This window comes from Somniosus microcephalus, chromosome 2 (genome assembly GCF_052327205.1).
Source record: "Somniosus microcephalus isolate GS21.2 chromosome 2, FLI_Smic_1.0, whole genome shotgun sequence".
Taxonomy (NCBI): Eukaryota; Metazoa; Chordata; class Chondrichthyes; order Squaliformes; family Somniosidae; genus Somniosus; species Somniosus microcephalus.
Genome location: NC_140988.1, coordinates 123,375,701 through 123,664,058, shown reverse-complemented (window position 1 = coordinate 123,664,058; position 288,358 = coordinate 123,375,701). Strand labels below are relative to the sequence as shown.

The window sequence follows — 288,358 nt, the reverse complement described above, 5'->3', positions numbered from 1 at the left end:
TTGTGTATATCTGGGTGTGCTGAGTGGGTATGTCTGGGTGTGCTGAGTGTGTATATCTGGGTGTGCTGAGTGTGTATGTCTGGGTGTGCTGAGTGTGTTTGTCTGCGTCTGCTGATTGTGTATGTCTGGGTGTGCTGAGTGTCTATGTCTGGGTGTGCTGAGTGTGTATGTCTGGGGGTGTTGAGTGTGTATGTCTGGGTGCGCTGATTGTGTACCTCTGGGTGCGCTGACTTTTTATGTCTGCGTGTGCTGAGTGTGTATGTCTGGGTGTGCTGAGTGTGTATGTCTGAGTGTGTTGTGTGTGTATGTCTCAATGTGCTGAATGTGTATGTCTGAGTCTGTTGAGAGTGTAAGTCTGAGTGTGCTGAGTTTGTATGTCTGGGTGTGCTGAGTGTGGATGTCTGGGTGTGCTGAGTGTGTATGTCTGGGTGTGCTGAGTGTGTACATCTGGCTGTGCTGAGTGTGTATATCTGGGTGTGCTGAGTGTGTATGTCTGTGTATGCTGAATGTATATGTCTGGGTGTGCTGAGTGTTTATTTCTGGGTGTGTTGAGTGTGTTTGTCTGGGTGCACTGAGTGTGTATGTCTGGGTGTGCTGAGTGTGTATGTCTGGGTGTGCTGAGTGTGTATGTATGGGTGTGCTGAGTGTGTACGTCTGTGTGTGCTGAGTGTGTATGTCTGGGTGTGCTGAGTGTGTCTGTCTGGGTATGCTGTATGTGTATGTCTGGGTGTGCTGAGTGTGTCTGTCTGGGTGTGCTGAGTCTGTATATCTGGGTGTGCTGAGTGTATATGTCTGTGTGTGGTGAGTGTGTATGTCTGGGTGTGCTGAGTATCTATGTCTGGGTGTGCTGAGTGTGTATGTCTGGGTGTGCTGAGTGTGTATATCTGGGTGTGCTGAGTGTGTAAGTCTGGGTGTGCTGAGTGTTTATGTCTGGGTGTGTTGATTGTGTATGTCTGGGTGTGCTGAGTATCTATGTCTGGGTGTGCTGAGTGTGTATGTCTGGGTGTGCTGAGTGTGTATGTCTGGGGGTGTTGAGTGTCTATGTCTGGGTATGCTGAGTGTGTATGTCTGGGTGTGCTGAGTGTGTATGTCTGGGTGTGCTGGGTGTGTATGTCTGGGGGTGCTGAGTGTGTGTGTCTGGGTGTGCTGAGTGTGTATGTCTGGGTGTGCTGAGTGTGTATGTCTTGGTTAGCTGAGTGTGTATATCTGGGTGTGCTGAGTGTGTATGTCTGGGTGTGCTGAGTGTGTATGTCTGGGTGTGTTGAGATTGTATGTCTGGGTGTGCTGAGTGTGTATATCTGGGTGTGCTGAGTGTGTATGTCTGGGTGTGCTGACTGTGTATGTCTGGGTTTGCTGGGTGTGTCTGTCTGGGGGTGCTGAGTGTTTATGTCTGGGTGTGCTGAGTGTGTATGTCTGGGTGTGCTGAGTTTATATATCTGGGTGGGCTGAGTGTGTATGTTTGGGTGTGCTGAGTGTGCATGTCTGGGTGTGCTGAGTGTGTATATCTGGGTGTGCTGAGTGTGTATGTCAGGGGGTGCTGAGTGTGTATGTCTGGCTGTGCTGAGTTTGTATGTCTGGGTGTGCTGAGTGTGTATGTCTGGGTGTGCTGAGTGTGTATATCTGGGTGTGCTGAGTGTGTATGTCTGGGTGTGCTGAGTGTATATCTCTGGGTGTGTTGATTGTGTATGTCTGGGTGTGCTGAGTGTGTATGTCTGGGTGTGTTGAGTGTTTATGTCTGGGTGTGCTGAGTGCGTATGTCTGGGTGTGCTGAGTGTTTATGTCTGGGGGTGTTGTGTGTGGATGTCTGGGTGTGCTGAGTGTGTATGTCTGAGGGTGTTGTGTGTGTATGTCTGGGTGTGCTGAGTGTGTATATCTGGGTGTGCTGAGTGTGTATGTCTGGGTGTGCTGAGTGTGTATGTCTGGGTGTGTTGAGATTGTATGTCTGGGTGTGCTGAGTGTGTATATCTGGGTGTGCTGAGTGTGTATGTCTGGGTGTGATGAGTGTGTATGTCTGGGTTTGCTGGGTGTGTCTGTCTGGGGGTGCTGAGTGTTTATGTCTGGGTGTGCTGAGTGTGTATGTCTGGGTGTGCTGAGTGTGTATGTCTGGGTGTGCTGAGTGTGTATGTCTGGGTGTGCTGAGTTTATATATCTGGGTGTGTTGATTGTGTATGTCTGGGTCTGCTGTGTATGTATGGCTGGGTGTGCTGAGTGTGTATGTCTGGGTGTGCTGAGTGTGTATGTCTGGGTGTGCTGAGTGTATATGTCTGTGTGTGGTGAGTGTGTATGTCTGGGTGTGCTGATTATCTATGTCTGGGTGTGCTGAGTTTGTATGTCTGGGTGTGCTGAGTGTGTATATCTGGGTGTGCTCAGTTTTTATGTCTGGGTGTGCTGAGTGTGATTGTCTGCGTGTGCTGATTGTGTATGTCTGGGTGTGCTGAGTGTCTATGTCTGGGTGTGCTGAGTGTGTTTGTCTGGGTGTGCTGATTGTGTATATCTGGGTGTGCTGAGTGGGTATGTCTGGGTGTGCTGAGTGTGTATTTCTGGGTGTGTTGTGTGTGTATGTCTCAAAGTGCTGAATGTGTATGTCTGAGTGTGTTGAGAGTGTAAGTCTGAGTGTGCTGAGTTTGTATGTCTGGGTGTGCTGAGTGTGGATGTCTGGGTGCGGAGTGTGTATGTCTGGGTGTGCTGAGTGTGTATATCTGGCTGTGCTGAGTGTGTATATCTGGGTGTGCTGAGTGTGTATGTCTGTGTATGCTGAATGTATATGTCTGGGTGTGCTGAGTGTTTATGTCTGGGTGTGTTGAGTGTGTATGTCTGGGTGCACTGAGTGTGTATGTCTGGGTGTGCTGAGTGTGTATGTCTGGGTGTGCTGAGTGTGTATGTATGGGTGTGCTGAGTGTGTACGTCTGGGTGTGCTGAGTGTGTATGTCTGGGTGTGCTGAGTGTGTCTGTCTGGGTATGCTGTATGTGTATGTCTGGGTGTGCTGATTGTGTCTGTCTGGGTGTGCTGAGTGTGTATATCTGGGTGTGCTGAGTGTGTATGTCTGGGTGTGCTGAGTGTGTATGTCTGGGTGTGCTGAGTGTATATGTCTGGGTGAGCAGTGTTTGTATATCTGGGTGTGCTGAGTGTGTATGTCTGGGTGTGCTGAGTGTGTATGTCTGTGTGTGCTGAGTGTGTATGTCTGGGTGTGCTGAGTGTGTATGTCTGGGTGTGCTGAGTGTGTATGTCTGGGTGTGTTGATTGTGTATGTCTGGGTGTGCTGAGAGTGTATGTCTGGGTATGCTGAGTGTGTATGTCTGGGTGTGCTGGGTGTGTATGTCTGGGCGTGCTGAGTGTGTATGTCTGGGTGTGTTGAGTGTGTATGTCTGGGTATGCTGAGTGTGTATGTCTGGGTGTGCTGAGTGTGTATGTCTGGGTGTGCTGGGTGTGTATGTCTGGGGGTGCTGAGTGTGTATGTCTGGGTGTGCTGAATGTGTATGTCTGGGTGTGCTGAGTGTGTATGTCTTGGTGTGCTGAGTGTGTATGTCTGGGTGTGCTGAGTGTGTATGTCTGGGTGTGATGAGTGTGTATGTCTGGGTTTGTTGAGAGTGTATGTCTGGGTGTGCTGAGTGTGCATATCTGGGTGTGCTGAGTGTGTATGTCTGGGTGTGCTGAGTGTGTATGTCTGGGTTTGCTGGGTGTGTATGTCTGGGGTTGCTGAGTGTGTATGTCTGGGTGTGCTGAGTGTGTATGTCTGGGTGTGCTGAGTGTGTATGTCTGGGTGTGCTGAGTGTGTATGTCTGGGTGTGCTGAGTGTATATATCTGGGTGTGTTGATTGTGTATGTCTGGGTGTGCTGAGTATGTATATCTGGGTGTGCTGAGTGTGTATGTCTGGGTGTGCTGAGTGTATATGTCTGTGTGTGGTGAGTGTGTATGTCTGGGTGTGCTGAGTATCTATGTCTGGGTGTGCTGAGTGTGTATGTCTGGGTGTGCTGAGTGTGTATATCTGGGTGTGCTGAGTGTGTAAGTCTGGGTGTGCTGAGTGTTTATGTCTGGGTGTGTTGATTGTGTATGTCTGGGTGTGCTGAGTATCTATGTCTGGGTGTGCTGAGTGTGTATGTCTGGGTGTGCTGAGTGTGTATGTCTGGGGGTGTTGAGTGTCTATGTCTGGGTATGCTGAGTGTGTATGTCTGGGTGTGCTGGGTGTGTATGTCTGGGTGTGCTGAGTGTGTATGTCTGGGTGTGCTGACTGTGTATGTCTGGGTTTGCTGGGTGTGTCTGTCTGGGGGTGCAGAGTGTTTATGTCTGGGTGTGCTGAGTGTGTATGTCTGGGTGTGCTGAGTGTGTATGTCTGGGTGTGCTGAGTGTGTATGTCTGGGTGTGCTGAGTTTATATATCTGGGTGGGCTGAGTGTGTATGTTTGGGTGTGCTGAGTGTGCATGTCTGGGTGTGCTGAGTGTGTATATCTGGGTGTGCTGAGTGTGTATGTCAGGGGGTGCTGAGTGTGTATGTCTGGCTGTGCTGAGTTTGTATGTCTGGGTGTGCTGAGTGTGTATGTCTGGGTGTGCTGAGTGTGTATATCTGGGTGTGCTGAGTGTGTATGTCTGGGTGTGCTGAGTGTTTTTGTCTGGGTGTGTTGATTGTGTATGTCTGGGTGTGCTGAGCATCTATGTCTGAGTGGGCTGAGTGTGTATGTCTGGGTGTGCTGAGTGTGTATGTTTGGGGGTGCTGAGTGTGTATGTCTGGGTTTGCTGAGTGTGTATGTCTGGATGTGCTGAGTGTGTTTGTCTGCGTGTGCTGATTGTGTATGTCTGGGTGTGCTGAGTGTCTATGTCTGGGTGTGCTGAGTGTGTTTGTCTGGGTGTGCTGATTGTGTCTGTCTGGGTGTGCTGAGTGGGTATGTCTGGGTGTGCTGAGTGTGTATGTCTGGGTGTGCTGAGTGTGTCTGTCTGTGTGTGCTGAGTGTGTATGTCTGGGTGTGCTGAGTGTGTATGTCTGGGTGTGCTGAGTTTGTATGTCTGGGTGTGTTGAGAGTGTATCTCTGGGTGTGCTGATTGTGTATGTCTGGGTGTGCTGAGTGTGTATGTCTGGGTGTGCTGAGTGTGTAAGTCTGGGTGTGCTGAGTGTGTATGTTTGGGTGTGCTTAGTGTGTATGTCTGGGTGCGCTGACTGTGTATGTATGGGTGTGCTGCGTGTGTATGTCTGGGTGTGCTGAGTGTGTATGTCTGAGTGTGTTGTGTGTGTATGTCTGAGTGTGCTGAGTTTGTATGTCTGGGTGTGCTGAGTGTGGATGTCTGGGTATGCTGAGTGCGTATGTCTGGGTGTGCTGAGAGTGTATGTCTGTGTATGCTGAATGTATGTCTCGGTGTGCTGAGTGTTTATGTCTGGGTGTGTTGAGTGTGTATGTCTGGGTGTGCTGAATGTGTATGTCTGGGTGTGCTGACTGTGTCTGTCTGGGTGTGCTGGGTGTGTATGTCTGGGTGTGCTGAGTGTGTATGTCTGGGTGTGCTGATTGTGTATGTCTGGGTGTGCTGAGTGTGTATGTCTGGGTGGGCTGAGTGTGTATGTTTGGTTGAGCTGAGTGTGTATGTCTGGGTGTGCTGAGTGTGTATATCTGGGTGTGCTGAGTGTGTATGTCTGGGGGTGCTGAGTGTGTATGTCTGGCTGTGCTGAGTTTGTATGTCTGGGTGTGCTGAGTGTGTATGTCTGGGTGTGCTGAGTGTGTATATCTGGGTGTGCTGAGTGTGTATGTCTGGGTGTGCTGACTTTTTATGTCTGCGTGTGCTGAGTGTGTATGTCTGGGTGTGCTGAGTGTGTATGTCTGAGTGTGTTGTGTGTGTATGTCCCAATGTGCTGAATGTGTATGTCTGAGTGTGTTGAGAGTGTAAGTCTGAGTGTGCTGAGTTTGTATGTCTGGGTGTGCTGAGTGTGGATGTCTGGGTGTGCTGAGTGTGTATGTCTGGGTGTGCTGAGTGTGTATATCTGGCTGTGCTGAGTGTGTATGTCTGGGTGTGCTGAGTGTGTATGTCTGGGTGAGCTGAGTGTGTATGTATGGGTGTGCTGAGTGTGTACGTCTGGGTGTGCTGAGTGTGTATGTCTGGGTGTGCTGAGTGTGTCTGTCTGGGTATGCTGTATGTGTATGTCTGGGTGTGCTGAGTGTGTCTGTCTGGGTGTGCTGAGTGTGAAAATCTGGGAGCGCTGAGTGTGTATGTCTGGGTGTGCTGAGTGTGTATGTCTGGGTGTGCTGAGTGTATATGTCTGGGTGTGCTGAGTTTGTATATCTGGGTGTGCTGAGTGTGTATGTCTGGGTGTGCTGAGTGTGTATGTCTGTCTGTGCTGAGTGTGTATGTCTGGGTGTGCTGAGTGTATATGTCTGGGTGTGCTGAGTGTGTATGTCTGGGTGTGTTGATTGTGTATGTCTGGGTGTGCTGAGAGTGTATGTCTGGGTATGCTGAGTGTGTATGTCTGGGTTTGCTGGGTGTGTATGTCTGGGCGTGCTGAGTGTGTATGTCTGGGTGTGTTGAGTGTGTATGTCTGGGTATGCTGAGTGTGTATATCTGGGTGTGCTGAGTGTGTCTGTCTGGGTGTGCTGGGTGTGTATGTCTGGGGGTGCTGTGTGTGTATGTCTGGGTGTGCTGAGTGTGTATGTCTGGGTGTGCTGAGTGTGTATGCCTTGGTGTGCTGAGTGTGTATGTCTGGGTGTGCTGAGTGTGTATGTCTGGGTGTGCTGAGTGTGTATGTCTGGGTGTGTTGAGATTGTATGTCTGGGTGTGCTGAGTGTGTATATCTCGGTGTGCTGAGTGTGTATGTCTTGGTGTGCTGAGTGTGTATGTCTGTGTGTGCTGAGTGTGTATGTCTGGGTGTGCTGAGTGTGTATGTCTGGGTTTGCTGGGTGTGTCTGTCTGGGGGTGCTGAGTGTTTATGTCTGGGTGTGCTGAGTGTGTATGTCTGGGTGTGCTGAGTGTGTATGTCTGGGTGTGCTGAGTGTGTATGTCTGGGTGTGCTGAGTTTATATATCTGGGTGTGTTGATTGTGTATGTCTGGGTGTGCTGTGTATGTATGGCTGGGTGTGCTGAGTGTGTATGTCTGGGTGTGCTGAGTGTGTATGTCTGGGTGTGCTGAGTGTATATGTCTGTGTGTGGTGAGTGTGTATGTCTGGGTGTGCTGAGTATCTATGTCTGGGTGTGCTGAGTTTGTATGTCTGGGTGTGCTGAGTGTGTATATCTGGGTGTGCTGAGTTTTTATGTCTGGGTGTGCTGAGTGTGATTGTCTGCGTGTGCTGATTGTGTATGTCTGGGTGTGCTGAGTGTCTATGTCTGGGTGTGCTGAGTGTGTTTGTCTGGGTGTGCTGATTGTGTATATCTGGGTGTGCTGAGTGGGTATGTCTGGGTGTGCTGAGTGTGTATATCTGGGTGTGCTGAGTGTGTATGTCTGGGTGTGCTGAGTGTGTTTGTCTGCGTCTGCTGATTGTGTATGTCTGGGTGTGCTGAGTGTCTATGTCTGGGTGTGCTGAGTGTGTATGTCTGGGTGTGCTGAGTGTGTATGTCTGGGGGTGTTGAGTGTGTATGTCTGGGTGCGCTGATTGTGTATCTCTGGGTGCGCTGACTTTTTATGTCTGCGTGTGCTGAGTGTGTATGTCTGGGTGTGCTGAGTGTGTATGTCTGAGTGTGTTGTGTGTGTATGTCTCAATGTGCTGAATGTGTATGTCTGAGTGTGTTGAGAGTGTAAGTCTGAGTGTGCTGAGTTTGTATGTCTGGGTGTGCTGAGTGTGGATGTCTGGGTGTGCTGAGTGTGTATGTCTGGGTGTGCTGAGTGTGTATATCTGGGTGTGCTGAGTGTGTATGTCTGGGTGTGCTGAGTGTGTATGTCTGTGTGTGCTGAGTGTGTATGTCTGGGTGTGCTGAGTGTGTATGTCTGGGTGTGCTGAGTGTGTATGTCTGGGTGTGTTGATTGTGTATGTCTGGGTGTGCTGAGAGTGTATGTCTGGGTATGCTGAGTGTGTATGTCTGGGTGTGCTGGGTGTGTATGTCTGGGCGTGCTGAGTGTGTATGTCTGGGTGTGTTGAGTGTGTATGTCTGGGTATGCTGAGTGTGTATGTCTGGGTGTGCTGAGTGTGTATGTCTGGGTGTGCTGGGTGTGTATGTCTGGGGGTGCTGAGTGTGTATGTCTGGGTGTGCTGAGTGTGTATGTCTGGGTGTGCTGAGTGTGTATGTCTTGGTGTGCTGAGTGTGTATGTCTGGGTGTGCTGAGTGTGTATGTCTGGGTGTGATGAGTGTGTATGTCTGGGTTTGTTGAGAGTGTATGTCTGGGTGTGCTGAGTGTGCATATCTGGGTGTGCTGAGTGTGTATGTCTGGGTGTGCTGAGTGTGTATGTCTGGGTTTGCTGGGTGTGTATGTCTGGGGGTGCTGAGTGTGTATGTCTGGGTGTGCTGAGTGTGTATGTCTGGGTGTGCTGAGTGTGTATGTCTGGGTGTGCTGAGTGTGTATGTCTGGGTGTGCTGAGTGTGTATGTCTGGGTGTGCTGAGTGTGTATGTCTGGGTGTGCTGAGTGTGTATGTCTGGGTGTGCTGAGTGTGTATGTCTGGGTGTGCTGAGTGTATATCTCTGGGTGTGTTGATTGTGTATGTCTGGGTGTGCTGAGTGTGTATGTCTGGGTGTGTTGAGTGTTTATGTCTGGGTGTGCTGAGTGCGTATGTCTGGGTGTGCTGAGTGTTTATGTCTGGGGGTGTTGTGTGTGGATGTCTGGGTGTGCTGAGTGTGTATGTCTGAGGGTGTTGTGTGTGTATGTCTGGGTGTGCTGAGTGTGTATATCTGGGTGTGCTGAGTGTGTATGTCTGGGTGTGCTGAGTGTGTATGTCTGGGTGTGTTGAGATTGTATGTCTGGGTGTGCTGAGTGTGTATATCTGGGTGTGCTGAGTGTGTATGTCTGGGTGTGATGAGTGTGTATGTCTGGGTTTGCTGGGTGTGTCTGTCTGGGGGTGCTGAGTGTTTATGTCTGGGTGTGCTGAGTGTGTATGTCTGGGTGTGCTGAGTGTGTATGTCTGGGTGTGCTGAGTGTGTATGTCTGGGTGTGCTGAGTTTATATATCTGGGTGTGTTGATTGTGTATGTCTGGGTCTGCTGTGTATGTATGGCTGGGTGTGCTGAGTGTGTATGTCTGGGTGTGCTAAGTGTGTATGTCTGGGTGTGCTGAGTGTATATGTCTGTGTGTGGTGAGTGTGTATGTCTGGGTGTGCTGATTATCTATGTCTGGGTGTGCTGAGTTTGTATGTCTGGGTGTGCTGAGTGTGTATATCTGGGTGTGCTCAGTTTTTATGTCTGGGTGTGCTGAGTGTGATTGTCTGCGTGTGCTGATTGTGTATGTCTGGGTGTGCTGAGTGTCTATGTCTGGGTGTGCTGAGTGTGTTTGTCTGGGTGTGCTGATTGTGTATATCTGGGTGTGCTGAGTGGGTATGTCTGGGTGTGCTGAGTGTGTATTTCTGGGTGTGTTGTGTGTGTATGTCTCAAAGTGCTGAATGTGTATGTCTGAGTGTGTTGAGAGTGTAAGTCTGAGTGTGCTGAGTTTGTATGTCTGGGTGTGCTGAGTGTGGATGTCTGGGTGCGGAGTGTGTATGTCTGGGTGTGCTGAGTGTGTATATCTGGCTGTGCTGAGTGTGTATATCTGGGTGTGCTGAGTGTGTATGTCTGTGTATGCTGAATGTATATGTCTGGGTGTGCTGAGTGTTTATGTCTGGGTGTGTTGAGTGTGTATGTCTGGGTGCACTGAGTGTGTATGTCTGGGTGTGCTGAGTGTGTATGTCTGGGTGTGCTGAGTGTGTATGTATGGGTGTGCTGAGTGTGTACGTCTGGGTGTGCTGAGTGTGTATGTCTGGGTGTGCTGAGTGTGTCTGTCTGGGTATGCTGTATGTGTATGTCTGGGTGTGCTGAGTGTGTCTGTCTGGGTGTGCTGAGTGTGTATATCTGGGTGTCCTGAGTGTGTATGTCTGGGTGTGCTGAGTGTGTATGTCTGGGTGTGCTGAGTGTATATGTCTGGGTGAGCAGTGTTTGTATATCTGGGTGTGCTGAGTGTGTATGTCTGGGTGTGCTGAGTGTGTATGTCTGTGTGTGCTGAGTGTGTATGTCTGGGTGTGCTGAGTGTGTATGTCTGGGTGTGCTGAGTGTGTATGTCTGGGTGTGTTGATTGTGTATGTCTGGGTGTGCTGAGAGTGTATGTCTGGGTATGCTGAGTGTGTATGTCTGGGTGTGCTGGGTGTGTATGTCTGGGCGTGCTGAGTGTGTATGTCTGGGTGTGTTGAGTGTGTATGTCTGGGTATGCTGAGTGTGTATGTCTGGGTGTGCTGAGTGTGTATGTCTGGGTGTGCTGGGTGTGTATGTCTGGGGGTGCTGAGTGTGTATGTCTGGGTGTGCTGAATGTGTATGTCTGGGTGTGCTGAGTGTGTATGTCTTGGTGTGCTGAGTGTGTATGTCTGGGTGTGCTGAGTGTGTATGTCTGGGTGTGATGAGTGTGTATGTCTGGGTTTGTTGAGAGTGTATGTCTGGGTGTGCTGAGTGTGCATATCTGGGTGTGCTGAGTGTGTATGTCTGGGTGTGCTGAGTGTGTATGTCTGGGTTTGCTGGGTGTGTATGTCTGGGGTTGCTGAGTGTGTATGTCTGGGTGTGCTGAGTGTGTATGTCTGGGTGTGCTGAGTGTGTATGTCTGGGTGTGCTGAGTGTGTATGTCTGGGTGTGCTGAGTGTATATATCTGGGTGTGTTGATTGTGTATGTCTGGGTGTGCTGAGTATGTATATCTGGGTGTGCTGAGTGTGTATGTCTGGGTGTGCTGAGTGTATATGTCTGTGTGTGGTGAGTGTGTATGTCTGGGTGTGCTGAGTATCTATGTCTGGGTGTGCTGAGTGTGTATGTCTGGGTGTGCTGAGTGTGTATATCTGGGTGTGCTGAGTGTGTAAGTCTGGGTGTGCTGAGTGTTTATGTCTGGGTGTGTTGATTGTGTATGTCTGGGTGTGCTGAGTATCTATGTCTGGGTGTGCTGAGTGTGTATGTCTGGGTGTGCTGAGTGTGTATGTCTGGGGGTGTTGAGTGTCTATGTCTGGGTATGCTGAGTGTGTATGTCTGGGTGTGCTGGGTGTGTATGTCTGGGTGTGCTGAGTGTGTATGTCTGGGTGTGCTGACTGTGTATGTCTGGGTTTGCTGGGTGTGTCTGTCTGGGGGTGCAGAGTGTTTATGTCTGGGTGTGCTGAGTGTGTATGTCTGGGTGTGCTGAGTGTGTATGTCTGGGTGTGCTGAGTGTGTATGTCTGGGTGTGCTGAGTTTATATATCTGGGTGGGCTGAGTGTGTATGTTTGGGTGTGCTGAGTGTGCATGTCTGGGTGTGCTGAGTGTGTATATCTGGGTGTGCTGAGTGTGTATGTCAGGGGGTGCTGAGTGTGTATGTCTGGCTGTGCTGAGTTTGTATGTCTGGGTGTGCTGAGTGTGTATGTCTGGGTGTGCTGAGTGTGTATATCTGGGTGTGCTGAGTGTGTATGTCTGGGTGTGCTGAGTGTTTTTGTCTGGGTGTGTTGATTGTGTATGTCTGGGTGTGCTGAGCATCTATGTCTGAGTGGGCTGAGTGTGTATGTCTGGGTGTGCTGAGTGTGTATGTTTGGGGGTGCTGAGTGTGTATGTCTGGGTTTGCTGAGTGTGTATGTCTGGATGTGCTGAGTGTGTTTGTCTGCGTGTGCTGATTGTGTATGTCTGGGTGTGCTGAGTGTCTATGTCTGGGTGTGCTGAGTGTGTTTGTCTGGGTGTGCTGATTGTGTCTGTCTGGGTGTGCTGAGTGGGTATGTCTGGGTGTGCTGAGTGTGTATGTCTGGGTGTGCTGAGTGTGTCTGTCTGTGTGTGCTGAGTGTGTATGTCTGGGTGTGCTGAGTGTGTATGTCTGGGTGTGCTGAGTTTGTATGTCTGGGTGTGTTGAGAGTGTATCTCTGGGTGTGCTGACTGTGTATGTCTGGGTGTGCTGAGTGTGTATGTCTGGGTGTGCTGAGTGTGTAAGTCTGGGTGTGCTGAGTGTGTATGTTTGGGTGTGCTTAGTGTGTATGTCTGGGTGCGCTGACTGTGTATGTATGGGTGTGCTGCGTGTGTATGTCTGGGTGTGCTGAGTGTGTATGTCTGAGTGTGTTGTGTGTGTATGTCTGAGTGTGCTGAGTTTGTATGTCTGGGTGTGCTGAGTGTGGATGTCTGGGTATGCTGAGTGCGTATGTCTGGGTGTGCTGAGTGTGTATGTCTGTGTATGCTGAATGTATGTCTCGGTGTGCTGAGTGTTTATGTCTGGGTGTGTTGAGTGTGTATGTCTGGGTGTGCTGAATGTGTATGTCTGGGTGTGCTGACTGTGTCTGTCTGGGTGTGCTGGGTGTGTATGTCTGGGTGTGCTGAGTGTGTATGTCTGGGTGTGCTGATTGTGTATGTCTGGGTGTGCTGAGTGTGTATGTCTGGGTGGGCTGAGTGTGTATGTTTGGGTGAGCTGAGTGTGTATGTCTGGGTGTGCTGAGTGTGTATATCTGGGTGTGCTGAGTGTGTATGTCTGGGGGTGCTGAGTGTGTATGTCTGGCTGTGCTGAGTTTGTATGTCTGGGTGTGCTGAGTGTGTATGTCTGGGTGTGCTGAGTGTGTATATCTGGGTGTGCTGAGTGTGTATGTCTGGGTGTGCTGACTTTTTATGTCTGCGTGTGCTGAGTGTGTATGTCTGGGTGTGCTGAGTGTGTATGTCTGAGTGTGTTGTGTGTGTATGTCCCAATGTGCTGAATGTGTATGTCTGAGTGTGTTGAGAGTGTAAGTCTGAGTGTGCTGAGTTTGTATGTCTGGGTGTGCTGAGTGTGGATGTCTGGGTGTGCTGAGTGTGTATGTCTGGGTGTGCTGAGTGTGTATATCTGGCTGTGCTGAGTGTGTATGTCTGGGTGTGCTGAGTGTGTATGTCTGGGTGAGCTGAGTGTGTATGTATGGGTGTGCTGAGTGTGTACGTCTGGGTGTGCTGAGTGTGTATGTCTGGGTGTGCTGAGTGTGTCTGTCTGGGTATGCTGTATGTGTATGTCTGGGTGTGCTGAGTGTGTCTGTCTGGGTGTGCTGAGTGTGTATATCTGGGAGCGCTGAGTGTGTATGTCTGGGTGTGCTGAGTGCGTATATCTGGGTGTGCTGAGTGTATATGTCTGGGTGTGCTGAGTTTGTATATCTGGGTGTGCTGAGTGTGTATGTCTGGGTGTGCTGAGTGTGTATGTCTGTCTGTGCTGAGTGTGTATGTCTGGGTGTGCTGAGTGTGTATGTCTGGGTGTGCTGAGTGTGTATGTCTGGGTGTGTTGATTGTGTATGTCTGGGTGTGCTGAGAGTGTATGTCTGGGTATGCTGAGTGTGTATGTCTGGGTTTGCTGGGTGTGTATGTCTGGGCGTGCTGAGTGTGTATGTCTGGGTGTGTTGAGTGTGTATGTCTGGGTATGCTGAGTGTGTATATCTGGGTGTGCTGAGTGTGTCTGTCTGGGTGTGCTGGGTGTGTATGTCTGGGGGTGCTGTGTGTGTATGTCTGGGTGTGCTGAGTGTGTATGTCTGGGTGTGCTGAGTGTGTATGCCTTGGTGTGCTGAGTGTGTATGTCTGGGTGTGCTGAGTGTGTATGTCTGGGTGTGCTGAGTGTGTATGTCTGGGTGTGTTGAGATTGTATGTCTGGGTGTGCTGAGTGTGTATATCTCGGTGTGCTGAGTGTGTATGTCTTGGTGTGCTGAGTGTGTATGTCTGTGTGTGCTGAGTGTGTATGTCTGGGTGTGCTGAGTGTGTATGTCTGGGTTTGCTGGGTGTGTCTGTCTGGGGGTGCTGAGTGTTTATGTCTGGGTGTGCTGAGTGTGTATGTCTGGGTGTGCTGAGTGTGTATGTCTGGGTGTGCTGAGTGTGTATGTCTGGGTGTGCTGAGTTTATATATCTGGGTGTGTTGATTGTGTATGTCTGGGTGTGCTGTGTATGTATGGCTGGGTGTGCTGAGTGTGTATGTCTGGGTGTGCTGAGTGTGTATGTCTGGGTGTGCTGAGTGTATATGTCTGTGTGTGGTGAGTGTGTATGTCTGGGTGTGCTGAGTATCTATGTCTGGGTGTGCTGAGTTTGTATGTCTGGGTGTGCTGAGTGTGTATATCTGGGTGTGCTGAGTTTTTATGTCTGGGTGTGCTGAGTGTGATTGTCTGCGTGTGCTGATTGTGTATGTCTGGGTGTGCTGAGTGTCTATGTCTAGGTGTGCTGAGTGTGTTTGTCTGGGTGTGCTGATTGTGTATATCTGGGTGTGCTGAGTGGGTATGTCTGGGTGTGCTGAGTGTGTATATCTGGGTGTGCTGAGTGTGTATGTCTGGGTGTGCTGAGTGTGTTTGTCTGCGTCTGCTGATTGTGTATGTCTGGGTGTGCTGAGTGTCTATGTCTGGGTGTGCTGAGTGTGTATGTCTGGGTGTGCTGAGTGTGTATGTCTGGGGGTGTTGAGTGTGTATGTCTGAGTGTGTTGTGTGTGTATGTCTCAATGTGCTGAATGTGTATGTCTGAGTGTGTTGAGAGTGTAAGTCTGAGTGTGCTGAGTTTGTATGTCTGGGTGTGCTGAGTGTGGATGTCTGGGTGTGCTGAGTGTGTATGTCTGGGTGTGCTGAGTGTGTATATCTGGGTGTGCTGAGTGTGTATGTCTGGGTGTGCTGAGTGTGTATGTCTGTGTGTGCTGAGTGTGTATGTCTGGGTGTGCTGAGTGTGTATGTCTGGGTGTGCTGAGTGTGTATGTCTGGGTGTGTTGATTGTGTATGTCTGGGTGTGCTGAGAGTGTATGTCTGGGTATGCTGAGTGTGTATGTCTGGGTGTGCTGGGTGTGTATGTCTGGGCGTGCTGAGTGTGTATGTCTGGGTGTGTTGAGTGTGTATGTCTGGGTATGCTGAGTGTGTATGTCTGGGTGTGCTGAGTGTGTATGTCTGGGTGTGCTGGGTGTGTATGTCTGGGGGTGCTGAGTGTGTATGTCTGGGTGTGCTGAGTGTGTATGTCTGGGTGTGCTGAGTGTGTATGTCTTGGTGTGCTGAGTGTGTATGTCTGGGTGTGCTGAGTGTGTATGTCTGGGTGTGATGAGTGTGTATGTCTGGGTTTGTTGAGAGTGTATGTCTGGGTGTGCTGAGTGTGCATATCTGGGTGTGCTGAGTGTGTATGTCTGGGTGTGCTGAGTGTGTATGTCTGGGTTTGCTGGGTGTGTATGTCTGGGGGTGCTGAGTGTGTATGTCTGGGTGTGCTGAGTGTGTATGTCTGGGTGTGCTGAGTGTGTATGTCTGGGTGTGCTGAGTGTGTATGTCTGGGTGTGCTGAGTGTTTTTATCTGGGTGTGTTGATTGTGTATGTCTGGGTGTGCTGAGTATGTATATCTGGGTGTGCTGAGTGTGTATGTCTGGGTGTGCTGAGTGTATATGTCTGTGTGTGGTGAGTGTGTATGTCTGGGTGTGCTGAGTATCTATGTCTGGGTGTGCTGAGTGTGTATGTCTGGGTGTGCTGAGTGTGTATATCTGGGTGTGCTGAGTGTGTAAGTCTGGGTGTGCTGAGTGTTTATGTCTGGGTGTGTTGATTGTGTATGTCTGGGTGTGCTGAGTATCTATGTCTGGGTGTGCTGAGTGTGTATGTCTGGGTGTGCTGAGTGTGTATGTCTGGGGGTGTTGAGTGTCTATGTCTGGGTATGCTGAGTGTGTATGTCTGGGTGTGCTGAGTGTGTATGTCTGGGTGTGCTGGGTGTGTATGTCTGGGGGTGCTGAGTGTGTGTGTCTGGGTGTGCTGAGTGTGTATGTCTGGGTGTGCTGAGTGTGTATGTCTTGGTTAGCTGAGTGTGTATATCTGGGTGTGCTGAGTGTGTATGTCTGGGTGTGCTGAGTGTGTATGTCTGGGTGTGTTGAGATTGTATGTCTGGGTGTGCTGAGTGTGTATATCTGGGTGTGCTGAGTGTGTATGTCTGGGTGTGCTGACTGTGTATGTCTGGGTTTGCTGGGTGTGTCTGTCTGGGGGTGCTGAGTGTTTATGTCTGGGTGTGCTGAGTGTGTATGTCTGGGTGTGCTGAGTGTGTATGTCTTGGTGTGCTGAGTGTGTATGTCTGGGTGTGCTGAGTTTATATATCTGGGTGGGCTGAGTGTGTAAGTTTGGGTGTGCTGAGTGTGCATGTCTGGGTGTGCTGAGTGTGTATATCTGGGTGTGCTGAGTGTGTATGTCAGGGGGTGCTGAGTGTGTATGTCTGGCTGTGCTGAGTTTGTATGTCTGGGTGTGCTGAGTGTGTATGTCTGGGTGTGCTGAGTGTGTATATCTGGGTGTGCTGAGTGTGCATGTCTGGGTGTGCTGAGTGTATATGTCTGGGTGTGTTGATTGTGTATGTCTGGGTGTGCTGAGTGTGTATGTCTGGGTGTGTTGAGTGTTTATGTCTGGGTGTGCTGAGTGCGTATGTCTGGGTGTGCTGAGTGTTTATGTCTGGGGGTGTTGTGTGTGGATGTCTGGGTATGCTGAGTGTGTATGTCTGAGGGTGTTGTGTGTGTATGTCTGGGTGTGCTGAGTGTGTATATCTGGGTGTGCTGAGTGTGTATGTCTGGGTGTGCTGAGTGTGTATGTCTGGGTGTGTTGAGATTGTAAGTCTGGGTGTGCTGAGTGTGTGTATCTGGGTGTGCTGAGTGTGTATGTCTGGGTGTGATGAGTGTGTATGTCTGGGTTTGCTGGGTGTGTCTGTCTGGGGGTGCTGAGTGTTTATGTCTGGGTGTGCTGAGTGTGTATGTCTGGGTGTGCTGAGTGTGTATGTCTGGGTGTGCTGAGTGTGTATGTCTGGGTGTGCTGAGTTTATATATCTGGGTGTGTTGATTGTGTATGTCTGGGTCTGCTGTGTATGTATGGCTGGGTGTGATGAGTGTGTATGTCTGGGTTTGCTGGGTGTGTCTGTCTGGGGGTGCTGAGTGTTTATGTCTGGGTGTGCTGAGTGTGTATGTCTGGGTGTGCTGAGTGTATATGTCTGTGTGTGGTGAGTGTGTATGTCTGGGTGTGCTGATTATCTATGTCTGGGTGTGCTGAGTTTGTATGTCTGGGTGTGCTGAGTGTGTATATCTGGGTGTGCTCAGTTTTTATGTCTGGGTGTGCTGAGTGTGTTTGTCTGCGTGTGCTGATTGTGTATGTCTGGGTGTGCTGAGTGTCTATGTCTGGGTGTGCTGAGTGTGTTTGTCTGGGTGTGCTGATTGTGTATATCTGGGTGTGCTGAGTGGGTATGTCTGGGTGTGCTGAGTGTGTATTTCTGGGTGTGTTGTGTGTGTATGTCTCAATGTGCTGAATGTGTATGTCTGAGTGTGTTGAGAGTGTAAGTCTGAGTGTGCTGAGTTTGTATGTCTGGGTGTGCTGAGTGTGGATGTCTGGGTGTGCTGAGTGTGTATGTCTGGGTGTGCTGAGTGTGTATATCTGGCTGTGCTGAGTGTGTATATCTGGGTGTGCTGAGTGTGTATGTCTGTGTATGCTGAATGTATATGTCTGGGTGTGCTGAGTGTTTATGTCTGGGTGTGTTGAGTGTGTATGTCTGGGTGCGCTGAGTGTGTATGTCTGGGTGTGCTGAGTGTGTATGTCTGGGTGTGCTGAGTGTGTATGTATGGGTGTGCTGAGTGTGTACGTCTGGGTGTGCTGAGTGTGTATGTCTGGGTGTGCTGAGTGTGTCTGTCTGGGTATGCTGTATGTGTATGTCTGGGTGTGCTGAGTGTGTCTGTCTGGGTGTGCTGAGTGTGTATATCTGGGTGTGCTGAGTGTGTATGTCTGGGTGTGCTGAGTGTGTATGTCTGGGTGTGCTGAGTGTATATGTCTGGGTGAGCAGAGTTTGTATATCTGGGTGTGCTGAGTGTGTATGTCTGGGTGTGCTGAGTGTGTATGTCTGTGTGTGCTGAGTGTGTATGTCTGGGTGTGCTGAGTGTGTATGTCTGGGTGTGCTGAGTGTGTATGTCTGGGTGTGTTGATTGTGTATGTCTGGGTGTGCTGAGAGTGTATGTCTGGGTATGCTGAGTGTGTATGTCTGGGTGTGCTGGGTGTGTATGTCTGGGCGTGCTGAGTGTGTATGTCTGGGTGTGTTGAGTGTGTATGTCTGGGTATGCTGAGTGTGTATGTCTGGGTGTGCTGAGTGTGTATGTCTGGGTGTGCTGAGTGTGTATGTCTGGGGGTGCTGTGTGTGTATGTCTGGGTGTGCTGAGTGTGTATGTCTGGTTGTGCTGAGTGTGTATGTCTTGGTGTGCTGAGTGTGTATGTCTGGGTGTGCTGAGTGTGTATGTCTGGGTGTGATGAGTGTGTATGTCTGGGTTTGTTGAGAGTGTATGTCTGGGTGTGCTGAGTGTGCATATCTGGGTGTGCTGAGTGTGTATGTCTGGGTGTGCTGAGTGTGTATGTCTGGGTTTGCTGGGTGTGTATGTCTGGGGGTGCTGAGTGTGTATGTCTGGGTGTGCTGAGTGTGTATGTCTGGGTGTGCTGAGTGTGTATGTCTGGGTGTGCTGAGTGTGTATGTCTGGGTGTGCTGAGTGTATATATCTGGGTGTGTTGATTGTGTATGTCTGGGTGTGCTGAGTATGTATATCTGGGTGTGCTGAGTGTGTATGTCTGGGTGTGCTGAGTGTATATGTCTGTGTGTGGTGAGTGTGTATGTCTGGGTGTGCTGAGTATCTATGTCTGGGTGTGCTGAGTGTGTATGTCTGGGTGTGCTGAGTGTGTATATCTGGGTGTGCTGAGTGTGTAAGTCTGGGTGTGCTGAGTGTTTATGTCTGGGTGTGTTGATTGTGTATGTCTGGGTGTGCTGAGTATCTATGTCTGGGTGTGCTGAGTGTGTATGTCTGGGTGTGCTGAGTGTGTATGTCTGGGGGTGTTGAGTGTCTATGTCTGGGTATGCTGAGTGTGTATGTCTGGGTGTGCTGAGTGTGTATGTCTGGGTGTGCTGAGTGTGTATGTCTGGGTGTGCTGAGTGTGTATGTCTGGGTGTGCTGACTGTGTATGTCTGGGTTTGCTGGGTGTGTCTGTCTGGGGGTGCTGAGTGTTTATGTCTGGGTGTGCTGAGTGTGTATGTCTGGGTGTGCTGAGTGTGTATGTCTGGGTGTGCTGAGTGTGTATGTCTGGGTGTGCTGAGTTTATATATCTGGGTGGGCTGAGTGTGTATGTTTGGGTGTGCTGAGTGTGCATGTCTGGGTGTGCTGAGTGTGTATATCTGGGTGTGCTGAGTGTGTATGTCAGGGGGTGCTGAGTGTGTATGTCTGGCTGTGCTGAGTGTTTTTGTCTGGGTGTGTTGATTGTGTATGTCTGGGTGTGCTGAGCATCTATGTCTGAGTGGGCTGAGTGTGTATGTCTGGGTGTGCTGAGTGTGTATGTCTGGGGGTGTTGAGTGTGTATGTCTGGGTGTGCTGAGTGTGTATGTCTGGGTGTGCTGAGTGTGTATGTCTGGGTGTGCTGAGTTTATATATCTGGGTGGGCTGAGTGTGTATGTTTGGGTGTGCTGAGTGTGCATGTCTGGGTGTGCTGAGTGTGTATATCTGGGTGTGCTGAGTGTGTATGTCAGGGGGTGCTGAGTGTGTATGTCTGGCTTTGATGAGTTTATATGTCTGGGTGTGCTGAGTGTGTATGTCTGGGTGTGCTGAGTGTGTATATCTGGGTGAGCTGAGTGTGTATGTCTGGGTGTGCTGAGTGTATATGTCTGGGTGTGTTGATTGTGTATGTCTGGGTGTGCTGAGTGTGTATGTCTGGGTGTGTTGAGTGTTTATGTCTGGGTGTGCTGAGTGCGTATGTCTGGGTGTGCTGAGTGCGTATGTCTGGGTGTGCTGAGTGTTTATGTCTGGGGGTGTTGTGTGTGGATGTCTGGGTGTGCTGAGTGTGTATGTCTGAGGGTGTTGTGTGTGTATGTCTGGGTGTGCTGAGTGTGTATATCTGGGTGTGCTGAGTGTGTATGTCTGGGTGTGCTGAGTGTGTATATCTGGGTGTGCTGAGTGTGTATGTCTGGGTGTGCTGAGTGTGTATGTCTGGGTTTGCTGGGTGTGTCTGTCTGGGGGTGCTGAGTGTTTATGTCTGGGTGTGCTGAGTGTGTATGTCTGGGTGTGCTGAGTGTGTATGTCTGGGTGTGCTGAGTGTGTATGTCTGGGTGTGCTGAGTTTATATATCTGGGTGTGTTGATTGTGTATGTCTGGGTGTGCTGTGTATGTATGGCTGGGTGTGCTGAGTGTGTATGTCTGGGTGTGCTGAGTGTATATGTCTGTGTGTGGTGAGTGTGTATGTCTGGGTGTGCTGAGTATCTATGTCTGGGTGTGCTGAGTTTGTATGTCTGGGTGTGCTGAGTGTGTATATCTGGGTGTGCTGAGTTTTTATGTCTGGGTGTGCTGAGTGTGATTGTCTGCGTGTGCTGATTGTGTATGTCTGGGTGTGCTGAGTGTCTATGTGTGGGTGTGCTGAGTGTGTTTGTCTGGGTGTGCTGATTGTGTATATCTGGGTGTGCTGAGTGGGTATGTCTGGGTGTGCTGAGTGTGTATATCTGGGTGTGTTGTGTGTGTATGTCTCAATGTGCTGAATGTGTATGTCTGAGTGTGTTGAGAGTGTAAGTCTGAGTGTGCTGAGTTTGTATGTCTGGGTGTGCTGAGTGTGGATGTCTGGGTGTGCTGAGTGTGTATGTCTGGGTGTGCTGAGTGTGTATATCTGGCTGTGCTGAGTGTGTACGTCTGGGTGTGCTGAGTGTGTAAGTCTTAGTGTGCTGAGTGTGTCTGTCTGGGTATGCTGTATGTGTATGTCTGGGTGTGCTGAGTGTGTCTGTCTGGGTGTGCTGAGTCTGTATATCTGGGTGTGCTGAGTGTGTATGTCTGGGTGTGCTGAGTGTGTATGTCTGGGTGTGCTGAGTGTATATGTCTGGGTGAGCAGAGTTTGTATATCTGGGTGTGCTGAGTGTGTATGTGTGGGTGTGCTGAGTGTGTATGTGTGTGTGTGCTGAGTGTGTATGTCTGGGTGTGCTGAGTGTGTATGTCTGGGTGTGCTGAGTGTGTATGTCTGGGTGTGTTGATTGTGTATGTCTGGGTGTGCTGAGAGTGTATGTCTGGGTATGCTGAGTGTGTATGTCTGGGTGTGCTGGGTGTGTATGTCTGGGCGTGCTGAGTGTGTATGTCTGGGTGTGTTGAGTTTGTATGTCTGGGTATGCAGAGTGTGTATGTCTGGGTGTGCTGATTGTGTATGTCTGGGTGTGCTGGGTGTGTATGTCTGGGGGTGCTGAGTGTGTATGTCTGGGTGTGCTGAGTGTGTATGTCTGGGTGTGCTGAGTGTGTATGTCTTGGTGTGCTGAGTGTGTATGTATGGGTGTGCTGAGTGTGTATGTCTGGGTGTGATGAGTGTGTATGTCTGGGTTTGTTGAGAGTGTATGTCTGGGTGTACTGAGTGTGCATATCTGGGTGTGCTGAGTGTGTATGTCTGGGTGTGCTGAGTGTGTATGTCTGGGTTTGCTGGGTGTGTATGTCTGGGGGTGCTGAGTGTGTATGTCTGGGTGTGCTGAGTGTGTATATCTGGGTGTGCTGAGTGTGTAAGTCTGGGTGTGCTGAGTGTTTATGTCTGGGTGTGTTGATTGTGTATGTCTGGGTGTGCTGAGTGTGTATGTCTGGGTGTGATGAGTGTGTATGTCTGGGTTTGTTGAGAGTGTATGTCTGGGTGTGCTGAGTGTGCATATCTGGGTGTGCTGAGTGTGTATGTCTGGGTGTGCTGAGTGTGTATGTCTGGGTGTGCTGAGTATCTATGTCTGGGGGTGCTGGGTGTGTATGTCTGGGTGTGCTGAGTGTGTATATCTGGGTGTGCTGAGAGTGTAAGTCTGGGTGTGCTGAGTGTTTATGTCTGGGTGTGTTGATTGTGTATGTCTGGGTGTGCTTAGTATCTATGTCTGGGTGTGCTGAGTGTGTATGTCTGGGTGTGCTGAGTGTGTATGTGTGGGGGTGTTGAGTGTCTATGTCTGGGTATGATGAGTGTGTATGTCTGGGTGTGCTGAGTGTGTATGTCTGGGTGTGCTGGGTGTGTATGTCTGGGGGTGCTGAGTGTGTGTGTCTGGGTGTGCTGAGTGTGTATGTCTGGGTGTGCTGAGTGTGTATGTCTTGGTGTGCTGAGTGTGTATGTCTGGGTGTGCTGAGTGTGTATGTCTGGGTGTGCTGAGTGTGTATGTCTGGGTGTGTTGAGATTGTATGTCTGGGTGTGCTGAGTGTGTATATCTGGGTGTGCTGAGTGTGTATGTCTGGGTGTGCTGACTGTGTATGTCTGGGTTTGCTGGGTGTGTCTGTCTGGGGGTGCTGAGTGTTTATGTCTGGGTGTGCTGAGTGTGTATGTCTGGGTGTGCTGAGTGTGTATGTCTGGGTGTGCTGAGTGTGTATGTCTGGGTGTGCTGAGTTTATATATCTGGGTGGGCTGAGTGTGTATGTTTGGGTGTGCTGAGTGTGCATGTCTGGGTGTGCTGAGTGTGTATATCTGGGTGTGCTGAGTGTGTATGTCAGGGGGTGCTGAGTGTGTATGTCTGGCTGTGCTGAGTTTGTATGTCTGGGTGTGCTGAGTGTGTCTGTCTGGGTGTGCTGAGTGTGTATATCTGGGTGTGCTGAGTGTGTATGTCTGGGTGTGCTGAGTGTATATGTCTGGGTGTGTTGATTGTGTATGTCTGGGTGTGCTGAGCATCTATGTCTGAGTGTGCTGAGTGTGTATGTCTGGGTGTGCTGAGTGTGTATGTCTGGGGGTGTTGAGTGTGTATGTCTGGGTGTGTTGAGTGTGTATGTCTGGGTGCGCTGAGTGTTTATATCTGGGTGTGCTGAATGTGTATGTCTGGGTGCGCTGATTGTCTATCTCTGGGTGCGCTGACTGTGTATGTCTGGGTCTGCTGAGTGTGTATGTCTGGGTGTGCTGAGTGTGTATGTCTGAGTGTGTTGTGTGTGTATGTCTCAATGTGCTGAATGTGTATGTCTGAGTGTGTTGAGAGTGTAAGTCTGAGTTTGCTGAGTTTGTATCTCTGGGTGTGCTGAGTGTGGATGTCTGGGTGTGCTGAGTGTGTATGTCTGGGTGTGCTGAGTGTGTATATCTGGCTGTGCTGAGTGTGTATATCTGGGTGTGCTGAGTGTGTATGTCTGTGTATGCTGAATGTGTATGTCTGGGTGTGCTGAGTGTTTATGTCTGGGTGTGTTGTGTGTGTATGTCTGGGAGCGCTGAGTGTGTATGTCTGAGTGTGCTGAGTGTGTATGTCTGGGTGTGCTGAGTGTGTATGTATGGGTGTGCTGAGTGTGTACGTCTGAGTGTGCTGAGTGTGTATGTCTGGGTGTGCTGAGTGTGTCTGTCTGGGTATGCTGTATGTGTATGTCTGGGTGTGCTGAGTGTGTCTGTCTGGGTGTGCTGAGTGTGTATATCTGGGTATGCTGAGTGTGTCTGTCTGGGTGTGCTGAGTGTGTATGTCTGGGTGTGCTGAGTGTATATGTCTGGGTGTGCTGTGTTTGTATATCTGGGTGAGCTGAGTGTGTATGTCTGGGTGTGCTGAATGTGTATGTCTGTCTGTGCTGAGTGTGTATGTCTGGGTGTGCTGAGTGTGTATGTCTGGGTGTGCTGAGTGTGTATGTCTGGGTGTGTTGATTGTGTATGTCTGGGTGTGCTGAGAGTGTATGTCTGGGTATGCTGAGTGTGTATGTCTGGGTGTGCTGGGTGTGTATGTCTGGGCGTGCTGAGTGTGTATGTCTGGGTGTGTTGAGTGTGTATGTCTGGGTATGCTGAGTGTGTATGTCTGGGTGTGCTGAGTGTGTATGTCTGGGTGTGCTGGGTGTGTATGTCTGGGGGTGCTGAGTGTGTATGTCTGGGTGTGCTGAGTGTGTATGTCTGGGTGTGCTGAGTGTGTATGTCTTGGTGTGCTGAGTGTGTATGTCTGGGTGTGCTGAGTGTGTATGTCTGGGTGTGCTGAGTGTGTATGTCTGGGTGTGTTGAGATTGTATGTCTGGGTGTGCTGAGTGTGTTTCTCTGGGTGTGCTGAGTGTGTATGTCTGGGTGTGCTGAGTGTGTATGTCTGGGTTTGCTGGGTGTGTCTGTCTGGGGGTGCTGAGTGTTTATGTCTGGGTGTGCTGAGTGTGTATGTCTGGGTGTGCTGATTGTGTATGTCTGGGTCTGCTGAGTGTGTATGTCTGGGTGTGCTGAGTTTATATATCTGGGTGTGTTGATTGTGTATGTCTGGGTGTGCTGAGTATGTATGTCTGGGTGTGCTGAGTGTGTATGTCTGGGTGTGCTGAGTGTGTATGTCTGGGTGTGCTGAGTGTATATGTCTGTGTGTGGTGAGTGTGTATGTCTGGGTGTGCTGAGTATCTATGTCTGGGTGTGCTGAGTTTGTATGTCTGGGTGTGCTGAGTGTGTATATCTGGGTGTGCTGAGTGTCTATGTCTGGGTGTGCTGAGTGTGTTTGTCTGGGTGTGCTGATTGTGTATATCTGGGTGTGCTGAGTGGGTATGTCTGGGTGTGCTGAGTGTGTATATCTGGGTGTGCTGAGTGTGTATGTCTGGGTGTGCTGAGTGTGTTTGTCTGCGTCTGCTGATTGTGTATGTCTGGGTGTGCTGAGTGTCTATGTCTGGGTGTGCTGAGTGTGTTTGTCTGCGTGTGCTGATTGTGTATGTCTGGGTGTGCTGAGTGTCTATGTCTGGGTGTGCTGAGTGTGTTTGTCTGGGTGTGCTGATTGTGTCTGTCTGGGTGTGCTGAGTGGGTATGTCTGGGTGTGCCGAGTGTGTATGTCTGGGTGTGCTGAGTGTGTCTGTCTGGGTGTGCTGAGTGTGTATGTCTGGGTGTGCTGAGTGTGTATGTCTGGGTGTGCTGAGTTTGTATGTCTGGGTGTGTTGAGAGTGTATCTCTGGGTGTGCTGAGTGTGTATGTCTGGGTGTGCTGAGTGTGTATGTCTGGGTGTGCTGAGTGTGTATGTCTGGGTGTGCTGAGTGTGTATGTCTTGGTTAGCTGAGTGTGTATATCTGGGTGTGCTGAGTGTGTATGTCTGGGTGTGCTGAGTGTGTATGTCTGGGTGTGTTGAGATTGTATGTCTGGGTGTGCTGAGTGTGTATATCTGGGTGTGCTGAGTGTTTATGTCTGGGTGTGCTGACTGTGTATGTCTGGGTTTGCTGGGTGTGTCTGTCTGGGGGTGCTGAGTGTTTATGTCTGGGTGTGCTGAGTGTGTATGTCTGGGTGTGCTGAGTGTGTATGTCTGGGTGTGCTGAGTTTATATATCTGGGTGGGCTGAGTGTGTATGTTTGGGTGTGCTGAGTGTGCATGTCTGGGTGTGCTGAGTGTGTATATCTGGGTGTGCTGAGTGTGTATGTCAGGGGGTGCTGAGTGTGTATGTCTGGCTGTGCTGAGTTTGTATGTCTGGGTGTGCTGAGTGTGTATGTCTGGGTGTGCTGAGTGTGTATATCTGGGTGTGCTGAGTGTGTATGTCTGGGTGTGCTGAGTGTATATGTCTGGGTGTGTTGATTGTGTATGTCTGGGTGTGCTGAGTGTGTATGTCTGGGTGTGTTGAGTGTTTATGTCTGGGTGTATTGAGTGCGTATGTCTGGGTGTGCTGAGTGTTTATGTCTGGGGGTGTTGTGTGTGGATGTCTGGGTGTGCTGAGTGTGTATGTCTGAGGGTGTTGTGTGTGTATGTCTGGGTGTGCTGAGTGTGTATATCTGGGTGTGCTGAGTGTGTATGTCTGGGTGTGCTGAGTGTGTATGTCTGGGTGTGTTGAGATTGTATGTCTGGGTGTGCTGAGTGTGTATATCTGGGTGTGCTGAGTGTGTAAGTCTGGGTGTGATGAGTGTGTATGTCTGGGTTTGCTGGGTGTGTCTGTCTGGGGGTGCTGAGTGTTTATGTCTGGGTGTGCTGAGTGTGTATGTCTGGGTGTGCTGAGTGTGTATGTCTGGGTGTGCTGAGTGTGTATGTCTGGGTGTGCTGAGTTTATATATCTGGGTGTGTTGATTGTGTATGTCTGGGTCTGCTGTGTATGTATGGCTGGGTGTGATGAGTGTGTATGTCTGGGTTTGCTGGGTGTGTCTGTCTGGGGGTGCTGAGTGTTTATGTCTGGGTGTGCTGAGTGTGTATGTCTGGGTGTGCTGAGTGTATATGTCTGTGTGTGGTGAGTGTGTATGTCTGGGTGTGCTGATTATCTATGTCTGGGTGTGCTGAGTTTGTATGTCTGGGTGTGCTGAGTGTGTATATCTGGGTGTGCTCAGTTTTTATGTCTGGGTGTGCTGAGTGTGATTGTCTGCGTGTGCTGATTGTGTATGTCTGGGTGTGCTGAGTGTCTATGTCTGGGTGTGCTGAGTGTGTTTGTCTGGGTGTGCTGATTGTGTATATCTGGGTGTGCTGAGTGGGTATGTCTGGGTGTGCTGAGTGTGTATTTCTGGGTGTGTTGTGTGTGTATGTCTCAATGTGCTGAATGTGTATGTCTGAGTGTGTTGAGAGTGTAAGTCTGAGTGTGCTGAGTTTGTATGTCTGGGTGTGCTGAGTGTGGATGTCTGGGTGTGCTGAGTGTGTATGTCTGGGTGTGCTGAGTGTGTATATCTGGCTGTGCTGAGTGTGTATATCTGGCTGTGCTGAGTGTGTTTGTCTGTGCATGCTGAATGTATATGTCTGGGTGTGCTGAGTGTTTATGTCTGGGTGTGTTGAGTGTGTATGTCTGGGTGCACTGAGTGTGTATGTCTGGGTGTGCTGAGTGTGTATGTCTGGGTGTGCTGAGTGTGTATGTATGGGTGTGCTGAGTGTGTACGTCTGGGTGTGCTGAGTGTGTATGTCTGGGTGTGCTGAGTGTGTCTTTCTGGGTATGCTGTATGTGTATGTCTGGGTGTGCTGAGTGTGTCTGTCTGGGTGTGCTGAGTGTGTATATCTGGGTGTGCTGAGTGTGTATGTCTGGGTGTGCTGAGTGTGTATGTCTGGGTGTGCTGAGTGTATATGTCTGGGTGAGCAGAGTTTGTATATCTGGGTGTGCTGAGTGTGTATGTCTGGGTGTGCTGAGTGTGTATGTCTGTGTGTGCTGAGTGTGTATGTCTGGGTGTGCTGAGTGTGTATGTCTGGGTGTGCTGAGTGTGTATGTCTGGGTGTGTTGATTGTGTATGTCTGGGTGTGCTGAGAGTGTATGTCTGGGTATGCTGAGTGTGTATGTCTGGGTGTGCTGGGTGTGTATGTCTGGGCGTGCTGAGTGTGTATGTCTGGGTGTGTTGAGTGTGTATGTCTGGGTATGCTGAGTGTGTATGTCTGGGTGTGCTGAGTGTGTATGTCTGGGTGTGCTGGGTGTGTATGTCTGGGGGTGCTGAGTGTGTATGTCTGGGTGTGCTGAGTGTGTATGTCTGGGTGTGCTGAGTGTGTATGTCTTGGTGTGCTGAGTGTGTATGTCTGGGTGTGCTGAGTGTGTATGTCTGGGTGTGATGAGTGTGTATGTCTGGGTTTGTTGAGAGTGTATGTCTGGGTGTGCTGAGTGTGCATATCTGGGTGTGCTGAGTGTGTATGTCTGGGTGTGCTGAGTGTGTATGTCTGGGTTTGCTGGGTGTGTATGTCTGGGGGTGCTGAGTGTGTATGTCTGGGTGTGCTGAGTGTGTATGTCTGGGTGTGCTGAGTGTGTATGTCTGGGTGTGCTGAGTGTGTATGTCTGGGTGTGCTGAGTGTATATATCTGGGTGTGTTGATTGTGTATGTCTGGGTGTGCTGAGTATGTATATCTGGGTGTGCTGAGTGTGTATGTCTGGGTGTGCTGAGTGTATATGTCTGTGTGTGGTGAGTGTGTATGTCTGGGTGTGCTGAGTGTGTATGTCTGGGTGTGCTGAGTGTGTATGTCTGGGTGTGCTGAGTGTGTATATCTGGGTGTGCTGAGTGTGTAAGTCTGGGTGTGCTGAGTGTTTATGTCTGGGTGTGTTGATTGTGTATGTCTGGGTGTGCTGAGTATCTATGTCTGGGTGTGCTGAGTGTGTATGTCTGGGTGTGCTGAGTGTGTATGTCTGGGGGTGTTGAGTGTCTATGTCTGGGTATGCTGCGTGTGTATGTCTGGGTGTGCTGAGTGTGTATGTCTGGGTGTGCTGGGTGTGTATGTCTGGGTGTGCTGAGTGTGTATGTCTGGGTGTGCTGACTGTGTATGTCTGGGTTTGCTGGGTGTGTCTGTCTGGGGGTGCTGAGTGTTTATGTCTGGGTGTGCTGAGTGTGTATGTCTGGGTGTGCTGAGTGTGTATGTCTGGGTGTGCTGAGTGTGTATGTCTGGGTGTGCTGAGTTTATATATCTGGGTGGGCTGAGTGTGTATGTTTGGGTGTGCTGAGTGTGCATGTCTGGGTGTGCTGAGTGTGTATATCTGGGTGTGCTGAGTGTGTATGTCAGGGGGTGCTCAGTGTGTATGTCTGGCTGTGCTGAGTTTGTATGTCTGGGTGTGCTGAGTGTGTATGTCTGGGTGTGCTGAGTGTGTATATCTGGGTGTGCTGAGTGTGTATGTCTGGGTGTGCTGAGTGTTTTTGTCTGGGTGTGTTGATTGTGTATGTCTGGGTGTGCTGAGCATCTATGTCTGAGTGGGCTGAGTGTGTATGTCTGGGTGTGCTGAGTGTGTATGTCTGGGGGTGTTGAGTGTGTATGTCTGGGTGTGCTGAGTGTGTATGTCTGGGTGTGCTGAGTGTGTATGTCTGGGTGTGCTGAGTTTATATATCTGGGTGGGCTGAGTGTGTATGTTTGGGTGTGCTGGGTGTGCATGTCTGGGTGTGCTGAGTGTGTATATCTGGGTGTGCTGAGTGTATATGTCAGGGGGTGCTGAGTGTGTATGTCTGGCTGTGCTGAGTTTGTATGTCTGGGTGTGCTGGGTGTGTATGTCTGGGTGTGCTGAGTGTGTATATCTGGGTGTGCTGAGTGTGTATGTCTGGGTGTGCTGAGTGTATATGTCTGGGTGTGTTGATTGTGTATGTCTGGGTGTGCTGAGTGTGTATGTCTGGGTGTGTTGAGTGTTTATGTCTGGGTGTGCTGAGTGCGTATGTCTGAGGGTGTTGTGTGTGTATGTCTGGGTGTGCTGAGTGTGTATATCTGGGTGTGCTGAGTGTGTATGTCTGGGTGTGCTGAGTGTGTATGTCTGGGTGTGTTGAGATTGTATGTCTGGGTGTGCTGAGTGTGTATATCTGGGTGTGCTGAGTGTGTATGTCTGGGTGTGCTGAGTGTGTATGTCTGGGTTTGCTGGGTGTGTCTGTCTGGGGGTGCTCAGTGTTTATGTCTGGGTGTGCTGAGTGTGTATGTCTGGGTGTGCTGAGTGTGTATGTCTGGGTGTGCTGAGTGTGTATGTCTGGGTGTGCTGAGTTTATATATCTGAGTGTGTTGATTGTGTATGTCTGGGTGTGCTGTGTATGTATGGCTGGGTGTGCTGAGTGTGTATGTCTGGGTGTGCTGAGTGTATATGTCTGTGTGTGGTGAGTGTGTATGTCTGGGTGTGCTGAGTATCTATGTCTGGGTGTGCTGAGTTTGTATGTCTGGGTGTGCTGAGTGTGTATATCTGGGTGTGCTGAGTTTTTATGTCTGTGTGTGCTGAGTGTTTATGTCTGGGTGTGCTGAGTGTGTATGTCTGGGTGTGCTGAGTGTATATGTCTGGGTGTGTTGATTGTGTATGTCTGGGTGTGCTGAGTGTGTATGTCTGGGTGTGTTGAGTGTTTATGTCTGGGTGTATTGAGTGCGTATGTCTGGGTGTGCTGAGTGTTTATGTCTGGGGGTGTTGTGTGTGGATGTCTGGGTGTGCTGAGTGTGTATGTCTGAGGGTGTTGTGTGTGTATGTCTGGGTGTGCTGAGTGTGTATATCTGGGTGTGCTGAGTGTGTATGTCTGGGTGTGCTGAGTGTGTATGTCTGGGTGTGTTGAGATTGTATGTCTGGGTGTGCTGAGTGTGTATATCTGGGTGTGCTGAGTGTGTATGTCTGGGTGTGATGAGTGTGTATGTCTGGGTTTGCTGGGTGTGTCTGTCTGGGGGTGCTGAGTGTTTATGTCTGGGTGTGCTGAGTGTGTATGTCTGGGTGTGCTGAGTGTGTATGTCTGGGTGTGCTGAGTGTGTATGTCTGGGTGTGCTGAGTTTATATATCTGGGTGTGTTGATTGTGTATGTCTGGGTCTGCTGTGTATGTATGGCTGGGTGTGATGAGTGTGTATGTCTGGGTTTGCTGGGTGTGTCTGTCTGGGGGTGCTGAGTGTTTATGTCTGGGTGTGCTGAGTGTGTATGTCTGGGTGTGCTGAGTGTATATGTCTGTGTGTGGTGAGTGTGTATGTCTGGGTGTGCTGATTATCTATGTCTGGGTGTGCTGAGTTTGTATGTCTGGGTGTGCTGAGTGTGTATATCTGGGTGTGCTCAGTTTTTATGTCTGGGTGTGCTGAGTGTGATTGTCTGCGTGTGCTGATTGTGTATGTCTGGGTGTGCTGAGTGTCTATGTCTGGGTGTGCTGAGTGTGTTTGTCTGGGTGTGCTGATTGTGTATATCTGGGTGTGCTGAGTGGGTATGTCTGGGTGTGCTGAGTGTGTATTTCTGGGTGTGTTGTGTGTGTATGTCTCAATGTGCTGAATGTGTATGTCTGAGTGTGTTGAGAGTGTAAGTCTGAGTGTGCTGAGTTTGTATGTCTGGGTGTGCTGAGTGTGGATGTCTGGGTGTGCTGAGTGTGTATGTCTGGGTGTGCTGAGTGTGTATATCTGGCTGTGCTGAGTGTGTATATCTGGGTGTGCTGAGTGTGTTTGTCTGTGCATGCTGAATGTATATGTCTGGGTGTGCTGAGTGTTTATGTCTGGGTGTGTTGAGTGTGTATGTCTGGGTGCACTGAGTGTGTATGTCTGGGTGTGCTGAGTGTGTATGTCTGGGTGTGCTGAGTGTGTATGTATGGGTGTGCTGAGTGTGTACGTCTGGGTGTGCTGAGTGTGTATGTCTGGGTGTGCTGAGTGTGTCTTTCTGGGTATGCTGTATGTGTATGTCTGGGTGTGCTGAGTGTGTCTGTCTGGGTGTGCTGAGTGTGTATATCTGGGTGTGCTGAGTGTGTATGTCTGGGTGTGCTGAGTGTGTATGTCTGGGTGTGCTGAGTGTATATGTCTGGGTGAGCAGAGTTTGTATATCTGGGTGTGCTGAGTGTGTATGTCTGGGTGTGCTGAGTGTGTATGTCTGTGTGTGCTGAGTGTGTATGTCTGGGTGTGCTGAGTGTGTATGTCTGGGTGTGCTGAGTGTGTATGTCTGGGTGTGTTGATTGTGTATGTCTGGGTGTGCTGAGAGTGTATGTCTGGGTATGCTGAGTGTGTATGTCTGGGTGTGCTGGGTTTGTATGTCTGGGCGTGCTGAGTGTGTATGTCTGGGTGTGTTGAGTGTGTATGTCTGGGTATGCTGAGTGTGTATGTCTGGGTGTGCTGAGTGTGTATGTCTGGGTGTGCTGGGTGTGTATGTCTGGGGGTGCTGAGTGTGTATGTCTGGGTGTGCTGAGTGTGTATGTCTGGGTGTGCTGAGTGTGTATGTCTTGGTGTGCTGAGTGTGTATGTCTGGGTGTGCTGAGTGTGTATGTCTGGGTGTGATGAGTGTGTATGTCTGGGTTTGTTGAGAGTGTATGTCTGGGTGTGCTGAGTGTGCATATCTGGGTGTGCTGAGTGTGTATGTCTGGGTGTGCTGAGTGTGTATGTCTGGGTTTGCTGGGTGTGCATGTCTGGGGGTGCTGAGTGTGTATGTCTGGGTGTGCTGAGTGTGTATGTCTGGGTGTGCTGAGTGTGTATGTCTGGGTGTGCTGAGTGTGTATGTCTGGGTGTGCTGAGTGTATATATCTGGGTGTGTTGATTGTGTATGTCTGGGTGTGCTGAGTATGTATATCTGGGTGTGCTGAGTGTGTATGTCTGGGTGTGCTGAGTGTGTATGTCTGGGTGTGATGAGTGTGTATGTCTGGGTGTGCTGGGTGTGTATGTCTGGGCGTGCTGAGTGTGTATGTCTGGGTGTGTTGAGTGTGTATGTCTGGGTATGCTGAGTGTGTATGTCTGGGTGTGCTGAGTGTGTATGTCTGGGTGTGCTGGGTGTGTATGTCTGGGGGTGCTGAGTGTGTATGTCTGGGTGTGCTGAGTGTGTATGTCTGGGTGTGCTGAGTGTGTATGTCTTGGTGTGCTGAGTGTGTATGTCTGGGTGTGCTGAGTGTGTATGTCTGGGTGTGATGAGTGTGTATGTCTGGGTTTGTTGAGAGTGTATGTCTGGGTGTGCTGAGTGTGCATATCTGGGTGTGCTGAGTGTGTATGTCTGGGTGTGCTGAGTGTGTATGTCTGGGTTTGCTGGGTGTGTATGTCTGGGGGTGCTGAGTGTGTATGTCTGGGTGTGCTGAGTGTGTATGTCTGGGTGTGCTGAGTGTGTATGTCTGGGTGTGCTGAGTGTGTATGTCTGGGTGTGCTGAGTGTATATATCTGGGTGTGTTGATTGTGTATGTCTGGGTGTGCTGAGTATGTATATCTGGGTGTGCTGAGTGTGTATGTCTGGGTGTGCTGAGTGTATATGTCTGTGTGTGGTGAGTGTGTATGTCTGGGTGTGCTGAGTGTGTATGTCTGGGTGTGCTGAGTGTGTATGTCTGGGTGTGCTGAGTGTGTATATCTGGGTGTGCTGAGTGTGTAAGTCTGGGTGTGCTGAGTGTTTATGTCTGGGTGTGTTGATTGTGTATGTCTGGGTGTGCTGAGTATCTATGTCTGGGTGTGCTGAGTGTGTATGTCTGGGTGTGCTGAGTGTGTATGTCTGGGGGTGTTGAATGTCTATGTCTGGGTATGCTGCGTGTGTATGTCTGGGTGTGCTGAGTGTGTATGTCTGGGTGTGCTGGGTGTGTATGTCTGGGTGTGCTGAGTGTGTATGTCTGGGTGTGCTGACTGTGTATGTCTGGGTTTGCTGGGTGTGTCTGTCTGGGGGTGCTGAGTGTTTATGTCTGGGTGTGCTGAGTGTGTATGTCTGGGTGTGCTGAGTGTGTATGTCTGGGTGTGCTGAGTGTGTATGTCTGGGTGTGCTGAGTTTATATATCTGGGTGGGCTGAGTGTGTATGTTTGGGTGTGCTGAGTGTGCATGTCTGGGTGTGCTGAGTGTGTATATCTGGGTGTGCTGAGTGTGTATGTCAGGGGGTGCTCAGTGTGTATGTCTGGCTGTGCTGAGTTTGTATGTCTGGGTGTGCTGAGTGTGTATGTCTGGGTGTGCTGAGTGTGTATATCTGGGTGTGCTGAGTGTGTATGTCTGGGTGTGCTGAGTGTTTTTGTCTGGGTGTGTTGATTGTGTATGTCTGGGTGTGCTGAGCATCTATGTCTGAGTGGGCTGAGTGTGTATGTCTGGGTGTGCTGAGTGTGTATGTCTGGGGGTGTTGAGTGTGTATGTCTGGGTGTGCTGAGTGTGTATGTCTGGGTGTGCTGAGTGTGTATGTCTGGGTGTGCTGAGTTTATATATCTGGGTGGGCTGAGTGTGTATGTTTGGGTGTGCTGGGTGTGCATGTCTGGGTGTGCTGAGTGTGTATATCTGGGTGTGCTGAGTGTATATGTCAGGGGGTGCTGAGTGTGTATGTCTGGCTGTGCTGAGTTTGTATGTCTGGGTGTGCTGAGTGTGTATGTCTGGGTGTGCTGAGTGTGTATATCTGGGTGTGCTGAGTGTGTATGTCTGGGTGTGCTGAGTGTATATGTCTGGGTGTGTTGATTGTGTATGTCTGGGTGTGCTGAGTGTGTATGTCTGGGTGTGTTGAGTGTTTATGTCTGGGTGTGCTGAGTGCGTATGTCTGGGTGTGCTGAGTGCGTATGTCTGGGTGTGCTGAGTGTTTATGTCTGGGGGTGTTGTGTGTGGATGTCTGGGTGTGCTGAGTGTGTATGTCTGAGGGTGTTGTGTGTGTATGTCTGGGTGTGCTGAGTGTGTATATCTGGGTGTGCTGAGTGTGTATGTCTGGGTGTGCTGAGTGTGTATGTCTGGGTGTGTTGAGATTGTATGTCTGGGTGTGCTGAGTGTGTATATCTGGGTGTGCTGAGTGTGTATGTCTGGGTGTGCTGAGTGTGTATGTCTGGGTTTGCTGGGTGTGTCTGTCTGGGGGTGCTCAGTGTTTATGTCTGGGTGTGCTGAGTGTGTATGTCTGGGTGTGCTGAGTGTGTATGTCTGGGTGTGCTGAGTGTGTATGTCTGGGTGTGCTGAGTTTATATATCTGAGTGTGTTGATTGTGTATGTCTGGGTGTGCTGTGTATGTATGGCTGGGTGTGCTGAGTGTGTATGTCTGGGTGTGCTGAGTGTATATGTCTGTGTGTGGTGAGTGTGTATGTCTGGGTGTGCTGAGTATCTATGTCTGGGTGTGCTGAGTTTGTATGTCTGGGTGTGCTGAGTGTGTATATCTGGGTGTGCTGAGTTTTTATGTCTGTGTGTGCTGAGTGTTTATGTCTGGGTGTGCTGAGTGTGTATGTCTGGGTGTGCTGAGTGTATATGTCTGGGTGTGTTGATTGTGTATGTCTGGGTGTGCTGAGTGTGTATGTCTGGGTGTGTTGAGTGTTTATGTCTGGGTGTATTGAGTGCGTATGTCTGGGTGTGCTGAGTGTTTATGTCTGGGGGTGTTGTGTGTGGATGTCTGGGTGTGCTGAGTGTGTATGTCTGAGGGTGTTGTGTGTGTATGTCTGGGTGTGCTGAGTGTGTATATCTGGGTGTGCTGAGTGTGTATGTCTGGGTGTGCTGAGTGTGTATGTCTGGGTGTGTTGAGATTGTATGTCTGGGTGTGCTGAGTGTGTATATCTGGGTGTGCTGAGTGTGTATGTCTGGGTGTGATGAGTGTGTATGTCTGGGTTTGCTGGGCGTGTCTGTCTGGGGGTGCTGAGTGTTTATGTCTGGGTGTGCTGAGTGTGTATGTCTGGGTGTGCTGAGTGTGTATGTCTGGGTGTGCTGAGTGTGTATGTCTGGGTGTGCTGAGTTTATATATCTGGGTGTGTTGATTGTGTATGTCTGGGTCTGCTGTGTATGTATGGCTGGGTGTGATGAGTGTGTATGTCTGGGTTTGCTGGGTGTGTCTGTCTGGGGGTGCTGAGTGTTTATGTCTGGGTGTGCTGAGTGTGTATGTCTGGGTGTGCTGAGTGTATATGTCTGTGTGTGGTGAGTGTGTATGTCTGGGTGTGCTGATTATCTATGTCTGGGTGTGCTGAGTTTGTATGTCTGGGTGTGCTGAGTGTGTATATCTGGGTGTGCTCAGTTTTTATGTCTGGGTGTGCTGAGTGTGATTGTCTGCGTGTGCTGATTGTGTATGTCTGGGTGTGCTGAGTGTCTATGTCTGGGTGTGCTGAGTGTGTTTGTCTGGGTGTGCTGATTGTGTATATCTGGGTGTGCTGAGTGGGTATGTCTGGGTGTGCTGAGTGTGTATTTCTGGGTGTGTTGTGTGTGTATGTCTCAATGTGCTGAATGTGTATGTCTGAGTGTGTTGAGAGTGTAAGTCTGAGTGTGCTGAGTTTGTATGTCTGGGTGTGCTGAGTGTGGATGTCTGGGTGTGCTGAGTGTGTATGTCTGGGTGTGCTGAGTGTGTATATCTGGCTGTGCTGAGTGTGTATATCTGGGTGTGCTGAGTGTGTTTGTCTGTGCATGCTGAATGTATATGTCTGGGTGTGCTGAGTGTTTATGTCTGGGTGTGTTGAGTGTGTATGTCTGGGTGCACTGAGTGTGTATGTCTGGGTGTGCTGAGTGTGTATGTCTGGGTGTGCTGAGTGTGTATGTATGGGTGTGCTGAGTGTGTACGTCTGGGTGTGCTGAGTGTGTATGTCTGGGTGTGCTGAGTGTGTCTTTCTGGGTATGCTGTATGTGTATGTCTGGGTGTGCTGAGTGTGTCTGTCTGGGTGTGCTGAGTGTGTATATCTGGGTGTGCTGAGTGTGTATGTCTGGGTGTGCTGAGTGTGTATGTCTGGGTGTGCTGAGTGTATATGTCTGGGTGAGCAGAGTTTGTATATCTGGGTGTGCTGAGTGTGTATGTCTGGGTGTGCTGAGTGTGTATGTCTGTGTGTGCTGAGTGTGTATGTCTGGGTGTGCTGAGTGTGTATGTCTGGGTGTGCTGAGTGTGTATGTCTGGGTGTGTTGATTGTGTATGTCTGGGTGTGCTGAGAGTGTATGTCTGGGTATGCTGAGTGTGTATGTCTGGGTGTGCTGGGTGTGTATGTCTGGGCGTGCTGAGTGTGTATGTCTGGGTGTGTTGAGTGTGTATGTCTGGGTATGCTGAGTGTGTATGTCTGGGTGTGCTGAGTGTGTATGTCTGGGTGTGCTGGGTGTGTATGTCTGGGGGTGCTGAGTGTGTATGTCTGGGTGTGCTGAGTGTGTATGTCTGGGTGTGCTGAGTGTGTATGTCTTGGTGTGCTGAGTGTGTATGTCTGGGTGTGCTGAGTGTGTATGTCTGGGTGTGATGAGTGTGTATGTCTGGGTTTGTTGAGAGTGTATGTCTGGGTGTGCTGAGTGTGCATATCTGGGTGTGCTGAGTGTGTATGTCTGGGTGTGCTGAGTGTGTATGTCTGGGTTTGCTGGGTGTGTATGTCTGGGGGTGCTGAGTGTGTATGTCTGGGTGTGCTGAGTGTGTATGTCTGGGTGTGCTGAGTGTGTATGTCTGGGTGTGCTGAGTGTGTATGTCTGGGTGTGCTGAGTGTGTATGTCTGGGTGTGCTGAGTGTATATATCTGGGTGTGTTGATTGTGTATGTCTGGGTGTGCTGAGTATGTATATCTGGGTGTGCTGAGTGTGTATGTCTGGGTGTGCTGAGTGTATATGTCTGTGTGTGGTGAGTGTGTATGTCTGGGTGTGCTGAGTGTGTATGTCTGGGTGTGCTGAGTGTGTATATCTGGGTGTGCTGAGTGTGTATGTCTGGGTGTGCTGAGTGTATATGTCTGTGTGTGGTGAGTGTGTATGTCTGGGTGTGCTGAGTATCTATGTCTGGGTGTGCTGAGTGTGTATGTCTGGGTGTGCTGAGTGTGTATATCTGGGTGTGCTGAGTGTGTAAGTCTGGGTGTGCTGAGTGTTTATGTCTGGGTGTGTTGATTGTGTATGTCTGGGTGTGCTGAGTATCTATGTCTGGGTGTGCTGAGTGTGTATGTCTGGGTGTGCTGAGTGTGTATGTCTGGGGGTGTTGAGTGTCTATGTCTGGGTATGCTGCGTGTGTATGTCTGGGTGTGCTGAGTGTGTATGTCTGGGTGTGCTGGGTGTGTATGTCTGGGTGTGCTGAGTGTGTATGTCTGGGTGTGCTGACTGTGTATGTCTGGGTTTGCTGGGTGTGTCTGTCTGGGGGTGCTGAGTGTTTATGTCTGGGTGTGCTGAGTGTGTATGTCTGGGTGTGCTGAGTGTGTATGTCTGGGTGTGCTGAGTGTGTATGTCTGGGTGTGCTGAGTTTATATATCTGGGTGGGCTGAGTGTGTATGTTTGGGTGTGCTGAGTGTGCATGTCTGGGTGTGCTGAGTGTGTATATCTGGGTGTGCTGAGTGTGTATGTCAGGGGGTGCTGAGTGTGTATGTCTGGCTGTGCTGAGTTTGTATGTCTGGGTGTGCTGAGTGTGTATGTCTGGGTGTGCTGAGTGTGTATATCTGGGTGTGCTGAGTGTGTATGTCTGGGTGTGCTGAGTGTTTTTGTCTGGGTGTGTTGATTGTGTATGTCTGGGTGTGCTGAGCATCTATGTCTGAGTGGGCTGAGTGTGTATGTCTGGGTGTGCTGAGTGTGTATGTCTGGGGGTGTTGAGTGTGTATGTCTGGGTGTGCTGAGTGTGTATGTCTGGGTGTGCTGAGTGTGTATGTCTGGGTGTGCTGAGTTTATATATCTGGGTGGGCTGAGTGTGTATGTTTGGGTGTGCTGGGTGTGCATGTCTGGGTGTGCTGAGTGTGTATATCTGGGTGTGCTGAGTGTGTATGTAAGGGGGTGCTGAGTGTGTATGTCTGGCTGTGCTGAGTTTGTATGTCTGGGTGTGCTGAGTGTGTATGTCTGGGTGTGCTGAGTGTGTATATCTGGGTGTGCTGAGTGTGTATGTCTGGGTGTGCTGAGTGTATATGTCTGGGTGTGTTGATTGTGTATGTCTGGGTGTGCTGAGTGTGTATGTCTGGGTGTGTTGAGTGTTTATGTCTGGGTGTGCTGAGTGCGTATGTCTGGGTGTGCTGAGTGCGTATGTCTGGGTGTGCTGAGTGTTTATGTCTGGGGGTGTTGTGTGTGGATGTCTGGGTGTGTTGATTGTGTATGTCTGGGTGTGCTGAGTATGTATATCTGGGTGTGCTGAGTGTGTATGTCTGGGTGTGCTGAGTGTATATGTCTGTGTGTGGTGAGTGTGTATGTCTGGGTGTGCTGAGTGTGTATGTCTGGGTGTGCTGAGTGTGTATATCTGGGTGTGCTGAGTGTGTATGTCTGGGTGTGCTGAGTGTATATGTCTGTGTGTGGTGAGTGTGTATGTCTGGGTGTGCTGAGTATCTATGTCTGGGTGTGCTGAGTGTGTATGTCTGGGTGTGCTGAGTGTGTATATCTGGGTGTGCTGAGTGTGTAAGTCTGGGTGTGCTGAGTGTTTATGTCTGGGTGTGTTGATTGTGTATGTCTGGGTGTGCTGAGTGTGTATGTCTGGGTGTGCTGAGTGTGTATGTCTGGGTCTGCTGAGTGTGTATGTCTTGGTGTGCTGAGTGTGTATGTATGGGTGTGCTGAGTGTGTATGTCTGGGTGTGATGAGTGTGTATGTCTGGGTTTGTTGAGAGTGTATGTCTGGGTGTGCTGAGTGTGCATATCTGGGTGTGCTGAGTGTGTATGTCTGGGTGTGCTGAGTGTGTATGTCTGGGTTTGCTGGGTGTGTATGTCTGGGGGTGCTGAGTGTGTATGTCTGGGTGTGCTGAGTGTGTATGTCTGGGTGTGCTGAGTGTGTATGTCTGGGTGTGCTGAGTGTGTATGTCTGGGTGTGCTGAGTGTATATATCTGGGTGTGTTGATTGTGTATGTCTGGGTGTGCTGAGTATGTATATCTGGGTGTGCTGAGTGTGTATGTCTGGGTGTGCTGAGTGTATATGTCTGTGTGTGGTGAGTGTGTATGTCTGGGTGTGCTGAGTGTGTATGTCTGGGTGTGCTGAGTGTGTATATCTGGGTGTGCTGAGTGTGTATGTCTGGGTGTGCTGAGTGTATATGTCTGTGTGTGGTGAGTGTGTATGTCTGGGTGTGCTGAGTATCTATGTCTGGGTGTGCTGAGTGTGTATGTCTGGGTGTGCTGAGTGTGTATATCTGGGTGTGCTGAGTGTGTAAGTCTGGGTGTGCTGAGTGTTTATGTCTGGGTGTGTTGATTGTGTATGTCTGGGTGTGCTGAGTATCTATGTCTGGGTGTGCTGAGTGTGTATGTCTGGGTGTGCTGAGTGTGTATGTCTGGGGGTGTTGAGTGTCTATGTCTGGGTATGCTGCGTGTGTATGTCTGGGTGTGCTGAGTGTGTATGTCTGGGTGTGCTGGGTGTGTATGTCTGGGTGTGCTGAGTGTGTATGTCTGGGTGTGCTGACTGTGTATGTCTGGGTTTGCTGGGTGTGTCTGTCTGGGGGTGCTGAGTGTTTATGTCTGGGTGTGCTGAGTGTGTATGTCTGGGTGTGCTGAGTGTGTATGTCTGGGTGTGCTGAGTGTGTATGTCTGGGTGTGCTGAGTTTATATATCTGGGTGGGCTGAGTGTGTATGTTTGGGTGTGCTGAGTGTGCATGTCTGGGTGTGCTGAGTGTGTATATCTGGGTGTGCTGAGTGTGTATGTCAGGAGGTGCTGAGTGTGTATGTCTGGCTGTGCTGAGTTTGTATGTCTGGGTGTGCTGAGTGTGTATGTCTGGGTGTGCTGAGTGTGTATATCTGGGTGTGCTGAGTGTGTATGTCTGGGTGTGCTGAGTGTTTTTGTCTGGGTGTGTTGATTGTGTATGTCTGGGTGTGCTGAGCATCTATGTCTGAGTGGGCTGAGTGTGTATGTCTGGGTGTGCTGAGTGTGTATGTCTGGGGGTGTTGAGTGTGTATGTCTGGGTGTGCTGAGTGTGTATGTCTGAGGGTGTTGTGTGTGTATGTCTGGGTGTGCTGAGTGTGTATATCTGGGTGTGCTGAGTGTGTATGTCTGGGTGTGCTGAGTGTGTATGTCTGGGTGTGTTGAGATTGTATGTCTGGGTGTGCTGAGTGTGTATATCTGGGTGTGCTGAGTGTGTATGTCTGGGTGTGATGAGTGTGTATGTCTGGGTTTGCTGGGTGTGTCTGTCTGGGGGTGCTGAGTGTTTATGTCTGGGTGTGCTGAGTGTGTATGTCTGGGTGTGCTGAGTGTGTATGTCTGGGTGTGCTGAGTGTGTATGTCTGGGTGTGCTGAGTTTATATATCTGGGTGTGTTGATTGTGTATGTCTGGGTCTGCTGTGTATGTATGGCTGGGTGTGATGAGTGTGTATGTCTGGGTTTGCTGGGTGTGTCTGTCTGGGGGTGCTGAGTGTTTATGTCTGGGTGTGCTGAGTGTGTATGTCTGGGTGTGCTGAGTGTATATGTCTGTGTGTGGTGAGTGTGTATGTCTGGGTGTGCTGATTATCTATGTCTGGGTGTGCTGAGTTTGTATGTCTGGGTGTGCTGAGTGTGTATATCTGGGTGTGCTCAGTTTTTATGTCTGGGTGTGCTGAGTGTGATTGTCTGCGTGTGCTGATTGTGTATGTCTGGGTGTGCTGAGTGTCTATGTCTGGGTGTGCTGAGTGTGTTTGTCTGGGTGTGCTGATTGTGTATATCTGGGTGTGCTGAGTGGGTATGTCTGGGTGTGCTGAGTGTGTATTTCTGGGTGTGTTGTGTGTGTATGTCTCAATGTGCTGAATGTGTATGTCTGAGTGTGTTGAGAGTGTAAGTCTGAGTGTGCTGAGTTTGTATGTCTGGGTGTGCTGAGTGTGGATGTCTGGGTGTGCTGAGTGTGTATGTCTGGGTGTGCTGAGTGTGTATATCTGGCTGTGCTGAGTGTGTATATCTGGGTGTGCTGAGTGTGTTTGTCTGTGCATGCTGAATGTATATGTCTGGGTGTGCTGAGTGTTTATGTCTGGGTGTGTTGAGTGTGTATGTCTGGGTGCACTGAGTGTGTATGTCTGGGTGTGCTGAGTGTGTATGTCTGGGTGTGCTGAGTGTGTATGTATGGGTGTGCTGAGTGTGTACGTCTGGGTGTGCTGAGTGTGTATGTCTGGGTGTGCTGAGTGTGTCTTTCTGGGTATGCTGTATGTGTATGTCTGGGTGTGCTGAGTGTGTCTGTCTGGGTGTGCTGAGTGTGTATATCTGGGTGTGCTGAGTGTGTATGTCTGGGTGTGCTGAGTGTGTATGTCTGGGTGTGCTGAGTGTATATGTCTGGGTGAGCAGAGTTTGTATATCTGGGTGTGCTGAGTGTGTATGTCTGGGTGTGCTGAGTGTGTATGTCTGTGTGTGCTGAGTGTGTATGTCTGGGTGTGCTGAGTGTGTATGTCTGGGTGTGCTGAGTGTGTATGTCTGGGTGTGTTGATTGTGTATGTCTGGGTGTGCTGAGAGTGTATGTCTGGGTATGCTGAGTGTGTATGTCTGGGTGTGCTGGGTGTGTATGTCTGGGCGTGCTGAGTGTGTATGTCTGGGTGTGTTGAGTGTGTATGTCTGGGTATGCTGAGTGTGTATGTCTGGGTGTGCTGAGTGTGTATGTCTGGGTGTGCTGGGTGTGTATGTCTGGGGGTGCTGAGTGTGTATGTCTGGGTGTGCTGAGTGTGTATGTCTGGGTGTGCTGAGTGTGTATGTCTTGGTGTGCTGAGTGTGTATGTCTGGGTGTGCTGAGTGTGTATGTCTGGGTGTGATGAGTGTGTATGTCTGGGTTTGTTGAGAGTGTATGTCTGGGTGTGCTGAGTGTGCATATCTGGGTGTGCTGAGTGTGTATGTCTGGGTGTGCTGAGTGTGTATGTCTGGGTTTGCTGGGTGTGTATGTCTGGGGGTGCTGAGTGTGTATGTCTGGGTGTGCTGAGTGTGTATGTCTGGGTGTGCTGAGTGTGTATGTCTGGGTGTGCTGAGTGTGTATGTCTGGGTGTGCTGAGTGTATATATCTGGGTGTGTTGATTGTGTATGTCTGGGTGTGCTGAGTATGTATATCTGGGTGTGCTGAGTGTGTATGTCTGGGTGTGCTGAGTGTGTATGTCTGGGTGTGATGAGTGTGTATGTCTGGGTGTGCTGGGTGTGTATGTCTGGGCGTGCTGAGTGTGTATGTCTGGGTGTGTTGAGTGTGTATGTCTGGGTATGCTGAGTGTGTATGTCTGGGTGTGCTGAGTGTGTATGTCTGGGTGTGCTGGGTGTGTATGTCTGGGGGTGCTGAGTGTGTATGTCTGGGTGTGCTGAGTGTGTATGTCTGGGTGTGCTGAGTGTGTATGTCTTGGTGTGCTGAGTGTGTATGTCTGGGTGTGCTGAGTGTGTATGTCTGGGTGTGATGAGTGTGTATGTCTGGGTTTGTTGAGAGTGTATGTCTGGGTGTGCTGAGTGTGCATATCTGGGTGTGCTGAGTGTGTATGTCTGGGTGTGCTGAGTGTGTATGTCTGGGTTTGCTGGGTGTGTATGTCTGGGGGTGCTGAGTGTGTATGTCTGGGTGTGCTGAGTGTGTATGTCTGGGTGTGCTGAGTGTGTATGTCTGGGTGTGCTGAGTGTGTATGTCTGGGTGTGCTGAGTGTATATATCTGGGTGTGTTGATTGTGTATGTCTGGGTGTGCTGAGTATGTATATCTGGGTGTGCTGAGTGTGTATGTCTGGGTGTGCTGAGTGTATATGTCTGTGTGTGGTGAGTGTGTATGTCTGGGTGTGCTGAGTGTGTATGTCTGGGTGTGCTGAGTGTGTATGTCTGGGTGTGCTGAGTGTGTATATCTGGGTGTGCTGAGTGTGTAAGTCTGGGTGTGCTGAGTGTTTATGTCTGGGTGTGTTGATTGTGTATGTCTGGGTGTGCTGAGTATCTATGTCTGGGTGTGCTGAGTGTGTATGTCTGGGTGTGCTGAGTGTGTATGTCTGGGGGTGTTGAGTGTCTATGTCTGGGTATGCTGCGTGTGTATGTCTGGGTGTGCTGAGTGTGTATGTCTGGGTGTGCTGGGTGTGTATGTCTGGGTGTGCTGAGTGTGTATGTCTGGGTGTGCTGACTGTGTATGTCTGGGTTTGCTGGGTGTGTCTGTCTGGGGGTGCTGAGTGTTTATGTCTGGGTGTGCTGAGTGTGTATGTCTGGGTGTGCTGAGTGTGTATGTCTGGGTGTGCTGAGTGTGTATGTCTGGGTGTGCTGAGTTTATATATCTGGGTGGGCTGAGTGTGTATGTTTGGGTGTGCTGCGTGTGCATGTCTGGGTGTGCTGAGTGTGTATATCTGGGTGTGCTGAGTGTGTATGTCAGGGGGTGCTCAGTGTGTATGTCTGGCTGTGCTGAGTTTGTATGTCTGGGTGTGCTGAGTGTGTATGTCTGGGTGTGCTGAGTGTGTATATCTGGGTGTGCTGAGTGTGTATGTCTGGGTGTGCTGAGTGTTTTTGTCTGGGTGTGTTGATTGTGTATGTCTGGGTGTGCTGAGCATCTATGTCTGAGTGGGCTGAGTGTGTATGTCTGGGTGTGCTGAGTGTGTATGTCTGGGGGTGTTGAGTGTGTATGTCTGGGTGTGCTGAGTGTGTATGTCTGGGTGTGCTGAGTGTGTATGTCTGGGTGTGCTGAGTTTATATATCTGGGTGGGCTGAGTGTGTATGTTTGGGTGTGCTGGGTGTGCATGTCTGGGTGTGCTGAGTGTGATTATCTGGGTGTGCTGAGTGTATATGTCAGGGGGTGCTGAGTGTGTATGTCTGGCTGTGCTGAGTTTGTATGTCTGGGTGTGCTGAGTGTGTATGTCTGGGTGTGCTGAGTGTGTATATCTGGGTGTGCTGAGTGTGTATGTCTGGGTGTGCTGAGTGTATATGTCTGGGTGTGTTGATTGTGTATGTCTGGGTGTGCTGAGTGTGTATGTCTGGGTGTGTTGAGTGTTTATGTCTGGGTGTGCTGAGTGCGTATGTCTGGGTGTGCTGAGTGCGTATGTCTGGGTGTGCTGAGTGTTTATGTCTGGGGGTGTTGTGTGTGGATGTCTGGGTGTGCTGAGTGTGTATGTCTGAAGGTGTTGTGTGTGTATGTCTGGGTGTGCTGAGTGTGTATATCTGGGTGTGCTGAGTGTGTATGTCTGGGTGTGCTGAGTGTGTATGTCTGGGTGTGTTGAGATTGTATGTCTGGGTGTGCTGAGTGTGTATATCTGGGTGTGCTGAGTGTGTATGTCTGGGTGTGCTGAGTGTGTATGTCTGGGTTTGCTGGGTGTGTCTGTCTGGGGGTGCTCAGTGTTTATGTCTGGGTGTGCTGAGTGTGTATGTCTGGGTGTGCTGAGTGTGTATATCTGGGTGTGCTGAGTTTTTATGTCTGTGTGTGCTGAGTGTTTATGTCTGGGTGTGCTGAGTGTGTATGTCTGGGTGTGCTGAGTGTATATGTCTGGGTGTGTTGATTGTGTATGTCTGGGTGTGCTGAGTGTGTATGTCTGGGTGTGTTGAGTGTTTATGTCTGGGTGTATTGAGTGCGTATGTCTGGGTGTGCTGAGTGTTTATGTCTGGGGGTGTTGTGTGTGGATGTCTGGGTGTGCTGAGTGTGTATGTCTGAGGGTGTTGTGTGTGTATGTCTGGGTGTGCTGAGTGTGTATATCTGGGTGTGCTGAGTGTGTATGTCTGGGTGTGCTGAGTGTGTATGTCTGGGTGTGTTGAGATTGTATGTCTGGGTGTGCTGAGTGTGTATATCTGGGTGTGCTGAGTGTGTATGTCTGGGTGTGATGAGTGTGTATGTCTGGGTTTGCTGGGCGTGTCTGTCTGGGGGTGCTGAGTGTTTATGTCTGGGTGTGCTGAGTGTGTATGTCTGGGTGTGCTGAGTGTGTATGTCTGGGTGTGCTGAGTGTGTATGTCTGGGTGTGCTGAGTTTATATATCTGGGTGTGTTGATTGTGTATGTCTGGGTCTGCTGTGTATGTATGGCTGGGTGTGATGAGTGTGTATGTCTGGGTTTGCTGGGTGTGTCTGTCTGGGGGTGCTGAGTGTTTATGTCTGGGTGTGCTGAGTGTGTATGTCTGGGTGTGCTGAGTGTATATGTCTGTGTGTGGTGAGTGTGTATGTCTGGGTGTGCTGATTATCTATGTCTGGGTGTGCTGAGTTTGTATGTCTGGGTGTGCTGAGTGTGTATATCTGGGTGTGCTCAGTTTTTATGTCTGGGTGTGCTGAGTGTGATTGTCTGCGTGTGCTGATTGTGTATGTCTGGGTGTGCTGAGTGTCTATGTCTGGGTGTGCTGAGTGTGTTTGTCTGGGTGTGCTGATTGTGTATATCTGGGTGTGCTGAGTGGGTATGTCTGGGTGTGCTGAGTGTGTATTTCTGGGTGTGTTGTGTGTGTATGTCTCAATGTGCTGAATGTGTATGTCTGAGTGTGTTGAGAGTGTAAGTCTGAGTGTGCTGAGTTTGTATGTCTGGGTGTGCTGAGTGTGGATGTCTGGGTGTGCTGAGTGTGTATGTCTGGGTGTGCTGAGTGTGTATATCTGGCTGTGCTGAGTGTGTATATCTGGGTGTGCTGAGTGTGTTTGTCTGTGCATGCTGAATGTATATGTCTGGGTGTGCTGAGTGTTTATGTCTGGGTGTGTTGAGTGTGTATGTCTGGGTGCACTGAGTGTGTATGTCTGGGTGTGCTGAGTGTGTATGTCTGGGTGTGCTGAGTGTGTATGTATGGGTGTGCTGAGTGTGTACGTCTGGGTGTGCTGAGTGTGTATGTCTGGGTGTGCTGAGTGTGTCTTTCTGGGTATGCTGTATGTGTATGTCTGGGTGTGCTGAGTGTGTCTGTCTGGGTGTGCTGAGTGTGTATATCTGGGTGTGCTGAGTGTGTATGTCTGGGTGTGCTGAGTGTGTATGTCTGGGTGTGCTGAGTGTATATGTCTGGGTGAGCAGAGTTTGTATATCTGGGTGTGCTGAGTGTGTATGTCTGGGTGTGCTGAGTGTGTATGTCTGTGTGTGCTGAGTGTGTATGTCTGGGTGTGCTGAGTGTGTATGTCTGGGTGTGCTGAGTGTGTATGTCTGGGTGTGTTGATTGTGTATGTCTGGGTGTGCTGAGAGTGTATGTCTGGGTATGCTGAGTGTGTATGTCTGGGTGTGCTGGGTGTGTATGTCTGGGCGTGCTGAGTGTGTATGTCTGGGTGTGTTGAGTGTGTATGTCTGGGTATGCTGAGTGTGTATGTCTGGGTGTGCTGAGTGTGTATGTCTGGGTGTGCTGGGTGTGTATGTCTGGGGGTGCTGAGTGTGTATGTCTGGGTGTGCTGAGTGTGTATGTCTGGGTGTGCTGAGTGTGTATGTCTTGGTGTGCTGAGTGTGTATGTCTGGGTGTGCTGAGTGTGTATGTCTGGGTGTGATGAGTGTGTATGTCTGGGTTTGTTGAGAGTGTATGTCTGGGTGTGCTGAGTGTGCATATCTGGGTGTGCTGAGTGTGTATGTCTGGGTGTGCTGAGTGTGTATGTCTGGGTTTGCTGGGTGTGTATGTCTGGGGGTGCTGAGTGTGTATGTCTGGGTGTGCTGAGTGTGTATGTCTGGGTGTGCTGAGTGTGTATGTCTGGGTGTGCTGAGTGTGTATGTCTGGGTGTGCTGAGTGTATATATCTGGGTGTGTTGATTGTGTATGTCTGGGTGTGCTGAGTATGTATATCTGGGTGTGCTGAGTGTGTATGTCTGGGTGTGCTGAGTGTATATGTCTGTGTGTGGTGAGTGTGTATGTCTGGGTGTGCTGAGTGTGTATGTCTGGGTGTGCTGAGTGTGTATATCTGGGTGTGCTGAGTGTGTATGTCTGGGTGTGCTGAGTGTATATGTCTGTGTGTGGTGAGTGTGTATGTCTGGGTGTGCTGAGTATCTATGTCTGGGTGTGCTGAGTGTGTATGTCTGGGTGTGCTGAGTGTGTATATCTGGGTGTGCTGAGTGTGTAAGTCTGGGTGTGCTGAGTGTTTATGTCTGGGTGTGTTGATTGTGTATGTCTGGGTGTGCTGAGTATCTATGTCTGGGTGTGCTGAGTGTGTATGTCTGGGTGTGCTGAGTGTGTATGTCTGGGGGTGTTGAGTGTCTATGTCTGGGTATGCTGCGTGTGTATGTCTGGGTGTGCTGAGTGTGTATGTCTGGGTGTGCTGGGTGTGTATGTCTGGGTGTGCTGAGTGTGTATGTCTGGGTGTGCTGACTGTGTATGTCTGGGTTTGCTGGGTGTGTCTGTCTGGGGGTGCTGAGTGTTTATGTCTGGGTGTGCTGAGTGTGTATGTCTGGGTGTGCTGAGTGTGTATGTCTGGGTGTGCTGAGTGTGTATGTCTGGGTGTGCTGAGTTTATATATCTGGGTGGGCTGAGTGTGTATGTTTGGGTGTGCTGAGTGTGCATGTCTGGGTGTGCTGAGTGTGTATATCTGGGTGTGCTGAGTGTGTATGTCAGGGGGTGCTGAGTGTGTATGTCTGGCTGTGCTGAGTTTGTATGTCTGGGTGTGCTGAGTGTGTATGTCTGGGTGTGCTGAGTGTGTATATCTGGGTGTGCTGAGTGTGTATGTCTGGGTGTGCTGAGTGTTTTTGTCTGGGTGTGTTGATTGTGTATGTCTGGGTGTGCTGAGCATCTATGTCTGAGTGGGCTGAGTGTGTATGTCTGGGTGTGCTGAGTGTGTATGTCTGGGGGTGTTGAGTGTGTATGTCTGGGTGTGCTGAGTGTGTATGTCTGGGTGTGCTGAGTGTGTATGTCTGGGTGTGCTGAGTTTATATATCTGGGTGGGCTGAGTGTGTATGTTTGGGTGTGCTGGGTGTGCATGTCTGGGTGTGCTGAGTGTGTATATCTGGGTGTGCTGAGTGTGTATGTAAGGGGGTGCTGAGTGTGTATGTCTGGCTGTGCTGAGTTTGTATGTCTGGGTGTGCTGAGTGTGTATGTCTGGGTGTGCTGAGTGTGTATATCTGGGTGTGCTGAGTGTGTATGTCTGGGTGTGCTGAGTGTATATGTCTGGGTGTGTTGATTGTGTATGTCTGGGTGTGCTGAGTGTGTATGTCTGGGTGTGTTGAGTGTTTATGTCTGGGTGTGCTGAGTGCGTATGTCTGGGTGTGCTGAGTGCGTATGTCTGGGTGTGCTGAGTGTTTATGTCTGGGGGTGTTGTGTGTGGATGTCTGGGTGTGTTGATTGTGTATGTCTGGGTGTGCTGAGTATGTATATCTGGGTGTGCTGAGTGTGTATGTCTGGGTGTGCTGAGTGTATATGTCTGTGTGTGGTGAGTGTGTATGTCTGGGTGTGCTGAGTGTGTATGTCTGGGTGTGCTGAGTGTGTATATCTGGGTGTGCTGAGTGTGTATGTCTGGGTGTGCTGAGTGTATATGTCTGTGTGTGGTGAGTGTGTATGTCTGGGTGTGCTGAGTATCTATGTCTGGGTGTGCTGAGTGTGTATGTCTGGGTGTGCTGAGTGTGTATATCTGGGTGTGCTGAGTGTGTAAGTCTGGGTGTGCTGAGTGTTTATGTCTGGGTGTGTTGATTGTGTATGTCTGGGTGTGCTGAGTGTGTATGTCTGGGTGTGCTGAGTGTGTATGTCTGGGTCTGCTGAGTGTGTATGTCTTGGTGTGCTGAGTGTGTATGTCTGGGTGTGCTGAGTGTGTATGTCTGGGTGTGATGAGTGTGTATGTCTGGGTTTGTTGAGAGTGTATGTCTGGGTGTGCTGAGTGTGCATATCTGGGTGTGCTGAGTGTGTATGTCTGGGTGTGCTGAGTGTGTATGTCTGGGTTTGCTGGGTGTGTATGTCTGGGGGTGCTGAGTGTGTATGTCTGGGTGTGCTGAGTGTGTATGTCTGGGTGTGCTGAGTGTGTATGTCTGGGTGTGCTGAGTGTGTATGTCTGGGTGTGCTGAGTGTATATATCTGGGTGTGTTGATTGTGTATGTCTGGGTGTGCTGAGTATGTATATCTGGGTGTGCTGAGTGTGTATGTCTGGGTGTGCTGAGTGTATATGTCTGTGTGTGGTGAGTGTGTATGTCTGGGTGTGCTGAGTGTGTATGTCTGGGTGTGCTGAGTGTGTATATCTGGGTGTGCTGAGTGTGTATGTCTGGGTGTGCTGAGTGTATATGTCTGTGTGTGGTGAGTGTGTATGTCTGGGTGTGCTGAGTATCTATGTCTGGGTGTGCTGAGTGTGTATGTCTGGGTGTGCTGAGTGTGTATATCTGGGTGTGCTGAGTGTGTAAGTCTGGGTGTGCTGAGTGTTTATGTCTGGGTGTGTTGATTGTGTATGTCTGGGTGTGCTGAGTATCTATGTCTGGGTGTGCTGAGTGTGTATGTCTGGGTGTGCTGAGTGTGTATGTCTGGGGGTGTTGAGTGTCTATGTCTGGGTATGCTGCGTGTGTATGTCTGGGTGTGCTGAGTGTGTATGTCTGGGTGTGCTGGGTGTGTATGTCTGGGTGTGCTGAGTGTGTATGTCTGGGTGTGCTGACTGTGTATGTCTGGGTTTGCTGGGTGTGTCTGTCTGGGGGTGCTGAGTGTTTATGTCTGGGTGTGCTGAGTGTGTATGTCTGGGTGTGCTGAGTGTGTATGTCTGGGTGTGCTGAGTGTGTATGTCTGGGTGTGCTGAGTTTATATATCTGGGTGGGCTGAGTGTGTATGTTTGGGTGTGCTGAGAGTGCATGTCTGGGTGTGCTGAGTGTGTATATCTGGGTGTGCTGAGTGTGTATGTCAGGAGGTGCTGAGTGTGTATGTCTGGCTGTGCTGAGTTTGTATGTCTGGGTGTGCTGAGTGTGTATGTCTGGGTGTGCTGAGTGTGTATATCTGGGTGTGCTGAGTGTGTATGTCTGGGTGTGCTGAGTGTTTTTGTCTGGGTGTGTTGATTGTGTATGTCTGGGTGTGCTGAGCATCTATGTCTGAGTGGGCTGAGTGTGTATGTCTGGGTGTGCTGAGTGTGTATGTCTGGGGGTGTTGAGTGTGTATGTCTGGGTGTGCTGAGTGTGTATGTCTGGGTGTGCTGAGTGTGTATGTCTGGGTGTGCTGAGTTTATATATCTGGGTGGGCTGAGTGTGTATGTTTGGGTGTGCTGGGTGTGCATGTCTGGGTGTGCTGAGTGTGTATATCTGGGTGTGCTGAGTGTGTATGTCAGGGGGTGCTGAGTGTGTATGTCTGGCTGTGCTGAGTTTGTATGTCTGGGTGTGCTGAGTGTGTATGTCTGGGTGTGCTGAGTGTGTATATCTGGGTGTGCTGAGTGTGTATGTCTGGGTGTGCTGAGTGTATATGTCTGGGTGTGTTGATTGTGTATGTCTGGGTGTGCTGAGTGTGTATGTCTGGGTGTGTTGAGTGTTTATGTCTGGGTGTGCTGAGTGCGTATGTCTGGGTGTGCTGAGTGCGTATGTCTGGGTGTGCTGAGTGTTTATGTCTGGGGGTGTTGTGTGTGGATGTCTGGGTGTGCTGAGTGTGTATGTCTGAGGGTGTTGTGTGTGTATGTCTGGGTGTGCTGAGTGTGTATATCTGGGTGTGCTGAGTGTGTATGTCTGGGTGTGCTGAGTGTGTATGTCTGGGTGTGTTGAGATTGTATGTCTGGGTGTGCTGAGTGTGTATATCTGGGTGTGCTGAGTGTGTATGTCTGGGTGTGCTGAGTGTGTATGTCTGGGTTTGCTGGGTGTGTCTGTCTGGGGGTGCTGAGTGTTTATGTCTGGGTGTGCTGAGTGTGTATGTCTGGGTGTGCTGAGTGTGTATGTCTGGGTGTGCTGAGTGTGTATGTCTGGGTGTGCTGAGTTTATATATCTGAGTGTGTTGATTGTGTATGTCTGGGTGTGCTGTGTATGTATGGCTGGGTGTGCTGAGTGTGTATGTCTGGGTGTGCTGAGTGTATATGTCTGTGTGTGGTGAGTGTGTATGTCTGGGTGTGCTGAGTATCTATGTCTGGGTGTGCTGAGTTTGTATGTCTGGGTGTGCTGAGTGTGTATATCTGGGTGTGCTGAGTTTTTATGTCTGGGTGTGCTGAGTGTGATTGTCTGCGTGTGCTGATTGTGTATGTCTGGGTGTGCTGAGTGTCTATGTGTGGGTGTGCTGAGTGTGTTTGTCTGGGTGTGCTGATTGTGTATATCTGGGTGTGCTGAGTGGGTATGTCTGGGTGTGCTGAGTGTGTATATCTGGGTGTGTTGTGTGTGTATGTCTCAATGTGCTGAGTTTGTATGTCTGGGTGTGCTGAGTGTGGATGTCTGGGTGTGCTGAGTGTGTATGTCTGGGTGTGCTGAGTGTGTATATCTGGCTGTGCTGAGTGTGTATATCTGGGTGTGCTGAGTGTGTATGTCTGTGTATGCTGAATGTATATGTCTGGGTGTGCTGAGTGTTTATGTCTGGGTGTGTTGAGTGTGTATGTCTGGGTGCACTGAGTGTGTATGTCTGGGTGTGCTGAGTGTGTATGTCTGGGTGTGCTGAGTGTGTATGTATGGGTGTGCTGAGTGTGTACGTCTGGGTGTGCTGAGTGTGTAAGTCTGGGTGTGCTGAGTGTGTCTGTCTGGGTATGCTGTATGTGTATGTCTGGGTGTGCTGAGTGTGTCTGTCTGGGTGTGCTGAGTCTGTATATCTGGGTGTGCTGAGTGTGTATGTCTGGGTGTGCTGAGTGTGTATGTCTGGGTGTGCTGAGTGTATATGTCTGGGTGAGCAGAGTTTGTATATCTGGGTGTGCTGAGTGTGTATGTCTGGGTGTGCTGAGTGTGTATGTCTGTGTGTGCTGAGTGTGTATGTCTGGGTGTGCTGAGTGTGTATGTCTGGGTGTGCTGAGTGTGTATGTCTGGGTGTGTTGATTGTGTATGTCTGGGTGTGCTGAGAGTGTATGTCTGGGTGTGCTGGGTGTGTATGTCTGGGCGTGCTGAGTGTGTATGTCTGGGTGTGCTGGGTGTGTATGTCTGGGCGTGCTGAGTGTGTATGTCTGGGTGTGCTGAGTGTGTATGTCTGGGTGTGCTGGGTGTGTATGTCTGGGCGTGCTGAGTGTGTATGTCTGGGTGTGTTGAGTGTGTATGTCTGGGTATGCAGAGTGTGTATGTCTGGGTGTGCTGAGTGTGTATGTCTGGGTGTGCTGGGTGTGTATGTCTGGGGGTGCTGAGTGTGTATGTCTGGGTGTGCTGAGTGTGTATGTCTGGGTGTGCTGAGTGTGTATGTCTTGGTGTGCTGAGTGTGTATGTCTGGGTGTGCTGAGTGTGTATGTCTGGGTGTGATGAGTGTGTATGTCTGGGTTTGTTGAGAGTGTATGTCTGGGTGTGCTGAGTGTGCATATCTGGGTGTGCTGAGTGTGTATGTCTGGGTGTGCTGAGTGTGTATGTCTGGGTCTGCTGGGTGTGTATGTCTGGGGGTGCTGAGTGTGTATGTCTGGGTGTGCTGAGTGTGTATATCTGGGAATGCTGAGTGTGTAAGTCTGGGTGTGCTGAGTGTTTATGTCTGGGTGTGTTGATTGTGTATGTCTGGGTGTGCTGAGTGTGTATGTCTGGGTGTGATGAGTGTGTATGTCTGGGTTTGTTGAGAGTGTATGTCTGGGTGTGCTGAGTGTGCATATCTGGGTGTGCTGAGTGTGTATGTCTGGGTGTGCTGAGTGTGTATGTCTGGGTGTGCTGAGTATCTATGTCTGGGGGTGCTGAGTGTGTATGTCTGGGTGTGCTGAGTGTGTATATCTGGGTGTGCTGAGAGTGTAACTCTGGGTGTGCTGAGTGTTTATGTCTGGGTGTGTTGATTGTGTATGTCTGGGTGTGCTGAGTATCTATGTCTGGGTGTGCTGAGTGTGTATGTCTGGGTGTGCTGAGTGTGTATGTCTGGGGGTGTTGAGTGTCTATGTCTGGGTATGCTGAGTGTGTATGTCTGGGTGTGCTGAGTGTGTATGTCTGGGTGTGCTGGGTGTGTATGTCTGGGGGTGCTGAGTGTGTGTGTCTGGGTGTGCTGAGTGTGTATGTCTGGGTGTGCTGAGTGTGTATGTCTTGGTGTGCTGAGTGTGTATGTCTGGGTGTGCTGAGTGTGTATGTCTGGGTGTGCTGAGTGTGTATGTCTGGGTGTGTTGAGATTGTATGTCTGGGTGTGCTGAGTGTGTATATCTGGGTGTGCTGAGTGTGTATGTCTGGGTGTGCTGACTGTGTATGTCTGGGTTTGCTGGGTGTGTCTGTCTGGGGGTGCTGAGTGTTTATGTCTGGGTGTGCTGAGTGTGTATGTCTGGGCGTGCTGAGTGTGTATGTCTGGGTGTGCTGAGTGTGTATGTCTGGGTGTGCTGAGTTTATATATCTGGGTGGGCTGAGTGTGTATGTTTGGGTGTGCTGAGTGTGCATGTCTGGGTGTGCTGAGTGTGTATATCTGGGTGTGCTGAGTGTGTATGTCAGGGGGTGCTGAGTGTGTATATCAGGGTGTGCTGAGTATCTATGTCTGGGGGTGCTGAGTGTGTATGTCTGGGTGTGCTGAGTGTGTATATCTGGGTGTGCTGAGAGTGTAAGTCTGGGTGTGCTGAGTGTTTATGTCTGGGTGTGTTGATTGTGTATGTCTGGGTGTGCTGAGTATCTATGTCTGGGTGTGCTGAGTGTGTATGTCTGGGTGTGCTGAGTGTGTATGTCTGGGGGTGTTGAGTGTCTATGTCTGGGTATGCTGAGTGTGTATGTCTGGGTGTGCTGAGTGTGTATGTCTGGGTGTGCTGGGTGTGTATGTCTGGGGGTGCTGAGTGTGTGTGTCTGGGTGTGCTGAGTGTGTATGTCTGGGTGTGCTGAGTGTGTATGTCTTGGTGTGCTGAGTGTGTATGTCTGGGTGTGCTGAGTGTGTATGTCTGGGTGTGCTGAGTGTGTATGTCTGGGTGTGTTGAGATTGTATGTCTGGGTGTGCTGAGTGTGTATATCTGGGTGTGCTGAGTGTGTATGTCTGGGTGTGCTGACTGTGTATGTCTGGGTTTGCTGGGTGTGTCTGTCTGGGGGTGCTGAGTGTTTATGTCTGGGTGTGCTGAGTGTGTATGTCTGGGTGTGCTGAGTGTGTATGTCTGGGTGTGCTGAGTGTGTATGTCTGGGTGTGCTGAGTTTATATATCTGGGTTGGCTGAGTGTGTATGTTTGGGTGTGCTGAGTGTGCATGTCTGGGTGTGCTGAGTGTGTATATCTGGGTGTGCTGAGTGTGTATGTCAGGGGGTGCTGAGTGTGTATGTCTGGCTGTGCTGAGTTTGTATGTCTGGGTGTGCTGAGTGTGTCTGTCTGGGTGTGCTGAGTGTGTATATCTGGGTGTGCTGAGTGTGTATGTCTGGGTGTGCTGAGTGTATATGTCTGGGTGTGTTGATTGTGTATGTCTGGGTGTGCTGAGCATCTATGTCTGAGTGTGCTGAGTGTGTATGTCTGGGTGTGCTGAGTGTGTATGTCTGGGGGTGTTGAGTGTGTATGTCTGGGTGTGTTGAGTGTGTATGTCTGGGTGCGCTGAGTGTTTATATCTGGGTGTGCTGAATGTGTATGTCTGGGTGCGCTGATTGTCTATCTCTGGGTGCGCTGACTGTGTATGTCTGGGTCTGCTGAGTGTGTATGTCTGGGTGTGCTGAGTGTGCATGTCTGAGTGTGTTGTGTGTGTATGTCTCAATGTGCTGAATGTGTATGTCTGAGTGTGTTGAGAGTGTAAGTCTGAGTTTGCTGAGATTGTATCTCTGGGTGTGCTGAGTGTGGATGTCTGGGTGTGCTGAGTGTGTATGTCTGGGTGTGCTGAGTGTGTATATCTGGCTGTGCTGAGTGTGTATATCTGGGTGTGCTGAGTGTCTATGTCTGTGTATGCTGAATGTGTATGTCTGGGTGTGCTGAGTGTTTATGTCTGGGTGTGTTGAGTGTGTATGTCTGGGTGCGCTGAGTGTGTATGTCTGAGTGTGCTGAGTGTGTATGTCTGGGTGTGCTGAGTGTGTATGTATGGGTGTGCTGAGTGTGTACGTCTGAGTGTGCTGAGTGTGTATGTCTGGGTGTGCTGAGTGTGTCTGTCTGGGTATGCTGTATGTGTATGTCTGGGTGTGCTGAGTGTGTCTGTCTGGGTGTGCTGAGTGTGTATATCTGGGTGTGCTGAGTGTGTCTGTCTGGGTGTGCTGAGTGTGTATGTCTGGGTGTGCTGAGTGTATATGTCTGGGTGTGCTGTGTTTGTATATCTGGGTGAGCTGAGTGTGTATGTCTGGGTGTGCTGAGTGTGTATGTCTGTCTGTGCTGAGTGTGTATGTCTGGGTGTGCTGAGTGTGTATGTCTGGGTGTGCTGAGTGTGTATGTCTGGGTGTGTTGATTGTGTATGTCTGGGTGTGCTGAGAGTGTATATCTGGGTATGCTGAGTGTGTATGTCTGGGTGTGCTGGGTGTGTATGTCTGGGCGTGCTGAGTGTGTATGTCTGGGTGTGTTGAGTGTGTATGTCTGGGTATGCTGAGTGTGTATGTCTGGGTGTGCTGAGTGTGTATGTCTGGGTGTGCTGGGTGTGTATGTCTGGGGGTGCTGAGTGTGTATGTCTGGGTGTGCTGAGTGTGTATGTCTGGGTGTGCTGAGTGTGTATGTCTTGGTGTGCTGAGTGCGTATGTCTGGGTGTGCTGAGTGTGTATGTCTGGGTGTGCTGAGTGTGTATGTCTGGGTGTGTTGAGATTGTATGTCTGGGTGTGCTGAGTGTGTTTCTCTGGGTGTGCTGAGTGTGTATGTCTGGGTGTGCTGAGTGTGTATGTCTGGGTTTGCTGGGTGTGTCTGTCTGGGGGTGCTGAGTGTTTATGTCTGGGTGTGCTGAGTGTGTATGTCTGGGTGTGCTGATTGTGTATGTCTGGGTGTGCTGAGTGTGTATGTCTGGGTGTGCTGAGTTTATATATCTGGGTGTGTTGATTGTGTATGTCTGGGTGTGCTGAGTATGTATGTATGGGTGTGCTGAGTGTGTATGTCTGGGTGTGCTGAGTGTGTATGTCTGGGTGTGCTGAGTGTATATGTCTGTGTGTGGTGAGTGTGTATGTCTGGGTGTGCTGAGTATCTATGTCTGGGTGTGCTGAGTTTGTATGTCTGGGTGTGCTGAGTGTGTATATCTGGGTGTGCTGAGTGTCTATGTCTGGGTGTGCTGAGTGTGTTTGTCTGGGTGTGCTGATTGTGTATATCTGGGTGTGCTGAGTGGGTATGTCTGGGTGTGCTGAGTGTGTATATCTGGGTGTGCTGAGTGTGTATGTCTGGGTGTGCTGAGTGTGTTTGTCTGCGTCTGCTGATTGTGTATGTCTGGGTGTGCTGAGTGTCTATGTCTGGGTGTGCTGAGTGTGTTTGTCTGCGTGTGCTGATTGTGTATGTCTGGGTGTGCTGAGTGTCTATGTCTGGGTGTGCTGAGTGTGTTTGTCTGGGTGTGCTGATTGTGTCTGTTTGGGTGTGCTGAGTGGGTATGTCTGGGTGTGCCGAGTGTGTATGTCTGGGTGTGCTGAGTGTGTCTGTCTGGGTGTGCTGAGTGTGTATGTCTGGGTGTGCTGAGTGTGTATGTCTGGGTGTGCTGAGTTTGTATGTCTGGGTGTGTTGAGAGTGTATCTCTGGGTGTGCTGAGTGTGTATGTCTGGGTGCGCTGAGTGTGTATGTCTGGGTGTGCTGAGTGTGTATGTCTGGGTGTGCTGAGTGTGTATGTCTGGGTGTGTTGAGATTGTATCTCTGGGTGTGCTGAGTGTGTATGTCTGGGCGTGCTGAGTGTGTATGTCTGGGTGTGCTGAGTGTGTATGTCTGGGTGGGCTGAGTGTGTATGTTTGGGTGTGCTGAGTGTGTCTGTCTGGGTGTGCTGAGTGTGTATATCTGGGTGTGCTGAGTGTGTATGTCTGGGGGTGCTGAGTGTGTATGTCTGGCTGTGCTGAGTTTGTATGTCTGGGTGTGCTGAGTGTGTATGTCTGGGTGTGCTGAGTGTGTATATCTGGGTGTGCTGAGTGTGTATGTCTGGGTGTGCTGAGTGTATATGTCTGGGTGTGTTGATTGTGTATGTCTGGGTGTGCTGAGTATCTATGTCTGGGTGTGCTGAGTGTGTATGTCTGGGTGTGCTGAGTGTGTATGTCTGGGGGTGTTGAGTGTGTATGTCTGGGTGCGCTGATTGTGTATCTCTGGGTGCGCTGACTGTGTATGTCTGCGTGTGCTGAGTGTGTATGTCTGGGTGTGCTGAGTGTGTATGTCTGAGTGTGTTGTGTGTGTATGTCTCAATGTGCTGAATGTGTATGTCTGAGTGTGTTGAGAGTGTAAGTCTGAGTGTGCTGAGTTTGTATGCCTGGGTGTGCTGAGTGTGGATGTCTGGGTGTGCTGAGTGTGTCTGTCTGGGTGTGCTGAGTGTGTATATCTGGGTGTGCTGAGTGTGTATGTCTGGGTGTGCTGAGTGTGTATGTCTGGGTGTGCTGAGTGTATATGTCTGGGTGTGCTGAGTTTGTATATCTGGGTGTGCTGAGTGTGTATGTCTGGGTGTGCTGAGTGTGTATGTCTGTCTGTGCTGAGTGTGTATGTCTGGGTGTGCTGAGTGTGTATGTCTGGGTGTGCTGAGTGTGTATGTCTGGGTGTGTTGATTGTGTATGTCTGGGTGTGCTGAGAGTGTATGTCTGGGTATGCTGAGTGTGTATGTCTGGGTGTGCTGGGTGTGTATGTCAGGGCGTGCTGAGTGTGTATGTCTGGGTGTGTTGAGTGTGTATGTCTGGGTATGCTGAGTGTGTATGTCTGGGTGTGCTGAGTGTGTATGTCTGGGTGTGCTGGGTGTGTATGTCTGGGGGTGCTGAGTGTGTATGTCTGGGTGTGCTGAGTGTGTATGTCTGGGTGTGCTGAGTGTGTATGTCTTGGTGTGCTGAGTGTGTATCTCTGGGTGTGCTGAGTGTGTATGTCTGGGTGTGCTGAGTGTGTATGTCTGGGTGTGTTGAGATTGTATGTCTGGGTGTGCTGAGTGTGTATATCTGGGTGTGCTGAGTGTGTATGTCTGGGTGTGCTGAGTGTGTATGTCTGGGTTTGCTGGGTGTGTCTGTCTGGGGGTGCTGAGTGTTTATGTCTGGGTGTGCTGAGTGTGTATGTCTGGGTGTGCTGAGTGTGTATGTCTGGGTGTGCTGAGTGTGTATGTCTGGGTGTGCTGAGTTTATATATCTGGGTGTGTTGATTGTGTATGTCTGGGTGTGCTGAGTATGTATGTTTGGGTGTGCTGAGTGTGTATGTCTGGGTGTGCTGAGTGTGTATGTCTGGGTGTGCTGAGTGTTTTTGTCTGCGTCTGCTGATTGTGTATGTCTGGGTGTGCTGAGTGTGTTTGTCTGCGTCTGCTGATTGTGTATGTCTGGGTGTGCTGAGTGTCTATGTCTGGGTGTGCTGAGTGTGTTTTTCTGCGTCTGCTGATTGTGTATGTCTGGGTGTGCTGAGTGTCTATGTCTGGGTGTGCTGAGTGTGTTTGTCTGCGTGTGCTGATTGTGTATGTCTGGGTGTGCTGAGTGTCTATGTCTGGGTGTGCTGAGTGTGTTTGTCTGGGTGTGCTGATGGTGTCTGTCTGGGTGTGCTTAGTGGGTATGTCTGAGTGTGCCGAGTGTGTATGTCTGGGTGTGCTGAGTGTGTCTGTCTGGGTGTGCTGAGTGTGTATGTCTGGGTGTGCTGAGTGTGTATGTCTGGGTGTGCTGAGTTTGTATGTCTGGGTGTGCTGAGTGTGTATGTCTGGGTGTGCTGAGTTTGTATGTCTGGGTGTGTTGAGAGTGTATCTCTGGGTGTGCTGAGTGTGTATGTCTGGGTGTGCTGAGTGTGTATGTCTGGGTGTGCTGAGTGTGTATGTCTGGGTGTGTTGAGAGTGTATCTCTGGGTGTGCTGAGTGTGTATGTCTGGGTGTGCTGAGTGTGTATGTCTGGGTGTGCTGAGTGTTTATGTCTGGGTGTGCTGAGTGTGTATGTCTGGGTGTGTTGAGAGTGTATCTCTGGGTGTGCTGAGTGTGTATGTCTGGGTGTCCTGAGTGTGTATGTCTGGGTGTGCTGAGTGTGTATGTCTGGGTGTGCTGAGTGTGTATGTCTGGGTGTGTTGAGAGTTTATCTCTGGGTGTGCTGAGTGTGTATGTCTGGGCGTGCTGAGTGTGTATGTCTGGGTGTGCTGAGTGTGTATGTCTGGGTGGGCTGAGTGTGTATGTTTGGGTGTGCTGAGTGTGTCTGTCTGGGTGTGCTGAGTGTGTATATCTGGGTGTGCTGAGTGTGTCTGTCTGGGGGTGCTGAGTGTGTATGTCAGGCTGTGCTGAGTGTATATGTCTGGGTGTGTTGATTGTGTATGTCTGGGTGTGCTGAGTATCTATGTCTGGGTGTGCTGAGTGTGTATGTCTGGGTGTGCTGAGTGAGTACGTCTGGGGGTGTTGAGTGTGTATGTCTGGGTGCGCTGATTGTGTATCTCTGGGTGCGCTGACTGTGTATGTCTGCGTGTGCTGAGTGTGTATGTCTGGGTGTGCTGAGTGTGTATGTCTGAGTATGTTGTGTGTGTATGTCTCAATGTGCTGAATGTGTATGTCTGAGTGTGTTGAGAGTGTAAGTCTGAGTGTGCTGAGTTTGTATGTCTGGGTGTGCTGAGTGTGGATGTCTGGGTGTGCTGAGTGTGTATATCTGGCTGTGCTGAGTGTGTATATCTGGGTGTGCTGAGTGTGTATGTCTGTGTACGCTGAATGTATATGTCTGGGTGTGCTGAGTGTTTATGTCTGGGTGTGTTGAGTGTGTATGTCTGGGTGCACTGAGTGTGTATGTCTGGGTGTGCTGAGTGTGTATGTCTGGGTGTGCTGAGTGTGTATGTATGGGTGTGCTGAGTGTGTACGTCTGGGTGTGCTGAGTGTGTATGTCTGGGTGTGCTGAGTGTGTCTGTCTGGGTATGCTGTATGTGTATGTCTGGGTGTGCTGAGTGTGTCTGCCTGGGTGTGCTGAGTCTGTATATCTTGGTGTGCTGAGTGTGTATGTCTGGGTGTGCTGAGTGTGTATGTCTGGGTGTGCTGAGTGTATATGTCTGGGTGTGCTGTGTTTGTATATCTGGGTGAGCTGAGTGTGTATGTCTGGGTGTGCTGAGTGTGTATGTCTGTCTGTGCTGAGTGTGTATGTCTGGGTGTGCTGAGTGTGTATGTCTGGGTGTGCTGAGTGTGTATGTCTGGGTGTGTTGATTGTGTATGTCTGGGTGTGCTGAGAGTGTATGTCTGGGTATGCTGAGTGTGTATGTCTGGGTGTGCTGGGTGTGTATGTCTGGGCGTGCTGAGTGTGTATGTCTGGGTGTGTTGAGTGTGTATGTCTGGGTATGCTGAGTGTGTATGTCTGGGTGTGCTGAGTGTGTATGTCTGGGTGTGCTGGGTGTGTATGTCTGGGGGTGCTGAGTGTGTATGTCTGGGTGTGCTGAGTGTGTATGTCTGGGTGTGCTGAGTGTGTATGTCTTGGTGTGCTGAGTGTGTATGTCTGGGTGTGCTGAGTGTGTATGTCTGGGTGTGCTGAGTGTGTATGTCTGGGTGTGTTGAGATTGTATGTCTGGGTGTGCTGAGTGTGTTTCTCTGGGTGTGCTGAGTGTGTATGTCTGGGTGTGCTGAGTGTGTATGTCTGGGTTTGCTGGGTGTGTCTGTCTGGGGGTGCTGAGTGTTTATGTCTGGGTGTGCTGAGTGTGTATGTCTGGGTGTGCGGATTGTGTATGTCTGGGTGTGCTGAGTGTGTATGTCTGGGTGTGCTGAGTTTATATATCTGGGTGTGTTGATTGTGTATGTCTGGGTGTGCTGAGTATGTATGTCTGGGTGTGCTGAGTGTGTATGTCTGGGTGTGCTGAGTGTGTATGTCTGGGTGTGCTGAGTGTATATGTCTGTGTGTGGTGAGTGTGTATGTCTGGGTGTGCTGAGTATCTATGTCTGGGTGTGCTGAGTTTGTATGACTGGGTGTGCTGAGTGTGTATATCTGGGTGTGTTGAGAGTGTATCTCTGGGTGTGCTGAGTGTGTATGTCTGGGTGTGCTGAGTGTGTATGTCTGGGTGTGCTGAGTGTGTATGTCTGGGTGTGCTGAGTGTGTATGTCTGGGTCTGTTGAGAGTGTATCTCTGGGTGTGCTGAGTGTGTATGTCTGGGTTTGCTGAGTGTGTATGTCTGGGTGTGCTGAGTGTGTATGTCTGGGTGTGCTGAGTGTGTATGTCTGGGTGTGTTGAGAGTGTATCTCTGGGTGTGCTGAGTGTGTATGTCTGGGTGTGCTGAGTGTGTATGTCTGGGGGTGTTGAGTGTGTATGTCTGGGTGCGCTGATTGTGTATCTCTGGGTGCGCTGACTGTGTATGTCTGCGTGTGCTGAGTGTGTATGTCTGGGTGTGCTGAGTGTGTATGTCTGAGTATGTTGTGTGTGTATGTCTCAATGTGCTGAATGTGTATGTCTGAGTGTGTTGAGAGTGTAAGTCTGAGTGTGCTGAGTTTGTATGTCTGGGTGTGCTGAGTGTGGATGTCTGGGTGTGCTGAGTGTGTATGTCTGGGTGTGCTGAGTGTGTATATCTGGCTGTGCTGAGTGTGTATATCTGGGTGTGCTGAGTGTGTATGTCTGTGTACGCTGAATGTATATGTCTGGGTGTGCTGAGTGTTTATGTCTGGGTGTGTTGAGTGTGTATGTCTGGGTGCAGTGAGTGTGTATGTCTGGGTGTGCTGAGTGTGTATGTCTGGGTGTGCTGAGTGTGTATGTATGGGTGTGCTGAGTGTGTACGTCTGGGTGTGCTGAGTGTGTATGTCTGGGTGTGCTGAGTGTGTCTGTCTGGGTATGCTGTATGTGTATGTCTGGGTGTGTTGAGTGTGTCTGCCTGGGTGTGCTGAGTGTGTCTGCCTGGGTGTGCTGAGTCTGTATATCTTGGTGTGCTGAGTGTGTATGTCTGGGTGTGCTGAGTGTGTATGTCTGGGTGTGCTGAGTGTATATGTCTGGGTGAGCAGAGTTTGTATATCTGGGTGTGCTGAGTGTGTATGTCTGGGTGTGCTGAGTGTGTATGTCTGTGTGTGCTGAGTGTGTATGGGTGTGCTGAGTGTGTATGTCTGGGTGTGCTGAGTGTGTATGTCTGGGTGTGTTGATTGTGTATGTCTGGGTGTGCTGAGAGTGTATGTCTGGGTATGCTGAGTGTGTATGTCTGGGTGTGCTGGGTGTGTATGTCTGGGCGTGCTGAGTGTGTATGTCTGGGTGTGTTGAGTGTGTATGTCTGGGTATGCTGAGTGTGTATGTCTGGGTGTGCTGAGTGTGTATGTCTGGGTGTGCTGGGTGTGTATGTCTGGGGGTGCTGAGTGTGTATGTCTGGGTGTGCTGAGTGTGTATGTCTGGGTGTGCTGAGTGTGTATGTCTTGGTGTGCTGAGTGTGTATGTCTGGGTGTGCTGAGTGTGTATGTCTGGGTGTGATGAGTGTGTATGTCTGGGTTTGTTGAGAGTGTATGTCTGGGTGTGCTGAGTGTGCATATCTGGGTGTGCTGAGTGTGTATGTCTGGGTGTGCTGAGTGTGTATGTCTGGGTTTGCTGGGTGTGTATGTCTGGGGGTGCTGAGTGTGTATGTCTGGGTGTGCTGAGTGTGTATGTCTGGGTGTGCTGAGTGTGTATGTCTGGGTGTGCTGAGTGTGTATGTCTGGGTGTGCTGAGTGTATATATCTGGGTGTGTTGATTGTGTATGTCTGGGTGTGCTGAGTATGTATATCTGGGTGTGCTGAGTGTGTATGCCTGGGTGTGCTGAGTGTATATGTCTGTGTGTGGTGAGTGTGTATGTCTGGGTGTGCTGAGTATCTATGTCTGGGTGTGCTGAGTGTGTATGTCTGGGTGTGCTGAGTGTGTATATCTGGGTGTGCTGAGTGTGTAAGTCTGGGTGTGCTGAGTGTATATGTCTGGGTGTGTTGATTGTGTATGTCTGGGTGTGCTGAGTATCTATGTCTGGGTGTGCTGAGTGTGTATGTCTGGGTGTGCTGAGTGTGTATGTCTGGGGGTGTTGAGTGTGTATGTCTGGGTATGCTGAGTGTGTATGTCTGGGTGTGCTGAGTGTGTATGTCTGGGTGTGCTGGGTGTGTATGTCTGGGGGTGCTGAGTGTGTATGTCTGGGTTTGCTGAGTGTGTATGTCTGGGTGTGCTGAGTGTGTATGTCTTGGTGTGCTGAGTGTGTATGTCTGGGTGTGCTGAGTGTGTATGTCTGGGTGTGCTGAGTGTGTATGTCTGGGTGTGTTGAGATTGTATGTCTGGGTGTGCTGAGTGTGTATATCTGGGTGTGCTGAGTGTGTATGTCTGGGTGTGCTGAGTGTGTATGTCTGGGTTTGCTGGGTGTGTCTCTCTGGGGGTGCTGAGTGTTTATGTCTGGGTGTGCTGAGTGTGTATATCTGGGTGAGCTGAGTGTGTATGTCTGGGGGTGCTGAGTGTGTATGTCTGGCTGTGCTGAGTTTGTATGTCTGGGTGTGCTGAGTGTGTATGTCTGGGTGTGCTGAGTGTATATGTCTGGGTGTGTTGATTTTGTATGTCTGGGTGTGCTGAGCATCTATGTCTGAGTGTGCTGAGTGTGTATGTCTGGGTGTGCTGAGTGTGTATGTCTGGGGGTGTTGAGTGTGTATGTCTGGGTGTGTTGAGTGTGTATGTCTGGGTGCGCTGAGTGTTTATATCTGGGTGTGCTGAATGTGTATGTCTGGGTGCGCTGATTGTCTATCTCTGGGTGCGCTGACTGTGTATGTCTGGGTCTGCTGAGTGTGTATGTCTGGGTGTGCTGAGTGTGTATGTCTGAGTGTGTTGTGTGTGTATGTCTCAATGTGCTGAATGTGTATGTCTGAGTGTGTTGAGAGTGTAAGTCTGACTGTGCTGAGTTTGTATGTCTGGGTGTGCTGAGTGTGCATGTCTGGGTGTGCTGAGTGTGTATGTCTGGGTGTGCTGAGTGTGTATATCTGGCTGTGCTGAGTGTGTATATCTGGGTGTGCTGAGTGTGTATGTCTGTGTATGCTGAATGTGTATGTCTGGGTGTGCTGAGTGTTTATGTCTGGGTGTGTTGAGTGTGTATGTCTGGGTGCGCTGAGTGTGTATGTCTGGGTGTGCTGAGTGTGTATGTATGGGTGTGCTGAGTGTGTACGTCTGGGTGTGCTGAGTGTGTATGTCTGGGTGTGCTGAGTGTGTCTGTCTGGGTATGCTGTATGTGTATGTCTGGGTGTGCTGAGTGTGTCTGTCTGGGTGTGCTGAGTGTGTATATCTGGGTGTGCTGAGTGTGTATGTCTGGGTGTGCTGAGTGTGTATGTCTGGGTGTGCTGAGTGTATATGTCTGGGTGTGCTGAGTTTGTATATCTGGGTGTGCTGAGTGTGTATGTCTGGGTGTGCTGAGGGTGTATGTCTGTCTGTGCTGAGTGTGTATGTCTGGGTGTGCTGAGTGTGTCTGTCTGGGTGTGCTGAGTGTGTATGTCTGGGTCTGTTGATTGTGTAGGTCTGGGTGTGCTGAGAGTGTATGTCTGGGTATGCTGAGTGTGTATGTCTGGGTGTGCTGGGTGTGTATGTCTGGGCGTGCTGAGTGTGTATGTCTGGGTGTGTTGAGTGTGTATGTCTGGGTATGCTGAGTGTGTATGTCTGGGTGTGCTGAGTGTGCATGTCTGGGTGTGCTGGGTGTGTATGTCTGGGGGTGCTGAGTGTGTATATCTGGGTGTGCTGAGTGTGTATGTCTGGGTGTGCTGAGTGTGTATGTCTTGGTGTGCTGAGTGTGTATGTCTGGGTGTGCTGAGTGTGTACATCTGGGTGTGCTGAGTGTGTATGTCTGGGTGTGCTGAGTGAGTCTGTCTGGGTATGCTGTATGTGTATGTCTGGGTGTGCTGAGTGTGTCTGTCTGGGTGTGCTGAGTCTGTATATCTGGGTGTGCTGAGTGTGTATGTCTGGGTGTGCTGAGTGTGTATGTCTGGGTGTGCTGAGTGTATATGTCTGGGTGAGCAGAGTTTGTATATCTAGGTGTGCTGAGTGTGTATGTCTGGGTGTGCTGAGTGTGTATGTCTGTGTGTGCTGAGTGTGTATGTCTGGGTGTGCTGAGTGTGTATGTCTGGGTCTGCTGAGTGTGTATGTCTGGGTGTGTTGATTGGGTATGTCTGGGTGTGCTGAGAGTGTATGTCTGGGTATGCTGAGTGTGTCTGTCTGGGTGTGCTGAGTGTGTATGTCTGGGTGTGCTGGGTGTGTATGCCTGGGGGTGCTGAGTGTGTATGTCTGGGTGTGCTGAGTGTGTATGTCTGGGTGTGCTGAGTGTGTATGTCTTGGTGTGCTGAGTGTGTATGTCTGGGTGTGCTGAGTGTGTATGTCTGGGTGTGCTGAGTGTGTATGTCTGGGTTTGTTGAGAGTGTATGTCTGGGTGTGCTGAGTGTGCATATCTGGGTGTGCTGAGTGTGCATGTCTGGGTGTGCTGAGTGTGTATGTCTGGGTTTGCTGGGTGTGTATGTCTGGGGGTGCTGAGTGTGTATGTCTGGGTGTGCTGAGTGTGTATGTCTGGGTGTGCTGAGTGTGTATGTCTGGGTGTGCTGAGTGTGTATGTCTGGGTGTGCTGAGTGTATATATCTGGGTGTGTTGATTGTGTATGTCTGGGTGTGCTGAGTATGTATATCTGGGTGTGCTGAGTGTGTATGTCTGGGTGTGCTGAGTGTATATGTCTGTGTGTGGTGAGTGTGTATGTCTGGGTGTGCTGAGTATCTATGTCTGGGTGTGCTGAGTGTGTATGTCTGGGTGTGCTGAGTGTGTATATCTGGGTGTGCTGAGTGTGTATGTCTGGGTGTGCTGAGTGTATATGTCTGGGTGTGTTGATTGTGTATGTCTGGGTGTGCTGAGTATCTGTGTCTGGGTGTGCTGAGTGTGTATGTCTGGTTGTGCTGAGTGTGTATGTCTGGGGGTGTTGAGTGTGTATGTCTGGGTGTGTTGAGTGTGTATGTCTGGGTGCGCTGAGTGTTTATATCTGGGTGTGCTGAATGTGTATGTCTGGGTGCGCTGATTGTGTATCTCTGTGTGCGCTGACTGTGTATGTCTGGGTGTGCTGAGTGTGTATGTCTGGGTGTGCTGAGTGTGTATGTCTGAGTGTGTTGTGTGTGTCTGTCTCAATGTGCTGAATGTGTATGTCTGAGTGTGTTGAGAGTGTAAGTGTGAGTGTGCTGAGTTTGTATGTCTGGGTGTGCTGAGTGTGGATGTCTGGGTGTGCTGAGTGTGTATGTCTGGGTGTGCTGAGTGTGTATATCTGGCTGTGCTGAGTGTGTATAGCTGGGTGTGCTGAGTGTGTATGTCTGTGTATGCTGAATGTGTATGTCTGGGTGTGCTGAGTGTTTATGTCTGGGTGTGTTGAGTGTGTATGTCTGGGTGCGCTGAGTGTGTATGTCTGGGTGTGCTGAGTGTGTATGTCTGGGTGTGCTGAGTGTGTATGTATGGGTGTGCTGAGTGTGTACGTCTGGGTGTGCTGAGTGTGTATGTCTGGGTGTGCTGAGTGTGTCTGTCTGGGTATGCTGTATGTGTATGTCTGGGTGTGCTGAGTGTGTCTGTCTGGGTGTGCTGAGTGTGTATATCTGGGTGTGCTGAGTGTGTATATCTGGGTGTGCTGTGTGTGTATGTCTGGGTGTGCTGAGTGTATATGTCTGGGTGTGCTGAGTTTGTATATCTGGGTGTGCTGAGTGTGTATGTCTGGGTGTGCTGAGTGTGTATGTCTGTGTGTGCTGAGTGTGTATGTCTGGGTGTGCTGAGTGTGTATGTCTGGGTGTGCTGAGTGTGTATGTCTGGGTGTGTTGATTGTGTATGTCTGGGTGTGCTGAGAGTGTATGTCTGGGTATGCTGAGTGTGTATGTCTGGGTGTGCTGGGTGTGTATGTCTGGGCGTGCTGAGTGTGTATGTCTGGGTGTGTTGAGTGTGTATGTCTGGGTATGCTGAGTGTGTATGTCTGGGTGTGCTGAGTGTGTTTCTCTGGGTGTGCTGGGTGTGTATGTCTGGGGGTGCTGAGTGTGTATATCTGGCTGTGCTGAATATGTATATCTGGGTTTGCTGAGTGTGTATGTCTGGGTGTGCTGTGTGTGTATGTCTGAATGTGCTGAGTGTGTATGTCTGGATGTGCTGAGTGTGTATTCCTGGGTGTGCTGAGTGTGTTGCTTAGAAATTCAGTTGTTTGCGCCAGCCGATAGCACCTTAGGAGGAGGGGAAGTGGGGCGCTAAGCGGCTAGCGACCGGGCGCTGCGCGATCTGCGCCTCTCGCCAAATTCAGTTATGATTTAGCGCCTGCGCAAAACCGTAGCGCACGCTCAGCTGCGCGCGCAGATCCTGACGTCATTCCATGATGCAACGCCCTGTGTGCGCCCCGAACCGGAAATTCAGTGGCGCCGGCCTATTGTGCGCATGGCGCCCCCCGCGACTGATTGCGGGGCGCGGGGGGCGCTAATTAAAGGGGACTCCTCCTGCAGTATAAATGTCAGCCATTTTGCACCACTCCTTCTTTGTGAGAGATGGATATTTGGAGAGGGACAAAGGTAGAGAGCTTTCTGGTTTGGCTGAATACTTGCCAGGTACTTGTGGCTTCAGGCCAGAGCTTTGCACTTGGATTTAACTTTCAGTGCCATTGCATTGATCCGATACATCTAATGGGGTCTGCAATGTGTGTAGACGTTGGCTTACTGCATTGCATTCAAAGGGCTCAGAGACGCCGTGAGAGAGTGCCAGTCATGGCCAGATGGAGAAGAGCCAACAGGCATCGGCACAGGAGGCCTTACCCACCCAGGGTATACCGCCAGCAGTTCTCATATCTGAACATTTCTGAGGAGCAGTGTGTTCGGAGGCTGTGATTCAGAAGGGAGTTGGTCACTGAGATCTGCAACCTGCTTCGCAGAGATCTGCAGCCACAGCTCAGGAGCAGGACGCCTCTGTCGGTGGCAGTGAAGGTGACGGTGGCTCTCAACTTCTATGCCACCGGCTCCTTCCAATCCGCTACTGGGGACATTTCCAACATCTCCCAGTTCGCGGTACATTGCTGCTTCCGTCAGGTCACCAATGCCCTTTTCAGAAGGAGACGTCAGTTCATCGCCTTCCCCATGACCCTGGACAAGCAGCAAGAGCGTCCCATGGGATTTGCAGCATTAGCGGGCTTCCCCATGGTGCAGGGCGCCATTGACTGCACGCATGTGGCTTTGCGGGCACCTCTAGAGAATGCCGAGGATTACCGCAACCAGAAGGGCTACCATTCGCTCAACGTGCAGTTGGTGTGTGACCACAGGCAGCTCATACTAGCTGCCAATGCCCGCTTTCCAGGCAGCAGCCACGATGCCTTCATCCTGCGCCAGACTTCTGTGGCAGACATTTTCGAGGCCCAGCCTCGCCCACAAGGATGGGTTCTCGGGGACAAAGGCTATCATTTGTGCACCTGGCTGATGACCCCGCTCCGTGCGCCCAGCACCCCTGCTGAAGAGCGATACAATGCCAGCCATCAAGCAACCAGGAACATCATTGAGCACACAATCAGCGTGCTGAAGCAACGGTTCCGCTGTCTGGATCGTTCCGGGGGAGCCCTACAGTACTCGCCTGAGCGAGTCTCCCATTTCGTTGTCGTGTGCTGCATGCTGCACAACCTGGCTATCCGCAGTACTCAGCCACTGCCAGCAAACATTGGAGGACCACCAGAGGAGGAGGAGGAGGAGGAGGAGCACCAGCACAGGAGGGAGGCAGAAAGTGCAAGGGCCGTCCGTCGGCGGCTTATTGCAACTCGGTTCTAGGCCCCCTCTCAGGGAATGGCTTGTGCCAATGAAAGAAGATGAATGTAGCCGCTCCACAAGCCCTCAGCCGATCAAGGCAACTGTTAGATCCGTGATTCTGAGAGTATGCTGTTTTTCAATAACCACACGGATGCTGCAACTTAACGATAAACAGGTATTTACTGGAGGAGGGTAGTCTCAAGACTGGGGGTACAGAGGCATGCGCAAGGCTTATATATAGGTGTGGTCACTGCCGATACTACAGTATACAGGAGCTGTAAAAGTAGTTCTGTCTTAAAGGCACATACACTACAATTCCTCCCCTTTTAGATTAGTGGTACCCCTAATATTCAAATAACAATTTACACTTTAACATGTACATTAAACAACAATAGTCCATTTATAGATTCAGTCTTTGGGGCGGCTTCCTGACCCTTTCAGGATAGCGCCTTTCCTGAGGTTCTTGTTCTTGGTGCAGAGGCGATTCTGACCCCTTTTCATCGGGTAGTTCATCGGGTTCCACTGCTACTGGTTCTGAGGTAGATGCTACCGGTATGTCGGGTTCATCCCCAGGTACTCGAGACATGGGGTTGACGCGTTCCTGTGACGCTAAGATCTGATCGACGTGGCGTCTCACAATGTTCTCCCCGACATCCACTGTGTACATTAATGGCCCCTGCCTTGTGCATATCGTTCCGGGTTGCCATTTCTCTGTTCGATAGTCACGGGCCAAGACTGGTTGTCCTACATTGAAGCTCCTTGTCGGCTTCTCATTGATGTGCTGGAATTGTTTGTCCTCAACATTTCTTCGCACATTTGGTCTGAGCAAGTCCAGACGAGATCTCAACCTTCGGTTAAAGAACATCATGGCTGGGGTTTGGTTGGTAACTGCATGTGTCGCGTTTCGGTAGGCTAATAAGAAATTGTCCATCTTATGCTGTCGTGGAATTTCATCGTCGCACCTGGCCTTTATCGCCTTCTTAAAGGTTTGTACGAACCTCTCAGCCAATCCATTTGTGGCTGGATGATACGGGGCGGATGTGTAATGCTTTACCCCATTCCTTCTCATAAATTTTTGAAACTCTTCGGACACAAACTGTGGTCCATTATCAGAGCAGATCTGCTCTGGCAAACCGTTTCTGGCAAATATGGTCCGTAGGACTGCAATCGTTTTCTCTGTAGTGGTTGAGGACATTTTTATCACCTCAGGCCACTTCGAATGAGCATCCACTGCTATTAAGAACATTGAGTCCATGAATGGACCAGCGAAATCAATATGCACCCGTTGCCATGGAGAGGAGGGCCACTCCCATGGGTGTAGAGGGGCATGTGGTGGTGCATTTTGGACCTTCTGGCATCCTAAGCAGCTCTTAGTTAGGTCTTCGATTTGTTGATCGATTCCCAGCCACCACAAATAAGCCCTAGCAAGGCTTTTCATTTTCACTCCCCCCAGATGACCTTCATGTAGCTCATTTAGCACTCTCTCCGTTAACTTGGGTGGAATCACCACTCTGGATCCACACATCACTGTCCCCTGGCATACTGACAGCTATTCTCTTCTGGATGAGAATGCTGGCAACAGTGAGTCGCCATGTGTTGGCCATCCCCTCACCGTCAAATCATATACCCGAGACAGCGTCGGATCATTGCGGGTCTCCTTCTCTATATCCGCGTTCATTACTGGCAATCGTTCAATTGTTGATGAATAAAATATCTCGATAGGGTCCACTGCTGGTGCTTCCTCCACAGTAGGCAGTGGCAGGCGCGATAGCCCATCAGCGTTCCCATGCTGTTTCATGCCTTTATATTCTATTTCATATTGATTCGCCCCTAGAAACAGGGACCATCTTTGTAACCGTTGTGCAGTCATCACTGGAACGCCCTTCTTAGGTTTAAAAATGGAGACAAGTGGTTGGTGGTCAGTCAGCAAGGTGAACTTCTGCCCATGCAGATAGTGGTTGAATTTTTTTACTCCCCATACTAGGCTGAGGGCCTCCCTGTCAATCTGGGCGTAGTTGCGCTTGGCTGAGGTTAGTGACCGAGACGCAAAGGCTACTGGCCTCTCCAACCCGTCTGGGAATTTGTGCGACAGCACCGCTCCAATACCATAGGGTGATGCATCACATGCCAAACGAATTGGTAGCGCTGGGTTGAAATGGGCCAACACCTCTTTTGATGTGGTCAATTCTTTACACTTCTGGAAAGCTCGTCTACGTTCGTCATCCCACTTCCATGGTACCCCTGTTTGCAGTAGGGTGTTCAGTGGGTGTAATACCGTGGACAAATTTGGTAAGAACTTGTGGTAGTAGTTTACCAGCCCGAGGAACGACCTCAGTTGTGACACATTTTCCGGTGCTGGAGCCTTGACTACTGCCTCAATCTTTTCAGGGGACTTATGTAACCCCTCTTCATCGATGACATGGCCACAATACGAGATCTGTTTCTGGAAAAACTCGCACTTGTGGCGATTAGCTCGTAGCCCATACTCCTTTAATCTGGTGAGCACCTTCTCCAAGTTGGCGAGGTGATCACTGTCATTTTTGCCCGTGACCAAGATGTCGTCCAAATAACACTGGGTCCCTGGAATCCCTTGCAGGACTTAATCCATTGCCCTTTGCCAGATAGCCGGAGCCGAGGCTACCCCGAACACCAGCCGGTTGTATTGATAGAGACCTTTATGAGTGTTAATCGTAAGGTATTGTTTCGAAGCTTCTTCTACCTCCATTTGCAAGTACGCCTGGGCTAGATCAATTTTGGTGAAGCGTTTACCTCCAGATAGCGAGGTGAAAATATCCTCAATTCGTGGAAGCGGATATTGTACCGTGTGAAGGACTGGGTTCACTGTCACCTTAAAACCCCCACAGATGCGGACCTTCTTTGGTTCCCCAGGCGTATTACTCAATGACCTCTTCATTACAGGAACGATGGGTGTAGCCCACTCGCTTCAGTCCACTTTGGACAGTACCCCTGAACGTTCCAACCCTTCCAGCTCTGCTTCGACAGCTGGTCTGATCGCATAAGGCACTGGTCTGGCCTTAAGAAACTTTGGGCTTGCATTTTCCTCTATTTTAATCGTTGCTGTTATGCCTTTTAGTGTTCCTAGTCCCTCCTGGAACACTTCTTTTGCGTCAGTTAGCATTTTTGACAGTCGTCCAGGTGTGACGTCGTCATCCTTTTTGGCCTCAACCTTCAGTGCCTGTATGGAATGCCAATCTAATTGTATCTTCCGGATCCATTCACGTCCTAGCAGTGGTGGTCCTCCATCTGGCAATACATATATATCCATTTTAGGTATTTCCTGGCCTTTATATATCACTTTCACCCTTATTTTTCCTTTGGGGTAGACTTTTTGCACCGTATACGTCGTCAAGACAATCTCTGTAGCTTTCAAGGGTATATGTGAAAATAGCCGCTTGTAGTCCCTTTGGTTTATGACTGTTAGGGCTGCTCCTGTGTCCAATTCCATTTTCACTTGGACTCCGTCTATCTTGAGTGTAACCCAGATAGTCTGATGATCCTCCATTTTGGTTACCTTATGTAGTTTCAGACAACCCAGCTCCTTGCTTCCGGAGTCTGTGTCACTTTTCTGTTCGTCTGAACCACTGTCCATCACCTGGTGTACCTTTTTGTACTTCTCCTGTGGAGATTTCTTACTGTTGGTTTTCTTCCCAGACCTGCAGACTCTTGCTATGTGTCCTGCTTTTCCACATTGTCTGCACACTTGGTCCTTGAACCAACAATCCTTCTGGTCATGTGTTGTTCTGCCGCAGCGATAGCACTTCGCTGTTCCATAGGACATTTCATTGGTGCCATATTCTTGCGGTCTCATTTGTATCTCTGCAGCTTCCCTTGCGGCTGCTTCGTGTGATACTGCCATACTGAAAGCCTTGTCCAGCGTAGGATCCTTTTCTGATAGAAGCCTTTTCTGGGTTCCTTCACTTTGTAGCCCACACACAAACTTGTCCCTTAACGTATCTGCTAGTCCCGCTCCAAGCTGGCAGTGTTTCGATAGCTTGCGCAGTTCCGTTAGGTACTCAGCATTGCTTTCGTCTCTGTGTTGGTTCCTTTTATGGAACTTAAATCGTTCTGCTATCAGCAGCGGTGTGGGGTTTAAGTGGTCCTGTAGGATTTCTACTATGCTTTTGAAATTCTTGTTCACCGGCTTCTCTGGGGTTATTAGATTTCGCAGTAACCCATAAGTTTTTGCACCCATGGAATTTAACAAAACCAGTGCTTTACTAGCATCTGGCACATCATTCGCCCTGCAGTACACCTCAATACGTTCCACATATGTCGCCCAATCTTCGACTTCATTGTCAAACGTAGAGATACTGCCACTCTTCGGCATCCCTGGGTGTGATGTAACTGTCAAAAATGGCGTCTCCCGCGCTTCCCCTTCTTCTCCGCTGACACAAAATGGCATCTCCCGTGCTTTCCTTCCTTCCCGCGCTCGCCCTTCTTCTCCGCTGCGACTTCTAAAAATGGCGTCTCCCGCGCTCTTCCTTCTTCTCCGCGGCTCAATGGCGTCTCCCGCGCTCTCCCTTCTTCTCCCCACGGACACTGTTCAGCCCTTGAGCCCTGGCTGTGCTCTGCGCATTCTTTTTTTTTTCTCGATGCCGCTCGGTCCTGAACCTGGCTGTTGCTTTACCCTCTCTCTCTCCGGTTTGTTTTTTTCTCTCTCGACGCCTCTTGCTCGTTCTGGTCTCCTGCCAGGCTTTGTGCAATAATTACCCTTGAGTGGTTCGACCCACTCTCCCCTACGGTTCTAGACCTTGGACTTAGATGCAGAGAACTGTAGTGCAGAGAAAGGACTCAATAGACCAGGTTGAATAGCACGAAATGGATGCTTTTATTTTTAAACAGTTTGAAGCATTACAAAATACATGTCATAGGCACAGATTAAAGTAACTACAATCATGCACAAATTTATGAACTTGACTCTATGGAAATGGGGAACACATGGCACGTCGTAAAAGGGGAAACACATTACGATTTAACCTTACTCCCTCCCCTAAATACCTAAACTAAGTTTCGACTTGAGGAACTCGGGATCATGCTCACCACTATCAGAATCGCAAAAGGAGGGGTTCGCAGCCTTTCTGGCACAGCTTTCCGTCGTCACGTGGATTTGGAAACTTCTGGCGCAGCTTGTTTTTCTCTCTCTCTCAGGCGATGAGGCAGTGGACACAGCCTCGATGAGCGCTCGTCATGGCTTAAATCCACCAAGTCTGTTGTGGATTTGGGTTCATGGAACAGTCCCTGCCACCAATGTGATATTGAAGAAATGGATGCACGTGTCGAGGCCTTGCCTGGCTAGGCTCGGAATGTCCTTTTTATCCGACCTGGATCGTCGGTTTTTCCCGAGGGTGTCTTCTCCTTCAGCCTGGGTCGTCGATGATCTCCTGACAACAGCACCCGGGCCACCCTCGTCGTCTTCCCATCGTGGCCGAGCCTTGTCTGGCTGAACACCGACCACGTTGTCTTTTTCCCGAAGTTGTCCGTCTGAAGCGTCTTTATCGATTCCAAAGCTACCGAGGTGGAAGAGAGGGCAGGGCAGGCCAGGCTGATGGACTTTTCAAAATCCATATTTATACCCTTTTGGGCCAGCCTTATCTCCCGCCAGATCATAGTCCAGTCTTTGTAATATTTTGGCGGGCAGAAATCTCTGCAGGGGCGCTTTGTCTTGTAACGGGAGCCGGTGATAACTTAACTGGCCTTCCTGGCCGATAATGTCTTTTAATGTCTTTTACATTGTCACCGTGACTCGGTTCGCATATTGATCGGTCTGGAGATTTCCCTTGATGGCTGTTAAACGGTTTCTCCTTTGTACATTAAATGGGTATAAGTGTTCATGCATTGTCCGCCCATATCTTGATGGGCCCCATCCTGTTTGCCTGAAACCGTCCTGTACTTAGAATCCATTGAATATGTATGCTGTTTCCCTGAGTTTTGGTTTCCCGATACTGGCTTTCGCGGGCTTACTGTTTTCAATCCACAAGCCTGTCTGGCTTGCAGTAACAGAAATCAAATGGTCCAGAAACTGATCACGAGGCCCGGCGGCCATTTTGTATGCCCTTTTATCAAAGGTTTTTCTGTGCAAGCTTACTTTGGTCAATAAACTGTCTTATTTTATCCTGTTTTCTTGCGTGATTATTGCTGAAAATTTCGAATCTTACAGGCCCCCCTGTGACACTGATAGCTTGCTAGAGGTATCAATGATCCTTGGTGAGCAAATTTTCCCTGATTCCCCACATCCAAACATTCCTGGCACTTAACTATCTATGACCCTCACGACACATGCAGTTCCCATTTCCGAAAAAAACGAAAATTACCTTGTGCACATTTGGACAATCATAGGCAGCACTTCTTAAACTATAACACATTCATCTGTCAGATGTGTAGGGGTTGATACCCTCTTGCACCACCTGCATACACCTTTTATTAATCCAAAAACTTAAGAACGACTAATAACATAACAATATTCATATACTTAAAACAAAAACGCGCAAATGGCCAAAATCTAAAAATGGAGGGACGCCTAACCTTCAATACTAGCAACTTAAAGTGGGGTGTCTTCTTCCCCCATTCGCACATAGCGTTCTCTCCATTCTCCTGTGTTCTCGTGCCTCTGGAGGCGTTTGCCTCTTTTGCAATGCACGAATAGCAAAAATATCACAATTAAAACCTGACACACTACTAGGATGTGGGATGCTATTCTAATCCAGGCCGGGACCTCTATGTTAGTGAACAAGTCCCACCATGGTGGGATGACTATGTCCAATATGTCTTTTCCTATCTCTAAAGTCTTCTGCTCCAGTGTGTAAAAATGTTTCTGTGAAACTATAATGGCTTTTAAAATCTTGGCGAGGTGTTCAGGAAGAGGGGGAATGACATAACCAAAATGCGCGACGAATCGTTCCAAGTCCATGAAATTCTCTCTGACAGTGAGGTGAACGGTGGAGGGTGCAGGAATGGGGACAGTTCGTTGTTGTGCCACTTGAACCTCGGCCCTGGGTTTGAAACAGAAACTGCTATCACTGATCGAACACCACTCGTGTTGTCCGTAGCGGTAGTGAGGCGCTGCAGTGGTGACGCAGTATGTCCCACCCCCGATATATGCTACCTGCGGGGGCACATGGTCCTCTGCCATTGCCTCCATGGTGCAATTTATCGGCTTCGCGCTAGCGGTTCTGAACCCGCACTGTGGTTTCAAAAAGGCATTCAAGTGCTGGGGACACAGGATGATGTGTGCTCCCCGGCTCCAACACCCCGAGAGGTCGGTGCCTGTCATCGTACGCTCCCATCTGATGACGTAAGGCGGGACCACTGCGTAACGAATGTGTGCGCCCCCCTGAATGACTCCAATGTTCTCCACCCTGTATACCGGGGCGGGCTTTGCTGTGGGACCCAACACCGGCATTCTTACCACTATTCCCATGATAGTATGATTCGAACGTCCGCAGTCCACTGGGACTGGGTACGCTTCTGCAGCTAGTCTGAGCTGGCACGGGCTTAATGCATTCTCAAAAGGGTGGAGCGCTTGCAAGTGCTTGTTGCTGATCCAGGACGGGACCAAACCCTGTTTTAAATCCTCAAGATTACTGTGGCCCTCGCCCAGTAACCACGCCCCGTATAGCACACAGGCCTCGTTTTGCGCAGCTTGATCGGACGCATTCCGATCCTCCTTAATGAGCGCATTTACCGTTCTCGCGTGTTTCTCCAGCTCAGCTATTATTTCCTTAAAGTGTAGTGTCATGGCCTGGTCTTCATGTAACTCAGAACCCACTACCTTATTTTCGTCTGTCAGTATGTTCCTTAACTGGGCTTTAAAACCGTTGATCTGTGTCTGCAGCTCCACGTTATCTAGAGCGTTGACGACAGATGTCCCGGTATTAAAAGCAGTGAATATGTCATTTACTGTACCCCTTCTTTGCCTCCCGACTCGATCCAAAACTTCTGGTGGTGTGGTGTATAATTTGTCTTTGTCGATGTCGGCAAAGTCAAACTCGTAAAACTGTCTAAACATTCGGGTTAACAGGACCTGGTATAATTGTTCCGTTTCTTTGGGACACCACTCCGGCAATCGTACCTCAGTGAGGTTTAAAATCACTGAGGCCACCGCGTAGTGTACCCCTTGGTACAGCACCTGACCGGTGGGTACCAATACTAAACCGTTCCCGGGTCCCTTGGTGGTGGCTGGGCACCCTTCTTTCTGGGCTAGTGCTACCGGAAGCGTGGGCAGGGGCTTGCATGGGCGGGTGATGAGTTCAGTGGCGTTTACCGGAATAGGGGAGTATGGGGCTCCGCACGCTCGAGTGCTGACATCCCATCTCATCCCCTTTCCTTCATCCTGCCACTGCCTCTGGAAGAAGATGGATATGCCCTTGGGGCAAACGCGTTTTGAACCCCACATACAGACATATATTCCTTCATCTGGTTCCCACCATTTGTCCCAACACACACGTAATTGTCTGTGAGTCCCCGTAATAGTCCGATGGGTATTGTTACCCAGTCGCTCCCACTCGACCGTAGAGTTCTTCATGTCCTTTCCCAGCTTTCGCAGCCACCACCATCGCCTTAGTGGTACGTTCCCATTACACACCAGACAGATCCTCTTTCCCACGGTAACGCTGACTCTGGGTGCAAGGATCCTCACCCGAGGGCACGTTAACGAAGTCTCTTGGTAGGCAAAACCGAAATTGCTGGTGTATTCCGTAGAATTCGTCCCCAGCCAACCTGGCCATCTCCCCTGGTGGAAGTAGGTGGCGGTTTCCTCAACCTCTCACTCCCCTGTCCCATCCGTTGCGATGGGGGCCGTGTCCCCGGAACACCCGAAGATGATGACGTCCTTGGTGCGGCCTCGGTAGGCCCACCCGCACCCGATCGCCACGAACACGATGAGAATCTTTTTCATCATATCCCAGGTTTCTGTAACCAATAAAATGATGTAGCCAGGCTCCCAATAGGTGCTGGCCTAATTAAATGGACGCGCGGGTTCCTGGACCCCGCTCCCAAACAAGCACACATACCGGGCAGACTTCAAAATTGTACTCTTAACATTTCTTAACACCGTAAACTTTATATTCCTTAAACTATCATCATAATTACCTAACTTAACTTATGTACAGCGCCGCCCTCCGCTGGGCGGCCTACTGAATTCCTGTGAGGGCTGCAGCGTGCCACACCCTGTGGTGGGGCTGCACTGGCCTTCGGCTTTGATCCCCCGCAGCCTGTCGCTGTTGAACGGGAACCATGCCTTTCTGGGGCTGCTCTAAACTGAGGTTGGGAAGGATGGGGAGAATCTGGCCAAAACTTTCTGGGCTGGGGCGCTCGAGTCGACCTACGAGGGGCTGCTTTGGGTGAGGCTCCCGGGGCTGATGGACCGGGGGTTGGGACTGTCACCGTCACAGCCTGTGGTTCCACCACAGCTACCGGCTCCAGCTCCCCTCCCTCAGGCTCCGCCCCCCCGGGGCCAGGATTTGTGGCTTCCGACTCCACCTCACCTGTCCCTACAGGTAGTGAGTCTCCGCCCCCATTCCCTACCTCCCCCAAGCTTGAGTCGAGGGCAGGATCGTCGTCCTCTGACTCTTCCTCCTCCGTGATTGGGTCTAAGGCGAGGTCGAGCTGTTCGGGCTCTTCCTCGTCCGAATCCCAAATTAGAGGGGAGACCTCCCACTCCGATGGGGTGGCCCCTCCCTTCACGCAGGCTACTGTTCCAGCCTGTGTGGTCTGTGACTCTGTTACAGGCTGAGGATTTTTGTTCTCAGACCTGGTCCCTTTTGTTGGCCCTTGTGCACCCGATTTAAACAGTTTACGCTGGTTAATGTGAAACCATTTGGTACGTCGGGGCACCTTCACTGCATAAACCATGGGGCTGGCCTTGTCTACAATGCTGTAAGGCCCCATGTACAATGGTTCAAAACTCCCTACCCTGGCGTAGTTTCGGACCATGACCTGGTCTCCGACTACCCACTCTTGTTGCTTACGAGGTTCCAGTAACAGTCGATTTCCCTGGTGCTGTCTTCCCATGTTCCCAGCCGCCTGCCCATAAATCTGTTTCAGGCGCTCCAAAAGGGTTTGGACGAATTTGTCTCGCTTCACCTCTCGGAGCTGGCCCTCAGTGAGCACCGGGGCTAGTACATGGGTGGGTGTTCGCATGATCCGTCCAGTCATTAATTCGTGCGGGGAATACCCCGTACTTTTGGACTGGCTGGCTCGGATCCCCATGAGGACTAAAGGCAGGACCTCCGCCCATTTCTGGGGCGAGCCCATTGTCTCTTTCCTCAGCTTTTCCTTGAGGGTCCGATTCATGCGTTCAACAACCCCGGATGACTGGGGATTGTATGCTACGTGCCACTTCCCCTCAATGCCCAAGAGCATGAGGGCGTTCTGCATTACTTGACCGGTGAACTGGCTCCCCTGGTCGGACTCTACAAAACGGGGGAGTCCCCACCGTGAGAACACTTCCCGAATCAAGATCTTAGCAGTGCCCAGTGCCGTAGCTGTTCTGCACGGGAAAGCTTCTACCCATTTGGTGAACACATCTACCAGGACAAGGCAGTACTTATATCCTCCCTGGGCGGCAGGCAGGGGCCCTATGTAGTCGACCTGAATCGACTGCCATGGTCCCTCTACCCTCCTGATGTGCCCCATGGGCACCTTCCTTTTGTGGGGGTCTGGGTTGTTTGCAGCACACACAAGACAGCTTGTGCAGAATTCGCGGACATCGTCCCGAAGTCCCGGCCACCATCCCGCCTGCTCTACCCGCTGCCAGGTAACCTCAGGCCCGGGGTGTCCCGCCCCTGGACCCTCGTGGGCCAGTTGCAGGAATTCCCTCCGGTGCTGCTGCGGCACAACCCACTGCTCCTCTCGGAACAGCATGCCTTCTTTGACTGAGAGGGCTGCCGTACTGTACGGACCCTCTACCTGCTTGCCTTCTGTGATGGCTTTTAGGACTGTTTTTAGGGCGGGATCCAGGGTTTGGACGGTCTTTAGGTCTGGGGGCGGTGTCACCCCTGTGTTCCCTGGAATTCCCTCCCTGCCTTGGATCGCCGCCACAGGTCCGGGTCCATAGGGGTCCCAGAGAATGCCGTTGCGGGCACCCTCCCTGGCTAGCGCATCCGCCTGCTGGTTGCCCTGACTGCGGGGTTCTGTGGTGGAATGAGCCTTCACCTTATGGATGAACACCTCCCCTTCCTCTCCCACAGCTGCCAGGATCTTTTCCAGCAAGGGCTTAACTGTTAAAGGCCGCCCGTCCGCGGAGGTATATCCGCGGCGGGACCAGATGGCGAGGTACTCCGTACACGAATTGCATGTGAACATGCTGTCTGAGCAAATCGTGTATGGGGTTGGGAAAATCTCGGGGTGGGTAACCACGTACGCCACCGCGGACAGTTCAGCCTGCTGTGCGCTCATAGTGCTGGGGAGCTTAATTGCCAGGGCAATGTTTGCCGCAGGGTCATAAACTCCACACCCTGTGAGTCGTTCGCCAGCAGATACAGTGCTAGAACCGTCTACGTAGATTTCGCGGCCTGTGGGGTGTATCCCGGCCCGTAAACCTATGTTGACCTCCCATACCCCTTCTACGGAACACCGATGGGCTGTTCCGGGATATACCATGTTGGCTGCGAGCTTTGGCTCGCAGAGGCCTTTAACTTTGAGATCCATCTGGGAAAGGAGGAGGGTCCAGCGCGCAATCCGAGCGCTGCTTACGGTCCCATCCTTAATCCTTCCATCCAGAAGCATCTTTGTGGGGGTGTGATGGGTGAGGAGCGTGATGGGAGAGGTTCCTGTGAAGATCACTGATCTGTTCACAGCCCAATGCATGGCCAGGAGATGCCGTTCGCAATTGGAGAAACTCCTCTCTACATCCGTGAGCACCCTGGAGGAATAAACTATCGGTCTCAGCTTGCCGTGCCGCTCCTGGAGCAACATGGCGTTCAGGCTGTCCCCACTAGCGGCTACCTCCAGGAAGAACTCCTCTCCCCCATCTATGGCCCCTAGGGCTGGCGCGGTCTGCAGATCTCTTTTCAACTTCTCGAATGCTGCCTGGCACCCCTCATCCCAAGACCACTCGACTCCCTTGTGTAAGAGTCGGAGTAGCGGGGCTGCTGTGGCAGCATAGTCCTCGATGAAATCTCTGCAGTACCCGGTCAATCCCAAAAAGGACCTTACACCCGTTACTGTGTTGGGGATCGGCAGATCTTGTACTGATTCCCTTCTGGCCTTATCTATGGCTCTTTCTCCAGCACGGATGGCCAGACCCAGGAATTTGACTTCCTGCTGGCCGATCTGTGCTTTCTTTGGGTTTACTTTGAAACCCTTCCTTTCTAACAGTTCCAATAATTCGGCTAATAGTGGGCCGTGCTCCTCCCTTGTGTCCGTGAACAGGAGTAGGTCGTCCACATACTGTACTATCTGGTTCGGCTGGCTAAACTCTTTTAAACTCCCCGCCATGCATTGATGGAAAATGCTGGGGCTGTTGTGAAAACCCTGTGGCAAGCAGTTCCAAGTGTACTGTTGCCCTTTGAAAGTAAAGGCAAACTTGTACTGATCCTCCCGCCGCAGCGGAATGGGCCAGAAACCGTTCGAGATGTCCAGCACCGTGAACGTGGTCGCCGATGCTGGAATACTCCCTATTAGGTCTGCAACTGCTGCTACCGTGGGCGCACAGGCTGGGATGTTACTATTGAGGACTCTGTAGTCCACCGTGGCTCTCCACGAATTGTCCGGCTTCTTTACCGGCCATAAGGGGGAGTTCACGTGAGTGGCTATTGGTCTCAATACGCCCTGCTGCACCAATGAAGATACTGCGGTCGCCATGTCGGGTTCTGCCTCCTTGGGAAAATTATACTGCTTTTGGGGTCGGATCATGGGGTCCCCGTCTATGCTGACTTCAAACCCAGTTACTCTCCCACAGTCGTGCTTGTGGGTGGCAAACGCGGTCAGATTTTCCGACACACACGCCTGCAAGTCCGTTGGGACGTTCGCTACCATGAGCTCGAAATCGTAACCTCCTGACGGCTTCATGGTGCACAGGGCCCCCTTTTCTTCCCTCCCTGGGATTACGACTACCTTACCTAAACCGCTCTCGGCTCCCCAGAGACAGTGATTTCTCAGGTCCACGAGGATCCCGTGTTCCACCAAGAAATCAGCCCCGAGGATGCCTTTTCCACTCCCCTCACTCCACTTCAATAGGATACACGTCCATGTGGTGTGGAGTGCTCCCAAATGAATGGAGAGCGGGATGGAGTACGCGCCAGCCTGTTCTCTGCCTGTGAAACCCGCTACTAAGAATGGAGCCTGGGTGGACAGAAGTGAGGCAAAAGGTCTAGCTGTGTGGATCACGGTACACGAAGCTCCCGTATCCAACAGGTAACTACCCTTTTCCCTTTCCACCTCCATTTCCACCACAGGTCTTCTCCAGGCGTCATAGCGGAGCGGACACAAGTAGACGGGCTGCGCAGGCGTCAGTCATTTAGGTGCTTCAGTTGGGGTCTCGGGAGCGATAGGGCTGTTGGCGACCGCTACCTTCCCCTGCGAGGTCATCAGAGACCGCATAGTCTCCAAGATTGACTCAATCGTAGCGGGATCCACAACCGCACCACCTCCTGTTGTTGGGGCAGGGGCTACGGTTGGGTTCTGGGCTGGTGCTGGGGCAGCGGTCTGGGCTTGGGCTTGGACTGGTGCTGGGGCAACGGTCTGGGCTTGGGCTCGGGCTTGGGCTGCGGCGAATATTCTCTCTCTCTTATCCTTCCATGGATTTCTACAGTCCTTGCGCCAATGACCCTCCTTCCCACACCCATAACAACTGCTTTTGGCTTGGGGAGGGCGATTCCCCTCCTGATGCCATTCCTTTTTAGCAGAAGCTGCGGGCCTTGCCTCATGTACCTTTCCTTTTAAAACAGGCGTTTTCCTACCCTTGTTGTTCCTGTAACTGATCGTGAGCTGATCAAGTACTAGTTCCTCCGTGGAGCGGGCGTTAGTGGGGTCAAACCATGCTTTGGCCTGCTCCCTCACTATTGGCAAGCAACCTGCTACCAGGCACCGGAGCCAATGAGCCCTTTGTTCATCATTTAGCGCGTTCCGTTCCGGTCCTCCCGGGCAGCTGCGCCGATACACGGGCCACAACCTTCCGGCGAAAACCCGTGGGGGTTCTCCCTCTAGCTGCACTGTCTTTTCTAAACGGAGGAACGGAGTTCCGTCACCCTCTCCTATAATCTCCAGGATCTCGTCCCGTAACAACTCATATTCCCTGTGCCCTCTCTTGCTCTCGTCAGGGAGACACTGGAGGAGCGAGCTGTCCAGGGAGAACAGCAGCATCTTAGACTGTTCAGCCCCGTCGCAGTCATTAACTGCTGCGGTCTGCTCCACGTCCCTAAAATGGACGGAGGGATCTCCTGACTCGGAGAGTTTTGGGATGTGACTTATCATTGCCCTCAGCTGTTGTGCGCTGTGGGGCATTATGATCTGATTCACAAGGGGTCCGTCCTCGCCATTGTCTTCATTCGGACCGAGCCTCCGGTGTCGAGTTGGACACATCGGTGCCGGCCCCGACTCTACTATCTGGTGTTGCTCTACCTCAAGAATCTCTTCATCTACCATCTCCGTTTCCTTCCCCGGAGTCCAAGACTCATCATAAGCAGGAGGCGCAGAGGGTTCGGGGGTTGGTTCCTGAACTATCTCTTGTGGAATCGGTCTTTTGGATTCCTTGGCTAGCAATAGCTGGCTCGCTGATGGGATTATGAGACACACCAACCCATTTGCCTTGGCTAGGGCCGTTCTCAGGTCCTCTTGCTCCCGACGGCAAGTGCTGTGGTTGGTGCTCTCAGATCTATCCTCCATGGCCATCTTATATGCTGCCCTGGCTCCCAGAAGTTTTTCCTCTTGCGTCTCTATTTGCTTAGCTAGACGGAAACACCTCTCTCTCATTCTACCTTCACAGGCCTTGGCTTCAATGACCTGACATTTTAAATACTCTACCCGGGTTTCGTGGCAGCGAGTTGTGGAGTGGCGTTCCTGATTCAGCGCGTTAAGCGATTCAATCAGTTTTTGACCTCCCGCAACCTTTTCCTCTACGTCTGTAAGCAACCCTTTGATCTGGGCTGTTTGTGCTGCAACGACTTGGTCCAAAAGCTGGACTTGCTTCTTGTAGCACATCAGCCAGACCGCCTTTTCTACAGATTTCTTATGCTCTTTACCCTCTGTCCACTTGATGGCTGCGTCTAGCGGGCGCCTATCCCTTAATAGGTCAGATATCCATTGTTTTGTGAGGTTGACTTTTCCAAAAACATAATCCGCTATTCTTTCATCCATCACATTTCGTTTATTCAGACCTTGATCTAACACACTACTTTCCTGCTGCCAAGGTCCTGCCGCGGTCGCCATTTCTGTACGGGGTTTCTCTTGCACGTTCTGGTCTCCTGCCAGGCTTTGTGCAATAATTACCCTTGAGTGGTTCGACCCACTCTCCCCTACGGTTCTAGACCTTGGACTTAGATGCAGAGAACTGTAGTGCAGAGAAAGGACTCAATAGACCAGGTTGAATAGCACGAAATGGATGCTTTTATTTTTAAACAGTTTGAAGCATTACAAAATACATGTCATAGGCACAGATTAAAGTAACTACAATCATGCACAAATTTATGAACTTGACTCTATGGAAATGGGGAACACACGGCACGTCGTAAAAGGGGAAACACATTACGATTTAACCTTACTCCCTCCCCTAAATACCTAAACTAAGTTTCGACTTGAGGAACTCGGGATCATGCTCACCACTATCAGAATCGCAAAAGGAGGGGTTCGCAGCCTTTCTGGCACAGCTTTCCGTCGTCACGTGGATTTGGAAACTTCTGGCGCAGCTTGTTTTTCTCTCTCTCTCAGGCGATGAGGCAGTGGACACAGCCTCGATGAGCGCTCGTCATGGCTGAAATCCACCAAGTCTGTTGTGGATTTGGGTTCATGGAACAGTCCCTGCCACCAATGTGATATTGAAAAAATGGATGCACGTGTCGAGGCCTTGCCTGGCTAGGCTCGGAATGTCCTTTTTATCCGACCTGGATCATCGTTTTTTCCCGAGGGTGTCTTCTCCTTTGGCCTGGGTCGTCGATGATCTCCCGACAACAGCACCCGGGCCACCCTCGTCGTCTTCCCGTCGTGGCCGAGCCTTGTCTGGCTGAACACCGACCATGTTGTCTTTTTCCCGAAGTTATCCGTCTGAAGCGTCTTTATCGATTCCAAAGCTACCGAGGTGGAAGAGAGGGCAGGGCAGGCCAGGCTGATGGACTTTTCAAAATCCATATTTATACCCTTTTGGGCCAGCCTTATCTCCCGCCAGATCATAGTCCAGTCTTTGTAATATTTTGGCGGGCAGAAATCTCTGCAGGGGCGCTTTGTCTTGTAACGGGAGCCGGTGATAACTTAACCGGCCTTCCTGGCCGATAATGTCTTTTAATGTCTTTTACATTGTCACCGTGACTCGGTTCGCATATTGATCGGTCTGGAGATTTCCCTTGATGGCTGTTAAACGGTTTCTCCTTTGTACATTAAATGGGTATAAGTGTTCATGCATTGTCCGCCCATATCTTGATGGGCCCCATCCTGTTTGCCTGAAACCGTCCTGCACTTAGAATCCATTGAATATGTATGCTGTTTCCCTGAGTTTTGGTTTCCCGATACTGGCTTTCGCGGGCTTACTGTTTTCAATCCACAAGCCTGTCTGGCTTGCAGTAACAGAAATCAAATGGTCCAGAAACTGATCACGAGGCCCGGCGGCCATTTTGTATGCCCTTTTATCAAAAGTTTTTCTGTGCAAGCTTACTTTGGTCAATAAACTGTCTTATTTTATCCTGTTTTCTTGCGTGATTATTGCTGAAAATTTCAAATCTTACACTCTCTCTCTCCGGTTTGTTTTTTTTTCTCTCGACGCCGCTCGGTTTTCAACCCCCGGCTGCGCCCTGTGCGCTTCACCCTCTGTCTTACCCCGTCGACGCTGCTCGGCTTTCTCTCCGCCATCGGTCGGCTCCAGCCACCGCTGTCCGGGAAGGGTCTGCGCTGGACCTGTCGTCAGTCTCTTGCTGATCGTCGTGGCTGGGGAACCAAGCCCGGCTCTCCACAGCCTCCCCTGCGATGTTCACTCTCTGCCAGACGACTGGGCGGTTGCTCGTGGTCGACGCCCGTGTTCCTGGCCTCGATTTTTTTTTTTTTTTGCTACACCGCCCTCCCGGAGCGAATCCTCGAAGGGAAATGCAGAGTTGCAGGTAGATTCGAATCGACACTCGTCGCCACTGTTAGATCCGTGATTCTGAGAGTATGCTGTTTTTCAATAACCACACGGATGCTGCAACTTAACGATAAACAGGTATTTGCTGGAGGAGGGTAGTCTCAAGACTGGGGGTACAGAGGCATGCGCAAGGCTTATATACAGGTGTGGTCACTGCCGGTACTACAGTATACAGGAGCTGTAAAAGTCGTTCTGTCTTAAAGGCACATACACTACAGCAACAAATACAAATACTTCCAAAAGCAAACATGGACAGTGCGATTAAAGAATTTTTTTTACTGTGATAACTCTGTGCCCTTCCCGCATGACAAACTAAGTCAGAGAAACCCCCCCCAAAAAAACGAAGACACCAGTCTCGGCCTTCATATAAAAAACAACGACACCAGTCTCGGCCTTTATATATAAAACAAATAGACCAGTCTCGGCCTTTATATATAAAACAAATGCACCAGTCTCGGCCTTTATATATAAAACAACACATTTGGCCACACCTTCTACTTTTCCCCCTGCGAGGGTGATCCGTCTCGCTTCCGTGACTGGCCCCTACCCGCCCTGCAGCTCCTCCTCAATGGGACCCCAGTGGCTGCAGCAAGGCTGGGGGACGGCTGCTGAGGGTCAGAAGGTGAGATGGCAGATGTCCTTGGGGGTCGGCCTGGACCAGCTCTGGGCCTGGAGGAGCCAGCTGCTGACTGCTCCAACTCTGCTTGGGCGGCAGCAGTCTGTCCTACGGGTGGTGGCAGCTGCAGTGGAGGAGTGACAGTGTTGGCTGCAGGAATGCTGCCAACCTGACAGAGCACAGCCACTCCCTGGTCGGCTGATGCACTGGCACTCGCATGGGCCAGCACTGCAGTATGCGCAGCAATCTGCTGAAGCACAGACTGCTGGGCTGCTGCGGCGCGGCGAGTGCCCCGGCGATGCCTGGCCGATCCAGCGAGGGTGGCAGCAGTTAGTGCCCGTGTGGCCCTGGTCTGTGTCTGCATGACACCAGCCAGTGAGTGCACGGCACGACTGAGCACTTGGCTGGAGGCCGCCTGTGATGCCGCGAAGTCCTGCAGACTCCTAGCCTGTGCTGCACTGAATTCTTGCAGACTCCTGGCCTGTGCTGCCCCGAATTCCTGTACACCCCTTGCCAGTGACTCTATGGAGTCCAGCATCCTTGGCACTGCAGCCATGAGCTCAGTGTGCCTGCGCTCAGCCTGGGCGCCCATTTCACCAAGGAGCCGCACCTCCTCTGTGCTCACTGTAGCAGGACTGGAGGCCGCACTCACCCTCCGGGGAGAAGGCCGCCGAGCTTCCCCACCCCTCCCGCGTTGCTGCAGCCCGCTGGGCCCCGGAGCTTCACTCTCCTCCGACCTTCCCCCCTGCTCTCCTCCAGGGAAGACGTGTCACCATCATGGCCATGGGCTGCCTCGGCTGAGGGTGTCCCTGATGGGCCGGCTTCATCTTCCTCCTCCTCTATTTCTGACTCCGAGACAGTGCCAGCTTGAGCGGCCGCCTCCTCACCTGGCGATTCACCACCTAAAAGCAGGGAGGCACAAGAGTTGCTTTAGAGTGAGGACAGGGCGGCAGCGAAGGAGGCATGAGTGCTGCTATGCACTGCATTGGTTCAATAGTGGCAAAGGATGCTGGTGTGAGGCGTAAGTGGAAAGAGAGAGGTCAAAAAGGTGATGACCTTACCATTGGTGCCCAGAACAGGGTCGGCATCTCCAGTGGCGACGGGGCCAATCAGCCGGCCTGCCATGATCCACTCCACTTGCTGCTATAGGTCGCTGAGCTGTTTCAGGTCAGGACGGCCTCCCCCCGGTCTGTCGCTGCTGTCTTCGGTTATGCGCCAGCTTGCCCTGCAAGAGAAAGGACGGCCTCTAAGTACAGTGTGAAGCCCTGATCCTGCCTGCACTGCCTCCCATGGTGGAATAGCCCTGACAGTGTCAAGCCCTGATCTTGCCTGCACTGCCTCCCATGGTGGAATAGCCCTGACAGTGTCAAGCCCTGATCTTGCCTGCACTGCCTCCCATGGTGGAATAGCCCTGACAGTGTCAAGCCCTGATCTTGCCTGCACTGCCTCCCATGGTGGAATAGCCCTGACAGTGTCAAACCCTGATCTTGCCTGCACTGCATCCCATGGTGGAATAGCCCTGACAGTGTCAACCCTGATCTTGCCTGCACTGCCTCCCATCGTGGAATAGCCCTGACAGTGTATAAAGTCCTGGATGTGCAAGTGCTTTTCATGACAGTCCCATAGCTGCTGGATGAGGGCTGGGCATTTGGGCTTTCAGGTCCCTTTGGCCATAAAGTGAGGTGCACATGCAGGGATGAGGAGGATACTGGAAAGGGTACTCACCCTGACAACCCGAGTGAGGTCATTGAATTTTTTTCGGCATTGGGTTGGAGTCCTGACAACCACGCTGTTGAAGGTGACCCTGTTTGCCACTGTTATGTCTGACATTAGTGATAGGTACTTGATTGCCTTGGCCTGAGCACATGGAGTTTGATAGTGCTGTTATCGTTGTATTGTGTCTGACATTGGATATAGGTATTCGATTGCTTTTGCCTGTAAGAGTGTGTTTGGATCAGCCATTAAAAACAATATCAACTGAGCTCTGCATACGGCCTCTGGATTATCTTTGTAAACGCAACATTTGGCGACGAGGATGGGATAAAATCTCTCTTCCACCACCTCCTCCCTTCCTCGCACTACCTGGTGAGCCCCCGATCCCATGGGTTCGCTGGTTACAGTCCTTTGAAACCTACCTCACCGCTCTCGGGCTAGAAAATGTGAGTACAGCATGGAAAAAGGCACTGTTATCGCATTGCTTGGGAGCGGAGGGCCAGCGTGTTCTTGGGACATTAGGCACAGCAGACTCAATTCAAACATATGATGTGGCTGTGTCTCTGTTAAGCACACACTTCTCTGCCCCACAAAGTGCCCTCCTGCGGCATGTCATTTTTAGACAGCGTCACCAACTTCCCGGTGAGTCTGTGCATCAATACGTGGCGAATTTGAGGGGGTTAGCTAGCTCATGCAAGTTCGGTGCACTACAAGACGAGATGGTGCGTGATCAACTAATAGAGCACACCAACAACGTGAGAGTGCGTGAAAGACTGTTACTCGAGTCCGACGATCTGTCATTGTCACAGGCAGTTAACATTGCCTTTCAAGTGGAGTCTGCAGCCGAATGTGCAGCAAAACTAGCACACACACCCAGTGACAGCGCCCTCGGCCCCGACAGCCCTGACACTGTAATTCTCGCGCGACGGCAGCAACGCGCGCTACCGCAGCAACAGTGTGGAAACTGCAGAGCTCGTTCACATGCTACCAGAGCGCAGAATTGCCCCGCACGCGGCCAAGCCTGTCGCAATTGTGGAAAACAAAATCACTTTGCCAATGTCTGCCGCTCTGCCCCGGTTGCTGCAAATGAACACTCGCAGTCCTCAAGCACTATAATTCACAATGTGAGCTCTGGGCCAGTAGTGGCTTTCAAGTCATGCACAATTAACCTGAATGATGTGTTCATCCCTCTGTTGTTGGATACCGGCGCCAGCGTCTCACTGCTGAATGTGGACACATTCAAACGTTTTTTCAGCTCCCTGCCACTCTCTGCACCCTCCACTGCCCTTTGTGGGTATGGTAATTCAAAAATTGGACTCGTGGGCTCAGTCAACCTCACTGTACGCTATGGAACAAAAGTTTTGCCAGATTTTTGTTTTCATGTGGCACGCCAAGGAGCTGATGGGACTGGATCTTTTCACTGACCTGGGTTTTTCTCTCTTGTGTCTGCGATTCTGCACGTCGCCTCACCATGGCGCCATGGCCAGCACTCTTTGAGGGTCTGGGCTGCCTGACTGCCTTCGCCCACCAGCCCATGGTTGACTCCACCGTTACCCCTGTCATTCAGCCTCTGCGCCGCATCCCGCTTGCTCTCCATGACGGGGTCACAGCTGAACTAAAGCAGCTACTGGAAGCTGGCATCATCGAACCAGTTGATGCCTCCCCATGGGTCTCCAACCTGGTGGTCGCAACAAAAGTCAGGTGGTCTACGCGTCTGTGTTGATCTTCGAGCAGTGAATAAGGCCGTAATCCCTGACAAATATCCACTGCCCACGTCAGAGGAACTCACAGCGCAGTTCTATGGTTCCATCCTGTTCTCGAAACTGGACCTTCGACAGGGCTATCTACAGGTTCCCTTCCACCCCAGCAGCAAGGACCTCACTGCTTTTGTGACACATGCTGGCGTCTTTCGGTACACCAGGATGCCATTTGGACTTAGCTCTGCACCCAGCTGCTTCCAAAAGGTTATGTCCTCTGTGCTCGCGGGCATTCCTGGGGTGGCCATCTACCTGGATGACATCGTCGTGCATGGGCCCTCGACCTCCACTCACGACGAACGCCTTCACAGAGTTTTCACGGCTCTAGCAAAACACAAGCTCACACTGAATGGCAAAAAGTGTGTCTTTGCTGTTTCAGAGATCAAATTTGTGGGGTTTCGGTTGTCGGCTGACGGTATATCCCCACTCCAGTCAAACGTGGATGCCATTCACAGCATCCCAGAACCCAGCTCTGCAGCACAGGTTGCCTCCTTCCTTGGCATGACTGGATACTACCTGAAGTTTTTGCCCCAGTACTCAGCCACCACAGCCCCACTGCGCCAGCTCCTGCGAAAGGATGAGCCCTGGGTGTGGTCACAAGCCTGTATGGAAGCTGTTCGCCTCCTCAAATCGCAGCTCACGTCGCCTCCAGTGTTGGCTCACTTTGACGTCGCCACCCCACCCTCGTCACCTGCGACGCGTCCGCTGCAGCTGTGGGTGCAGTGTTATCGCAGATACAGAATGGAGTGGAGAAACCAATCGCCTTTGCCTCCCGAGCCCTTAGCCCCACTGAACAGAAGTACTCAGTAGGCGAGCGTGAGGCGCTGGCGTGCGTCTGGGCATGTGAGCGGTGGCACCTGTACACGTATGGCCGTGCCTTCACCCTGCGAACCGATCACCAGGTTCTCACTGCCCTGCTGTCGACATCCGGCACAGGCCACAGACCACTGCGTCTACACCGCTGGTCTGACCGCCTCCGCCAATACAATTTCAGTCTCTAGTTCACACCAGGACGTGACAATGTTGTTGCAGATCTGCTCTCCTGCACTGTCTCTGCCCCAGCCCCACTCGTTGGGTCCGAACATGTGGAACAGGATATCGTCCAGATGCTGCACACGCCTCTCCAAACCACAGTCTCTCTCCAGGAGCTCAAAGAGGCCTCTGAACAGGATCCGGCCCTCTCCCAGCTGTGCACCTTCATCAGAGATGGCTGGCCTCGCAAGGTGCCTGAGGAACTGTTTGCCTACTCCAGAGTTAAAGAGGAGCTCTCCTGCTGGAATGACTCCTGTGTTGCACGTGGGCTCTGCACTGTGGTCCCAAGTGCCCTTCGTGCGCGTGTTTTATCCATGGCGCAGGAGAGGCACTTGGGCATAGTAAAGCTCAAACAACGATGCCGAGACCTAGTGTGGTGGCCGGGTATCGACAGGGAAATCGAGGCCCTGGTCAAGGACTGTCTGCGGGGAGATCCATGGTGTCCCCCACCATCAACGGTTCCTAGTGGTGACCTATGACCTGCACTCAAAATGGCCAGAGGTCACTGCCGTGGGCTCCGTCACCTCTCGGGTCATCATCGATATCCTTGAGTCCCTCTTCTCCCGCTGGGGGCATCCAAAGGCCGCCATCACAGACAATGGCCCCTAAATGGTCTCTTCGGAACTCTCTTACCTTGAGAGCAAGGGCATCCGTCACACCCCGAGTCAAATGGGGGGGCTGGAGCGTTTTAACCAGACACTGAAAAATGGCCTCAGAGCACACCTATCCCAGGGGTGTGCGTTTGACAAGGCCCTCCTCCACACACTGCTGCACTACAGAGCCTCCCAGCATTCCACTACAGGGGTCTCACCTGCATCCCTCATGCTAGGCCGTGAGCTCATGCTGCCCCTTGACAGGCTCCGCCCCTCGCTAGCTCAGAGCCCTGCTCCACGGGCTCAAGCCACAGTCGCTAGACAGCAGGAGAAGATGAAACTCCGCTTCGACCAGTCGAAGAGGGCCAAGGCGCCCAACATCTCAGTCTCCGATTGGGTCAGAGTCCGCAGGCCTCACCGCAACAATAAGATGGCCTCATTCTGGTCCTCCTCTCTCCAAATCAGCCGCCAACTTGGACCAGCCACTTTCTGCCTCACTGACGACTCTCGGCATGCCAGCCACCTTCGGAAGGTGCCAGCACCCACTGATGCGGGATTATACGGACCTAATCCCCAAGCCTTACCCCCAGAGTTGCGGGATGCACATGTGGCTCAGCCAGCCAACCCTCAAGCAGATATTGTGCCTCAGCCTGCCCCTCACCAGTCCCCACTTCGGCCTGCTCTTCACCAGTCCGCACCTCGGCCTGTTCGTACACGTTCTCGCCCTGGCCACCTACAGGACTTTGTCACTACATTTCATGTTTGAAATTCTGTGAGGGGGGAGGAAATGTTATGTTTGACATTGGTGATAGGTACTCGATTGCCTTGGCCTGAGCACATGGAGTTTGATAGTGGTGTTATCGTTGTATTGTGTCTGACATTGGATGTAGGTATTCGATTGCTTTTGCCTGTAAGCATGTGTTTGAATCAGCCATTAAAAGCAACATGAACTGAGCTCTGCATACGGACTCTGGATTATCTTTGCAAACGCAACAGCCACCTCCCTCCAGGCTTTCCGATAATCGGTGGGCAACGGCCTCCTGCCACCCTCAGGGAAGAGGACATGGCGCCTGCGCTCCACTGCGCCAACCAGCACCCTCAGGTCACCCTCGCCAAAGCGCTACGCTCTCTCCCTGGCCTTCTCCATTCTCCTGGGCGTGGAGCAGTTCAAACAGCACTGGTCAGGCCTTGCTTAAAGGCTGCAATGTGCAGGGCGTGGCAGCCAAACAATTCCACCCTCCCCCTTTAAGAGCTGACCGGCGCCTGACTGTCTGCCTTCAATCAGCAACTCGCCGCACCTGCGCTGCGCCCACCCTCGGTGTTAGCGCCCCGGATCGGCAGCTTAGCGCCTAATGATAGTCGTGCATCGCCTGCTTTAGCGCAGCAGCAACCTCTTGGGGCGATGCAATTGAATATTGGCGAAGGCGGTGCTAAGTTGCGCCGGGCGCAAAATTTAGCGAACGCCCGGCTGTAGCGCCCCAAACGTGGCTATACTGAATTTCTAGGCCTGTACGTCTGGGTATGCTGAGTGTGTATGTCTGGGTGTGCTGAGTGCGTATGTCTGGGTGTGCTGACTGCGTATGTCTGGCTGTGCTGACTGCGTATGTCTGGCTGTGCTGACTGCGTATGTCTGGCTATGCTGACTGCGTATGTCTGGCTGTGCTGACTGCGTATGTCTGGCTGTGCTGACTGCGTATGTCTGGCTGTGCTGACTGCGTATGTCTGGCTGTGCTGACTGCGTATGTCTGGCTGTGCTGACTGCATATGTCTGGCTGTGCTGGCTGTGCTGACTGCGTATTCCTGGCAGTGCTGACTGCGTATTCCTGGCTGTGCTGACTGCGTATTCCTGGCTGTGCTGACTGCGTATTCCTGGCTGTGCTGACTGCGTATTCCTGGGTGCGCTGACTGCGTATTCCTGGGTGCGCTGACTGTGTATTCCTGGTTGCGCTGACTGCGTATTCCTGGGTGCACTGACTGTGTATGCCTGGGTGCGCTGGGTACGTATGCCTGGGTGCGCTGGGTACGTATGCCTGGGTGCGCTGGGTGCGTATGCCTGGGTGCGCTGGGTACGTATGCCTGGGTGCGCTGGGTGCGTATGCCTGGGTGCGCTGGGTGCGTATGCCTGGGTGCGTATGCCTGGGTGCGCTGGGTGCGTATGCCTGGGTGCGCTGGTTGCGTATGCCTGGGTGCGCTGGGTGCGTATGTCTGGGTGCGCTGGGTGCGTATGCCTGGGTGCTTATGCCTGGGTGCGCTGGGTGCGTATGCCTGGGTGCGCTGGGTGCGTATGTCTGGGTGCGCTGGGTGCGTATGTCTGGGTGCGCTGGGTGCGTATGTCTGGGTGCATATGTCTGGGTGTGCTGACTGCGTATTCCTGGCTGTGCTGACTGCGTATTCCTGGCTGTGCTGACTGCGTATTCCTGGGTGCGCTGACTGCGTATTCCTGGTTGCGCTGACTGCGTATTCCTGGTTGCGCTGACTGCGTATGCCTGGGTGTGCTGGGTGCGTATGCCTGGGTGCGCTGGGTGCGTATGCCTGGGTGCGCTGGGTGCGTATGCCTGGGTGCGCTGGGTGCGTATGCCTGGGTGCGCTGGGTGCGTATGCCTGGGTGCGTATGCCTGGGTGCGTATGTCTGGGTGCGCTGGGTGCGTATGTCTGGGTGCGCTGGGTGCGTATGTCTGGGTGCGCTGGGTGCGTATGTCTGGGTGCGCTGGGTGCGTATGTCTGGGTACATATGTCTGGGTGCGCTGGGTGCGTATGTCTGGGTGCGCATGTCTGGGTGCATATGGCTGGGTACGCATGGCTGGGTGCGTATGTCTGGGTGCGCATGGCTGGGTGCGTATGTCTGGGTGCGCATGGCTGGGTGCGCTGGGTGCGTATGTCTGGGTGCGTATGTCTGGGTGCGCTGGGTGCGTATGTCTGGGTGCGCTGAGTGCCCATGCCTGGGTGCGTCGAGTGTGCATGCCTGGGTGTGTCGAGTGTGCTCGTTGGAGTAGTTCCAATATATGGAAGGATGTAGAGGGAGTTGGGATTGGTGTGGAGACAGAAGAGTCCATTTTGGGAGTCAGGAGTGTCTGCATCTTCTTGAAGGTAAAAGAAAAACATCTTCCTGCAGAGACAGTACAGTGCAGAGCAATTACTCTCTGCTTTTACCTAGTTGCATTAATGTTTTGTGTGTTGGCAACCCACAAAGTTAAGATTGATCTCCTGAACACTGCTGCGAGCAAAAACCCGGGAGAAAAAAAGTGTCCTTTTTTCATTTTCTTTGAACAATTTTGTTTATTAGTTATAAAAGAATCGGAGATGGGGATAAAAGGCTGTTTGACAGTCAAGAATCAGCCAATTGGGTAATGACGAGTCTGCTTGCTTTCCAATTGGCTGGGTAAGGTGGTGCGTCCTGAGGATGGACATGTCAGGTGACCAATGGCGGGAGTGTGGGGGAGGGGCAGTTGTAGGCGGGAGGTGTGGTAAACCACGTTCACTATCGTATCACTGTTAGTAGTTAGCACTGTTCACCACTGTTCGTTATAACTGTATCACTGACCACTATTGTATCACGGTACGAGGTCGCCTCTTGCCACACTGCTATACCTGGGATGACCACTGCCGACTCCGCCTTGGCTCCACCCACCAGGCCAGGTATAAAGGTGAGCGACTGGCTGGTATTCCTCCTGCTTGGATCGGATCACCCACGAGAGTGGGCTCTGTTATTTAGTCAATAAAAACCTTTAGTCACCTTCGTAACTCTTCGCCTTTTATTGGAGGAATTGATAGGTATATCAATTTTATTGACTAAATTTAATGATGTCCGACAACGAGTCACAACCGGCGGAGGAGCCACCAGCGCAGCTCCCAGGAGCACAGCCACACCAGCCAGCTTGGCTGCGAGCCCTCAGACCGCCGTACCTGGACCTGAACCCACGAGCAGCAAACTCAGCCGCAGACTTTAAACACTGGCTGGTCTGCTTCGAATCATACCTGAGAGAATCCAGCGTCCCTCAGGCATCCAAACTAAGTGTCCTGCAGGCACAACTGAGCCCGAGAGTATACACTCTCATCGAGGACATGACTACCTACGAGACCGCCATCAACCTGCTGAAACAGAAGTACCGGACCCCGGTAAACTACATGTATGCTAGGCACCTCCTAAGATCACGGCCGCAACAGCCAGGAGAATCAGTAGCCGAATTCTCACAGGCGCTATATGCACTCGCCAGGAACTGTGACTTTAAATCGGTGTCGGCAGCCGAAAATACTGAAGATAATATCCGCGACGCATTCCTGAAAGGCCTACGGTCCGAGTACTCACGGCAAAGACTGCTGGAAGCTAAAGACCTCAGCATGGAAAAAGCTGAAGCCCTCGCTATCTCCCTGGAAGTGGCCCACCAAGATCAGGAAGCATTCACCAGGTACTGCTCGCGACCCTGGGACTCGGGCCCGACCCCTACCACAGCACCCTTCCCAGCGCCGCCCCCGGGACCTACCTCTGCGTCGGCGTCCCGGACCCGACCGGCCCCGCCACCCCCGGCACCGGCCCCGACATCGGGCATCCGCGATCGGGCCGCCGGCTGTTTTTTTTGTGGCCAGGAGAAGCACCCGAGGTCGCGCTGCCCAGCCAAGAACTCCATATGTAAAACCTGCCTGAAGAAAGGCCACTTCTCCAAGGCCTGCAGGAGCGGATCCTCAGAGGCCAGCAGTGCCGCATGCGAACTATGGGGGCGGCCATCTTCGTTTAGGGCAACTGAGGCCAGCATCCCCACACATGAGTCATGGGGGCGGCCATCTTTGTTTAGGGCAACTGAGGCCAGCATCCCCACACATGAGTCATGGGGGCGGCCATCTTTGATTAAGGCAACCGACCCCAATAGTGCCTCATGTGAGCTACGGGGGCAGCCATCTTCTCCGTCATTTTGCCCTACCTCGTGGGAGACGCCATTTTACTCACCACGCCCGACCGCCTCGCCCGCAGATGACAACGACTCGCTCAGCTACACACTAGCTTCCGTCACCCTGGACCAAGCCCGCCCGCACCATCTGTCCAAGTCAATGATGGACATCAAAGTGAACGGCCACGCCACGACCTGCCTGTTCGACAGCGGAAGCACGGAGAGCTTCATCCACCCAGACACGGTGAGCCACTACTCCCTCTCTGTCCTACCAACGCGCAGCCGAATCTCGATGGCATCGAGGTCCCACGCCACGGACATCAGCGGCTACTGTGTCGTGACCCTGTCGGTTAAGGGCACGGAGTATAAAAACTTTAAACTCCTCGTCCTCCCCCATCTCTGCGCTGCCGTCCTACTAGGGCTGGACTTCCAATCCCACCTCCAAAGCGTAACCCTAGCATACGGTGGACCCCTCCCCCCACTCACAGTCAACAACCAGCAAACGTTAAACCGCCCACCGCGTAACACCTGCAGCCTCTCCACCCTCAAGGTCCCGCCACCCTCTCTGTTTGCTAACCTTACCCCTGACTGCAAACCCGTCGCTACCAAGAGCAGGCGGTATAGCGCCGGGGACAGAGCCTTCATTAGCTCTGAGGTGCGGCGCCTCCTGAAAGAGGGCATTATCGAGGGGAGCAGCAGCCCCTGGCGTGCCCAGGTCGTAGTCGTAAAGACCGGCGATAAAAACCGCCTGGTCATCGACTACAGCCAGACCATAAACAGATATACCCAGCTGGACGCATACCCCCTCCCCCGCATATCTGACATGGTCAATCAGATTGCACAGTATAAAGTATTCTCGACCATCGACCTGAAGTCGGCCTACCACCAACTCCCTATCCACCCTGAGGACCGCCAGTATACCGCCTTCGAGGCGAATGGGCGCCTATACCACTTCCTTAGGGTCCCCTTCGGTGTCACTAATGGGGTCTCGGTCTTCCAAAGGGAGATGGACCAGATGGTTGACCAGAACGAACTGCAGGCTACATTCCCCTACCTAGATAACGTCACTATCTGCGGCCGCGACCGGCAGGAACATGACGCGAATCTGGAGAAATTCCTCCGTACGGCCCAACGGCTGAACCTCACCTACAATAAGGAGAAATGCGTGTTTAACACCACGCGCCTTGCCATCCTCGGCTGCGTAGTGGAGAACGGAATCATCGGCCCCGACCCAGAAAGAATGCGCCCCCTCATGGAGCTACCCCTCCCCCACTGCCCTAAAGCACTTAGGAGAACCCTGGGGCTTTTCGCCTACTATGCCCAATGGGTACCCAATTACGCGGACAAAGCCAGACCCCTCCTGAAAGCCACTTCCTTCCCCCTCACGGAGGAGGCGTGCGCGGCCTTCTCCCTCATTAAGGGAGACATAGCCAAGGCCACGATGCACGCAGTGGACGAGTCCATCCCCTTTCAGGTGGAGAGCGACGCATCCGACTTCGCCTTAGCCGCCACCCTAAACCAGGAGGGGAGGCCAGTGGCCTTCTTCTCAAGGACCCTACAGGGCCCCGAGATCCGACATTCGTCGGTCGAGAAAGAGGCCCAGGCGATCGTGGAGGCAGTACGGCGCTGGAGGCACTACCTGGCAGGCAAACGATTTACCCTCCTCACTGACCAGCGTTCGGTGGCTTTCATGTTTAATAACAAGCTGAAGGGCAAAATCAAGAATGACAAGATTTTGAGATGGAGAATCGAGCTCTCCACTTACGATTATGAGATCTTGTACCGGCCAGGCAAGCTGAACGAATCCCCTGATGCCCTTTCACGAATGACATGCGCCAGCGCGCATATCGATAGGCTTCAGACCCTCCACGACCAGCTCTGCCACCCCGGAGTCACCAGACTCTACCATTTCATTAAGGCCCGCAACCTGACCTACTCCATCGAGGAGGTCAGGACCATGACCAGGAACTGCCAGACCTGTGCGGAGTGCAAACCGCACTTCTATAGGCCGGACCGAGCAAGCCTGATCAAGGCCACCCGCCCCTTCGAGCGCCTGAGCATCGACTTTAAGGGGCCCCTCCCGTCCTCTGACCGTAATGTGTACTTCCTCAACATCGTTGATGAGTACTCCCGTTTCCCCTTTGCCTTCCCCTGCCCCGACATGACCAGTAGCACGGTCATTAAGTGCCTGAATGCCCTCTTCGCCTTGTTCGGGTTCCCGAACTATATACACAGCGACCGGGGCTCCTCCTTCATGAGCGAGGAACTCCGGCAATTCCTCCTAGAGAGAGGTATTGCAGCAAGCAGGACCACCAGCTACAACCCCAGAGGTAACGGTCAGGTGGAAAGAGAGAACGCGACGGTATGGAAGGCCGTCCTCTTAGCCTTAAAGTCTAAGGGCCTCCCAACCTCCCGCTGGCAAGAAGTCCTCCCGACAGCGCTGCACTCCATCCGGTCATTACTTTGCACGGCCACTAACACCACCCCCCATGAACGAATGTTCGTTTTCCCCAGGAAGTCGACTACGGGAACCACTCTACCAACCTGGCTGACCGCCCCGGGGCCGGTCTGGCTGCGGAAACACGTGAGGACCCATAAAACGGACCCCCTGGTCGAGAGGGTGAACCTCCTGCACGCCAACCCCCAGTACGCCTACGTGGCGTACCCAGACGGGCGGGAGGACACTGTCTCCCTACGAGACCTCGCACCCTCAGCCGATCCGGAAACACCGCCACCACCCCCCCCAACCTCAGTCCAGGTAGACGGCATGCCGGAACCCCACGAGCCCTCGCCGACCACGCAAACACCAGCATCAACACCGGATAAGGCACCAGCACCGGATAAGGCAACACCACCGCTGCGGCGATCGGAGAGGCTTACGAAGCCTCCGGACAGACTGACCTACCAGAATTGGTAGTACACTTCACCCCGCCGGACTTAATTCTAAACAAGGGGTGAATGTGGTAAACCACGTTCACTATCGTATCACTGTTAGTAGTTAGCACTGTTCACCACTGTTCGTTATAACTGTATCACTGACCACTATTGTATCACGGTACGAGGTCGCCTCTTGCCACACTGCTATACCTGGGATGACCACTGCCGACTCCGCCTTGGCTCCACCCACCAGGCCAGGTATAAAGGTGAGCGACTGGCTGGTATTCCTCCTGCTTGGATCGGATCACCCACGAGAGTGGGCTCTGTTATTTAGTCAATAAAAACCTTTAGTCACCTTCGTAACTCTTCGCCTTTTATTGGAGGAATTGATAGGTATATCAGGAGGTCATGTAACAAAACCTCCAGGGAAACTGTAGGGTTCTCAAAAATCCTACATTCCCTGAAATTATGGATCAAGGGACCCTGTTCGGACAAGTTATTAAAAACCCAAAATGGCTTCTGTAACCTCGTGACCAAAACCGACAGGATTTTTAAAGCAGGGCTCTGCAGACAGGCAGGCCTGGAGATGAAACTTAAAATGCAGGAATCTGTGAAAAGGGCTCTGTGGAGACAGACAGCCAAAGTAAACACAGAATATGCATTCATTCGACTTGAAACAGATCAAGCTAGAATGGGCCTAAAATCGAGGCCATTAGGTTTCTGCGTATTTAATCGGTAACAGCTCACAGTAACCATCAAGTCAGGATGGGGACAATTAAGTTTCATCCATGAAAAACAACCAGGACATCAGGGCCATTAGACCCGGAGACAACCACTCCACAAGTCGTTAAAATAAATGGCTGTAATCAGTTTAAAGGAGCCTGCCAAAAGTTAGACAAAGGTAAGGAATGAAGAATCAGGTACAATTGTAGGCCCATCAGTGGCAATCGCTCTGCTTGACTCTTGCTCTGGCCTCTTATCCTGTGGCCTTGGCCTGCTGCCACTCGTTCCCGTGCCCTGGCCTCGTGGCGGGCTCTCTTCTCGCTCCCCGCGCCGCTCAACAACCAAGGACGGCCATTACACCGGGGCCAAACGCGGGAGGAGAACGAGACCTGAGTTCAAAACCACATAGGACACACAGGCCACAAACGGGCAGACGAGACGAGATGAAGAATTATGGTAAACCGATAAGAGCAGAGAAGAGCAGCGAAAGACGCATTGGGGAAAACCAAACGCCTAGTTATAAGCTGGCTGTAATGATCAATAACATGTCATTCTATAGTGGACACTAGGTGGAGCCGTAGAGCTGTGTAGAGCTGTATATAGCTGTATGTATATAAGACTACACTACCCAGCTGTATAGATATTAAGACTACATTACCCATGAGGCACTAGGCTACCCACAAGGAGGTAGTCAAGATGGCAGCCTGCACACAGGAGCACACATGCTGCATCTCTACAGATACTGTACCTAGAGAACGTGTACTGAATAAATGACTAGCTAGAAGCTAGCTGTGTTCATAATAAGAATGTCTAGTTATTAATGAACATAAGATGGTACCAGGATGGTGAAGATCTGCTAAAAATTGTGAAAAGTGACATGGAGAATTTGAAGCCACCAGAGCGTTTGAATCTCGAGGGAAATGTCGACTACAATTGGCGGATTTTTAAACAACAATTCGAACTCTACATTGCAGCTATCGGATTCGGTACGAAGTCAGACGCAAGGAAGATAGCGTTGCTGCTTACGGTTGCAGGCCCACAGGCGATAGAGGTATTTAATACATTTGTATTTAATCCAGAGGAGAAGAGAAAAAAATTAGAAGATGTGCTAAAAAAATTTGATGCACATTGCTCTCCCAAAAAGAATGAGACGTATGAAAGATACATCTTCCGTTCTCGGACACAGCAACAAAATGAGACTTTTGATAGCTTTATAACTGATCTGAAACTGAAAGGACAGACATGTAATTTCTCTGAGCTCAAAGCATCCATGATTTGTGACCAGATTGTGTTTGGTATTCATGATAAAAAAGTCAGGGAACGTCTGTTGAGAGAAACCGAACTAAATTTGGAAAATGCGGTGAAAATATGCCAAGCCAGCGAGCTAGCTCGAAAGCACGCGAAGACTTTCAGTGAAATTAATAATGATGCGATTGTAATGAGTGATAATGCTGCTGTCGGTGCTGTGTCCTACAAGGGGAAGAAACGTGGGCAGAACAGAAATGAAAAGCAATCGGAGGATGAAATTTTTAATTGTAAACGCTGTGGTTACAAACACCAGTTAAGACAATGCCCAGCGTTTGGAAAAATGTGCACAAAGTGTAATGGAAAGAATCACTTTGCCAAACAATGCTTTTCAAAAGTAAAAACAACGAAAGGGCAACAAGTTAATGTGATTGAGGACACTGATTTAAGTGAGACATTTTTTGTAGGAATGGTGTCATGTGACAATATCAAAAAGGATACAGTAAATGTGCAGCCCTCAGAAATGGACAATGCTGAACATAAAGTTAATGCAGTAAAAGAGGACAAATGGATGATCCCACTGCAGGTAAATGGAGCATTAGTTACCTTGAAACTAGACACTGGGGCAAAAGCAAACTTAATCAGTATGAGTAACATTAACAATATGAAAGAAAAGCACAAAATACAGAAAAAGTCAGTACTACTGAAGGACTATAATGGACAAAAAATAGATAGCTTAGGTGTATGCAGACTTAAAGTGACAGTCAAAGACAAAGTGCATCATCTCATGTTTTCTGTTGTGGCTGAAAGACTTGATTCACTGCTGGGTGACAAAGCTTGTGAGGACTTAGAACTGGTCAAGAGAGTCTACCGTATAAACTGTGCCATAAGCAGACCAGATGACTCGGTGGATTCTGTAGTGAATAATTTCCAGGATGTGTTCAAATGATTTGGAGTTCTACCATTCACTTACAAGATCCAGCTAAAGGAGGATGCTCAGCCAGTGGTACATGCTCCACGAAGAGTTCCAGCACCCCTGCGTGACCGGCTCAAGAATGAACTGGACAGAATGACCACACTAGGAGTCATCAGGAAAGTCGAAGAGCCAACAGACTGGGTTAACTCCATGGTATGTGTAAAGAAAAAGAACAATGATCTAAGAATATGCATGGATCCAAAGGACTTAAATGCAAACATAAAACGTGAACACTACCAGATTCCCAAGCGAGAAGAAATCACCAGTGAAATGTCAGGTGCCAGATACTTTACAAAGCTCGATGCCTCACAAGGATTTTGGCAACTAAAACTGGATGAAGAGAGCACCAAATACTGTACCTTCAACACACCATTTGGCAGGTATTGTTTCCTCAGAATGCCTTTCGGGATAATATCTGCATCTGAAATCTTTCATAGAGTGATGGAACACATAATTGAAGGTCTGGAAGGAGTTCGGGTCTATGTTGATGACATCATCATCTGGGGCTCCACACTGAAAGAACACAATGAGAGACTGACTAAAGTGCTACAGAGCATACGCCGGAATGGACTGAAGCTCAACAAAGCCAAGTGTCAGTTTGGCGTCCAGGAAGTCACTTTCCTAGGAGATAATCTATCTGGTAAAGGAATAGAGCCAGATATGGAAAAAGTAAACGCCATACTCAAAATGCCCCGACCCACTGACAAAAAAGGAGTGCTACGCATCATGGGGATGATAAACTTCATTGGAAAGTTCATTCCTAACTTGTCAGCCAAGACAGCCTGTCTGCGAGACCTGCTACATAAAACAAATGAGTTCGCATGGACAGAAAGACATGAACAAGAGTGGATAAACCTCAAAACAGTGCTGACAACCACACCTGTACTCACCTTCTTTGACCCAACAAAAAGAATCAAAGTGTCAACAGATGCATCAAAAGATGGCCTAGGTGCGGTCTTGCTACAAGCAGAGGGTGAAGATTGGAAGCCTGTTGCCTATGCCTCCAGGTCTATGACTTATACTGAGTGTCGATACGCCCAGATTGAAAAGGAATGTCTAGGCTTGGTAGTTGGACTAGAAAAGTTTCATGGCTACATATATGGACTTCCCACCTTCACAGTTGAGACAGACCACAGCCCTCTGGTTGCCATCATAAAAAAGAACCTGAATGAGATGTCTCCAAGGATTCAACGACTCATGATGAAGCTGCAAAGATATGACTTTGAACTGATCTACACACCAGGCAAATACATAGTGTTAGCAGATGCACTATCCCGAGCACCCACAATGAGTCATGTGTGCTCTACTGACGAAGACATGGATGTTCATGTGAGTATGGTCACTGCTGCGCTGCCCGTGTCAGACACAAAATCAAAGCAAATAGCAGAAGAAACAGTAAAAGATACAGTATTACAAACAGTAATAGAGAACATTCATCATGGTTGGCCAAAAGGTTCCTATCCAAAATATTTTCACATAAGGTCAGAATTGAGTGTCGCAAGTGGACTATTACTAAAACAGAACAGAATAGTAATTCCACAGGCTCTACATCAAGACATGCTCAAAAGGATTCATGAGGGACACCTCGGAATTGAAAAATGCAAAAGGAGGGCAAGAGACACTGTTTATTGGCTTGGCATAAATGAGGACATTGAGAACATGATAGGCAAATGTGAGACATGTCAGAAACACCAAAACAAACAAGCAAAGGAATCAATGATAGTAGCTGACATACCAACAGCACCATGGCAAAAGGTTGGTATGGACCTTTTTCATTTAAATGGTAAAGACTATCTAACAGTGCCGATGGATTGGAGGGTAGCTAACGTTACCCCACTATTCAAAAAGGGGGGTAGGGAAAAAGCAGGTAATTACAGACCTGTAAGCCTTACATCAGTTGTGGGCAAAATGCTGGAGTCCATCATTAAGGATGAAATAGCGGAGCACTTAGCAAATGGGGACAGGATAGGACAGAGTCAACATGGATTTACAAAGGGTAAATCGTGCTTGACTAATCTATTGGAATTTTTTGAGGGAGTAACTGGTAGAATAGATGGGGGAGAGCCAGTAGATGTGGTGTACCTGGACTTCCAAAAGGCCTTCGATAAGGTCCCACATAAAAGATTAGCATGGAAAATTGAGGCTCATGGGATAAAGGGGAAAGTTTTGGCGTGGATAGGGAACTGGCTGTCAGATAGAAAACAGAGAGTTGGAATAAACGGCTCATTTTCTGAATGGCAGGCAGTAACAAGTGGGGTACCACAGGGATCTGTCCTGGGCCCCCAGCTGTTCACAATTTACATTAATGACCTGGATCAGGGAGTCGGATGCAGCATTTCCAAATTTGCAGACGACACTAAACTAGGAGGTGGGGTGGGCTCAGAGGAAGAGACCAGGAAGCTCCAGAGCGATTTGGACAGACTGGGCGATTGGGCGGATAAATGGCAGATGCACTATAATGTGGACAAGTGCGAAGTTATCCACCTTGGGTGCAGGAACGGGAGGGCAAATTATTATTTAAATGGCAATAGATTGGGAGAGGGGGAAGTACAGAGAGACCTGGGTGTTCTTGTACACCAGTCACTGAAGGCGAGCATGCAGGTGCAACAGGCGGTCAAGAAGGCAAACGGTATGCTGGCCTTCATAGCAAAAGGGTTAGAATACAGGAACAGGGATACCTTGCTGCAGCTGTACAGGGCACTGGTGAGACCACACCTCGAGTACTGTGTACAGTTTTGGTCGCCTCATCTGAGGAAGGATGTTCTTGCCATGGAGGGGGTGCAGCGGCGATTCACCAGGCTGATACCAGGAATGGCGGGAATGACCTATGAGGAGAGACTATGTAGTTTAGGGATGTACACACTGGAGTTTAGAAGATTGAGAGGGGACCTCATAGAAGTGTATAAAATTCTGACAGGTCTAGACAGACTGGATGCAGAAGGAATGTTTCCCTTGGCGGGTGAGAACAGAACTAGAGGACATAATTTAAGGATAAGGGCTAAACCATTTAGGACAGAGATGAGGGGGAATTTCTTCACTCAGAGAGTGGTGAACCTGTGGAACTCATTGCCACAGAGGGCAGTGTACGCCAGCTCATTAAATATATTTAAGAGGGAATTAGATATATTTCTACGGGCAAAAGGGGTTAAGGGTTACGGAGAGAAGGCGGGGACGGGATACTGAATTAAAGGATCAGCCATGATCTCATTAAATGGCGGAGCAGGCACGAAGGGCCGAATGGCCTACTCCTGCTCCTATCTTCTATGTATCTATGTAATAGTGATTGACTACTATTCTAACTATCCTGAGATGGCGCTGCTCTCAAGCACCACAGGAAGCAGTGTCATAATGCATGTGAAATCCATCTTCGCCAGACATGGAATTCCCAGGATTGCCGTTAGCGACAATGGTCCGTGCTTCAACTGTAAGGAGTGGCAACAGTTTGCAGCACATTATGACTTTCAGCACATCACATCCAGTCCTTTGTATGCTCAGTCAAATGGTAAGGCAGAGAAAGGTGTTCAAGTTCTCAAGCAGCTACTGAAGAAAGCGACAGAAAGCAAGTCTGATCCTTATCTCGCCCTGCTGAGCTACCAAGCCTCACCTTTAGACTGTGGTTCTTCACCTGCTGAACTACTAATGAGTCGCAAGTTGCGCACCACGCTACCCTGCTGTGCAAAAGAACAGCAAAGTGAGGAACTGAGACAGAGACTTCAACTGTTAAAGCTGAAACAGAAATCATACTATGACAAGTCATCCAAAACTCTAAAACCATTGATAAGGGATGATGTTGTCAGGATTGAGGATCCAGATGCATGAAACAGGAAAGCTACAGTTCTTGAGGAAGTAGGACCAAGGTCATACACTGTTAGAACTGAGGAAGGACAGATTCTCAGGAGGAACTGCCGTTCCCTCCTAAAAACACAAGAGACTATTCAAGACCAGATTGATGACAATGCCGCAACTGCATCTTGTCATTCACCGCCAGAACAATCTGATGAAGACACATCAGACTTACCCGTGTTGAGAAGATCCACACGTGAAGTAAAAAAGCCTGATAGGCTTAATCTTTGAGTACAATGTAAAGCTTTGAAAATGTGTTGACTGTTTTGAAAATATTTATGTTTATAGAGCACTAACAAAAGTGTTACTGATATTATCTTTATTGTTTTCTTGAAAGTTGATTGATATTGATTTTGTTAAACCTCAAAGAAAGGGGGATGTAATGATCAATAACATGTCATTCTATAGTGGACACTAGGTGGAGCCGTAGAGCTGTATATAGCTGTATGTATATAAGACTACACTACCCAGCTGTATAGATATTAAGACTACATTACCCATGAGGCACTAGGCTACCCACAAGGCAACAGTCAAGATGGCAGCCTGCACACAGGAGCACACATGCTGCATCTCTACAGATACTGTACCTAGAGAATGTGTACTGAATAAATGACTAGCTAGAAGCTAGCTGTGTTCATAATAAGAATGTCTAGTTATTAATGAACATAAGACTGGCGTTTGGTGAATAAGTTGGCGTTGCATGCATGGACAGTAAAACCCCGTTGTGATAAATAAGCTGGCGTTCAAAGAGTGGGTAGCAGCACTCATGACAAATAAACTGGCGTTCGAAGCATGGGTAGTAAAATCATTTAGATGGTAAAGACCGCCAACCGACCCCCCAACTGTAACATTACCGCCGACGACCGCCCGAGGAAGAAGAAGAAGACGAAGACGCGATTCGACGACGACATTAGCTGAGGAAAAGGAGGGTGCCCTTGCACAAACAACTTCAGCACCGCGCCCTGAGACCACGTGGCGACGGGATACCCCAAAGGACAGCAAGAGCGGACCTCAAAACCAACGCAATTAAAGCAACAGGTTTTGGATTGGTGAGCATGAATTCCTGGCCCCTCATAGCTTAATCTAGTTAGGTATGGGGGTGGGATAAGGATAAAGTGATTGTTAGTGTAGTTGTTTTCCCTCGATGTGCCGTGTGTTCCCCATTCCCATATAAGTGTAACTGTTTTATGCCTGTAACTATACCAGTAATTCTCAGTAGTATTGTGTTTTATTCAGCCTTTTAATAAAATTTTGGTTTTCTTACATCAAACCACTTGTCTACTCGATTTTCTGTATCGCTGCCTGTACCTAAGTCCGGTGTCTAGAACCCAGGGGGTGTGGAGCGATTCGAACCGCTCAGAGACAGTCAGGGGCAGAGCTGACTGGGCACACACGCCAAAAAACCCCCCCTACAAAACGTCCAACCAGTGTTGGCAACCCTATTGCTGCACTGTCAGAGGTGCCGTCTTTCAGATGAGACATTAAACTGAGGCCCCGTCGGTCCTCTCAGCTGGCTGTAAAAGATCCCCAGGACATTATTTCTCAGAAGAGCAGGGGAGTTCTACCTGGCCAATAATTATCCTTCAACCAACACCTAAAAAGAAATTATCTGGTCATTATCACATTAGAGTCATAGAATCATAGAGTTATACAGCACAGAAAGAGGCCCTTCGGCCCATCGTGTCCGCACCAGCCATCAAGCCCTGGCTATTCTAATCCCATTTTCCAGCACTTGGTCCGTAGCCTTGTATGCTATGGCATTTCAAGTGCTCATCTAAATGCTTCTTGAATGTTGTGAGGGTTCCTGCCTCTACCACCCTTTCAGGCAGTGAGTTCCAGATTCCAACCACCCTCTGGGTGAAAAAGATTTGTCCTCAAATCCCCTCTAAACCTCCTGCCCCTTATCTTGAAACTATGCCCCCTGGATATTGATCCCTCTACTAAGGGGAAAAGTTCCTTTCTATCTATCCTATCTATGCCCCTCATAATTTTGTACACCTCAATCAGGTCCCCCCTCAGCCTTCTCTGCTCTAAGGAAAACAACCCTAGCCTGTCCAGTCTCTCTTCATAGCTGAAGTGCTCCAGCCCAGGTAACATCCTGGTGAATCTTCTCTGCACCTTCTCCAATGCAATCACATCCTTCCTATAGTGTGGCGACCAAACTGCACACAGTATTCCAGCTGTGGCCTAACTAGCTCCATCATAACCTCCCTGCTCTTATATTCTATGCCTTGGCTAATGAAGGCAAGTATCCCATATGCCTTTTTAACCACCTTATCTACCTGTCCTGCTGCCTTCAGGGATCTATGTACGTGCACACCAAGGTCCCTCTGATCCTGTCTTTCATCAGGTCCTACCATTCATTGTGTATTCCCTTGCCTTGTTAGTCCTCCCAAAATGCATCACCTCACACTTTTCAGGGTTAAATTTCATTTGCCACTGTTCTGCCCAGCTAACCAACCCATCTATATCGTCCTGTAGCCTGAGGCGTCCCTCCTCGCTATTTACCACTCCACCAATTTTCGTGTCATCTGCGAACTTACTGATGATACCTCCTACATTCATATCTAAATCATTAATATACACTACAAACAGCAAAGGACCCAGCACCGATCTCTGCGGTACACCACTGGACACAGGCTTCCAGTCACAAAAACAACCTTCAACCATCACCCTCTGCCTCCTGTCACTAAGCCAATTTTGGATCCAATGTGCCAAATTGCCCCGGATCCCATGGGCTCTTACCTTCTTGACCAGTCTCCCATGTGGGAATTTGTCAAAAGCCTTACTGAAGTCCATGTAGACTACATCAACTGCACTACCCTCATCCACACACCTAGTCACCCCCTTGAAAAATTCCATCAAATTGGTCAGACATGATCTCCCCCTGACAAAGCTCTGCTGATTAACCTTGATTAATCCTTGCCTGTCCAAGTGGAGACTAATTCTGTCCCTCAGAATGTTTTCTAATAATTTCGCTACCACTGACGTTAAGCTCACTGGCCTGCAATTCCCTGGTTTATCCCTACTACCCTTCTTGAATAATGGTACTACGTTAGCTGTCCTCCAGTCCTCTGGCACCTCCCCTGTGGCCAGAGAGGTTCTGAAAATTTGTGTCAGAGCCCCTGCAATCTCCTCCCTTGCCTCACACAGCAGCCTGGGATACGTCTCGTCTGGGCCTGGGGATTTAGCCACTTTTAAGCCTGCTAAAACCGCTAGTACCGCCTCCCTCTCAATACTAATTTGTTCAATTATATCACAATCCCCCTGCCTGATTTCTATGCCTACATCGTCCTTCTCCATAGTGAACACAGATGCAAAATATTCATTTAAAACCTCACATCTTCCGGTTCTACACAAAGATTGCCACTTTGGTCCCTAATGGGCCCTACTCTTTCCCTGGTTATCCTCTTGCCCTTAATATACTTATAAAACACCTGGGGATTTTCCTTTATTTTGCTTTATTGCTGTTTGTGGGATCTTGCTGCGCATAAAATCACTGCCCTGTTTCTTACATTATGACAGTGAGTACACTTCAAAAGTACTTCATTGGCTGTAAGCACTTTGGGACATCCTGAGGTCGTGAAAGGTTTTATTTAAATGCAAGTCTTTCTTTGATTCTGAGATACCTAAGCATATTCATTGGTATTGCTTGGTGTCAGACACGTGGATGATCAGCAATAAAATTGTTTGATGTGACGTTATGCATTGCAGCAATAACAGCATTATGTGCCTTTAATATTAATTTTATATACTCTCACTCAAGTATTTTAAATCTAATCCGAACCCTAATAACATTCAAAAGTTTAATAGCAAAATATTGCGGATGCTGGAAATCTGAAATAACAACAGAAAATGCTGGAAATACTCAGCAGGCCAGGCAGCATCCATGGAGAGAGAAACAGAGTTAACGTTTCAGGTCTGGGACCCTTCATCAGAACTGGAAAAAGCTGGAGATGTAACAGATATTAAGCAGGTGCAGAGACGGCGGGGGGGGGGGGGGGGGGTGGGGTGAGGGGAGGAAGGAATAGAAAGAATACCCTGTACTTTTGTAAGAGGCAGGAAAGATAAAATGTTGCAAATGGGAATGGCAAAAATCATACTGCATGAAAAATGAGGGCAGGGATAATTATCTGAAATTGTTGAACTCAATGTTGAATCCGGCAGGCTGCAAAGTGCCCAATCGAAAGATGAGGTGCTGTTCCTCGAGCTTACGTTGAGCTTCATTGGAACAATGCAATAGCCCGAGGACAGAGAGATCAGAGTGGGAGTGAAGCGGTGAATTAAAGTGACAGGCGACTGGAAGCTCAGGGTCACCCTTACGGACTGAACGGAGGTGTTCCGCAAAGCGGTCGCCCAATCTGCGTTTGGTCTCCCCAATGTAGAGGAGACCACATCGTGAGCAGCGAATACAGTATATTAAATTGCAAGAAGTACAAGTAAATCGCTGTTTCACCTGGAAGGGGTGTTTGGGGCCCTGGACAGTGGGAAGGGAGGAGGTAAAAGGGCATGTGTTGCATCTCCTGCGCTTGCACGGGAAGGTGCCAGGTGAAGGAGAAGGGCTGTTGGGGGTGATTGAGGAGTGGACCAGGGTGTCGTGGAGGGAGCGGTCCCTTCGGAATGCTGAACGGGGAGGTGAGAGGAAGATGTGTTTGGTGGTGGGATCACGTTGGAGGTGACGGAAATGGCGGAGGATGATCCGTTGAATGTGGACGCTGGTGGGGTGAAAGGTGAGGACAAGGGGAGCCCTATCGTGGTTCTGGGAGGGAGGGGAAGGGGTGAGAGCAGAAGTGCGGGAAATAGAATGGACACGGTCAAGGGCCGTGTCAACCACGGTAGAGGGGAATCCTCGGTTGAGGAAAAAGGAAGACATGTCGGAAGCACTAGTATGGAAGGTGGCATCGTCAGAAGAGACGCGGCAGAGACGGAGAAACTGGGAGAATGGAATAGAGTCCTTACAGGAAGCGGGGTGGGAGGAAGTGTAGTCCAGGTAGCTGTGGGAGTCGGTGGGCTTGTAGTGGATGTTTGTTGAAAGCCAATCACCAGAAATGGAGACGGAGAAGTCAAGGAAGGGAAGGGAAGAGTCGGTATTGGTGCCGTTTCCTGCTCTCGCCCTGAACTAGATAAGTTCATTCACTTTACTTCCAATTTCCACCCTTCCCTCACCTTCACATGGTCCATCTCCGACTCTTCCCTTCCCTTCCTTGACTTCTCCGTCTCCATTTCTGGTGATCGGCTTTCAACAAACATCCACTACAAGCCCACCGACTCCCACAGCTACCTGGACTACACTTCCTCCCACCCCGCTTCCTGTAAGGACTCTATTCCATTCTCCCAGTTTCTCTGTCTCCGCCGTGTCTGTTCTGACGATGCCACCTTCCATACTAGTGCTTCCGACATGTCTTCCTTTTTCCTCAACCGAGGATTCCCCTCTACCGTAGTTGACACGGCCCTTGACCGTGTCCGTTCTATTTCCCACACTTCTGCTCTCACCCCTTCCCCTCCCTCCCAGAACCACGATAGGGTTCCCCTTGTCCTCACCTTTCACCCCACCAGCCTCCACATTCAACGGATCATCCTCCGCCATTTCCGCCACCTCCAACGTGATCCCACCACCAAACACATCTTCCCCTCACCTCCCCTTTCAGCATTTCGAAGGGACCGCTCCCTCCGTGACACCCTGGTCCAATCCTCAATCACCCCCAACAGCCCTTCTCCTTCACCTGGCACCTTCCCGTGCAAGCGCAGGAGATGCAACACATGCCCTTTTACCTCCTCCCTTCCCACTGTCCAGGGCCCCAAACACCCCTTCCAGGTGAAACAGCGATTTACTTGTACTTCTTGCAATTTAATATACTGTATTCGCTGCTCACAATGTGGTCTCCTCTACATTGGGGAGACCAAACGCAGATTGGGCGACCGCTTTGCGGAACACCTCTGTTCAGTCCGTAAGGATGACCCTGAGCTTCCAGTCGCCTGTCACTTTAATTCACCGCTTCACTCCCACTCTGATCTCTCTGTCCTCGGGCTATTGCATTGTTCTAATGAAGCTCAACGTAAGCTCGAGGAACAGCACCTCATCTTTCGATTGGGCACTTTGCAGCCTGCCGGACTCAACATTGAGTTCAACAATTTCAGATAATTATCCCTGCCTCCATTTTTTATGCAGTATGATTTTTGCCATTCCCATTTGCAACATTTTATCTTTCCTGCCTCTTACAAAAGTACAGGGTGTTCTTTCTATTCCTTCCTCCCCTCCCCTCTGCACCTGCTTAATATCTATTACATCTCCAGCTTTTTCCAGTTCTGATGAAGGGTCCCAGACCTGAAACGTTAACTCTGTATCTCTCTCCACGGATGCTGCCTGGCCTGCTGAGTATTTCCAGCATTTTCTGTTGTTATTTCAACATTCAAAAGTTTGTTAATATTCCTTTTACCTTTTTGAAAAAAAACAAGAAAGTCATTCAGAAAATGAAAGCGAACTTTTGAAAAAGAAATCCAGCTGAGTGTGGGTAAAGTGTAAGAGGTAGGTGTGGCTGTAGAAGTATGTGGCGCTAGGACCGCGCGGAGGTCGCTGCACGGGCTGGCCGGTGAATGGAGCGCGAGCAGGAAGTGAATGCTGAGCAGCGAGCGCGCGATGCACAATCCGTCCATCAATCAGAGCGGCGCGTGCACACGGCGGCGGGAGGCAGAGGGACAACTTCCTCACGGGCAGCACTTGTTAGAAAGAGTATTCAACCTGGCAGCATGTCAGTGCTGGCGCTACAGGAATATGCATTCGAGAGGCAGTTCAACGAGAGAGAAGCCATTCAATGGATGCAGGAAAACTGGTGAGCGATGTTTTGTATACAAGACTTGCTGCAGAAAAGATGTCTTTGCATGCTTCCCCCCCCTCCTCCTCCTCCAACCGTGGTATTTCTCGATCAGGCCAGATTTGTTTTTATGTATCTTTTACATTTTACAAACGGTTCAGGTACTGCTAATGTAATCCTCCGTCTGTCTCGCTCTCTTCCCTTGTATTACGAGGGGTCTACCTACTGCTGGAGGGTACGAGAAGCACTTGAGTTGGCTACTTCATCGTCTGGCTTTCGTCAATTATTTTCCGGCTTTCTGAACCTTTTCCCATCCTTTCATGCATAGCCAGAGGCAGTAGTATCGGGGTACCCAGCGACAGAGCATCATATCGGCTACCTTGTGCTGGATAATAAAGATCAGGTCTTGGGGGTGTAAATCTTAAAACAAGCCTTCGTTCGGCTATGATTTTATTAGTCCAAATCTGATGGAGCGTTCTTCACTTCAAATTTCAACAAAATCCTTGAGCAGACATTGAAACACGTGCAGACAGCCCGGCGCGAACCGCCCCCTACCTGCTGAAGCAGGCAGTCACGTCAGATCCATTTTATGCAGGAACGGTGCAAAAATGAATCAAAGGCATGACTTTATATTAAACAGATGCAGTTAAGTAATCGACGCTTTAAACGTTTAGAATAGGTAAGCGTCCCTAATAGAAATAATGACCTTCCATGTTTTACTAATTCTCAGTCCAGTATTTGTATGCAAAGTGTGTGTGTGGAGGGAGGCAAATATACTCGTTGAAATATCAAACCCACTGGTGTTGGACTTGTGTCTATGCTCTTCACTTCTGTACCCAATGTGAACAGTCCATTTATCTGTGATATCCATTTTATGATTGCAGTTTATATGAACTACATTTGCAGTCCCATAGAAAGGGTTGCACTAGCTGAGGCAGCAATAATTACCATAATGTAACATTTCAGCCTGCTTGATGAGTTGCTAAAGTGTTGCAAGAGTTGTAGATAACCTTTGTCTATGAATTTTATATTTACAAAAAGTGTAGCTGCATTGCGGTCTATTTCCACTGATGCTGGTGTTGGGCAATATTCTACTGTAATGGATTATGTCTGGGTACAAATATGACTCTGTTGGTAAAATCTACTTTCCTTTAAGCAAAATTGTTTCCAGAGCATTGTGATATTACTGTGCCTGTTGCTGGAACTTATGAGAGCATACATGTGTTTCCCTTCATATAAACCTATGCATATACAGTATAATAAAAGTGAAGCTTATGCCTTCAGAAGCAGAGCCCTCTCCTCCACATCTCATTTTAATTCTGGATATATGTTTATTCCACACAGACTTTAAAAGGGTTACTGTCTTCAATTTAGTGGGGGGGGGACTGTTTGGGGAAAGTGTTTCTATTTATAAACTAAACACACACAGGCATAAATTGTATTGATGCATCATAGTGTGATGTGATTGAAAATTATGTAAAATGGCTTTTGCTTCCTCTCTGAACAAAATGGGTTGCTTAGCACTTTTTCCACAAAATACTTCCAAGTATCAAGAGTTTTCATATGTGGCCATTCATTAATCTGTGCATGTTTATCTTTTGCATCGTGCAGTGTCATCTATCACTTGCACAAACAAGTAATATCAGAGTTTAAAGCAAGAAACAAATTTTGTCTGAATTTTGGTTTGCAAGCAGAATCAAATCATGTTTGGTTGTGTAACAGCCTCTGACCAGCAGGTACCACCATGTTTTGGGGAAATACTTGACCCTAGTATACGTAAGAAGGTGTTACTAACGATGTAGGGGAGGGTTGGAGTGATTTTTAGTATGAAGTGGTGTAGGATAGAACTTGGCATGCATTAGGGGAGGTTTGGCAGATGCTGTCATCTGACGTGACGAGGATCAGCTGTTTTTTTGTCTTCCTCCAGTTTTTGGGAGTAGACATTATTTCTGCTGCGGTGCAAGTCCTGAGAGAGCATTAAAAAAAATAACGGTTCTGTCCCAAGCCAAACACAGGATGGTGAAATAAATGAAGATGTCACCCAACAGTTTTGCAATCTCATGATTAGGAATCAGACCCAGACAGTGACCTTAGGATTTCTTCATATAGCCTGATGCTAACCTGTAATAACTTGGTTACTGCAATGGTTATGACTCTTGCTAAGCTGCTGTTCTTGTGTGTAAGCCATGATCGCTGCATGCAATTATAACATTCTCATGAATGATAAAGGGGGATAATTTCATCATGAATTGGTTTTAGATTGTGTGAGTGGTTTCTGTTGTACTCCAGCACTCCCCTACCTTACACTACAATCTTTCCTGCACTTGTCGCATTCACTGATTACAAACCTGTTGTGCATTTGCTGTACCTGAAACTATAGCTGCAGTGAATTCCAGGAAATCTTTTGTTCATGAGAAACGCCTTAGTTTCTCACTTAAGGTGGAGGGGTGCTTTTGCATTTTGAGTCGTTCCTCCTTAGTGAAGAACATTGCCAGGGCTCTGTCTGTGGAATTCAGCTTTCTGTCTTTCAGTAGAAATAAAATGCTGCAGCTTAAATTAAAAAAAAATCTGTAGCTGAGTGTGTTCTTGTGAGATTAGCAACCAAGCTTGAAACTAAGCATGTCGTTCTGCTTGCTGATCTACATTAGCTCTCTGTCCACCAATTCCTTGAATTTAAAATTCTTATCCTTGTGTTCAAATCCCTCCGTGGCCACGGTCCTCCCTATCTCTAACTTCCTTCAGTCCTACAACCCTCCAAGATCTCTTGTGTTCCTTCAGTTCTGGCCTCTTGTGCATCCCCGACTTCCTTCCCCCCCACCATTGGCGGCCGTGCCTTCAGCTATCCAGGCCCCAAGCACTGGAGTTCCCTTCCTAAACCTCTCTGGCTCTTTCCTCCTTTTAAGACGCTCCTTAAAACCTACCTCTTTGACCAAGCTTTTAGTTACTTGTCCTAATGTCTCCTTCTTTGGCTCAGTGTCACTTTTCATCTAGTTACACTCCTGTGAAGCACCTTGGGATGTTTTACTATGTTAAAGGTGCTCTGTAAATGTAAGTTGTAATTGAAGTGGACTTTATTATTACTGTAGTTTTCTGCTTCATGTACACCTGATAGTGACTGGTGTCATACAGGGAAGAATACTTCATCTTTTGTGGTTACTTGTAGTTTTAGAATATATGTGAAGGTATACAGCATTTAAACTATTGATAAATTTGAACTACTATCCGATGCTGGTGTGTGACGAGAGGGATAGCTGCAGCAGTAGTTTTAGAAGAACAGTTGTGACATAGGTCATTCAATCTTGGAAAATGTCTATGAAAGGCTAAAACACCCACTGTTGTGAAATTAATGAGGGGGAAAGACATAATCTAATAAACTTGGAACTAGTTTGAGGGTAAACTAGTAGTTGGTGACATTGCCTGACAGACTGACATTTATATTAAATTAATATTTTAATGAAAGCATTCATATGTGCATTTTTAGCAAGGCTTTTCATGGTGAAAGATGACTAATGTATAAAGGATTGACCGAAACAAAAATAAATGCAACCACTTAATTAGAGGGGAGAGATTCTACATGAAAGCAAAGTTGTACGTTATTTTGTTTTGCAATCCTTTCATTTTATAGCTCTGTCACAGCCATGTGCTATATGTATTTAGTGTTACCCTGTTTAACTGAGATCGACTGGCCAATACTGATCATCTTATGATGTCTTCTGACAGAAAACTGGCCAATCAAAGAGCAGGAGGCCTGTTCTGACTGCTCCAAGCTTATCTGCATGAGGTTACATCACAGGAGGCTCGTCTGATTCCGGCAGTTAAATGTCGTTTAGATGTGTTCATAAAAGTTTTTACAGATTGTCTCCCCATAGTTTTACTTGCCTCCAGGTTAACTGTTTCAGTACTGAATGGTCTGAGAAGCATCTATTTAAACTAATTTCTGACAGGCTGGCATTATATAAATAAATGTATGTGTTTGTACAAATGTAAGTAATAAAACTACAATGTGACCTGGGAAATTCTAATCATAGTTTTAGTAATTTTCCTTTTACGGTAGAAAAGTAGAGCCTTGAGGGATAACTTGACAAGTGGTCCCAGTGGGGAGACTAGTCAATGGGAACGTGAACTCGTAAAATTAGCTGTAGATGTCACCGTCCAAACAGCACAGTGTCTATAGATAAAACAATCATACATTTTGAGTGCTTCTGAAGTGCAATCTGAAACTGATGAGCACATTCCAACCTGCAAAGTTCTTGGGCCAAACAGCAGTTAAACTCTGAGTAACCTCGGACTATTTTTACTGGTAACAATTTGATTGGCCTTGCATATACACTAGCAGCTCTCCTTTGGCATTGCCCACAGCCAGAGGATACACTGGGGTGGGGGGAGGGGGGGTGGAATTTAGCACTGCTGTGAATTTATGTCGGCTGGCTCAGTATGGTAACTGGCCAATTTCCCATCCTCCTAGAATCGGTGAGTTGCAGCAGGGTGCCTGTAGCTTGGTATGTTAATGAGGCTTGGGCCTCACTGCCACGAATGGGCGGGTAGAAAGGCTGCTCTGTCGACTTTGTGCTCATTTTGGGCGCGACTTGAAAATTGCCCCACTGTTCATTAACAGTGTAGTGTTACCAATAAAGTTATGGAAAGTGTTGTAGGAAGTAAGGGCTGAGCTTACCAGAAGTGTGCACTATGCAAATTTTTTTACTATATTGGGTATTCTGTTTTAAATTCTAGCATGTGTCCAATACATTCCAGGTTTGTAGAAGAAAACCAGATATTGACTGGAGCTGAAAGTTACAAACAGTTATAATTGCTCTCTGACCACTTGGGTTTCTTACTTGAGCAGTGCTCTTAAAGGGAATAGCTAAACATCACAACCATGCTCGGGTCCTACATTACATGTAAGCAGAATCATTGGGTTCATTTTCTGGTAAGGTTTTAAAGTACCTAATGAATGTTGCATTAATTATTTTTTGGTGAGCGTTTACTCTGCATATCTACTACTCCGAGTGGGGGCACGAGAAACGTGCTGAAGTTCTGAAATATGCAGTGATCCTGGTCAGTTTCACCACTACAGCAGGTGAATGTTTGTAAGCAGCAATCACAGGAGTTCTGGAGGCCATGGGGGGGAACTGAAGGTGGTGGGGCTGGGCTGGGCTGCCTGAAAGGACTTAATGACAGGTAATTGTGCTCTGAAGAGATGCAAACAGCTGCTTGACCTTCCGGAAATAGTCAGCGCACTTATTATGGTTTAAGCGCCGCCTTTGTGATTTACACATGATGATTGCCGATATACATGTTTTTCCAGGATAAACTGGGACGGTGTAAGCGGTGGAGACTGTATATAAACTCGAGTCTTTTTTTAATTGGCCAGTATTGGTAATGTATACCGTCATCTCTCTTGAAGACACTATTTTAAAAATGAAATAAATTGACCAAACGCCCCCTAACCCATCTGATTGTGCCTGTCTCCCTCCAGGTCAGCTAGAGTGACCAAACATGATTGGTTGACTTTAGGCCCATGTGTTGACTAGAAGTGGTTTAAAACTGGTGATGGCCAGGATTGTACACTGTTGCAGACTACTCAGTTCTCACCAGTTTCAAAATACTGGCCATAGAATGGTACCAGATATGTTACATGCATAGAAATTATTAATTATTTTGGCCCTGAAATGAGATACTAAGTGTATAAACACTTATGGTGTTCATTTGAAATTCCCCTCTCTGCTGTTTTACCAGAGGCATTTAAAAAATGGGTTAATGCCTCCCCTAAGTAGTAGAGGGAGGGATTTTAGATGAATGTGTTGAATATTTATATCATGGTCTGATTTCAGGGTCTTTTTAAATTATATATAGTTTCTCATTTATATACTGACTTGTCAACTGATTATCATGCAGTAAAGTTGCAGTGATTATATCACACTCTTTAATCTTTCAGTATGGATAGCATTGCATCTCAATTGCATGCAGTATTGTGGCTGGTGGTGTCCATCATGATGCTGGTTACCAGTTACAAATGAATCCAAACTGAATTAGCTGCCACCTCAAACACTACAGTAAATACTTTAATCATGTTTCTGTTGTTTTCTTTCCTTTTCTGAAAGTGGTAATTCTTTCAAGAGTTGTGGGCCCCTGTAGACCTTCCCCAAGTGGTCTTCATGTGTGACCTGGATCATGGGTGTTGGGAGACCATTCTGTTGTTAGAGCACAGGTGAGCACATCATTGACTCGCTCAAAGGATTGCTAGATTGTATTGAGCAAAAGCCCTGATGGAAAAAGATGTGCAAGAAGACAATAACAGCGAAACATGAGCATAGACAAAAGGAGCAGATGGGTGAGAGGGAGGAAGCAATGGAGCAACAAAAAGGAGAGCAACCAGTAAAGGCCAGGAGTAGCAGAGAGAAAAGTAGAGAGTAAGAGACACAGGATGGTGGGTGACCATAGGACAGATCTGAACAAGTCTCTCTTAAACCCTCAAATCTTAACTGTCTGTCTATTAGACACAAAGCACTCCTACTTCAGCCTCAAGTCTGACACCATCCCCAAGTGTGCCTGCCCTGATGGAAAAATACAATGCCAGGGAGACAATTGCAAGACCTTGATGAAAAGCAAAGCATTGATATCAGGTCAGTACAGATAACATACAAGGAACATCATGATCCACACCCCAAGCTAGCCATAAGCAGTGCCATGATACATCAAGTAGTTTGTTCGACATAATTTTGTAGTTTTTTTACATGTATCCCATAAAAATCATTTATGTATTAAATCACAGTAAAAATAGCTGTAAAATTGTACATAAATATTACTGCATATATGCATGGATTGAAGTTTGATATGAACTTGAGTTCTCTTCTGTAATACAAATCCAAGGGTACATAGAAAGAGAACTCGTGTACAACTTCTAGTGTGGTGTTAGCTATTGAAACTTCTGGTGTCGTCAACACACCCTGTGCCATAATCACACTCTTTTCTTTAGACTGATGGTTAGTCCAAATTCATCACAAGCTAGTGAAAAGCTATTGCAAGTTGTTTTAAGCTCGGCTTCACTGTGTGCAACAAACATTGCATCGTCGGTGAAAAGAAGTTTATCAACAGCTGTTTAATTTTACTTTTTGCTCTTGGGTGTGCAATGTTCGAGTTTTCCATTTAACCTTGTATGTGGGAATACACCTTCGGCACTGGATGAGAAAGCGTGGTCCAGCAGCGAGAGAAGAATATACCAAAGAGTGTTGGTCCCAAAACACATCCCTGTTTGACACCACTACGGATTTGAAAACTGTCAGATTGATTACCATCATACTAGATTGTAAGTTTCACACCATTGTGGAAGGATCAAATCAGACTGAGGAGAACTTTGGAGCAATCCACTCTCTCCAGCAGTTGGAAATGGCCCTTTCTGCTGATCAGGTCAAAAGCTTTTGTAAGATCTGTAAAGCCCATGTAAAGAGGAGGGATGTTTTGATACATAGATGTATGGTAAATTAGACCAGTGGTACAAAGATTCTGATTTGATTGAAATTATTACGTTAATTGAGGGCTGCCAATACTATTGCTAAGCAGAGATAAGGCCACATTAAGTAGTGTGTGCAATTTAGTTTATGGGGTGGGGGAGCGGTGCTGCCTGGACAATGATATAGGAACAGAAAACGTTTAGTAAGTCATCAAATACAGAAATCTAGTATTATGAATCCTGTGGAATCCACTTGCAGACCCGAAAGTGACGTGGACCCCAGTTTGAAATTCTGTGCTCTGGGAAAGGTGGCAAGGTAACTTGTATTTGCATTGTGATAAATATGCAGACCAAAAACTGCGAATGGCGCCACCAGGCTATTGAGTTGAGCTTCACGTCAGAACTACAATTCTGAAGATGCCCAACATTTGGAATTGTGCTAGTGATTGAAATACTAATGATTAACCAATAACTGAGAGGAATGCTGAAGCCAAGCACAGTGCTCGGATGAATTGATAAAGGCTGCAAATTGACAGGATATAAGTTAGCTCACGCCAGCTCAAAAGTAATTTTAAAAGGCTAATTCTAAGTGCCAACTAAACAATGATGGGCAAGGCTAAAAGAATGTCAGCCTTGGAATAAAGAAACTGGAAGAAAGACAAGTAATCTAAACATGGCCCCAACTACTGCATGATAAAATGACTTTTTTTCTTCTGTCATACAGTACCTAATATAAAAGCTAATGAACTGAGCATTATTTTTCATAGTGCTTTTTTCAAAAATAGTATGAATTGATGAGGGAAAGGCTCTTTTTTTCCCCCCTTTTTCTGTCCATTATCTTCCCAGTTCTCTGGAGTCCTTGATTTGGTATGGGGCCACAGGCTTTGAGCTCTGTCATATGCTTCACTGAAGGGGCAGTTCTTCATGTAGACAATAAGTGTTAGCTGTGCTTTACAGCCATGGAGTCTGATCCACTCTTCATCTGACACCCACACATGAGCACTGGATAGTAATAGGGAGCAGGAATTGTAGACAATTTTCCCTCCCCAGGATCATATGGTTAATGTGGGAAATGGAAATGTCGCACTGATTCAGCAGGGCGTGCTGTTCTGAGGTTAGGGGCTGGAACATTTTGTTAGGGTAGAAAAGAGGGAGTTCTGTGTGCTTCTGGCTTTGCTATGCTTACTTGGGAGTGCTTAACACTGAAACCAGGTGCTTTGAAATTAAAGTTCCCCAGCATTAATATCCCTCACCATAATGAGCACAACATTCACACAAATAGGAAAGTTTAAAAACCTCTTTTGCCAGCAGTTCCTCAGGAGCTGTGAAATTTTATAAATAGAGCAGATTGAGAAAGTGGCTCGGGAATTTTTAATCTGGCCTTCCCCTCCCTCCCCTACACTGATTTTTTTTTTTCTGATGCGTCCCTAGTTTGCATCATGGTTCCAGAAAAGTTAAAGTTTTACTACAAAATTGTACAAATTCAATGGAGTTGTGGATGCTTCCAACACTACTGTAAATATATTGCCAATACTCAATCAGCAACCTAATGTCACTCCTCACATCGTTACCCATGAATAACCTACTCACTGATGCTCAGTTTGGGTTCTGTCAGGACCACTCGGCTCCAGACCTCACTACAGCCTTGGTCCAAACCGGGACAAGAGCTGAATATTACAGGTGAGGCTGACTGCCCTTGACATCAAGACAGCATTCAACTGAGTATGGCACCAAGGAGCCCTAGTAGAACTGAAGTCAGTGGGGATCAGGGGGCAAACGCTCCAGTGGCTGGAGTCATACCTAGGACAAAGGAAGATGGTTGCAATTATTGGAGACCAATTATCTCGGCCCCAGGACGTCGCTGCAGGAGTTCCTCAGGGTAGTGGCTTAGGCCCAAATATATTCAGCTGCTTCATCAATGACCATCCCTCCATCATAAGGTCAGAAGTGGGGAAGATCGCTGATGATTACAAAGTGTTCAATTGCATTTGCAAATCTTCAGACAAGGAAGTCCATGCCTGCATGCAGCAAGACCGGGACAACATCCAGGCTTGGGCTGATAAGTGGCAAGTAACAATCGTGGTGCACAAGTGCCAGGCATTGACCATCTCCAACAAGAGTGAGTCTAATCACCTCTCCTTGACATTCAATGGCATTACCATTGCAGAATCCTCCACCATCAACTTCCTGGCGGTCACCATTAACCAGGTACTCAACTGGACCAGCCACATAAATACTCTGGCTACAAGAGCAGGTCAGGGGCTGGGTATTCTGCGTTGAGTGGTTCACCTCCTGACTCCTAAAAGCCTCTCCACCACTTACAAGTCAGTGTAATGGAATACTCTCCACTTGCCTGGATGCGTGCAATTGCAACAAGATAAGAAACTCGACACCATCCAGGACAAAACAGTCTGCTTGATCAGCTCCACCACCTTAAACATTCACTCCCTCCATTACTGCCACACTGTGGCTGCAGTGTGTACCCTCTACAAGATGCATTGCAGCAACTCGAAGGCTTCTTTGACAGCACCTCCCAAGCCCACGATCTCGATCAGCTAGAAGGACAAGGGCAGCAGACCCAAGGGAACAACACCACCTCTGTCGCACAACTTCTTGACTTGGACATATATTGCTGTTCCTTCATTGTCGCTAGATCAAAATCCTAGAACTCCCTATTTAACAGCACTGTGGGAGCACCTTCACCACACTGACTGTAGTGGCTCAAGAGCCACCATTTTCTCAAGGGAAACCAGAGATGGGTAATAAAGAGAAACAGAGTTAACATTTCAGGTCTGGAAGGGTCCCAGACCTGAAACGTTAACTCTGTTTCTCTACGGATGCTGCCTGGCCTGCTGAGTATTTCCAGCATTTTCTGTTATTTCAGATTTCCAGCATCCGCAGTATTTTGCAATTATAGATGGGTAATAAATGCTGGCCTTGCTAGTGACGCCAATATCCCAAGAATAAATTTTCTTTTAAATGTGATTTACTTTGACTTGAATAGGTGAAGAGAGGAAGCTATACTCTAAGCACAGTAATTAAATGCAAGGATTTTGATTAGAGTAAATAAGGAGAAACTGTTTCCACTGACAGGTGTGTCAGTAACCAGAGGCCACAGATTTAAGACAATTGGCAAAAGAACTAGAGGTGAGATGAGAATTTTTTTATGCAGCGAGTTATTACGATCTGGAATGCACTACTTGAATAGGTGGTGCAAGCAGATTCAACAGTAACTTTCAAAAGGGAATTGTGTATATATCCTTGAAAAGGAAAACCTTGCAGAGTTATGGGACTAGAGCAGGGGAGTGGGACTAATTGGCGAGCTTTCAGAGCTGACACCGGCACGATGGGCGAAATAGCCTCCTTCTGTGCTGTGTGATCCTGTGTTAACGTTTATCACAAACTGGAGAAGAATAGCTGGTTAAAGTAGTTCAAACATGTTCCATAATGCAATGCTGACAAATTATCAGCGAATTGCTTTTCAAATTTGTACTCCAGCCTTGTGTTCTGCACTGAAGTGTTGCAGCAGTTGCTGCAAGTTCTCGTCGTCTTGCGCCTGCTCTCCGGTATTGTTTCAGAAGATGATGATTGCATTGTAGGGTTTGAGAAGCACATTTATTTTAATTCCTTTGTCTTCAGCGGCCATCCCTGGAGGAATTTAATGGATGGATGGATGGCAACTGTGGCAAGTAGCAGTTGAGTTCATATTGTCAGCAAAACTTTGCTTGACAGGATAATGACATTTGGCTAATCTAGTAACTGCTGGTTAGCTTTCATTATAGTTTAGTGAGTTTGCTATTTCAACAATTGTTATGAGTCATGTAGACTTACTAATGTAACACACAATTAAAAAGAATCTTGCGGGGCAAGTTTTTCCACTACCACCGGCCTACCTGATCCACCCCACCCCTTTTCTGTTCTTTAGTGGAAGTAATATTTGCTTATAAGGCATCTGTGCAAATGTAAAACTGGTCTGCTACCACTCAGAATAACTTAGGGATATAGTTGAGAATTGCTTTTGAGTATGACTTCATATCTGACCAGAACCAATCTCTCCCTTTCTTGCCCATAAGTTTGGCTGCAAGTTGGTACCAGTTGGGCATTTAGTCCCTGTGACTTATGTTGCTGGTTTCTTTCATTAAAAAAAAAAAAAATTGTTTATGGGATGTGGGCGTCGCTGGCAAGGCCAGCATTTATTGCCCATCCCTAATTGCCCTTGAGAAGGTGGTGGTGAGCCGCCGTCTTGAACTGCTGCAGTCAATGTGATTAAGGTACTCCCACAGTGCTGTTAGGTAGGGAGTTCCAGGATTTTAGCCCAGCGATTATGAAGGATCAGCAATATATTTCCAAGTCAGGATGGTGTGCAACTTGGAGGGGGACTTGCAGGTGATGGTGTTCCTACGCGCCTGCTGCCCTTGTCCTTCTAAGTGGAAGAGGTCGTGGGTTTGGGAGGTGCTGCTGAAGAAGCCTTGGCGAGTTGCTGCAGTGCATCTTGTAGATGGTACACACTGCAGCCTCGGTACACCGGTAGTGGAGGGAGTGAATGTTTAAGGTGGAGGATTGGGTGCCAATCAAGCAGGCTGCTTTGCCCTCGATGGTGTCAAGCTTCTTGAGCGTTGTTGGAGCTGTACTCATCCAGGCAAGTGGAGAGTATTCCATCACACTCCTTACTTGTGCCTTGTAGATGGTGGAAAGGCTTTGGGGAGACACTCGCCGCAGAATACCTAGCCTCTTACCTGCTCTTGTTGCCACAGTATTTGTGGCTGGTCCAGTTTAAGTTTCTGGTCAATGGTGACCCCCAGGATGTTGATGGTGGGGGATTCGGCGATGGTAATGCCGTTGAATGTTATAGGGAGGTGGTTCGACTCTTGCTTGTTGGCGATAGTCATTGCCTGGCACTTCTGTGGTGCAAATGTTACTTGCCGCTTATCAGTCCAAGCCTGAGCGTCATCCAGGTTTTGTTGCATGCGGGCATGGACTGCTTCATTACCTGAGGAGTTGTGAATGGCGCTGAACACTGCAGTCATCAGTGAACATCCCCATTTCTGACCTTATGTTGGAGGGAAGGTCATTGATGAAGCTGTTGAAGATGGTTGGGCCTAGGACACTGCCCTGAGGAACTCCTGCAGCGATGTCCAGGGGCTGTGATGATTGACCTTCAACCACCACAACCATCTTTCGTTGTGCTAGGTATGACTCCAGCCGCCTTCTTAGGCAGTCCCTCGGAACCGAGGATGACTTGCTTCCACATTAAAAATGAGTTTGCAGGTGACTGATGAATCCAATGCGGGACCTACAGTCTCTGTCACAGATGGGGCAGATGATGGTTGAAGGGGCGGGTGGGTGGGTGTTTGGGTTGACGTGCGCTGCCTGTGCTTGGCTTCCGCTTGCTCCCGGCGAAGAGACTCGGTGTTCGGTGCCTTCCCGGATGCTTCTCTTCCACTTTGTGCGGTCTTGGGCCAGGGATTCCCAGGTGTCGGTGGGGATGTTACACTTTTTCAAGGAGGCTTTGAGGGTGTCCTTGAAGCGTTTCCTCTGCCCACCTGGGGCTCTCTTGCCGTGCCGGAGCTCCGAGTAGAGCGCTTGTTTTGGGAGTCTCGTATCGAGCATGCGGACAATGTGACCTGTCCATCGGAGCTGATTGAGCGTGGTCAAAGCTTCGATGCTGGGGATGTTGGCCTGAGCAAGAAAACTGACGGTGCATCTATCCTGCCAATGGATTTGCAGGATCTTTCGGAGGCAGCGTTGGTGGTACCTCTCCAGTGCTTTGAGGTGCCTGCTGTACACGGTCCATGTCTCTGAGGCGTATAGCAGGACGGTTATCACTGCTGCCCTGTAGACCATGAGCTTAGTGCTGGGTTTGAGGTCCTGGTCTTCAAATACTCTCTTCCTCAGGCGACTGAAGGCTGCACTGGCACACTGAAGGCGGTGTTGGTTTTCGTCGTCGACGTCTGCCCATGTTGACAGTAGGCTCCAAAGGTATGGAAAGTGGTCCATGTTGTCCAAGGCCTTGTCGTGGATTTTGATAATCAAGGGGGGCAGCACTGTGTGGCGGGGGCAGGTTGGTAGAGGACCTTTGTCTTACGGAGCTTTAGTGTAAGGCCCATGCTCTCGTACGCTTCGGTGAAGGTGTTGAGGATGGTTTGGAGTTCGACCTCCGAGTGAGCGCAGACGCAAGTGTCGTCTGCATACTGTAATTCGACGACATTGGATCTGGACTGGAGGCGACGGAGGTTGAACAGTTTCCTGTTTGTTCTGTAAATTAGCTCCACTCCAGTGGGGAGCTTACTGAGGGTGAGATGGAGCATTGCAGCAAGGAAGATTGAGAAGAGCATTGATGCGATGACACAGCCTTGCTTGACCCCGGTTCGTACTGACCCTAGCCAGTGGAGCGTTTTCCCCCCGATTCCCATTGACTTCAGTTTTACTGGGGCTCCTTGATGCCGCACTCGGTCAAATGCTGCCTTGATGTCAAGGGCAGTCACTCTCACTTCACCTCTGGAATTCAGCTCTTTTGTCCATGTTTGGACCAGGGCTGTAATGAGTTCGGGAGCCAAGTGGTCTTGGCGGAACCCAAACTGGGCATCACTGAGCAGGTTTATGGTGAGTAAGTGCCGCTTGATAGCACTGTCGATGACACTTTCCATCACTTTTCTGGTTATTGAGAGTAGACTGATGGGGTGGTAATTGGCCGGGTTGGATTTGTCCTGCTTTTTGTGGACAGGACATACCTGGGCAGTTTTCCACATTGTAGGATAGATGCCAGTGTTGTAGCTGTACTGGACAGCTTGGCTAGAGGCATGGCTAGTTCTGGAGCACAGGTCTTCAGCACGATAGCCGGGATGTTGTCGGGGCCAATAGCCACTGTATCCAGTGCACTCAGCTGTTTCTTGACATCGTGTGGAGTGAATCGAATTGGCTGAGGACTAGCTTCTGTGATGGTGGGGACCTCAGCGGTAGGCTGATATGGATCATCCACTCAGAACTTCTGGCTAAAGAAATCATATGGCAAGGCTAGCTCAAGGCAATTCTCATCTAATATCCCTAAGTTTTTCTGAGTAGTTTAAAAAAAAAAAAAAAAAAAGTTTTAATTTGTTTGTGTTAAAATAAACTGAGTCTCCACAAGGACCGAGACTAAATGGCTGTTCTGATGGTTGTTCAGGACAATAATTTGCTAAGTCTACCAATCAGTAAGGTACCCCAGGTTTAATCTCCAGCCTGCGCTGATTTAGCTGATCTCAGCCAGGGTAGTGATGGTGGTGGGACAATTGATGCCGGCACCCTGGAGTTGAGGGGAAGAATCAGTGAGGCTCCCTACTCCCAATTCCCATTTCGTAACCTTTCCTAGAAGGGCATATTTAGGATAAGGATAGGTTCAGACTAGACTGTGATGCCCTGCACAGTCATACAGACTGCTGACATTCTTGAGGGTTTCCAAATGAAGAACGGCCACTTGGGCAAGGTACCAGAGGGCGCTTCACACCCAATGAGACCGAGATTCCTCTCCTGATTGTTATCTACCAACCCCTGGTGGAACTGCATATGTATGTCAGGTGAAGACATGTTTGGCCTTGGACATGATGGCTCTGCAGTTGAATAGCACTTTTCTGGGCTTAGACATGAAGTGGGCAAAGTATGAAAAGGAGGTCGCCACCCAGGGAAGCAACAAGGATTCAATACTTTCAGCAGAGGAACAGGGCTGCAAGTAAATTGAAACTGTTCAAATTGTACCTGATCCATTGGGAGGAGTCGACTTGAGTGAAATAACACATTGTTCCATATTTTTTGTTTTTTTACAAGTCGATTGGATCCTGATAACAGATTACAACCTTGAACGTACTCCTTGGTATCAGTTATAATATTTGTTTTATATGGTATTTTTAATATTCTATGTTTGTGCCAGCAGTGTTGGTCATGTTACACTATGACTAGTGATTGTGGCGTGATTACTTCAGATTTTTTTATGGCTTTATGACCATTGTGGTGCACTTCCAGTTAAACAGTGGCGAGTTGATGTTTTACCTCTTTTTATGGGACTTTTACTTCTCTTGAGATTTTCTCTTCACGGAATGAAGAAAGGCAATTCAGTCCATCAAACCGGTTTCTTGCACAAACCCTACATCATAATACCATATTGTGCATTCCACCCAACACATATTTTATCTTCTGACCATCTCTTGCTATACTGACTGAAGAGATTAAAGCAGCAGTGTGCCTTGACATTGTGTTTGTGACAGAATAGGATTAGGCCTACAATTTAAAAATAGCAACAACAAAACTACAGTTGTTTGTGGATCTCGACCAAGCTCAGCATCTTGAAACATTTGTTACTCTTGCAATGTTTTTTTCCCGCCTGCAGTGTGAATTTTTTCCTGGGCAGTGTGCGCGATCCAGGGACAAATACAATGGAGTCACTGTTCTGTTACCATAAGAGGTGTGGAAATACGTAAAACCAGTTATTACAAGGTACATTGGCCCAGTAATTCGGGTCCCAACGCGTGAGTACAGACTGGGTACTCGCGCGTGGGCCCATTGGAAGTGTCGGATTTCAGCATGCACAGCGCATGCGCGGAAAACCAGCATTTCCTCTCCTCTGAACCAAGGGGTTAAGAGGCGGTTCCCGTGCGACATTTCAGGCAGCGCGTACGCGTTGAACTTCGGTTTTTTTGACAGGTTTGTCCGTGCGTGAAGGCCTCCACTTTTTACGAATGAAAAAAGCAGACGTAAGGACTTAGTTTTAAAAGGTAAGTGGTCTAATAATTAAAGTTAGAAATTTTTTTCCACAGTTATTATTTTTAAAGAATTTACAGTAAGGTAAAGTGTATTTTTGGACCCGATTTCTTGAAAAAAAATTTTGGCAGAAATTTGAATAATTGTTTAAAATAGTTTTTTTTACAGTTATTAATAGTTAATTTAATTAGTAGGATGTTTTTAACTTTTATTTAAAGTTTAAGTACTGTTTTGGGTGCCCGGAGTTTTCATGAGTTTGACAGGTCTTATGTCTAACTCATGAATGGACTTTTGCAAACTCCCATTGGTTGGCCAGTGCTCACGTGATCCCAGCCGGCTCATCGCACTAAGTACGCCGCTGGATCACGCACGCACAGCGCGCCGGGAGCTGAACCGGGCCACAGACCGGAAATCCACGCAGGCCCAGTCTTCAAATGTCAGCGCGATATATAAGTGCAGGTCGGGGGCTTGCACCCGCGGGAAGCCCCCGACCTGAATTTCTGGGTCTTCATTTCTCTCTCTCTCTCTTTTTCCCCCCTCCCCCCCGCCCCCCTTCTCACTCACTGGGCAACTGCCTGGCACATTAACTGATTGATTTAAAATCTTTTTTGGGGGTCCAACATGAAATGTGGTTTGGCTGTCTCCGCCATAGTGGATGTTAGCCTATAGCACAAAATAGGCATTATATTGGATAGTTGGTATGGGGAATGAAAAAACTCCTATTGATTCAGTAAGTAGTGCTATTGTGAGGCTGGGGAATAAGGTACATAGTTTGGCAGGGTACTTTTCACGTAACTGCTTTGCGTCGGTGAGAATCCTGCCCTTCCTCCCCAAATCTTACTGTCTTGAGTGACACTAAACCAAACAACCCAGGAAGATTCCCAGGTTCTATCCGGAGTCTGCAGAGTTAGTTGATCTCAGTCAAGACACCTTAATTAGCCTCTGTGCCCTTGGCAAGGGAGATGTCCGTGCCCCTGCTGGAAAATGTAAGGGTATGGATGAGGACCGGATCAGAGTTCGCTGTGGCATCCCTGCATAGCCTCCGGATACTCGCCATCTAGACTCTTACGCGGAGAATAGCTACATAGGAGAGATACTGGAGGGTGTCAGGTGATCAAAGAACTTTGTCCCAGCACAAGTCAGGAGATGAGAGAAAATTTGATGGGGGAAAATTAACGCATTGACTGTTAGCATCTGTTGATGTGTTTCATGGTTCTGTCTTTTTTTTAAAGGGATAGGGATATTCAATTGGCAACTAGACATTAAAAGCCTTGGCGAACATTTCTTTAAATATACCATTTATAACTTGGCACTCATGACCTATGTTACTGCAAACTACCAGTTCCTGACGTGTATCTTCTATTTACAGGCCACTTACTCTTTGAATTTATCTCTTAAAATGAATAATACCAGCAAGCCACCTCATAACTTTAAAAAGCAAATGAAAAGGATTCCATCTTATCTCATAATGCACCCTATTTTTAAATGACTGACACATACATTCCTTGAGGGAGTGCCACATAGTAGCAAAGCACATTGGTCTGATGCATACCATTTTTATTGCAAAATATCTTGGAATAATGTTGTTAGGGAGTCAAGTGTTTGATGCATCAATCTACCCACATAATTCATGTTTTTCAACATTGGCCATCTCAAGTCCCATTAATTAATGTTGTATTTAACCCATAATGCTGCAACTGACAGCAGCCTTGACTTTGTCGGCAGCATGGTAAGGTAAATGAGGTGGCATTGCTGCTCCTGGAGTGCTAAGTATTTCTTGGCAGTGCTTGGAGGTGACACTGGCTCCAGTAGCAACATAGGTATTGCTTCTAGAACAAAGCTCAGCTCTGCAGGCCAACAATGCAAGAACTTCCTCGGCAATTGGGGAAAGTATGGTGGAATGTGCCCTGCATTATTTCTTGCATTTATACTCTGACTGGTAGCTGCATTTATACTCTGACTGGTAGCTGCAGTATCGGTTGCAGCCAGGCAGTGCCCGTTAAAACTTCCACCTGGATCTCCAGTTCTCCTGCTTAGAAGAGAGTGCTGCATGTGCATGGTTACGTCACTCCTATCCCAGCAGTTAAAATTTAAACATTTATAAAGTGTCGGCAGCAGTGTCTGCAACTGCCTAAACATTTAAGTTAAAAGTAGGTTGGTTTAAAAAGGTGCCCAGGAGGTCCATGGGACCCATCAGCCACTCTTTGAACTCATTTGATACCACACTGGAATTCTAAAGAGCTGATTTTCCAATTGCACACTCCTAGCGTGGAGCCTCAACACTGGGTTTGCGTACAGGAACTCGCGGGCGCACACCCCGCTATTTTCCATTCATTTCTGAAGCCTCGTGCCAGGAGCACCCTTTTCAGAAAATCGTCCTTCAGTGTGAAACTGAAGTGGTAGGACTACGCCCCCAAGGCAGTCTTGGACCACTTCCCTGTGGAGTCGGGTCGGGTACTGATCCTGGATTTCTACTGCAACTTCTGTGTTGCTGAAAAGTGAAAAGGCTGTAATGTAAAAATGTAAAGGTAAACATTGTGGTTTCCACATCACTGCACACTTCAGACTATATTGCAAGAGGAGGTGGTGGAGCAATTACATAGGGTAGTTATAAATGGTGAACTGGTACTGAATAAGTTGGTGGTACTCAAAATGGAAAAGGCACTGGGCCCTGATGGTGTGCATTCTAGAATGCTGAGAGAATTCAGAGAAAATAGCAGAGGTTCTAACCAAATTCTTTCTCCTGTCTTGATATACAAGTTGTGCTGAAGGGTTGTAGTACATCTGTTCAAGAAAGGATAAAAGGATAGGCTGTGTAACTTGTAGCTCAAGTTAGAATAACATTGGTAATGGACAAGCTTGTAGAAGCCATATGGGATAAAATTAATGCTTACCTGTAAAGACTTGGGTTATTTAAGTACAGCCAGCGTGGATTTAGAAAAGGCAAGCTGTGACTGGCAAATTCAATAGAGCTGTTTGACAAAATAATGGAGCGTATTGCTAGAATCATAAAAGTTTACAGTACAGAAGGAGGTCATTCAGCTTATTGTCCGTGCTGGATCTTTTCTCGAGCAATCCAGAACTATTCCCACTTACCTGCACTCTCCCCATAACTCTATCTTTTTCTCTGCTTCAAATATTTATCCAATTTCCTCTTAAAGATATAATGTGTTCTGCTACAGCCACTCCCAGTAACAAAGTATGACACACTCGGTGTAAAAAAAAAACACCTAACCTCTCTGCTCATTCTCTTGGTGACTATTTTAAATTGATGACCGACCCCTTGTCACTGACTTACTAACCAAAGGCAATGGTCTTTCCCTATTCACTCTAAAACCCCATTATCATTTAAAAAAAAAAAAAAAAAAAAAAAAAAAAATCTTAAATCTCCTCTTAGCTTTTTCTGTTCCAAGAGAAATAGTCCCAGTTTTTTTGAGTCTCTCCTCATGACTATAATTTCCTATCCCTGGCATCCTATTGGTTGATCTAAGCGGTACGATCTCAGTTACTTCCATGTCCTTTCTATAATGGGTGCACAGAACTACACCCAGTGTATTAACTGTCGCCGAATCAATTCTTTAAAATAAATTCATCGTAACATCTTTATTCTTGTAATCTATGCCCCTATTTATGAAACCCAGAATTCTATTGGCTATTTTTTATGGCTTTATCTACCTGTACTCTCACTTGCACTTTCAAGGGATTATATATTCGAATCTCTAGGTGCCCTCCATTCATCCACACCCTTCAATTGCTTTCTATTAAATGTGCACTCCCATTCCTTTTGTTTTTTCTCCAAAATGTATTACCTCACACTTCTCCATAATAAATTGCATCTGCCTCCTAACCCGTCTCTTGTCTTCCTGAAATATTTTACAGTCTTCCTCGCTGTTTCCCAAAACTCCCACTTTTGTGTCACAGACAAATTTTGAGATTGCTGGGACATGGGATCCCCTACCAGAAATAATGGTTGAAGCAGAATCCATAAATGCTTTTAAAAGGGAAGGGGAATATATAATTTGAAAAAAGAAAAATATAAGGGGTTGTGGAGATAAAGGGCATAGGCTTGGGGCTAAATGGCGAACTCTTTACGAGGTAACACAGGCCTGTTGGATCGAATGGCCTCTTTTTATGCTGTAATTCTATGATTTTTAAGGCAATATTTTCAAGAGATTGTATATTACAAGTGCAATGCATATTTGTGCAGTCAACTATTTATGTTGAAGGGAAGTTTTGGATGTAGGCTACTGGAGCATTGTTTCATGAAAGGATTGTATAATAAAAAAATTGTGCAAAGCTTATCAAAACCTTGCTTCCACAGATCATGTATATTTTGCCCTATTGTGGACTGTGTTTAGTGCCAGCTGTACTAAAAGCAGAAGTGCGGTTGATGCTTAATTTACAGGTTGAATGGGTGAAGCACTACTGCTCCCTGGTACATCGGAGCTGCTGGTGGGCTGGCTCCCAATCCACACCACTTGCGCAACCGGCTGCCACCTGATAGTAAAATTACCAGATTCACTAAGGCCGGCGATTGGGAAAACTGTTTTAACTTGGGAGAATGTTAGAGAATTGAGATGTGAAGTCCATTTACTTAATTGAAAGTGTGCTGCAGCTAAAAATAATTGTTAATAAGTGAATTAAACAAGAGCCCAATGCTAGAGAAATGAACTAGAAAAATATGGATTTGAAGTAGAAACTAATCTTACCTCTATCCAGCTTGTTAAGTGGCAGTGTTGCTGAATTTTATTTGCAGTGTACATGACTTATGTTTTGATTTTTTTCCCCCACCCCTTTCTAAACTTCACTTGGTACCAGATGTTTTGCAGGATACTATTGTTGAGAGTGTGAAGAGAATTGCCGATGCATTCTAGGTGCTTCCACCTTGATGCTTTTTGAAACTGTGCTAGCCTTGGCTTTGAAGGTGGCATGGTGGCAGTGTTATTTATTTGCCTATTTAGTACTGCCAATAAAATATAGTTTCTGTAATGGGATCCTCTAGCATTGGTTAGGATGCAAATGGTAGAGATAAAATGTAGTACTATCTCAGGTGCTGAATGACCCAGTACTGCAAGTGGAGGATTTAAAAGCTATTGCAAGTGATGCTAAGGTTGCTGGTTACAAGCAGAATATGTATTATTATTCTGCCTGATTGTCAAGAAATGGAGAAAGAGTTAGAAGTAATATATTTACTTTCAAAATGTCACTTTAATGCAGCAGCGTGAGTTCACACTGTACAGCATACAGTTTCTTTTCAAAATAAATCCACAATAGCTGTAAATGAAACTCAAATATTGAGCTTAATTAAATTTGGGTGAGCATTGGCAACCCTTGAAATATGCTCCTTGATTTCTTAAAGGTAAATTTCCATCCATAATGGTTCGACAAGAGCCATCCCAGCGATTTTCAAGAAGTATTTTCTCTCTACAGGTACAGTAAGGTGTCTTCAGTTGGCATATTAAATATTACGAGACCTCCTGAAGTAAGCACCATTATACGGGAGGCTATTGCTTGTCAAAGGTACCCTTGCCAGTATTAATCTGTGAAATTCCTTTATCATTCTGTATTTTGCTTGAGGATTTGTATTTGCTGACTTCCTAATCCATGTTAAAATCTGTCTCCAAATACATAATTTCTAGGAAACTAAAGCCCTGATAACTCAGAGCCAGGAAGAGAGCAGGGGGGAAAAGATATTTGCGGGCAGGAAACCCAGCAAGGGTTTCCCGCAAGTCCTGCCGAATTTAGTGGCAGGAACTGTTTAAAATAATCTCAACAAGTTTCCTGCCCGACAGCCAGTTAGATTGATGGTCTTTTGGGCTAGGAAGCAGCTGGGGAGAAGATGTCAGGTATGTCGACCTTTTGGGGGGTGGGTGGGGGATTAAACATCCCGCGGAGGGGTTGGGGTGGGAGATCGGCCGTTTGTGCGGTGTTTAAAAGGTAAGCTTGGTGAGTCGGGGGGGGAAGCACTCCTGCTCCTCCTAGCCCACAAGCAATGCATAAAGACGCTTACCTCATGGATCCCCCTTTCTCTCTTCCTTTCATCGGTTGGGTTTCCCGAGTCCCAGGAAACCCGGCCTGCAGAAGTTCAAAATAAAACATTACCTAAAATTGAGGCACACGGCCTCCTTAAACAATTTAAATGACCGCCCCCTGAGAGCGGATTGGTTGCTCACCCCCTACCTGCCTCTGTTAAAACAGCAAATGGACGAGTTGGGGTCGGGTTTCCCTTTTTAAAAACATTTTTTTAACCCCAGCATCTGCTCTGGGGTTTAAAATTACCCCCCAGATGTCTTTGGTTTAGAGGTGAATAATTTTTCCACACTCTCGCCTTGTTCTCATTAATGATGTTGGTGGCATTTAGGCCATTCAGCCCATCGTTCCTGCACCGCCATTCAGTTAGATCATGGCTGATCTTGTGTACTATTTGAAACTAGTTCGAAAAATGGTTCTCTAAAATTCAAACCTTGGGACAGTAGGAGACTTAAATTTTCTCTAGTCACTGAATAGTCCGCCACTTCTAACCAAACAAATTGCCTCTAGCCTATGAGAAGCATATCTGGTTCATTCCAGTATCTGCAATACAAATCCAACTTTTTGAAGAAAATAATATCTATGTATCAAATAGTTTTAATTGTATAAATCTTAGTCTGTGGCACTGGGCAGCATTGTGAGGATTCTGCCACATTGTTATCAGTTCAGTATTCCTCATAAAATGAATTTTGTTCCCAGACTGTCTGAGAACCATTCATACCTAATGTCTTTTAAAGAAGTCGAAAAATGCACAACATAAATTGGAGGAAAGAAAGCAGAAACTATTGTTAGATTTCTCTATAAAGATTCAAACGCTTTCTTCCAATTTATGTTGATTTTTAATTCTTTTGAACGTGTAGTGTAAATATTTGAGAAATTAAATTTCTACAGCCTGGAATTATAAAACAATATTCAGGGATTTGTATAAGGGCGTGGACGCCTCTCCTCATTCTGTAAAATGTGCTTTATCGGTTATTTAATTCTGAGTTGTTCAGTGGTGTGTCCTCTTAGCTGATGCAGCAGAGAAACCTCTTGTAAAATATTGAACAAAGTCATGAATTATAGAACTCTGTTTTTATAGTGGGAGTAAATATAAGAATTTCTTTAATGAAATCCCCAGAGAGCTCTCCTTGTCTTCCTATTTAAATATCAACCATGCTAGTTATATTTATGATTAATTAGCCCATGAATTGGTGTATTGCATTTTATAAGATATGCCCCATAACTGGGGTTCTACGAGGTGAAGGCTTTCCTTTCATTTTGTGCAGTTGCAATTTAACTAATGCAGAAAGTCTTGCTGTTGCAGAAAAGGCTGAGCATGCTAGTTAGTCTTAAAACGCATCCTTTAAGCTTAAAATAATGCTATCTTCGCCACCTGTAACACTACTGTGTGATACCTATTAAACGCTTAGTGCACAGGGCATGCAATAATGTGCTCTAATGGCCTGTGTACTTGGCTCATTATGGGCATAGATTTTATGCAAATTAGGAGATTGACCCATGATGTGTTTGTTGCACCTGCGCAGTGCTACAGGTATCTCTCACCTGTCTGACCTGGGTGCTGCATGAGAAGTCCCTTCCCATATGTCAAGTTCTTTAATTGAGAGTGCCTTGCAGCTAATAGCTGCTGTGTTTGTATCTATTTCTGTGCTGCTTTGCTGTTTACCTGTTGACATTTTGATCTGTTCAGCAGCTTTGCAAGAAATTAATTTAGAGAGAGACTCTTAAACCTAGACCCCATCTGTCAATGCCTTGCAACACTTGGAATTTTGAACCAGTCCTCCTTGAAGAGCAGCTGGCACCAGAAATCCTGCCATTGTGTTCCTTTCACATTCCCTGTGCAATATGCAGTGTATGTTAGGAGCACCATGCTAATATTTAAATAAACTACCTTGTATTGCATCACGAGGTCAGGCACTGCATGTGCCTGTGTTCAACTGAGTGGAAGAGCAGACGGTGGTTGAAGGGGCGGGTGGGTGGGGTGCTTGGGTTGACGTGCGCACCTTCCGCTGTTTGCGCTTGGCTTCCGCTTGCTCCCGGCGAAGAGACTCGGTGTTCGGTGCCTTCCCAGATGCTTCTCCTCCACTTTGTGCGGTCTTGGGCCAGGGATTCCCAGGTGTCGGTGGGGATGTTGCACTTTTTCAAGGAGGCTTTGAGGGTGTCCTTGAAGCGTTTCCTCTGCCCACCTGGAGCTCTCTTGCCATGCCGGAGCTCCGAGTAGAGCGCTTGTTTTGGGAGTCTCGTATCGGGCTTGCGGACAATGTGACCCGTCTATCGGAGCTGATTGAACGTGGTCAAAGCTTCGATGCTGGGGATGTTGGCCTGAGCAAGAACACTGACGTTGGTGTGCCTATCCTGCCAATGGATTTGCAGGATCTTATGGAGGCAGCGTTGGTGGTACCGCTCCAGTGCTTTGAGGTGCCTGCTGTACACGGTCCATGTCTCTGAGGCATACAGCAGGGTGGGTATCACTGCTGCTCTGTAGACCATGAGCTTAGTGCCGGGTTTGAGGTCCTGGTCTTCAAACACACTCTTCCTCAGGCGACCGAAAGCTGCACTGGCACACTGAAGGCGGTGTTGGACTTCATTGTCGACGTCTGCCCTTGTTGACAGTAAGCTCCCGAGGTATGGAAAGTGGTCCACGTTGTCCAAGGCCTTGTAGTGGATTTTGATAATCGGGGGGGGCAGTATTGTGTGGCGGGGGCAGGTTGGTAGAGGACCTTTGTCTTACGGATGTTTAGTGTAAGGCCCATGCTCTCGTACGCTTTGGTGAAGGTGTTGACGATGGTTTGGAGTTCGACCTCCGAGTGAGCGCAGTCGCAAGCGTCTCTGCCCCACCTGTGACAGAGACTGTAGGTCCCGCATTGGACTCCTCAGTCACCTGAGAACTCATTTTTAATGTGGAAGCAAGTCATCCTCTGTTCCGAGGGATTGCCTAAGAAGAGGGAAGAGCAGTGGTTCTACTGGGAAGGCATTATTGGCCTTGTAGGGAGCATGAAAGCAAATAGTTAAAATGTTTTTTTTTAATTCATTGATGGGATGTGGGCGTTGCTGGCTAGGCCTGCATTTAGTGCCCATCCCTAATTGCCCTTGAGAAGATGGTGGTAAGCTGCCGCCTTGAACCGCTGCAGTCCATATGGTGTAGGTACACCCACAATGCTGTTAGGAAGGGAGTTCCAGGATTTTGGCCCAGCGACACTGAAAGGACGGCGATACAGGTCCAAGTCAGAATGGTGTGTGGCTTGGAGGGGAATTTGTAGGTGGTGATGTTCCCATGCGTCTGCTGCCCTTGTCCTTCTAAGTGGTAGAGGTCGTGGGTTTGGAAGGTGCTGTTGAAGGAGCTTTGGCGAGTTGCTGCAGTGCATCTTGTAGATGGTGCACACTGCAGCCACAGTGCGCCGGTGGTGGAGGGAGTGAATGTTGAAGGTGGTGGATGGAGTGCCAATCAAGCGGGCTGCTTTATCCTGAATGGTGTCGAGCTTCTCGAGTGTTGTTGGAGCTGCACTCATCCAGGCAAGTGGAGAGTATTCCATCACACTCCTGACTTGTGCCTTGTAGATGGTGGAAAGGCTTTGGGGAGTCAGGAGGTGAGACACTCGCTGCAGAATTCCCAGCCTCTGGCCTGCTCTTGTAGCCACAGTATTTATATGGCTGGTCCAGTTCAGTTTCTGATCAATGGTAACCCCCCAGGATGTTGATAGTGGGGGATTCAGCGATGGTAATGCCATTGAATGTCAAGGGGAGATGGTTAGAGTCTCGCTTGTTGGAGATGGTCATTGCCTGGCACTTGTGTGGTGCGACTGTTACTTGCCGCTTGTCAGCCCAAGTCTGAATGTTGTCCAGGTCTTGCTGCATATGGACACGGCCTGCGTCAGTATCTGATGAGTCTCGAATGGTGCTGAACAGTGTGCAATCATCAGCGAACATCGCCACTTCTGACCTTATGATGGAGGGAAGGTCATTGATGAAACAGCTGAAGATGGTTGGGCCTAGGACACTGTCCTGAGGAGCTCCTGCAGTGATGTCATGTGATTGAGATGAATGTCCTCCAACAACCACAGCCAACTTCCTTTGTGCTAGGTATGATTCCAACTAATGGAGAGTTTTCCCATTGACTTCAGTTTTGCCAGGGCTCCTTGATGCCGCACTCGATCAAATGCTGCCTTGATGTCAAGGGCAGTCACTCTCACCTCACCTCTAAAGTTCAGCTCTTTTGCCCATGTAGTCACAATTCATTTTAATTAACTTTCTCATTGAGCAATAGATACAACCCCGTTCCAGCAAATGGGCTCCGCCTTTATTTGTTTAGTCATTTTGTCAAAGTTCATTTATGCTAGCATGTTTAATTCTTGGGCAATAGAAATCACCAGATAAGTTAGCCCATTAGGTTTTCAGCTGACTGGTTTATTTTCTATTTATTTAGGGAACAGGCTTCTGATTTGACTTCTGTTATTTTGTAACTGAGCATTATGAGTGGTCTATAATGGGGAGGCATCCACATCACGGCATAAAAGTGTCGCTCACATTCCTGTCTCCACCTACACAGGTCTGTCTGCTCCAATAATGAGAATCAACTGTTCCACTAACATTATATATAAAAAAAGCTGGGCTGAAAATGGTTTCTATCTTAAAATAATCTGAAATCAGACTGGTTGCTCCTCTTGAGACAGTACTGAAGAGTTCAGAGTCTGTTGTATGAAATCTGGATCAAATCTACAGAGGGTACTGAAACGGAGAATGTACATCGGGCATTGACTGGATATGTTATTTGTTCAGTAAGTGCGATCTGACTGAGTAATGTGTGAGAATGAAGTTGCAACTGTTATGTCAGCTTTGCTTATGGGAAAATGACTGGATGTGGTATTTATCGAAATGCTTCCTTTTTGTGCCATAGGCGCAGAGAGAAATTAATACAAACAAATCTTGGATCTTAGAGTGCACTGGTACATAGTAGTAAAGGTGGGGCAGGCCATTATTGCTTATTGAGGTGATGCTGCCCAAAGTGAAAATATGAGGGTGGATTTTACAGGAACTGCGCTCAGGACTAGAATGGTCATCAGCTTACACGATAATTCCTGACATTTTTTGATTGTTGTACATGAGTTCCAGCCCACAGTGTATTATCGCTGAGAGCTTCTACAATGGGAGACAGGATTTTCTGTGCTGCTGCTTAAAAGGCCTGCAGCAGCCATTTAAATTGAACTTTCCATAGTACAGCAAAAGAAACGTGCACGAAACTGAGTACTTGGCCAAGTGGTGGAGTAGTGACCAGAGGAACACCTCACATCACAGATGCAGCCGTGGCAGAGCTGCTGCAGGAAGTGTTAAAGGGGACCCTTTTCTTTTTTTAGATCAGTGCATCATGCCTGTAGAGCATATTCCATTTGTACCACCCAGAGGACATAGGCCCAAATGGAGTTGGCAGGGTTAGAAAGAACTGTTACGGTATAGGTACTCAACATTTCCCGATACAGGAAACTTTCGATTAACTGGCCCCTAAATAACCGGAAATGTCGGTTAACCGTCAAAATTCAGGAGTCGGTTTCAGCTAACTTTTATAACTTTTATTACTTGCACAGCAACAAATTGAGGAAGGCAAGGGTTTGGCTGCAGCTGTTGCTAAGCTACAGAGACGCTTGCAACTTATGGACGTTCTTCTGAAGCAACAGGGTTTGTTGCTTCATACGGAGCTCTAAGGTCTGTATCTTTCACTATAGCGTTCGGTTATCCGGAATTGTTGCTGAACCGGCACCACGTCGGTCCCGTCCGTGCTGGATACCAGAAAGTTTCCTGTACCAAGTAAATTAGCGAAGTGTGATGCCACAGTGTTCTCAACCTGATGCACATTGAATGCTTTCCCACACAAAACACTTATTTTAAAAAAAAAACTTATAGCTCTGCATTTGCTTACCATGCAGTACCAAAATACAGCAGGGCACACATTTCAGTTGCAATTTATAACGGCTACAACTTGTAAGTGGAACAGTGGTCACACCAACATCTTGAAAGGACTCCACAGGAAAAGTAATTTTCCACACTAGGGGATTTAGGTAGTGAATGTGAGGAGGAAATACTGGCATGAGTGAAGAGGAGCAAGTGGTGGTGGTTGCATGGAGGAGCAGGAAACTGCTGCCCAGAGAGGCAACTTGTCCTTCCTCAGCTGCACAGCTCAGGGACTTGGACCTCTCCAGGCCTGCTCGTTAAAGAAGGTTGTTGTCTGAGCACGGTCATCTACAGAAGCTGCCCAAAGGAAGTTGTGGCTAGGAGTGTGCTGTAGTACAACAAATATTCTCTGGGTTACAGTCCATTGTAGGACATTGGAAGTGGACATTCCCATCTCTCTGGCCCCGGATGCTCAGATTGCTGCTATAACCAACAGCCATGGGTTCCAATTTATGACGGGCTCTTTTGTTGGATATGTTGGTGAAGTGGATGGACATGTAGAGGGAGTGCCCAGACACATGGATGGAGTAGACACTGATGAGGCTGCTGTCAATCAAGGTTACACCACTTCTACCTCTTCTCATTCCTCCCCCACCAGCTCAAATTTCAGCAGATGTGCCAAATACTGAGCAGGACCAGTCAGCCCCTGCAGCATGAGATCTGCTGGAATCAGTTGTAGGGCCATCTCCTAAACTAGCGCAGGATTATCTCAATTGCAAAATACTTACACCGCGGTCCAGCAGCCAACCAGTTCACTTAGGGGAAGCACTTGGAAGAGGTAATAGAACAGGATTCACAAGACATGAGCCACATACTAAAACCAAAGGGAAGCTCCTGGCAAGAAACGGTCAACTCGGGTATGCATACCATTAATAGGGAAGTAAGTTGTTTGCACTTTACTTCAATCTTGTTTGGAGCTTTACTGCTGATGGTGCAAAATAAGTGCTTTTGTCCTCCAATAACAGTGGCACAGAAAATTACCTTAAAATGAAAGCATTGTGATTGTTCCCAGGAGCAACAACAACTTGCATTTATATACACCTTTAACGTAGTAAAGGTCCCAAGGGATTCACAGCGTAATCAGACAAAAATAGACACCGAGCCAAAGAAGGCGACATTAAGACAGGTGACCAAACATGGTCAAGAGTTGGGTTTTAAGTGGCACCTTTAAAGGAGGTGGAGAGGCGGAGAGATTTAGGGAGGGAATTCCAGAACTTGGGGCACGGTGGCATAGTGGTTAGCACTGTTGCCTCACAGCGCCAGGGACCCGGGTTCAAATCTGGCCTCGGGCGACTGTCTGTGTGGAGTTTGCACATTCCCCCTGTGTCTGCGTGGGTTTCCTCCGGGTGCTCCGGTTTCCTTCCACAGTCCAAAGATGTGCAGGTTAGGTTGATTTGGCTATGATAAATTGACCCTTAGTGTTAGGGGATTAAATACGTGGGGTTACGGGGATAGGGTGGGATATGTGTCAGTGCAGGCTCGATGGGCCGAAATGGCCTCTATCTGCACTGTGGGGATTCTGTGATTCTGTGACCTAGACGCTGAAGGCATGACCACCAATGGGGAGAAAGAAGTGGGGGATGCACGAGGCCAGAATTGGAGGAGCGCAGAGATCTAGGAGGGTTGTAGGGCTGGAGGAGATTCGAGATAGGGAGGGGCGAGGCCATGGAAGAATTTAAAACGAGGATGAGAATTTTAAAATGGAGGCGTTGCCGGACCAGCAGCCAATGTCGGTCAGTGAGAGATTGGTGAACGGGACTTGGTGTGAGTTAGAATACGGGCAGCAGAGTTTTGGATGAGCTCAAGTTTACGGAGGGTGGTAGATGGGAGGCCGACCAGGAGAGCATTGGAATAGTCGAGTCTGGAGGTAACAAAAGTATGGATGAGGGTTTCAACAGCAGATGGGCTGAGGCAGGGGTGGAGGCAGCCAGATGTTGACCAACTAGTCAGTGACCATCTATGTTGATGGAGTGAAAGTCCTTTTCTATTCAAGTAAGTCTGGAATGTTCATGCATTTTTTTTTCTTTTGTGAGTATCATGGAACCCCATATAAAGTTTAAATTCATATTCCCATTAATTTCCATATACAGGAAACTCTTGATTTACCGGCATCTAAATAACCGAAAATCTCTGTTAACCGGCAAAATTCAGGAGTAGGTTCAGGTAAGTTTTACTTCATATTAGTGGCAGTTCCTGGATCTGTGGCTGTGTAACTGGGGTTCCTGCAATTGTTGCTAAGCAACAGGGACGCTTGGTCTGTGGCTGGAGTTCCTGCACATGTTGCTAAGCAACAGGGAAGCCTGGATTTTTTGTTGTGTACGGAGCTCTCGTACCTTTTAACTATACCTCTCTGTAATCCGGACTTTTTGATAAACCGGCACCGCGCCGGTCCCGTCGGCGCCGGATAATAGTTTCCTGTACCTCTAGATTTGGATGGGTGCCAGTAATGACTTAGGCTGCGATTTCACCAGCGGAGGTGGGATCTCAGCGGGTCCCGGTCCAGCTCCCAGCTCCAGCCTGCGTGCTCCAAGTGATTTTAAGTAGATTCGGCTTGTTAAGCCCGCCCTGCGAGTTTCCCGGCCAATTAAAAGGAAGCAGGTCTGATGACGTCGTTTGATGACGCGTTATCAGCCGGTTTCCTTAAAGGGACCGTGTCCACATTCATTTTGACAGTTGTGCTGTCAGTGTTCTGCAGCGTTGAGGTGCTGCAAACACTGACGAACACTGCACAAAGGTGGATGGCTGCACCGAGGCGCTCGCATGCCTCCCTTCATATGCTTATGGAGGGAGTCACAGCACGCAGGCAGGTTCTCTTCCCTTCCCATGGGCGGAAGAGACCTCCCCAGGATACCAGCGCAGCCTGGTTGTACATTGCACAGGAGAGCAAAAACAGGGATGTCGTCAGGGGGACCAGGCTGCAGTGGCACAAGCCTTTCAATGATCTGAGCAGATCACGATACGTTACTGCCAAGCCACACTCAACATCATCCTGCTGTGACACTCATCACATCCCCATCATTCTGCCTTCCCTACCATACTACTGCACATCTCTACTCACACCAACTTACCTTGCACGTCCACCCATCACTCACTATCTACATTATCACTTCCCCATCTCACTAGCTGCCCCTCACACTCGCCCTCATCCTACTGCAAGCATACCAACTAACACAAGGGTAGAGACTTGGGTGGTGTAGGGACTTTGGTGGTTTAGCCAATGTTCATGTGAAGTTTCTGTTAATGTCTTGTCAAGCATCGCAATCTATATTTTCAACACTTTACCTTATTGGACAGATCTGTGCTCACCTTTGGAAGTGTCTTAATGAGTTCCAGTGAATGTTGAGACATAACTTCCTCCCCCCCCACCAATTCTGATGATTGTGAAAGGAATGGCTTGGATATTCTAGGGATGCTTTATGGTGCTGGTGTGGGGTGGTGTCAACGTAGCGCATCATGTGACAGCCAGGGTGTACAGCATTAAGTGAAGTAAATCTGGCCATGGTGATGTCATCGCTGGTCTCAGGCAGCAGTGTGGTCGGGTGCTGATGTCCTGTGCAGCATCAGGTGATTGTGGAGAAGGTTGGTGGTGTTGGTGTGCCTGGTGATGTTGGTGTTTGGGCTGATCGTGGAGGGATTCAGAGGACCAAGGTGAGAGTTTTTGAAGGGCACTGATGAGAAATACGAGCAGGAGTAGGCCATTCGGCCCCTCGAACCTGCTCCACTATTCAATAAGATCATGGCTGATCTGGTCTTGGCCTCAATTCCACTTGTTGCTGGAATAGATGGCTGCTGAAGTTGAGATGACAGCAGTGATCTGTCAGTGGTGAGAGAGCTTGCTCCAAGGAGATGACAGTCGATAGAGAGCTCACTCAAGACTTCCAAACTGCATACAGCTCAAAAGTGTCTTCCAAGTCCTGAAGGCTCAGCTTCTGACATTGGAAAGTGACCAGCTGTGAAATGGAAGCTTTCATACCACTTTTGCAGCTATCACCTATTCACAGCAATGGGGAGACATGGAGAACCCGACCTACTTACCTGATGTGATCTCCGAACGACGTGAACGCCGCTAAAAATGTGGTGAAATAGACTGGCAAAATAGTAGTTAACAAGCATTTAACTATCTTAACTGCCTCCCCTGCCGCTTGGTCTGTTATGAAATCGCAGACCTGACACTTTGGAAGCTTACATGGAGGCGGGTTCCCAACCCGCTGTCGATCATCTTGATTTTCACAGCGGACCTGCCTCCAAACCCGCCCTCTAAGTGCCGGAAAAATTGCGGCCTTTTAGTTTGGAGAATCCAGCAGTGCAAAGAAAAAACACCACATTGTTTTGCTGTTGTCGCTTTTTATTGGGGCAAGTGATGAAGGCGTTTGTTGTGCTGATGCAGCTGTGTACTACAAATTGGTTTATATAGTCTGGGCCTTCTATGGTAGTCTGAAAGGAACCAGAAATGCAAACTTTGAGCAGGGTGGTGACCTTGACTGCCAGTGGCTGCACCATCCCTATGATGGAAGTTGACTGGAGGTTTGTTTGAGGCAGAGGGCATAATTCTGTAACTGCCTCCCAGCTAGAGCTGAGCCTGGAAAGTGAGTTCTCCTCTGACATTGCCAAGTCGCTGGGCATGAACCTGGAGATGCAGTTCCTTGTGTTATGGCAACTGTAGGCAGTCCACTTCTGGTGCAAGTGGCTTTCCATATGCTCTTCCATTTTTGGGCGGCTACTTCCGCCAACAAGCAGAAGAGGAGCACTAAAATAATTCCAATTGCTTTAAACCGAAAGCAAAACGCTGCAGATGCTGGAAATCGGAAACAAAAACAGTAAGTACTGTAAACACTCAGTAGGTCAGGCAGCGTCTGGAGAGAACAGACAAATCAATGTTTCGGGTGTGGACCCTTTGTGAGAACTGCACTTCGGATGAAGAGTACAGAGCGGAAACATGAACTTGTCAGTTCTCTCCACAGATGCTGACTGACCTGACCTAAGTGTTTCAAGCATTTTCTGTTTTTGTTGCTCATTACTTTATTACAGGTTGAGCGTCCAAAATCCGGAGTTCTGGAATCTGAACGCTGGGACGATTGGTGGTAGGGTCGTCCGGAATCTGTAAAATGTTCCAGAATCCGGAACTCCGGATTTTGGACGTTCAACCTGTACTCCCAAAAAGCCATTAACTTTTGTTGTCTTTTTTTGAAAAATGCAAGTGATGCAATAAAACTTTAGTGTTGTGTTTTATCCTCCTTAATCTGCACAGCTCCACTAAGTGTTTCCGCCAGGCTGTGGCCACGGCACCACGCCGCCCTGGTGGCCTAGTGTGGACCATCAGATGCTCTGCAGAGCTCGCAACGTCCTGCCCCTTTAACAGAAGGGAAGGGGCGGAGAAACGCGTCAGCGCTACGCGGAGCGGCCCAGGCATTTCCGGACTCGATGTGTTTCTGATGTCCAAAGTCCGGAAACGCCCGAGCCCAAGTTGCGATATTTCTGGACTTCGGACAGCAAACACGTTCGGAAGTCCGGAAAAACACACAAACCAGCTCGGCCTCGGTCCCGAGGTTGCCGGATTCAGGACGCTCAACCTGTACAATAATCATAAATAGAACTGTATAGCTTTAAGGAAACACTTCCTAAGAGGCTCCAACATAACTGACCTTTAACGCACATCCTAAATAGATGAACTAAATGCACTGTGCACGCTCTCCGTCAAAAACAGGATTTCACATGCAGCTTAATTATGCAGCTTTTTGCATAAACCAAAGCATTTAGATGATCTCTCGCACATTTTGTGAGTTTACAAACTCGCAATTTCCTAGTCATTTCATGCCAACAGAACACTCCCTGTGCATCGACAAATAGGCTTTGATGTGTGTTTACAAAGCAGCACCCAAAATAATTATTCTTTCCTTGTCATATCTGTAGCTTCTGGGGCCATTTTAATTGGTCAGTTTATGTCTCTTGTTCATTGGTAGTGTTACTGATTTATTTAGCATGGGACAGGTGATAGGGAAACCACTGTTGGAATTTATATGTTCAGCATGTTCTGTTATGCAAATAGGTTCTGGTGCGGTGCAATGAGTGATAACATATATTTGTAACTTCACTAATTTTATGTTGGAATAAACATTGCATAAACTGCTTTGATGGTCTAGTCATGGGGATAGTTTATTTTTGAGAGATTTTCATATTTTTGTGATTTGAGGCTTGCTCACTTGTTCTGCATTGGTAGTAAAAAGTAAAGTGGATGAGAATAAGAATAGTCTGAAATCCACAAGGTAAAGTTTTTGCGAATGACTTTTAGCTTTGCTATAGGTTTGGTGGTAGGGATTATTTTATAACTAGTGTTTTAGTTTCTTCTACTGTGGTTATGGAGCAGAGTAGAAACATAGAAGATGGGAGTAGGAGTAGGCCATTCGGCCCCTCGAGCCTGCGCCGCCATTTAATGAGACCATGGCTGATCATCCAAATTCAGTACCCTGTCCCTGCTTTCTCCCCATATCCCTTCATCCCTTTAGCCTTAAGAAATATATCTAACTCCTCCTTGAATATATTTAATGAAGTGGCCTCAACTGCCTTCTGTGGTAGAGAATTCCACAGGTTCACCACTCTCTGGGTGAAGAAATTCCTCCTCATCTCAGTCCTAAATGGCCTACCCCTTATCCTTAGACTGTGACCCCAGGTTCTGGACTCCCCAACCATCGGGAACATCCTTCCTGCATCTAGTCTATCTCGTCCTGTTAGAATTTTATAAGTTTCAATGAGATCCCCTCTCATGCTTCTAAACTCTAGCGAATATAAGCCCAATCGACCCAATCTCTCTTCATACGTCATTCCTGCCATCCCAGGTATCAGCCTGGTGAATGTTCGCTGCACTCTCTCCATGGCAAGAACACCTTTCCTCAGATAAGGTGACCAAAACTGCACACAATACTCAAGGTGTGGTCTCACGAGGCCCTGTACAACTGCAGCAAGACATCCTTGCTCCTGTACTCGAATCCTCTTGCTATGAAGGCCAACATACCATTTGCCTTCTTAACCGCCTGCTGCACCTGCATGCTTACCTTCAGCGACTGGTGCACAAGGACACCCAGGTCTCGTTGCACTTCCCTTTTTCCTAATCTATTGCCGTTCAGGTAATAATCTGCCTTCCTGTTTTTGCATGAATACCGATTAATGATCTCCTGGACCTTTTAAAGTATAAAGGTAGTGCTGCGAAAAGTGATCTGAGAAATTCAATAACACTATCATAAGACCACATTTTTCAGGAAAATGTTCCAAGTTTTTTAAACTCATTGTCAACATTAAGTCAAGTACATGGGGTAGATTACATAGAATTTACAACAGAGGAACAGGCCATTCGGCTTAAATGGTCTGTGCCGGTGTTTATGCTCCACACGAGTCTCCTCCCACCCTATTCAACATATATATTAGAGTCCATTATTATAAATGATGTAATAGCAGAGCACTTGGAAAACAGTGACAGGATCGGACAAAGTCAACATGGATTTACAAAAGGTAAATCGTGCTTGACTAATCTACTGGAATTTTTTGAGGATGTAACTGGTGGAATAGATAAGGGAGAACCAGTGGATGTGGTGTATTTGGACTTTCAGAAGGCTTTCGATAAGGCCCCGCATAAGAGATTAGCATGTAAAGTTAAAGCACAAGGGATTGGGGGCAAGGTACTGACTTGGATAGAGAACTGGTTGGCAGACGGGAAGCAAAGAGTTGGAATAAACGGGTCTTTTTCCGAGTGGCAGGCAGTGACTAGTGGGGTACTGCAGGGATCGGTGCTAGGACCCCAGCTGTTCACAATATATATTAATGATTTAGACGAGGGAACTAGATGTAATATCTCCAGGTTTGCAGACGACACAAAGCTGGGTGGGCGTGTGTGCTGTGAGGAGGATGCAGAGAAACTCCAGTATGATTCGGACAGGTTGGGTGATTGGGCAGATGCATGGCAGATGCAGTATAATGTGGATAAATGCGAGGTCATCCACTTTGGTGGCAAAAACAGGAAGGCAGATTATTATCTGAACGGCAATAGATTGAGAAAAGGGGAAGTGCAACGAGACCTGGGTGTCCTTGTGTACCAGTCACTGAAGGTAAGCATGCAGGTGCAGCAGGTGGTTAAGAAGGCAAATGGTATGTTGGCCTGCCTAGCGACAGGATTCAAGTACAGGAGCAAGGATGTCTTGCTGCAGTTTTCCAGGGCCTTGGTGAGACCACACCTTGAGTATTGTGTGCAGTTTTGGTCACCTTATCTGAGGAAGGATGTTCTTGCCATGGAGGGAGTGCAGCGAAGAGTCACCAGACTGATACCTGAGGCTAACTTATTAATTAAATATATATAAGGAGATGGATATATTTCTTAAGGCTAAAGGGATCAAGGGATATGGGGAGAAGGCTGGGACAGGGTACTGAATTTGGATGATCAGCCATGATCTCATTAAATGGCGGAACAGGCTCGATGGGCCGAATGGCCTACTCCTCCTTTCACCCACATGTGCTTATCTAGCTTCCCCCTTAAATACATCTATGCGATTCAGCTCAACTATTCCTTGTGGTAGAAAGTTCCACATTCTAACCACTGAGTAAGGAAATTTTTCCTGAATTCCTTACTGGATTTATTAATGACTATCTTATATTTATGACTCCTAGTTTTCGGGCTAGAAATTCATTGTAGCCCAGGAATGGGCGGTTAAATTTTAAAAAGCTGGAGAATTAGCGCCAGGCGCTAATGCTTTAGACTGCAAGCAAAATTCATTCTCGCTGCTCAAAGAAATGATTGGGGTGCTAAATTAAGTCTTCCTTTCCTCTCAAGCCCTTGAATGTGTTGTCGCCTCCCAAATCCGTGCCCTATCTTTCCCACAATTCCATGTTTGAATCCCTTCAATCAAGTTTCCGCCCGTGCCACAGTATCGACGGCTCTCATCAAAGTTACAATAGACATCCTTTGTGACTGTGACAAAGGTAAACTATCCCTCCTCGTTCTGTCTGCAACCTTAGAAACGGTTGACCATTCCATCCTCCTGCAACTCCTCCACAGTCATCCAGCTGGGTGGGACTGCACTCGCCAAGTTCCATTCTTATCCATCTAATCGTAGCCAGAGAATCACCTGCAATGGCTTCTCTTCCCGCTCTCGCATCGTTAGCTCTGGTGTCCCCCAAGGATCTATCCTTGGCCCTGTCCTATTTCTCATCTACATGTTGCCCCTTGGTGACATCATCCGAAAACACAGCGTCAGTTTCCACATGTACGCTGACGACACCCAGCTCTACCTCAGCACCACATCTCTCAACCCATCCACGGTCTCTAAATTGTCTGACTGCTTGTCCGACATCCAGTTCTGGATGAGCAGAAAATGTTCTCCAATTAAATATTGGGAAGACCGAAACCATGTTTTCTGTTCCCTAGCTACAGACTCCATCCCTCTCCCTAACATCTGTCTGAGGCTGATCCACACTGTTCGCAACCTTGGTGATATATTTGACCCTGAAATGAGCTTCCGACCACATATCCGCAGCATAACTAAAAACGCCTATTTCCACCTCCGTAACCTCACCCGTCTCTGCCCCTGCCTCAGCTCATCTGTTGCTGAAACCCTCATCCATGCCTTTCTTACCTCTAGACTTGACTATTCCAATGCACTTCTGCTGGCCTCCCATATTCTCTCCTACGTAAACTTGAAGTGATCCAAAACTCTGCGCCCCGTGTCCTAACTCGCACCAAGTCCCATTCATCCATCACCCCTGTGCTCGCTGACCTACATTGGCTCCCGGTTAAGCAACGCCTCGATTTCAAAATTCTCATCCTTGTTTTCAAATCCCTCCATGGTCTCGTCCCTCCCTATCTCTGCAATCTCCTTCAGCCCCACAACCCCCAGAGATATCTGCGCTCCTCCAATTCTGCCCTCTTGAGCATCCCTGATTATAATCGCTCAACCTTTGGTAGCCGTGCCTTCTGTTGCCTGGACCGTAAGCTCCAGAATCCCCTGCTTGAACCTCTCCGCCTCGCTACCTCTCTTTCCTCCTTTTTAAGACGTTTCTTAAAACCTACCTCTTTGACCAAGCTTTTGGTCACCTGCCCTAATTTCTCCTGACGTGGCTCGGTGTCATTTTTGTCTTTTAATACTCCTGTGCATTGCCTTGGGACGCTTTACTATGTTAAAGGTGCTGTATAAATAAAATTTGTTGTTGTTGTAAAGGCCTAGCTCAGTGGCGTTACACTCAAAGGGTGGACCAATATCGGGTGTAGTCTGATCGCAACTCATCATTGCCACAGACTTTTCCCAGTTCTTAAAGCGGAGGTTCATTAACACTGCAGCACCTCATTCTCAGCATTGCTGGCTGTGCAGCTGCCTCAGCAAGCAGAAGCACAACAAGGAGGAGGAGCCGGAGGACTGAAGCAGGTGTGCTCATGGCAGATCCACCTCAGTCGGTTGGTCAGGGGGTGGTCAATGCTTCAACAAATGCAACATACCACCATCTGTACCACAAGCTTCACACACTGCCCAAATCACTACACCCCCAGGGCTCCCTCACCAACACTCGCACCCACATCTCGTGCCTTGCACACAATGACAGCTATTCAACTATGGCAGGCACAAGGGTCATTAGTTATTAGGATGACTGAAAGGTGTGATATATTTATGCATAAATTTAATAGTAGCGTTTGCAATATTTTGTGGTCTCTCTCATTTCACCTTTTGCGTCCAGGAGAACACTGATATGGCACGACACAAGGATGGTATGATGGGCATGTGGTGAACAAAAGGGATCTGGGGTTTAAGTCATCCTGGTATGAGGCTGGAGGTCTGTTTGGAGGAGGTGGCAGAGTTCTGTGACCACCACCTAGGTGATGCAAAGCCTTCTAATACACTGCTTCTCGCTTATTTGGAGGTAGAAGAATTGCTGTCGAAATACCCTCGGAGGGCAAGGTTTCCTTTTGAGAGCCCTGATGGCCCTCCTCCCTCTGGCCACATGTTTCAGTCTTTCTCACTGCCTCCGCTTCCTCTGCCATAGATCCTGGAGGGTGAGGGCGACTGCCAGTATAGCCCCCATTAATGTAAGCCAAGTGTAGCACTTTGATATTTTTTAAGAATAAATGTAACTAGCTTTTTAGTTACCACAACACTTCTGATACAAAAGAACCTTTAAATTACTGAATTAAACTGTTGCACAATGTCAAACTGACAAGAAAGCACTGAAACTCCACTAACCTGACAGCTGCGACTCATTTCTCATGATCCCTTTAAATAACATCCCTGGAGCCTGCTTGGCGCCTCCTCTCCCTGTCGCTGTCTGGTCGAGACGCTAAAGTTGGGGGCGAAAATCAATTTTGCAGATCAGAGTGTTCCACGCTCACTGACGTCATGATCTGCCTGGCATTGAAATCCCCGGCGGTACCTCATACCGGCGGCGGGACTGGATTTGCTGTGCGGTGCTGGATTACCCTTGCTCCAACACTAATGTTGTTAGCGTCAGCTGCTGGTGTTAACCAACTGAACTTTTTCCCCCTTGGACTACCCACAAGTGGAAACATCTTTACGTCTACCCTATCAAACCCTTTCATAATTTTAAGGACCTCGATTAGGTCATCCCTCAGCCTTCTCTTTTCCTGAGAGAAGAGCCCCCAGCCTGTTCGGCCTTCCCTGATAGTTATAGCCAATGTTTCCTCTAAGCTGCGTGCCTGCGCATGTGCGTAGTAATCTGCAAGGTCCCGCGCAGGCTGCTCACAAGCTTTTACATTGGAAATACTGTACATTCATAGAAATTTAAAGGGACAGCGCATTGAAAGAAACAGGTCGCGTGGAACATAGTGCAGTCTGCAGGGAACATTGGTTATAACCTCTCAGTTCTGGTATCATTCTTGTAAAAAAAATTTGCACCTTCTCCAGTGCCTCAATACCCTTTTTGTAATATGGAAACCAGGATTGTACACCGTACTCCTAAGTGTGGTGTATAGAACCTTGTTTACAAGTTTAACATAACTCCTTTGCTTTTCAATTCTATCCCTCTAGAAATTTTTGTATTTTTTTATGGCCTTGTTAACCTGCATCGCTGCTTCTAAATGATTTGTGAACCTGTACCCCTAGATTCCTTTGCTCCTCTAAGCCAGTTAGACTGTTATTTTCTATGGGGTATGTGGCCTCCTTATTCCGCCTTCCAAAATGCACCACCTCAAAACTTGCCTATATTGAAATTAATTTGCCAATTACACGCCCATTCTGAAGGTTCATTAACATCTTTTATTTGCCTCAGTTGTCTTCAGTATTAACTATATCCCCCAATTTGGTGTCATCTGCAAATTTTAAAATTGTACTTCCAATTCCCAAGTTCCAAATTGTTTATGTAAATGGTGAACAACAGTCATCCCAGCGGAACTTCACTTCCTACCTTCCGCCAGCCTGAGTAAATACCTTTAACCTCTACTCGCTGTTTTCTGTTTTGTAGCCAGCTTGCTATCCATTCTGCTGCTTGCCCCCTGACTTCACATGCTCTGACCGTAGTCAGGAATCTACTATGCGGTACCTCGTCGAAGGCCTTTTGAAAATCCAAGTATATTACATCTACTGCATTACCCTTATCTACTCTTTGTTACTTCTGTCAAAGAATTCAGTAAGGTTGGTCAAGCATGACCTTCCCTTTTGAAATCTGTGCTGACTACTCTTTATTATATTTTTGGTTTCTAGATGTTTTTCTATTACACCTTTGAGTAAAGATTCCATTATCTTTCCTACCACTGACGTTATGCTAACAGGTCTATAGTTCCATGGACTTGTATATACTCTTCCCTTGCTGCTTTTGGTTTCCATGGATGCAGAATAAGATTGTTTACAATAACTCCGCCCCCCTCTTCATGGCTATTTACTCCAGCCTCAGAAGAACAACCCCTATTCCACAATTAAGATTTCCATTTCCCACATCAAAGCATAGATTTTCTGATCAGTGTTATTTTACTGCTGGTGTTGACTTTTTTATTTTGAATGCCGATTGGAAAATCTGGGTTCAACATTCTCTGATGTGGGAAACTTCCGAACTCCCCTTTTCTGGGCGAAAGGATTGTGGGTTAAATCTCATACCAGGACTTAAGCACTGAATCTAGGTTGATACCCAAGTACAGTATTGCGGGAGGTGTCGTCCTTTGGCTGAAATGTTAAACAGAGGTCCCGCCTGCCTGTTCAGGTTAAAGATTCTGTGGTACTTTGTGCAGAGGTGTAAGGAGTTCTCTGGAGGAGGGATTCAGCGCTCCTCACCAAGTGCTAGATTATGGAATCCACTCTCTGGTGTTCTGGCTAACATGCCTTCCTCAACCAGCACCACTGACTAAAGATTAGTCATCTCACTGCTGTTTGTGAGATCTTGTGTGCAAAGTGGCTGCCATATTTGCCATCATAAGTCACTGCAATTCAAAAAGCAGGGGCCCTTTGAGCTGTTTTGAGGATGTGATGGGTGCTGTATAAATGCAGGCATTTTTTTCTTTTCTACCAACCTTGAGACCAGTCTACGAAAGTCAGCATTTCCTCTTCAGTATGTTTTAACTCTGGGGTTTTGGGTTTAAACAAAGTTCTGTTGTACAGTGTGTTGAGTGTAGTGCCTTGTGTTGATTACAGGGCTGCTATATAAATGTTAAGAGGTTTGATATTACAGGGATAGATTACACAGTGCTGTGCATTGGGAGAGCAGGTGTGCAGTGCCCAAGGGGATTGCAGGATGGAGAGCGCAGACCCTGTACCCATTTTCTATTGGGCTACAGGTTTGATGCAGTTTGTGTGGCAGATTACTTGCATCCATTTCATGCATTAGACTCACTTTAAAGCCTCAGGTTTGATTCAGATGAACACCTAGCACAGTTCTGCAGGATTTACGCTGATTTTGCTCTCTTTTCTTCTCCTGTGTTTCCATTGGGAATGAAAGACAGGGAAGCTCCACGACTGAAGGAGTTCTTAAACTACCGTACACTTTGTATGGGTTTTTATGTTCCCAATGCTCTCGGTATCTTTTAGTACAGTGAATTTTTTTCCATCTTTTTTGAAAATGTTATCAGTATTTGAGAATTTATGTTATGTGCTTTATTTGCTCCTTAAGGTAAGTTGCCATTTGTAAACGCACACTTTTCAAAGTAGAGGTGGTTACTAGCTGCCATGTAACCTTGAGGATGAGTTCATAGAGTGTATTCAGGACAGCTTCTTAGAACAATACATTGTAGAACCAACCAGGGAACAAGTTATTTTAGATCTGGTAATGTGTAATGAGACGGGATTAATTAATGATCTTATAGTAAAGGATCCTCTTAGGAAGAGTGATCATAGCATGATAGAATTTCACATTCAGCTTGAGGATGAGAAATTTGGGTCTGAAACTAGTGTCTTAAACTTAAATGCAATTACAAGAGTATGAAGACAAAGTTGGCTAAAGTGGACTGGGAAAATAGATTAAAAGGTAAGATGGTAGATAAGCAGTGGCAGACTTTTAAGGAGATATTCATAACTCTCATCAAAGATATATTCCAGTTAGAAAGAAAGACTCTACGAGAAGGATCAACCATCCGTGGCTTACTAAGGAAGTTAAGGAGGGTATCAAATTGAAAGAAAAGGCATATAATGGTGCGAAGATTAGTGGTAGGCCAGAAGATTGGAAATTTAGAAACTTGCAAAGGGTGACTAAAACAAATAATAGAGGGAGAAAATAGATTGAGAGTAAACTGGCAAGAAATATAAAAACAGACAGTAAAAGCTTCTACAAGTAAATAAAGAGAGTAGCTAAAGTAAACGTTGCTCCCTTAGAGGATGAGACTGGGGAATTAATAATGGGGAAACAAGGAAATGGCAGAGACTTTGAACAAATATTTTGTATCTGTCTTCACGGTAGAAGACACTAAAAACATCCCAATAATAGTGGAAAATCAAGGGGCAAAAAGGAGGAAGGAACTTAAAACTTATCACTAGAGGAAAAAGTACTAGGCAAACTAATGGGACTAAAGGTCGACAAGTCCCCTGGACCTGATGACCTGCATCCTAGAGCCTTAAAAGAGGTGGCTGCAGAGATAGTGGATGCATTGGTTGTAATCTTCCAAAATTCCCTCGACTCTGGAAAGGTCCCAGCGGATTGGAAAACCGCAAAAGTAATCCCGCTATTCAAGGAAGGTGGGAGACAGAAATCAGGAAACTAAAGGTCAGTTAGCCTAACATCTGTTGTTGGGAAAATGCTGGAATCCATTATTAAGGAAGCAGTAGCAGGACATTTAGAAAACCATAATCCAATCAAGCAGAGTCTGCATGGTTTTATGAAAGGGAAATCGTGTTTGACAAATTTATTGTAGAGTTCTTTGAGGATGTAACGAACAGGGTGGATAAAGGGGAACTAGTAGATGTAGTGTATTTGGATTTCCAAAAGGAATTCAATAAGGTGCCATATAAAAGGTTACTGCACAAGATAAGAGCTCATGGTGTTGGGGGTAATATATTAGCATGTATAGAGGATTGGCTAACTAACAGAACAGAGTCGGGATAAATGGGTCATTTTCAGGTTGGCAAACTGTAACTAGTGGGGTGCCACAGGGATCGGTGCTGGGGCCTCAACTACATTGTACCGAGTGTACTGTTGTCAGATTTGCTGACGATCCAAAGATAGGTGGGAAAGCAAGTTGTGAGGAGGACAGAGTCTGTAAAGGGATCTAGATAGGTTAAGTGAGTTGGCAGATGGAGTATAATGTGGGAAAATGTGAGATTATCCACTTTGGTAGGAAGAATAGAAAACCAAAATATTCTTTAAATGGAGAGAGACTACAGAATGCTGCGGTACAGAGGGATGTGGGTGTCCTCGTACATGAAACACAAAGTTAGCATGCAGGTACAGCAAGTAATTAGGAAGGCAAATGGAATGTTGGCCTTTATTGGAAGGGGGATGGAGTATAAAAGTAGGGAAGTCCTGCTACAACTGTACAAGGCATTGATGAGACCACACCTGGAGTACTGCGTACAGTTTTGGTCTCCTTATTTAAGGAGGGATATACTTGCATTGGAGGCAGTTTAGAGAAAATTCACGAGGTTGATTCCGGAGATGAAGGGGTTGTCTTATGAGGAAAGGCTGAGCAGGTTGGGCCTATACTCATTGAAGTTTAGAAGAATGAGAGGTGATTGTATTGAAACAAGATTCTGAGGGGGCTTGACAGGGTAGATGCAAAGAGGATGTTTCCCCTCGTGGGGAATCTAGAACTAGGAGGCATAGTTTCAGAATAAGGGGTGTCAAATGGGACAAATTTTTCTCTTACCCACTTTGTGCAGCTGCCGTCCTCTCAGCCAGTTAGAAAAACAAAAAGAATGAACTAATTTGCATTTGTATAGTGCCTTTCACAACCCCATGACATCCCAAAGCGCTTTACAGGCAATTAAGTATTTTTGAAGTGTAGTTACTGTTATAAAGTAGGGAAACGTGGCAGCCATTTGCACAAAGCAAGACCCCACAAACAGCAGTGTGATAATGAGCAGATTATCTGTTTTATTGAACAAAAGCTGGAAATCTGAAATCAAAACCGAAAGTGCTGGAAACACTCCAGGTCAGGCAGCATCTGTGGAGAGAGAAACCGAGTTAACGTTTCCGGTCGATGACCTTTTGTCAGAACCTGATGAAAGGTCATTGACCTGAAATGTTAACTCCGTTTTATTGATATTGGTTGATGGATAAATATTGGGCAGGACACTGGTAGAACGCCCCTGCTTTTCTTCCAATAGTGCCACGGGATCTTTTATGTCCACCTGAGAGGGCAGACAGTGATTTGGTTTAACGTCTCATCTGAAGGACGGCTCCTCCAATAGTGAAGTACTGCACTGGAGTGTCGGCCTAGATTATGTGCTCGAGTGTCTGGACTGAAACTTGAACTCTCAACTTTCTGACTTGAAGGTGAGAGAGCCATGGCTAGCACTCAACCAATGGGAGTTCAGCTGCTGCACTGCTCTGCCACTTGCTCACACACTCTTGTGCCTGTACTTTCGGTTTGCTTCCTTTTTTCTTTTAGCCTGCCACTTTTTTCACCCCATACAACCTTTGGAAAGGCTGACAAATATTTAAAAAACTGCTTTCAGCCTTTCTAAAGGCTGGAACAATTTTCCCACCATATACGACTATTTACCTAAGTTTACCCAGCCGTCCGTAAGGGTTGTCTAACTGTGCCATGTTCCTTGAGGGCTGCTCAGCTGTGCTGGATATCCTGCCTGAAGTATATTTGTGTTCTCTACATCTGGGCCAGTGTGAGCAGGCTGCGTGTTCAAACGATTTAAATGGCTTAACCTTGTAAAATTGGAGCAGGTCAGTTCCCATGGTATTTGCACTGTATGTGTGGTCCTCTGGTCCATGCATCAGGACCTTGGAGTGAAATTCTTCCTGCTGATAGTTTTAGAAAAAATGTCAGCACAGGTTACTTTTTTGGGTAACCCTATGGATGTGGGAGCAGAGGGCGGGGACACCAATGACAGAATCCCACCCTGTGGTATACCTTTAATACAGGTAATTAATGTATGGATACAAACCTTCCAAATTACAGAAATACAAGAGCAAGTTTGACTTTGAGTGAATCTTTTATTCACATTCTTTTCTGTGGCAGAGTAAAAGCAAACTCTGCAGGTTTTTTTTTCCAGGTGCACACATACATACCAGGTCACACCCAGTGTAATAAACCAGCCTTTTACTAATCCCCATGTGGTTACCTCATTCCCTAATTTTTCAGATTGCTTCATTATAATGTTGCAATAATGAATGGAAAATGCATATGGGGAGTTGTTATGTTAGTAATTGTTTAATACTCTGCTTGCCTTGTGCTAAAAACAATTGCATGCACAATAAAATCTATTTATATGTGCACATTTGAGCTCACTATTTCTGCTAGTGCTGTTAACTGATTTTTATATACACAAGGTTAAAAGAAATTTCAATGTTTTAAAAGTCAACTTTTTAATATATATATTGCCTGCACCCCTTGCTGTAGGTTTTCAGCTTGGGGTATTTTGTTTTACACTCCTAATCAGCACAGTGTGCTCTGGTGCCCAGAGGACCCAGCTAAAATTCTTAAATCAATGATCTGATTTAAATATATGCTCGATAGCTAATCACAGTATTCGTACATATTTCGGAGTTCTTTTGTGATGTGCTTTTATGTATTTACAAGTTCCAAAATTCCAAATAGATTTAAAATTTAATTTAAAAGATTTGTATTTGTTTTTGCAAAATCAACCTTATTCATGCTTGCTATGATTTTGCATGAATAGGTAAAGTGTGAAGTACTCTTCCCTTTAACTTAACACCCAGTCGTTTCCTACTTGGAAATGTTTTCATTCTCTTTGTATATGTTTTTTGGGGAAAACCATTCTTTTGATTTCTTATTCAACGCACCATCTATGCTGAGAAGGCAGGTTGCTTTGTCCCACACCTGAACTGATGCTGTAAACTTATCACCAGGAGGGTTATGTGAATGCCCTGATTATGATTTCTCCCTCCAATTTTCATTATTTCGCAAGTCCCTTCACTTGTTACTTACCTGCAGCAATGCTGGAGATCAGGAAATCAATGGTGAGGAAGGTCAAGTTGGGGGGTGGGGGCAATCCGCATTCCATTGCTCTGATGTAAGTGCAAAGCAGCCATCTGAAACTTTAAAATGTCCTGATATACGAGTGAAATGCTGCTCAGTTATGTGGAAACTGTTGGTTGCAAAGCTTCCTGCTCACATTTTTCCAAGTTGAAAACTGAAAATGGAGGGAGAAAGCTAAAATCAGATTTCTCTGACTTGGTTTGTTTGGAAACTGAGTAGGAAACATAATTTTGTATTGAAAATACTTTTCATCTTTGAATGAGACGTTAAACCCAGGCCCCGTCTGCCCTCTTGGGTGGACGTAAAAGATCCCATGGCACTATTTTGAAGAAGAGCAGGGGAGTTCTCCTGGTGTCCTGGCCAACATTTATTCCTCAACCAACATCACTGAAAAAAACGATTATCTGGTCATTGTTTCATTACTGTTTGTGGGACCTGGCTGTATGCAAATTGGCTGCCGCATTTCCTACGTCACAACAGTGACTACACTTAAAGTATTCCACTAGATATAAAGCACTTTGAGAAGTCCTAAGGTCACAAAAGGTACTATATAAATGCAAGTCTTTTCTTTGAACAGGAGTCTACTATGAAGAATATTTCACACAGAATCAAGGCTCATAGGTTATGATCTTTTTATTGAATGGTAGGATTTCCTAAAAACACCTTTAACACTGTCTGTCCTCTGTTCTGGTAAGGGTGTTTTAAGGTCAGTTTGAAATGTATACTCCTGACTTCCATCAAGTGTTGATAATGCTGTTTATTTTTATACTCACTTCTCTAGGAGGCAAAGGTTCCCTCCCATTGAACAAATAATGGTAGTTCATGTTAAATGAAGCCTGATGTCTCCGGGTATGCAATACAAACCTACACGGTGATTAAAGTTACCGTCGCCACCACTTGTCGAAGGCGTGTTGGTGTCGACGTGATTTGTTCGCTATATGCGTTGGACAGTTTAGAGGGATAGTGCTATTACTGTTGAACAAGACTATCAAATCACGATTGAAGCTGTAACCCAGATCGTTTAGAGGGGATTAAGTATGCATGGTCATTGGACTTTAGCGAGCTGCGAACTACTGAGTAAATATCTCGTTCTGCCCGAAATAGAGCGTGCTTAACATGCTGTAAGCAGAAAAATTAGAATTGACTATATGGGAAATGGGGAAATGGTTCGCGCTTTTGACCGCTTTAAACGATTGCCCAGTTTAAATGTGACAATTTAAGTGATGTGGACTCATTTAATCCTTTTAATTCTCATATACTAGCATGCAAAATATGACTAATTGTTCAGGAGTGGAAGAATTGTCAGCAGTAAATATCATCTTCTGGAACTGTACACAATATGGAGTACAATGCGAAAAACTAAGGATAACTGGAACTTATTGGCAAATGCCAACGCTAGCATTTTAGATGAAAATATATTCAACTTAGTGGAACTCATAATTCCTCACACCACTGAATTCCTGATTGAAGACCTGTCACTATGGGGAGGCATCAAGTAAAGTGAGGTGCTTCCCCGTGAGGAGATCTTGAGAAACATTCTCCCCAACCCCATATTCTTGTAAATGCACGCAGTTACTTCACGTGAGTGTTGGCAGTGGCCTGAGAGTGGATTATTCAGACGTGGATAATGCATGAAGTTGAGGGATGGGGAGAAAATAGAGGGAGTGTTATCCGCAGGTTGGGGGGGGGGTGGGGGGGAAGCATTCCATTAAGAAATGATTCTTATTGTGGCTGTGTACATCTGTATATTGCACCCTGTGACAGCAGTTTCCAATGTGTAGTCAGGAAACTGCCGTCAGTTGGACTCAAACAAAATTGGATACAAAACTCCGATTCAAGAATTAGGACTTTCAGAATAATCCTTTTTAATTGCCCTTTAAGCAAATAAAGGTTTTTTTAATTTATTTTTACCTGTGTGATAAAGTGGATATTGGGAATTTCAAGAACCGTGCCTTTTGTGTTCTGATGAAATTCATCAACCTGTAACGTTAACTCTGGTTCTCTCTCCACAGATGCTGCCTGATCTGAGTATTTCCAGCATTTTCTGTTTTTATTTGTGTTCTTGTTCTCTTTCTCTCTCCCTCTTTGCCCCTCCCCTTTCTCTCTCTCTCTCTCTCTCTCTCTCTCTTCTCTCTCTGCCTTTCTTTCTGCCCCTCTCTCTCTCTCTCTCTCTCTTTCTCTCTCTCTCTTTCTCTCTCTCTCTCTCTCTCTCTCTCTCTCTCTCTCTCTCTCTCTCTTCTCTCTCCCCCCCCCCCCCCCCTCTTTTTGCCCCTCTTGCCTTTCTCTCTCGGCCTTTCTCTCTCTGCCCTTCTCTTTCTGCCCCTTTCTCTCTCTCTCTCTCTCTGCCCCGTCCCTCTCCTTTGCCTCACTCTCACTGTGCCATAGTTCTGTCATGTTTAGTTATACGCAGATTTCTTGCTGCTGTTTGACTCGTATGCAATTTTCTTCAAACAAGTCCTGAGGCCTGACTTACAATTAGTGTGATTGACCTGAGGCTGTTTGCTTAACAACAATTGGGCTTTGTGGTCTTAAAAATATACAGATCCACTTTAGCAGCAGAATAATACATTATGCTTTATATCGTAAAAAACTCTGTCCTTGTGAGATATCCGGTCATAATCTTGTAAATGCACACACAGTTACTTCACAGTGAAATGCCATGGGAAATCTTATAGAATCATACAATGATACAGCACAGAAGGAGGCCATTCGGCCCATCGTGCCTGTGCCGGTGTTACTGCTAATAAAAGTCAATAATGCTTTTTTTTTTTAAAAAAAAGGGGGGCGGTGTGGAGGAAAAGGCATTTGATTACCTATCCAAAGAAAAGAGCAGATTACTATACGTCATGCCCAGAAGGAATAATGAGGTAGATGTTTGGACTGTTGGTTGCAATAACTATGTAGACAGTTTTCCTATGGTAACTTCCGTCTGTTAACCACAAACATTAATGTTAAATATTCCAACCACTGTTTTGATAATGCAAGGCATTTATTTGGATGTTTAAACTCACACTAATCTGATGTACTGATCAGTCAGTTAACCTATGCCAGTAGAAATGCATAAATTATTTCATCAAGTTTTCAATTTGAACTTTCCCCAAGTGGTCATTTGTGACACGACAGTAATAAACTCTGACGCATGTTTTAGAAGTAGTACTGTGGGGCAAAAAAAAATTAGTATTGGTTTATGAGGCAACAAAATGCATCAGTTAGGTTTAACCATTTGTTTAAGATTAGAAAAAGTACCCATTATAAGAAAAATACTCAAAATATAATCCACGTAGTCCTGCCATTGGTAATAAAATCTAGTCCAACTATGCCTTGGGTACATTTGTCCCTATATACGACACACCGCCTGGGGAGCTGCAAAACTGACTACATGTGATACCTAGTTTGGCAGTATTGATCATACCAGATTTTAATTGAGTATGCAGAATTGTGACGGGTTTGGAATATCGAAATATGCAGGATTGGTTAGTTTAATTGGATCTGTCCATTAATAAATGGCTAAATTGATGATTCTTCACTCGTCTTCATTTACTGTTGTGTGAAACCTACACTGAAATGTGTGGTATTGTTCTCTCACCAATCTAAGTATCCCTACCACCCAGATTTTTTTTTTGTTAATGGGATGTGGGCGTCGCTGGCAAGGCCAGCATTTATTGCCCATCCCTAATTGCCTTTGAGAAGGTGGTGGTGAGCCGCCGCTTTGAACCACTGCAGTTCGTATGGTGAACGTACTCCCACAGTGCTGTTATGGAGGGAGTTCCAGGATTTTGACCCAGCGACGATGAAGGAATGGCAATACACTTGCAAGTCAGGATGGTGTATAACTTGGAGGGGAACTTGGAGGTGGTGGTGTTCCCATGTTCCTGCTGCCCTTGTCCTTCTAGGTGGTCGAGGTCATGGGTTTGGAAGGTGCTCCCAAAGAAACCTTGGTGAGTTGCTGCAGTGCATCTTGTAGATAGTACACACTGCAGCCACGGTACGCTGGTGGTGGAGGGAGTGAATGTTTAAGGTGGTGGATGGGGTGCTGATCAAGTGGGCTGCTTTGTCCTGGCTGGTGTCGAGCTTCTTGTGTTGTTGGAGCTGCACTCATCCAGGCAAGTGGAGAGTATTCCTTCACACTCCTGACTTGTGCCTTGTAGATGGTGGAAAAGCTTTGGGGAGTCAGGAGGTGAGACACTCGCCACAGAATACCCAGCCTCTGACCTCTTATTGCCACAGTATTTATGTGGTTGGTCCAGTTAAGTTTCTGGTCAGAATGTTGATGGTGGGGGATTTGGCTATGGCAATGCTGTTGAATGTCAAGGGGCGGTGGTTAGACTGTCACTTGTTGGAGATAGTCATTGCCTGGCACTTGTATGGCGCAAATGTTACTTGCCACTTCAGCCCAAGCCTGAATGTTGTCCAGATCTTGTTGCATGCAGGCATGGACTGCTTCATTATCTGAGGAGTTGCGAATGGAACTGAACACTGCAATCATCAGCGAACATCCCCACTTCTGATCTTCTGTTGGAGGGAAGGTCATTGATGAAGCAGCTGAAGATGATTGGGCCCAGGACACTGCCCTGAAGAACTCTTGCAGTGATGTCCTGGGGCTGTGATGATTGACCTCCAACAACCACAACCATCTTCCTTTGTACTAGATATGACTTCAACCAGTGGAGAGTTTTCCTCAGATTCCTATTGACTTCAGTTTAACTAGGGCTCCTTGATGCCACACTCAGTCAAATGCTGCCTTGATGTCGAGAGCAGACACTCTCATCTCGCCTCTGGAATTCATGTTTGGACCAAGGCTGTCATGAGGTCTGGAGCGGAGTGGTCCTGGTGCAACCCAAACTGAGCGTCAGCGATCAGGTTATTGGTGAGTGCCGCTTGATAGCACTGTTGATGACGCCTTCCATCACTGCTGATGTTTGAGAGTAGACTGATGGGGACAGTAATTGGCCGGATTGGATTTGTCCTGCTTTTTGTGGACAGGACACACCTGGGCAGTTTTTCCACATTGTCGGGTAACATAGAAACATAGAAGATAGGAACAGGAGTAGGCCATTCGGCCCCTCGAGCCTGCTCCGCCATTCAATGAGATCATGGCTGATCATCCAAATTCAGTACCCTGTCCCTGCCTTCTCCCCATATCCCTTGATCCCTTTAGTCTTAAGAAATATATCCAACTCCTTCTTGAATATATTTAATGAACTGGCCTCCACCGCCCTCTGTGGCAGAAAATTCCACAGGTTCACCACTCTCTGGGTGAAGAAATTCCTCCTCATCTCAGTCCTAAATGGCTTACCCCTTATCCTTTGACTATGACCCCTGGTTCTGGACTCCCCGGCCATCAGAAACATCCTTCCTGCATCTAGTCTGTCCAGGCCTGACAGAATTTTATAGATTTCGATGAGATCCTGTCTCAATCTTCTAAACTCCAGTGAGTATAAGCCCAATCGACACAATCTCTCCTCATTCGTCATTCCTGCCATCCCAGGTATCAGCCTGGTGAATCTTCGCTGCACTCCTTCCATGGCAAGAACGTCCTTCCTCCGATAAGGCGACCAAAACTGCACGCAATACTCAAGGTGCGGTGTCACCAAGGCCCTGTACAACTGCAGCAAGACATCCTTGTTCCTGTACTCGAACCCCCTCGCTACGAAGGCCAACATACCATTTGCCGCCTTAACCGCCTGCTGCACCTGCATGCTTACCTTCAGCGACTGGTGCACAAGAACACCCAGGTCTCTTTGCACTTCCCCTTCTCCCAATCTATTGCCATTCAAATAATCTGCCTTCCTGTTTTTGCCACCAAAGTGGATAACCTCACATTTATCCACATTATAGTGCATTTGCCATGTTTCTGCCCAATCACCCAATCTGTCCAAATCGTACTGGAGTTTCACGACATCCTCCTCACAGCATACCCTCCCACCCAGCTTTGTGTCATCTGCAAATTTGGAGATATTACATCCAATTCCCTGGTCCAGATCATTAATATATATTGTGAACAGCTGGGGCCCTAGGACCGATCCTTGCGGTACCCCACTAGTCACTGCCTGCCACTCGGAAAATGACCCGTTTATTCCAACTCTGCTTTATATCCGCCAACCAGTTCTCTATCCAAGTCAGTACCTTGCCCCCAATCCCGTGTGCCTTAATTTTGCACGCTAATCTCTTATGCGGGACCTTATCGAAAGCCTTCTGAAAGTCCAAATACACCACATCCACTGGTTCTCCCTTATCTATTTTACCAGTTACATCCTCAAAAAATTCCAGTAGATTTACCTTTTGTAAATCCACGTTGACTTTGTCCGATCCTGTCACTGTTTTCCAAGTGCTCTGCTATTACATCTTTTATAATGGACTCTAGCATTTTCCCTACTACCGATGTCAGGCTTACCGGTCTGTAATTCCACGTTTTCTCTCTACCACCTTTTTTGAATAGTGGGGTAACATTAGCTACCCTTCAATCCATGGGTACTGTTCCAGATTCCATCGAATGTTGAAAGATGATCAGCAATGCATCTACTATTTCTAGGGCCACTTCCTTAAGTACCCTAGGATGTAGATTATCAGGCCCTGGGGATTTATCGGCCTTCAATCCCGTCACTTTCCCTAACACCATTTCCCTACAAATACTGATTTCTTTCAGTTCCACCCTTTCATCAGACCCTATGTTCCCCGGCATCTCTGGGAGGTTATTTGTGTCCTCCTTTGAAGACAGAACCAAAATATGTATATATGGGTAGATGCCAGTGTTGTAGCTGTACTGGAACAGCTTGGCTAGAGGCACGGCTTGTCTGGAGCACAAGTCTACAGCACAACAGCTGGGATTTTGTTGGGTCCCATAGTCTTTGCTGTATCCATAGCCAATGTGCTCAGCCGTTTCTTGATATCACGTGGAGTGAATCAAATTGGCTGAAGACTGGCTTCTGTGATGTTGGGGACCTCGAGGAGGCCAAGATGGATCATCCACTCAGCACTTTCGGCTGAAGATGGCGGCAAACGCTTCAGCCTTGTCTTTTGTACTCACGTGCTATGCTCCACCATCATTGAGGATGGGAATATTCATGGAACCTCCTCCTCCCAGATTCCAGTTTCACCCAGTAGTAAAATTACCACTACTGAATGTCCACCCCAAGAGTTCACTCAGATCACCAACACTAAGTCATTTCTCATCCTGTAAGTGTTTTCTTGCTTTTTCTCACTGGAGAATAAGGGAAGAGAAGGAAACTGCACTTAATCTAAACACCAACAGCATCTGCAGACGGAACAGAAACAAGAACACTGCAAGTCTGCAGAATGCCTCTCGCTCTTTTGGCAGTCTTCAAGGGGCCTAAAAACCATATTATGAATGCACCGGCTGAATAAACATATGAACAGGAGTAGGCCATTCAGCCCCTCGAGCCTGTTCCTCCATTCAATGAGATCAGGCTGATCTGTGACCTAATTCCATATACCCGCCTTTGGCCATATCCCTTAATACCTTTGGTTAACAAAAAGCTATCAATCTCCGATTCTAAAATTAACAATTGATCTAGCATCAATTGTTGTTCGCGGAAGAGAGTTCCAAACTTCTACCAACCTTTGTGTGTAGAAGTGTTTCCTAATTTCACTCCTGAAAGGTCTGGCTGTAATTGTTAGACTATGCCCCCTAGTCCTAGAATCCCCAACCAGCGGAAATAGTTCCTCTCTGCCCCCCTTAATATCTTGAAAACTTTGATCAGATCACTCCTTAACGTAAATTCCAGGGAATACAACCCTAATTTGTTTAATCTCTCCTTGTAACTTAACCCTTGAAGTCCAGGTATCATTCTGGTAAACCTACGCTGCACTCTCTCCAAGGCCAATATATCCTTCCTAAGGTGTGATGCCCAGAACTGCTTACAGTACTCCAGGTGTGGTCTAACCAGGGTTTTGTACAGCTGTAGCATAACTTTGATATACCTATCAATTCATTCCATGAAAAGCGACGAGTTAAGATAGTAACTATAGGTTTTTATTGGCTAAATAACAGAGCCCACCCTCGTGGGTGATCGGTTCCAACAAGGAAGAATACTAGCCAAGCGGTCACCTTTATACCTGGGCAAGCAGGCGGAGCCATGGGCGGAGTCAGCTGAGGTATGCCTAGGTATAACAGCGTGCGTGGCAAGAGGTAACCTTGTGTAGTGATAACAACAGTGTAACAATAGTGAACGGTTGTGAACGGTAACAGTGGTTTACCACATTCACCCCTTGTTTAAAATTGCGTCCGGCGGGGTGAAGTGTACTACCAGTTCGTGTATGTCAGTCTCTCAGGAGGCCTCGTAAGCCTTTCTGATTGGCGCGGTGGTGCAGTATCTGATGTTAATGCTGGTGTCTGCGTGGTCGACGAAGGCTCCTGGGGTTCCGGCATGCCGTCTACAGGAGCTGGATTTGGGGGAGTGGTGGGGGGTAACGGTGGTATCTCGGGGGGTGCGAGGTCTCGCAAGGAGACAGTGTCCTCCTGCCCGTCTGGGTATGCCACATAGGCGTACTGGGGGTTGGCGTGCAGGAGGTCCACCCTCTCGACCAGGGGGTCCGTTTTATGGGTCCTCACGTGCTTCCGCAGCAGGACGGGCCCCGGAGAAGTCAGCCATGTTGGTAGCGAGGTTCCCGTAGACGACTTCCTGGGGAAAACAAACATTCGTTCATGGGGGGTGGCGTTAATGGCAGTGCAAAGCAGTGACCGGATGGAGTGGAGCGCTGCCGGGAGGACTTCCTGCCAGCGAGAGGTTGGGAGGCCCTTGGACTTTAGGGCTAAGAGGACGGCCTTCCAAACTGTTGCGTTTTCTCTTTCCACCTGGCCGTTCCTCCGGGGGTTGTAGCTGGTGGTCCTGCTCACAGCAATACCTCTCGCGAGCAGGAACTGGCGAAGTTCCTCGCTCATGAAGGATGCGCCCCGGTCGCTATGTATATAGTTCGGGAACCCGAACAAGGCGAAGAGGTCGTTCAGGCATTTGATGACCGTGGTACTGGTCATGTCTGGGCAGGGGATGGCAAAGGGGAAACGGGAGTACTCGACAATAATGTTGAGGAAGTACACATTACGGTCAGAGGATGGGAGGGGCCCCTTAAAATCGATGCTCAAGCGCTCGAAGAGGCGGGTGGCTTTGATCAGGCTTGCTCTGTCCGCCCTATAGAAATGCGGTTTGCATTCGGCACAGGTTTGGCAGTTCCTGGTCATGGTCCTGACCTCCTCGATGGAGTAGGGCAGGTTGCGGGCCTTAATGAAGTGGTAAAGTCTGGTGACCCCGGGGTGGCAGAGGTCGTTGTGGAGGGTCTGCAGTCTATCAACTTGCGCGTTGGCGCATGTACTTCGTGATAGAGCATCTGGGGGGTCGTTGAGTTTACTAGGCCGGTACAAGATATCGTAATCGTAGGTGGAGAGCTCAATTCTCCACCTCCAAGATCTTGTCGTTCTTGATTTTGCCCTTCAGCTTGGTATTAAACATAAAAGCAACCGAACTCTGGTCGGTGAGGAGGGTAAATCGTTTGCCTGCCAGGTAATGCCTCCAGCGTCGTACCGCCTCCACAATCGCCTGGGCCTCCTTCTCGACAGAAGAGTGTCGGATCTCGGGACCCTGGAGGGTCCTTGAGAAGAAGGCCACAGGTCTCCCCGCCTGGTTAAGGGTTGCAGCTAGGGCGAAGTCGGATGCATCGCTTTCCATTTGGAAAGGGATAGACTCATCCACCGCGTGCATTGTGGCCTTAACAATGTCTCCCTTTATGAGGGAGAAGGCTGCGCATGCTTCTGCCGTCAGGGGGAAGGAGGTGGACTTCATGAGGGGTCTGGCTTTGTCCGCATAATTGGGCACCCATTGGGCATAGTAAGCGAAGAGCCCCAGGGTTCTCTTCAGCGCCTTTGGACAGTGGGGGAGGGGAAGCTCCATGAGGGGGCGCATTCTTTCGGGGTCGGGGCCGATGACTCCGTTCTCTACTACGCAGCCGAGGATGGCAAGGCGCGAGGTGTTAAACACACATTTCTCCTTATTGTAAGTGAGGTTCAGCCGTTGGGCCGTACGGAGGAATTTCTCCAGATTAACATCGTGGTCCTGCTGGTCGCGGCCGCAGATGGTGACGTTATCTAGATAAGGGAACGTGGCCTGCAGCGCGTTCTGGTCAACCATCCGGTCCATCTCCCTTTGGAAGACTGAAACCCCGTTGGTGACGCCGAAGGGAACCCTAAGGAAGTGGTAGAGGCGGCCATTCGCCTCGAAGGCGGTATACTGGCGGTCCTCAGGGCGGATAGGGAGTTGGTGATAGGCCGACTTGAGGTCGATGGTGGAGAATACCCGGTACTGTGCAATCTGGTTGACCATATCAGATATGCGGGGAAGGGGGTATGCGTCCAGCTGGGTGTACCGGTTTATGGTTTGGCTGTAGTCGATGACCAGGCGGTGTTTATCGCCGGTCTTAACAACTACGACCTGGGCACGCCAGGGGCTGGTGCTCCCCTCGATGATGCCCTCCTTCAGGAGTCGCTGCACCTCAGAGCTAATAAAAGCTCTGTCCCCGGCGCTGTACCGCCTGCTCTTGGTAGCGACAGGTTTACCGTCACGGGTGAGGTTAACGAACAAGGAGGGGGGCGGGACTTTGAGGGTGGAGAGGCCGCAGGTGGTACGCGGCGGGCGGTTTAAATTTTGCTGGTTGCAGACTGTGAGTGGGGGGAGGGATCCACCGTAAGCCAAAGTGACACTTTGAAGGTGGCTTTGGAAATCCAGCCCTAGTAGGACGGCAGCGCAGAGCTGGGGCAGGACGAGAAGTTTAAAGTTTTTATATTCCGTGCCCCTAACCGACAGGGTCACCACACAGTAGCCGCTGATGTCTGTTGAATGGGACTTCGCCGCCATCGAGATCCGATGGCGCATTGGCCGGACAGTGAGGGAGTAGCAGCTCACCGTGTCTGGGTGAATAAAACTCTCCGTGCTTCCGCTGTCGAACAGGCAGGTCGTGGCGTGGCCGTTTACTTCGATGTCCATCATGGACTTGGACAGATGATGCGGGAGAGCTTGGTCAAGCGTGACGGAGGCCAGTGTATGGCTGAGTGAGCTGCTGTAGTCTGCAGGTGAGACGGTGGTCGGGTCTGGAGACAAAACGGCGGCCGAGTGCGGCGAACAAAATGGCGGCGCCCATGACGCGGATCCCCACGAAGTTGGACAAAATGGCGGAGAAGATGGCCGCCCCCCACAACTCACATGAGGCACTGCTGGCGTCTGTGGCCTTGATCAAAGATGGCCGCCCCCACAACTCACATGAGGCACTGCTGGCGTCTGTGGCTTTCCCCCTGCAGGCGTTTACGAAGTGGCCTTTCTTTTTGCAGCCGGAGCAGGTCGCGTTCCTTGCAGGGCAGTGCGCCCTTTGATGTCTCGCCTGGCCACAGAAGAAGCAGCTGGCGGCCCGATCGCGGAGGTCCGCTGCCGCAACAGGTCCCGGGGGTGGCGGTCCCGATCGATTCCGGGACACCGACGCCGTAGTAGGTCCCAGGAGCGGCGGTGCGAGGGGTATTGCGGCCGGAGTCGGGCCCGAGTCCCAGGGTCGCGCAGCACTGTACCTGGAGTACGCCTCGAGGTCCCGATGGGCCACTTCCAGGGAGCGAGCGAGGGCTGCAGCTGTTTTCAATTCGAGGTCCTTTGATTCGAGCAGTCTTTGCCGTGAGTAGTCGACCGAAGGCCTTTCACGAAGGCATCGCGGATATTTCCTTCAGTTTTTTCTGCAGCTGTTACAGCTTTAAAGTCAGTCCCCGCCGAGTGTTTGTAGCGCCCGTAAAAATTCATCTACAGACTCTCCTGGCTGTTGCGAGCGGGATCTTAGGAGATGTCTGGCATACATTGAATTTACTGGGCTCCGGTACTGCTCTTTTAGCAGGTTGAGGGCGTCCTCGTATGTAGCAAGGTCCCGGATGAGTGCAAATATTTTAGGGCTTACCTGGGCGGTCAGGACTCTTAGTTTGGATTCCGGAGGCATGCCGGAGGCTCCCAGGTAGGATTCGAAACAGCTCAGCCAGTGTTCGAAGTCGAGGGCTGAATTCGCTGCATGTGGGTTTAGATCCAGGTACGGCGGTCGGAGGGCTCGCAGCCAGGTCGGCTGCTGGGGCTGTTGTAGCTGGTCGTTTGGCTGCTCCGATCCACTCATTTCAAAATTTAGCCAATAAAATTGATATACCTATCAATTCATTCCATGAAAAGCGACGAGTTAAGATAGTAACTATAGGTTTTTATTGGCTAAATAACAGAGCCCACCCTCGTGGGTGATCGGTTCCAACAAGGAAGAATACTAGCCAAGCGGTCACCTTTATACCTGGGCAAGCAGGCGGAGCCATGGGCGGAGTCAGCTGAGGTATGCCTAGGTATAACAGTGTGCGTGGCAAGAGGTAACCTTGTGTAGTGATAACAACAGTGTAAACAGTGATAACAACAGTGTAACAATAGTGAACGGTTGTGAACGGTAACAGTGGTTTACCACAAACTTCAACCCCCTTGTATTCGAGTTCTCTAGATATAAAGGCCAGCATTCCATTAGCCTTTTTGGTAATTTTCTGTACCTGTTCATGACATTTTAATGATAAATGTACCTGGACCCCCAAGTGCTCAAAACACTGCCTGCAAGGAGCCAACTAGTTGGGAGTGGAATTTCAGGTTTGGATTTCTTTCCTTGTGAGAAATGCAAAAGTGTGGAAGAGGACAGGGATGAGATAAATCGGTAATCTGATGTAGGATCAAGGTTTCTCTTTTTCTAGGAACTATATATTGACGAGGTGATCGCATATTCAGTTCTTACGAATTGGTAGGTTTTTTTCCTCTTCTATACCTTTTAAGTTGGTAACTCCTATTAAATAGTGGTGTAATATCATCTATATCGGGGCAGAGGGTCTTCACAATTAATAATAAGAAATTTAATTAATTACACAGATATGGGTGAACAGGTGATATGTCACTGTTGTGAAATGTGGGAGCTGGTGGACCCCATTGAGGCTCACGGTGATTACATTTGCGATAAGTGTTTGCTGCTAGAGGAACTCGAGCTCCATGTTAAAGAGCTTGAGACCAAGCTTCAGACACTGCGACACATCAGGGAGGGGGAGAAGTTCCTGGACACTGTTTCAGGAGGTGGTCACACCTATGAAATTAATTACTGCAGATGTAGTCCGTGGTCAGGGACAGGACGGTGTGACTACGAGTGAGGAAGGTACAGGGATCCAGGATGTAGTGTTGAAGGAGCCGCAGCCCTTGCTCTTGTCAAGCAGGATTGAGGTTCTTACTCCCTGTGAGGGCAGGCGCGGGGACTGCAGGGAGGATGAGCAACCTGGCCACAGCACCGTGGTGCAGGGGGCCATTCAAGTGGAGGGAGTAAAAAGAAATGTTGTAGTGGTAGGGGATAGTATCATTAGGGGGATAGATAGGGTTCTCTGCAGTCAAGAGCGGGAATCCCGAAGGCTGTGTTGCCTGCCCGGTGCCAGGGTTAAGGACATCTCTTCTGGGCTGGAAAGAAACTTGGAGTGGGAGGATCCAGTTGTCGTGGTCCATGTTGGTACAAACGACGTAGATAGGACAAGGAAGAAGGTTCTGTTAAAGGAGTATGAGCAGCTAGGGGTCAAATTAAAAAACACAACCTCAAGGGTAATAATCTCTGGGTTATTACCTGAGCCACGAGCGAATTTGGCTAGGATAAATAAAATTGAAGAGTTAAATGCGTGGCTCAAAGACTGGTGGGAGAAATGGGTTTTGCTTCTTGGGACACTGGCACCAGTACTGGGACAGGAGGGAGCTGTTCCGTTGGGACGGACTCCACTTGCCCAGTGCTGGGACTAGAGTCCTGGCGAATCATATAACTAGGGCTGTAGAGAGGGCTTTAAACTAATTAGTGGGGGGGAGGTTTCTAGAGAGCAAATAACAGAAATGACAACGGAGAAGGTCATAGACTTAGGTAGCAGTGGGGAAATTAAAAACCAGAGCGTGTCAGGAAGGGGCAGAAGGTATGGAGTAAAAGGTAAAGTAGTAAAAGGGGAAAAAACAGGAACTAAGTGTCACAAAACATATTTGAAAGTTCGTTATCTGAATGCACGTAGCATTCGTAACAAAATGAATGAGTTAACGGCACAAATAATTACATATGGGTATGATCTTGTGGCCATTACAGAAACATGGCTGCAGGGTGACCATGATTGGGAATTAAACATACCAGGTTATTTAACAATCAGGAAGGACAGGCAGGAAGGGAGGGGAGGTGGGGTGGCTATGTTAATAAAGGAAGGAATCACTATAATGCAGAGAAATGATATTGGGTCAAAGGAGCAGGATAGTGAAACAGTTTGGGTAGAGATAAGGAATAATAAGGGGGAAAAAAACACTAGTGGGCGTAGTCTATAGGCCTCCGAACAGTTGCAACTCTGTTGGACGGAGTATTAATCAGGAAATAGCTGAGGCTTGTAATAAGGGAACAGCTATAATTATGGGAGATTTTAACTATCGTATTAACTGGACAAATCAAATTGGGCAGAGCAGCCTTGAGGATGAGTTCATTGAGTGTATTAGGGATGGGTTTCTTGAGCAGTATGTAACTGAACTGACCAGGGGGCAAGCAACCTTAGATTTGGTCCTGTGTAATGAGACGGGATTAATTAAAAATGTCCCAGTAAAGGATCCCCTTGGAATGAGTGACCATAACATGGTTGAATTCCATATTCAAGTAGAGGGTGAGAAGGTTGGATCTCAAACAAGTGTGCTGAGCTTGAATAAAGGAGACTATGAAGGTATGAGAGCGGAATTGAGTAGAGTGGACTGGGAAAATAGATTACAGGGTAAGACGGTACATGATCAGTGGTGTACATTTAAGGAGTTATTTTACAACTTCCAAAAAAAAGGGTGTAAAAGAAAAGATAGCCATCCGTGGCTAAGTGAAGTAATTAAGGATAGTATCCGACTAAAAACAAGGGCATATAAGGTAGCCAAATCTAGTGGGAGGATAGAAGATTGGGAAGTCTTTAAAAGACAGCAAAAAATAACTAAAAGATTGATTAAGAAAGGGAAGATAGATTATGAAAGTAAATTAGCAAAAAGTATAAAAACGGATAGCAAAAGTTTCTACAGTTTTATATAAAAAGAAAAAGGGTGGCTGAAGTAAATGTTGGTCCCTTAGAGGATGAGACTGGGAAATTAATGGTGGGAAACATGGAGATGGCAAAAACGCTGAACAAATATTTTGTATCAGTCTTTACGGTAGAGGACACTAAGAATATCCGAACACTGGACAAACAGGGGGCTCTTGGGGGAGAGGAGCTAAATACGATTAAAATCACTAAAGAAGTGGTACTTGGTAAAATAATGGGACTTAAGCCAGATAAATCCCCTGGACCTGATGGCTTACATCCTCGGGTCTTGAGGGAAGTGGCGGTAGGGATTGTGGATGCATTGGTAATTTTCCAAAACTCCCTGGACTCAGCAAAGGTCCCGGCAGATTGGAAAACTGCTAATGTAACACCCTTATTTAAAAAGGGTAGTAGGCAGAAGGCTGGAAACTATAGACCTGTTAGCCTAACATCTGTGGTTGGTAAAATGTTGGAGTCCATTATTAAGGAGACAGTAACGGACATTTGGATAAACATAATTTAATAGGACAAAGTCAGCATGGTTTCATGAAGGGGAAGTCATGTTTGACAAATTTGCTTGAGTTCTTTGAGGAAGTAACATACAGGGTGGATAAAGGAGAACCAGTGGACGTAGTGTATTTAGACTTCCAAAAGGCATTTGACAAGGTGCCACACAAGATTATTGCTCAAGATAAAAAATCACGGGATTGGGGGTAATATTCTGGCGTGGGTGGAGAATTGTCTCTCTAACAGAAGGCAGAGAGTTGGGATAAATGGTTCATTCTCAGACTGGCAATCAGTAACAAGTGGTGTTCCGCAGGGGTCAGTGCTGGGTCCCCAACTCTTTACAATCTATATTAACGATTTGGAGGAGGGGACCGAGTGTAACATATCAAAGTTTGCAGATGATACTAAGATGGGAGGGAAAGTAGTGAGTGAGGAGGACAGTAAAAACCTGCAAAGTGACATAGACAGGCTAAGTAAGTGGGCAGAGATGTGGCAGATGGAATACAATACTGGAAAGTGTGAGGTTATGCACTTTGGCAGGAAAAATCATAGAGCAAGTTATTATCTTAATGGTAAGAAACTGGAAAGTACTGTAGTACAAAGGGATCTGGGGGTCCTGGTGCACGAAACTCAAAAAGTTAGTATGCAGGTGCAACAAGTGATCAAGAAGGCCAATGGAATGTTGGCTTTTATTGCTAGGGGGATAGAATATAAAAACAGGGAGGTATTGCTGCAGTTGTACAAGGTATTGGTGAGACCGCACCTGGAATACTGCATACAGTTTTGGTGTCCATACTTAAGAAAAGACATACTTGCTCTCGAGTCAGTACAAAGAAGGTTCACTCGGTTAATCCCGGGGATGAGGGGGTGGACATATGAGGAGAGGTTTAGTAGATTGGGACTCGACTCATTGGAGTTCAGAAGAATGAGAGGTGATTGATGCGCTATCAACAATACCAAAGGCTACGAGATGGACTTGAAGTAGGCTTTTATTGACTAAGAACTAGAGCATGCCTCTGCTAGTGAATCCATCCTAAGAGCTCCCGGGGGAAGGGTGGTGAGTCACCTTTATACCTGGGCTTAGGGGTGGAGCCAGGGGCTGAGACATGCCTGGACTTGTACAGGGTTAAGTGGTTTACCACACAGGCATGTACAGGTTAACAGTGGTTTACCACATTCACCCCTCATTTAAAAAAGAGTCCGGCGGGGTGAAGTGTTTCAAAAGTTCGTATACGAAAGTCTCTCCGGGGGTCTTGTCTGCCGTAATGATCTTCGTGGTGCCGGTTGCGGCGGTTCTTTGCCCGCGGCCGCTTCTCGCATGGGACGGAGCACTGGCGTGTCGTCCTCTCTGGGTAGGGATGGCACCGGCATGTCGTCAGTTCGTGGTAGGCACCCCGGTGGTGCGTCGTGGGTAGTGGTGGTGGGTGGAGGTAGTGGATGGTGATCGATGGTGTTTCGGGTGGTACCTCAGGGTGCGAGGTCTCGAATTGAGTCTGTGTCCTCCCGCCCGTCAGGATACGCCACGTAGGCGTACTGTGGGTTGGCGTGGAGGAGGTGAACCTTTTCGACCAGGGGGTCCGTCTTATGGCTCCTCACGTGTTTCCTGAGCAGGACGGGACCCGGAGACGTCAGCCATGGCAGTAGTGATGTCCCAGAGGTGGATTTCCTGGGAAAGACGAACATCTTCTCGTGAGGGGTGGCGTTTGTGGCAGTACAGAGCAGTGATCGTATGGAGTGGAGCGCATCGGGGAGGACATCTTGCCAGCGGGAGATTGGGAGGCCCTTGGATTTTAGGGCGAGCATGGCGGTCTTCCACACCGTTGCGTTCTCCCTCTCTACCTGTCCGTTACCCCGGGGGTTGTAGCTGGTAATCCTGCTCGTGGCTATGCCCTTCTCGAGCAGGTACTGGCGCAGCTCGTCGCTCATGAACGACGAGCCCCTGTCGCTGTGGATGTAATTTGGGAAGCCAAATATGGCGAACAGGTCGTGGAGGCACCTGATGACTGTGGCGCTGGTCATGTCCGGGCAGGGGATGGCGAAGGGGAAACGGGAGTACTCGTCAATGATATTGAGGGAAGTACGTGTTGCGGTCAGAGGAGGGAAGGGGCCCCTTGAAATTGACGCTGAGACGTTCGAAGGGGCGGGTGGCTTTAATCAGGTGTGCCCTGTCTGGCCTATAAAAATGCGGTTTGCATTCGGCGCAGACCTGGCAGTTCCTGGTCATGGTCCTGACCTCCTCGATGGAGTAAGGCAGGTTGCGAGCTTTAATAAAGTGGAAGAACCTGGTGACCCCCGGGTGGCAGAGATCATTGTGGAGGGTCCGTAGCCTATCGACTTGTGCGTTGGCGCATGTCCCACGGGATAGGGCGTCTGGGGGCTCATTAAGTTTCCCGGGCCGGTATAAGATATCGTAGTTGTAGGTGGATAACTCGATCCTCCACTGCAATATCTTATCATTTTTGATTTTCCCCCTTTGTCTGTTGTTAAACATAAATGCTACTGACCGTTGGTCAGTGAGCAGGGTGAAACGTTTGCCGGCCAGGTAATGCCTCCAGTGCCGTACAGCCTCCACTACCTGGGCCTCCTTCTCGACTGAGGAGTGTCGAATTTCGGGGCCCTGGAGGGTCCGTGAAAAGAAGGCCACGGGTCTCCCTGCCTGGTTAAGGGTTGCGGCTAGGGCGAAGTCGGATGCATCACTCTCCACTTGGAAAGGGATGGACTCATCCACTGCGTGCATTGTGGCCTTCGCAATGTCCTCTTTTTTATGAGGGTGAAGGCCGCACGGGCCTCTGCCGTCAGGGGGAAGGAGGTTGACTTGATGAGGGGCCGGGCTTTGTCCGCATAGTTGGGCACCCACTGGGCGTAGTAAGAGAAGAACCCTAGGCATCTCTTCAGGGCTTTTAGGCAGTTGGGGGGGGGGGGGTAGTTCCAGGAGGGGGCGCATTCGGTCGGGGTCGGGCCGATGATTCCGTTTTCCACCACGCAGCCAAGAATAGCGAGGCGCACGGTGCGGAACATACATTTTTCTCTGTTGTATGTCAGATTCAGCCGTTGGGCCGTACGGAGGAATTTTTCTAGGTTGGCGTCGTGGTCCTGCCGGTCATGGCTGCTGATGGTGACGTTGTCTAGATAGGGGAAGGTGGCCTGCAGCGCGTTCTGGTCAACCATCCGGTCCATCTCCCTTTGGAAGACCGAGACCCCGTTGGTGACGCCGAAGGGGACTCGGAGGAAGTGGTAGAGGCGACCGTCAGCCTCGAAGGCCGTGTACTGGCGGTCCTCAGGCCTGATGGGGAGCTGGTGGTATGCCGACTTCAGATCAATCGTCGAGAATACCCGGTATTGTGCTATCTGGTTGACCATGTCAGATATGCGGGGAAGTGGGTATGCGTCTAATTGCGTGTATCGATTGATCGTCTGGCTGTAATCAATAACCAGGTGCTGTTTTTCGCCGGTCTTTACTACCACCACTTGGGCTCGCCATGGGCTGGTGCTGCCCTCAATAATCCCTTCCCTCGGGAGTCTTTGTACTTCTGATTTAATAAAGCTCCTATCCCCAGCACTGTACCGCCTGCTTTTAGTAGCAATTGGCTTGCAGTCTTTGGCGAGATTAGCGAACAACGGGGGGGGGGGTTTGACCTTTCAGGGTGGACAGGCTGCATACTTTGCGCGGCGCCGTGTTTAAATTCTGCCGGCTGCAGACTGTAAGTGGGGGCAGGGGCCCGCCATATGCCATCGTGACGCTCTCCAGATGGCACTGGAAGTCTAATCCTAGCAGTACGGGAGTGCAGAGCTGTGGCAGGACAAGGAATTTAAACTCTCTGTACTCCACGCCGTTCACTGTCAGAGTCGCTACACAGTAGCCGCCGACGTCCGCCGTATGGGACTTTGAGGCCATAAAGACCTGGTGGCATGTGCGCATAACCGATAGGGAGTAGCGTCGCACTGTCGGGGTGGATGAAGCTCTCCGTGCTTCCGCAGTCGAAAAGGCAATTTGTGGCATGGCCATTTACCTTTACGTTCATCATGGACCTGGCTAGTTGATGGGGCCTAGATTGGTCCAGGGTGATGGAGGCCATCGTCGAGGTCGGTGGGTTGCTGTAGCATTCGCCCGCGCCGAGGGCCTGGTCCCGAGATGGTGTCCAAGCTGGCGGCTCCCCTGCGGCTGGTGGTGTCCAAAATGGCGGCCCGCACGGCTCACACGTGGTTGGTGGGGTCCAAAATGGCGGCCTGTACGGTTCACACGTGGCGCTGCTGGAATTGGGGGTCGATTTCGCCTTGCACACTCTTGCGTCGTGGCCTTTCTTGCCGCATTTGGAGCAGGTCGCGTCCTTTGCTGGGCATTGCTGTCTGGGGTGCTTGGCCTGGCCGCAGAAGTAGCATTTCTGGCCTCTGGTCATTGCAGCTGTAGTTGGGCTGCTGGCGGCTTGTGGCCTTACCGGGTCCCAAGATGGCTGCTCCCGTGGCAGCCACGTGGCCATCCGGTCAGGGGGGTAGGCGTCCATGTTCTGGAGGGCCACGTCTAACGAGTTAGCGAGGGCCACCGTCTTCTGCAGGTCGAGCCCCCTCTGTTCCAGCAGCCTCTGCCGAGTATAGTTGGACCTGATGCCGGCTACGTAGGCGTCTCGGATCAGGTCTTCCGTGCATTCCTTGGCCGTCACCGCTTTGCAATTACAGTCCCGGCCGAGGACTCTCTGCCAGTAAATATTCAGCTCCCGATTCCCCGGGGTGCTGTTTTCGGGTAGCCAGGAGGTGTCTGGCATAGACCTCGTTAACGGGCCTCACGTATTGTTCCTTTAGCGTCGCGATGGCGGCCGCGTAAGTAGTGGCGTCTCGGATGATCGAGTAGACTCGGTGGCTCACCCGTGAGTTCAAGACAAGCCGTTTCGCGTCATCTGTAGTGACACTAGTGCTGGAGGCCTCCAGGAAGGCTTCGAAACAGCTCAGCCAGTGTTCAAAGTTATTGGCTGCATCTGCTGCTTGAGGATCCAGGTCTAAACGTTCCGGCTTCAAGATTTGCTCCATGTTGAAAATTAGTCAATAAAATTGATGCGCTATCAACAATACCAAAGGCTACGAGATGGACTTGAAGTAGGCTTTTATTGACTAAGAACTAGAGCATGCCTCTGCTAGTGAATCCATCCTAAGAGCTCCTGGGGGAAGGGTGGTGAGTCACCTTTATACCCAGGCTTAGGGGTGGAGCCAGGGGCTGAGACATGCCTGGACTTGTACAGGGTTAACAGTGGTTTACCACAGTGATCTTATTGAAACATATAAGATTGTGAAGGGGCTTGATCGGGTGGATGCGGTGAGGATGTTCCCAATGATGGGTGAAACTAGAACTAGGGGGCATAATATTAAAATAAGGGGCTGCTCTTTCAAAACTGAGATGAAGAGAAACTTCTTCACTCAGAGGGTGGTAGGTTTGTGGAATTTGCTGCCCCAGAAAGCTGTGGAAGCTACATCATTAAATAAATTTAAAACAGAAATAGATAGTTTCCTAGAAGTAAAGGGAATTAAGGGTTACAGGGAGCGGGCAGGAAATTGGACATGGGTCTAGGTTCGGAATGGTCATGGCCCTGTGGGTAGCGGAGCGGGCCCAGGGGCCGTGTAGCCTGGTTCTGCTCCTACTTCTTGTGTTCTAATTCTGTGTTAGATTTCAGGAGATGGTTTTATTCCTGTTCCTGGCTGGGGTGGAGATTGCCTTTACAGAAGGTAAGTACTGTAGAAAATATAGGGACAGAGTGATCTGGACGAGTTTCGATCGCCTAGATGGGTCGGAGAGGAATTTCCCAGATTTTTTCTCCCAAATTGGCCATTGGGTTTTTTACCTGGTTTTTTGCCTCTCCCGTGAGATCACATGGGTTCGGGTGGGATGGAGAGTGATAGAAGATTTGAGGTTAGGATCAGATCAGCCATGATCTTATTGAATGGTGGAGCAGGCTTGAGGGGCTGATTGGCCTACTCCTGCTCCTATTTCTTATGTGAAAGTGATCTGACATACTGTAAAGAGGGAATACGGGGAAGCGCTGCTGCAAAATAGATTTTGCAAGTTTGCAATATGTAAAACCAGCCAATCTTCCTGACCTTTTCACAGTTGGTGGGCAATATGAAGGTTTTGATCAGGGTGGTATAAGAAGATTGGGAATATGATTTAGAACCACAGACACCCAGAAAAATGACAGCACTACTGGGACAGGGCACATTACAGGTCGCAGTTAGTCTCCAGTTAATTTAAGTTGCAATATTTTATAGGACTTATTTCTGTTCTTTGAGTGTGAACTGGGCCAGTATCTTGTCAAACAGTGAGTGGCGATATTGGCTGGGATTTTGCCCACCTGGGCGGGTCCGGTGCAGGCGATGTCGGTGGCAGGTCACAGCCCCGCTGCTGGCTCCATCCCACTGCCTAGAATGAACTTGCGTTAATAGGGCCCAGCACATTTCCCGGTCCAATTAGAGGAAGCGGGTCTGGTGACGTCATTCATGACGCGTCATCAGCCGGTTTTCTTAAAGGGACCATGGCCACATTTTTTTTTTGACATTTGTGCTGTCTGTGTTCTACAGCATTGAAGTGCTGACAGTGACTGCATAGAGGTGCAGGGCTGCACCCAGATTCTCCCATGACTCCCTCCATATGCTTATGGAGGAAGTCAGCACGCAGCAAGGTCCTCTTCTCTTCTGATGGGTGGAAGCGACCTCCCCGGGAGACCAAAACAGCCTGGTTGGTGATTGCAGAGGAGGGCACAAGCAGGGATTTGGTCAGGAGGACCTGGGTGCAGTGGTGCAAACGTTGCAATGATCTCATTAGATCTTGAAACATTAGTACAAAGCCACACTCAGCCTCATCCTGCTGTGCCTCTCGTCACATCCCCAACATTGAAAGGAGTCGGCAGCCCCAGAGAAGGCAGAGGCTGAAGAGCGCGGTCGGCTGAGGACAGCGGACCTGAAAGGAGTTGGCAGCACCGGAGAAGGCAGAGGATAATTCAGAGCAACTGAAGGCAGTTAATTAGGGAAACTAGGCCTATAAAAACAGGCTTCGCAGTGCCATCTGCACTGAGTGCGGTTTGAACAGAGTGCTGAGAGTTGGGTGAGGTGAGGGAGTTAGTTGGGTGAGGAGTGGAAAGAGGAGCTCCCTTGCTTTGCTTTTGCTTTCCCTAACTTTTCACTCTGTAGGAATTGGTTCTTACTTTACACCCAGGAAAGAGTCAGAGAGCGGGAGCAGTGAAACAACAACAGCTGCAAAACCTCAAGTGACGCCAAAACCAGGAAAGGAGCTGATTGGTAAGTAGGACCTGGTGAGTATTTCTACAGTCCAGTCGGTAAAGCAAAAGTAAGGTTGCTAGTGTAGAGTAAGTAGTGTTTAAAGTGAAGTAAGGTCCCTAGTGTCTTTAATATTCTTTAATTTAGAGGAAGTAAAGGGAGACACACAAATTGGCCAGAAAAAGCAGTAAACCTGAGGATTGGGAGCAGTTTAGGATTCAGCAAAGGAGGACAAAGGGATTAATTAAGAGGGGAAAAATAGAGTATGAGAGTAAGCTTGCAGAGAACATAAAAACTGACTGTAAAGGCTTTTATAGATATGTGAAGAGAAAAAGATTGGTGAAGTCAAGCGTAGGTCCCTTACAGTCAGAATCAGGGGAATTTATAATGGGGAACCAAGAACTGGCAGACCAATTAAATACATATTTTGGTTCTGTCTTCACAAAGGAGGACACAAATAACCTCCCAGAGATGTCGGGGAACATAGGGTCTGATGGAAGGGAGGAACTGAAAGAAATCAGTATTTGTAGGGAAATGGTGTTAGGGAAATTGACGGGATTGAAGGCCGATAAATCCCCAGGGCCTGGTAATCTACATCCTAGGGTGCTTAAGGAAGATGCATTGCTGGTCATCTTCCAAAATTTGATAGACTCTGGAACAGTACCCATGGATTGGAGGGTAGCTAATGTTACCCCACTATTCAAAAAAGGTGGTAGAGAGAAAACGGGGAATTATAGACCGGTAAGCCTGACATCGGTGGTGGGGAAAATGCTAGAGTCCATTATAAAAGATGTAATAGCAGAGCACTTGGAAAACAGTGACAGGATCGGACAAAGCCAGCATGGATTTACAAAAGGTAAATCGTACTTGACTAATCTACTGCAATTTTTTGAGGATGTAACTGGTAGAATAGATAAGGGAGAACCAGTGGATGTGGTGTTTTTTGGACTTTCAGAAGGCTTTTGATAAGGTCCCGCATAAGAGATTAGCGTGTAAAGTTAAGGCACATGGGATTGGGAGCAAGGTACTGACTTGGATAGAGAACTGGTTGGCAGACAGGTAGCCAAGAGTTGGAATAAACGGGTCTTTTTCTGAGTGGGGAGTGGGGTACCGCAGGGATCGTTCCTAGGACCCCAGCAATTCACAATATATATAAATGATCTAGACGAGGGAACTAGATGTAATATCTCCAAGTTTGCAGATGACACAAAGCTGGGTGGGGGTGTGTGTGCTGTGAGGAGGATGCCGAGAAACTCCAGTATGATTCGGACAGGTTGGGTGTCTGGGCAGAAGCATGGCAGATGCAGTATAATGTGGATAAATGCGAGGTTATCCACTTCGATGGCAAAAACAGGAAGGCAGATTATTATTTGAATGGCAATAGATTGGGAGAAGGGGAAGTGCAAAGAGACCTGGGTGTCCTTGTGCACCAGTCGCTGAAGGTAAGCATGCAGGTGCAGCAGGCGGTTAAGAAGGCAAATGGTATGTTGGCCTTTGTAGCGAGAGGGTTCGAGTACAGGAACAAGGCCTTGGTGAGACCACACCTTGAGTACTGTGTGCAGTTTTGGTCGCCTTATCTGAGGAAGGATGTTCTTGCCATGGAGGGAGTGCAGCGAAGATTCACCAGACTGATACCTGAGATGGCAGGAATGACGTATGATTCAGATTCAGATTGAAATTAGATTTATTTGCCATATGTAACAAGTACAATGGAATGCTTGTTCCCCGTAGGGACGAGTCAGCTATACATACAGCACCGCGTTCAGGGTCAATACAATGGCTTCCCGTGGCAGTGGGAGCACGATGTCCCTCAGCTGCTCCGTCCTCCTCTTCACCGCGGCCTCCTCCTCACTGTTGCCGGCTCCACGTGTGGTGGCCTGCTTCTCCCGCTGTGGCCACCATGCCCGGCTCCCCCCCTCCCATCCGGACTGCGAGTTACCCGAAATGGAGCTGCCGGCCGATGTGCTGCAGCGTGTCGTGAGTCTGCTGCTGCTGCTCGTTGCGCTGCGATCCTCTGCCCGACTTGCCGAACACATCGTCGGGATGTGAATGCTCCAATGCGGCCTCCTCTTCACCGTCGCCGGCTCCATGCTCCACGGCCCGGGGCCTACTTCTCTCTCTTCACGGGTCGGCCTCTGGCCGCCATGCTCGGCTCCCCTCCTCCCAGTCGGAATTCCTTCCCGCCGAGGAGCTGCCGGCCGATGTGCTCCAGCGGGTCGGCTTGGCTGCTGCTGCTGCTCGCTGCGCTGCCTCTGCCTGACTAGCCGAGCACCTCGCTCCGGTTGCGGGAGCGAGCGGTGAGAGCTGGCCGCCCGAAACAGGGAGAGCGATCTCGGCACCGGACCGTCACGGCCGCCATCGATTGGGCTTATACTCGCTGGAGTTTAGAAGAATGAGAGGGGATCTCATTGAAACTTATAAAATTCTAACAGGACTAGACAGACTAGATGCAGGAAGGATGTTCCCGATGGCCGGGGAGTCCAGAGCCAGGGGTCACAGTCTAAGGATAAGGGGTAAGCCATTTAGGACAGAGATGAGGAGGAATTTCTTCACCCAGAGAGTGGTGAACCTGTGGAATTCTCTACCAGAGGAGGCAGTTGAGGCCAATACATTAAATATATTCAAGAAGGAGTTGGATATATTTCTTAAGGCTAAAGGGATCAAGGGATCTGGGGAAAAAGCAGGGAACGGGTACTGAATTTGGATGATCAGCCATGATCGCATTGAATGGCGGAGCAGGCTCGAGGGGCCGAATGGCCTACTCCTGCTCCTATCTTCTATGTTTCTGGGCCTCTATAATCCTATTTTGACAGGCCTTTGTTATTTTGCCACATTTTGTGTGTTTTGTACAACCTTCCTAAACCACGCCAGCTAATCCTGGTGTGTTGACAAGTGGGTGGCCTCCTCACAGCTGCAGCTCCGCCATTAAAACACAGCCTTCATCAGGGAGCAGTTGCAGGTGGCAGAACTTTTGTTCCACAGGTCTTTCAGCACTTTAAGCAGGCCTAACGAAGTCAGAGGTGCTGCAGCTTCTATCTCTCAACTGTGAGACCTCCTTGGAAGACCCTCTCCCCGCTTGGACTGAGCGTTTCCTCAACAGAGGTATCTGCCAGCAGCATGGGAACCATTTATTTCCTTTCACCATGGACCTCCGATTCGGATGAGGAGCAGCCATGGCAGCAACAGCAGCAGGAGCACCAACCTCCTGCTCACCTACCTGATGCTGCGCAGAGCAGCGCATGGAAGCACGTCGCCGCAGGAGATAGCCCCAACATAGGGTTTACAGACAGAGGATGAGCTACCTCAACATGACTGAGCAGCAGTGCCAAAGGAGGCTGAGACTTTCGCGACAGGTTGTTGGAGACATCTGCGTACTGCTGCACCAACACCTGGAGCCCAGAGGAGTGGGTGGACACCCCTTACCAGTGGCTGCCAAAGTCACCACCGCACTCAACTATTTTGCCTTAGGGCTCCTTCTGGGGAACATCAGCGGCATCTCCCAGTCAGCCGCCCACAGTTGCATCACGCAGGTTACCGATGCCCTTTTCGCAAAGGCACACGATTACATCCACTTAAGGGATTAAGCAAGTGTGACCGCGCGTTCAGTTGGCTTTGCAAATATTGCAGGCTTGCCAGTGGTGCAGGGCGTCATAGACTGCACACATGTGGCCCTTGGGGCACCCCATCACAACCCAGCTATCTTTGTCAACCGCAAGGGCTTCCACTCCCTCAGTGCACAGCTGGTGTGTAACCACAAGGAGATTTTGCATGTTTGCGCCAAGTTCTGTGGTAGTTGCCATGACACACTCATCCTGCGGAACTCTAGTGTTTCTCCGCTCTTCAATCCGCCAAACCAACTTAACGGATGGCTCCTTGGTGACGAGGGCTACCTCCTGAAGAAGTGGCTAATGATGCCGATCAGGAGGCCAGCTGAGGAGCGCTACAATGCCAGCCACATTTTGACCAGGTCCATCATCGAGCAAACCATTGGCTTGCTGAAGATGCGATTCCGATGCCTTGACAGAGCCCTACAGTATTCAGCAGCCAGAGTCTCCAGAATGGTCGTGGTCTGCTGTGCACTGCACAACATGGCACAGCGTCGTTGCTTGCAGCTTCCTGATGAGCAAGTGGCTCAGTTCCTAGCCTCCTCAGTTGAGAAGGAGGAGGAGGACCATGCGACGTTGCATCTACCAGCAGCAGCGGCAGCATGCGAGCACATGGCTGCCTATGATGCAAAGGATGCACTCATCCTGGCCAGATTTGCATAGGTTGCCCATTGTGGCACATGTGCTTGGCTCCTTCTTAACACATGATCGACAATGGACATGACTCTCTGGCCTCCTTTCACTCTGACCACCAACCTGACCACGCAAGTGTCATTGAGCCTGCAATGTGGAGCTGCCTAAGCTGAAATAACAGATGCCATCACGTCAACAGTTTGCCATCACCTAATCTTGATGCATTCCCACAGGGATGGCATTTCATCAATAAACAAACAATCACCCAATCTGCACACAGATCTAGAGGTTATATCCCTTGCCAGCTGGACCCACACAGCCTTGGTTTCTTTGGGAGGCCTCTTCCTCCCAGATGAGGGGAAGATCACCCCCCTGCTAGCTCTCGCCCGCTCAACCAGCATACCCAGAGTCTCATCTGAGAACCTCGGGGAGGCCCTTGCCTTGGAGTTGGCCATTGTTGAAGGAGATAACAGTTTGGAGGTGGTGCAGCATCGACCAAAAACCAGTGGCATGAGCCAAGGCAGCAAGCAGCCCTTAAATGAAGCTGGATAAGTGACGTCAGCAGAAGCGAGTTTGTCCCAAAACACTAATTGGCCCAGGGGAACCCAGACCTCTGAAATTAACTGGTCAATTAGGGGGAAATCGCAAATTTTTCCCACCCGACAATGGAGGTGGGTTTGGAACCCACCCAAACCGAAACCCGCCTCCATTGGGAAAATCGTGCCCTTTGTGCAAAGTTGCTTCTTTTAATTTAAAAAAAAAAAACACTCTCACACAATTTCTGATTTACCTCGTATGTTTTTTTCAGTTTTGATAATGTCCTGCACTGTGTTTTGACCATTCACCAAGTTTTAAAATTAAATCAAAAACCCACCTGGGGTGCTCCTGGTACGGAGTGGCACTCGCAGGGAGCGCTAGCCTGGAAACTGCAAGCCCACAGTGTCTGATTTTCTGTCCATTTAAATTAATTACATATTGGGGGCACCTGATGTGGAAACAACCTTGTATGTTTTATGATCTTTCTGGAAAAGTTTTAGTTGGAACAATATTGAGGTTACTCCTCCAATGCATGATTGGTAGAGTAAGTTGAGAATGTAGGCGCACAAACCAATGATTCAATTATGCAGCCAAACGATTGTCCTCTGAGCAAATATATAGAGTTTGGAGACTGACTCTTGTAATCCCAGGCTTTAAAACTTTCAAACAAACCATGGGTAGCATCACAGCTGAACCTGATCCTGTCTTCACCTGACATTCCCTGATGTAATTCCTGTCAGGGTCACTGGATAGAGATCTGTGTAGAAAGGCGGAGTTTCCCTTCCCCAGCCCAAGCCAACTGTAGCGCCTCTACCACTAATCCGGCTCAGATCTGCTGATTCCGCTCTGTCCAGAGATTGAAGGTGGGACTTGCTTGCTCTGTTCATCCCCTTAACCAGCTGCGTAATTAAGGGAGTCTTTTTATCAGATATTTTGGAGGAGACGACATTGGAAGATATTGAAAATATTACACTCCTCCTCAAAAAAAACAAAATGACTCTCCTTTCCACTCGTGTTGAGTGTAGGGATGCGTATCTTGCCTTTAATCTTGCAGAAAGCTCCAACAGTTTATACAACTGAATTTGTCCCTTGTCTGATGTGACCCCAGTACATGTCTAAGTTTAAAAATAGCATTCTGAAAGCAGGTTTCAAAGTTAGTTCTTAGCCTAGTGAGCTGGCAATTCAATTAGCAACAAAAGGCTGCATGGAGAATCTTTAGGGGTGTTGCCGTGCAGGTAACTTCATCGCTGCTTTAGTTTCGACTCCTAGCTTGTTATTAGGATTATTTTAAATTTTTACCCTCTTGTTGCCATCTAGCTGGCCAGTGGAAATGATCTGTCACTATTTAATCTTCAGACTATTGGACTGGCTGCACTTTGTTCCAATGCAATAAATCAATGGTATCTAAAATAGATTGAGGTGTTGTTTCAAGTAAGGTGAAAATTGTATATGCAAAGAAAGACTTGCATTTATATAGCGCCTTTCAGGACGTCCCGAATTACTTCTTGAAGTGTAGTCACTGTTGTAATGTAAGAAATGGAGAACTTGTAAACTAAGCATATTATAAACCTTTGGAAAGAAGCAAGATTTGTTCATTCAGATGTAGGGTTGCAAAATTCTGGGGATTTTTAAAAGAAGAAACTTTCCATGGGAATTTTGAGTTTTTTTGCACACTGATGGCTTTTGTCTCTGACCCTTATATTATCTTTGTCGTCAAAATAGACATACTGTTCCATACAAATAAAAACAGGCTTTCAAAACTTTATTTAGGTTATAATTTTGAACTTTATTGAACCCCCACAAAAAAGATCCATCTAAAATAAAATAAAAAGAGCGTCAGCTTATTTAGCCTGTAATTTGTCCTTATTTTGTCCCTTTGAGTCTTCTACTCATAGTCTTCTACTCCTCATTGCTCCTCCTGATTCTCTGACTCTGGCTCTGACGTGTCCATTTCCTCCTCTGTGTCCGTGTCTAGCTGTGTGGTGGACACTTCTGTATCTGGCTCAATAAGTTGTAGGTTTGCCCGGATAGCCACCAGTTTCTCCACTCTCTTAGTCAGCCTGTTGCGCACCTTTGTATGCGTATTCCCAAAAAGTGACCAGTTTCGTTCAGAGGCCGCTGATGAAGGTGGGGTTTGGAGTATCACTGATGCAATAGGTGACAGGGCCTCAGATGCACAAAGTCCCTTCCACCAGGTATGTGCACTGATATGCTTGCATGATTCCCATATCCCATCCCCATTCCAAAGACCTTGCTTGGTAGAGAACTTTGCCAGACTTCCCAGAACTTTGCCCACATCCAGATTGAGATGGTGTGAGAGGGTAGAAATCACACTGTAAGCACTGTTGATCTGTTCTCCAGAAAGTATTGGTCTCCCAACATGCTTTGGGTCCAGCATGTATGCTGCAGCATGAATCGGCTTGACACAAAATTCTTGATGCGTCTATGAATTGAACAATTGCCTTCTCTGCTTTGAGCAGCAGGGATGTGGGTAGGGCAATGCTGATTTGTTCTTTTAAATCAGTAAAAAGCCTGAGAACATCTGACAAGACAGCGTCATCTCCTTCAATCTGAGCAATTGCAGATGCTACTGGTGAGAGTAGTTTAAGGCTGCTAACCACTCTCTCCCAAAACACATCATCCAGCAGTATTTTCTTGATGGTGGTTTCCATATCCCCAGACTGGGATATTGCCATTTCTTGCAGCGACTCCTTACCCTCCAGAAGGCTGTTGTACATTATGACAGCACCACCCCATCTAGTGTTGTTGGGCAGCTTCAGTGTGGTGTTCTTGTTCTTTGTCATTTGCTTGGAGTTGTAGGTTGCTGCAACTACCTGTTTTCCCCTGACATACTTAACAACTTGCTTGGCTCTCTTGTACAGTGCTTCCATGGTTCTCAAACCCATGATGTCCTTGAGGAGCAGGTTAAGCCCATGAGCTGCGCACCCAATAGACGTAATATGAGGGTAGGCCTCCTCCACTTGAGCCCAAGCAGCCTTCATATTCGCAGCATTGTCAGTAACTACTGCAAAGACCTTTTGTGATCCAAGATCGTTGGATAAATGCTGCTGCATCTTTGTGGCATTCTTTACATATGGCTTTCTACAGTGTTTGCACATGTACACAGTCTTTCCATCTTTAATGCCTGGGGTAAAATGCTTCCACACATACGACGGTAAACGTGGCATTGTTCTATGCAGAGAAATAAAGGGCATTCATCTCTGTGTTGAACTGCGGTCGATCAGCACGATTACAACAGGGTGAGTACATTTTTGCTGATGCTCCATGTGATGGAAGCATGACCTGTACACACACGACGCTACATCACCAATAGTGTATTATTTTGTATATTTTAAATTGAAGGACAACAGAGTTCAACAAGTAACTGGTTTATTTGGTATAAAGTCTGATTTACTTACTGCATCATCACAACATCAGCAGAAAACAAAATGACTTCCCTCAGGACCCCTAACCTGGATCTTTTATATAAAAAAAAAAAAACTATAGCAGTCTTACAGATGCCTGCAGGCCAATCACAATTCGATATGCAAATATTACAATAGAGGGAGCTAATCGCTCATCCACTCATCCAACCAATCAGGACACATTTGTTCACAGTCACACACAAAACTTGTAATTATTAAAACAAGCCAAGTAAGAAGATAAACATATATTGATTAAGAAATTCCTTAATAATTAAGATTCCATCTCTGTTAGTAATTTTGAGAGGACCTGTGGGGGGAAAAAAAAGAAAGAAATACAAAAAAAACAATATTATGCTAGCATGTGCTTTTTTGGGCAAAATTCCCAAGCTAAACTTCCCTTGGAAAATTTCTGGAAATTTACCGGAAACTTTCCACCCCTTTGCAACCCTATTCAGATGTTTGTATCTCACTCCTCCTGTGGACTACATGCTTGCTTCCAACACATTGACAATTTTCAGAACAGTTTTGAGAAAATTATTTCACTAAATATTTACTGCGCACTTTAAATTAAAATGACTGCATGATTTCTTGTGACCTGTGTGTGTCTTGAATAACCAGTCTTGTTCAGTGCAGTATGTTATAATTGAAGAATAAAGGCTTGCTTACATGGTATGGCTAAGTAAGACCACAGTGTATAATTAAAGTGGAAATGAAGTGATTGGAATTAAGGATAACTTCTTTTTCCAGTGATCAGTTGCTTTGGAAACCTCTTTGAATTGAAATATTATCCAAGTGAAAACCGTGTTAGAATGTATAGGAGAGCTAAACAGCATCTGAATCTAAATTTTTATCTTCTCCTTGGGGCAGCGTAGGACATGTGGATCTAGATATTAGCTCATGTCACAGTAAACATGGTAACTAAAATTGTTGAATAAATAACGTGTTGAAATAAATTTGATGAGTTTTTTTTACATGGTACAGTTTGTATTACTTTCACCTACAGTAAATTGGGCAAGAAATAATGTGCTTGGCTTTGGAAGCATATACAAAGATGCACAAAATTTAAAAAAAATAAATAGTCTATATAGTGACTGTATACACTTAATTAATTTTGTGTTGAATCGTTTTGCATACGTGCCTTATAATACCACCCAAAGCAAACTGCAGTTTGCTCTTCTCTATTACCAGTTGAAGTCACAAAAAATAAATGTTACAAGCAAAGTTGGGTTCTTGTGACTCAGCATTGCTACAGTCAGTTGTCATCCATTATAAAATCTATAAAGCTGCTTTGCAAAACTGCTCACTCGTGCAGGATCACCCTAGAATGCTAAGATAACCCCCCGGCTTTTCTCCACTAACGACTGTCTCCTTAAACCACTCTCCCCTGCCCCTTCCAGCCGCAGCTGCCAACAAGTGCGAGAAGCTTATGGACTTCTTTGTCACTTAAGATTGAGACCATCAGTTCAGCTGTCTCTTTTGCATCCCTCATTTCCCCATGCCCAACAAGCTAAGGTTCTCCCCATCCTAGCCCTGAACTCTCATCTTTCTCTAGTTTCTCTGCTGTCTCCTCCCATGCCATCTCTGAACTCATCTTGTTCATGAGACCCTCTGTGGCCTCTGTCCGAATGCTTGTGTGACATCCAGTCCTGGGTGAGCTGAAATTTCCTCCAATTAAGTATTGGGAAGACTGAGGCCTTTGTGTTCGCTCCTCACCACAAATGCCCATTCCCTCGCCACTGGCCAGGGAGGGAGATGGAATCATTGTCTCAGGCTGAGCCAGACTGTTGGCAACCTCGGTATCCTATTCGACGCTGAACAGCTTCCGAACCCATAGCCTCTCCATCACAAAGACTGTCGTCTTCAGCCTCCTAATATTGTCCGTTTGTGCCTTAGCCTGTCTGCTGCTGAAACCCTCACCCATGCCTTTGTTACCACCACACTCGATTATTCCAGTGTTCTCCTGGCAGGCCTCCCATCTTTCACCCTCCATAAACTTAAACTCATCCAAAACGATGCTACCTGTATCCTTACTTGCATCAAGTCCCATTCACCTAGCACCCCTGTGCTTGCAGATCTAGTTTGGCACCCAGTCCAGCAACGCCTCGATTTTAAAATTCTCATCCTCCTGTTCAAATCCCTTCAGGACGTTGCTCCTCCCTAGCTCTGTAATCTCCTGTACCCTTGCAACCCTCTGAAAACTGTGTTCCTCCAAATCTGGCCTCTTGTACATGCTCCACCATGGGTGGCTGTGCTTTCAGCCATCTAGGTCCTAAGCTCTGGATTCCCTCCCTAAACCTCTTCGCCGCTTAACTTCTCTCGCCTCCTTTAAGACCCTCCTTAAAACCTACCTCTTTGACAACGTTTTTGGTCACCTGTCTTAATTTCTCCTTCTTTGGCTCGGTGTCAGTTTTTGTTTGTCTATGCTCCTGTGAAGCGCCTTGGTATGTTTTACATTAAAGGAATTATATAAATGCAAGTTGTTGTTTGTGTGTACTAATTGACAACTTTGCCTTGGTTTGAAATCCCTTCAAAGGTGTTTCTGAATTCATTCTTGTCTTAAAGTTTTTGTAAATGCATAAGTCAGATCTTGAGTCTCACCCATTTTTTTTCATTCATGGGATGTGGGCGTCGCTGGCAAGGCCAGCATTTATTGCCCATCCCTAATTGCCCTCGAGAAGGTAGTGATGAGCTGCCATCTTGAACTGCTGCAGTCCGTGTGGTGAAGGTACTCTCAGTGCTGTTACAGAGGGAGTTCCAGGATTTCGACCCAGCGATGATGAAGGAACGACGATATAGTTGCAAGTCATGATGGTGTGTAACTTGGAGGTGATGGTGTTCCCATGCGTCTGTTGCCCTTGTCCTTCTAGGTGGTAGAGGTCATGGGTTTGGGAGGTGCTGCTGAAGAAGCCTTGGCGAGTTGCTGTAGTGATCTTGTAGATGGTACACACTGCAGCCACGATGCGCCAGTGGTGGAGGAGAGAGTGAATGTTTAAGGTGGTGGATGGGGTGTCAATCGAGTGGGCTGCTTTGTCCTAGATGGTGTTAAGCTTCTTAAGTGTTGTTGGAGCTGCACTCACCCAGGCAAGTGGCGAGTATGCCATCACGCTCCTGACTTGTGCCTTGTCGATCGTGGAAAGGCTTTGCCTCAGAATACCCAGCCTCTGACCTGCTCTTGTTGCCACAGTATTTATGTGGCTGGTCCAGTTAAGTTTCTGGTCAATGGTGACACCCCCAGGATGTTGATGGTGGGGGATTCGGTGATGCTAATGCCGTTGAAGGTCAAGGGGCAGTGGTTAGACTCGCTTGTTGGAGATGGTCATTGCCTGGCACTTGTGTGGCACAAATGTTACTTGCCACTTATCAGCCCAAACATGAATGTTGTCCAGGTCTTGCTGCATGTGGGCATGGACTTTTTCATCATTATCTGAGGAGTTGCAAATGGCACTCAACACTGCAGTCATCAGCGAACATCCCCACTTCTGACTTTATGGAAGGAAGGTCATTGATGAAGCAGCTGAAGATGATTGGGCCTAGGACACGGCCCTGAGGAACTGCTGCAGTGATGTCCTGGGGCTGTGATGATTGACCTCAAACAAGCACAACCATCGTCCTTTGCACTAGGTATGACTCCAACCAGTGGAGAGTTTTCTCCCTGATTCCCATTGACTTCAGTTTTACTAGGGCTCCTTGATGCCACACTTGGTCAACTGCTGCCTTGATGTCAGGGCAGTCACTCTCATCTCACCTCTGGAATTCAGCTCTTTTGTCCATGTTTGGACCAAGGCTGTAATGAGGTCTGGAGCCGAGTGATCCTGGCAGAACCCAAACTGAGCATCGATGAGCAGGTTATTGGTGAGTAAGTGCTGCTTGATAGTACTGATGATGACACCTTCCTCATTTTGCTGATGATTGAGAGTAGACTGATGGGGCATTAATTGACTGGATTTGTCCTGCTTTTTGTGGACAGGACATACCTGGGCAGTTTGCCACATTGTCAGACCGATGCCAGTGTTGTAGCTGTACTAGAACAGCTTGGCTAGAGGTGCAGCTAGTTCTGGAGCACAAGTCTTCAGCATGACAGTGGTGATATTGCTGATGGCCCTCAGCACCTCATGGGTGCCCAGTTTTGAGCTGCTGGATCTGTTCTGAATCTATCCCATTTAGCACGGTGGTAGTGCCACACAACACGATGGAGGGTGTCCTCAGTGTGAAGATGGGACCTCATCTCCACAATGACTGTGCGGTGGTCACTGCTACCAATGCTGTCATGGACAGATGCATATGCGACAGGTACATTGGTGAGGCCGAGGTCAAGTAGGTTTTTCCCCTCGTGTTGGTTCTCACCAACTGCCGCAGGCCCAGTCTGGCAGCTATGTCCTTCAGGACTCGGCCAGCTCAGTTAGTAGTGGTGCTACCGAGCCACTCTTGGTGATGGACATTGAAGTCACCCACCCAGAGTACATTCTGTGCCCTTGCTACACTCCGTGCTTCTTACAAGTGGTGTTCAACATGGAGGAGTACTGATTATCAGCTGAGGGAGGATGGTAGGTGGTAATCACAGGAGGTTTCCTTGCCCATGCTTGACCTGAAGCCATGAGACTTCATGGGGTCCGGAGTCAATGTTGAGGACTCCCAGGGCCACTCTCTCCCAACTGTATACCACTGTGCCACCACCCCTGGTGGGTCTGTCCTGCTGGTGGGACAGGATGGTGATGGAGGAGTCTGGGATATTGGCTGAAAAGTATGATTCTGTGAGATTGACTGTTAGGCTTTTGCTTGACTAGTCTGTGGGACAGCTCTCCCAATGTTGGCGCCAGTCCCCAGATGTTAGTGAGGAGGACTTTGCTAGGTCAACGGGGCTGGGTGTACCGTTGTCTTGTCCGTAGCCGGTGCATAGGTCAATGCCAATTGTTCCCCTCGGTTTTATTAGTTTTGCTTTTCGTAGTGGTTTGTTACAACTGAGTGGCTTGCTAGGTCATTTCAGAGAGCAGTTAAAAGTCAACCACATTGCTGTAGGCCAGACCAGGTAAGGACAACAGATTTCCTTCCCTGAAGGACATTAGTGAACCAGATGGGTTTTTACGACAACCCGATAGTTTCATGGTCACCATTACTGAGAGTAGCTGTTTATTCCAGTTTTTTATTTAATTAAGTGAATTTAAATTCCCCAGCTGCCATGGTGGGATTTGAACTTCCGCTTCTGGATCATTACTCCAGGCCTCTGGATTGCTAGTCTAGTAACATAACCACTGTTGCCGTTCCCAATAACTGCTCTATTCTCAGGGACACTGAGGGAAAAACCATCAAATCTGCAGATAACAAAATGTGTAAAGGAAATAGCCATATTCCAAGAGATACACCATCCTATGAACAGATTTCTGATATTAATACATGACATACTGGATTTAAAAGTCTGGAAAGCCTCGGAGACACAGGCTGCGTCAACACAGGCTTTTGAGATAAAGATCAGTTGTTAACAAAAGCTGTAAAACACCATACAAGCTTTTGAAATGGGAATGGGTTATTGACCAAGAAACAATGGCCCTATTGAAGCAAATCATTGGTGCTTCCAGAAAGTCTAAGCTTTAGAAGAAACACAAGTAAACCCAAGTAAAGTGTTAAAAACTAACACTTCGAACAAGAACACAGAATATTAAAAAACCATGTGCCTTTGTAAAAGTAACATCAAATGAAACAGGAAACATGATGATTTATACAACCAATTGAAGTAGCTAAGAAATGCAACAAACGCCCTAGTTGAAGTGTTTTTGATTTACATGTTGTAAGAGATACCTACAGAACACTTTGAAAATATGACTTCAATAGATACACCAAGCAACTACATTGGGGTCGATTTTCCTGAAGCGGTCGGGTAGAAGGCGGGACTACAACTTTTGGGTTTTAGACCCGCCTACTTCAACGTCCGGCCAATCGCGCGATTTTCCTTTGATCGATCTTGAGCCCGCCCAGCGGGCTCAGCAGGCCCATTAAGGGCCACCTGGCAACAGGTGATGTCATAGACTGCAATTTCATCTGTCAGTTCTTGACAGATGAAATATCAGTGTTTCACAGCTGTTTGAAGCTGTGAAACACTGACAATCCGAGTTCTAACATGAGTCCTTCTGCACAGACTCAGTTAGAACTCACACCGGCACTCAAAGCTGAAGGCTGTCACTTTTCACAGATCGCAGCCGTTCAGCTTTAAGTGCCGGCTGAGTGATGGGCTCCTGACGGCTACAGAAAGAAAGGCTGTAAAGGTAAGTACAGGTAAGTAAAAGTTCTTTACACACTATAGACACACCAAACACACTTACCTTTGCACTCATGCACCCATCACTCACCTGAACACCGACATCGCGACCCCTCCAACACCTTCAACCCGACGGCCCGCCTGTTCTAACCTGGCATGGTTTGGAGCCATCGGGAATCCCACACGAAACCCCTCAAAATAGGGATTAGGCTAAAAACTGCCTGTTAACAGGCAGTTAATTGGCACTAATCCCTTCTCGCCTGGTTTTGGCGGGTCCCAGTGCGGGGCGGGTACCCGTCGCCTCAAAGTTGCGTGGAGCGGGGTTTTGGGCGCGATGGTGTCGGGACCCCCAAATTCAGGATCCCCCCCCCCCCCCCCGCGCCTGAAACCCCACCCGACGGCTCCACGAAAATCGACCCCTTGTGTTTGTGTTGATCTTGGAACAGTTAGTAGACACGATGTCTGTTTTCAAACAGCAGAAGTGATTTAGAAATTGAATGAAAGACCTTCGATAAGAATGGCTACTGTCATATTGTATTTTATGATAAGTTTTGAAACACCTAAACAACAGACAGAAGTCTGCAAGCTAACGGTTAAATTGACAATAAGAGTAGAAAAAAGTCAACAGGAAGATGACTAGAGATAATTAGATTAAATAATGACGAGATAATCAGCAGAAAACTTCCAAGAATAAACCACTAAAAAAAGGTATAAAAATACAGCTTTTCAGATACAGTCAGAAGTCGCTGGAAAGGGGCAAAGCGATTCTCTCACTCTTCAGAGGCATCTCTAAGTTTTTAATTCTTTGAGTCTCGGGGATCAAAGAGGTACTTTAATTTGATTTTGGTGGATATTCTGGATTAGAAATAATAAATGTATAAATGTAACGAAGTTAAGATTTGAGAATAAGGATCTCAGAAGATGATTGTGTAAGCGAATTGTATTTTGAACTGTTAGTTGCGATTGACTGACGAGCTGTTAACTGTATGTTGGCTCTTAGACAATTCTAAAAATATATAAATTTATTTGAGTATTTCTGTATCAAACTTGCAAACTCAATTTCTGTACACTCTTGTGAGGAGTTGCAGAATTCTGGGTTTTTTTCTGGACCCTCATAATATCTGGAAGGTTACAATCTAGTTAAACTTATTAAAAGTGCTATCTGGAGGACGGTAACATCTTCAGTCATTCCTTTCCTTTAGGGAGAGATAGCCTGGACCTTTAGACCCAATTAAGCATCTTATAGAATTCGGCTATCTCTAACTTTAGTTGGTGAACGTCTGGGGAATACGCCTGATCTGGGGAAGCCCAAAAAGGGCTAGGACTAGTAATTATACCTTCAATAGCATATTAAATTATTTTATAACATTGTATTACAGACCTACGATCCTGATATGAACAAGATTTTATGGTTATTTTTGTTGACCGCGTACAATATTCTGTGCGTCTGTATCTTTATTTATTTTCGCTAATGCTTCCGTTTGCTGATCTTCTGTTACCTAAAATTTTTCTGCCAGCTCTTCCTGTCTTTATAGACTTGTGGGATTAAGTGTAAGTGGGTTAACTTTTTTATTTTCTCAGGCAGAAGTTTTAAATTTGCCTCCGGGATTGAACTAAAAGATTTAACCAGCCTCGAGCATGCAAACCTTGGATTAGTGAGGCTGCTTTATATATCACTTGGAACCTACTGAGTTCATGAATGTAATTTGTAGCATCACTGACTGTCCACTAATGTAAGGAATTAACAGTTCAGATGTCGTGAGAGCAGTATGGAGAAGCGAATGTTATTGCATTGACAGCTGTGCTAACCCCATACCAACCCCCCAAAGAAACCAAAAGATTGTGGACTCTTGCTGTAATGTTGTCTGTGTAAATCTTTTAATTTCTTCTGTTCACAAGTAAAGATCACTTCAGCAGAGTGTTTTACTGGAACAGTATGAAAGTTGTTGGTGACCACATATATAACAGTCTTTGCTGTCGCTTTCATTTCCTGTAAACGCTTATTTGCTGCAACACTTTCTTGTCACACTTTTTACATCATGCTAGTTCCGTCAAGTCTGTCTGCTACAATTAAACACCTATTTATTGCACTTCCCTCTGAGTTCTCCCAGCTCCAAATTTGCATATTTAAGGTAGGTGGTGCTTTTGCTGCTGCACCACCCATCTGATGCCACTGAAAATTGTGTTTCTCGCCTGATGTTCCCTCCTGTTGTCTCTCCCCATTCTCCACGTGCCTCCTAGCTGTCTTCTGCCCCATCTCCGCCTTGAGCACTGGTCCCATTTTTGCCTATTACTGCCCTCTACTCACTCTCGCTCTATAAAGGCCCCATTGCTGCATTCCTAGCTGTGACTCGGGTAGTAAAAGTGCAGTAAGCAACTTCAAGCTGGTTTCAGAGTCCTGGCCAAGAGCATGGGAGCTGGAGTGTGTGACCACCAATGAATTATCCCAGCATTAAGCCAGGAGTCATGTTTGTTCTTTTGAAACAAATAGTGCACTTAAAGTCAGCAAATACAGTATAAGAATAATTTTACAAAATCACATTCCTGGTGAGATGCCTCGCCCACTGGGAGATCATATTGGAAATTCAGCCACTTTGTCCCTACCACTTTCCATCCAGTAATCTTAAACAACCAAGACAGTGTGTTGGAAGACCACTTAGAAAAGTCCCAAGAAGGGGTTGATGTAAAGTTACAGCCTTAATTCTCCTGCATCTTGATTTCTCCTAGATTCTTTGACATCCCAGTACTTCCACACCCCACAATTCCACTTAACCTGCTCCTAGATCCTGGGACGCTTTCTCTTTCTTCCCATATCCCCCTCCCCATCCTTTCACACTTCTCCCAGATGCAAGGACCCCAAGCCCTATGAAAATATGCACATATTCACAATTTTCCTAACACTTCCATAAAATTTGTAATAAAGTATATCACTTATTGAATCACTGCAAGTTGGTAGCCGAGACATATTGTGCATTTTGTAACATAAAACAACTCACCTGAGCATGTCCATGATCGATCTGAGAAATATTTATATTTTAGTTGGATACCACAAGTAAAGGGAATAAACCATGCCACTTGGCATTGTTGGGATTGTATATTGAAATTTTCATGGTAGGGGTTCAAGTATAGCAGATAAGAATCTTGATTCGATCAATAGGAGCACTTTATTTCTTTCAAGATCTGTAAAGGTTTTTCAGTGCAGTGCAACACAGAAACTTTTAAGATCCTTCAGTTTTACGTTCTGTTCATTTCAGTTTACACAGCCTCAAACAGACAAGTTAACCTAAATGTGTTATGTTTAAGAACACTCTTCACACATGTTACAGTAACATAAATAACAGAAAATGCTGGAAAAACTCAGCAAGCCAGGCAACATCCGTGGAGAGAAATTAAAGTTGACGTTTCGGGTCTAACCCTTTTTCAAAACTGGAGAGGAAATGAAATAGATCGAAAGGCAGGGCTGCGATAGAACAAAAGAAGTAAAGAGACATTAAGAGGTATTTAAAACCAGATGAGATGGTAACCGGACAAGTGGAGACAAAAGACGGCTCAGATTTAGGTGTGAAATGTTGTGGCAGAAAGAGAGACAGCTGCCATGTGGGAGAGAGAAAAAAAAAGGAAAGGTGGGGGGAAGGGAAAACCCAAAACAAAGGGGTGGAAAAAATATATAAGTAAAAATGTAATGGGAGCCGAGGTTATGATCTGAAATTGTTGAATTCGATACTGAGTCCCGTCTGGTTTTGAATACCTCTTAATGTCTCTTTACTACTTTTGTCCTATCGCAGCCCTGCCTTTCGATCTATTTCATTTCCTCTCCAGTTTTAAAAAAGGGTTCACCCGAAATGTCGACTCTAATTTCTCTCCACGGATGTTGCCTGGCCTGCTGCGTTTTTCCAGCATTTTCTGCTGTTATTTCGGATTTCCAGCATCTGCAGTATTTTGCTATCTTACAGTAACATAATATGGACCAGCATGTTCACATTCTGTTGCTTAGCTTAATGGACATCACCAAACTGTATTTCTGCCCCCCACCACCACCTTACCTGTGTAGTTAGCAAAGCATGTTAGATTGCATGGAAGTTGCTAGGTTGTACAGTGATGTAGTGCCCCAGCTTCAACATCTGTCTTTGATTGTACTGCAATGACCTTCACAATTCTTGCAGTTAAAGGACGTGATTCGCCTCCAGAATTTAACCGTGTATTAGCAGAGAACTTGAGAGCTGACGAGACTTTAATGTCCTGGTTAGAGAATTACTTTTGGCAGTAAATTACTGAACTACTGTGATTCTTTTAACTGGAATATAGGTATGTTTGAAACAGATTAATATCTCTAGCTTGGGTTTTATTGACTTTACATTTAATGTTACTACCATCACGAATTGTGTTGACATTAGCAAGTACAGCCTTCTAAGGAAGATCAGGTTGCAAGTCCATAATATAAAGAATAAAAGCTAAAACTCTGGTTTGGCTGTATTGGGCAGAAATACCAAAATATAAGAAAATTCATTGTGGGATTCATATTGTTTTGGAAATAACCCCAATTTGCCTCTATTACCTTGCTTAGTAGAATATTCCAAATATTTAGCACTTTCTGTGTAAAGTTTTTCCTGTTAGCTGTTTTCAATGAATCTTTGATTAATTTCCATTACAAGCTCTGGTCTTTCTTGACATACTTCAGACTAGTATCTGGATTTATCTGATCTCTTAGTCTTCCTATGGAGAACCATCTGGTCAGTTTATTACCGTTCATTGTGTAGTGTAATGTGGTGCCATGCTGACTTCTCATTGTCTCCATGGATCTGTGTCATTGGATCGACTGGATGTCTGACCTGTCTTCCCTGTAATTACATTATGTATTTACAATTGTTTCAAGTTACCGTTTTTACCATTTTGATGGTAACTGTTGCTCCTGTAAATGAATTCTGATATACAATATCATAATACTGATGTTGCTGTTTTAGAACATTTATGCTTGTATTTTATTTGTATTATCAAATTCTAAATAGTCTTTCAGAAGAGAACAACAATAGCAACTTGTATTTATATAGCGCCTTTAAAGTAGAAAAACATCCTAAGGCGCTTCATGAGCATTATAAAACAAATTTGACACTGAACCACAAGGCGATATTAGGACAGATGACCAAAAGCTTGGTCAAAGAGGTAGGTTTTAAGGAGTGTTTTAAAGGAGGAGAGAGAGGTAGAGCGGCAGAGAGTTTTAAGATGTGCAGAATAACATTTTACGGATAGAATGAGTTCTGGAACTTTTGTAATTCTTTGAAAACCAGGATTCACGTAGTGCAAGCACTTTGGGCTGGATATTAATTTGGAGGCGGGGAGAGAGTAGTGGGGCTGCTTTGAGGTCGGGAAACCCAGAAGAACTTAACGGCAGAACCTGATTGGCATTTTCTATTTGCGTTTCCCGGCCACAGCCAGCCAGATTGAGAGGCTTGCTGGCTGTCTGGCAATAGGCCTTCGGCACTAGGCCACAGCCGGGGAGCAGAAAGAGTGATCGGAAAGGCCGGGGGTGGGGGGGGTAGCAAGGGGGTTATCGGAACCCAGAGGGACGATCGGGGTCTGAAGCGGAGGGGAGATCGGGCTCCGGAATGGGGAGGGGGGAGAGAGAGTCAGAGGTCAGAAGGCGGATCGGAGGCCACAGGAAAGATCAAGGTCCAGAGCCAGGGTGAGATTGGAGGTCAGAGTGAAGATCAGAGGTTGGGGGCCCCATATTATCTGTTGTTTACAGGAGATGGAATTCATCTCTGCTAAATTCAGTTGCACCAAGCTGTTAAAGTTAACAAATGTGAGGTAAGTTTGTGCTCATTCAAATAGATCATATACTCATTTTTGAAATTCTAGTTTTAGATCAGTGGGTAAAATGACTAGCAAGTAATCACAACTATTCTGAACTGTTGCATGTGTATGGAGGGGATTGTCACAGAGTACTTTACTTACTGGTGCATTTAGAATCTGCTTTTTCTTTTTCAAATGAATAAAAGTTTGTGATATTAGAGTACTGTGCATTTGATGTAAAGCCTTAAAACCTGGCTTGTAATTTGGAAGTTAAAAATAAAGCATTTGAGCAAATCAAGCTGTCAAAATCATTCACTTAATTGTATTAGAGTTCAATGCTTTGAACTGCTTACCATACATTCATTGCCTGTTGAAGAAAAATGACCATACTCATGGTTTATTTTGAGTTGAGTGGTTTAATGAGTTGTGTTTTTCCCCTTTTCGTACAATTTTACTGCAGAAAATATATATCTACCTCTTTTATGTTTAATTAATCTAACATTGTGAGAGACTTGTTAGTCTCCGTTTTAAAATGGTAGAGCTGTGTAATGAATTTACAATGAAGTACTGCATTTCAAAATACTATACTTCAAAATGACATATGCAATACTGTTCAGGTTAGGTTGCGGGATTAGAGAATGGAGGCTGGGTTTTACTTCTCGACACTGTTGGTCGATCATGAAACAAGTAAATTGTACTTTAGATAGTAATGTCACTTCTATAAGATTTTAGAATAATAAACATACGATATGTTGCAGCTGGGAATGATTTGTTCCCATTTCTAATACCAGATGCTTCATACAGTATAGTAGGCATTACAAAATTAAAACATGAATATGGTTTATACCCAGTTATTGGGATAAAATATATCTTGCATTCTATTCACCTGCCATTTACCCTATTTAGTGAATATAATTTTTCATATTGGGAAAGCAGTGCATTATTACCAAAATGCAGTTTCTCTTTTGTATAAAAAGTGTTGTGGGGAGAAAAAGGTGATGAAAGGTCTTGTAATGGTTTTATATTAATGAAAAAGCTGCAAATAATTTGTTTTATCCAAGATCATAAACCTTTTAAAGCTTTCAACTTCTACCCTCCGTAAACTTGAGCTCATCCAAATCTCTGCTGCCCGTATCCTAACTCGCACCAAGATCCGTTCTCCCATCACCCCTGTGCTCGCTGACCTACATTGGCTCCTGGTTCAGCAACGCCTCAAATTTAAAATTTTCATCCTTGTATTCACATCCCTCCATGGTCTTGTTCTCCCTATCTCTGTAACCTGCTCCAGCCCTACAACCCGCCGCAAACTCTACGTTCCTCCAATTCTGGCCTCGTGCGCATTCCCCACTCCCTCTGACCCACCATGTGGGGCTGTCTAGGCCCCAAGCTCTGGAATTCCCTCCCTAAACTTCTGTGCCCCTCTCCTCCTTTTAAGTTGCTCCTTAATAGCTGCCTCTTTGTCACCTATCCTAATATCTCCTTGTGTGGCTTGGTGTCAAATTTTGTCTGACGCTGCTGTGAAGCACCTTGGGATGTTTTACTATGTTAAAGGTGCTATATAAACGCAAGTTGTTCAAAAGATTTGTTGATTTAAGACAATTCTGGCTTCCTCTAATATTCAACTCCTATAAAACTCATCATGCTTTTTATAACTCACTTTTGCAGACATTTTGTAAATATAAATATAATTATGCATGATGTGCTACATCTAGTATTTAATGGTAGGATACCGAGACGTGTAAAGGAAGACCGGGACCTTGGAGTGCATGTCCACAGATCCCTGAAGGTAGCAGCATAAGGTGGTTGAGAAGGCATATGGGATACTTTCCTTTATTAGCCGAGGCATAGAATATAAGAGCAGGGAGGTTATGCTTGAACTGTACAAAACATGAGTTAGGCCGCAGCTAGCGTACTGTGTACAGTTCTCGGAGTCATTACAGCATAGGAGGAGGCCATTCAGCCCATCGAGTCCATGTCAGCTCTCTGTAGAGCAATCCAGTCAGTCCCATTCCCCCGCTCTATCCCTGTAGCCCTGCAAGTTTATTTCCCTCAAGTGCCTATCCAATTTCCTTTTTAAATCATTGATTGTCTCCGCTTCCAGCACCCTCGTCGACAGCGGGTTCCAGGTCATTACCACTCGCTGCGTAAAAAAAGCTCTTCCTCACATCCCCCCTGTATCTCTTGCCCAAAACCTTAAATCTGTGTCCCCTAGTCCTTGTACCATCAGCTAATGGGAACAGCCTTTCTCTGTCTACCTTATCCAAACCTGTCATAATTTGTACCCCTCTATCAAATCTCCCCTCAGTCTCCTTTGCTCCAAGGAGAACAACCCCAGCTTCTCCAACCTAACCTTGTAGTTAAAATCCCTCATCCCTGGAACCATTCTGGTAAATCTCCTCTGCACCTTCTGAAGGACCTTCACATCCTTCCTAAAGTGTGGTGACCAGAACTGGATGCAATACTCTCGTTGTGGCCTAACCAGAGCTTTGTAAATGTTCAACATAACTATTTATGAAGCCCAAGATCCCATATGCTTTGCTAACTACTCTCTCAATATGCCCTGCCACCTTCAAAGATCTATGCACATGACCTCCCAGGTCCCTCTGCCCCTGCACACTCTTCACTGTGCCATTAAGTCTATATTGCTTCTCCCTATCCCTTCTGCCAAAATGCATCACCTCATACTTCTCTATTAAATTCCACTGCCCATTCTGCTAGCCTATCTATGTCCTGTTGCAGTCGATTGGTATCCTTCTCACTGTTTGCCACACCTCCAAGTTTGGTATCATCGGCAAATTTGGAAATTTTACTCTGTATTCCAATATCCAAGTTATTAAAAAAGCAGTGGCCCCAGCACTGACCCTTGGGGAAGACCACTGTCTACCATCCTCCAGTCTGAAAAACAACCATTTACCACATTTTGCTGTTTTCTGTCCTTAAGCCAATTTCTTATCCAAGCTGACACTGACCCTCCTATTCCATGAGCCTCAATTTTGTTAACTAGTCTTCTATGTGGTACTTTGTCAAATGCTTTCTTAAAATCCATATAGACAACATCTACTGTATTCCCTTCATCAACCTTCTCTGTTACTTCATCAAAAAATTCAATTAGATTAGTCAAATATGATGTGCCTTTTACAAATCCATGCTGGCTCTCCTTAATTAACTTAAACCTCAAGTGCCTGTTAATTTTTTCCCTGATTATTGTTTCTGAAACATTACCCACCACTGATGTTAAACTGACCAGCATGTAGTTACCAGGATTGTCCTTGCACCCTTTCTCGAACAAGGGTGTCGCATTTGCCACTTTCCAATCCTCTGGCACCTCTACTGTATCTAGGGAAGATTGGTAAATTATGGCAAGCTGTTCCACTATCTTCACCCCCACTTCCATTAGCAACCTGGGATGCAAGCCATCCGGACCAGGCGACTTATCCACGCTAAGCATATCCAGCCTTTCCAGTATATCCTGCCTATCAATTTTCACCGGTTCTATTACCTCTACCATCGTCGCTTCTACCGATATTTTGTCAGCATCCTCTTCCTTCATGAATACTTTGTATTGGTGTTACTAAGTATTTTAGCCTTGCCCTGTGCCTCTAAGCATATATCACCACCTTTGTCCCTAATAGGCCCCACCCCACCTTTTACCACCCGCTTACTAATTACATGCCGGTAGAAGATTTTTGGGTTCCCTTTTATGTTAACTGCCATTCTATTCTCTCATTCTCTCTCTGCCAGTCTTATTTTCCTCTTCACTTCCCCTCTCAACTTGCTGTATTTGGCCAGGTCCTCATTTGAAGAATTTACATAGTCATAGTTATACAGCACAGAAAGAGGCCCTTCGGCCCATTGTGTCCGCGCCGGCCATCAAGCCCTGTCTATTCTAATCCCATTTTCCAGCACTTGGTCCATAGCCTTGTATGCTATGGCGTTTCAAGTGCTCATCTAAATGCTTCTTGAATGTTGAGGGTTCCTGCCTCTACCACCCTTTCAGGTAGTGAGTTCCAGATTCCAACCACCCTCTGGGTGAAAAAGTTTTTCCTCAAATCCCCTCAACCTCCTGCCCCTTACCTTGAAACTATGCCCCTTGGTTATTGACCCCTCTACTAAGGGAAAAAGTTCCTTTCTATCTACCCTATCTATGCCCCTTATAATTTTGTACACCTCAATCAGGTCCCCCCTCAACCTTCTCTGCTCTAAGGAAAACAACCCCAGCCTGTCCAGTCTCCATAGCTGAAGCACTCCAGTCCAGGTAACATCCTGGTGTATCTCCTCTGCACCCTCTCCAATGCAATCACATCCCTCCTATAGTGTGGTGACCAGAACTGCACACAGTATTCCAGCTGTGGCCTAACTAGCATTTTGTACAGCTCCATCATAACCTCCCTGCTCTTATATTCTATGCCTTGACTAATGAAGGCAAGTATCCCATATGCCTTTTTAACCACCTTATCCACCTGTCCTGCTGCTTTCAGGGATCTATGTACATGCACACCAAGGTCCCTCTGATCCTCTGTCCTTCCTAGGGTACTGCCATTCATTGTGTATTCCCTTGCCTTGTTAGTCCTCCCAAAATGCATCACCTCACACTTTTCAGGGTTAAATTCCATTTGCCACTGTTCTGCCCATCTAACCATCCCGTCTATATCGTCCTGTAGCCTGAGGCTTCCCTCCTTGCTAGTTACCACTCCACCAATTTTCATGTCATCTGCGAACTTACTGATCATACCTCCTACATTCATATCTAAATCATTAATGTACACTACAAACCGCAAAGGACCCAGCACCGATCCCTGCGGTACACCACTGGACGCAGGCTTCCAGTCACAAAAACTACCTTCGATCATCACCCTCTGCCTCCTACCACTAAGCCAATTTTGGATCCAATGTGCCAAATTGCCCTGGATCCCATAGGCTCTTACCTTCTTGATCAGTCTCCCATGTGGGACTTCGTCAAAAGCCTTACTGAAGTCCATGTAGACTACATCAACTGCACTACCCTCATCCACGCACCTAGTCACCCCCTTGAAAAATTCCATCAAATGGGTCAGACATGATCTCCCCCTGACCAAGCCATGCTGACTATCCCTGATTAATCCCTGCCTCTCCAAGTGGTGACTAATTCTGTCCCTCAGAAATTTTTCCAATAATTTCCCTACCACTGATGTTAGGCTCACTGGCCTGTAATTCCCTGGTTTATCCCTACTACCCTTGAACAATGGTACTACGTTAGCTGTTCTCCAGTCCTCTGGCACCTCCCCTATGGCCAGAGGGGTTCTGAAAATTGTGTCCGAGCCCCTGCAACCTCCTCCCTTGCCTCACACAGCAGCCTGGGATACATCCCGTCAGGGCCTGGGGATTTATCCACTTTTAAGCCCGCTAAAACCGCTAGTACCTCCTCCCTCTCGATACTAATTTGTTGAAGTATATCGCGATCCCCCTGCCTGATTTTTATGCCTGCATCGTCCTTCTCCATAGTGAACACAGATGCAAAGTATTCATTTAAAACCTCACCTACATCTTCTGGCTCTACACACAGATTGCCACTTTGGCCCCTGATGGGCCCTACTCTTTCCCTGGTTATCCTGCCCTTAATATACTTATAAAACACCTTGGGATTTTCCTTTATTTTGCCCGCCAGTGTTTTTTCATGCCCCCTCTTCGCTCTCCTAATTCCTTTTAAGTACCCCCCTGCACTTTCTGTAATCCTCTAGGGCTTCCACTGTTCTTCGTCCATTGTATCTGCCAAAAGCCTCCCTTTTTTCCCTAATCCATTCTTGTATATTCCTTGACATCCAGGGTTCCCTGGGTTTGTTCCCTTGACCTTTAGAGGAACATGTTGGTGCTGTACTCTCTCTATTTCCTTTCCAAAAGACTTCCACTGCTCTGATATGGATTTTTCTACAGGTAGCTGATCCCAGTCCACTTTGGCCAGATCCTGCCTTATTCATATTAAAATCGGCCTTCCCCCAATTTAGAACCTTTATTTCTGGACCATCTTTCTCCTTTTCCATGGCTACCTTAAATCTCACCGAATTATAGCCACCGTCACCAAAATGCTCTCCTACTGACACATCTACCACTTGCCCAGCTACATTGCCTAGAATTAGGTCCAGTACCGCCCCCTCTCTTGTAGGACTTTATATATGCTGGCTCAAAAAGCTCACCTGGATGCACTTTCAGAATTCCACACCCTCTAAGCCTTTCACACTCTGACTATCCCAGTTAATATTGGGGAAGTTGAAATCCCCTACTATTATTACCCTATTATTTCTACACTTCTGAGATTTGCCTACATATCTGTTCCTCTATCTCCCCCTGACTGGGGGCCTTTAGTACACTCCCAGCAAAGTGCTTGCCCCCTTTTTGTTTTTAAGTTCTACCCATATGGCCTCATTAGAGGAAGCTGCTAAGATATCATTCCTCCGTACAACAGTAATTGACTCCTTGATTAATATTGTGACAACCCCTCTTTTACAACCCCCCCCCCCCCCCCCCCCCCCAACCCTCTGTCTCGCCTGAAAATTCTATACTCTGGAATATTGAGCTGCCAGTCCTGCCCCTCCCTCAACCATGTCTCTGTGATAGTAACAATATCATAATCCCATGCGATCATCAACACCTACAATTCACCTGCCTTACTCGCAAGACTCCTTGCATTAAAATAAATGCCATCCAGCCTTGATATACTCCCTTGTGCCGTTATATATTTGCTCTGCATTCCAGGCTGACTTGTTTTTTCCTCAATATTTGGCTGTGCATCACCCCCTACTATAGCTCCACTCCGTATCCCATCCCCCTGCCAAGTTAGTTTAAACCTCCTCCAACAGTACTAGCAAACCTCCCCGCAAGGATGTTGGTCCCGTTCTGGTTCAGGTGCAACCCGTCCGACTTGTACAGGTCCCACCTTCCCCAGAAGCAGGCCCAGTAATCCAGGAAACAAAATCCCTCCCTCCTGCACCAACTCTTTAGCCACGCATTCATCTGCTCTATCCTCCTATTCCTATACTCGCTAGCACGTGGCACTGGGAGTAATCCAGAGATTACAACCTTTGAGGTCCTACTTTTTAATCTGCTACCTAGCTCCCTAAATTCTTGTTGCAGGACCTCATCCCTCTTTCTACCCATGTTGTTGGTACCAATGTGAACCGCGACCTCTGACTGTTCGCCCTCCCCCTTCAGAATGCCCTGCAGCCGTTCAGTGACATCCTTGACCCTGGCACCAGGGAGGCAGCATACCATCCTGGAGTCATGTCTGCGGCCACAGAAACGTCTATCTGTTCCCCCTTACGATGGAATCCCCTATCACTATTGCTCTCCCACTCTTTTTCCTCCCCTCCTGTGCAGCTGAGCCACTCGTAGTGCCACGAACTTGGCTCTGGCTGCATTCCCCTGAGAAACCATCTCCCCCCCCCCCCCCCCCCCCCCAATAAGTATCCAAAACGGAAAATCTGTTGGAGAGGGAGATGGACCCAGGGGACCCCTGCACTACCTTCCTAGTTCTTTTACTCTGGCAGTCACCCATTTCCTGTCTGCCTGTGCAGTCTTTACCTGTGGTGACACGACCTCGATAAACGTGCTATCCACAATAATGTCAGCTTTGCGGCTGCTCCACAGCGACTCCAGCCGCAGCTCCAGCTCCAAAACGCGGATTTCGAGTAGCTGCAGCTGGAGATACTTCCTGCACATGTGTTCGCCCTGGACACCGAAAGTGTCCCTGACTTCCCACATAGCACAGGAGGAGCACTCCACGCTGCCAAGCTGCCCTGCCTTGTCCTACCCTTAATTTACTCCCTTTACTTCCTTTAAATTACATTAAAGAATATTAAATACACTAGGGACCTTACTTCCCTTTAAACACCAGTTATTCTAAACTAGAGATGTTACTTTTGTGAGCAAAATACTCACCAGCCAATCACTTGCCCTTTTCCCTGTGATGTCACCTTTTATTTTTCTCCAGATGTGGTTGGGGGGTGTCACCGAGCCGAACTCCCACTGGTTCTCTGTCCCCTCTTGTGCAGCTTTTTATCTCCTGCTCTCCTGGAAGCGGACAAAGATAGAAAAAGAAAGGAACCCCCTCACTCACCAAACTCGCAGCTTAACACTGTTCCGAGCTGCACACCTAACATGCATCATTCACTTTTTTTGTTTCTTCATATTCTCTATCTCCCTCGTCATCCAAGGACCACTGGCTTTGGTTCCCCTACCTTTCCCTCTTGTTGGAATGTACCTAGCCTGTACCTGAGACATCTCCTTAAAGATCACCCATTGTTCCATTACAGTTTTTCCTGTCAATCTTTGGTTCCATTTTACCCTGGCTCGATCCCCTCCCATCCCATTGAAGTTGGCCCTTTTCCAATTTAGAAGTTCTACTTTAGATTGTTCCTTGCTGAGGTTTAAGTTCTGGTCACCACATTACAGGAAAGATGTGATTGCACTAGAGAGGGTACAGAGCAGATTTACGAGGATGCTGCCAGGACTGGAGAATTTTAGCTCTGAGGAAAGATTGGATAGGCTGGGGTTGTTTTCTTTGGAACAGAAGAGGCTGAGGGGAGACTTGGTTGAGGTGTAAATTATGAGGGGCCTAGATAGAGTGGATAGAAAGGACCTATTTACCTTAGCAGAAGGGTCAATAACCAGGGAGCATAGAATTAAAGTAATTGGTAGAAGGATTAGAGGGGAGTTGAGAACTTTTTTCACCCAGTGGATGGTGGGTGTCTGAAACTCCCTGCCTGAAAGGGTGGTAGAGACTGAAACGCTCTTAAAAGTACTTGGATATGCTCTTGAAGTGCCGTAACCTACAAGGCTACAGACCAAGAGCTGGAAAGTGGGATTGTGGGATTAGGCTGGATAGCTCTTTTTTGGCTGGCACAGACATGATGGATTGAATGGCCTCCTTCTGTGTCATAAATTTCTATGATAAACCACCCACTTGCTAGGCCCTAGTGTCCCTCAAAAAAGCGGCCCTACTTCTAGCAATCTTACTGAAGTATTTCCTTTTTTGGATCTTGGGTTGCTTTTGAAAAAGTAATTTGAATTTTAAACCAAGTAATGTTATCCCGTAAGTGAGTGGATCTGGGGGGGCGAGTGGGCCGAGAGATTGTCAGGTTTCTACCCTTCACTGGTGGCTGTTACCAACTGCAGTCAGATCAGTGACTCGAATTCTGTATTGCATATTTTAATTTGTATGTATCTGTCTTTGTTGATTGATCAGTATGTTATTTATGTTGCTGTTTACTAATAAAATTTTCTGCAATGATAGCAGTTTTTACTTTGGGTAGCTGACACTGCAGTCGACTTGATACAAAGTTGCTGAATTCAAATTATTGGTAATTCATTTTAGTGCAAAAAAATTTGAATTATCAGGAGTGTGTAGTTTCTTTTGAAAGTTAATTCAGGGATCCTAGGGAGTATGTTGATATTTGCAGACAAAAGAAAGTTTAAATGCTGCTGTTTCAGCCCCGCATTTTCGCATCACTTGCACTTGCACTGATGAAGCTTTTTTTTGTGCTATTTTTAGGAAGAAGTCTTTCTTGTATTCAGCTCTATATGCTGCATTTATATTCGGCGGTCGGCACCTGATGAAACAACGAGCGAAGTTTGAGCTGAGGAAACCGTTGGTACTGTGGTCACTGAGCCTTGCGCTCTTCAGGTAAGTGCCACTTCCTTTCCTCTGGTTTAATGACATTTCATGGCATTTACTATCAATACTGCACACATGATGAGAATTAAAATCATCTCTAAATTCATTAACCAATTGATCATGAAGGCCTAACAATTGTAGCCCTTGTCTTATTTTTACTATATGTGCAAGTGTGTCTGGGTGTTTTTGGTATTTGCATTTATTTTGGAGTTTGACTTTATCTTGCCATTCCTATTAGCCTCTCAATGTTTTCCTGTATTGATTGCTGTCAGCAGCTGAAAATACTTTTATTTTAAGTTTTACAATAATGTTTGATGCAGTCAAATGTTAAGTTATAATGCTGTGTAAAAGTAGCAATATTAATCAACTAATTTCTAAAGAGTCCTCTGTGGTATTTACTAATCATAAAATCAGTTTTAGTCGACATGACCTTGTGGCCCTTTTTTAAGTGACCTGGCTTATAGTTTATAAAAAGAGGTGTTTAGGTAGATAACTGTAGTCCAGCACATTTTTCCATATTTTTGATGCATTTTAATTAACGGTACCACTCTCTGTTTTGTATGATGAACAATCTTATTCAGGACATCTGCTTTACAAACTTATTTAGATGCACTTCTGTAATAAGCCCTTCTCCTTTCTGATGTTTATTCAGCATTAGAATTTAAGGATTTGGCATGATCTCTGTCCCAAAATAAATAGATGTCTTAAAATGTCTAGCACCCATGATCAGAACATTAATTAAGCACTTTTCAGTGTATTTGTTTTTCAAGCTGCTAGAAAATGTTTTTTTTTTGCCAGCTAATGATGTTTCAGCATTGCAGCTTTCCTTTATTTCAGGAAGGCCAGCTGATAAAAGATGAGGGACAAAAAAAAGTCTCGCGTCCTTTTCAAAATGACACTAATTTCTTTTAAAGATTTGCAGGTTCTTTGTGTTTTTAAACAAAGTATTATGCCACAAAGTGTTTTTGTTATAGAATATCCTTTCAATTTTTTTATACCTTCTCTCATTCATGATATTGAGCCTAAGTGATCCAAATTGCCATCCCAGATCACCCAAAGTGGTTTGCTCAGTTTGCGGCAGTTTCCAAACACTGCCATTAAAAACATACAATGCCACAACACAATAATGATATCTCCTGTGTTGATGTCATTATATTGAAGTGATAGCACAATAAATAATTACTACTTATGCTGTTCCACAGTAATCATTACAACCCAGTAAGGGTAATTTTCCACTTTTGTACTCTTGGCACAAAACATCACTTACTTGAGTTTCAGATGCGGAGGGTAATGCACCTGTTAATGGAGATCATCCCATTTTTTGGCCATTAAAATTAATGGGTGAAATATCAGGTAGGCTATGCAGTCCACCACTTCTGATGTGCATTTGTGGCATGTAATTCCCCTGTGCCAGGAGTGCAAAAACAGAAAGGTTTACTGCAGCGAATCTACCTGCCCACTAGACGGAGCTTGAGCCAGCCATCCTTGAAAGGATGGCATAATACTACAGATACCACTTTGAGACAGGAATATCAATTTATTCTGCTCACTGTTATGCTCTCTGGCTGTGAAAGATGATCTCATAAGTATCCAAATGCCATTTAAATGTTAATGTTAACAAACAGCAGGCAGGATAATTGATTCTCTGGTTTAAAAAAAAAATAAAAGTGGAAAATAATGTTTAAAGAGCTCTGTTATAAAGCTTTAGATGATATGACTACCTCCTCCTGTCAGGAAGTCTCAACCAAGAAATTAGAGGCTCACTGGTTTGCAAAACAACGTAGAAACAGGGCAGAAGAGGAACTTATTGGCATATGTCATTTAAGTGTGGGATTCAAAGATGAGACTCTTGTAGTTGGAAATCCAGTGCTTTAATGTTGCAGCTATTATTCTGCCCCTGAACCTCCCTGTAGTGTTGCTTTTCTTTTGGAAAATATAGTTGGGTACAAATCTAGTTAGACAAGACACTAGTGACAGTTATAACCAATAGCAATAATATGCTAACTAATACTGAATTCATGGCCTGCCGCCTTTAGGCTTAAAGCTATAACTGAAGCATTCATGTTGTTTATGTATTCTTTCAAATTGCACACAAGTTATTGTTCTGTTGTGCTTTTGATAAAAACATTTTTGTCACATACAAATAAAAGTAGCGATTTTTAATTTTTAAAAAAATTCATTTTATGGGATGTGGGCGTAGCTGGCAAGGCCAGCATTTATTGCCTATCCCTGATTACCCTTGAGAAGGTGGTGATGAGCCGCCGCCTTGAACCGCTGCAGTCCGTGTGGTGAAGGTACTCCCACAGTGCTGTTAGGTAGGGAGTTCCAGGACTTTGACCCAGCGACGATGAAGGATCGGCGATATACTTCTAAGTCAGGATGGTGTGTGACATGGAGGGGAACTTGTAGGTGGTGGTGTTCCTATGCCCTGCTGCCCTTGTCCTTCTAGATAGAAGAGGTCGCGGGTTTGGGAGGTGCTGCCAAAGAAGCATTAGCGAGCTGCTGCAGTGCATCTTGTAGATGCTACACACTGCAGCCACGGTACGCCAGTGGTGGAGGGAGTGAGTGTTTAAGGTGGTGGATGGGGTGCCAATCAAGCGGGCTGTTTTGTCCTGGATGGTGTCGAGCTTCTCGAGTGTTGATGGAGCTGCACACATCCAGGCAAGTGGAGAGTATTCCATCACACTCCTTACTTGTGCCTTGTACATGGTGGCAAGGCTTTGGGGAGTCAGGTGGTTAGACACTCGCCGCAGAATAACTAGTCTCTGACCTGCTCTTGTTGCCGCAGTATTTGTGGCTGGTCCAGTTAGGCTTCTGGTCAATGGTGACCCCCCCAGGATGTTGTTGATGGGGGATTCGGCAATGGTAATGCCGTTGAATGTCGAGGGGCGGTGCTTAGACTCTCGCTTGTTAGAGATAGTCATTGCCTGGCACTTCTGTGGCGCGAATGTTACCTGCCATTTATCAGCCCAAGCCCGAACGTTGTCCAGGTCTTGTTGCATGTGGGCATGGACTGCTTCATTATCTGAGGAGTTATGAATGGCGCTGAACACTGTGTAGTCATCAGTGAACATCCCTATTTCTGACCATGGTCTCCTACTCCTACATTATATAAACCCCCAGATCCTGTGCTATTGCATCAGTTCATTTTTCAGAGCTAAAGGTTCATTAACAATCCAATGTGAGGAGCAAAATGTTCAGTCTTTGTTCGATTAATCAAATATTTATCTAGCCTGCCCGGTTTCCTGTTTTACTTTTTCAGGTTTCTGAAAAGACTTGATATTGACATGCATTAACAGTAGACCAGGAACCTCTAGATATTGGTCCATAATTTGCCGGCAAAATAACATAGTTAAAAGTCACATGCCAGATTTACGCCACTCAGCCGCCAGCCTCGTGAAAACGGGATCTCGCCATCAACCGCCCCCCCCCCCCCCCCCCCCCCCGATGAGTGTCACGAAATTGCTGGATTGACGCCATAAATACGAATTAAGCTTGCCGCAGAAAGTTAGGGCTGGTATTTCGCGATGTAAGGACCCTTTTAATGATTTGATTTATGTCCTTGCAATGCCACTCAACCACTCTGGCCCAGAAAGGGAACAGTTGAAACTGGAATCTCTCTCCTGCAGGTAGTGAATTGTTCCTAGAGGAGTTTTTTTTTTTTTAATTTAAAATTTAATTTTTATTTTCTCTCTCTTTTTCCCCTCTTACTCTTGGTCCAATCTTTTGTCCCCCTCTAATTTTCTTTCTGTATCTAATTTGACTCTAATTCACCCTATTTCCTGCTATGTTGTTTGCTCTGTTTCTTTCTGTAGCCTTAAACTTCATTGATTAAGGAGCTGGACTATTGGTCCCATCGTTCACCAAGGTCCCAGATGCCCCATTGACCTCATCGTGCCGTTATCAACTCCCACTTCAAGCAATTTGCGACACACACATTTTTCAAGCTGAAGGCTGAAGAAAAAGATCCAACTCATCGGGCATGCCGCGAGATGCCCCACTCCAGCAAATTCTGGCTCAAATTCAGTCCAAATTATCACAGCAAAATATTCTAAGCTGTGCTTGTCAGGAAACGTTTGCAAGAGAAAGATGAGCTGTGCTTCTTCATTCCTGTGGTACTGTAGTATGTGCAACCAATTCTACTTTTCCTAGACAGCCATGTAGAGAGCAAATAAAGCAGGTAAAAACGAGCAAGACTGTTAACATGCAAGGGACTATGGCACAAATTGGAATTTTACATTCAGGACAGTGTCCCCCAGCTGGGCTTTGATTGTATGCTGTCCCGTTCACCACTGATTACTGCAATACATCATCTGCAACACAACCGTCTAAGCACCTTCATATTTGGATCAACACCTAGTTAAGCCTATAAATAATGTGCAAAATGAAAACATTTATTCATGATCACTGACCTTCAAGATCTTTACATGACATACTCATCCCCTAAACATTTTCCTCTGGTTCACAAAACACACTGTTGGGAAATGGCTACATGGTGTTGCACGTATTGCTCAGAACAAGGTGAAAGAGCAGACCAAGCATAAGAAATCCAAATAAGATCATTCAGCACCATTCAGTGTCCTGCGCTTAGTGTTGCATCTGTCCCAAAGTGGGGCATGAATGTCCCAGGCCAGGCGCTGCTTCTCGCGAACTGTGGCTTTTAAACTTTGCTCTACATTAGCGTGCCGATCACGCAGGCACAGAGAGCCGGCATTCACTTAGGAGTGACCGGAAGGGGATAGAGAGGAGGAGTGTGGAGAGGTTGTATGGGGAGACTGAGATTAGGAACTGGGTGTAGGCGGCGGGTGGTGGTGGTGGTTGGAAGGCGGAGGTTGGGACTCTTGGGGGTCTGGAGACTTAGATTGGGACTTGGAGCAGGCGGAGAGAGGGAAAGGGTGTCGGAACTGGGGTGATGGGGGCTTGGGGGGGCGTGGGAGAGAAAGGGAGACTGGTGTATAGGGGTCGGGAGATGGCTCAAAGGGGGTCAGAGACTGGGCAATGGCTCTGGGGAGAGAGGGAGTTTAGGGAAATGCAGATCGGGAATGTGGACCTTGGGAGAGAAGCAGACTATGGAATGGGGTCGGGAGATATTGCCTCGGGTTGGGGGTCGGGAGGGTTAGGGCTTGGGCAGGGAGGATGGAATGGGGTGGCATGACATGGGGCTCAGGGAGCATCACAAGCTCCGATACATGGAGGCGATGCAGGAGGGCAGACTATGGCCAGCAGTGGCCCATAATGCTGTGGAGTTGGGAGGAGCACTCCAGCTCCTCCTCACTGCACAGATGAGGAAATTTAAAAAATCTTTCCCTAACATTTCCTCAGTGGCTTCCAGCAGTTCATTTAAGGACTGCTGTTTAGGCCACTATAGAAGAGGAAAAAATAGTCTGAGGTTGCACGGCGCATGTTCCACCTAGATTTTCACACATTTTGCAGAAGGGTCCTGAAACAGGTGCAGGACCCTTTTTTGCATATTTAAATTGATTTCAAGCAGCTACCAGGGATGCCTAAAAACAGTGAGGACCAATATGGTGGTGGCCATGCTGCCAATGCAGATTTGGTGCAAGACCTCTCGCCCAGAAATTGGTTTACATTGTACTCGAGTTACGTCCAAAAAACAGAAGAAACGCCTACCGATTTATACCCCATTGTGTCCAAACAACTTTTGCTGAATGTGGCCCACACCAAGGTCCAGGATGTTGGATCAGGCCCACCATGTAAATTGAGTTTGACATCCCTGTTCTAGGTTGATCCTAAGTCACTGCCTCTTGTGTTTTCTATAGTCACTCTGGGACTCTCCCCATGGAAGGAGATGCAACACCAGGGTTTCCATATGGATTCATATAGAATTGATACGATTTTTTAAAAATAATCAAAATGGTGTATACATTTATAGGAGTAATTTTCCGACTTTATACTCCAACTGGAGCACGTTAGAAATTTGACCGACTACTTCTCTATATAAAATGGGGGAATTCCTCTGTACATTTTAATTTACCCATAATTTTTCATAACTTTGAACTTTAACATAAATCCTCATAGTACGGTTTCATTTTTAAATATCGTAGAATGCAATCTGAACTTTTTCTGTAAACTTATTTTAAAGTTCTATTTGACGTGTGGAAAAGCAGATTTGTCATCCATTTTTTATTTCTATTTTTGGGCCTTCTAATCAACAGATCCCCTCATTCTCATGATGTAGATTTCATGGCCAGAAATTAGCTCAGGGCCATAGCTCCTTGCAGCATTGTGTGACTGCATTACTCCGTGTCAGTTCAGTATTGGTACACAACTGTACCAAATACAAACTACCGTTTAAAAGGAAGAAAGATAATCCTTTCAGATATAGTTTCAATAGCTTCTACTGTAAAATAAAAAATACATTTCAGACACTGACCCTGTATCCATGCTTGACTGATGATTGTAGGTTGCAATCTGACTTCACTCTATATTTGGTTCTTGTAAACTACTCTGTGTAGTATGATTTACTTTGCCTTTAGGGCCCTGTATGCAGTCTTTCCAGTTCGTGAGCAAGAAGACCCAAATATCTACAGTGTAAAACATTTGTTGTCGTGGCACTACTGGTCAGTTGAGAGTATCCCTTTACAAATTGTAAGACACTGAACTAGCCAAAACATTTCAGAAATGTATAATCTGGAGCAGAATGGATCTGTTTACTAGGACTACTTTTTTTTGTATTGATTTTCAGTGCATTAGAAAAGTCTCCAGCATATATTTGTACATTACACTTGTATTCCATTATTCATAAAAAAAATTCTGCACTTCCCCATAGCTATTGGTTATCACTTAATGAATACATCACAGTCTGAATCCTTCAGTACGAAGTGTAATGGTATGTTGCTGCTGGAAAAAAGATGGACCCAAGAAGAATTAATACCATACACATGAACTTGAAAGTATAGGTTACAGAACTAATGGATTCCCGGGAGTGATTTCAAGTGTACTCTCTCATCCAAGTACAGTGGCAGCTGTACAGAGCTTGAGTTTTGCTCTTGAGATTTATGAGATTACCTACTTCCCGCAATGAGATTTCTGTAATGTAATTGCTCCCCAGGATTCCATTATACTCTTTCCAGTGGTATGTGGATGTAGCTAACTGTTATGAGAGTGCTTTCTCTTGACGTTATTCTGCATCCCATATCTGCTTCAACAATGTCTGTATTGTAGAGCACGGGAGGAAGTCTCAAGAAAGCATTTGTACATGGAGGGAAGTACCTGCGTGTTTCAGTATAAAATTATTTTTATTTTGCTCTGGAGGCCTAACCTCACAGAAACAACATCCAGCTTTCTTGAAGCAAATTCGGGTGTGAAGTACTTGGTACAAAACCAGTGCTTATAGAATGAGTGTCTTTAATACTAAATAAATTCCTTCATTGGTACATTTACTTTAAAGCAAATGCTTCTTCCCCGTATACTAGCGCGTATGTAGGCCCACTTTAAGAAATGAGCTCCTCAGTGCAGCAGCAACAATCGACAGCCGTTGTCTGTGGTAGTGCAAGTCTTCATGTTCTGTACATGTTATAGCAGTAGAGCAGTATCCAGAGCTGCAGGCAAGGCAGGTCAATGGTCTTGAGGTTAGAACACCCATGATCTAATTGAATGGCGGAACAAGCTCGAGGGGCTGAATATATCTCTCCATCTGTGTATTACATATGGTGCACACTTTCTGTCCACCAAACCTTCAACTGTCATGATTTTTCAACAATGCTTTTATGTCAGCCTTTAAAATATAAACTGTCTGAAAGTATTTCTATTATAAATCTTTACATAGAAATTCCCATTAGAAATGTGTTTGTAAACCGTTTCCTGTCATGGTGCATTTGCAGGCTTCCCACTATTGGAGGCATTGTGGCATGAGTCACTCAGCTCCATCTACCATTTGGTTTCCAACTCCCCTTTTTTATTTTTTGCACAAACGCTTCATAAAATTCTTTCCCATTCCCTTTTTGTTTGCACAGTAAATCTTTTTATAAATTTGTTGTCAGCTCCCCTTTTTAAAAAATGATTTGAGATGCTCCCCCTCCTGACTTCCTGTGAGCACTTAAGGCCTGGCATATTCTCTGCTGCTTTCTTGTGCAGGACAGGTATCCCATATGACTTCCTGTGGCTGCTTCAGGTCTTGTTGACTGAGTATGCTCCACCTCCAGGACTCCTGCAACCACTCTATATTGCCTTTGTACATTCTGCCACTTTCTTCTGCAGTACAGACAGCCCATGTAGCTTGCTATGGCCACTTGAGGCCTAGCTGATTCAGTATCCTCTGCAGCCTGGATTCCTGTGGCCTCTTCTGGCCTCCTTGCTCTTCTGCACTAGTTTCTTAGCTGCTTAAAGTATGAATGATCCGTTGCATTTTAGGCCTCTACTGCATAAGTATAAACAATCCTATTAATCTTCCTATAAACTTAAGTTTTCCTGCCTAACTCTTTAACAATGAAACAACCATTTTTCTTACGCTACCTTTCTAAAAAGATTTATCAAATTCCTTGCAATTTATTACCAATCTAAACAATGTTGACCTTAAACAATTCTCTGCTGGCCAGGCTGGTTTTTATTTCAGTAGACCCGCTGATGCTTTCTCTCACGTTTCTCCTCTTCTACAAATTATTATAATATAATTTGTCTAGTCAGCTAAATAGACTGAGATTATTCAACTACATAATTCAGTGATGCACTTCAGCCCGTACTCATGCTTACAGTCCAATGAGCATTTGTCATTGTTTAACAACATCTCGCCTCCTCCCCAATCAAAAATATTCTAATATTTTTTCTTATTCTATAGCTTCTCAAGCATCAATGCACATTTTTCTCCTAAATAAATGTATGAACAGTTCAACAACCAAACACTGCTTTTGAATTAATAACTAATTAAAAAAACTTTCCATGTGGTATGCACCATCCCAGTCTCACTCTTCCATGTAGTATCCACCATCCCAGTCTCACTCTTCCATGTAGTATGCACCATCCCAGTCTCACTCTTCCATGTAGTATGCACCATCCCAGTCTCACTCTTCCATGTAGTATGCACCATCCCAGTCTCACTCTTCCATGTAGTATGCACCATCCCGGTCTCACTCTTCCATATAGTATGCACCATCCCAGTCTCACTCTTCCATGTAGTATGCACCATCCCAGTCTCACTCTTCCATGTAGTATGCACCATCCCGGTCTCACTCTTCCATGTAGTATGCACCATCCCGGTCTCACTCTTCCATGTAGTATGCACCATCCCGGTCTCACTCTTCCATGTAGTATGCACCATCCCGGTCTCACTCTTCCATGTAGTATGCACCATCCCAGTCTCACTCTTCCATGTAGTATGCACCATGCTGGTCTCACTCTTCCATGTAGTATGCACCATCCTGGTCTCACTCTTCCATGTAGTATGCACCATCCTGGTCTCACTCTTCCATGTAGTATGCACCATCCCAGTCTCACTCTTCCCGTTTGTGTGCCTGTGTGAGCACTGAAGTGAATAATCAACCTCTGAAGAAATAGCCCAACTACTGCCACAACCAAATAAGGATGGGAGTGGCCCGCAGGAGGTTAAAGACCCAGCTCTCAATGTCAGTCAGCTCCAGGATTCGGACTGCCAGCAAGCAAACCCTTCCCCCCACGCCAGCCCCATCAGCCAAACTCTGACTGCCACCAAGCCTGGACCCCTATCAGGCTGCTCTTGATGAGCTATCTTACGGATTTGCATAATCATGCATAAGTTATCCAAATTGTACAAGTAGCTTTGTCACTTCTCTGTGTCCACAGTGTATATGCTTTAGCTGTTGCTGCAAACGTGAGATGCTGGGCCCCCTCCTTCCCCTTACTGACCATTTTTCCCCCTCCTTCATATTCCCCCTTTTTTTGGTTCCTGTTATCAACAGTTCCCAGAATGCATCGTACTCCAACCCACTCACTACTAATCCTTCACTGACCTCATTTCTTCCTGCTAACTTGGGATTGAGTAATTTTTCCACAGGCCCACAGTTTCCTTCTGCTCTACCCTGTGCATCTTCCTCCAAAACCACCACGGTTCCTTTTGCAAGCTCTCCAAAGCAGTAGCTGCACTATTACATTCCCCTATCTTGGTGCAAATCCCTCCCACTACCTTCTCCAGGAGCAGACTCCTTCAACCTTCACTTCTTTACTGACCCCAATCCCCACCCTCATCCCGGCCGTCCCCACGCCCTCATCCCGGGCCTTGTAGAAACTTGGCTCACAAACATTGACTCCTTCCCCTAACTGAGACTGCCCAGCCTGGACACGTGTTCCACTGTGGCGGTGACGTGGCTCTCTTTGCCAGGTCCCCATTCTGTCTCTTTGTTTCTCCAATTCCTTATTCTCCTTTTGAACACTTACCAGCCTCCTTCCACTTGTTTATCACCTTCCCAAGTTCCCCAGATTAAAAAGCTCTGCTTAAGCTCAGTACAGAGTGACTGCTCTCCCTCTTCAATTTCCTGACCTCGGTGAACATGACCTTGCACGTCAATACTCCGGCCAGGTCCTTCCACTTGATTTTATACAGCAGTGACACCTGAAAAAAGAAACCCACAGCTCTTGCTGCAGCAGCCTCTCAAACTTGCAACTTCCTTTCCTCTACCCCTCCATCTACCAAGATAGCACTATTACTCTTGACTTGCTGAATGCCTCTTTTGCCTCTGCTTTCAATGTCCTCATTCTCTCCATCTATCATAGTCGCCCCACCCCCATTGCTCCCCCAAATACACTTCCCACCTTTGCACTCTTAAATCTTATGACTTGAATGCACATGCCTCATGACTGTCTTGGTTATTCATTGCCAGATCTGGCTAGATTACTTTAAGCAGTGTGTACAACAACAACTATTTGTATTTATATATCTTTTCTGTAGCCAAATCCTCCTCCTCCTCTAGGATTAACCTGGAGTGCAAAGACAAACCCAGACTCCTTTTCTCAACAACAAACTGCCTCCTCCGATCCCCTTATTTTTCTCCCGTGTCTTCACCTTCAACCTTGTGTGAAAAGCTCTTGGATTTCTTTCACCTTGAAGACTGCCACTATCCATTTGGCTGCATCCTCCTCCTGCCCCACCTCACCTGCATCCGTTTCCTGCCCCGCTCCTGATTTGCACTGCATATCCCCCCTTCTGATCTCACCAAGCTCAGCTCGCCCATGAGACCCATGTCCTGTATCCTTAAACCCCACCAAATTCAGCTATCATGCACAATTACTGCACAGCCCAATGCTCACTGATACTGTCAATGGTTCCTGTTCTTTAGGTTCTGTCGCCATGCCACCATAACCCTTCGCCACCCTGTTCAACTATTTCTAATCTCCCTTTCTTCTTTAACACCCAGCTCAATGTCCATCTTTCCCATTGCTCCCTGTTTGAATCTTTTCACTATGGTCTCTGTCCTGGCCTCATCAGACACTGCCCTGGTCAGAGTCAACAGGAATGTCCTATGTAGCTTGATTATGTTGTGCTATGTCTCCTTGTCCTCCTCATAGTCGATAGCTCCATTCTCCTCCTCCATGTCTCCTACCATCTCTTCTTGGGTCCACCTTTATGGCACTGCCTTCACTTGGTTCCATTCTTGCTTGTCGCCATGCAGCTAGTACATCTCCAGCATTGGGTTCTCCTGCTCACATATGATCACTTCGGGTGTGCCCCAATGTTCCATCTTGGCTCTGTTATTTTCCTCGTCTAGCTGCTGCCCCTTTGGTATTTGTAACACGAGGCCAGCTTTCACGTGCATACTGACAACAGCTGTATCTCTGTCACTGCCCTTGACACCACAACATTGTGCACCAAATTAATTTGTGGATGAATAAGAACTTCCTTCAAGTAACAATAATAAAAACTGAAACGAAAGCTCCACACACTAGCATTTGATTCCATAAGAACATAAGAAATAGGAGCAGGATTAGGCCACTTGGCCCCTCGAGCCTGCTCCACCATTCAATAAGATCATGGCTCATCTTGGGTTCAAAGCCACTTCCCCGCCCGCTCCCCATAACCCTTCACTCCCTTATCTTGCAAAAATCTGTCTAGCTCCACCTTAAATGTATTTAATGACCCAGCCTCCACGGCTCTCTGGGGCAGAGAATTCCACAAATTTACGACCCTCAGAAGAAATTCCTTTTCATCTCAGTTCTAAAAGGGCGACCCTTTATTCTGAAACTATGCCCCCGAGTTCTAGATTTCCCCACATCCTCTCTGCATCTACCTTGTCGAGCCCCCTCAGTATCTTGTATGTTTCAATAAGATCACTTCTCATTCTTCTAAATTCCAATGAGTATAGGCCCAACCTGCTCAACCTTTCTTCATAAGTCAACCCCCTCATCTCTGGAATTAACCTAATGAATCTTCTCTGAACTGCCTCCAATGCAAGTATATCCTTCCTTAAATAAGGAGACCAAAACTGTACGCAGTACTCAAGGTGTGGTCTCGCCAATACCTTGTACAGTTGTAGCAGGACTTCCCTGTTTTTATACTCCAAACCCTTTGAAATAAAGGCCAACACTCCATTTGCCTTGTTGATTACTTGCTGTACCTGCATGCTAACTTTTTGTGTTTCATGCACAAGGATCCCCAGGTCCCTCTGAACTGTAGTATTTTGTAATCTCTCTCCATTTAAAAAATAATTTGCTTTTTTATTTTTCCTGCCAAAGTGTGTACCCACACACTTTCCCACATTATACTCCATCTGCCAAATGTTTGCCCACTCACTTAGCCTGTCGATATCCCTTTGCAGATTCTTTGAGTCACAGAAACCCCACAGTGCAGATAGAGGCCATTTCAGCCCATCGAGCCTGCACCGACACATATCCCACCCGATCCCCGTAACCCCTACACCAACGCATATCCCACCCTATCCCTGTAACCCCACGTATTTAATCCCCCTAACACTAAGGGTCAATTTATCATAGCCAATCAACCTAACCCGCACATCTTTGGACTGTGGGAGGAAACCGGAGCACCCGGAGAAAACCCACGCAAACACAGGGAGAATGTGCAAACTCCACACACAGTCGCCCGAGGCCGGATTCGAACCCGGGTCTCTGGCGCTGTGAGGCAACAGTGCTAACCACTATGCCACCGTGCCCTCTGCGCAACTTGCTTTCCTACCCATCTTTGTATCATCTGCAAACTTGGCTACATTACACTTGGTCCCTTCATCCAAGTCATTAATGTAGATTGTAAATAGTTGAGGCCCCAGCACCGACCCCTGTGGCACCCCACTAGTTACCGTTTGCCAACCGGAAAATGACCCATTTATCCCGACTCTCTGCTTTCTGTTAGTTAGCCAATTCTCTATCCATGCTAATATATTACCCCCAATTCCGTGAGCTCTTGAGCAGTAACCTTTTATGTGGCACCTTATTGAATGCCTTCTGGAAATCCAAATACACCACATCCACTGGTTCACCTTTGTCCACCCTGCTTGTTACATCCTCAAAGAACTCCAGCAAATTTGTTAAACATGATTTCCCTTTCATAAAACCATGCTGATTCTGCTTGACTGCATTATGATTTTCCAAATGCCCTGCTACTGCTTCCTTAATGAAGGACTCCAGCATTTTCCCAACGACAGATGTTAGGCTAACTGGTCTATAGTTTCCTGCTTTCTGTCTCCCTCCTTTCTTAAGTAGGGGTGTTACATTTGCGGTTTTCCAATCCGCTGGGACCTCTCGAGTCCAGGGAATTTTGGTATATTGCAACCAATGCATCCACTATTTCTGCAGCCACTTCTTTTAAGACCCTGGGATGCAGGCCATCTGGTCCAGGGGACTTGTCATCTTTTAGTTCCATTATTTTACCAAGTACTATTTCCTTAGTGATCGTGATTGTCTTTAGTTCCCCCCTCCATGTGGCCCCTTGATTATCCATTATTGGGATGTTGCTAATACCTTCTACCGTGAAGAGAGATACAAAATATTTGTTCAGAGTCTCTGCCATTTCCCCGTTCCCCATTATTAATTCCCCAGTCTCATCCTCTAAGGGACCAACGTTTACTTTAGCTACCCTCTCCCAGTCTAGCTGCTCACTCTGGCTGAACCCAGCAATATGCAACTTTGGTCTCCTCTTTGGTTCTGAGATGAGCTTCATATTCCTCATGGTAGCCACCCCAAAGCCCATCTTTCCATCTCTACGAGTCACCTGCCTGTGACACTACCTTGTCTCAGAAGCCCTCACCCACATCTTTGTTAGCTCCATGCTTGATCACTTCAGACTCTGCAACCTTCCTTAAATGCAGCTCATCAAAAACTCGGTGCAGACATCCTTCCTCACACTGTCCTGCTCCCCTATCGCCCCTGTCCTCCGCAACCTCCATTGGCTCTCTATTTCCAACGCATTGGATTCCAAACCTCGTTCTTCACCTACAAACCCCTTCGTATCTCTGCAACCTCCTACATGCCAGCAGTGGCCTCTGCTCTTTGTGGCCAAGGCTCCTTTGAAACCTACTTTCTGTTTACTCTATCTTGGTGGCAGATCATTCAGATCAGGTCCTGCATTCTGGTGCAATCTTCCTAAATGCCTCTTGCTACCTTTCTCCTCTTCTCCCAAAATCTACCTCTGACCATGCCTTTGATCACCTCTGCTAACTCTTCCTGCATTACTGCCCAGTGTGTTTTTGTCTCTTTCAAGTCATGTTGTTGTTGGAAGAAGTAGCTTTATTACCTTAACTTATGCTACTTAAATAAGCATTTCCAAAATTCTACCTAAAACAAAAAGATGTAAATATTTCAATCCTGCTCTCCCTGTCTTCCATTCTTCCTCCAATTCTCCCTTCTCCATTTTATTTTATTTTTAATTATTTGATTATTGAGTTTAAATGTGAAGCTTGTCTGTTTTTTCCTGAACCAATGGGGTCGTGCTACATTTTCTGGAGGTGGGGCCCTTCACCTAAATTGGCATCTTACTGACCAAAAACTGGCAACAAAGACTCGGGGCATTAAGGATTGACCAGGCCATTGGTTTGACATGCTTATACATGTTGACTAGTGTGTGTATTTTCAGCGTTTTTTGTTTGACTTGCTTTTCAAGTAAGACAGGGTTTGGAGGCAGAGACTTTCATTTGGCTCAAGGAAGCATGTATGATTGGTTTGAGTCATGCGTCTTGTGTTATTCATCCACCAATGTAGAATGACTAGTACCAATTAGCAACTTGTTATTTAATGTGGACTGTCTCTCTTTGTCAGTCAACTTGTGTAAGCAAGTAGTGATAATGGGCAGGTACTCTAATTGGCAGGTTGTGACTAGTGGCGTCCCACAGGGATCTGATTTGGGGCCTCAACTTGGTTAATGGATAAAAAACATAGAGTAGGGATAAATGGGTAATTTTTCAGTTGGCGGGCTATAACTAGTGGGCCTCCACTATTTTACAATCACTATTAATGACTTAGATGAAGGGACTGAGTGTAATGTATCCAATTTTGCTGCTGATACAAATCTAGGTGGGAAAGTAAGCTGTGAGGATGACACAAAAAGAGCCTGCAAAGGGATATAGACAGGTTAAGTGAGTGTGCAATAAGGTGGCAGAGGGAGTATAATGTGGGGAAATATGTGAGGTTATTCACTTTGGTAGGAAGAATAGAAAAACAGAACATTTTTAAATGGTGAGAAACTATTAAATGATGGTGTTCAGAGATTTAGGTGTCCTAGTACAAGGACACCTAAAGCAAGCAGGTACAGCAAGCAATTCGGAAGACAAATGGCATGTTGGCCTTTATTGCAAGGGTTGGTGTACAAGAGTAAGGAAGTCTTGCTGCAATTGTACAGGGCTTTGGTGAGACCACACCTGGAGTACTGTGCACAGTTTTGGCCTCCTTATCTGAGAAAGGCTATAATTGCCTTCGAGGCAGTGCAACAAATGTTCACTAGGGGATGAGAGGGTTGTCTGATGAGAGATTGCGTAGATTGGGCCTATACTCTCTGGAGTTTAGAAGAATGAGAGGTGATCCCATTGAAACATATAGGGGGAGAAATTGGGCACCTTAACGCCTCCCGGGGGCGCTACTGGCTTTGCAGCCAGGCGATGCGATAGTACAGACACCGCGAAATTGAGGTGGAGGTTTGCGGCAGCGGTAACCACTAGCGCCACGATCTCCTGCACCCGGAGATCGTGACGCCATCCAAGTGCATAGTGCCCCGGCTCTGAAATTCACTCTCGCTCCATGCCTGAGCGTCTGCCATTAGCAACGACGGGCAGAGGAGGCGGAATGCAGTCGGATGAGCGCTGGAGGAGTGCTATATAAAGGCGTCAATTTCTGGGTTTTTTGGTTGGCAAAGAATGACATAGGCAAACGGGCATTTTGAGCAATTTCAGCGTTTTCAACTTGAAGGAGTATTCTGCCTCAGAAAAATGTCATCATTTTCATTTCAGTTAGATTTTGTAGTGCAACATTTCCATAATTTAATGGGGGCTGTACTGGCACTGGATCTCGCCCTCCAGCGTCAACATCGGAGGCAGAGAGAAAGATTGCAAAATGTGGCCAGAGGGAGGAGGGCCAACAGGGCTCTCAACAGGAGGCCTTACCCTCACAGGGTATTCCAGCGGTGTTTCTCCAACATCAATCTCACTGAAGAGCAGTGTCTTGGAAGGCTCCGCTTCACCAAGGACATGGTCACAGAGCACTGCCACTTCCTGCAGCCAGACCGAGGGATATGGAGATCGGACGAGAAAGTTGCGGTCGAAGATCAGCCGTGATCTTGAATGGTGATGCAGGCTCGAGGGACCATATGGCCTACTCCTTTTCCTAATTCTTATGTTCTTAATGGAATGCTGGCCTTTATATCTAGTGGACCAGAATACAAGGGGTTAGAAGTCATGCTGCAGATATATAAAGCCCTGGTTAGAGCACACCTGGAGTGCTGTGTTCAGTTCTGGGCACCACCCCTAAGGAAGGATGTATTGGCCTTGGAGGGAGTGCAATGTAGATTTACCAGAAGACACCTGGATGCCCAGCAGTTAAATTACATGGAGAGAATGCACAAACTTTAAGGGTGATTTGATCAATGTTTTCAAGCTATTAAGGGGAACTGATGGAGTAGATAGAAGAAACTGTTTCCGCTGGTTGGGGAATCTAGGACTAGGGAATATAGCCTAAAAACTAAAGCCAGGCCTTTCAGGAGTGAAGTTAGGAACACTTCTACACGCAATGTTTGGAACTCTTCTGCAAATGGTAGTTGATGCTGGGTCAAATGTTAATTTTAAATCGGAGGTTGATAGATTTCTGTAAACTAAAGGTATTAAGGGATATGGGGAAAAGGTGGGTATATGGAGTTAGGTCACATGAATGGCAGAAGAGGCTCTCGGGGCTAAATGGCCTACTCCTGTTCCTATATTTTTCCATTACTCTATAATGTGAAGCACTCCATGTGGCTCTGGCTGAGATTGGGAATTTGCCATGTGGGGAATAAAGTTTAAACCTAAGTCTTACTACTGCTTAGCACCATTGCTTCTTGCCATTGGGTAACTTTTTTTTTTAAGAGCAAGAATCAAAAAAGTTTGATCTTTTCACCATTCACCCAGATCAGGCTGTTAAGGATGCTAAAATTGTTCCACACACATCTCTCATCTAAGCATACTTGGACTAGAGGGTGATAATTCATCCTTCAGTAGTATGTCTCTGCCTGACACTTTATACCAGAATACTCGCTACTGAGCGAGAGCCCTAATCCCAAGCAGTGATTATTTTCTGAATGCTTCCGTCGCCCCCGCCACCCCCCAAAACAGATTTTCAGCCAATCGGAAGCAGATTTCTCAAATATGAATCACACCTTCAAACTGTATAGCAGAACCCTGGAAATACAGAAGTTATTTTTCTGAAGACATTTTCTACAGTTGTTAGACTAGACATTATTTGAGTTATTGAAAAAATAGCAAAGTTTAAAAATAGAAGAGGGAAAGAATGGGGGGGAATAGGAAGACGTGGCAGGTAGAAGTAAAATGTTTCCAATATTTCATTTATTAAAAAAAAAATAATGGTTAATTTTGTAATGGGAATTATATTTTTCGAATGGAAATTTGAGTTGCATTCTGAGTAACATTGTTAAATGTGAGGTGGAAAAGTGAGTTAGTAGAGGATAAGTGGAAAGTACTTGGCTTCGCTGCTCAAAAGAGCAAAGTTAAAAATAGAAGAGGGAGAGAATTGGGGAGGAAAATCCTGAATTGGTTAAAAGTGAGAAGAGAGCTATTATGATAAATAAAAGGGAAATGTTGGATAAATTAGTTAATCTAAAGGAGGACAAAGTACTGGGTCCTGATGGAATACATTCATGGATCTTGGGGGAAATGAAGGAAGAAATAGCACTTGTCCTTAAGTTATATTGAGTTTTGTTGAGTGAATATGTGCCAAATGACTGAAGAGTGGCCAGTGTAACGCCCATTTTCAGAAAGGGAGACTGAGCTAACCTGGGTAATTACATGCCAGTTAGTTTATCATCTATGATGGAGAGAGTTTTAGAATCTTTAAAGGTAGACATTACTAAATATCTAGATGAAAAGAAAATAATTAGAAGCGGTCAACACTGGTTTCTGGAAGGAAGATCATGCTTGACAAAGCTGCTAGTTCTTTGAGAAGGTGACAGATTTGTTGGATGGGGGAATGCAGTGGATGTGGTGTATGTGGCCTTTCAGAAAGCCTTTGGCAAAGTACAGTACCACATAGGACACTATTGGAGAAGATTAAGGGGTATGGAATTAGAAGATGGATAGTATATTGTATTAAAAACTGGTGAAAATGGAGCGAACAATGAGTAAGAGATGAGGGTGGTTTGACAAAATGGTTGGAAGTGGATAGCGATGTCCCACAGGGTTCTGTCCTGGGAGGGACCTCTTGTGATTACAGTGTAAATCAATAGTTTGACTATATGATTAGAGGGAGTGATGTCCAAATTTGCAGACAATAATAAAACAGTAGGCATAGCAAATATTCTGAGCACCAAACAAGTCACAAGAGAGTATTGATGAGATGGTGGCGTGGGCAAAAAAAAGTGGCAGATGGAATTCAATGTGAGAAAATTTGATGTGATACATTTTGGTTTAAAAAAATTATAATTTGAATAGAGAAAGGCTGGGTGTAATAGAAGAGCAGAGGGATTTGGGAGTTCAGGTTTACAGGACATTATAAACAGAACCTCAAGTGGATAAGGCTATTAAAAATACTTAATGGAACATTTGGTTTTATGGCAAGAGGTATAGAACATAAAAGTCGAAGTATAATAGTGAATACTTTAGTAAGACCACAGTTTGTGCACTGCAGTTTTAGACTCCACATTACGGGAAGAATCTTGAGGCAATAGAGAGGGTACAGTGCAGATTCACCAGGATGCTGCCTAGTGTGAGGAAATACAAAGGAAGACTTGAAAAGTTAGGGTTATTTTTATTTGATTAGAGCAGATTGCAGAGTAATTTGATGAGGTATTTTGAAAATTATGAAGGGATGGGACAGAGTACAATAGAAACAGATTGTTTCCAGTGATTGAGGTGCAGAAATAGGGGACATAGATATAAGAAAGGAGGGACTTGTATTTGTGTGCAATAGCAAAATACTGCGGATGCTGGCAATCTGAAATAACAACAGAACATGCTAGAAACACTCAGCAGGCCAGGCAGCATCTGCGGAGAGAGAAACAGTTAACATTTCAGGTCTGGGACCCTTCATCAGAACTGATGAAGGGTCCCAGACCTGAAATGTTAACTTTGTTTCTCTCTCCACTTGTATTTATATACCTGTAGCTCCTTTCACAACTTCGGGAGATCCCAAAGCCCTTTTAAAGCCAAGGAAGTACTTTTTGAAGTATAGTCACTGTTGTAATGTGGGGAAATGCAGCAGCCATTTTGTGTACAGCAAGCTCCCACAAACTGCAATGATCAGATAATTTGGTTTTAGTGATGTTGATTGAGGGATAAATATTGGCCAGGACACGAGGGATAACTCCCCTGCTATTCTGCAAATAGTGCCATGGGATCTTTTACATCCACCTGAGAGACAAGACACGGTCTCGGTTTAACATTTCATCCAAAAGACAGCAGCTCCGACAGTGCAACACTCCTTCAGTACTGGACTGGAGTGCCAGCTTAAATCATGTGCTCAAGTCTCTGGAGTGGGGCTTGACTTACTGACTCAGGCGAGACTGCTATCACTGAGCCAAGGCTGATACCTTGATATAGGATTAAATGCAAGAGGTTTAGGACAGAGAGCATGAGAGATCTTCTACAAAGAGGGTTGTGAGACTGGAATGCACTACTAGAGATAGTGATTGAAGCAGAGACTGTCAACATTTAAGAATAGGTTTAATAAAGGGATATGGAAACAGAGCAGGGACATGCGATTAGAACTACTGCTCATGTGAAGCATAAACACCAACATGGACTTGTTGGGCTACACAGCCTGTTTGCGTGTTGTTATTTCTATGTAATTTAATGCATTTTGTTTCAGATCAGTGTAACATTTGCATATTGAATTATCATTGGCCCGCAGGCATCTGTAAGGAATACCTATTATATTCACGTGATCACATGCTGAGTTGTCATTGGCCTGCAGGCATCTGTAAGGGGTCCTGACTCCATCTTGTCCACATTGCTGTATGAGAAAGTTTACAGACCTAACGCTTCATAAAGAGTTTAAACTATAATACTCCGTTGTCCTGCAATTTATTATTTTTGTACAAAGTGTGCAAAACAAGACATGGCGTCAGAACAGGGATTTGAAATGGACATCGTTGGAGCTCCCTTACCTCGAATGAATTGGGAACCTTTGAACTTGCATAGAGAATGGTGCAAGCAAGCAACATGGAGGAGTTTGCTGACGTTTTCAAAGGAATTGGACTATTCCCAGGTGAATGCACTATTCACCTTGACCCAGCAGCAACCCCTGTGGTTTGCCCACCGAGAAGGATACCCCTTGCTCTACGTAGTCGCCTGAAGGAGGAGCTGCAGAGCATGCAGAATACAGAAATCATCGTCAGGGAAACAGAACCGACAGAGTGGGTCAACGCGTTAGTAGTGGTTGAGAAACCACATACAGGCAAGCTCAGAGTCTGTCTCGACCCCAGAGATTTGAACAAGGCTATCAAATGCCCTCACTACCCTCTACCAACGCTAGATGACATCACGCCCAAGCTAGTGGGAGCACGTTACTTCAGTGTAATGGACGCACGATCAGGATACTGGACTATCAAGCTCACGGAAGAGTCATCTAAGCTAACAACGTTCAACACACCATTTGGACGCTACCGATTTCTGCGTTTATCATTTGGTCTTGCCTCAGCTCAGGATGAATTCCAGCGGAAGATCGACGAAACCTATGAAGGCCTCGACGGAGTAGTTGCAATCGTAGACGACATCCTCATCTATGGCAGGAATAGAGAGGAACATGACAGGAACCTCCATGCGATGCTACCAAGATCACGGGAGAAAGTTATCCGGCTCAACCCCGAGAAAAGCATAATCGGATCCACCGAGATCAGTTATTTCGGGCATCGCCTCTCAACTGATGGCATTAAGCCGGATCCAGAGAAAATCTCCGCCATCAAGAAGATGGAGCCGCCAAAGAACTGTGCAGAGCTAGAGACAGTACTAGGCATGGTTAACTACTTAGCCAAGTTTAACCCGAGCCTCTCCGAAATAAACGCACCCATGCGTCAGTTGCTCAAACAATCCAATGAGTTCCTATGGGACAAACAACATGACACAGCATTTCAGAAAATGAAAGACCTAATCACCAGAGAACCAGGACCAGTTCTTGCCTACTTCGACCCCAACAAAGAACTCAGACTACAAGTGGACGTGTCAAAGTACGGACTAGGCGCAGTATCACTGCAAGAAGGAAAGCCCATCGGCTACGCATCCAGATCGCTCACAGACCATGAAATCAGCTATGCTCAAATCGAGAAAGAGCTATATGCAATTCTGTTTGGATGTAAGCGTTTCCACCAGTACGTCTATGGCCGACAAGTCATTGTGGAATCCGACCACAAGCCCTTCGAGTCAATCGTGAGGAAACCACTAGCCGCAGCCCCACCAAGGCTACAGAGAATGATCCTTCAGCTACAGAAGTACGACTTCACAATCATTCACCGTCCAGGCAAAGACATTCCTGTCGCAGACACGCTCTCCAGAAAGTCTCTTAGCTACCAGGACAGCAGCCTCAGTGAAGGCATGGATGTGCAGGTGCACATGGTGTACAACAGCTTACCTGTGAGTGACTCAAAACTGAAGGAGATCCGAGCAGAAACAGAGAAAAATGCACAACTCACACTGCTGAGCAAAGTCATACATGAAGGATGGCCTGAGGAAAGGAGGAAATGTCCTCCGAGCATATCTGAATTCTGGAACCACAGAGACGAACTGTCACAAATCAACGGAATCGTCTTCAAAGGGGAGAAAATCATCATTCCTACCAGTCTCCGAGAAGAGATGTTGACAAAAATTCATGCTGGACATATGGGCATGGAAAAATGCAAACTAAGAGCACGTGACATTGTTTTGGCCCGGAATGTGCAAACACATTGAGGACTTTGTCGGAAAATGTTCCATTTGTCTAGAACGCCGCCCATCAAATGTCAAAGAGCCCATGATACCTCACCGTATCCCAGACAGACCCTGGCAGGTCGCGGCAACGGATCTGTTCACATGGAACAACGAGGGCTACATGGTGACTGTTGATTACTACAGATTTTTTGAACTGGACAAGCTTCACAGCACTACATCTGCAGCTGTGATCCACAAGCTAAAGGCAGCCTTTGCCAGGCATGGCATTGTAGAGACCTTAGTCTCAGACAATGGTCCCCAATACAAAAGAGTTTGAGTCGTTTGCCAAGATTTCACACATGTCACATCAAGCCCACATTTCCCTCAAAGTAATGGCCTTGCTGAAAAAACTGTCCAGAGTGCAAAAACACTCATGGACAAAGCCAAAGCGGACAGAAGAGACCCCTACATCAGTCTCCTTGAGTACCGCAACACTCCGGTTGACAACTTCAAGTCACCAGCACAGCTGTTGATGAGCTGCAGACTTCGCTCAATCCTTCCAAGCACCAACCAGCAGCTGCAGCCAGAGGTCGTCAGCTGCAAGCAAGTGCATGCAAAACGTGTACAGAGACAGCAACACCAGAAGAGATACTATGACAGGTCAGCTAGACTACTGCCGCCGCTGCACAATGGAGAAGCCGTCAGAATCCAGGAGCATGACTACTGGAAGCCAGCAGTCGTCATCCAGCCAGCTGACACTGAGCGATCATATCACGTCTGCACCCCAGAAGGACAGGTGTACCGCCGCAATCGCAGGCACCTCCTGAACACCAAGGAACAACACCGTCATTCCGACAAGAGGATCAGTTCAACAGAGTGTGATGAACAGAGCAATACACAAAACACACAATACTTACCTGAACCTGATTTGTTGACCGATTCAGGAGCATGCTCAGTTCCATACCACACAAGGTCGGGACGAGAGGTCAAGCCTAGAGTTATCCTTGACTTGTGAACTGTCAAAGGGTGTAGGCGGATCGCTGCCCTAAAAAAAAAACTGTACATCGTTATTGAAACGTTGAGATGTTTTCAGTGCTAGTTAAATGTTGAGTTTACTTATATGTTGATGCTACTGAGAACATTATGTAGAAGAAAGGTTTAAAAGTAATGCATAACATTTTTCTTTTAAAAGAAAGGGGATGTAACATTTGCATATTGAATTATCATTGGCCCGCAGGCATCTATAGGGAATACCTATTATATTCACGTGATCACATGCTGAGTTGTCATTGGCCTGCAGGCATCTGTAAGGGGTCCTGACTCCATCTTGTCCACACTGCTGTATGAGAAAGTTTACAGACCTAATGCTTCATAAGAGTTTAAACTATAATACTCGTTGTCCTGCAATTTATTATTTTTGTACAAAGTGTGCAAAACAAGACAATCAGTGTGTGAATTGAAAACAAAACTGGTCGAACCCCAGGGCAACTGGGATGTCCCTGCACCTACGAGCAGTCTAAAGGCTAATGCTTGCCACTAATTTCCTTTCACTTACCGAGATTCCTGTGAGCCAAGAAATAATATTTAACCAGTAATTGCATCAAAAGTGTCATTGAAATATTTTTAAATGGTGTACTTGATTGGTCAAGCGCCAACTATTACTGTTACTGAATCACATAAATTGTGAGTTTGTGCAATTGTGCTGCTTTAATTAGTTTTTTTTTTTAATATCCTCTGTGCAATAATTGTGCTTTCAATCTAATGTGCCCAACTTGGAATTAGCAAAGCAATAAATAATTTGTTATTTACTAATCATTGGGCTGAAGGTTTGATCGTCGGCCAAAGGGACTTATTTGCATAGTGATTTCATTGACTGACTGGTTTTACAGTGTGAAAAGGAATGAGAATTATCCATGGACTAAGCTGTTGATCTATTTTTTTTATCTCAACCATCAAATTTGCATTCAACAGCAACAAGTTGTATTTATATAGTGCCTTTAATGTAGTAAAACATCCCAAGGCACTGCACAGGAGTATTATAAGACAAAAAATTTGACACTGAGCCACATAAGAAATTAGGGCAGATGACCAAAAGCTTGGTCAAAGAGGTAGGTTTTAAGGAGTGTCTTAAAGAAGGAAAGAGAGGTGGAGAGGTTTAGGCAGGGAATTCCAGCGCTTAGGGCCTAGGCAACAGAAGGCACGGCCACCAATGGTTGAGCGATTTATAATTGGGGTGCTCAAGAGGGCAGAATTAGAGAAGCACAGATATCTCGGGGGTGGGGGCGCGGGGGGGGGGGCAGTGCTGGTGCTGGGGGGGCTGAAGGAGTTTAGAGATGGGGAGGGGCGAGGTCATGGGATTTGGAAAAAAAAGGATGAGAATTTTGAAATTGAGGTGTTGCTTAACTGTAGGTCAGCGAGCTCAGGGGTGATAGGTGAAAGGGACTTGGTGCGAGTTAGGACACGGGCAGCCGAGTTTTGGATGGCCTCAAGTTTACGTAGGGTAGAATGTGGGAGGCCAGCCAGGAGTGCGTTAGAATAGTCAAGTCTTGAGGTAACAAAGGCGCGGATGAGCTTAGGCAAGGGCGGAGACTGGCGATGTGACTGAGGTGGAAATAGGTGGTCTTAGTTAGGCCGTGGCTATGTGGTCAGAAACTCATATTTCAGGGTGAAATATGGCACCAAGGTTGCGAACAGTGTGGTTCAGCTTCAGACAGATGTCAGGGAGAGGGATGGAGTCAGTAGCTAGGGAACAGAATTTGTGGCGGGGACCGAAAACAATGGCTTCGGTCTTCCCGATATTTAATTGGAGAAAATTTCTGCTTATCCAGAACGATGCGGGAGCGGGAAGAGAAGCCATTGCAGGTGATTCTCTGGCTACGATTAGGTAGATAAGACTGGAACCAGGCGAGTGCAGTCCCACCCAGCTGGACGACGGTGGAGAGGAGTTGGAGAAGGATGGAGTGGTCAACCGTGTCAAAGGCTGCAGCCAAGTCGAGAAGGACGAGGAGGGGTAGTTTACCTTTGTCACAGTCACAAAGGATGTCATTTGTGACTTTGATGAAAGCCATTTTGGTACTGTGGCAGGGGCTGAAACCTGATTGGAGGGATTCAAACATGGAGTTGTGGAAAAGATAGGCACGGATTTGGGAGGCGACAACACGGTCAAGGACTTGGGCGAGGAAAGGGAGGTTGGAGATGGGATGGTAGTTTGCAAGGACGGAGGGGTCAAGGGTTTTTTTTAAGGCGAGGGATGATGACGGCAGATTTGAGGGAGAGGGGGGAAGTACCTGAGGAGAGAGAAACCATTAACAATGTCAGCTAACATGGGAGCCAGAAAAGGAAAATGGATGGTCAGCAGTTTGGTGGAATAGGGTCAAGGGAGCAGGAAGTGGGTCTCGTGGCCAAGATGAGCGTGGCGAGATCATGAGGGGAGATTGGAGAGAAACTGGAGAAAGATGTGAGTTCAGGGCTAGGGCAGGGGGAACCTTAGAGGAAGTTTGGCCCAGTGGGCTAGGGGAAGGAAGGGAAGTGGCAGAGGCAGCTGAACGGATGGTCTCAATCTTAGAGCCAAAGAAGTCCATGAGCACCTCACGCATTCGCGGAAAGGGTTTTGTGTAGGGAAGCATTTCAATCATCTTCGAATTAACTTGGCTCTGCTAGAGAGTATTTTCTTTTTCGTAAATAATCCAAGCTCCCTGTGAAAGATGCTATTTACCTTTATTTTTTCTCCTGATGCTTCGATTTGCTGTATCCATTTACATTAGACCAATTTTAACTATTAAAGGAAAACGATCCACCTTTAATCTTTTAGTCTAACAAAGTTCACACAATTTAGTTATTAACTTGAATATTTTAATATTGTTTAACAAACATCACAACACTAACCAAACTTTTATACTTATTTGTACTGGTGTATGTGTCTGTATTATTTATTGTTTTGCAACTTGTGTTCATAGCCCATAGGCACATGGATACATAACTTTTGTTCCCTTAGTAACAAAGTCTGATCTGAAATAAAGCAAATTGAGCATATACTTTAGAATCTAGACTAGAAGCTCCCTGAAGGTTGAACATCACATTTTGTAGGCTATAGATTAAATTGTTTGAAGCTCAGTAACTGGTGCAGAAGGAAACAAAACGATTGTCTTTACGAGCATTGTACAGCATGGGAGAAGTTGTTTGTATGCAGCCAGACTCGATTTACAATATAATTGAAAGCGCCTACACAAACCAATTGTGGAGCTATTATCTTACTGTCTATTAGTTGCTTCTGAGAATTTTAGGAATTCCCACTACATTCAGTGGCAAATTGGCTGGTTGGTTGTGGTATGAATTTATTGGTCAAAGGTTAGTAGATTCCATTTAAGTGAATTGTATTTTCAACATGATAATTAAGTATGGTTCTATTGTATTTGGAAGGTAGACTTTGGATAGAGTGTATTCTGTAATTGTACTGAAAAAAATAAATTTATGTAGGTACTTGCCTGAAGCATGTCTCATTTTCATGGGGTACACTAATGCACAGTATTTATAACTAAGACAGCACACAATTTGTTTCAACATGCTGAAAGTGAAGTAATAGGCAATTTATTTGCCTCTGTTGTCAACCTGACATTTGCATGATAGTTTATTTATCAAAGCCGTTTTCTCCCTGTTGAGCTTGTACTTAATTTTTGCCTGAAAATTTTTGCCTGAAAATTTTAAATCTCTTCCATGCTGTATCAAGGCTTGAATTTATAGTTCCAAAAAATAATCCCACTGCCCTCACAGAAAACTTTTGTGGAAGGCTAAACATGCACTGACACAAGTAGATTCAAATTTTTCAAACCAATAAAAATCAGCAAGTACAACATATTTCTGCTGTAAAGTAATAAATTTGTCGATTATTTAGCCATCACTGCCTAATAGATATGGTGGGCATTGTCATTGTGATCAATTCCACACCTGTGAATATTATAGTATATTTATAGTACCACACAGGTTTTTATATATAAATGAGTTATATTGCAAGGATACCATTGTACAGTAATATGCTGTTACCTTGCTTCTAGAATCCCAGCTGATGTGTCTCTCAAAACAGACTGCTAGTTACAACCCAATGCATGTTTTAGGCTTATTTGTGTAGCGTTGTTTTGCTTAAACCATCTCTTTCTCTCAACACATAACTAGATGTAATCATCTGGAAATAAAAATATTTGCCATTTTTCTACAATAATTTAGGTCAATCTTTTTAAAAAAAATAAAATAAATAATAATAAAGACCAATACTTTTTTTTGCATTGTATAGTTCCTGCTTCTCTTTAATAGCATGCAGATACGCAGGTAGAAGTGCTGCTGTCGTTCTTAGTGACTGCTGTGCATCATCTGAGTACGGGGCATGCAACAGAAGTGTCTGCAATATACATTCTGTATCTCCAGGAGCCCATTTTTTTGTTTAAAAAAAAAAGCACACATCATACAATATAGTAATAAATATTATACATTATGAACAAACATACAAAAAAGGACAGGAAAGGACCAGCTGGTCCATCAAGCCTGTCCCATCCCACTATGGTGCAACCTACATGCACCATCAATCCATCCCAAAGTAAAAACCCTAGTTCTCCAAGCCTGCCCTGATAACTAAGGGGCCTTAAACTAGATATCAATTGTGTGATCCTCCTCTGAACCTTTTCTAGGTCCTCGATGGCCTCCACCATGTGAGGAGACCAAACTAAGCACAGAATTCTAGATGCAGCCCGACTAAAGCCTTGTACAAAGTAAAGGATTATGGCCTAGAAATTCAGTTGGTTGCGCCAGCCGTTAGCGCCTTAGGAGGGGTAGATGTCGGGCGCTAGGCGGCTAGCGGCCGGGCGCAGCGCGATCTGCGCCTCGCCCCAACTTCACTAGAGATTTAGCGGCGGCGCAAAGTCTTTGCGCACGCTCAGCTGCGCGCGCAGATCATGACGTCATTTCCTCGTGCAACGCCCTTTGTGCGCCCCCAACCGGAAATTCAGTCGCGACGCCCCATTGTGCGCCTGGCACCCCGAGCAACTGTTAGAGTGGAACGGTGCTCAGTCGATGCAGGGGGCGCAAATTAAAGGGCACTCCTCCTGCACTATAAAAGGCTGCCATTTCGCAGCAATCCTTCTTGAGAAACGGATCTTTGGAGAGAGACCAAGGTAGAGAGCTTTCTGCTTTGGCCCAACACTCGGACAGGTACTTGTGGCTTCAGGCCACAGCTTTCCACTTGTCTTTGCCTTCATTGACATCTCATTGTTTGCCAGCATATTATGGGGGCTGCAATGGGTGTAAACGCTGGCTTTCTCAATTACATCCAAAGGGCCCACAGACGCCGTGAGAGAGTGGCAGCCCTGGCTAGACGGAGAGGGGGCAACAGGCGTCGGGAAAGGAGGCCTTACCCACCCAGGGTATACTGCCAGCAGTTCTCCTATCTCAACATGTCTGACGAGCAGTGTGTTCGGAGGCTGCGATTCAGAAGGGAGGTGGTCACAGATCTGCCACCTGCTTGGCGGTGATCTGATGCCACAGCTGAGGAACAGGACGTCTGTCGGTGGCAGTGAAGGTGACGGTGGCTTTCAACTTCTATGCCACCGGCTCCTTCCAATCTGCTACTGGGGACATTGCCAACATCTCCCAGTTCGCCGTGCATTGCTGCATCCGCCAGGTGACCAATGCCCTTTTCAAAAGGAGACGTCAGTTCATCTCCTTCTCCATCGCCCTTGCCAAGCAGCAACAGCGTGCAATGGGCTTTGCAGCATTCGCGGGCTTCCCCATGGTGCAGGGCGCCATTGACTGCACGCATGTGGCTTTGCGGGCACCTCTGGAGAATGCCGAGGATTACCGCAACCGGAAGGGCTACCATTCGCTGAACGTCCAGCTGGTGTGTGACCACAGGCAGCTCATCCTAGCTGTCAATGCCCGCTTTCCAGGCAGCAGCCACAATGCCTTCATCCTGCGACAGACTTCTGTGGCAGACATGTTCCAGGCACAGCCTCACCCACGAGGATGGCTTATCGGGGACAAAGGCTATCCTTTGTGTACCTGGCTGATGACCCCGCTCCGTGCGCCCAGCACCCCTGCTAAAGGATACAATGAGAGCTATCAAGCGACCAGGAACATCATCGAACAAACAATCGGCGTCCTGAAGCAACGGTTCCGCTGTCTGGATCGTTCCGGTGGAGCCCTACAGTATTCGCCGGAGCGAGTCTCCCATTTCGTGGTCGTTTGCTGCATGCTGCACAACCTGGCTATCCGCAGGACTCGGGCACAGCCACCAGAGATTGGAGGACCACCTCAGGAGCAGGAGGAGGACCAGCACAGGAGGGAGGCAGAAAGTGCAAGGGCCGCCCGTCGCCGGCTTATTGAACGTCGGTTCTAGGCCCCCTCTCAGGGAATAGCTTGTGCCAATGTCAGCAGATGAATGTAGCCGCTCCACAAGCCCCCAGCCGAGCAGGGCAACCAGGACTTGACAAAAAAACCATGCACACTGCAATTTAACAACAATAATTTATTGCAAACCTCTGCCCTTCCCACATTACATCCTCGTGTGGAGAAGCCCCCTCCAAAAACACAAAACTACCAGTCTCGGCCTTACAAAAAGAAAGAAAGACACCAGTCTCGGCCTTACCAAAAACACAACTGCGCCAGTCTCGGCCTTACAATAAGCACCAGGCATTTGTGCATACCTTCTACTTTTTGCCCTGCGAGGGCGATGCCTTTCACATCCTTGCCTGGCCCCTGCCCGCCCTGCAGCTCCTCAATGGGAGCCCAGTGGCTGCAGCAAGGCTGGGGGAAGGCTGCTGAGGGGCAGATGGCGCGACGGCAGATGCCCTTGGGGGTCGGCCTGCACCAGCTCTGGCCTTGGAGTGGCCGGCTGCTGACTGCTCCAACTCTGGCTGGGCGGCAGCAGTCTGTCCAGTGGCTCGTGGCAGCTGCAATGGCGGAGTGGCAGTGTCGGCTGCAGGAATGGTGCCAACCTGGCAGATCGCAGGTGCTCGCTGGTAGCCTGATACATTGGCACTCGCACGGGCCAGCACTGCAGCATGCGCAGCAAACAGCTGAAGAACAGACTGCTGGGCTGCTGCTGCACGGCGAGTGCCCTGGCAATGCCTGGCTGATCCAGCGAGGGTGGCAGCAGTTAGTGCCCGTGTGGCCCTGGTCTGTGTCCGCATGACAGCAGCCAGTGAATGGACGGCACGACTGAGCACTTGGCTCAACGACGCCTGTGCTGCCGCGAAGTCCTGTAGACTCCTGGCCTGTGCTGCTCCAAATTGCTGCACACTCCTTGACAAAGACTCAATGGAGTCAGGCATCCTTGCCACTGCAGCCATGAGCTCATTGTGCCTGCGCTCAGCCTGGACGGCCATTTCCTCCAGGAGCCGCACCTCCTCTGCGCTGACCGTCGCAGGACTGGAGGCCGCACTCACCCTCTGGGGAGAAGTCCGCCGAGCTTCTCCACCCCTCCCGCGTTGCTGCAGGCCGCTGGGCCCCGGAGCTTCACTCTCCTCCGACCCTTCCCCCCCGGCTCCCCTCCAGGGAAGATGTGTCCCCTACATCGCCATGGGCTGGCACGGCTGAGGGTGGCACTGATGGGCCGGCTTCCTCTTCCTCCTCCTCGTATTCCAAAGCGCTGACAGTGGCAGCTTGAGGGCCCGCCTCCTCACCTGGCGATTCACCATCTGAAAGCAGGAAGGCACAAGAGTAGCTTCAGAGTGAGGACAGGGCGGCAGCGAGGGAGGCATGAGTGGTGCCATTCACTGCATTGGTCGGACAGTGGCAAAGGATGCTGATCTGAGGCGCAAGTGGAACAAGCGAAGTCAAAAAGGTGATGCCCTTACCATTGGTGCCCAGAACAGGGTCAGCATCTCCACTGGCGACGGGTCCAATCAGCCGGCCTGCCATAATGCGCTCCACACGCTGGTCGAGGTCGGAGAGCTCTTTTACGTCAGGACGGCCTCCCCCGGTGTCAATTCGTTTCCGCCAGTTGTGCGCCACCTTGGCCTGCAAGAGAAAGAACGGCCTCTAAGTACGGTGTGAAGCACTGATCTTGTCTGCACTGCCTCCCATGGTCGAATAGCTTGTACAGTGTGTAAAGTGCTGAATGTGCAAGTGATTTTCATGGCAGTCCCATAGCTGCTGGATGAGGGCTGGCCATTAGGGCTTTCAGGTCCCTTTGCCCATAAAGTGAGGTGCACATGCAGGGATGAGGAGGACACTGGAAAGGGTACTCACCCTGACAACCCGAGTGAGGTCGTTGAACTTCTTCCGGCATTGCACAGGAGTCCTGGCAACCACGCTGTTGGAAGACACCCTGTTTGAGACCTCCCTCCAGGCTTTCTGGTAGGCGCTGGGCAGCGGCCTCTTGCCACCTTCTGGGAACAGAACATGGCGCCTGCGCTCCACTCCGCCAACCAGCAGCCTCAGGTCACCGTCGCTGAAGCGCTGCGCTCTCTCCCTGGCCTTCTCCATAGCCCTGGGCGTTGTGCAGGTGAAGCTGAAGTGGTCAGGCCTAGGTTGAGGGCTGCAGTGTGCAGGGCGTAGCAGGCAAACAAATCCACCCTCCCCCTTTAAGAGCTGACCGGCGCCAGAGTGTCTGCCGTCACTCAGCAACCCGGCGCTGCGCCCGGCCTCGGGGGTATCGCTCAGCACCACCGGCTTAGCGCCTAAAGATAGTCGTGCATCGCCTGTTTTAGCGCAGCAGCAACCTCTTGGGGCGATGCGACTGAATATCGGCGAAGGGGGCGCGACTTTGCGCTGGGCGCAAACTTTAGCGGCCGCCCGACTTTACCGCCCCAAAAGTGGCTATACTGAATTTCTAGGCCTATGTTTCTAGTTTTACATTTAATTGTCCTGGCTATACATCCTAAAACCTATTCACTTTTGCAACAGCCTCTTGGTGCTGGTTATGGACCTTTTGATCTGAACATTTTGCCAGTTACTGTGATACGTTTGATCTTGTGTAAACAAAAAAAATTCTGTTTTCCATTGGAGTGTCCAAAGTAAGTGAAATGAAACAATTTACTTAAGATGGTTCTGCACTGAGCCAGTCTATGGCTCTTGTTTGGGGAGGTGGGGGGCGGGGTTGCAGCATAGCATATGGGTCCAGCGGGTTGGTTGATCTATGATTGGTAATCACCTGTTTCCTTACTTTAAATTTACTTTAATTTTCAGCTTGTGTAACTTTTCCCATTTGTAGCTGCATGCCAGATAAAAACCAGAATGCTGAAAACTTGTACCTTATGACTGTGTCCAACGATAGGCAAGTTAGGCCACTGTTTGATTTACACTCTTGCAAAATCCGGTCCAATGAAATGGGTGAATTTTGTATATTTAAAAAAATTTGTAGCACAAAACTGCACATTCAACCACAGACTAACACATGGTTTAGAACTTCAAAAATCAGTGAAGTTGTGATGTTTTTAGTGAGCATGTAAAATCCAGAGACTTGGCATTGCTTGTATTCTGGGACTAAAGTTGGTTTCAGATGTCTAGGATAATGTGTAGTGAAGTCCTCCTATCGGTACCTGCAAGAATAGAAAAGTCAAATCAATGAGTTGACTTGTGAGCTTAATTCGAACGGGTCTTGAATCTGTGGACTTTTGCAAGTTTCAAAATCATTTCAGAGCCTCTTTGTCCGAGGCAGCAAGTGTCTTGCTTAATTTCATATGGTATGGAAATCATTATACACAAGATCCACAACAGTTTAAAACAAAATGTGCATTTATTATACAAAACATTGTAAAATACAGTTGCTTTAAAAAAAATTCTGCTGTAGCATTCATGTTTGATAAGTGTTCATTTGCATAGTTTTGAATAAAAATATGGTTGCTATAGCTAAATATCTTCATTATAGTAATATTATGCCACATTATTTTGTTGTCCTTTATTTCCTCAAAGTATTATTGGTGCTGTCCGTACTGGAGCATACATGGTATACATCCTGACGACCAGCGGCTTGAAACAATCAGTATGTGACCAAGGCTTCTACAATGGACCGATCAGCAAATTCTGGGCATATGCATTTGTCTTGAGCAAGGCACCTGAGCTAGGTGAGTATGGAAGAAAGTTTGTTTTTGCTGCATGCTCTGGACTAATTGTGTGGTGAAAATCATGTTTTATCAAAATAGTGTCATTGGGACTGCCACTGCACCAGTTTAACATTAATCAAACACTGTTTGGTTCACGCTGTATTAAAGGCATTCTTGTGTTCATCATAGAACAATGAAAACAAAAAAGCTAAAGGCTCATTGTGGTCCAGCCAAAATTGGTATAACTTGGCTTTATTCCAGATTCTGGGTGAAAGCGATTATAAACCACATCATGATTGCAACTACATCATTCACTGCATTATTACAGGCTACTCAACCCACCTAGAGCTGCTGCTGTCTAGTCCTGTTTGTTTGGTTGCAGTGCTGTAGGCAATCTCTTTCCAAACTCGGGCCTGTATTTTCCATTGCTGGCCACCCATTTTTGCAATATAAACTGGGTGGCTGGTATTAGAAAAAACGAATAGGAGTTCCTTCCTGCTGGGTATCCACCCCGGCATAATTTCTAGCAGGTAGGACCAGCAGCATTGGAAGTTACTGCCTCAAACAGATGGGTACTTCGTTTAAATGTGTGTTTGGGTGTGCAGGACCGACATGCTGCCATTGTTGGGATGTGCCGGTGAAGGGATAATTACTAGTCCTAGCCCCTTTAGGGCTACCCCGGATCAGGCGTATTTCTCAGACGTTCACTTTCAACTAAAGTTTGAGGTAGCCGAATCCTAAAGACGCTTAATTGGGTCTAAAGGTCTGGACTATCTCTCCCTAAAGGAAAGGAACAACCTAAAAATGTTACCGTCCTCCAGATAGCACTTTTTTAATAAGTTTAGCTGGACTGTAAGTTCCAGATATTATGAGGGTCTGGAAACCTGCCCCAGAATTCTGCAGCTCCTCACCTAAGAGTGTACAGAAATTGAGTTCGCAAGTTTGATACAGAAGTCTTGTGAGACAATTATAAAAATATATAGATTTATTAAAGAACCGACATGCAGTTTACAGTTGGTGAGTCAATCGTAACATTAACAGTTCCAAAAAGAGAGAGCTTACAATCCTATTATCAGAGAACCTTACTTTCAAATATTAACTTCACTACAGTTTTACAGTTCTTAAAGTTCTATTCAGGATATCCACCAAAATCAAAAACCTTTGATCCCCGAAGTACAAAGAGTTGGAGACTTAGAGCCACCTCTGAAGCCGAGAATCGCTTTGCCCCTTTAAAAGCGAGTCTGTTATCCCATTTGAGAGTTCATTATTTATACCCTTTTCCAGTGGTATTTCCTTTAAGGTTTTCTGCTGATGTAAGCTAATTATCTCTAGTCATTTTTCTGCTGACCCCTGCAATTCTTAGTCACCTCAGCTGGTAGCATTACAGAATTATGTCTCTTCTCTCGGTGTTCTAAGTTTACCATAAAAAACGGTGTTACGGCAGGTGTGTTTTTTACTTCATGTCATTTTTACGAAGGCAGATGTTTCTTACTTTTGTGTGCTTCTTTACGAAGTGTAAATTAGAACACCTTGGCCAGGGTGAACCATTGTTTCATTCCGAAAGGTTCAGCCTGCCGGAGCCTTTAACCTTCTGTTTCAATAAGGTTATTGATTCAGTGTCAACAACTGTCTTATCTCAATAGCCAGAATGCTTTCACAGTTTCTCCATAGTCAGGTTTCTAGATTTCCAGACCCAGTTTGTCCTGTTTTAATAAGACCAGAATTCTTTCATAGAATGGTGTCTTTTTCTAAATAGGTTTTATGGCTTATTCCTTTGCACCGGGCATCGAGTCTGAAGGACATCCAGTTGAAATGAGTATCCAGGGTTTTGAGGAATAGGTGGCTTAAAGAAACAAGATCATTAACTTTAATCCTTCATATTTCAATCATTTTTTGGTGTATTACAATTTTTGTTCTGCTGGCAATTAGCACAAAGACTCACGAAAACTTTTTTTTTTAAATCCCTCTTTACCATTCCTGGTTCAAAATCCACCTATTTGTCATGCTTTGAGGAAGAAGGGACCTTCAGAGAGATCCCAGGCTGCATGAAAGATGCTCTGTGCCCACCTGCCAGTACCAGCATCTATAGACACAAGTGAATATTCCTCAGTTTAGCAGTCAATTAGTCCATGTTGGAGGCGCTTTCCAAAGGAGGTTGGGACAGCAGAACCGGCTGCTTCATGAAGTTATATAAATATCTGACTAACCATGATGTTTGGTACCTTAGAAGTAGCCCAATTATAATAATATGCTTTCAGTAGCTCTGCATGGAAAATATTTGGCACACCAGGATGCCAGCGTGATCAAATGTAAGTCTGATTTGCTTCACCCAAGGTGCCACCAACCATTTTTCCAGGCCTTGGCCCACCAACCTGGCAATGACCTACCTTCTCTGTCTGAGTAGTGAACCAGATGCAGGGCAGTGCCACCTGCTGCAAGGATACCTCCAGCTACTATGCAGCACGTGGCTGGCACATTCATTGATGGTAAGGGCTGTCTGTAGTCTGAAAGTGGGCTTCATCTCCTTGCAGGCATACCCGCAGTGCTGACCCATGGGAATGGTGGTGTTGAGTGGAAGAAAGGACCAACACCCGAGGAACCACTTCCTGCAGCACCACCTCCAATTGAGCTGCCATCAAATGGGATTAAGTGCTGGGTCGCTCCATCATTTTCCTGCAGACTCATGCCTACAGCTTGGGTGTCTTTTTCCTTCATTTCTGTCTCTCTCTTATCAATCTTCTGACCCATCAGACTTGGCAAAGACTGTTCATGTGTTGAGAAGCCTTTCCTGGAGCTTTCACAATTTTAATCATCCTATTCTGATGCTCTCCTTTAATTGTATCCATCTCTTCAAATTTCATTGACGCACAGTTTTTTTGCCTCCATCACTAGTCTGTGCGCAACACCTGCCCAAATCTCCGCCAGAAGCTTTGCTAGTGAACTGGCTTAAGAAAATTTTGAACAAACAGCACACTTCCATTTGAGTCTGTCTATAGCCATTCAGATCCAAACTATGTTAATGAAGGAATATTTAGGATTCGGACTCAAACTGGCTTTACAGAGATTCATTCTGGCACTAAATTCTGTTCTAAATTTGCTGTCGTTTACAGGTGTTTGCACAGCTAATTTTATTGGAAGAAAATACAAAAGCTCTGGAATAATTTTTGTAAACCCACTTTTTTTTCCGCTTGCTCATGCACTGGTTCACCCTTTGCAGAAAATAATGAAGCTGTCTTTTTAATTTCTTTCCTTCTCTCTCTCTCTCTCTCTCTCTTTGTCTATCTGAGCTTGAGTGTGTGTATCTCTCTCATTTGTCAGTGTCTGGTTTCTGAAAGGAAAACTAGCAATAAAACTGCTATTTTGTTCCTTAAACTGTCTCAATTATTACCAAAGTTTAAAGTAGTAATAAAATTTCTTCTTGTACCATTATATCCTTAATCTATTACCGTAATCACAATGATGCATTATTTCACTATTCTGAATTATATACATTCATCCCTGGAATGTTCCTGTGGTGAGTCCAGATAGCAAATGATTTATCTAATCTCGATGAATTCAGGTAAACCTGCGTTCATTTTCACCTTATCTTTTTGGGTGTCATCTATTAAAACTATGATGGCCTATTTATGCACTCAAGAAAAAAACAAAATAGTTTGTTATAAAGATTACGCATATATTTAAATGGAGAGATTACAAAATGCTACAGGTCAGAGGGAACTGGGGGTCTTTGTGCATGAAACACAAAGTTAGCATGCAGCTACAGCAAGTAATCAAAAAGACAATTGGAATGTTGGCATTTATTTCAAGGGGGTTGGAGTATAAAAGCAGGGAAGTCCTGCTACAACTATACAGGGTATTGGTGGGACCACACCTTGAGTACTGCATACAGTTTTGGTCTCCTTATTTAAGGAAAGATAACCTTGCATTGGAGGCATCTCAGAGACGATTCACTAGGTTAATTCCAGAGATAAGGGGGTTGACTTATGAAGAAAGGTTGAGCAGACTGGGCCTATACTCATTGGAATTTAGAAGAATGAGAGGTGATCTTATTGAAACATATAAGATACAGAGGGGGCACGACAAGGTAGATGCAGAGAGGATGTTTCCCCTCGTGGGGAAATCTAGAACGTGGGGGCACAGTTTTAGAATAAAGCGTTGTCCTTTTTTAGAACTGAGATGAGGAGGAATTTCTTCTGAGGGTCATAAATCTGTGGAATTCTCTGTCCCAGAGAGCTGTGGAGGCTGGGTCATTAAATACATTTACGGTGGAGATAGACTGATCTTTGCAAGATAAGGGAGTGAAGGGTTATGGGGAGCGGGCGGGGCAGTGGCTTTGAGCCCAAGATCAGCCATGATCTTATTGAATGGCGGTGCAGGCTCGAGGGGCCAAGTGGCCTATTCCTGCTCCTATTTCTTACGTTCTTATAAGCAGAGCCTATGGTCCAAAAATGGGTAAAAAATGGTGATTAAGTAGTTAGCACTAGGTAAACCTTCCACACTACACTTTTTTTGTTTGAATTTGCTAATAAACAGAACAGATATTAAGACAGCTAAATACCCCTGTGGAAATATTTCCTGCCCTCTGGATATCTGGTAACCCATTAAACCCTCTCCTCCATGTTCTACTTTTCTGGCTACTGCATTTTCATGCTCCACTCACTTGTGTTTAGGACCCTGGTGCTTTTCAAAATTCTGTTCTTATTCCTACTTCCTAATTGGTAACTTAGATTTTGAGTCACCAATGGCAGAACAGTGCTGAGAACAGCCCTTTGTAAATCTCCTGGCTGGTATAACATTTATGCTGGACAAACCATTCGAATAGAAGTAGCCAGCAATCCGTAAGAGGAAAGCCGGTTAGAAGCATTGCAAAAAGAAACTCCGTTTGGGATTTTTTTGTTCATGTGTATGGAAGAAGCACATCTGCCCATTAGTCTCCTGCCAGCTGTGGGTTAATCACATGCATAGTTGAGTCCTGCGTTGACCAGGTTTTATCCATGGACAGATTTATGTTTTTTTCTAAAAATCTGAGGGGAAAAACACAATGCTAAAAATTTCTTTTTCTTTTTACAAGAACACTGCTTTCTTCTGATGTAGTTCTGTTTCCTTCCTCATTGGACGCTTTAACTTGTAATGTTCACGGGGCCCATTTGTTGAAATAATTGTGCACTGCATTTAATGAGAAAACACCCGATTTATGGAAATGCACACAGTTTTGCTTCTGTTTCTGCAGCTGTGGTCATGGTGTTGAACGTTCAACCAACTGTTCATCAGCTACAATAGCTTTTCATTCAGGGCCAAAAAAAAGCCTGGACACTGCTGTACATTTTCATAGTGCAGGAAACTCTCTTTTAACCGTCACCTAAGTATCCGGAAAAATCTCTTAACCGGCAAAATTCAGGAGTAGGTTCAATTAAGTTTTACTATATATTAGTGGCCGTGTAACCGGGATTCCTGCACCTGTGGCCATGCAACAGGGATTCCTGGATCTGTGGCCGTGTAACCGGGACTCCTGCACAAGTGCCATGTAACCGGGGCTCCTGCACCTGTGGCCGTGTACGGGGCTCTCATACCTTGGTAAGTATACCTCTGTAATCTGGACTTTTTGATCAACCGGCACCACGCAGGTCCCGTCGGTGCCGGATAAAAAAGTGTTTCCGGTAATGAAGACTGGAGTGCTGTGGTGTTTCTCTTTTTTTATAAAAAAAAAAAATTATATCTGCAGGACACACTCCCATTTTAATCATTTCATTAATCTGCATTAATCAAAATCAAATCAAATCAACTTTTATTGTCATTGTTAGTGCACAAGTGCAGTACAACGAAATGTAGGCTTGCGTTTAGTTTAGACCATTATTACTGGTCAGGTGTGTAGAAGAGACTGTGTAGAATGGACTGGTCAGGTGGGCAGAAAAGTGGCAATTGGAATTCAATCCGGAGAAATGTGAGGAAATGCATTTGGGAAAGGCTAACCAGGCAAGTGAATATACAATAAATGGTAGGACACTAAGAAGTGTAGAGGAATAGAGGGACCTTGGAGTGCATGTCCACAGATCCCTGAAAGTAGCAGGACAGAGAAATAAGGTGGTTAAGAAGGCATACGGGATACTTTTCTTTATTAGCCGAGGCACAGAATACAAGAGCAGGGAGGTTATGCTTGAACTGTATAAAACACTAGTTAGGCCGCAGCTAGAGTACTGCGTACAGTTCTGGTCACCACATTACAGGAAAGATGTGATTGCACTAGAGAGGGTACACAGGAGATTTACGAGGATGTTGCCAGGACTGGAGAATTTTAGCTGTGAGTAAAGTTTGGATAGGCTGGGGTTGTTTTTGGAACAGAGGAGGCTGGGGAAGACTTGTTTGAGGTGTATAAAATTATGAGGGGCCTAGATAGATTGGATAAGAAGGACCTAATTCCCCTAGCAGAGAGATCAATAACCAGGAGGCATAGATTTAAAGTAATTGGTAGAACGATTAGAGGCGAGTTGAGAACTTTTTTCGCCCAGAGGGTGGCTGAGGCAGAAACGCATCGGGAAAAATTCGGTTGCTTTGCGCCTCCCGTTAGCGCCCTCTTAGGGTGCGGCGATGTTTGAGCCGCTCGCGAAATTGACCAGACATTTTGCGGTGGCGCTAAACACTACCGCCATGATCTCCTGCGCCCACAGATCGCGACGTTAGTCGAGTGTGCAACGCCCAGTTAGCACCCCGTACCAGATATTGAGTGGCGCCTGCTGCTAGCAACAACAGGTTGTGGGGAACGTTTTGTAGTTGGGAAGGGACTGGAGGAGTGCTATTTAAAGGCGGCCGCTTCCTGCCTTTTTTTGTCAGCGACATTTTTGCACCTCGCATTGAGAGACAGACACTTCTGGAGAGATTCAATGCTGTGTGAAGGAGTTTTGGGTACTGAGCAGCACTTTACAGGTTCATTTTGATTTGACCTTCCTTGCATCGATTTAGTAGAAACTATGGGGGTCTCTCCGTTGTTCTTTCCAACAGAATTGATGTACAGGTCTCCAGGCCGAGATTCAAGGCTGCAATGAGCAGGGTGTGGATGGAGAGCAAGATCGACCCTCCCCTTTAAGAACTGGCCGGTGCCAGTGTATCTGTGTTCCATCGCTGACTGACATCACATGAGCTTCGCCAGCGCTCTGAGGTAGCGCCTCGCTCCTCTGCGTTAGCGCCTTAAGAGAGGTGTGTAGCGCCTGATTTAGCGCTCCAATCACCTCCAGGGGCGATAGAAGCCAAGTTTGCAGTCGGAGGTGATAATTAGCGCCAGGCGCTAAACTTTGCACCCGGCCGATAATTGCGCCCCAAAAGGGGCGATACCGAATTTCTCCCCCACCGCATTTAAAAAGTACTTGCGTATGCACTAGAAGTGCCTTAATCTACAGAGCTATAGACCAAGAGCTGGAAAGTGGGATTAGGCTGGATAGCTCTATTTCAGCTGGCACAGACACGATGGGCCGAATGGCCTCCTGTGCCGTATATTTCTATGCTTCTTCGTTGGAGAGAGGGGATTCAGGGATATGGTGTGAAGTTAGATATTGACAGGATTGCTGATCCTAGTGGTCATCTCCATTCCTAAATTTTTTTGAGCTTTTATAACATTTTCATGGGCTTTATTTTTAATTATTGAGAAGGGCAGTGCAGAGGTCCTTTGATCTGCTCTGGTTCACATTATCAGACTCAGTTGGCAAGTCCCGTTTGTCTTTATTGTTAATTGGAGCTGTATAAATGGCACACAGTCACTGCATGTGTGTCATGTGTATATTTGAAATTTTTGCCACTTTTGTGTACGCAGATTATTGGGTTGAAAATAGGACATTTGCAATTAAAAATATAATTAGGGCAACGTCTGTTGAATTTGTGAGCCTTGCTTTGTGGAGTGCTTTAGTGTTTGGTGAGGTTGTTAATCCAGTGAAATTTTGCAACTGTGGGCTGACGGTTGAGTTCTTTGATATTGTAACATTTTATTGTAACAGTAAGGTAATTAATATATTGAGTGTAACAGTATTTGATCCATCTGATACAAAGCACCTGGAGTAAGGTAGAAGGTCCTTTGTTTATGACCAGGGGATGTCCCTCTTAATCTCTGCCATGCCTCCGTAACTTGAACCCCTTATTGTGTGCACATTTAGGTTGCTTGCACTGGGCCTGAGGCCATTTCTTCTATCTCCCTTTTTCTCTTGTCCCCTCGTGGCCCTTCTCTATCTCCTCTCTTTCCCGTTGTCCAGTCATACCGACTTTCATTTTCCTTAATTCCTACTGCCTTACTACTCTCCTGCTGCTGTTCCAGGCTTGAATCCCTCTTGAATAAGCTTGCAGCTACCTTCTGTGCCCCCCCTCTCTGCGAATGGTCCATGGAGGCACCCATCCCTGCTTCTTTACAAGCACCAACTCCAATTACTGTATCTCTTTTACCGACCTTCCTGCCCAACGTGCCCTCTGGGGTTAACCTCACCAACTGCCTTCCTATCCCATTCACCCCACCCATCGCTACCTCCTTGAACTCTACCGATCAATCACTGCCCCTCTTCAAATTTCCCTCCATATTCTCCACTCACTTTTTAATAAGACCTTGCTGTGGATAGTTGCTTTGACAGAAACTTGGCTCCTGGGTGCTGACACCTTGCCCCTTGGCAAACCCGTGCCCCATGGCTATACTTTCTACCACCTGCCCTGCCCAAACTGCCATAGTGGCAATGACCGTTGCATCTTGGTTTCTTCCATTTCTCTTCTGATAACTTCTCCTTTGAATAACTCACCTTGCTTCACTCTTCTTTAGAGTCCTTATTGTTTACCAATGCCCCACTGAGTTTCTTCGAGATATCTTTCTTGTCTCAGCCTCTACCCTGAGTGATGACTCATCTGTGATTTCAATCTCCATCTTGCCCCCCCCCCCCCCCCCCCTCCTTGCCCCCTCTCTTCTGAATTCGCCCTTCCCTGCCAAAGCCACCCACTACTCCAGGAGCATCCTGGAGATAACCTTGGACCTCTTCTGCACTACCTTGCACTTGTCTCCTTTAACCCCTCTCCTCGCCCCTACTTTCTCGCCTTCAACTAGTGCAAGGGGTTCATGGACTTTATTACTAAGTTAGAACTCTCACTTCTGACAAGCTGACATTGTAAATGGCTCACCTCAGGTACTATCCCCCTCCCTTTTAGAACTGCCATCATCAACCGCCCCTTAAAAAAGTCATCCTTGATCCCTTTGTCCTTGCAAACTATCGTCCCATCTCCTGTTCCTCTTAAGTCCTTGAACGTGTCAATCATTGCCATAACTCCCCGCTTGAATCTCTCCAACCAGATTTCTGCCCCAGCATTGAAATGGCCCTAATCAAAGTCACAAGTGACATCCTTTGCGACTATGACCATGGTACATTATCCCTCTTCTCCTTTCTTGATCTCTGCAGCCTTTGACATGATCGACTACACTATCTTCCTCCAATGCCTCTCCTCCATTATCCAGCTCAGTGGGACTGCCCTCGTAAGTTTCCAGTCTTACCTATACGATCATAGCCAGAGTATTTCCAGCAATGGCTTCTGTCTAGAGTCTCTCAAGGATCTATCTTTGGCCCCTTCCTCATTTCATCTACGTGCTGACCCTTGGCGACATCATCCACAGACAGCTTTTATAGGTATGTGAAGAGAAAAAGATTGGTGAAGTCAAGCGTAGGTCCCTTGCAGTCAAAATCAGGTGAATTTATAATGGGGAACAAAGAAATGGCAGACCAATTAAATACATATTTTGGTTCTGTCTTCACAAAGGAGGACACAAATAACCTCCCAGAGATGTCGGGGAACATAGGGTCTGATGAAAGGGAGGAACTGAAAGAAATCAGTATTTGTAGGGAAATGGTGTTAGGGAAAGTGATGGGATTGAAGGCCGATAAATCCCCAGGGCCTGATAATCTACATCCTAGGGTACTTAAGGAAGTGGCCCTAGAAATAGTAGATGCATTGCTGATCATCTTTCAACATTCGATGGAATCTGGAACAGTACCCATGGATTGAAGGGTAGCTAATGTTACCCCACTATTCAAAAAAGGTGGTAGAGAGAAAACGTGGAATTACAGACCGGTAAGCCTGACATCGGTAGTGGGGAAAATGCTAGAGTCCATTATAAAAGATGTAATAGCAGAGCACTTGGAAAACAGTGACAGGATCGGACAAAGTCAACATGGATTTACAAAAGGTAAATCGTGCTTGACTAATCTACTGGAATTTTTTGAGGATGTAACTGATAGAATAAATAAGGGAGAACCAGTGGATGTGGTGTATTTGGACTTTCAAAAGGCTTTCGATAAGGTCCCGCATAAGAGATTAGCGTGTAAAGTTAAAGCACATGGGATTGGGGGCAAGGTATTGACGTGGATAGAGAACTTGTTGGCAGACGGAAAGCAAAGAGTTGGAATAAACGGGTCTTTTTCCGAGTGGCAGGCAGTGACTAGTGGGGTACTGCAGGGATCGGTCCTAGGACCCCAGCTATTCACAATATATATTAATGATCTAGACGAGGGAACTAGATGTAATATCTCCAAGTTTGCAGACGACACAAAGCTGGGTGGGCGTGTGTGCTGTGAGGAGGATGCCGAGAAACTCCAGGATGATTTGGACAGGTTGGGTGATTGGGCAGAAGCATGGCAGATGCAATATAACGTGGATAAATGCGAGGTTATCCACTTTGGTGTCAAAAACAGGAAGGCAGATTATTATCTGAATGGCAATAGATTGGGAGAAGGAGAAGTGCAACGAGACCTGGGTGTCCTTGTGCACCAGTCGCTGAAGGTTAGCATGCAGGTGCAGCAGGCGGTTAAGAAGGCAAATGGTATGTTGGCCTTCGTAGTGAGAGGGTTTGAGTACAGGAACAAGGATGTCTTGCTGCAGTTGTACAGGGCCTTGGTGAGACCACATCTTGAGTATTGTGTGCAGTTTTGGTCGCCTTATCTGAGGAAGGATGTTCTTGCCATGGAGGGAGTTCAGTGAAGATTCACCAGGCTGATACCTGGGATGGCAGGAATGACGTATGAGGAGAGATTGGGTCGATTGGGCTTATACTCACTGGAGTTTCGAAGAATGAGAGCGGATCTCATTGAAACTTACAAAATTCTAACAGGACTGGACAGACTAGATGCAGGAAGGATGTTCCCAATGGTCGGGGAGTCCAGAACCATGGATCACAGTCTAAGGTTAAGGGGTAAGCCATTTAGGACAGAAATTAGGAGGAATTTCTTCACCGAGAGTGGTGAACCTGTGGAATTCTCTACCACAGAAGGCAGTAGAGGTCAACTCATTAAATATATTCAAGAAGGAGTTAGATATATTTCTTAAGGCTAAAAGGATCAAGGGATATGGGGAGAAAGCAGGGACAGGGTACTGAACTTGGATGATCAGCCATGATCTCATTGAATGGCGGAGCAGGCTCGAGGGGCCGAATGGCCTACTCCTGCTCCTATCTTCTATGTTTCCACATATATGCTCACTACACCCGCCCCGCGGTCTTCACCTCTCTCAATTCCTCCACTGCCTCTGTGTTGTCGGGCTTATCCAACGTCAGTCTTAGATGAGCCACAACTTCCTCCAGTAAAACATTGTTAAGCCCGAAACCGTCGTGTTTAGCCCCCACCACAAATTACGTACCCTCGCCACTGATTCCGTCCCCACCCCGACCACTGTCTCGGTCTGAGCCAGTCTGTTTGCCACCTACTATCCGACCCTGAGCTGAGACACAAAGACCACTTAATTCCATATCTGCTCCACTCCAGCCTCAGCCCATCTACTGCTACGGGCACAGTAGAATAGGTGGCAATGTTACTGGTCTAGTAATCCAAAGGCTTGGACTAATGATCCATAGACGTGAGTTCAAATCCCACCACGGCAGCTGAGGAATTTAAATTCTGTTAAATATTAAATCTGCCTTTCCACCATCTACAAGGCACAAGTCAGGAATGTGATGGAATACTCTCCACTTGCCTGGATGAGTGCAGCTCCAACAACACTCAAGAAGCTCGACACCATCCAGGACAAAGCAGCCCATTTGATTGGCACCCCATCCACCACCTTAAACATTCACTCCCACCACCACCGGCGTACCGTGGCTGCAGTGTGTACCATCTACAAGATGCACTGCAGCAACTCACCAAGGCTTCTTCAGCAGCACCTCCCAAACCCACGACCTCTTCCACCTAGAAGGACAAGGGTAGCAGGCGCATGGGAACACCACCACTTCCAGGTTTTCCTCCTGGGAACACACCATCCTGACTTGGAAGTATATTGCTGATCCTTCATCGTCGCTGGGTCAAACTCCTGGAACTCGCTACCTAACAGCACTGGGAGAACCTTCACCACAAGGACTGCAGCGGTTCAAGGCAGCGGCTCACCACCACCTTCTCGAGGCCAATTAGGGATGGGCAATAAATGCCGGCCTTGCCAGCGACGCCAACATCCCATAAACGAATTTTTTTTAAAAACCTTCAGACTTGACTATTCCAATGTTCTCCTTGCCAGCCTCTCGTGCTGCACTCTGTAAACTTCAGCTCACCTAAAACTCTTGTGCTCCCCACACCAAGTCCCACTCGCCCATCACCCTCGTCTTCGCAGACCTACATTGGCTTCCAGTGTCCCAACTCTGCAAATTTAAAATTCTCATCTTTGTGCTTAACTTCCTTCATGGCCTCCTTCTATGCTAATGGTGCTATATAAATGCAAATTGTTGTTGTAATTACAAGTCTGGAATCGGCAAGGCAGGTTGAATAGTGGGAAATGTGAGGATGGTTGAATGGTTTGAGCTTTGCATAATTACTTTTGTAAATTGAGTATTTATGTAGAACTTTGCTTTGGTGGACGAAATGGGTGGGATAGAGTCAGTGATGTGTTAGATTCTAATACAATAGCAAAATACTGCGGATACTAGAAACCTGAAACAACAACAGAAAATGCTGGAAACACTGAGCAGGTCAGGCAGCATTGTGGAGAGAGAAAGAGTCAGGTCGTTTCAGGTCGATGACCCTTTGTCAGAACTGGAAAAAGTTGGAGAAGTAACAGATATTTAAGCAGGTGTGGGGCAGGGAAAAGGAGGAGGGGAGGAAAGAACAAAGGAAAGGATTGTGACAGGATGGAAGGCAGGAGAGATTGAAAGACAAAAGGGATGATGGTGCAAGACAAAAGGAGATGGTACCTTTCACTCCACGAGCCTCCACATTCAACGGATCATCCTCCGCCATTTCCGCCACCTCCAATGTGATCCCACCATCAAACACATCTTCCCCTCCCCTCCCCTTTCAGCATTCCGAAGGGTCCGCTCCTCTATCACCCCCAACACCCCTTCCCCTTCCCACAGCAGCTTCCTGTGCAAGCGCAGGAGATGCAACACCTGCCCTTTCACCTCCTCCCTTCCCACTGTCCAGGGATCCAAGCACTCCTTCCAGGTGAAACAGCGATTTACTTGTACTACTTGCAATTTAGTATACTGTATTTGCTACTCATGATGTGGTCTTCTCTGCATTGGGGAGACCAAAAGCAGATTGGGTGACTGCTTTGCGGAACACCTCCGTTCAGTCCATAAGCGTGACCCCGAGCTTCCGGTCGCCTGTCACTTTAATTCTCCGCTCCGCTCCCACTCTGACCTCTCCGTCCTCAGCCTCTTGCAACTATTCCAACAAAGCTCAGCGTAAGTTCGAGGAACAGCACCGCATCTTTCGATTAGGCACTTTACAGCCTTCTGGACTCAACATCGAGTTCAACAATTTTATACTATAACCTCGGGCCCCATGTTTTCTTTTCTCTCTCGCATGGCAGCTATTGATGATTCTGCCATTGGCATTTACACCTCATCTAGACCCATCTTTTGTTTCTTAACTTGTCCCATTACCAACTTCCTTTGCCTTGCACCATCATCCCTTTTGTCTTTCAATCTCTCCTGCCTTCCAGCCTATCACAGACCTTCCCTTTGTTCTTTCCTCCCCTCCCCCCCTTTCCCTGCCCCACACTTGCTTAAAAATCTGTTACTTCTCCAACTTTTTCCAGTTCTGACGAAGGGTCATCGACCTGAAACGTTAACTCTTGTTTCTCTCTCCACGATGCCGCCTGACCACCTGAGTATTTCCAGCATTTTCTGATGTTAGATTCTACCTGGTATGGAAAGGAATGAGCTTGATGAGCCAAATGGCCTTTCTCATTCCATGCTTAGGTCATTTTGTTTTTGTTTGCCAAGCCAGTTTTTCTATATTTAATCCGAACGACTTCACAGAGCTTAAAATTTTGTTGGGCTACTATATTTCAAAATTGAAAGCCCAGTTGCCTACTTTCTTTTCACTTGGTAAGTGCCATCGGGGGATACTTGGAATCTCCATGCAGTTTACAATGAGGCGATCAAAGCTGATTTGTATTTGCACTCCAAGACTTGCTGCCAACTTTGGAACTAAAGTCGGGCATTTGAAGGAAATTTGATTGGGGCACAGGGCCATAACAGGAGAGGCTTCCAAGTATGCTGCCACTGGATCACTGCTATCAGCAGTGAATGTAATGCTAAATGTAATTACTTATTCAGTAATTAATAAGTAAACAAATAAGCCTTGGAGGTTTGAGTTGTACATTTTAAGAAGCCCTAGAAATACATAACTGCATAAACCATTTTCAAATGTCTCCAATCTAATCTGCATTTAATTATGTGAAACCTTCCCTTCAAACCCCCATTGTCAATTCTTTTTTTTTTTAAAAAGCCCTCGAGTTCAATGCAATTAAAAAGCTAATAAGACATTTACGTCGTGCACTATTGCTTGATGAATATTTGTGGAAAGTGTTATGCCTTTTAAAACTTTAAAACCCTTTCTCTTTTAAGATGCTCAGGTACTTGCAGAATAGTTATTGTTGAACTCCTTTAAATTGGAAAAAAAAGGAAGTGATATCACAACCAAGTATTTGTGTACAGCTGGCAGTCGTCAATTCTAAAGTGAAAAGTGCCCTGCCGGTACTTTTAATTTAAGGAATGATTGCAGTTCTGCAGAGACGAATACTTTGAAAGGATTAGAAGTGTACGCTCAATGAACATTTAGAAATCAGTTCATAAACTTGCTCAAAAGTGTAAATCTTGAACCACTTGTAGTGGTTGATAGCAGATTATAACCCATTTTAAATGAACGGAGAAATATGTAGAATTTTCCCGGAGTGAGCTTTTTTTTTAATATCTTGGAACTACTGCAATATAAACATTAAAAAAATAATAAACCTTTACACAATGAAATTAGCTTTTTTACAAAAATATTTCTGTTTGTCTTTTCAGGAGACACAATCTTCATTATACTGCGGAAGCAGAAGCTCATCTTCCTACACTGGTACCATCACATCACAGTACTGCTTTACTCTTGGTACTCTTACAAAGACATGGTGGCTGGAGGAGGGTGGTTTATGACAATGAACTATGGCGTGCACGCTGTCATGTATTCCTATTACGCTTTGCGGGCTGCTGGCTTCAGAGTTTCGCGCAAGTTTGCCATGTTCATCACCATGACACAGATCACCCAGATGCTGTTGGGCTGCGTTGTTAACTATTTGGTGTATGAGTGGATGCAGATGGGCCAGTGCCCATCCCACATGCACAACATTGTCTGGTCCTCCCTCATGTACCTCAGCTACTTTGTGCTTTTCTGCCAGTTTTTCTATGAGGCCTACTTGAGCAGCACCAGGAAAGCATTGAAGGCCGACTAGATCTGGATGCTTGGAGGTCACAGCTCAGGGGCATCAGTCACATGGCACAGTGACATGTATCGAGTGCTTCAAAATGGCAGCCTGTATTCATTAGCTTGGTTTAATCCATTTGAGCTCATGAAACCTCAGTGAGATCACCCTTTTGGAGTTTCAAATTGTCTGTATACTGTAGTAAAGAAGGCATTCCTTTAGGTGGTCACATATGTGATACGTTGCATATTTCGACTGTAAAGAGTGCTGTTAAGTGTCAACATGGGTGCTTCGTGACCTTTTTTTTTAAACTGGGTCAACTGAGGTACAGAAAAAGAGCTTAAAGGGTTAAGTCAATTAGTGTTGAATCAGAAGGTCTTCTGAAGGGCAGCTAGAAGAACCAAAAGCTTCAAGAAAAGATTAATGATTTTTTAAAAAACTTTTAATTTTTTTACGTTAATCAAAAATAAACGGTTCTGCACTGATAAGATTGCTAGCAACTTCCTGACCCATGGTGTCCCTGACCATAATAAATAGAATATTCTGCCTTTAGAAATACCCACTTTTTTAAAACATGCAATGTTGGAGAACATTTGCATATGTACGATATGGCCTCTTGAGAACTACTATTTGAACTATGAAGTTATTCTGCCTAGTAGAAATGGGGGATTTAGCTAAAAACAAAAACGTTAGCGCATTTTAGAGGTAACCAAATACGTCTGCAGGAAAACAGTTTGTCAGTTGCAATTTAATTTTTCACATATTTCAGTCCTGAGAGTTGAACTCGGGCTGTGTGATTAGTAAACTCGTTAGTATGTTCGTATGAAATTCTTTTGTCTATTCTTTTAATGGGTGTTAGTTTTTTTTTAAGTAAAAAAAAATTAATGGGCTAAAATGTAGGACAAAGAAATTTCATACAAATGCATTAATGAGTATACTGATATCACATACTGCAGTTTCAGTGCACACTTTTTATTGCATATGGTAAATACATAAATCTGCAGCACCCGCCTGTCAGCCATGTCTTAGCCTATAGTAAGATTTAAGGCTTATTTTCGTGGTTTTCAGTTTCTGTTTATTTTCCATTCTGAGTCACTTAAAACTGCTCGAGTACGTTGGTTCCTTCTGAAACCACGCCTGGATCTTCCCAGACTGTGTATTCAACTCCTCTCTAACTCAATTGCTTACCTGGTTGCATGGGTATCTTTGCCACTATTTCTGAAACCCTGTAGCTTCTCAGAGTGTTGTCTGTTATTTCTATGATATTTCATCTTATTTTCATTCTTGTTGGTGTTTAAACACTTCTGAAATTAAGAGCTATGGGTATTTGCTATATTACTATAACAATCTAAGCAGTTTGAATAGTTAAAACTAAGGAACTTAAAAAAATATATATAAAAAGGCTGATGGGACGATATACGTACACAGAGCAGAATTTGGGTTCTACAAAGATCTTTATATAAACAAGCTGTGGGATACTTTTACAGATTTTTACTTGTATTTTTTGATACTGTGGTCTTATTGATAAATGATTCAATGTAAATAATTTTTTGGGGCACAGCAGCATTGAGAGGGATCATTTAACCTTTAACCTGCTAACTACAAGAGGTGATTACTTCGTGATTTAAAAAAAAAGCTCTACATGTAGCAGCATTTATCAGGTTAGGACGCTCGTTCCTAAACACGCAAGCTTTTCCCACTTCATGTTGTAGTGGTTGTTGGAAGGCACAATTGAAACCGAGCCAAAGAAACCTAACCTGCTATATCGAGAACACAAATTATTTAGCATTTAATGTATTTTTAATGATGCAAGAGTGTTTAAGCACTGAACATCCTCTAAAGTAAAACTCTCGCCTTTTTTTCCTAAATTACAATATCTGTGAATTCTCCACTGCTGATGCTGTAACACCTAACAATAAATATTTTTAAAATTGGTTTCTAGTAGCTTGTTTTAATTCAAGATTAATTATATATCCCTGCAAGGTTACTAAAAGTAGTTTGTGTTCTAATTGCTCCTGTTGCTTCATTAAAGCTTCAAGATTTTAAAATAATCCCCCCTCCCCTGGGAAAAAATTAGTTAGCAATATTTTAACCTTAAAAACTTTGCAAACACTTATATTAACTTGGAACATCTCTATGCTTGCATATCTAACTAAGAGAAATAAAAAATGTAATTCTTTACTTGGTTTGATTAGTTTGGTCAGATTCTATCCAATGGGTAATTGAGCCATACCGACTAGAATCACCCAGGTTCAACCCCTGGGCCTTACTGAATTAGTTGATCTCTGTTCAGGCAGTACATTTTACCTTATTGCCTCTGGGTTAGGGAATGGAAGATCAACTAGGGTTCCTTTCCCCTGATCATTATATGGTGACCCCTCCTGGAAGTGCACATGTGGACGTTGGGGCCTTGAATTTCCTCCGTATTTGCACCCAGAGACACACGTAACCTGGGTGCAAACTAATTACTTGGCTTAAAAGGTCGAGGAATTTTGGGCGTGAGTGCAATACGTCCAAATCTCCTCGATCTTTCACGGTAGGATATCGATCACTTTGCCCAGACGTATCTCCATCCATAAATCTGGTCCCACCCCCAAGGTACAGAGCCTGATGCAAGTTTCCTGCGATTGTTGCTAAGAGGGTCTCTTCAAATTACGACCAGATTTTCAGGCGCAGCAAGAAAGTCATTTTTCTGGTGTTCTATTGCAATTTTTTGATCATTTATTTTTTTTTAAAAGTTATCCTCACTGAGACCTACTCTATTTTTGGTTTCTTTTAATGCATTTTTATGGCATAAGTCACATTAAAAATTGAAAAGCTACCCCAGTTGCAAGTTCTTAAACATTCTGTGCCTAATGTGTATTTATGTTGGTTGTGAGTGTGACGCTTTCCTTGGGCCGCAATTGTTTATGCTGATTTACACCTATTTTTACATTTCGGGCGTATTGTAATGCGATTGGCAGGAAATGTGAGCATAACTTGACATCGGCAGAATTGGCGCATTTTTGGGTCTAACTTCCAGGTTGCATCCATGGAGGAAATTCCAGGCTTAGATGAGGGCAAGATCAGGCTCCAGTGATGCCCCCCTGTCGTTGATTAGCCTAAGCGCATTCAGTCCAAGGTCATTGTATGAACATTAGAAAGTGCCTGTAGAACTGTATCCAGCTAGGAATCAATACCTTCAGGGGATAGGGAAGAAAATCAGTGAGGGGGAAAAAAAGCTTTTTTTTAAAAAAAAAAGTTTGGGTGAAAAAATAAATTAGTCAAAACAGTAACAATTCATTGAAAATTGACATGAGGAAATTCAAAGTAGGTTGCAGTTACTATGTTTCTGTGTTTAGTTCTAGTTTCTAATATTTCTAGAATAAGTTTCATTTAAAATAAAATTCAAATTTCCACTCTTTTGGAAATTAACTCGAAGATGTTTTGGAATATTAAATCTGCCTCGCAGTACACACTGAAAGGTAACCTCAGTACAATACTTACACCACATATGCATACAAAGATACATTAAACAAATAAGTACATGCTGGTCTGTCACTAATGTATCTCCCTGGATCAACAGGTACCTACACACCTAGTTTACAGCAAGCAATTGCTGTATGTCCACCTTGCACTAAGCTTATACACTAAGGGTAAAGTATCAGATGAGTGCCAGTTTACCTAGTGCATACACTATAGTATATCAAAGGTCAGGGTATTTTCCATGTTTAAGGTGAGCACTAAAGTGGGTATATGTAAAGGCATGTATGATGTAGTACGAATTACCCGCTAATCTTAACTTTTTAAAGTATGAGACTGTTGAAATTATAGTTAAAACTAACTGGATCTGTTGCTTCTCTTTAGCCATCTTCAGATTTCCCCTCACTTTAAGCTTTATCTTAATCTTTTTTAAAGCTGGAGTCTGAAGAAACATTTTGATTCTGAGAGAATTCACGGTATTTTTAAAAGCTTTGTAAAACAAATGCTTATCTGACAGTAAAAATCCCTTGGATAATTCATCCAAGGATAAAATACACATCTTTAGCATGCAAACATCTTATAACAGAGAAAATGTTGAAAGGATCTTGTAACAGCCAGTCAAAGCTATAGAAAAAATAGATGCCTTCCCACAAGAGACCACACGCACGCACTGGTGTTTCAGAAATCTGAAATTTCAACGACATCACCTTTTATAGGCTTCACTATGAATAAACTGAAAAGCCAAAACTAGCAATAGCATTTTAACCGAACAATAAAGGGGAAATGCGTTCCTTCTATGTTGTCCTTTACTGAAATACCAGATGGGGTGTCCTGCTCAAATGGTACAATATTTATTCTTGTTGGATGCAAATGAATCCTATAGAACAATTGAAAAACTGTACTAGATCTTAACTAATGAGATGTCACTTGCATTTCTTAGCAAATGTTAGCAATTTTAAGAGTTTGTCACTACATCTTATTTATTTAAATGTTATAACTTGAAACCTGTTGAGCTCATGTTCTCTCTTGTCAAATGATTGCTTGATTCAGACTTCTGTTGGGTACATTTGTACTTTTGATAATAGAAAGTAAGTCTGTAAATAGCAGGACAGAAGAATGTACTACTTTAAGGCAAATTCAGCAATGTTTACATTTTTATGTCTGTGGACATGTTTTTCCTTCTGTGAAATCTCTGCCATACAATGATCTGTCTCAGCCAACTAATCTCTCAACTTGGAGCTCCTTTTTTATTTTGAATAAAGGATCATGCAAAGCCATACTCTGAGTTGGCAGATGAATTTCAGCATCACCTCTTTTATTTTGTTTGCTCATTTTATATCTGCAGGAGGAGGTTAAACTGTAGCCAAGAAGATTCAACGACTGGCTACAGTAAGACTATAACTTCTCACTAAAACTGTGGTAGCACGAATATCTGACATGTTGAAAATGATAAGTTTGAGTTTATTATTGTATAGTATGCCTGTACTTTATAATTCTGCTAGGGTCCCTCTTCCACGTATGTCTAATTCACAGACAATGTGGAAATTTGTTGTTGAACTTCACTGTGTTTAACATGTATTCTGTTTCTGATTGTGGGGTTAAGTGTTGTTTCCCATAGCCAGTTCTGTGCAGAGTACAGGTCTATGTACTAACCAACATATAATAGTACTTCTTTCACAAGTCATGTAACTGTAGATTTAATATTGTATGAGGTTACTGTTGACATTGCAACCACTGTACTTTAACCTTTATACTGTGGTTTAGTAGTATACTTGCTGGTTGCCTGGGGAAATAGAAATCCTGTGGCTAAGAGTTGGTTGAACCTGTTGAATAGCTACAAATTAAATTAAAATAGCAATGAAATGAACATTTGAGGTTCAATAAGTTCAAGTTGCACTAATGGACAGATGGTAGTGAGGATGTAGTAGACACACATTAAGTATAAAATGTAAATTATATAAGTTGTCAGAACACTGCCATTTTGTAGTTGGCTCCTACAGTATCTAGTTTTTCAGGTGCAGCTGGTAATTATTTTTGAATACATTAATTTTTTTGGATTTCATTGACATTATTCATCTTTAATTTAGCACACTACCAATGGCAAAAAGTCAAATATAAATGATCTGGTAAATCTAACCTAATGAGTGGGAGTGGCTAGCACTGTGTATTGGGTACTAAATATATCTTGAATATAAATGTGTCATTTGATTAAATTTACTGACATGTTGCAAGTCTATCCCAGTTTATGGAGATATGCTGTATTTTGATTCATATCCATTCATGCTGTTTTTGATTTAATATTCAGGCTGCATGAAGGCCATTTTCACGTTTATTCGTAAATCGTTCATTCCAGTGATGTTTCGGAGGTGCCAGTAAAACTTTCACACAATCTGCAGAGCCCAGTGAACTCCTGCCAGTTTCCTCACATTAAAATATTTTTAAATGTTCTTTGTTGTGAAGAAATATAATTTTTTTGTTTGTGCATTTCCTCCCAAAATAAATACATAAGACATAAAAATGAAACCCTAAGGAGAGTTTGCAATAAATGGTTAGGCTAGCAGTTATGTTTGGCCAAGAAATATCACAAGCAAACACTTTTTAATGGGAGAAAATCACTCAGAAAAAGATAATTGTATCAAGCTGCATAGGGGAACTAGTATTCAATGTTAAAAGATTATTATTCTGGGAAGGCTCCAGTTTCTCATTCAATTTAGCAGGCATTAAAACTGATGCATTTTTATTACAGAATACATTTTAATTTAAATAGGATGCATATTTTTGTTAAGTCAAAAACAAACAAAAGTAATAGCAGCAAAAACTTGTATTTATTATAACTCCTTTAACATAGAAAAACATCCCAAGGTGCTTAACAGAGGTGTGATCTGAAAAAACTGGATGCTGAGCCAAAGGAGAAATTGGGATTGGTGACATTAGGCTTGATCAAACAAAACATGAATAAGAACGAGCCATTAAGCCTATTGATTTCACAGACTATGTACATTCTACTGTGTCATTTGTTTAATCTCTTGAAAGTTCTGCATAAATACTCCCTGATCTCCAAAGGTAATTAAGGAAACTATCCATCCTCAACTCAACCCCAGCCAACTGAAATTCTGGACTTCAGTTTATATTATGTGACCAAACATTACTTTCCAAGAATAGAAAGTGTCTTCTAGTTACTTATAAAATCTACATAGCTTAATGAGTTCCTTGCAAAATCAGCACCTGCCAATTTCTATTGTCCGATCCATCACAATTAACATAAGGCATAGGTTTTTTTTTGTTTTTCAATATTCAACAAGTAATAGGATCACTGACATGGATTCTGTTTTGAAGGATAGCTGTGCTCTGAATCTGACTAGTTCCTGTTGGTGTACTGCAATGAAAAATACATTTTGGAGCAGTATTTGGTTTACTAAAGAGTGATGTTGCTATGGAATCCAGCTTTCCTAGTACGTGTCAAAAATCCTGAGTGACTACTAGGACAGCTATTTACAGGCAGTGTCACTAGGCATTTTTGCTATTAATTTAGTTTTCCCGCATTTAAATCTCCAGAGAGTCAGCCTCTTTGTGTACTTTAACTTTCATTGTGATGTTTCTTTTTCTCTCATAATTCTGCAGTTGAATTTCTCTAAATTAACATTTCAAAGATTAAAACTTGGTGATCCCATACAATATTTTAAAATTTTAGAAATCATGATCATTTTTGATTAAATATTAGGCCAATGTTTTAAACACCAGAAGGATAACTGAATATTGAGTATATCCCATGAAGGATGCTTAGTGTGTGTAAACAATCACTGTATAGGTCTTAAATGGGAAGCAAATAGGTTGGATGTATATGATTTTACACAGTCTGACGATAGTGCTTGAAAATGGTTGCTGCTGTTAAAAATTTATAATTACGACAACTGGAAGTTTTGTTCCATGAATCACACTGAATTATGGAGGAAAGGGCTGCTCTAATTCGCATACGTACAAACCAGAAGAAAAGCCATCAATGGCAGCTGATGAATAAACACACATTGACTGTAAATAATCTCGTCACCTCCTGTGTTTCCTTTATCTTTAAGATGAATTATGATGTAAAGCTAGCTTTAGCCAAACAATAAGCAATTGGCTTCCACATTTTCCTGTACGAAGTCTAATTGTTGTGTGTCTGTCAATAAATAAATATATTCTCATTTGTTTTATAGATGTTGGTGTGATCTTTTTACACTGCTGCTGGTCTAAAGGGTGTTAGTGCTTCGAACTTCCTCCACCCCATTTGGGTGTTCCTTCCCGACTGCTATGATTCTTCCTTAAGCCAGGCAACTAGCAATCTCCGGTGCCCAGTTAGGGCCAATGTTCTCAGACGTTTGGACTTCCTAAAGGCATTTGAAGCTTCTATTTCGTCAGGTGCAACTTCAGTTTTGGACATTTCCAAAAGTTGCAAAATAATTTAGGTACAACTCATTTCCTACAATTCAGTGAACACCTCAAGTCCTCTTGTGTTTATTTTCCTTGTTCCAACTCGAGTTGTGAATTGTGGCTTAGAACTGTTTTAACAAAAGCAGGAAGACTGGAAATAGTTGAAATGTTAGGGGACTTGGGTTCTCCTGTGCCAATTGTTCTGTTGGCTTTTTTTTCTCCAAACAGCCTCATTACTGTCACCAGTGGATTCCCCACTGAGACTGTCCCATCTCGGTATTTTGGAAAAGGAAAGGCGGCCGATTGGAGGGATATCAGGCGGCACCAGAGATACCCTGTGCCATTCCTTGCTCCCTCCTCCATGCATCTGCAGACAGGTGCACAAAGCTCACTTTGACAGGTAATCTGTGCAGAGGCTGTGGTGTAATTACGGTATGTGAACATTTGCCTGACTGTAATGCTGAATGGTTCTTTGGAAGCACTCCAATCACAGCATATCATGTTACTACATGAAACAGACTCATTGGCAATATCTGGGGAACTGCCTTCAGAGTCTGGGTCAGCAAGGACAACTGTAGCCAATATGCAGGTCTTGCACAGCCAGTAACGGTATCAGCTTGGTTGAAGCCTCAAACCTGCTTCCACCTCCTTCCAGGCATGCTACAATGCTGCTCGATGGATAAGGCTGTGGAGCAGCTAATAGGGCTACCCTTCTCATGCAGCACCACCTCCATTTCAGCAGCCAATAGTAGAGAGTCAGGTCCATGCAGCCAATAGTAGAGAGTCAGGTCCGTGCTGCTCAATTATTTGATGGCAGTCATGTGTCTGCATATATGATTTCCTTTCACTTTGTTTAGCTTGCCCATCCCTTATCCCTCTCCTCCTTCAGCCGTATTAAAGGCCGCCAGCAGCTCACAATGCCTTTATAGAGGTTTTTTTCCCATGGGTATTTTCGCCCTTATGACATTTCTCTTTAATAATCTGTGTCTCTTTAAAGGCATCTACGTACAATTTTCTGCTCCCATTACTAGTTCATAGGGTCTATGTGGAGAGAATGTTTCCACTTTGTATCTGTCTTCACGGAAGAAGACGCAATAAAACATTCTGGAAATACTGGGGAACCAAGGGTCTAGTGAGAATGAGGAACTTAAAGAAATCAGTATTAGTAAAGAAATAGTACTGGAGAAATTAATGGGTCTGAAAGCCGACAAATCCCCTGGACATAATGGCCTGCATCCTAGGGTTTTAAAAGAGGTGACTACAAAGATAGTGGATGCAATCGTTTTGATCTTCCAGAATTCCCTAGATTCTAGAATAGTCCTTGCGGGTTGGAGGGTAGCAAATGTAATTCTGCTGTTCAAAAAAAGAGGGAGAGAAAAAAATGGAATTATAGACTAGCCTGACATCAGTAGTAGGGAAAATGCTAGAAGCTAGGTGGGAAAGTAAGTTGTGAGGAGGATGCAAAGAGGCTGCAAAAGGATATAGACAGGTTAAGTGAGTGAGCAAGAACATGGCAGATGGAATATAATGTGGGGAAATGTGGAATTATCCACTTTGGTAGGAAAAATAGAAAAGCAGAATATTTTTTAAATGGTAAGAGATTAGGAAATGTTGGTATTCAGAGGGACCTGCATGTCCTTGTACACAAATCACAAAGTTAACATGCAGGTACAGCACGCAATTAGGAAAGCAACTGGTATGTTGGCCTTTATTACAAAAGAATTGGAGTATAAGAGTAAAGAAGTCTTACTGTAATTATATAGGGCCTTAGTGAGACCACACCTGGAGTACTGTGTACAGTTTTGGTCTTACTGAAGGAAGGCTATACTTGCCTTAGAGGGAGTACAACGAAGGTTCACTAGACTGATTCCTGGGTTGGGGGGATTGTTCTATGAGGAGAGATTGAGTAGACGAGGCCTGTATTCTCGAGTTTAGAAAAATGAGAGGTGATCTCATTGAAACATACAAAATTCTTAGGGGCTTGACAGGGTAAATGCTGGGAGGATAATTCCCCTGGCTGGAGATTCTGGAGCGAGGGGCTACAGTCTCCGAATAAGGGGTCGGCCATTTAGGACTGAGATGAGAAATTTCTTCACTCAGAGGGTTGTGAATCTTTGGAATTCTCTACCCCAGAGAGCTGTGGATGCTCAGCCATTGAGTATATTCAAGACAGAGATCGATAGAGTTTTGGATACTAAGGGCATCAAGGGACTTGGGGATAGGGCGGGAAGGTGGAGTTGAGGTAGATCAGCCATGAACTTATTGAATGGTGAAGTAGGCTTGAATGGCCTACTCCTGCTCCTTTTTTATGTACTTGTGGGTAAATCCAAAACTCGGGGCCATAAATATGAGTTACACTAATAAATCCAATAGGAAAATGAGAACTTTGTTTACTCAGAGTGGTTAAAATGTGGAACTCACTACCACAAGAAATGGTTGCAGCAAATAGCTTTGGTGCTTTAATCAGGAAACTAGATGAATACATGAGAGAAAAGGGAATAGAAAGATATGCTGAAAGGCTGCGATGAGGCAGACGGAATGGGAGGAGACTCGTGTAGCATATAAACACCAGCACAGACGAGTTGGGTTGAAAGGCCTATTTTTGTGCTGTATATTTTATGTATCCAATAATAGTAATGTGCATGCAGTGTAGAAATTGTTCCTCCCTGTAACTAGTGATAGACATTGGAGAATTTTAAATATTAAAGCAGAGCAATATCCCAGTTCAGTAAGGATCCTGATGCTCGTGTTCTAAATATTAAGGAATTAGCCTTGTGCCTATTGATAGATTCTGTGGGCTAAAACTTCGCACCGGGATCGCGATGCAGGATCAACCCGAGCCCGTTCAAAGTAATACAGGCACATGCAAACTTTGTGCTGCCTGCTAATTAGAATGATTGGGCCGTGCAGCCCTGCACTAAACACGCTGCTGAGTCGCTGCATACTCAGCAGGGGGTCCAAGTTCATGCGAGGCTAGCACCAATTAAAGCCAGCCTGCAGTTCTTAAAGCCAGTCTGCAACTCTTAAAAGGGAGTCTATTTCTGGCTACAGCAGGTGATTCAACTGGCTGGGGAACAGAGACTAATCAGGCAGAAGTACTGATGGCACAACAGGGGAGAGAGCGTGCTCCAAGGTTCTCTGATGCAGCACTGGAGGTCTTGGTGCAGGAGGAGAGGTGTCCTGTTCGCATAGTGGTGCAGGAGGAGAGAGGTCCTATTCCCATAGGGACCCATGGTGTGGAGATGCCAGAGTTGGACTGGGGTGGACAAATGTAAGAAGTCACACAACACCAGGTTCTAGTCCAACAGTTTTATTTGAAATCACAAGCTTTCGGAGCGCTGCTCCTTCGTCAGGTGAAGTGGAGAGATGCATAAAGACACAGCTTATATAGTCAGAGAATAATGCCAGATGATTATAGGTAATCTTTCTAACTGCCATTTGTCGCATCTCGGCGGAGAGATAATCACAGCGATCAAAGGTGTGAATGGTGTCCAAACAGGTTAGTCAGGGAAACATTACATCAAAGAACAATGAGGTGGGGGTCAAATGTTGCAGATGCTGGGGTCTGTATGAAAAACAAAAAACGGACCGCAAAACTTTTTTTTTGCTGGAAATCGCAGCAGGTCCGGCCGCATCTGTGAAGAGAGAACAAGCCGAAGACGACTCGAGTCTGGGTGACCCTACGTCAGGTGGGGTTACATGTAGCGTGACATGAACCCAAGATCGCGGTTGAGGCCGTCCTCATGAGTGCGGATCTTGGCTATCAGTTTCTGCAACATTTGACCCCCTTGTGACCCCACCTCATTGTTCTTTGATGTAATGTTTTCCTGACTAACCTGTTTGGACACCATTCACACCTTTGATCGCTGTGATTATCTCTGCTGAGGTGCGACAAATGGCAATTAGAACGATTACCTGTAATCATCTGGCATTATTCTCTGACTATATAAGCTGTGTCTTTATGCATCTCTCCACTTCACCTGACGAAGGAGCAGCGCTCCGAAAGCTTGTGATTTCAAATAAAACTGTTGGACTGTAACCTGGTGTGTGGCTTCTTACATAGGGACCCAGGAGGCCCTCCACCTAAATGCGGGAAAGGCAGTGGGAGTAGATAGCTGTTGTGGTCAATGCCAGCAGTGTAGCCCCGAGGTCCCGGATGCACTGCTGCAAGAAGTTCAATGACCTCGCACAAGTGCTCAAGTCAATTCAAATTCAAATGCCATATCCTTACAACTGACCCACTAGCCTCAGACACTGCTCAATGCACTACATCCCCATCACTTACCTACCAACCATGTCTGTTAATCATGACTCAGCCTTCACATTCATAGCTTTAACTCACCCTCACGCAAGTAGCACTGCTGCAAGCCTCACAGTTACATCTCACAGCTACATCTCACAGCTTGCACCCACTGCCAGCTATTCAACCATGACAGGTATATTGCACAAATACATTGCACATACATTCACTTACACACTGCCCCCTCAGGACAAGATGACACATAACCGTAGATAGTAGGGGCTACATGACCCAACCCCCATGGAGAAGACGGTGCTGGAGATCATTGGAGCCACCATCGCTGAAACCATGAACGGTGAACGGCGGAAAAGCTACAAAATGATGGTATCCTCATACCTAGTCCTCTTTCTACATCCCACTTCCCCCTCATCCCACAATCTCTTCATTTACAAGCTGCAGATGGTGTACACATGCACCTCTTGCTTTCCTACTCCCCAGCCAACCACAACCCTGCCCTTGTGCCTTTGTCCTTTCAGATAGCCAAGAACTCCAACCTGGCCAGGCAGTGGTGGAGGAGCAGGAACTGCAAAAGGAGGAAGGCAGTGATGCTGAAAACACAGCACCGTCACTCAATTTCACACTCGCAGCCACCAGCTTATATAGTGACACTGCGTACTTTAGAGGGTAGCATACAGGTGGGATGTGCACAAGGTGAGTCACCAGACATGAATGGGTAGTAGCCAGCACAGGTGGGAAGGGTAGCACATGAATTCTGCTGCACAGGACTCGGATGCACTGTTCCTCGCTGAGGTTGTGGTAGGAGATTTGCTCCCTGAAGACCGTGTGTGGCTATGGCCTCCTGAGAGTTCTTCTCCTACCCCTCTGTCTTCGAGCAGCTTGTCCTCCTCTGTGTCACCTCTGCTGATACTGTTATTCCGCAGGCCAAGCGGGATACAATCTACAGCACCCATGTCTAGAAACAACTGGTCTGAGCAGAATCCTTGAAGTAACCTGCCACACCACTTCTTGGACACTTCAACTTCAAATAAGACACTAAACCAAGAAATTCCTCTAAAAACTCACCAAAAGCCAGTAGAAATCAATCAGCAACTAACATGAAAGCAGGTGATGATCCTTTTAAGTAGCGCTGGTGGGGGTTCCTGTTGCTGAACACATGTGAAGCTAAGAGAGGGCATTACCTCCAGCGTTGAAGTTGAAAATGGCAGCCCTGGCGTCAAATCAACGTTGCACGCTGATTGACATCACGATCTGCGTACTCTGTATACTTCTGGTGCATGCTCCCAGTGCCTGCGCTAATGACTTACCCAAAATGGCATCCGGCACAGCCTTCACCAGAAGTGTGCACGCACTCCTTGGATATCATTTTGGACCCGAATCGGCACCCATAGCTTCCTAAAACCGAACGATAAGGAGCCAAATTTAGCGCCTATGTGTTTGCTATTCACTTAATCAGTCCAGGAACTATAAAAATGCATGAACTTTTATAATGATTCAAGGATTATGACGGTATCTGTATGTCTTTTGTGCATTTTAGTGCCAAGGTTGGGAGTGATATTTCCCCATGTGCTCTTTGTTACAAGGTCACAGCAATCTTACCATTTTTGCTTGCCTACCTTTCAGTTGTACTCCAGCACCAATATACCCTCTCCATGACCACTCAAAGGTAAGGATGCAGGAAGCTTTCCTCTCTGTTATGTACAATGAAACAGTAAACCTGTTTAGAAAGAATGTTTGTTACAAATAGCACACGTAGGAAATCATTCTCAAATGTTGATACCAAATATGTGAAAGAGATGCAGCAAATGTGCTCTTTAACTATTAGACCCCAGAGCCCAATAGCAGGCTGTCATGTTTTTGTCCCATCTGTAGCGATAGAATGCCCAGAGCTCTGTTATCTGACTTCTGACTACAAGCAAAATTTCCATAATTAGACTGAGAGCTGGAGGGATAGTCAGCTATGAATTAAGATGGACAATAGCTAAGGTTAGAGCTAATGCAGTGTGAGCACTATAGGATCATCTCTTTCAAATGTTCTCACTATTTGCACCCATTTCACTGTCTGTTGGTTGTAGGTGGAGTCCAAACGATGATGCCCCTCTACCACCATAAATGGAGTGGGCCTTTGGCATAGCGGTAGCATTCCCGCCGCTGAGCCAGAAGGCGTAGGGTTTCGAACCCCGCTCCAGACAGTCCCGGCAAGTGGAGTCGGAGCTCCGGCTCTAAATTCTGGGTTGACATCCAGTGGGATACTTGCATCCGTGGGTGTGGGTGCCCCCCCCCCCCCCTTCGTATGGGTTGTGGGAGCCCGTAAAACCCTCCCGCCATAGGACTAACCACCCTAATGGCTGGTACAAAGATGGTTACGGTCATGGAAGGAGCGTTAATCGCGGCCAGAAATCCTTCCACCACTTCATACAGTTGCCCAAAGGGAACAGTATGAAGACACGTTCGACGACGACCACCATAAATGCAGTATAACTGGACCATTGGAGAATTTAGCTACAGTTCACATCAATTGCTGTTTTTAGGTACCTGTCCCTTTGACCATGGCTTCAGTCACCACCATTAAATCTTTTATCACTGCTTGGCCTTTCTATTGTCTGAATCACCCTGTGAGGCTTTATTATATTATAAAGGCACAATATAACTGCAAGTTACTAATTTGTCATTCAGCTAAGTGCCCCCCTGAGCAGGGGACATGGTGATACAGTGATTATGGTGCTGAACTAATAACCCAGAACTCGTGAGTTCAAATCTCATCATGGTAAGTTATGAAATTGAATACAATAAATCTAATAATTTGTGGGATGGCACTAGAAAACTGACCAGATTTTCACAAAAATTTAACTGGTTCATTAATGTCCTTCAGCGAAGGAAACCTGTTACTCCTACCCAGTCTGGCCTATACATGACTCCAGGGCAGCAAGGAATACCTTGCCAGTGTTGCCAACATACTAAGCACAAATAAAAATAATAAAACACTTCTAGAGGATATGCTGGAAATCTTGGAGAAGGAGGCCATTGAGAATTGGCGATGGGGAAGTAGGAGAGTATATGCCAGCTGAAGGTTCATCATTATATTCCTGTTCCCTTCCTATTCCTAACGTCCCAAGGAGCTTCTTGGTCCTTGGACCCCAGCTATTCACAATATATATTAATGATCTAGACAAGGGAACTAGATGTAATATCTCCAAATTTGCAGACGACACAAAGCTGGGTGGGCGTGTGTGCTGTGAGGAGGAGGCTGAGAAACTCCAGGATGATTTGGACAGGTTGGGTGATTGGGCAAAAGCATAGCAGATGCAATATAATGTGGATAAATGTGAGGTTATCCACTTTGGTGGCAAAAACAGGAAGGCAGATTATTATCTGAATGGCAATAGGTTGGGAGAAGGGGAAGTGCAACGAGACCTGGGTGTCCTTGTGCACCAGTCGCTGAAGGTAAGCATGCAGGTGCAGCAGGCGGTTAAGAAGGCAAATGGTATGTTGGCCTTCGTAGCGAGAGGGTTTGAGTACAGGAACAAGGATGTCTTGCTGCAGTTGTACAGGGCCTTGGTGAGACCACACCTTGAGTATTGTGTGCAGTTTTGGTCGCCTTATCTGAGGAAGGATGTTCTTGCCATGGAAGGAGTTCAGCGAAGATTCACCAGGCTGATACCTGGGATGGCAGGAATGACGTATGAGGAGAGATTGGGATGATTGGGCTTGTACTCGCTGGAGTTTAGAAGAATGAGAGGGGATCTCATTGAAACTTATAAAATTCTGACAGGACTGGACAGACTAGATGCAGAAAGGATGTTCCCGATGGTTGGGGAGTCCAGAACCAGGGGTCACAGTCTAAGGATAAGGGGTAGGCCATTTAGGACAGAAATGAGGAGGAACTTCTTCACCCAGAGAGTGGTGAACCTGTGGAATTCTCTACCACAGAAGGCAGTAGAGGCCAATTCATTAAATATATTCAAGAAGGAGTTAGATATATTTCTTAAGGCTAAAGGGATCAAGGGGTATGGGGAGAAAGCAGGGACCGGGTACTGAAATTGGATGATCAGTCATGATCGCATTGAATGGCGGAGCAGGCTCGAGGGGCCGAATGGCCTACTCCTGCTCCTATCTTCTATGCTTCACAGGAATGTTATCAAACAAAATTTGACATCAAATCACATAAGGAGCTATTATGACAGGATTCAAAGAGGTAGGCCATAAAGGGTGGGGGAGAGGTTTAGGGAGGGAATTCCAGAGCTTAGGGCCTACGCAGCTGAAGACACAACCGCCAATGGTGGAGCAAAGAAAATAGTGGATGCACAAGAAACCAGAATTGGAGCAATGCAGAGATCAGAGGCTTGTAGGGCTAGAGGAGGCTACAGAGATAGGGAGGGGCAAGCTTACGGAGGGATTTGAAAACAAGGATCCAAATTTTAAAATAGAGGCGTTGCTTAACCGGGAGTCAATGTAGGTCAGCGAGGGTGAACAGGACTTGGTGTGAGTTAGAATACGGGCAGCAGAGTTTTAAATGAGCTCAAGTTTACGTTGAGTGCAAGATGGAAGGCCGGCCAGGAGAGCATTGGAATAGTCAAGTCTAGAAGTAACAAATGCACAGATGAGGGTTTCGGCAGCAGGTGAGTTGAGGCAGGGGTGGAGACAGGCGATGTTACGGAGGTGGAAGTAGGCAATCTTGGTGATGGAGAGGAAGCTCATCTCAGGGTCAAATAGAACGCTTAGGTTGAGAGCAGCCTGGTTCAGCCTCAGACAGTGGCCAGCGAGAGGGATGGAGTCCATGCCCAGAGAACGGATTTTCTGGCAAGGACCAAAGACAATAGCTTCAGTCTTCCCAATATTTAATTGGAGGAAATTTCTGCTCATCCAATACTGGATCTCTGATAAGCAATGTGACAAATCAAAGGCAATGGAGGAGTCAAGAGAGGTGGCAGTGAGGTAGAGCTGTGTTGTCATCAGCGTACATATGGAACCTGACGTGTTTCCAGATGATGTCACTGAGGGGCAGCATGTAGATGAGAAATAAGAGGGGGCCAAGGATAGTTCCTTGGGGGACTCCAGAGCAATGTTCCCTCTGAGCTGCGCATGTGCGTGGCCGCGCAGTAATCTGAAAGGTCCCGCGCAGGCCGCTCACAAGCTTTGCCATTGGAAGTATCGCGCTGGCACAGAAATTTAAAGGGACCGTGTATTGAAAGAAACAGGCCGCGCAAAACATAGTGCAGCTTAGAGAGAACATTGCTCCAGAGGTAACAACGCGAGAGCGGGAAGAGAAGCCGCAGGTGATTCTCTAGCTACGACTGGATAGGTAAAAATGGAGGCAATCCCACCCAGCTGGACGACGGAGAAGAGGTGTTGGGGGAGGATGTTTTGGTCAACCGTGTCAAAGGCTGCAGACAGGTCAAGAAGGATGAAGAGGGATAGTTTATCATGGTCGCGGTCACGCAGGCTGTTACTTGTGACTTTGATAAGGGCCGTTTCAATGCTGTGACGGTGCAGAAACCTGATTGGAGGATGTGAAACATGGAGTTGCGGGAAAGATTGGCATGTATTTGGGAGAGAACAACACATTCAAGGACTTTGGAGAGGAAAGGGAGGTTGGAGATGGGGGCAATAGTTTGAAAGGAGGGTACGGTAGCATTATGGTAATGTTGCTGGACTAGTAATCCAGAGGCCTGCACTAATGATCTGTGGAACATGAGTTCAAATTTCACCATGGCAACTGAGGAATTTAAATTCAGTTAATTAAATAAATCTGGAAATTAAAAAGCTAGTATCAGTAATGGTGACCATGAAACTACCCGATTGTCATAAAAGCCCATCTGGTTCACTAATGCCCTGTGGGAAGGAAATCTGCCATGCTTACCTGGTCTGGCTTATATGTGACTCCAGACCCACAGTAATGTGGTTGACTACGAAGAACTATACTAGGAAAAAAATGGATGGACCACCTGGCATTGACCTAGCAGCGTTGGTCCAAATATGGGCAAAGGAGCTGAATTCTAGAGGTGAGGTGAAAGTGACAACCCTTGACATCAATTTGACATTTGACCGAGTATGGCATCGAGTAAAATTGAGGTCAATGGGAATCAGGGCTGAAATCATACCTAGCACAAAGGAAGATGGTTGTGGTTGTTGTAGGCTAATCATCTCAGCCCTAGGACGTCGCTGTAGAAGTTCCTCAGGGCAGTGTCCTTGGCCCAACCATCTTCAGCTGCTTCATCAATGACCTTCCCTCCGTCAGAAGTGGGGATGTTCACTGATGATTGCACAGTTCCATTTGCAAATCCTCAGATAACGAAACAGCGTATGCAGCAAGACCTGGACGACATTCAGGTTTGGGCTGAGTGCCAGACAATGACCATCTCCAACAAGAGAGTCTAACCACTGGCCCTTGACATTCGACAGCATCAACATCCTGGGGATCACCAATGACCAGAAACTTAACTGAACCAGCCACATAAATACTACAAGAGCAGGTCAAAGGCTGGGTATTCTGCAGCAAGTGTCTCACCTCCTGACTTCCCAAAGCCTTTCCATCATCTACAAGGCACAAGTCAGGAGTGTGATGGAATACTCTGCACTTGCCTGGATGAGTGCAACTCCAACAACGCTCAAGAAGCTTGACCCCATCCAGGACAAAGCAGCCTGCTTGATTGGCACCCCATCCACCACCTTAACCATTCACTCCCTCCCACACCATTGCACCATCAGCTGCACTGTGTACCATCTACAAGATGCACTGCAGCAACTCCCAAACCCACGACCTCTATCACCTAGAAGGACAAGGGCAGCAGGAGCATGGGAACACCATCCCCTCCCACTCACACACCATTCTGACTTGGGAATATATTGTCGTTGGGTCAAAATCCTGGAACTCCCTCCCTAACAGCACTATGGGAGTACCTTCACCACACGAACTGCAGTGGTTCAAGAAGGCGTCTCACCACCACCTTCTCAAGAGCAGTTAGGGATGGGCAACAAATGGTGGCCTTGCTAGCGATGCCCACATCCCATGAACGAATAAAAAAAAGGGACAGAGGGGTCAATAGTGGGTTTTTTGAGCAGGGGGGTGATTGCAGCAGATTTGAAGGAGAGAGGGACAGTACCCGAGGAGAGAGAACCATTAACAAAATCAGCTAACATGGGGGCCAGGAACGGAAGTTGGGTGGTCAGCAGTTTAGTGGGAATAGGGTTGAGGGAAAAGGAGGGAGATCTGATGGACAAGGTTATTAAACAAAATTAGGGCTCATGGGATTGGGGGCAATATACTAGCATGGATTGAGGATTGGTTAACGGACAGAAAACAGAGAGTAGGAATAAACGGGTCATTTTTGGGTTGGCAGGCTGTAACTAGTGGGGTACCGTAAGGATCAGTGCTTGGGCCTCGGCTATTCACAATCTACATCAATGATTTGGATAAGGGGACCAAATGTAATATATCCACGTTTGCTGATGATACAAAGCTGGGTGGGAATGTAATTTGTGAGGAGGATGCAAGGAGGCTTCAAGGGGATATAGACAGGCTATGTGAGTGGGCAAGAACATGGCAAATGGAATATAATGTGGAGAAATGTGACATTATCCACTTTGGTAGGAAAAATAGAAAAGCAGAGTATGTTTTAAATGGTGAGAAATTTGGAAATGTTGGTGTTCAGAGGGACATGTAGGTAACAGCAAGCAATTAGGAAAGCAAATGGTATGTTGGCCTTTATTACAAGAGGATTTGAGTATAAGAGTAAAGACATCTTACTGCAATTATATAGGGCCTTGGTGAGACCACACCTGGAGTATTATGTACAGTTTTGGTCTCATTAGGATATACTTGCCATAGAGGGAGTGCAACGAAGGTTCACCAGACTGGTTCCTGGGATGGGGGGATTGTCCAATGAGGAGAGATTGAGTAGGCTAGACCTATATTCTCTAGAGTTCAGAAGAATGAGAGGTGATCTCATTGAAACATACAAAATTCTTACAGGGCTTGACAGGGTAGTTGCAGGGAGAATGTTTCCCCTGGCTGGGGAGTCTATAACCAGGGGTCGCAGTCTCACAATAAGGGGTCAGTCATTTAGGACTGAGATGAGGAGAAATTTGTTCACTCAGAGGTTGGTGAATCTTTGGAATTCTCTACCCCAGAGGGCTGTGGAGGCTCAGTCGTTGAGTATATTCAAGACAGAGATTGATAGATTTTTGAATATTAAGGGAATCAAGGGCTATGGGGATAATGCAGGAAAGTGGAGTTGAAGTAGAAGATCAGCCATGATCTTATTGAATGGCTCGAAGGGCCAAATGACCTACTCCTGCTCCTATTTCTTATGTGAGCTCGGAAAGGGCATGAAGGGAGATAGGAAAGAAACTAGAGAAAGATCAAAGTTCCAGGTTAGTGCAGGGGGGATCCTTAGCGGATGTTTGGCTTGGTGGGCTAGGGGAAGGGAGGGAAGCGGCAGTGGCAGCTGAATAGATGGTCTCAATGTTAGTGATAAAGAAGTCCATGAGCTGCTCGCACTTGTTGGAGGTGAGGATGGTGGGGGCAGGGGAGGGGGGTTTAAGAAGATGGCTTGTAGTGGAGAAGAGAAGCTGGGGGTTGTCTTTGCATTCCAGGATCATCCTGGAATAGTGAACAGTTTTGGCAGAGGAGAGCAGGACCCGATAGTGCTTTATGTGGTCCAACCAGATCTGGTAATGCAACAGCAAAATACTGCAGATGCTAGAAATCTGAAATAACAACAGAAAATGCTGGAAACACTCAACAGGTCAGGCAACATCGAGAAGAGAGAAACACAGTCAACGTTTCGGGTTGAGGACCCTTCTGGTAATGAATGGCTAAACCAGTGGTCCACCATAAATGTTCAAGTCTGCGTCCCTTGGATTTAAGGGAATGGAGATGGGGGAATGACCAGGGTGAGAGAGAGTAATGGTTTTAATGGGGACCAGGGCATCAAAGGTGGAGGTGAGGATCTAGTTGAGCAGATCGGTAGCTGCAGAACTGTTGTGGTGAATGGAGGGCCAAAGGCTGGACAGTTGAGAATTTGAAAGTGCAGTTGTAAGTAACTTGGGGAGAGTTTCTTCCAGGGGCGGACACAGAAGGATGTGGGGTTGGGAAGGCAAGGGGCGATGTGAGGGGAGAGGGATACAAGGAAGTGATCAGAGATGGCCTTATCTGTGATTGTGTGGAGATGCCGGAGTTGGACTGGGGTGGACAAATGTAAAAAGTCACACAACACCAGGTTATAGTCCAACAGCTTTATTTGAAATCACAAGCTTTCGGAGCGCTGCTCCTTCTTCAGGTGAAGTGGAGAAATGCATAAAGACACAGCTTATATAGTCAGAGAATCATGTCAGATGTTTACAGGTAACCTTTCCAACTGCCATTTATCACACCTCGGCAGAGAGATAATCACAGCAGTCAAAGGTGTGAATGGTGTCCAAACAGGTCAGTCAGGGAAACATTACATCAAAGAACAATGAGGTGGGGTCACAAGGGGTCAAATATTGCAGATGCTGGGGTCTGTATGAAAAACAAAAAAAGACAAAAAACATTTTTTTTTTTTTTTTTTTTTTTTTGGCTGGAAATCACAGCAGGTCCGGCTGCATCCGTGTAGAGAGAACAAGCCAATGTCGACTCGAGTCTGGGTGACCCTGCATCAGGTGGGGTTACATGTAGCGTGACATGAACCCAAGATCTCTGTTGAGGCCGTCCTCATGGGTGCGGAACTTGGCTATCAGTTTCTGCTCGACGATTTTGCGTTGTCGTGTGTCTCGAAGGCCACCTTGGAGAATGTGACTATATAAGCTGTGTCTTTATGCATTTCTCCACTTCACCTGAAGAAGGAGCAGCGCTCCGAAAGCTTGTGATTTCAAATAAAGCTGTTGGACTATAACCTGGTGTTGTGTGACTTTTTACATTTATCTATGATTGACATGATTGGAGTAGAGAGGCCATCTGACATGGAAAGATTGAGGGGGTGGCTGTGACTATGGGTAGGCAAGTTTATATGGAGGGAGAGATTAAGGGAGGATAGGAGGACAGCGATCTTAGAGGAGAGAGAGGACATGATGAGTTGAGATGGAGTTTGAAATCACTAAGGAAGAGAAGTCACTCGGTGCAGAGGCTGAGGGAGGAGAGCTGTGAAGATATCTCGGTGAGAAACTTTTGCATGGTACTTGGATGGTGGTAGAAGACCAAGAAGCAGGACTCTCAGCATTTAGTAACACTTTGCAGAACCCACCCATACATGCCCTCTCCCTCCCAAGTACCAGCCCAGAGACATGCTCCCTGCAGGACGTAGAGCATAAGGAAGAGGGGATTGCACTTGGTGACATGTACAGAGACGGAATGAGCAGGAGCAGCTGGTGATGGCCACATGAGCAGGAAGATGTCGGTTAGAGGGTCAGGAGATATTCCCTACTGGCTGAAGAGCCAGAGATCTCCAGCTCATAAGCCTTGCAGTTCAAAGAATTATGCTAGTAGAGCATCAAGTGTCAGTGCATTGGTGTGCTACAGAGGATGGCTTGGATAGAGAAGACCCCAGCAGCCCATTGGTGGGCCATTTAACAGCATTGCAGTCCAAAATGGAGCATGTGACAGCTCCAGGCACATTTGCAGCAGAGGCTACCGTCCGTGTGGTGAAGGTACTCCCATAGTGCTGTTAGGGAGGGAGTTCCAGAATTTTGACCCAGCGACAATGAAGGTCAGTCATAAGAATTAGGAATAGGAGCAGTCCATACGGCCCCTTGAGCCTGCTCCACCATTCAAAAAGATCATGGCTGAGCATCAACCTCAACTCCACTTTCCCACCTGATCTCCATATCCCTTGATTCCCCTAGAATCCAAAAATCTATCGATCTCAGCCTTGAATATACTCAACAATTCAGCATCTAAATTCCTACATGGATGCTCAGACTGTTGCCAAGGAAGTCTGGGGTGCCAAATTAGAAAGGACTGTCCATTTTGCTTTGGATAGACTTGGCAGTTAAAAATGAGCATCACACAGTGCTTCATTGATCTCATAAGGACCATTACGTCTGCGTCCCTGTAGATCATTGGCTGTGAAGAGTTAATACCTCTTACTAGGGGCATGGGCAGAAGACACATAGAAGATGATGCTGTCTCTCAGGCTAGCAGGATGTGTGCACATTCCTACCAGGTCCCTCTGATGCCTGCACATTTGGTAGAAAGGATGACGGGCCAAGCTACCATGCAGCAGCGTAAGTCCAGCCTGCAGCAGCTCCACCCCAGGGCTCAGCTGTTGTGAGATGAAGGTCACCTCAGTCCCAAAAGGTTCCTCTTGACACACAGCAGTGAGCTATCTCACAGACTCCTGCCACTTATAGCACCTAGAAGACGTTCTGGATCAAGGTTAAGAGTTCATACTTAACAAAGCGGCACGAAGGGAAAGCACTAGGGACACACACAGAATGGGTTGACAATAAAAGTATGGTAGCACTGGTATGGTTTCTCCCTCCACAGATACTGCCTGTCCTGCTGAGTATTTCCAGCATTTTCTGTTTTTATTTCAATTTCCAGCATCTGCAGTATTTTGCTTTTGTGTTTGTAGTAGCACTAGAATTGTTGTGTTTGCAGACTTTGCCCTAGAAATTGGGAGTTTTATCGCCACCCGTTACTGCTAGATTCGGCTGAAAAAATGGCAGCCACCGCTTTTCCACCAGCTGCCGGTGGGTCACGCAGCGGCCGCCGTTTTTGGATGGCCGGCAGTGCTGCCGATATCAATGGTTGCTAAAATTATGGAGGTGATGCAGCTCGTGATGTCAGTGAGCATGCAACGTTCACTTGACACCCAATCTGCGAGTTTGGAGTTCGCTGTTCAAGTTACCGGCATGCCTTAAGAGTGACCAGCTGAACAAGCAGTGAGAAGCAGGAAGAAGGCTCCAGCAGTGGTATTTAAAGGGAACATCAGCAACAACTTGCACCTGCCATGTTTCTGCAGTGTGACTGGCTCTGTGCAGCTTTCTGCAATTCCAGCAGCTTTTATTAACTTCTTTTAAGGTTCTAAGATAACAGGGAGTTTTGTTGCAAGTGGAGAACGGCTTCATTCTTATTTAAAGGCTTCTGCTCACAACACTTGCTCACAGTCATGGGGGCTCTACTGGCAGTCCCCCTTGTGCTCGAGTATCTTCAGGAGAGGGAGCGGGGGCAGTGAAGAAGACGAGAAGATGTGTACAGAGGAAGGAGGAGGAGGGCTCTCAACAGGAGGTCTTACCCACCTACGGTCTTCCGAGACCACTTCTCTTATATCCATTTAAGCGAGGAGCAGTGTATTAGATGGCACCGCTTCACCAAGGATGTGGTCACAGAACTTTGCCAACTCCTGCATACAGACCTGCAGCCTCAGAGCAGGGCAAACATGGCTCTCCCAGTGGCCCTCAAGGTCACCATGGCACTCAACGTCTTCACCAGCGGATCCTTCCAACCTGCAGCAGGAGACATAGCTAACATTTCACAATTTGTCGTCCATCGCTACATCCGGGAGGTCACTGAGGCTCTGGTCTGCCGCACTAAGACGGTGTGTCGCTTCTGCCTGTGCTGCAATGGCAGCCGCGACATCACCCATCACACGCAGCATCATGTCTGGGTCGACACGGCCTCTTCAGGAGTCTTACATCATTTACAGCCTAGAAATCCAGGGCTCCAAGCTCTGCGCAGAACCCTGTGCAATGTTGGAGCTGGACACCTCCATGCTCCTTGACATTGCCAAGAGGTTCTCTGGCAGGCTTGCCATTGCACCTAGCAATTCGGTCTGCATGCCCATCACCCTTCTTCTGAAGGCCGCCCCATCAAGGTCCTCATCTGAGTCCTGTGCAGCAGAACTCGCCCACCGGAGAGCTGGCCCCCGAGCTACCCTTTCCCCCTGACCTTGCTGCAGCCCACTCGTACCTGGTGCCTCACCCTGTGCAGATCCCGCTACTACACTAGCCTCTAAAGTACACGTAATGCCAGTTTCTGAGCTGGTGTCTGTGAGTGACAGATGCAGTGATGCTGTGTCGGCTTCTTCTTCTCCCCCTTCGCTTTCGCGCATCGCCTCGGTGACAGGCTGCTCGGGTGCTTGTTATTGATTATCTGAAAGCAGAAAGACACAAGAGTCAGGTTATGGTGGGGGGAGGGGGGGAGCAAGACATTCATGCATACGGCATCAGCAGCTTAAAAATGTGAAGAGATTGTAGGACGAGGGGGAAGTGAGATGTGAGAAGGAGGATTAGGAATGAGCATACCATCGTTGTCTCCAAGGGCTTCAACCTCGCCGGTTGCCATGGCCTCTATGATCTGCTGCCCAATGATGTCCAGCACTCTCTCCTCCAACTGGCTGAGGTCCTGGATGGCAGCTTGCCCCCCGCCTGTCTGCTGCCGCTCCCTCCTGTTATGCGCCTGCAAGAGAAAGAGAAGTGTGTGAGCGAGTGTGGTGCAATGTGTTTGGGTAATGTGCCTTCCATAGTTGAATAGCTGTCAGTGTGTGCAAGGTGTGAGATGTGGGTGTGAGTGTTGCAGCAGTGGTCAGGTTGTGAGGGTGAAGTGAAGCTCTGATTGTGAGGTATGAGTGGTGATAGCTAGAGATTGTTGGTAGGTGAGTGCTGGGGGTGTGGTCCATTGAGTAGTGTGTGGGGCTTGTGGTGTAGGTGGTAGAATATGGCATTTGCTTAAGCCTTCACTCACCTTGACCAGCTGAGTAAGATAATTACACTTCTTTCGGCACTGGATGGCCAACCTTGGCACCACAGTGCTGGCCGTGACATGGACGGCTATCTCCTGCCAGAGCGTTTGCGAGGTTTGTGGCGAGGGCTTCCTGCCAGTGTATGGGAAGAGGACAGTCCGCCTCTCCACGGCCATGACCATCAAGAGCCACGTTGGAAAATCTGCGGGCTCTCTCCCTTGGATGATGCGCCACCATGGGTTTGCACTAGCTTCTTCTTGCAGCTACAATTCTTTGTGGCTTGACAATGAGGTGCTGTAGCATCAATGCATCTCCCCTTTAGGTACTGAATAAAGCCTGTGCTACACATGACTGGGAATTAGACTGGACCCGATATTGGCCCACCTGTTGAGCATTAAGCGTTTTAGCGCTGTGATCAGGACTACAATCATGTTAATGAGGACTGAGCACAATTTTTGTGCGCTACCTAGACCATTTTGACGTGGCACAGCTTAACATTGTTGGGCCTTAACACTGCCCGTTTTGTGCCCTTATCGAATTTTTAGACTTTTGTTTCTGGAAAGTGGTAGAAATTGCTTTCATCTGGAAGCATGAATGGGAGCTTAGTGAGCTATTGAGCACAGAGAAGGGAGTGCAGATAATAGCTCTTTATGGTGGAAAGAGGGGGCTATGTACATAGGAATGTTACTGCATTGCACAAATATGGTAGTCAAGAGAAGGTCTCCTGTATGAGAGTCACATGAATGTCTCTTGTAGCCAGCAATGGTTGTCCTCCACAACCTCTTCAGGCTGCTGCTCTTGCCCTCCTCAACATTAAGGCAGCATTCGACTGAGTATGGCACCAAGGAGCCCTAGCAAACCTGGGAACAATGGAGGTCAAGAGGGACCCCCTCCAATGGCTGGAGTTATACCTAAGCAAAGAAAGCTGGTCGTGGTTATTCAAGACCAATCATCACAGTCCAGAACAACAGTGCAGGTGTTCCTCCATATAAAGTCAGGAATGAGCCTGTTTGCTAACAATTGTATGGTGTTTAGTTCCATTCACAACTCCTCTGACAATGAAGCA

At 47.1% G+C, this 288,358-nt stretch overlaps 1 protein-coding gene across 2 annotated transcripts; it reads left to right on the top strand.

The window, feature by feature from the left end:
• Window positions 1-112,609: 112,609 nt before the first annotated feature.
• On the top strand, window positions 112,610-269,158 carry elovl6 (ELOVL fatty acid elongase 6). 2 transcript variants are annotated; one of them, XR_015072487.1, is made up of 5 exons: window positions 112,610-112,865; window positions 212,205-212,336; window positions 245,696-245,847; window positions 261,107-266,352; window positions 267,269-269,158. XR_015072487.1 is itself a non-coding variant. In XM_085962214.1 (4 exons), the coding sequence occupies exons 1-4, from the start codon at window positions 112,630-112,632 to the stop codon at window positions 261,529-261,531; spliced, it is 945 nt and encodes a 314-aa protein (XP_085818340.1). In that variant the 5' UTR covers window positions 112,610-112,629; the 3' UTR covers window positions 261,532-269,158. The 2 variants fall into 2 exon arrangements, 1 of the variants encoding a protein (XP_085818340.1); XM_085962214.1 differs by having other exon boundaries at window positions 261,107-269,158.
• Window positions 269,159-288,358: the final 19,200 nt, after the last annotated feature.

Coding starts and splice junctions, on each gene's coding strand:
- elovl6 (XM_085962214.1), top strand. CDS start 112,630: ATGGAGCGCGAGCAGGAAGTGAATGCTGAGCAGCGAGCGCGCGATGCA. Junction 212,337..245,695: donor CTGAGCCTTGCGCTCTTCAG/GTAAGTGCCACT, acceptor ATTTCCTCAAAG/TATTATTGGTGCTGTCCGTA. Junction 245,848..261,106: donor GAGCAAGGCACCTGAGCTAG/GTGAGTATGGAA, acceptor TTGTCTTTTCAG/GAGACACAATCTTCATTATA.